Source organism: Dama dama, chromosome 7, assembly GCF_033118175.1.
Source record: "Dama dama isolate Ldn47 chromosome 7, ASM3311817v1, whole genome shotgun sequence".
NCBI lineage: Eukaryota > Metazoa > Chordata > Mammalia > Artiodactyla > Cervidae > Dama > Dama dama.
In genome coordinates, this window is record NC_083687.1 from 19,316,073 (window position 1) to 19,550,538 (window position 234,466).

The following is a 234,466-nucleotide window of genomic DNA, read 5'->3' on the forward strand; positions in this document are numbered from 1 at the left end:
GCCCGTCTAGCTTCACATGGCTGGAAGCTTTCAGAATTACTGTGAAACGCATGTGCCTGCTAGTAAACAGTAAACAGATGGGAGCGTGTACTCCAAGTGAGAGAGTATGACTGAAGCTTCACTACAGCTGAGATCAGTCTATTTGCAAGTGAGGCAGCAGAAGCGCACGTAACCAGCAGTGTAACCGTGAGATCCGCATCAGTGCACCTCGTTACGGAGAACCACCCCCCCACCACCACCACCCCGCCGCCCCGAGAGCGGAGCGCACGCGCACAGAAGCCCCGAGACGAGGGCCGGTGCGCACCTGGGAGGTCATCCCACCTCTAGGGGGTGCCAAGCGAGCCTGGCCAGGGTCCCACGTCGGCCGCAGACTCTTTCGCTTCCACCAGTGTTCGGGATTTCAGGATCCGGTGAAAAACAGCTTTTTCAAGTTAAACGTTCCGGATCTCTGGGGACGGGGACACAAGGAGTGGGGAAAAGCGGAACCCGGCTAGGGGACCAGTACAGAAAGCCGCCAGCTTCTGGGAGCCAAAGCAATTCGCTTTCTACCGCTGAGGTAACGCAAGAACTGGCGGCGTCCAGATTCCGGGCTGAAGCGAGGGAAGGTCCCGCGGGTTCGTGGGCAGGGTTGGAGGAGGCGAGGGTCGTCAGGGGACGCCCTGTCACTCTGGCTCCACCCCGCTTCCTGGTCGGCGTCCCGCCCCCTCGGGTGCAGGTTTCCCAGCCTGAGCCGGGTCCTTGGGAACGCGGATTTCCCTCCTGGAAGGGACCTTGCCTTCCTCCACCCTCGGCTGTCCCCGCAGGTGAGGCCTCGATGGAGAGGTTCCTGGCCAGGTTGTGCGGCACCAGCGCGTTGCAGCCGCTCCCGGTGTGGGAGGGGGACACCACCGGCCACTGCTTCACCCAGCTGGCGCTCAGCGCCCTGCCCCACGCGTTCCTGGCCGTGCTCAGTGCTTGCCACTGGGGCCACCCGAGGTGAGTAGAGACAGGTGCAGACATCTGTCCGTGTGTGCCTGCAGACTTCACTCGAAAACCACGTCTCCGCGGAAGTGTAACCGAAATAATGAGGTCTCTAGGGAAAAAGGAGAATAAAATGTGGGCATTACCACTTTGCAGCCTTGTGTCTGTTTGAGGGCAAGTTAACCTGTTTTCCCTGCGCCTCATAGCACTGTTGAGAGACTTCAATTAGATAATGCATTTAAGCATATAGTGCAGAGTCTGGCACATTTTTTTTAAGGCCTGATGCATGGTAGCAATCATCACTTTTGTAGATTGTCAGATGCCCAACCATAGTTGTCATGAACTGGAGACGAAAGTGGGTGAACAGTGTTTTTAAGCCAAAAAGGTTGATGTGTGCTGAAGTTGTTGGACCAGTTTCTCACCCCTGCCATCTAGGAAACTTAAGTGTTTCTAGGCCAAGAGAAGCATAGGTACTCATCTGGAGAGGAAGTGGTAGGTAAAAGAGAAGAGCAAAATTAGAACTTTAATCCTTCCTCCATTTGGGGCTGTAAGATGCAGGTGCTGAACTCACCTTGATTTTGTGCGTAGTTCCTGTATAGCTGGATGTGGTAAAGTTAATCTCACTCTTGCTATTGATAAGGCAGGAGAGAGGTCTAACCTGTCTAGTCTAACAGACAAATGCGTCCTTACCTAAGATGAGTTACAGGGATGGCGAATCCCTTTCTTGGGTAGGAGAAGCTTCAGATCTGCTTGGTCTTGGAGGAATCCTGATTTGTCCTTTATGAAGAGAAAAAAGTCTGGAGATGGCAAGGGGGAGACCGACCATGCTGAGACAAGTATCTTTTTAAAATGGGCATAGTCCTTTCAGAACTCATGGTGTAAGGAAAAGGCAAGAAAGACCAATATATAATCCATAGAAATTATGTTTATCTCACTTCACTTAACAGACTCTTGTAAGTTGCTCAAACAAGTAAGAGAGATCCAGAATCTCAGACAGGAAAGGATTTCAGAGGGCTTTGGGTCCAGACTCCTTACTGCTCACTGTGCTGATGAGAAAAACGAAATGCAGTGAAGAAGAGGCTTGCCCATGTTCATAAGCCTGGTTAATGACCAACTTGGAGCCAGTTGTTTCTTCTTCTGTCCCCACATCTTAAGAAATAGAATTATTAAAGGTTGACTTTTACTCAAATATAAACCCCTTTGTGTAACTGTGATCACTGAACTTTTTAAAGGAAACTCCAAACATTTCACTATACAATTAAAAATTTAAGTAACCCAACAACAAAGGGAGTGTTTTTTAATGCAGATAGTTCACCCTTCTGTTTATTAAAAACATTTTTTACAAGCCAAGAAGTTACAGACAAAACTCAAAAGACATTTTTCTTCAGCTAATGGAGCTGCAAAAATGATACACACCATCTTCTACAACCATTAGAGAGACAGAGTGGAATATCCTGAGGCTTCAGCAAGTTTAAGCTGTACTAATAGAGTACAGAAGCTGTGTGTAAGTCAAATTTTTATTCATCTAATAGTGCTTCAGGTGAATTTAAGGGCTCTTTTCAGTTAAGTTCAGTCGCTCAGTCATGTATGACTCTTTGCAATCCCATGGACTGCAGCATGCCAGGCTTCCCATCCATCACCAACTCCTGAAGTTTGCTCAAACTCATGTCCATCAAGTCAGTGATGCCATCCAACCATCTCATCCTCTGTTGTCCCCTTCTCCTCCTGCCTTCAGTCTTTCCCAGCATCGGGGACATCAGTGAGTCAGTTCTTCGCATCAGGTGGCCAAAGTATTGGAGCTTCAGCTTCAGCATCAGTCCTTCCAATGAATATTCAGGACTGATTTCCTTTAGGATGGACTAGGTTGATCTCCTTGCTGTCCAAGGGACTCTCAAGAGTCTTCCAACACAGTTCAAAAGCATCAATTCTTCAGCACTTAGCTTTCTTTATGGCCCAACTGTCACATCCATACATGACTACTGGAAAAATTATAGCTTTGACAAGACGGACCTTTGTCGGCAAAGTGATGTCTCTGCTTTTTTATATGCTGTCTAGGTTTGTCATAGTTTTTCTTCCAAGGAGCAAGAGTCTTTTAACTTCATGGCTGCAGAAGGGCTCTTTTAAGTAGATACTTTTGTAAAAGTGAAAACTCACCCCGTAGAGGTTATCTGTAAGAAATTTAGGTTGAGATGAGGTGTGTGTGTGTTTTATTTGTTTGTTTTGTAATTAGAATCTTCATGTTCAGTACAACCTTAACTCAGAATTGTTTTTATTTCTGTGGTGAAAGAATGATCAGAAATGGTGTATAAATGAGAAAATGGATTAGTTTAATCCAGGAAGATTTCCTGGGAGAAAAGACCATGAATTCCAGGGTAAAATGGGATGAAAATAACGTATACAAGGCAGGAAAGGGAATTGATTCCCTCCCAGTGAGTGAGTTGCTGGAGGTCTGTCTGGACCCTGAGTCAGCTGTGATGTGCCTTCTTTTCTCTTTCCCCCCGTTGTCCCCAGGAATCCAGATTACACCCCACACTGCAGTCCCGGCTGGCGCCTCCGACTCGCAGCCTCCATCCTGCTCTCCGTCTTTCCACTGCTCGACCTGCTTCCAGTCATTTTGCCACCAGGGGCAGGCCCAGGGCCCAGAGGGCTCGAGGTGCTGGCAGGGGGCGTGGCGGCCGTGGCCTGGATCAGCCACAGCCTGGCCCTGTGGGTGTTGGCTCATGCCCTGCATGGCCGCTCCCGGGGGCCCCTGGCCTTGGCTCTGGCTGCCTTCCTGCCAGCCCCAGCCCTGGTGCTGACCCTGCTGTGGCACTGCCAGCGAGGCACACTCCTGCCACCGCTTCTCGCAGGGCCCCTCTCCCGCCTGTGTCTCCTCATCCTGCAGCTGGCTGCTCTATTGGCCTATGGACTGGGCTGGGCAGTCCCCGGGCAGTCACAGGAACCCTGGGCCCAGGAGCCCCTCCTCTCTGAGGGCCAGGAGCCCGAGGTAGCTGAAGATGGAGAGAGCTGGCTGTCCCGCTTTTCCTACGCCTGGCTGGCACCGTTGCTGGCCCGCGGGGCCCGGGGGGAGCTCCGGCAGCCCCAGGACACTTGCCGCCTCCCCCGCAGGCTGCACCCAACCTACCTAGCCCGTGTCTTCCAGGCGCACTGGCAGGAGGGGGCCCGGCTGTGGAGGACCCTGTATGGGGCCTTTGGGCGCTGCTACCTGGCTCTTGGACTGCTCAAGCTGGTGGGGGCCATGCTGGGATTCTCGGGGCCCTTGTTGCTGTCCCTCCTGGTGGGCTTCCTGGAGGAGGGGCAAGAGCCACTAAGCCACGGCCTGCTCTATGCCCTGGGGCTCACCGGTGGAGCTGTTCTGGGAGCCGTGCTGCAGAATCAGTATGGGTATGAGGTTCGGAAGGTGGCTCTTCAGGCACGGGGGGCTGTGCTGAACATCCTGTACCGAAAGGCTTTACAGCTGGGGCCCAGACGCCCTCCTGCCGGGGAGGTCCTAAACTTACTAGGCACCGACTCTGAGCGGCTGCTCAACTTTGCTGGGAGCTTTCACGAGGCCTGGGGCCTGCCCCTGCAACTGGCCATCACCCTCTATCTGCTGCACCAGCAGGTGGGCGTGGCCTTCGTGGGTGGTCTGATCCTGGCGCTGCTGCTGGTACCCGTCAACAAAGTGATTGCCACCCGCATCATGGCCAGCAACCAGGAGATGCTACAGCACAAGGACGCGCGGGTTAAGGTGAGGGGCTGCCTGGGGTCCCTCAGCCATCCAGAGACCCCACCCAGCCTTCTGGTGCCCAGGTCTCCCACGCACAGTACTCAAGAGAGTGTGTGCTCTAGAAGTTAGGAGTTCAGACTAGAGAAAGACAGACAGGGTTCACATCCCGACTCTACCACTCACTAGTTCAGTCACTTCAGACAAGTCACTTCACTTCGTTGAGACTCCCGTTTACTCATCTGTGAAATGAGGGTAATCATAGCTTGCCTCATAACACAGTTGGAAGGATCATGCGAGATGCTGCTCATCACGGTGCCAGTTGCAAAGTAAGCACTAAGTTAATGTGGCCTGTTAGTAATATTATAGTATTCTGAGAGGTGGGAATTGAGCTGTTTGGGGCCAAATGGGATTTTAGTGTTAGAGCCAGGATCCAAGTCTCCAGCCTCCTCCTCATCTCAGGCACAGAGTGCCCCATAGCCACATGTGGAGGCCTAGGAGAACCCCGGCTACCTTTTTGGGGTGGGCTGTGGGGAAAGGAGCAGGTGTCCCCCCTGCCTGGGCCAACTCTAGGTGTGAGGGTCTGGCTGAGTCAGTTCTGGAATGTACAGTGATTGTGGTACCTTTTCAGAGGGGATGGGCTTTGGGTCCATGCAGCATACTTGTCCTTCTCTCACTGGCATAGCTCCGAGTGCTAATGGCAAGGGGGTGTCCCTGAAAGCTGTTTATGGCATGGCCTTTTCCCCTACCCATTACAGCTACTGACCAGTCTCTGGGGCCTCCTGGGAAGGCTCCCAGTGCCTCCCTGGCTTGCAGGCTGGGGATGTTTGAACGTTAGGATCCAAGGAGCTTCTCTGGCCCTTGCCCATCTTTACCTGGGTCTATCAACCTGCCCAACCCTGGGCTGTGGTGTGGCCTACACCTGTGTACTCCCATAGGAATGGTTCCTGTACCACCCAAGCTGTGGGGCCAGACTGGTGACCAGCCCCTGAAGCCCACATCTTCTGGCTTTGGGAATGGTCCTTAGTCCCTCATCTAATGGAAGGAGTGCTTTTACCCCAGTGTGGTGACCTCCCCCCTCATACTTTCCACCACTTCATCTTCTAAGAAGGTGGGGGAATTCTAGCTCCAACCTGTCCCCGGCTGGGGCATAGGGGAGCTCCAAGTACTTGACATCCCATGCCAGGAGCCTGGGGGAGACTGGGCAGAGGAGAACACACGTGAGCAGTGTCTCCACTTCTCGCTGCTCTCTCGTCCCCATCCCTAGCTCGTGACAGAGCTGCTGAGTGGCATGCGTGTCATCAAGTTCTTCGGGTGGGAGCAGGCGCTGGGGGCCCGCGTAGAGGCCTGCCGAGCTCAAGAGCTGGGGCGACTCCGGGTCATCAAGTACCTGGATGCGGCCTGTGTGTACCTGTGGGCTGCCCTGCCAGTCGTCATCTCCATCGTCATCTTTATCACCTACGTCCTCATGGGGCACCAGCTCACTGCCACCAAGGTGAGGACCAGGAAGGGGGGGATGGCTGCAGGAAGATGTGAGACGGAAGCAGCAGCGCAGAGACTGCAGTGGAGTCGGGGTTGGGCGGGGGGCCTCAGTGCTGCTGGGAAGGAGGAGTGGAGGGTCCTTGTCTGCCTTCTCCTTCCCCTTCTCAGGAAGTTCTCTGAAGGGACCTTTCATCTGGGGCCTTGGATATAGGACCCTTCCCTCTGCGAAGGAATTACTTCTTTTCCCTTCGTCTTCCTCTCCAACTTCCAGTTAGGTCCCCTTAGCCTCATTCTTATGGCCCTGAGGGAAAAATTCACGATCCAGTGCAGGATGGATCCAGTGCTGGGTCTAGCCAGATGATGTTGCCCCTTAGACATTATGAGAAGGTCTCAGCGTGAGCTGGGCATGTGTGTTTATCAGGGAGTGACCTGGGTCCCTGGAGGATATCTGGGGTTTCTGATATTCTTGGAATGGCCACCTCTACCATCTCTAACCCAAATGTCACCCAGCTAAGCCCTCAGTTCTGCTGCTCCCTGTTGCCCCCTCCACAGACCTGTTTGCAGGGCCACCCATAGGCCAGGCCTTCAGATAATTCCTAAGCTTTAGGTGATACTTCAACCCCTCCCCCCACCACCTCTGACCCCACTTAGGTGTTCACCGCCCTGGCACTGGTGCGCATGCTCATTCTTCCCCTCAACAACTTCCCTTGGGTGATCAACGGCCTCCTCGAGGCCAAAGTGTCCCTGGACCGGATCCAGCGTTTCCTCGACCTTCCCAACCATGACCCCCAGGCCTACTACAGCCCAGGTAATGGGAAGCTGGTGGGCAGAATCTGGCACAGGGGAGCAGGGAACTGTAGCCCCTCGGTTGCTGTACACAGATGCTGCCAAGAGGAGCAGAGTCTAGGCGGGGCAGGTAGGTTGTGGACTAGAAGCCCAAGGTGAGTGGCTTTTTCCTTGTACAGATCCCCCGACAGAGCCATCTACAGCCCTGGAGCTACACGAAGCCTTGTTCTCTTGGGACCCAGTTGGAACCAGCCAGGAGACCTTCATCAGTCACCTCGAAGTGAAAAAGGTTCATTGGTCAAATGCCCTAGGAGAGTCTCCAGACTAATGAAAGACATGCAAGCTCAGTGACCGATAGACAAAGACAGAGCCAATCATAGCAGCTGGCCCCTGTGACTCTTACTACCAAGGGGAAGACCAGAGACGTTTTGGTGGGCAGGTTTGAATAGGAGAGGTGATGAGATTATCTCGCCTTTAGGCGATTTTTATCTCAGGATGTCATTTTTCTAACACCTAGCGGCTTTAGAGCAGTCACAGCCATCCCTGGTCACCAGACCGCTCAGACCAGTCCACCTAGTCCAGACCAGCAATTGCATTTGTCTCTCTGTGTCCCGCAGGGGCCACAGAGTTCAGAACAGACCCCATAACTTGTCCAGCATCTTCCCCACACTGGTGAGCCCCAGCAGCCCCTTCTCAGAAGGATGTTGCAAATGGTTTAGATAATCCTCTATTTAGCCTGGTGGAAAGGCATCACACTCTGTGACTCACACCGGGGCACACATCGTCAAAGGAGCACTTGTAAGAACATTCCTGGCAAGACGGCAACTCCTGTTCACCAAGTCCTAAGTTTTCACTCTCCCCTGACCCGTGTCCAACCCTTTGCCCCACAGCTCAACCCTGTGTTCTCCAGCAGTTCCTGAACCACCTTGACCACATTTGGCTCACATCTCTGGCTTGGGCTACATGTTTTGTTTTTCATCTTAGTTCAGGCAAGACAAGGCTGGAATTTTTCAGAGGAATTTTACTAATGTGTCAGTTGGGGCTTTTTTGGATTTAAGTCATAGAAACCCGCTGGAGCTAGCTTAAGCCAACAAGAATTTGTAAGAAGGATATAGAGATGAATTGCAGAATCCACAGTTAAGCACCTGGGCAGATCTCGGCAGCAGCTCTGAGCCAGGCCTCGACTTGCCGAGCTAGTCCTTCTGTTGGCTCCTAGATCTGCCTCCTTCCCTCTCTGTGGACTTGCTCTCCCTTAAACAGAAGTAGGCCTGCAGAGAGGCCTTCCACTTAGAGGCCCCGGCCAGCAGGAGGAAGGTTTCCCAGGGATGGGTCTCAGATTGGTCTGGTACCCACTCAAAGACAGGCTCACCCTGGCTGCCAGGCAGCTGCTAGGAGCCCTGCCTTTTTCTAGAGAAGAAATTGTTTTCCTTTGTGAACCCACTCCAGTATTCTTGCCTGGGAAATCCCATGGACAGAGGAGCCTGGCGGGCTACAGTCCCTGTGATCCCAAAGAGGGGGACACAACTGAACACACACACATGCCCACAGATGGCTCCATGAATGTATGTTACGGCAAGCAAGGAAGGGAGCACAGAAAATTTTAAACTGCAGATCACAGAAATGGGCATCTGTGTAAACACTGCCTTTTGCCCTGAGCTTTTAGAAGTTTGGCTGCAGGTGGACTTAGCCAGCCCACAATGCAGGCCCCAAAGTCTTCAGTCCTTCCTTCCCCTCTCCCCATCCTGAGTTGCCTGCCTCAGTGCTTTCCTGGAAAGTTCAAGGGCAGTTTTCCTCCCATCTCTCTGCCACACTGTTCCTCTCCAGAGGCTCTTCACACAGTGAAACTGATGCTTCTCTGAGCAGAGAATAAAACACCCTGCTCCCCTGGGGCCAGCATCGCATCAATCACTGAGGCACACCTCAGTCTGTGGGCTGGAGAAATCTTTCCCCTCAGGCTTAACTGGGGCCTAGAGAGAACCCTCCATGGGGTGACTGGCAGCCCAGGGCCTCTGGAGGGAGGCCTGACACTCATGCGTGTGGCTTCCTTGCAGGGAATGCTGGTGGGCATCGTGGGGAAGGTGGGCTGCGGGAAGAGCTCGCTGCTGGCTGCCATCACTGGGGAGCTGCACAGGTAAGCAACTGCTGGCACCCCCATCCTTAGTTCTGCCCTTAGCCAGCACTTCCCTGGCCCCTGGCTACGTGGTAGACACTGGTTTAGGGGCCAGAGGTGCCCAGATGAGCAAGACCTGGTCCCTTTCTTGGGAGAGTTTTCAGTCTGGAAAGGGAAAGGCAGTCAAGAAAGTGGGTTCTCATAACCATCACTGCAGAGTGTTAGAAATACTGTAACAGTGAGTGAAGAAATAAATAGAAACACCTGGCATCAGCTGCTCTCAGAGAGCGTGTAGGAAGGGATCCAGAGAGGAACAGAAGTGTGAGCGAGGGCCTGCTTATTTCACTGTGAGAGTGAATGCGTGCGGTGTGCTGGCCACACTCTCTTCTGAGCACCTCAACCTGTGACAGCTGTTTGACTGCAGTCAAAGAGCAGTTTCTCCCCTACCAGTCCACAGGGGGCCTCCAGCCTCCCTAGGACCCCTCAACCTCAGTGGCTGCCAATCCAGAGAGTCATGTGACATGAAAGGGGCCCCCGTGCAAAAGACAGCCATCAGGAGAGGCTTCTGAGAGGCAGGGGCTGGGCCAGGAGGGGACCAGCGGGGAGCCGGCCCCCCACGCTGCTGGCCTTGGTCTCTGTAGGCTCCGCGGGCAGGTGGCAGTGTGGGGGCTATCCAAAGGCTTCGGCCTGGCCACCCAGGAACCCTGGATCCAGTTTGCCACCATCCGAGACAACATTCTCTTTGGGAAGACGTTTGACGCCCGGCTGTACAAGGAAGTGCTGGAGGCCTGCGCCCTCGATGAGGACCTCAGCGTGAGTGCCTGGCCACCCGCTTCCCCATGTCCCTGACACCGCAGATCAGAGACTGACTTCTCTGGGAAGGGGTTGCTTGTACTCAGCATCATTTACCCAGGACTGGCTGTCAGGCTATGGTCCTCGCAGAGTGTCCAGCGTCTGCACAGGACCTGGCAAAGGGGCTGGTGACCAGGTGCTCCACACAGCAGCCGGGGGAACTCTGGGTCTCTGAGACTAGGGGAGGGGTTCCCATGAGGCTCAGCTCTCTGTAGGTCTGGCTAATGGTTCTGATTCAAGAGGCCTTCCCCCACCTACCCCTGGGAGAGTCAAGGTCAATCTAGAGAAGTCTGGCAAGCCACTAGATCCCCCACATCCAGAAAGCTGAGTTTAGGGGGAATGAGAGTCCAGCTTTGTCTCCTGACTTTTCCCCGGCAGGACTAAGGTCAGCACCACCCTGTCCAGGTAGATATGGAACATCCCTGGAAAGGAAGACCTTTGACTCTGACCGTGGGACATCCTCTGTCCACTTCTCATTTGCTTCTACCTTGGCGACATTTCCCGCATGTCTCCTGGGTGCAGGGAACTGCTCTGAGCACTAAGAAAAAGAGATGAATCGCAAAGCTTTTCCCTCAGGGGAGCCACCGTCTGGTGGACCACAAGTGCTGCCTCTGGCATGAGGACCCCTTAGCAAAGGAGACCACTCCCCAGGCCACAGGGAGGCGCGGGGTACCTTCCTCCTCTAAAAGCCTAGGGAAGTTCCACTTTGAATTTGTCCGTCTTCATCCTTGCCTGTGAAAAATGCAGGGTAATGAGTGCGACTACCTGTAGTCAGGGTAGTGAGTGTGGTTAAGAATGTGCATTCGTGTCCTGCCCTTTACTCGCTATGGAATGACCTTGGACAGTGTGGGTACCCTGAGCTTTGGTCTTACCTGTGAAATGAGATAGTATCAACATCATAAGGTTGCTGTGGGGTTGGGTGAAAGGATGCCTGTAAACTGCTCAGCACATAGAAGGTGTTCAACAGGGGGTTCCCTGACTGCCCAGTGTTTAAAGACTCTGTGCTTCCACTACAGGTGACAGGTTCAATCCCTGGTTGGGGAACTAAGATCTCTCATGCCACAAGGGATGGCCAAAATAGAAAAAAAGAAAGTGTCCAACAAATGCTTGTTGCTGGAGTTGTGGTTTGCCCCCTCTGGCTCCGACACCCCAAATTTAAGTTCAGTCTCCTCAAACTCCCTGGCTCTCTCACCCCTGCCATTTCTTCCCAATGGAGGGATGGGAAATGGGGCAGAAGGTACTGGGAGCTCGCTGACCAACAATGGGACGCCTGTCCTGTCAGATTCTGCCTGCTGGGGACCAGACGGAGGTGGGGGAGAAAGGCGTGACCCTCAGCGGGGGACAGCGGGCCCGGATTGCCTTGGCTCGTGCCGTCTACCAGGTTAGTTGAAGACAGATGTGTCCGGAGCCTTGGAACTCAAGCTTGGCTAGGGAGGGGGTGGTGTGGGGATATTTCCATCAGCATCCGGTTTCTTCCCTCGATCCCTCTGTGCTGCTAAGGTGTTGGTCCTTTGGCCATCCTGTCCTCCTTTTGCTGATTCAAGGCAGTATTAAAGACCCTTTGGAAAGCATTAGGTGGCCTGAGGCACTAGAACCCAGCACAGTTGAGCACTGGCCTCACTTTACTGGAGGCAAGTCCCCCCTCTGGTCTCTCTTCCTTCTTTACTGCTATAGGGGTAGCCCCCAGAGCTCCCCCTCAACCCTCCTGCCTGATGGCCTCAAGATCACGTCCTAAGAGAGGTCTGGGTTCTGGCCAGAGGACCTGGCGCCCATGGCGTCCCCACCCCCCTCCCCCCAGGAGAAGGAGCTCTATCTCCTCGACGACCCGCTGGCCGCCGTGGATGCAGACGTGGCCACCCATCTGCTGCACAGGTGCATCCTGGGAGCGCTGAGCCACACCACGCGGCTGCTCTGCACCCACCGCACCGAGTACCTGGAGCGGGCGGACGTGGTGCTGCTGCTGGAGGCCGGGCGCCTCGTCCGGGCCGGTAACGTGGGCCACCAGGACGGGCGGGAGCCGGGCAGAGTAAGGGAGCCGCCTGCCCCGGTGCGGCAGGTGGATCATCGAGGGGAGGCTCGGCCATCCACTCCGTGTGTGTGCTGGGTTCCCTCATCCTCCTCTCTGACAGGCGGCCCTCTCCTGCCATCACAGAACTGGTGTGAAGGACGGAGAGCAGGCGGGAAAGGAGCCGTGCATCTGGGACTGGGGGCTTGGGGAAACCTAGAGGCCCAGGGTCTCTGAAGGCAGTCTGATGTCCTCAGAGAAGACAGAGTCAGGGTTAGAACAGTCATTTTATTTAAAAACAGATACACAGAAACTCTGATGTATTATTATCCAGAGGGACATGACCATCTGCAGGTTCACTAGATAGAAGCAGGAGGAAATGAAGCTCCAGCAGAGTGTTAGGAGTTGCAGGAAGCATGAGGAGAACGCCCAGGGGTAGTGAGAGGACTGGGTGTTCACAGGTGGCCATAACTCTCCTCCCAGGGGTGGACCTTTTCTGGAGCTGATCAGGCTTCAGACACAGAGGGAGGGCCGAACTTGATGGTTCTGCTCAGGGTCTGCAGAGACCTGCTAGGGGAGGTCCAGGTAGGGGTTCCAAAGAGCATGGAAGGTGGACTGGCTGACATGTTCAGAAACACATAGACTGTACCCGGAAGAGCCCCCTCCTAATCTCTCCTGCTGCCTTCCAGGGCCTCCCTCTGAGATCCTGCCATTGGTACAAGCTGCCCCGAGAGCCTGGGCTGAGGATGGACAAGAGTCTGACCCAGGTACGGTCCGGGGGTGAGAGGAAAGGGCCTGCTTTTCCCCACCGTGCTTACAGAGACAGGTTTCTAGGAAGCTTGCCTGCCCCTGAAAACACTGAGGTTTTCAGCTATCATCCTACAAGCTGAATCCCCCACCCCCACCCACCCCTCACCTCTCTGATCCTTGCAGCCACAGCCCGGTCCATGGAGAACCCAACGAAGACAAAGGAGGGGCTGGAGGTGGAGGAGAGCGCGTCTGGCCGGCTGCGGCAGGAGGAAAGCAAGAAGGAGGGCGCCGTGGCCTTCCACGTGTACCGCGCCTACTGGAGGGCCGTGGGCTGGGGCATGGCTCTCGCCATCCTCTTCTCTCTGCTCCTCATGCAAGGTAGGAGCAATCTCTGCAGGCCTTCATTCCCCCACCAGCCCTGTTGCCTAGGTCCCTGTCACACCCCTCACCTTGTGCTAATCGTGACAAAGCCCAGAGACTCACCAGGCGTGGGCAGCAGCTGGGACCAGAGGCACGTCCCTAACTCTGAGAGTCCCGGTGACTGGCGAGAGGCGGGGAGGGTGGGCTCTGTAGTCATCTTCTGACCTGCCCCCAAGTCTGACTTCCCATCCTGCAGATTCAAGATCACGCTCTCCCCAGAGCTGAAGGGTGACAGGCCCAGGAAAGATGCGCGCGCTAGGAAAGACACGGGGTGGTGGCAAGGTGGGGAGGGCCAGGGGCCGAGGAGGGTGGGAACCAGAGTCAAGGGCAGAAGAGGGTGTCTGAATGGAACGAGGAAGATGAGTCTGTCTGGCAGCTTTCTCTCTGCCATCCCCCCAGCCACCAGGAACGCGGCAGACTGGTGGCTCTCCCACTGGATCTCTGAGCTGAAGGCCGCCAAGAATAGCTCCCAGGAGGCGCCGGCCCCTATCAGGCCGGGCTCGGCGGGGCCGCTGTCCGCCCAGCTGCTCCTCTTCTCCCCTGGGAGCCTCTAGTGAGTGGCGGGGCATGGGTCTGGGGCTCTCATTGGTTCCCGGGCAGGGAGTGAGCTGGGGGCTGGCCTTACAGGGCCTGTGTCTTCTGGAAGGTGGGGAGAGGTGGTGTGGGGGCGGGGAAGGGAACCCTGAGTGGCCCCACTTTTGGTTACCCACAGCCCCCTCCCCACCACCCAGCACCTCAGTGTCCCCACTGCCCAAAGCTGCCCCCAATGGCTCCTCAGACCTCCGTTTCTACCTCACCGTGTACGCGACCATCGCTGGTGTCAACTCCCTCTGCACCCTCTTCCGGGCCGTGCTCTTCGCAGCAGGCACCCTCCGAGCGGCCGCCACCCTGCATCGCCGCCTCCTGGGCCGAGTCCTCATGGTGAGGGGACGGAGGGTGGAGGTGGCCAGTACCTGGGCTTCATTGGGGGGCCTGTCCCATCCCCCGGTGCTCAGGAGAAATCAGCTCCTCTCATTTGGGTGCAGCACTTGACGTCTTGAGACCTGGAGAGACTGAGAGCAGAGTAGCTGCTGGGTTCAAACCCAGTGACTTAAGCCTATGGCTGTCTTGTCTGTAATGTGAGGAGAAGAGAATCTTCCTCAGAGTCTCTTCCAATTGGACTTCAAACTCAGAGGACTGAGTTAACCACCCCTTAGCTTGTGTGAGGTCCCTTTTGGGTTTTATTTATTGATCCATCTCTTACCTGCAAACCTTGTTTCCATTTCCCTCCTTTCCTTGATAAACAGCCTTGTGAGGTATGTTTAATATGTATCTTTTTGTTTGCCTTTTTACAAAATGGCTATATTTTGTGCCCAGGTAGTTTTATAAATGCCTGGAAAATCCCATGGACAGAGGAGCCTGGTGGGCTGCAGTCCGTGGGATCGCTAAGAGTCGGACACGACTGAGTGACTTCACTTTCACTTTTCATTTGCATGAGTTGGAGAAGGAAATGGCAACCCACTCCAGTGTCCTTGCCTGGAGAATCCCAGGGACGGGGGAGCCTGGTGGACTATCATCTGTGGGGTCGCACAGAGTCGGACACGACTGAAGCGACTTAGCAGCAGCAGCAGCAGTTTTATAAATGACATTCTTTCCTTACAGTTTTTATTTAGAGCTCATTTTAAAATCCATGCCTGTTGCTGTGTGTGTATATTGTCTGCCGCTTGCCCCCTAGTACATTATGAGGGTCCACCAGTACAGGGAAAGTACTTAGCGTAGCGCCTGGCACATACTGAGCGCTCAGTCAGCCATCATTATTAACGATGTTATTATTACAAAGCTCTTTTTTGTCTGGTTTCTTATTAGGGCCTCCTTATAACCCTGTCAAGTGAGTACTGTTATCCCCATTTTACAGATGAAGAAACAGGCTCTGAGAGTGTATGTGACCTGGGCAAGCTAGCCCTGTGGCCATGAACCCAGGACCATGTGGGTCTTTCCCTTGCCTCTCAGGGAGCACCTGCCCACTGCCTGCCCATGTCTTCAGGTTGCTGATGTTAGGGGTGACTTTCGCAATTCCCTTTGACCTAGTTCCCTGCCTTAAGATAGGACTGTTCTCCCAGTAAAGGCAGAGACTTGGGAGACAGGGAAGGCGGGGAAAGGAAAAGGATGGTCTTTGAGAGGTACCTCCCAGTAGTGAGTAGTCTAAAAAGCTCCTGAGCCCCTGCTCCATGGCAGGCAGACTCCGCTGAGCCCCTGACTGCTGTCTACACAGTCAGCCCCAATGTGTGGTTCCATTACCGTCCCCCTTTTGGAGATGAGGGATGGGGGCCTTAAGGAGAGGAAGCCCTCTTGGCTGGGGTCTCACATCTGGTAAGCAGCAGGGCTGGAATCCAAGGAGCAGTCTGACTCCAGAGCCTGCGCCCTTGACCATGAGACAGTATTGACTTGACTGCTGTCCTCACCACTCTGTCCAGCCACGGGCAGTCAGGGTGTTCCTCCTGACATCGAAATCGTACTCACGGCCTGAAGTCTCCATCTTCTGGAATGGGATTAGCTCCCTGACCTCGAAAGTAGAGTAGGCACATGTAGCACAGAGGTAGGGGGTGGCCAGCCTGCCCTCTCAGGGTCCCCACCAGCCAGAGGGACAGAGAGCCTCTATCTTGCCTACGTTGGGGTATTGTTCTAAGCTCCTCCAGCCCCTCCTCAGTGCCCTGAACTCTGGGAACACTTCACTGCTTTCCTGTTCTCTACCTTGGGCCTTTCCCCGCAGCCCACCTTCCCCGGGGGCCGCCTCCACGGCTTTTCTGCCTTATCCTGCCCTGGGCCAACCACACCTCTTCTCCCAGGCTCCCGTGACTTTCTTCGACTCCACGCCCACGGGCCGGGTCCTCAACCGCTTCTCCTCTGACGTGGCCTGTGCGGATGACAGCCTGCCCTTCATCCTCAACATCCTGCTGGCCAACGCGGCAGGCCTGCTGGGCCTCCTGGCTGTGCTGGGCTTCGGCCTGCCCTGGCTGCTGCTGCTGCTGCCACCTCTGAGCGTCATCTACTATCGCGTGCAGAGCCACTACAGGGCCTCCTCGCGGGAGCTGCGGCGCCTGGGCAGCCTCACCCTGTCTCCCCTCTACACCCACCTGGCCGACACCTTGGCTGGCCTCCCTGTGCTCCGGGCTGCCGGGGCCACCTACAGGTATGTGAGTGCCTCTTCCAACCAGAGCCACAGGCGTGAGATGCTGGGATGGAGGGGGGATGAAGGGGGCGGGGTGGGGGGGGGGGTGCTGGATCTCTAGGGGAAAGAGGAAGGAAACAGAAAAAACAGGTTAGTGAGGCCAAGAAGACCCCGCTGTGAAAGAGCTCACTGGCTCCTCTGTAGCCTTGCGGTGAGGCCCGTGGGTGTGCGGGTCAACGCCAAGGAGGGGGTGTTCTGCAGGGAGGAAGTCTGGGCGGGTCAGTGCAGCCACAGCATGGCCTCCCTCAGGTTTGAGGAGGAGAACCAGAGACTCCTGGAGCTCAACCAGAGGTGCCAGTTTGCTGCCAGTGCCACGATGCAGTGGCTGGACATCCGGCTACAGCTCATGGGGGCCGCGGTGGTCAGCGCCATCGCGGGCATCGCCCTGGTGCAGCACCAGCAGGGCCTCGCCAACCCAGGTGCCAGCCCGGGACCCTTCAGTCTCACCTCAGAAGGCTGTTATTCCTCATCCTCCCCGCCACCCACCCGCGACCTCTCCGTTCACCGCCAAGCATTTTCACCTCTTGACCAGGGTTCCCTGTGAGGATATGTTGTCATTCTCATCACCCCCATTTCAGAGTTGAGGACGCTGAGTCTTGAGGAGTCCCTCGCCAGGTGGTGGTGGATCTGGGGCTAAACAGGACTTCTCATCACCACCCCTGCCTGCTCACCCCCACCCTCAGCACCTAGTACCCCACCCCGGCCCACCTGCCTTCTACCTATCCCTCTGTGTAGCCTCTCCAGGCCCACCCATTCCCTTGCATCCATCCTTCCATGGGCCCGGCCTGGCTCCTGCATCTTCTTGCTTCAGTGCTGGCTTCCCTTAAATCCCCATGGTCCACAGCTTAGGATTCGTCCATTCTGCCCACACCCTCCCTACACGCATCCCAGTGTCCCAGCCTCTGAGCGCTCTGTCCCCTCCCCCAGGACTGGTGGGCTTGTCACTCTCCTATGCCCTGTCCCTGACGGGCCTGCTCTCAGGGCTGGTGAGCAGCTTCACACAGACAGAAGCCATGCTGGTGAGCGTCGAGCGGCTGGAAGAGTACTCCTGTGACCTGCCACAGGAGCCCCGGGGCCAGCGGCCACAGGTAGCCTGCAGCCCCAGCCCAGCCTGGGCACCGGCACCCTGAAGGACCCCCAATTCCTCTCCCTGTGCCCCTCACCAGCTTTTCTCCACTCCTGTAGCGTCCCTTGTGATCTCCCCATTCTACAGGCCTGTCCCCCGTCCCTCCTAACTCTCCCCACCTCTCCTCTCACACCACACATCCCTCCCTTCCACTCTCCAAACCATCACTCCACCCTTCCCCCCATCTCACCCGTCTCCCGCCCTCTCCCACGCACGGACCCCACCAGCTGAGCATCGGCTGGCTGAGCCAGGGGAGCGTGGAGTTCCAGGATGTGGTGCTGGTGTACCGGCCAGGGCTGCCCAACGCCCTGGATGGGGTGACCTTCCGCGTGCAGCCTGGAGAGAAGCTGGGCATCGTGGGCCGCACGGGCTCTGGCAAGTCTTCCCTGTTGTTGGTGCTCTTCCGGCTGCTGGAGCCCAGTTCCGGGCGAGTGCTGCTGGACGGCGTGGACACCAGCCAGCTGGAGCTGGCCGAGCTCAGGTGTGGGGGAGTGAGAAGAGGGGACACGGCCACTGGCAGGGAGAGGAAGGCCCAGCCAGGAAGGCTGCATATAAACACACAGCAGCCAGGGTGGATCAGGAGGTGAGACAGAGGGTTGGACAAGCAGGCTAGAATAGTGAGCTCCCTGCACTCAGGCCTGGATTCAAAGCTGCGGTCTTAAGGCTTTCACCTTCCCAGCTTCATCTTGGACTTCCCAGCATACAATGCCTTCCACTCTAGACCAGTGGTCACTCTCCTGAATCAGAGCCTCGCAGGTGCCGTGCCCTGGGGCTTGGGACAGCTGGTGACCTAGGCCAGTAGCCCCTGGCCACAAGTGGCCTCATCTGGAGCCAAACATCCCCCCAACCACGTTACTCTGTTATCATTTTCTTAGTTCCGTGACATGGGAAAAGGTAGGGGGAAGCGCTGTCCTAAAGCCATTACTGACCCCAGGCCCTGGCCCTGTCCTTCCTGCCTTCTCTTCTAACCTGTGACGGCCTCCCCTTATGGTTTGACCAGAGAGCTCCTCAGGACCCAATTTCAGGCCTGCTTCCAACCTGGAAGCGTCCCCTACCCAGACACACTCTCTGGCCGTTCCTTGCCATCCACTGCTGTCCCACGACACTGATGTCAGTGCCACACAGTTTGGCTTATGCTTATTCTATTTTTGCCCCTCAGGCCTTTGGTTTCCTTGGTGTTCCTCATAGCACCTGTCCAGTTCTAGGTTCATGGCTGACCAAGCAGGGAGCAAGATGGGAGTTGTGATTAAGTCTTATCCCACGCTCTCCTGAAGGGCTGGACCTTTGAACTGAGACCTGTGCTGGGAGCAGCAGTGGTCACATCTCCAGCCTCAACCCCTGTCCCCTCCTCACCCCCCAGATCCCAGCTGGCGATCATCCCCCAGGAGCCCTTTTTGTTTAGCGGGACCGTGCGGGAAAACCTGGACCCCCGGGGCCTATATGAGGATGGGGCCCTATGGCAGGCCCTGGAGCAGTGCCACCTGAGTGAGGTGATCGAGTCTATGGGTGAGTGTCCTGTCCTGCGTGGTGGCAGGAGGAGCGAGCAGAGAGGGGCTGGAGGAGGCTCGGAACCCCGGGGTGAAGACGCTGTGCTTCGCAGGTGGTCTGGATGGTGAGCTGGGCGAGAGGGGCCGGCACTTATCTCTGGGGCAGAGGCAGCTGCTGTGTCTGGCCAGGGCTCTCCTCACAGATGCCAAGGTAAGACAAGAGGGAGGGACATTCGAGAGGGCCAGGAAGAAGGCAGAGGACAGGTGAGGGCTGAGGAAGTAGACTGGGGAGAGGTCACAGGGGACCAAGTTCGTTTTCCTTTTAGAGCTAGAGGTGGGGAGCCGGGGGCTGGCCTGGGCCAGACCAGGAGGTGGGGGCTGGAGGCATGCGTAGCAGCCACGGCTAACCCTCTTCTCCCTCCTCCTCCCTAACCCTCCCCACATGCTCCAGATCTTGTGCATTGACGAGGCCACAGCAAGCGTGGACCAGAAGACAGACCAGCTGCTCCAGCAAACCATCAGCAAACGGTTTGCCAACAAGACAGTGCTGACCATCGCCCACAGGTGTGTAGGCATCCAGAGTGAGAATCTAAATCAGGGGTGTCATGGACCCCGAGCCTCACTTCCTTTTAGGGACCCCGGGAGTCAGGGCTCCGGAAATGCCACCCCCTGTGACTCTCAGCTCCTCATTCTCTAGGCTCCCACCAGGCCCCTTGTAGCGCACGGTCTCAGGGAACGTGCAGCCCCTCCCCTAGCACAGACCCCTGGGGCTGAAGCCTGTGGGGCAGGGGGGCGCTGTCCAGCGGGGAAGGAGGGAAAGGAGGCCAGCCTTCTCTAGGGTGCAGGCCTCCATCCCCGTGTTGACCACCCCCTCCCATGCAGGCTCAACACGATCCTGAACTCCGACCGCGTGCTGGTGATGCACGCGGGGAGGGTGGCGGAGCTGGGCTCCCCTGCCGCCCTGCGCACTCAGCCCCACTCGCTGTTCCAGCAGCTGCTGCAGAGCAGCCCGCAGGGAGCGCGCTCCTCCCCGTGAGGGCCCGGGCCCCCCCGCACTGCCGATGGTTTACACTCCTCTGTGTCTCTACCTCTCCCTCTCCTCCACAGAGGGGAAAGGGTGCCCTGGGCTCCTCTTCACAAGCCACTCTTTGTGCGGGCAGAGTCCCACGGCTTCCCCAGAGGCAGGCCTCTGCTCTGGCCCTCTGGCATCTGGGACTCCAGGCAGACCTTTTCTGGCAAAGGAGCCCACATGCACATCCATAGTTTTATTTGATAAAATTCCCATTTTTACATTCTGTGTATTAAAAAAATAATATTTGTGGCATGAGGCTGAGGTCCCTTCGTGTGTGTACCCCAGCTGGGGGGTGACGAGAAGGGGCCACTCCAGTCCAAGCGCCCTAGGAGGTGAAGGAGGGGCCCACAAAGCCCCCACCTCCATCACAGAGCGGTGGTCTTCCCAGACTCGGGGGGCAGGTCAGGCGGCAGAGGGAACCCTGCCGGCAACATGCTAACCTGACACTCCTGGTCCTGGCGCGCTGGTGCATAGTGTAGGGCAGGGTAGCAGCAGGGCCCAGGGGGGCAGAAACCCCGGCGCCAGGCCCTCAGGGTCAGCAACGCCGTGGACAGGACCAGGGCGGCGGTGACGGCCCCGAATGCCACCACAGCCACCAGGCTGGGCTCGCCCAGCCCGGCCTCTTGCCGCCGCACCACCTCCTTCACAGAGATGCGCAGCAGGCCAGCGCCCACGCTGTGAGGGATGGGCCCCGTGGCGGGTACCAGCACAGCCAAGGTGGGCCCTGGGGGGGTGTCCGCTGTGCTGGCAGGACCCAGGACGGGTAAGACTAGCTCACAAGTCTTGCCACCATAGCCGCTGGGGCAGAGACAGTCAAAGTCGTGGACCCGGTCCCGACAGCGGGCCCCTCTCTGGCAGGGGCGGCTGGCACAGTCATCCAGGTTGATGGTGCAGAAGCGCCCAGTGAAGCCCTCGGGGCAGAGGCAGGAGAAACGGTTGATGCCGTCCAGGCATGTGGCGCCGTTAGCACAAGGCCGCATCAGACAGTCATCCACGTTCACCTCGCAGCGGGCACCCACAAAGCCCGCCAGGCAGCGGCAGGTGAAGTTGAGGGCAAAGCCCTGGTCGTCCTGGCACTGCCCGCCGTTCCGGCATGGGGAGCTGGTGGGGGAGGCGGGGAGGGTGTTTTATCAACTGCCACCTGCAGGGTAGACCAAGTCGATATCCGGATCCCTGCTACCACCACCCCTCTCTAGCTCTGTCCCCTCAAGCCACTCTCGCTGAGCCTCAAATGCCTCCTTTAAAAATGGGATCAGAGCAGTACCCGGCTTCCCAGGTTGTGAGGGTTAAATGAAATGATTGAGGTCAAGCAGGTAGCAGAGGGCCTGGCCTAGAGTCAAGACCAAGGCGAGTGTACTGTTCGTGTTCTCTCAGACTCTTAGACCCAAGGCGGGAATAAAGACAAGTTCAGTCCCACAGGCTGTCTCCTCATTCACCATGAGGCCTAGGCTGCCGCACGGGACAACTTCAGGGGCTGCACACCAGCTTTCCTGGGAGGATGAGGGGGGGGTCCTAGGCCCACAGGCTCCCCAACCAGGGAAGTCACGCAGTGATGTGTTACACCTCCAGCCCCTGTCAGCTTCTGTCGTTGGAGAAATGGTTCAGATGGTGTCAAAAAAGCTGAGGAGCCCTTGGGATACTCCAGCAGACTGGGGTTTTATCCTCGAGCTTGTGGGACTTGAGACCCCCAGCCCTAACACTGCCCCGCCACCCCCCTCCACAGTCCTCTCTCCTCCGTTGTCACCAGATTCTCACCTAACCGGGGGGCCAGCACTCACCCTGCCTGCTCACAGGGTCCGGCCTTGCGCTCACAATCACGCCCGTGGAAGCCTGGTGGGCACACACAGTGGTACTCACCGCCCCCGTCATACACGCACTGGCCTCCGTTCCGGCAGGGGGACTGCGTGGTACAGATGTGTTCATCTGCAGAGGAGACCGGGAGGGCTCTGGGACAGCCCCTCACGCGTGGCACCCAGACTTGCCCAGGCCCCACCCAGAGCTCTGCGGGGGTGGCTCATACTAGTCCCAACCTGGGTGGAAAACAAGACTGAATTTGGAGTCAGGAGGTGCCTAGCCCTAGCCCTGTAAGTCTGTCTCAATGTGCCTCTGGGTAAGTTGTGTCTCATTTGTGGATCTCAGTTTCCTCATCTGCAATATGAGGACAGTTTCCCACAGGTGTCTTACCTACCACAGAGGGTTGTCTTGAGGACCAGTTCAGATAACAGACAGGTATAAAGTCTACAGCTATAAAATACTACAGGCTTCCCTGTGGCTCAGCTGGTAAAGAATCTGCCCGCATTGCGGGAGATCTGGGTTCGATTCCTGGCTTGGGAAGATCCCCTGAAGAAGGGAAAGGCTACCCACTCCAGTATTCTGGCCTGGAGAATTCCATGGACTATATATAGAAAACTACATATTTGAGGGTTTGAGCCAGACACAAGAGGCACTCAATAAATAAGGATGGATGTTTCTCCCAAGACACATGGGGCCCCCCGGTCCAACAGCCACCCTCTCTACCCCCCTACCTTTGTCACAGAACTTGCCTGCCCAGCCCGTGTGACAGATGCACTGCCAGGGCTGGTGGCAGGTACCATGCTGGCAGCCAGGCATTCTCACACAGCGCTCACAGTGCAGCCCCTCCCAGCCTGGGTCACACCTGAGGGGGGCAAGCACAGAGTCAGGGCTCTGGGTAGAAGGAGGTGAAGACAGGGAGGAGGCAAGCTCAGAGCTTCCAGGAAACAGGAAACAAACATGACAGCCCCTGAGGGGAAGCAGGCCTATCCCGGGTGGATACAGAGCTGCGCCGGGTCACCAGATACAAATATGATATCAGGCCACCAGGCACCAGCATTGGAGTTCTGGTTCTGCACTCTGTCTAACCTTTCCAAGGCTCAGTTTTCTCATCTGTAACCTGGGGCGACACCTGGCAGGGATGTGTTGAGGAAGAAATTAAGATGAGGGACTTCCCTGGTGGTCCAGTGGTGGTTAAGAATCCACCTGCTAATGAAGGGGACACAGGTTCAATCTCTGGCCCAGGAAGATCCCACATGATGAGGAGCAACTGAGCCTGTGCACCCTAGAGCCAGTGCTCCCCAGCAAGAGGAGACACCTCGATGAGAAGCCTGAGGTCTGCAATGAAGAGTACCCCCCACTTGAGGCAACTAGAGAAAGTCCATGTGCAACATGAAGACCCAGCACAGCCAACAACAACAACAAATTTTTTTAAAAGAAAAGACATTAAGATGATGCCTGTTAAGTGCCCCTAGCACCGTTTCTGGCATATCTGAGGTGCTTAGAAATATTTTCCGAAAGAAGAGTGACCTTCAAAGGTCAACGGGACTGTCTTCCCACCCTGATTCCCGGGCAAGGCCTGCTTCAGAGTCCCTAACACCTCCAGCCCCTCCAGCAGCTTGCCCTGTCAGCTCATGTTTTTACACCCAGACACCCTTCCTCCTGCTGCAGAATTTACCCAACCCCTACCCCAGTGTGTCAGTTACTTAAATTCATCAAAGAAAGACCCCCTTGAATAAGTGCATCTCCCCAGCAACCCTGACAAAGCCTTTCTTTTCCAGGCTAAACCAATTTTCCGTCTGTCTTATCTTTATCTCCTCCCCCTCGATTCATGGCTCCCACTCTCCACACTCCCTTAAGCTTCAGGTCTTTCTCCTGGCATCTTGAAGAAGAAAGAGTTCCTGGATCAGACTTGGGAGAGTCAAGTGGGGAGCCGTAGTTAGAAGAAGCAAAGGAGAGGCAAGGCAAAGGGAAATGGGGAAGGGACCAGCATGGTGCCAGGCTGCCCATCTGCCGTGTGTGCCACGGACTTGAGGCCATGGGGAGGGCCCTAGACGTTCTGGGTCAGGCCTGGGGCTTGACTCGGTTGTGAGTATGGAGGCCTGGGAAATGCGGATCAAAGGGTTTGGGAGCACCGTGCTCCACGGAGAGGTACCTGCAGGAGCCGTCAGGCGCACAGCAGCCGTGAGCCAGGTCACAGAGGGAGCTGCAGTCATCGCCTGCAAGAGATTGATGTGGGAGGGTGAGCCCGGGGGTCAGGGTTCGGCTACCTGAGATGCAAGGCCAGGGAAAGGACGCAGCGTCCCGGTAACTGGAGGGGCCCAGCGCTGGGGCAAGGCAGAACAGAGACGAGTCGCATTCTAAAGGGAAGCGCTGGGTGTCGCCAAGCCCGCGGTCGGAGCGGCTTGCAGTGCCATCTCTGGCCGGCAGAGGTCAACGTGCGAGCGAGGGACGGCCGGACCGGGCCACAGCCCCCCGGGGAGCGCTCACCTCGGGCAGGCTTTACGGGTGCCCCTAGGATGCACAACAGGCACACGAGACGTAAGCAGCGGCAGCCGCTGGGCATGGTCAGCGCCGGCCCCGGGACGGACAGACGGATGGATCGTCGGACGTGCGGACACCTGTGGGATGGCATGGGCTGAGAGGCGGCCGGTCTCGGGGATAGCGGCAAGGATTCCGGTTCGGTTCCGAGTGACAGGGGCCGAGGGGGAGAGGGGCGTCCAGATCGGGGGAGAAAAGGGAAGGTGTGGTGCAGCGGGAGGGCGGGGGCGAGGAAGGTGTGAGCAGGCGAGGGGACTGGAGACAGAAACGCGGAGCCGGCTACGTGGGAAGGAGGTGAAGGATGGACAGCGCGAGCGAGGTCAGGACGCGGGAAGGGCCGGGGCTGGGAACGCAATCGGGACGGAGGGGTACTGGGATACCGCCGAGAGGCGACACGGGGACCCGGCAGCGCGCAGTCTCTGCACCCCGCCTCTGACTCCCCACGTCCCCCCTCCTGTCTCCGCCGCGCTGGGCTCGGCCGCGGCGCGGGGCCTCGGATACCCAGCGCGCCCCCAGCCCGGCTCGTCCCTCGGTCCTCACCTCGGGCTGGGAGGCGGCGCGCCTCGGGGCGCAGAGCGAGGCGGGATCCGACGGACTCCGCCGAAGGGCCGGACCGGGGCGCGGGGCCGCCCCTAGCGAGTCGCGGGGCCGGGCGCCCAGGCGGCTGCCACGCGAGCCGAGCGCTGGGAAATCTGGGCCTCGAGGCGACCCCGAGCGGCTGCGGCGGCTCCTCGCACGCGCTCAGGCCGCCTGCCAGGGGCGGCGTGTGCCGGCGGAGCCCGCCTCCCCCCTCCGCTCCCAGGCTGCCGCCGCCGGCCCGCCCCCCACCCGCCCGCGCCCGGCGCCCCCACCCCCAGCAGTCACCCCTTCCTCCGGGCCTCGCACTCCCCTGGGCCCCCGCCCTCAGCAGTCACCCGGCCTCTCCGAACCTCGCCCTCTCGCCTGCAAGGAGGAAATTACGGGAGGCTAATTGGGAGCCGACTGTAAAGGGTCGGCCAAGTGTGCGCAGCCGTTATTCTCCATCTCGCGTCTCCGCCTTCGCGACCCGAGCAGCTCACCCCGCGCCCCACCTCTGCTCTCCCCAGTCCGCCGCCCATCACGCCTCTCAGATAAATCTCGCGCACGCTCAGGGCACACTTGACGCTCCCGGCCCTCCTCCTGTCACCAGCCCACGCCTCCTCCATTTGTAAATCCTACATCACCTGCTTAATCTGTCTGCTACTCTCCTCCTCCCCTCGTGGCCATCAACAGCCTTCCAGGGTCGATCCCTGCCTAGGTATTAGCGTGGCCCACTCACCTACCCCTCCATGCCTCCTCCCGCCAGGTCTGTCTTTCCTGTCTCTTTGCGTTCCGCTACCACTACTGGGAAGGTTCCGTGCACTGGGAACGCCCCCGACTCTGTAAATGTGCACCCCAAGTTCCCTCCTCTGTACCCCGGATCACCTCCATTCTTGACCTCAGGCTGATCGTCGACTGCCCAAACCCAGAGCTAGACTGAGTGTTTCCTAGAGGGAGTGAGGAAGCTCTGTGCCTCCAGCTTAATGGTTCAGAGACCTCTGTCCCGGGAAAGGACAGGAAACCGTTTCTTGTTTGCCCAAGGCAAGGGGGCAGAGATCAGGACCCTCTGTCCCCATCTCTAGTCCTTCAAATCAAGATTTGATTTCACCATCCTTAAATTCGTGGTAAGAAGTAGTCCCTAGCCGGTGCAGAGCAGCTTTCTACAGACAACCCCCACAGGTCGGAGCCCCTGAACTAATTTTTCTTGCATTCTTCATTGAACGTAGCCACACCCACCCCATCTGCCTAGCCATCTTCCCCGAAACTCTGATCACCTCTTTCCTCCAGAGCTTTCTAAATTTGAGTTGAACAATGCCATAGCTCTGACCATATGTTTTACTTTTTTTTTTTTTTACTGAAAAATTGCAAACAACCTATGCTGTCCAAAATGATTGTAAACAGATTATGGTACACCAACACACTATGTGACTATTGAAAGTCACCTTTGGGAAGCCTAAAGATTTTTTTAAAAGCTAAGAATAGATTAGGTGGAGGGAAAAAAGCAAGAAACAGAATATGTTTCAATGTTGGCAGTGATTTTTTTCCCCCAGGTGATGGAATTACAGGTAATTTTTTCTTACTGATGCTTTTCAACATTTCTCTTTTTCCCACAATGAGCATGTTTAACTTTTTCTTGTAGTAAAAGAAATTCAATAACTTTAAAGAACTTTTAGAATACAGTAAAAATTGGGGGACTTCCCTGGCGGTCCAGTGTTTAGGGCTTGGCACTTTCATTGTCCTGTCCCCAGTTCAATCCCTGGTTGAGGAACTGAGATCCCACAAACTTCTCTGTGTAGCCAAAAAATAAATGAATAAAATAAAAATTTAAAAATCACCCACGATCCTATTTGCTTGATAAAACCACTGTTGTTCTTTGACTCCTTTTCCTATCCAGCTGTTTTTACCCAGAACCTGTAATGTTGTATCCTGTGTTGTTTTTTTTTTTTTCACTCATCATATATTGATAGTTTTCAAAAGTGTACACTATTGCTACAATGTATAAAAATACAAGAATGAGAACCTACTTTGTAGCTCAGGTAACTCTCCTCAGTGCTCTCCGGTGACCTCAATGGAAAGGAAATCCAAAATTAAGGGGATATATGTATGTATGTATAGCTGATTCACTTTGCTGTATAGTAGAAACAAACAACATTTTAAGGCAACTATACTCCTATAAAAATTTCTTTAATAAATTAATTAAAAGCATATTTTTTATGGCTAAATGATAGCCCGTTAAATAGATACACCCTAATTTATTTAACCTGGGATTCCCAGGTGGCGCAGTGGGAAAGAATCTGCCTGCCAGTGTAAGAGACACAAGAGACACAGGTTCAATCCCTGGGTCAGGAAGATCCCCTGGAGTAGGAAATGGCAACCTGCTCCAGTATTCTTGCCTGGAAAATTCCATGGACATAGGAGGTTGGTGGGCTACAGTCCATAAGGTCGCAAAGAGTCAGACTCAACTGAGTGACTGAGCACACACCATTTATTTAACCTAGCCTTCTTTCCTAGATCCTTAGGTTGTATTTACTTTTCACCATTATAAATTCATTCAACAAATATTTACTGAGCACCTATCTGCTACCAGAGAATCCCATGGACAAGGAGCCTGGCGGGCTACAAAGAGTGTCGGCAAAGAGTCCGACACAACAGAAGTGACTTAGCACACAGCACTCATGCAGCACGTATGTGCTACTACTCCATGCCAGACATCATCCTAGACACTGAGCTACAGCTCCAGGATAAATAGTAGTGCTAAAAATTTTCATATAGTTTTTTCCATCTTTTAGATTCCTTCCTTAAGATGGAGTCTGAATTGATGAGTGACTGAGTCAAAGAATTTGTGAAAAATGAATAGTTGCTTTACATGAATGAAATTCACTGGCAATCACTGAAGAAACAATAAAGATACTTGAAGCTTTGGAAGTTGATGGCATCAGATTGTATCACTTACTACATGTTTTGAAAATTTTAGCACCTGGCATGTCACTCTCTTCACCCTTCCTTCTGCCAAATTCTTGGTGATTTTTTTAAAGACTTTTTAAAAATGTGGATCATATTTAAAGTCTTTATTGAATTTGTTACAATACTGCTTCTGTTTTATGTTTTGGTTTTTTGGCCTTGAGGCATGTGGGATCTTAGCTCCCCAACCAGGGATCGAGCCTGCACCCCCTGCACTGGAAGACGAAGTCTTAACCACTGGACCACTAGGGAAGTCCCTCTTGGTGATTCTTGATTCAGTACCACATAGACCAATTTTCCAAGAAGTGTGATAGTCTGTTTGCAAAGATGGCCACTCCACTTCCTCCTGTCCCACATGACCTTTAGCAATGATTTTGCTGCTTGTCCCAGCAAAAGGTAGAAGCCTATTTCTCAGCCTCTTGAATCTGGACTGGTCTTAGGACTTGTTTTGACTAACAGAATATGGTGGAAGTGACATTGTGTGAGTCCCCAGAGTCTGGGTCCCAAAAACCATTGCAGCATCTGTTTGCTCCCTTAGAAAACTTCCAACATCTTGTAAAGAAGTTCAGTCTGGCATGCTGGAAGACAAGAAGCCCCATGACGGAGACCTGAGATGCCCTGGTCAATATCCACAATATAGGAGGTCCTGTTAACTGCCTCAGTCAAGCTTCCAGATGATTCTAGCTCATGAATGAGCCCTGGCAAGACTAACAAGAACTGCTCAGCGGAGTCCAGCTGTATTACCAGATAAACAGTGGATGAGCAGTTAAACGGTGGGTGTTTCAAGCCATTCTGTTTTGGGATGTTGTTACTATAGCAATGCTGCCGTTCAGTCGCTCAGTCGTGTCCAGCTCTTTGTGACCCCATGGACTGCAGCACGCCAGGCTTCTCTGTCTTTCACCATTTCCCAGAGCTTGCTCAAACTCATGTCCATTGAGTCAGTGATGCCATCCAACCATCTTGTCTTCTGTTGTCCCCTTCTCCTGCCGCCTTCAATTTTTCCCAGCATCAGGATCTTTTCTAATGAGTTGACTCTTCACAACAGGTGGCCAAACTGATAAAACCAGCTTCCCCCATTTCCTTGATTTCTTCCTCTCCACCAATGAGAAGGATGTTCCCACCCAAACCTTGTTACTACCAACTGTTTCACACAGTCCATGATTTTAAGTATTACACTTTCCTACAACCAGATCCTCTCTTTTCAGCCCATAGTACCTGGACTCAAACAGGTACTTTTGATACTTAGGTTGTGTTTACTTTTTTGGCCATTATAAATGCATTCAACAGGGACTTCCCTGGTGGTCCAATGGTTAAAAATCCACCTGCCAATGCAGGGAACATGGGTTCAGTCCCTGGTCTAGGAAGATTCCACATGCCCGCAGGGGAACTAAGCCCATGTGCCACAACTACTGAAGCCTTTGTGCTCTAGAGCCTGTGCTCTGCAACAAGAGAAGCCACCGCCATGAGAAGTTCGAGCACCGCCATGAATAGTAGCCCCCACTCGCTGCAACTAGAGAAAGCCCACTCACAGCAACAAAGACCAAGTACAGCCCCAAATAAATAAACTAATATTTTAAAAACACATGCACTCAACAAATATTGAATTTGGATCTACAGGGATCACTCATAAGGGCTATATTACAACTTTAGTGGGCTCTAGACACTTCGCCTGCATGGGCCTCTTCCTCCATGAAAGAATATTAAACATTATATTTTATGATTGCCTTGGTATCAAGATAAATTTAATCCAGGCTGGATTCATTATTATTTATTCATTTTTATTATATTCACTTTTTTCTTCTGATTTTACAGAAGAAAAATTAAATTAAAATATTTTGTGGGCCCCTAAAAGTATTGTAGACCTTTGTCACTGTGCCTCCTGTGGATAAGCTGGCCCTGTCTCTCATCCATTGATCTCACCTTCTTTTCAGCAGCTCCTACCTCCATCACATCCACGCTCCCCTCCTTACCCAGCATTGATTCCATGATCTGTCATGATAATCAGCGCCTTGTATATAGCAGCTCCCTGGCCCCTCTCTCCCATCATATTCATCTGATAAAACCCCACCATGGTATGTTCTACAGCCAACACCCAAGCACCTGAATGTGGCTGGAAATAACACATATCCAGGCTGTCTGGTGTCACTTAACTTCATATCCTCAAGCACTCTGTGTTGAACACTCCTGCTTCTGCTTTTCCCCAGTGCTGGGCACTCTCAGCCTCCTCGATGGTTATTTTTACTTTCTCCTTTCTCCTCCAACTGCCAACCCCTCGGTTCCTCCTCCCCCTGATGGTGGTCTCGCTTCCAACTTCCTGAAGGAAATAGAAGCAGCCCGAAGAGAATGTCCACGTGCTTCCTCCGCCTACCTGCACCTGTTTCCATATACTTGCATCTGTTACCATTGATGCGATGCCAATTCTCTTACACAGGTGAACCCCTCCCTCCACCTTGGCACTAGTTCCCATCCCTTCTTACCTGTGTCCCTCAGGGGCCCCAGCAGTTCTCCTCATCCCCTCTGCGTCATCAGTCTGCTCTCTGTGAGATCATTTTCATCATCCTGTCTCCCATCTTAAAATAAATGTTGTTGTTCAGTGACCAAGTCGTGTCCTACTCTCTTCGACCCCATGGACTGCAGCACGCCAGGCTTCCCTGTCCCTCACCATCTCCCGGAGTTTGGCCACGTTCACGTCCATTGAATCGGTGATGCCATCCAGCCGTCTCATCCTCTGTTGCCCTCTTCTCCTTCTGTTTTCTATCTCTCCCAGCATCAGGGTCTTTTTCAAAGAGTCAGCCACCTCCCTCCATTCCATATTCTCTTCCAGCTATGTTTCTTGGCTCTTCTTTACTGAGAATTCTTCAAAAACATTTGTCTGTCAACATCTGCAGTCTTCACCTCATCTCCCCCCATTTTCTCTTGGACCCACTCTTCCCCTACCACTCCACCACAATTCCCCTTGTCAAGGTCACCGATTCGCCATTGCCAAACCTAACGGTTGCTTCTCAGTCCTCATCTCGGTGGCTCAGTGAGCTGCATTGGACATGGTGGTTCCCCAGGCCTCTAGGGTCGATCTCAGGAGCTTTTCTACCTACCGCAATGGCTGCCCCTCCTCAGTCTCCTTTGCTTCATCTTTCTAATTTCTCCCACAGCCCCAGGGCTCCATCCTCAGACATCTTCTCTTTTTCAGCTGCACCCACTCCTTTCATGATCTCATCTAGCCTAATGACTTTAAATACTAGCTGTAAGCTAATAACTCCCAAGTTTATATTTCCAACTTAAGATGTATCCTTGAAATCCAGGCTCATGTATCCAACTGTCTACTCCATCGACATCTCCAGCTGGGATTCTCCAATAGGTAACTCAGAGTTAGCATGTCCAAAGACGGAGTCCTGATTTCAGCCCCAGATGTCTTATGTCAGTCTCACCTGTATCAGTGAATGGCCAAGTGTTTTAGGCTAAAATCCTTGGCATCATACTTAACTCTCCTCTTTCTGTCACATCCCATGTCCTGCAAATCCTGTTGACTCTGCCTTCAACCGAGAATTTGTTCGCTTTCCACAATCTGACCTCTAACACTTGGGTCAAGCACCACTATTTACCGCCTGGATGACTGCAACAGTTTCCTAATGGGTCTCCTATTATTGTGTAGCAGCCAGGGTGATCCTGATAAAGTGAAAGCCGACTAAATGCCATGTGGTTTCTAAATTGAATCTTGAACTAGAAAAACAAATCATTAGTGGAAAAACTGGTGAAGTCTGGATAAAGTCTGGAGTTTAGTTTGCTCAAAGTACCAGTGCAGGGCTTCATAATTTTTAAAAAATAATTTTATTTATTTATTTTGGGCTGTCCTGGGTCTTCATTGCTGCACAGGCTTTTCTCTTGTTGCAGCCAGTCGGGGCTCTTCTGTAGCTGTGGTGAGCAGGCTTCTCATTGTTGTGGCTTCTTTTGTTTCAGAGCACAGTCTGTAGAGGTTGCAGGCTTCAGTAGCTGGGGCATGTGGGCTCAGTAGTTGTAGCTCCCAGGCCCTAGAGCATCGGCTCAATAGCTGTGGTGCATAGGCTTAGTTGCCCTGCAGCTTGCGGGATCTTCCTGGACCAGGGATCAAACCCGTGTCTCCTACACTGGCAGGGGGATTCTTTACCACTGAGCCACCGGAGAAGCCCTGACTTCATAGTTTTGACAAATGTACCACAGTAATGTATAATGTTAATACTAGGATAAACTGGGTGAATGCTATATGGGAACTCGCTTTACAATTATCCTGTAAATTGAAAATTACTCAAAATAAAAAGTTTGGGTTTTTTTGGTCATGTCCTAAAGCATGTGGGATCTTAGTTCCCCAACCAGATATTGAACCCACATCCCCTGCATTGGAAGTGTGGAGTCTTAACCACTGGACTGCCAGGGAAGTCCTTAAAAAGTTTATTTAAAAGATAGAGGTCAGATTGTCACATCTCTGCTCAAACCCTTCCAGTGGATCTCATCTAACCTTGTCCCCTACATCCCCCAACCTTGCTCTGCTCCAGCTAAATTGGCCTCTGTGTTGATCTTTGAACACATGAAGCATGTTCTCTACCTCAGGACCTTTGCACTAGCTGGTCCTTCTGCCTGGAATGCTCTTAGTCAGATATTTTCATAGTTCACTGCCTCATTTCATTCAGTCCTTTGTTCAAATTTCATTTTAGTAAAGAGGCCCTCTGCAGTTACACTACAGAATAACCCTGTTTCTACCCCAGGCATATTTCCATTCCCCTACTTTATTTTTCCCCATAATTCTTATCCCCACCTGCCCCATATGTCTATTAGCATATTTATATATTGGCTGGCTCCTTCCATTAGATTATAAATTCTGTGAAGGCAAGGACTTTGATTTTCTTTTTTCTTTTTTGGCTGCACCTTGTGACATGCGGAATCTCAGTTCGCCAACCAGGGATCGAACCTGTGCTCCCTTCAGTGGAAGCATGGAGTCCTAACCATTGGACCACCAGGGAAGTCCATCATAGTCCTGCTCTTACCCTTGTGAAAACTGACTGGTATGGGCTATGTGGTGCTAATCAACTCTTGGCTTTGATTTCTGCTTCACAATACACCTTAGTGGCTACTCTTTGGAAGACTTTGGGAATAGTTAGGCTAAAAACGTGATGACTTTGGGGTTCTCCTAAGCCTGCCTGATTAGTGAGTGGCCTATTTTAGAAGGGTTCCAGTAGACATCTGAGGTTCACTTTTGGCTTTGATCCCAGACCCTACCAGTAACTATTGCTTTAGAACACCCCAGTCTTCCAACCTTCTGGATTCCCCACTTTCCTGAGCATTTCCTTTCTGAGTACCAGCCAGTCAACCTCTCCTCCAGGGCCCCCAACCATGTGGATTCATCTTTCTTGGCCTTCCCACCTATCACTTTGGGGACAGGTCCCCAAGTCCCCTTCCTCTCTCCCTTACCTCCTTTCAAACCAAAAGTTTTGTATATTACCAACACCAAAAGAGGGTGCAGAGACAAGAGAATGGGGAACAAGAGGAGAGCCTCATTTATATGCACATTCATGGACCCACCCACAGATATTTCTCTTTCTCCCTGTCAGAGCCTAGCACGTGGTCAGGAGCTGGGAGAGGACCCTACACACTCAGTAAGCATGAGTCAAATGTGTGCATGCTGCTGCTCCTAAGTCGCTTCAGTCATGTCCGACTCTGTGCGACCCTATAGACGGCAGCCCACCAGGCTCCTCTGTCCATGGGATTCTCCAGGCAAGGATACTGGAGTGGGTTGCCATTTCCTTCTCCAATGCATGAAAGTGAAAAGTGAAAGTGAAGTCGCTCAGTCGTGTCCGACTCCTAGTGACCCCATGGACCGCAGCCTACAAGGCTCCTCCGTCCATGGGATTTTACAGGCAAGAATACTAGAGTGGGTTGCCATTGCCTTCTCCGAAATGTGTGCATGAATTAATACGAATGAAAACAGATACTGGGCCTTGACCTCAAGCAGCTGACAGTCTAGTAGGGCAGGCACACCCTCTCACCACCCACACACTCCATGTAAACAGGGGTCCAGGTGTACCTGTAGGGTTAAGACCTCATGGAGACCCAGGGGCATGCAGGCCTGACCCTTGTCCTCACGAGGTAAGGGACAATCATCTGCCTGCTTGTTCTGTCCTGCCACTGCTTCCCCAAGCCAGTTCTGGCCAGGCAACCGAGTGGGGGCTGCAGGTGGAAGCTGAGTTGCTGCAGGCAGGGAGTCAGGCGTGTTTGTGTAGTTGTGTAGTCCCACCCTTCGCTGGGGCTTTCTGCCAGCCCAGGGCCCTGCACAAATGCCCTCCCCCTCTGGTTGTTTCCTGTCCTCCACCCCTACCTCTCCCTCAGAGCAGGAGTGGAGGCAGCTGCTCAAGGCCTGAAAACTAAACCAGCTATTGTGCCCCTCCTTTTGGCTTTGTTTGGCTGTGGGGGAGGGGGAGGGGAGGGCTTATTATGTGCCTCAGGGGCTGGAGTGCCAAGACTCAGGCCCCAGATGCCATGCTTGGGGTATCTGGGATACCTGCTCAGGGAAAGGGAAGAAGCTGGACTAGGGCTGATGCTGACTGTGGGCCTCGGGGTTAGTTGAGAAGTGGCAGAGGGGGATGCTTTGCCTGCTGATGAGCTAAGTGCAGTCACACGGCTCATGTCCACATGTCAAGAGAGGGGATGCCTCCGCTTGGAGCCATAAGAAGGTGCAGTTCCTGTGCACAAGTCTGGAAGGACAAGAGGCTCACCCTCATCCAGAACTGTGAGTGTACAGCAGAGTGGTACCAAGCGTTCACACAGCACCCAGAGCCCATGAGGGGGTGGGGGGGCGATAGCCCAGGTAGGTCCTGCTCTAGCCCTGCCAGCAGCTGCTAAAGGAGCCATCCCCAGAGGTTTCCTTGAAGCCTCTGGGAACAGGGCCTCCTCTTCACATTTCATGCAGAAGCATTCCCTCGATCGCACACACGTTCGAGGCCGAGTTTCAGGTGCAGGCCTGGGATGGAGGGAAGCCCTTGTGATTTGGCAAAGAGACAGGGAGTGGCAGAACTACCCAGCTGATAACGGGTCAGAGTGAAGTATGGCCTAATTAATGGGCCCCAGTGTGGTCCAGAAAGGGAGATAAGCTGTTGCTTCTGCACCTTTTTGAGCTTCCCCAGGACTCAAAACCAAAGTCTTGATAAGGGAAGCACTTGCCCGAAGTCTGAAGGTGGGAGTCAGCCTTAGAGCTGACTGTGGTGGGACTCCACCAGAAGCCAGAACACAAAACTCAGTATCATATAAAGATGTATGGGTTGTGTATTTAAAAATAATTTTTTACTGGAAACGTTTTTATTGTGGTAAAATATATATAACATTTTCCATTTTAGCCAACTTAATTTTTTTTGTAGATTAGTGATCGATTGCTGGTAGAAGTGGGAGTGGGGGAGATGAATACACAGAGCATAGACAATTTTTATTTTTTTATTAAAATATATATATATATATATATATTTATTTGGCTGTGCCAGATCTTAGTTGCAACACACAGGACCTTTAGTCCTTTAGTTGTCTATGTGAGCTCTTAGTTATGGCATGTGGGATCTAGTTCCCTGACCAGGCATTGAACCTGGGCCCCTTGCATTGGCAGCACAGAGTCTTAGCCACTGGACCACCAGGGAAGTCCCTTTAGCTAATTTTAAGTGTACAGTTTAGTGGCATTAACACTGATTGCCAACATTCACCTTGTACAACCACCACTATCCAGCTCCAGAATTTTTCATCTTCCCAAAATGAAACTCTATACCCATTAAACACTAATTCCCCACTCCCCATTCCCCAGCACCTGGCAACCACCGTTCTATTTTCTGTCTCTAAGAACCTGAATACTCTAGGCCTCTCATATAAGTGGAATCATGGAGTATTCATCCTTTTGTGACTGGTTTATTGTACATATTGCAGTGTCTTCAAGGTGCATCCGTGTTGTAGCATGTGTCAGAATTTCCTTTTTATGGCTGAAAAATATCCCATTGTATGTATATGCCACATTTTGTTAATCCATTTGTCCTTTACAATTGGGTTGCTTCCACCTTTTGGCTGTTGTAATAATCCTGACATGCATAGCATTATTCTATATATCGGTATAGAAATATTTTTTGAGTTCCTGCCTTCATTATCTTTAACAGTTAAGAAGCTTTAAGAATATTAAAGAATGCAAGATCCTATCCAGTTTCAAGGTCTTTAAAATTACATTTCTTAGACTTACATCAAATTCAACATCCAGAGATAGGAAAAAAGACATCTAAATGTAATAAAAGCTTATCCACCAGGGTGGCAGCTGTGGTATTCTATTAATAGAAGAATTATGACATGTGTATAACTTAAATCTAAGGAAGCAGACTAAGTTATCACCTCTTGAGGTTTTGAAAGCATTGTCAGAAAAAACATGTAAATGGAGTTTAGCATGTCTAATCAGGTCACAAACAAGAAGACGGCCTCCTAAACTATTAGTAGATAAAGTCAGTTGCAACTCAAATGACTGAATATGGTTTAAGGCCCTGCAAGCTAACGTAATAGGGACTTCCCATGATGGTGGTCCAGTGGCTAAGACCCCATGCTCCCAATGCAGGGGACCTGGGTTCGAACCTTGGTCAGGGGACCAGATCCCACATGCCCCAACTAAGATTTTGCATGCCACAGCGAAGATGGAAGATCTTGCATGCCGCAACTAAGACTTGGCGCAGCCAAATAAATAAACATTTTTCAAAAAGCCACACATACTTGTACATTTGCACATCCACAAAGAGAGGAGTGATGATGTCAACCAGCTCCTTCATAGTAAAAATAACTTTATCTTGCATATGCCAAAAGTTAAAAATTCTGGAGGACTGTGACTTCCTTTCTTTTCAAAGATATGTTTATGTTTACTACCACTTTCCCTACTTACAAAATATAAACTTAAATAGTTTTTCAGATTTATTTACACTAAATTTGTTTACCTGACAGTTCATGGACTTTCCTCTCCCTGTGGATCCCAAGACAATTTCGGGGAAGGTAGAGAGACGATCTTTCTTTTCTCTTTCTTCCTTCAGGCAGATTCCGTTCAGAAAATAGTAAAAGTCATTTCAAAATAATCTGTGGTGGTCTCATATCACAACAAATGTCACATTTTGTAAGTATTATGTGGGTAATTTTAAAATTATTTTTAAAGAAATATTTATTTATTTGGCTGTTCTGGGTCTTAGTTGCAGCCTGTGGGATCTTTCATCTTTCCTGTGGCATGCAAACTCTTAGTTGTGGCATGTGGGATTTAGGTCCATGATCAGGGATCAAACCCGGGTCCCCTGCATTGGGAGCAAGGAGCCTTAGCCACTGAACCACAAGCAAGTCCCTGTATGGGCAATTTAAAGGGAAACCTGCAGAAATGTGGCTTCCCAGGTGGCTTAGTCATAAAGAATCTACCTGCAATGCAGGAGACGCAGGTTCGAACCTGGTCAGGAAGATCCCCTGGAGAAGGAAATGACAATCCACTCCAGTATTCTTGCCTGGAAAATCCCATGGACAGAGGAGCCTGGAGAGCTATGGTCCATAGGGTCTCACAGAGTCAGATACAACTGAGTGACTAAGCACAAACGTATGCAGAAATGTACAATGATGTATGGCAAGAACCACCACAATATTGTTAAGTAATTAGCCCCAATTAAAATAAATTAAAAAAAAGAAATGTACAATGATTGGGAACCCTTATTTGAAAAGCTCTGCAAGAACCAATATAATTGATTCATTTAGTATAAGTTTATTAAATTAATAACAACACAAAGTGGCATGGGGTTGAAAAACACAGACAGGATGAGAAATAAAGATGGCTGACCTCTCCTTCCAGGGGCCTGGGAATCTCTGCTGAGGTTTTATTTGTTGTGTTGTTTGAAAAGTGAGTGCTTGAGGCCAGTGCCACCAAGGGTCAAACCCGACTCCCAAGCCTTGAGCCCAGGGAAAGGGGACACCTCTCCACTCTGAAATGTTGATGAGCTGTGGAGGGGAGAAGGACAGGGGAGCAGATGGAATTCCTGGACAATTGTTCCGCTGTCACCAGAGAAGACAGGCAGGAGGCAGCATGGATAATTTACAGAGGAACAGATGCCTAGGCTCCTCTAGCACCATCTGGCCAAAAGAGGCCTGGGCTTGGGGTAGATATTATCTTTAGATCTGAGTAAACTCCTCAGCCTCTGCCCATCCTATTTCCTCGACCTAAATTGGAGCTTTCCCAGGAGAGCTCTGCTCCCTGAGGACCTTGCTCTGGAGTTCCACTTGGCTCTCATCCTGCTCCCTCCCTTCCTTCCTGAGTCTGGATTCTGTCTTCACTCCCATACCAGATGTGGCCAAGTCTGGCCTTGGGGACCTATACCTTCCATTTATGCACGTCTCTATTTTACAGTATTTTCAACCTCTTCTCCCCATCACTACATTCCAAAATCCCTCCGTCACTTCTTTCCATGCTATTTATGCATTCCACAAACATTTATTGTGAGGAGTTTCCTGCTGGTCCAGTGGTTAGGGTTCCATGGTTCCAATGTAGGGGGCACAGGTTTGATCCCTGGTCAAGGAACTAAGATTCTGCATGCCATGCAGTGCAGCCAAATAAAATAAATAAAATAGACATTTATTGAGTATCTACTATGCAAGGCATTATTTTAGATCCTGGGGATACAGTAATGAATGAGAGAAAGCCCTAGAGCTCTGGAGTTTGCAGTATAGTGGGAGATGATCAACAAACAAAGAAAAATATGTCAGATAATAGTAAGCAGGGTAAGGGAGAGTGGTTAGCAGTAGTAGTGTGGTGTGGTGTTAGTCACTCAGTTATGTCTGACCCTTTGCAACCCCATGGACTGTAGCCCGCCAGGCTCCTCTGTCCACAGGATTCTCCAGGCAAGAATACTGGAGTGGGTTGCCATGCCCTTCTCCAGGGGATCTTCTCAACCCAAGGATTGAACCCTGGTCTCTTGCATTGCAGGCAGATTCTTTACCATCTGAGCTACAGGGAAGTCCCAAGGGGAGAGTGACTGGGGATGTTGTCTTAGACAGAATGGCAAGGGAAGGCTTCTCTGAGGTGGTAACATTTGAGCAGAGACACAAACTGGTGGGACTGTCTGGACGTAGCCAATCACAGGCACAGGGAACAGTAAACCTAAAAGTCCTGAGGCAGATATAGGCTTAGCGCATGGGAAATGTTATGCGATTTATTTGTTACACATTTATTGTGAGCCACACACCCGCAAGGGTATGAAGATATAATCAGATTCAGGCTTTGCCCTGAAGGAGCAGCAAGTTTAGCAAGGGACACAAAGTGCAAATTACAGCATAGGGTAGCTACAATGGCTAAGTGGCTAGAGATAACCAGCAAAAGAGCACCAAATCCAATCTAGGAAATTGGGGAAGGCTTCCTGGAGGAGGTGATAAACTGACTTGAGGGCTGAAGGAGGAGTAGGCATTCATAATGGAAGGGGAGGAGAGGACTTGCAATGGCGAACATGAACTCCCCGGCAGAGGTGGAAGATGAGGCTGGTGAAGGGGCGAAGAAGCTAGGTCTTGCCGATTTCCACGTGACAAGCTGAGAAGCTGCCTTTTACCGTTTGAGTGATGGGGAACCATTGCTACAACTCTTACTACATTTTTGTGCTGTTTTCCTCCCATTCTTTTTTTGTTTTTCTTTCTGAATAGCAGAATCTTTCCCCACCCTTCTCGCTATCTCCCTACTCCAGACAAGACACCGCCTTCCTTCTTCTGCAGCCAGCCCACAAAATCCTGCTTTTACAAGATCCGCGGCTTTCCTCCGGGTCCCGCGCCCCAGTGCCCCAGTAGGAGGCCACACCCCCTGGCCACGCCCCCGATGACGCGCGGCGCCTGGTGCGTGGGGATTCCCGCGGCCGTGGCCACTACCCGGCCTGCCCCGCGGCAAGATGGCGGTCTGAAGGCAGTGGGCAGCGGCAGAAAGTTTGTTGTGGGATTGGATTAGTCGGGCTGGGACTCTATACTTGTAGGGGATCGTGAGGATGCCAGCGGGGAGTTGGGGCAGAGGGAGCAGCTCTGGGGTTGAGAAGAGGAAATGGAGTGGTGGAAGATTGGAGGCAGAGAAAAAAATGAGATAGGGATGGAGGGGAGGGGGCCTAGATTCCAGGCCCTTGGGGGAGGGGATGCCAGGCGGGGAGCCAGAAGTAGGTGTGCAGGGAGGGAGAAGCAGAGTCACGAATTGGAGCGGAACTTCTTAGCCAAGAGTAAAAAAGCCCGGAGCGTGGAGTGGAGGCCCTAGCGCAGGCTGGTGGGAGAGGAAAAGGGGTCTTTTCCGTGGAAGAGAATAGTAGGGAACGGAGGAAGAGAGACCTGAAGGAAAGAGGGAACTAAAGCCAAACAAATGACCCTCTTCTAGACTTAGATCAGCCTTTCCATAGTTCTTATAGCAGCATCTGCCCCAATTTCAGCTGAAGACTCAGGGGCCCCAGGGATTGGAAGAAATCACAGTGCCTGCTTGGAAAGAAGAAGAGGTAGCGACTTGCCCCAGCTCAACCCCAGAGCGGGTAAGGTGGCCTCCGTTGACAGGCTGGCATGCTCCCTGGAAGCAGGATGCATGGGCTCCGAGTGATGCTGAAAATCATTTATTCTGAGATGGGCGCTCTTTTCTAGAGGCTGCCTTTTGCCTGTGGTCCCTAAGTTAGTCTTCTGCTTAGATTTCATGCTGATTTGTTGAGAGCTGGGTGTAGTACTGTGCAGGCACAGGTGAACGTGGGCAAGAGCCTAGAGATCAGGCTGAAAATATTTTAACACAGCCCTGTCACAAGCAGTTTCCTTCAGGGTCACTGTATTTTCTTTGATCTCCCCATCACATCTTCAGTTTGGTCTCCTGCCCAAAGTGGAGATTTGTGGGTGACAGATGGTGAGCAGCCATAAGAAAACAAACTTCTGGTTGGTGTCCGTTAATCATTTAGGCACCTGCTGTCACCGGTTCCTGAATTCATTCTTGCCACATGTCTACCTCTTTTGATCTTTTCTTTTGGTAAGAAGGGCTCATTTATTTGGGCCTGTGTTATTTGGGGATGTGGATTTGGTGCCTAGGTGGGGTCAGAGGAGTGAGGCAGGCAGGTTGGGATTAGGGAGGAGAAACCTGGATCAGTTTATAGTAAGAGGTCAGGCTGACAGGTGCAAAGCTCTGCACTTGTTTTTCACATCATTCTGTTCCTGAGACCCCTGATATTTGAGAGTTGCTTTACAACTTGGAACAGTGTGATGCAAGGAAAGGCTTGTAGAACTTGCCTTTTTCTCCTCTGGTAGTTTTTTCCTCTTCCTTTATATCTTCCTATCAAACCACGTTTAAAAAAAACATTTTTTTTTTTTTTTAAGTTTTGGGGACTTCCCTGGCGATGCAGTGGTTAAGACTCCATGCTTCCAATGCAGGGGTCGTGGGTTCGATCCCTGGTCGGGGAACTTAGGTCCCACAGGCTATGTGGTGTGGCAAAAAGAAAAAAAAAAAATCAGTTTTATTAGCAAAACTAAGCATGGCTTGAGAGATAGTGGACTTGGGTTTGGAGGAAAGAGAAGCCGTTTGGAGGCACAGCGCGCAGTATGGTTCCCACTCCTTTGATGTCCTTTGGTTATGCCTAAGCCAGAATTAGAAGCATGCTTCTTACTGGAACGTGTTTCAGGGCCAGCATCTGCTCCATGGATGGATCAGCAAGTCTGATTTGATCTAGGACTGCTTACTAACCATCTTCTGCTCCCTACTCTCAACCCATCCGTGCCCCCAAAAGTCTTACTCCAGGCAGACCAGCCTAAGTCACTGTCACTAGACTAGCTTCAGTACCTTCAGGTGTCTGAAGAACTGGTGTTGTTGTTGAGCTATGACTTCATTTCTGGAAGGTTGAAAAACTTCTCTTTCTGAGAACAATTTGTGGATGCTTCTAGGAGATTGTGACCAGCAAGGACACTGTGGTGAGCCAGCATAGAGATGTAAGAGCCCTGACACTGGAGCCAGATTGCCTGTCCAGATCTAGACCTTGCCATTTGTGACTCTGTGACCTTTAAATATTGCACAGCTCTCTGCCTGTACTTTCTCATCAATCAAATGGGGATGGTTGGAGTACCTATCTCATAGAGTTGTGCGAAGGTCAAATAAATTAGTACGTTAGTGTATTTAGAACAGTGCCTGACATTCAGTATATATATTTGTTGTTATTATGCTAGTCATATCTCAGCCCTAATTTCTGCTTCATGATTGAACTTGGTGTCTCTCTGTGGCGGACCTGTACTGGTTTGAGCTGCTCTCCTGATGTGAGAAGACGATAGTATAGATTTTACATATAGTGAGAATATCCTCATTAAGCTATTTAAAGTGACATTAAAATGCCAGTGATTTCCTGTTTGAAACTGTGAGGCTGTAGAATTATCAATTTACCATCGAGTGATGAAGATAATAATAATAGTGCTTACTGAGCAGATTCTGTATGCTTGGCACTTTTGTAAGTGCCTTATGTGGATTAGTAGTTTAATACTGTTAGTATCCCCATCTTAAAGAAGAGTAAATAGAGGTGCAGCATTGTTAAGTAATTTGCTCAGTATTACCCAGATAGTAAGTGGCAGACCTGGGATTTGAAGCTAGGCAATCAGGCTTAAGCAGTTGAGCTTTTTCTTTTTTTTGCATTTGGTATGAAATTAACCTTTAAATATGCCTACTGGCAATTTGTGTCTCTTGTTTGCTTGTCATGATGGTTACATGTGAACCCATATTGTAGTAAACATTTTTTTGATTGTTTAAAAAATGTTTTAGGAGTTGAACTTTTATCTCAGCTCTCCCCTTCCTCTCAGAGTTAATAACCCGTGCAGGCACTGGTGGGACTTCCCTGGTGGCTCAGTGGTAAAGAATCTGCCTGCAACGGAAGAGACCTGGGTTTGATCCCTGGGTCGGAAAGAATCCTGGAGGAGGGCATGGCAACCCACTCCAGTATTCTTGTCTGGAGAATCCCATGGACAGAGGAGCCTGGCGGGCTACAGTCCATGGGATCGCAAAAACTCGAACACGACTCCAGTGACTTAGCACACACACAGGGGCTGGTGTGGGAGTGCCCTTTGCCATGTTCGCCACGTCTAAACTCTCTCATCTTGATTCAACTTGGTGACTGCTCTTTGGAAAACTTTGAGCTGGCTGGGGTGAGCAGACAGAATGACATTGAGATCCATTCTTAGCAGGCATTAAATGTGTCGGTGTTTATGTTAGTTCATGTAGATGTAAATATAGGCTCATTTCTGGCTATGGTTACTGACATGACTGTTGAAGGAACCATAATGTTAAACTCATAGACAGTCTACATGCAGCTTTCTTTAAAAAATAGCAAACTACGAAAGGGGAAAAACTGTGGTATTAAAGTGAGAGGAAGTTGGAAAGTAAATGTGCTTCTGCTGAAGCTTGTGTTGTAGAGGAAGGCCCTGGTGCCATGCCCAGGTCTCTTTTCCTTTAAGCCAGGCAGGAGGCAGAATATGTGTAAGGATTGACGGACGACTGGCTTTCCTTAGCCTGTGTTTAAGACTCACCCTTCCCCTCCTTCTGAGTCATGCCCTGTCTATTTAACACGCGCCCTCAGGGCCCATCTTTTTCTTTAATAAATGACTCTTCACTCTGCCATCAGGGCAGGCACACGCCTGGGCTCATGGTGTCGGGGGCTCAGGACCTAGGACTTGCCCTGTGATGAAATTTTCTGTCTGATGAAATTTTTTGTAGCATAGCACATGTGATTTTGAGAGCATCTATCAGTCTCTGCTCCCCTCCTCCATCAACGGAGGAGCCACAGGCCTCAGGATGGTGTGCTTTATCTTGACTTGTGCTGCAGTCAGCATGCTGAAACGTGTTATCTCCATAGAGTACATGTTTGTGTTTTGGTAAAAGTTCTCTGACTTCCTAGATTCAGATCACATTTTAGCAAACGATTGAACTTCAGGGTGAAGGCTGATGGATTTTGAGCCAGTTCTCCCCTGTTACCGTTCTCTTTGTTGTTGTTGTCTAAATCAGTTTGTTCTCATAACACCCTGTATTCATTTGTTATCTTTGAATCAAATTCCTTCACCTCCTTTTCGCCATCATATTTTGAGTGCCAAGTCCTATGAGTAAACTGGGCCTTCATTTCTCCAGTAGGATTCAGCCTCTTAACAGCTCTTTTTAAAAAAAAAATTATTTTAAAATGTTATTAGTTTTGGTTGCACTGGGTCTTTGGTGCTTTTCAAGGGCTTTCTCTAGTTGCGGGGAGTGAGGGCTGCTCTTTGTTTTTGTTCGTGGGCTTCTCAGTGCAGTGGCTTCTGTTGTTGTGGGACACGGGCTTAGGTGCCCTGTGGCATGTGGAATCTTCTCAGATCAGGGATTGAACCCATGTCCCCTGCATTGGCAGGCAGATTCTTATCCACTGTACCACCAGGGAAGTCCCTTAACAGCTCTTTACATTTATCTGGTTCTCTAGCTTCTGGGCCTTTGTACACGCTGGTTGTGTTGCATTCCAGGCTCCCTTTACCTTCTTTATTGCTCTTGCGGTCTCATTTTAAAAGTCACTTCCTTTGGGATCCCACTGCCCTTTACTGTCCTTCTGTGCTTACTTCTGTTTTAACACTTGGGCTATATTGTAATTGCCTGTTTATTTGTCTGACTCTCACAGACTGTAAGTGCCCTGAGAACAGACACTGTGTCTATTATACTCTAGCATTTGGGATAGTGCAGGGTGCGTAAGAGGTGTTTTATAATGCTGTGGTGCATACAGAATGAAAGAAATGTGATGGGCAGTCTCTCCCTATTCTATCTTCCATGCTGCTGTAAAAATTAACTTTCCTATGAAAAAATATTGTCTCTTCCCTTTAGGCCATGGTTTCTCTCTTGTTTGGGATAGAGTCCACAGTCTTTAGCCTGGTGTGCCAGAAGGCCCAAACTCGACTCTCTAGCCTGAGTTACTGCCCCTCTGTTTCATCTGTCCTGTGTTTCCTTGCTCCTGAGTTTCCTATTGCTCTGGAACCTTTCTGAACATTTGTTTACTTTTTTCTTCTTACTTGTGCATTTCACTCTCTGCATCATGCTCTCCTCTGTCTCTGAAACTCTGCTCACCTCCTGAGACCCAGTTTCTCTGTCACCCTAAATGAGAAGACTTCGCTGCTTCCCTTTCTTCCTCTTGGTCCCTACAGCACTTTGAACCTCTGTCCTGACACTTACCATGTTGGCTACCTGTTTACCTGTCTGTCTCTTTCACTGAGCAACAAAAAAAGGTGAGATTGGGGACCAGTGTCAGTGTGCAAAGGAAGTTTGTTGATGCTTCTTCCCATCTGTTACGGTGAAAAGACTCCTTCGCTGGATCGTGACAAGCATGTGAAATTAGCAATGACTTTGGTGGATATAGGTAGGGGTGAGTAGGTGGCAGATTTGTTATGTAGTTAAGGCCGGAGATGACTAAATGGGGTGGGTTTTTGCTGCTGTTGTTCTTTTATTAAACTTTTGTATTGGAGTATGGCCAGTTAAAATATTATGATAGTTTCATGTGGGCAGCAAAGGGACTCAGCCATACATGGGCATGTATTGGATGGGGTGTTCGAGGATCCATGTTCCATGGTGTTTGAGGATCCATGATCCATGTTTGTGGACTGAAAAATGTTGCGTGAAGCTGGTGGTCTAGGCTTTGAGAAAGCCAGACTTCATGTCCCAGTTTTTTTTTTTTGGGGGGGGTGCTTTGATGATCTTGTGTCACAGAACAGGCTTATGAACTCAGGTGCTCCCCAGAAATGGGGCGGGAGGCTGAGGGTCGCTGTCCATTCGTTGGCTTTTTGTTTTCAGTATAGCTGATGGGAATAATTCTTCAGCACCAGTTCTTAACAAGCACCAGAGAAGTTTGTTTCCAGAAGTCTAGACCTCTTAATTGTATAATGCCGGTCTGCACTCCAGTGGGAATTTGCAAGCACAGGAAGATTCGTCTGGGTTCTCGAGAGGGCAACCTTTCTGTCTGGTCTTTAACTCCCTGCCCCAGCCAGATGCCTCTGCTGTTTGCTCTTAGAGCACTCACCACACTGTGATGCAGGGGGAGCTGTTAACCTGTCTCTCCCCACCTAGGGGTCTTTCTTTGAAGCTTCTTAGGGGCAAGGTCATTTATTAAAGGCTGCGCGTTTAGTTAGCCCCTACATAGGAGGTGCTGAGCAGTCCTGTTCCCAATCTAGTCCTTTCTTGGACTAAAGCAGATAAAGCCTATCTGGTGAAACTCTTTGAACTCTCAGGAAGATCCTGCATAAACAAAAGGTGATAGTATTAACAATCGCCTTACTAATTATTTTCCAGGGTTGAGTTAATGTGGTTAAATGATCTAGGTGCTTGGCTTCCGTTGCCTCCCTCTTCAGCCTTCTATTCTAACCACACATTCCTAAGCCGGCCGGAAGGAGTTAAAAGAGGAACTGAAGTACACACAGGTGTATTTTCTTGCTTAATTAGCATCCTCTTAAAAAGGCTTTGGCTGCCGGCATCCTCTTTGTTATTCACTGAGCTCCTTTTAGTGCCTGCAGTCACCTGCTGGCTTTTCTGTGGTATCCCTGGTTCTCCCTTGGTGTGCTCCATGCTCACAGCCAAGACATCTTGGTACAGCTTTGTTCACTCCTTGTTCACGCCTAGAAGAACCACAGGGATGGAACCAGTAGTTAGAGGTGATTGAAGGAGTTTTCCCTGGGCTCTGCCCCTCATCGCTTGGTGTGGGGTGCACACTGCAATGTGGCACATCTTCACGATGGCATCTTGGCAGGAGTGATAAGCTGCATTGTACGTTAAGCAGATTTGAGAGCAGATCGGATGAGCCAGCTGGACTGGATTGTGTTGTGTGCTTTTAGGCCTCAGAGGGACTGAGCCTGGTGAGTGTCCGTGAGTAGAAGGGTGAGACTTTCTTTGTTTGGTCTATCTTATAAGTGCCAGCTGTCTGCTAGGTGACATTTGGGATCTATCAAGGACATGGCCCCCTATTTGTGAAGCACTTTTATGTTCTCATAATAAACCAGCAGAGAACTCCCTGAGGAGTGGGACTACCTTGCAGAGAGTCCGCCTAGACCTGAAAGCCCTGGGCTAACCAGCGGGATAGAACTCTGCACTTATCACCTTGGGTACTTAGCAGTGGCCTCTTTGCCCCTTTCCAGGTAAGCCAGATGGGGAATTCAGGCTCAGATGTCTTTGAGGGTCTTTACATCAGGGCAGAATTGTCATCGCTTTCCTTGGCTCCCAGGAGAAGACAGCTTTGCAGGCTTTGCATTGGAATTGGAAATGGAGGGTTCTGTCCCCTTGGGCAAGTCTCTTGTCCTCTGTGTCACTTCAGAATGGGAGAACTCCACCTGTTTCGTGGGCCTCACTAAGCTACAAGGATCAAAGGAAATACAGTTGAAGGGAAAGCACTTCTGGAAGGGTACAGCACAGTGCAGATGGAGTGATTTTGTCCATTTGTCAAGGAACAGTGCATTTTCATCATAAACATGGTGTATCACCGCATTGAAAATACCAACTGTACGGAAAAATATACAAAATTAAGAATAAAGTAAAAAGACCTTCCCTTTCTTCCCCCACTGCTCCTGTCTAAGCCCTTTTCCAAATACAGGGTATACTGTTACCCATTTATCCTGTATCCTTCTAATCATTCTAATGTATTAATACTTCCAGACATTCCCCATCATGTATTGCCTGTAAAATAAACACAACTCAATAGTAATACATATTGTTCTTCAGCTTGTTCTGCCCTCCTAACAATTAACCCTGGGTGGGGCGGGGAGGGGGGAGTTAGTCCCTGCTGGAGCCTTGGAGGAGCCCGGCTTCAGCCTCCCGTCTAGCTTGGTGTGTTCCTGGGGGGCAGGCTGGCTCCTTGGGAGGGTTGGAGCAGCTTTCCCAGAGGTTCTTGCCGCAGCAGACACCCTGCTTATCTCTGAGGATTGTCTTTTATGCTGGGATGAAATTTTCTGGTAGGAGTGCCCTGGAGTGGGAATCAGGATGGGTGCGGGCATGATGTGGGCACCAACACCCCTGGCTCACATGTGTCTCTCCCCTTCACTCTTCTTTCATCTCTGGAAAGGGAGGAGACTTACCTGATTTCTCAACCCCTGCTGTCTGAAACCTTGGATTAACCAGGTCACCTGCTGCTCCCTGTTTGAAAAACAAACCAGACCCAGCTGGTGCGTGTTTGTTTGTTTATTCGTATGTCTGTGTCGAGTATTCAGAAGGTAGTCTGCCCATTGCCACGCTTCCTTGCCAGTCCAGGGAAGAGGTCAGAGCCCACAGGAAGAGTTGGCGTCTTCTCTGCTAGATGGCTAGCTCACCCTTCCTGGTCAGGCCTTGGCCTTTTGACTGCCAGGGCTGTCAGAGCAAGGCGGGGAGCCCAGCAACGGGGCAGTTGGGAAGACTGTTGGAGGCTTCTCTTGCTTGTGTTCATCATTGGCCTGCGCTTGGGAGAAGCCAGGCCTATGTGTGGGGCCAGGGTGGTCTCTGCTTTCCCTTTCCTACCCCAAGTCATCTCATCAGACTGAACGGGGGTCATTTTCCTGCTTTTTCCCTGCCAGCCCTTCTCCATGAATCACAGGCAGTATTTGCTGATGTCTGTGCTGTAACTTTCCTGTGCTGCCTCCCCAGGGGTCGCATCTTGGCCAGGGCAGGGGGTCTCTGGGACTCCACTGCTGTGGCACATTTGCCTTGAGATCTCCAAGCCAGGGTGTATCACTTTCCCTGGCTGATTCTGGAGGCTTCAGGGCAGAGTGTTCCCTGGGCTAGCTGTGTAAGCACCGTAGACTTTCTGGGCTTTGTCACCGTGAGGGGGTGGGAGATTCCCTCTGGGTCTAGGGAGCCTGACTGGCCTAGCCCTTACCCTTGCCCCGTGGGTTCCTTTGGGGCCAGCTCCCTAGGAAACACCATCCCTTGGCCCTTTCTGAAGCTGAAAGGTGGCAGAGTGTCACCCGTTCCCTGGGCTGGCGTGGCTCTGGGCCGGGCACACACTGCCCCATTGTGCTGTGCTTTTCCATGCAGCTCTTGTTGCAGCCTCTGGTCCCTGGGCCAGTTCTCTCCCGGCGCCTTTCCTCGGAGCCCGTGGGAGGGGGTGGGGTGGACTCTGCTGGCACAGGCTTGGGCGAGGTGGCAGCTGCAGCTGTGGGTGGCTTTGTTCTTAGAAGCAGCGTTCAGGGCTGTGGTCCAGCCTGGCAGCGGTGTTCCGGAAGTAGGTGAGACAGGAGAGCTGCCCCCTTGCAGCAGTGCCCCCTCACTCTCGTTCTGTTCGCAGCGAGAGAGCCTTGCTCCCTGGGGTCACGAGCCGGGCTCACTGCTGGGCAGGGTGGGTGCTGTACTTCCCTGAGGCCTGCCTTCCAGAGGGGAGAGGCCCCGGAGGGTCTGGCGGTAAGTCCGGAGGAGCGTCCCCATCAGGAGAGGGCAATGTGTGCCCGCGGGCATCCTGCAGCCTGGCATTCCTTCTGCTCTCTCTTTGCAGCTCCGGAGTTGGGCTGCTCACAGACCAAGCTGTCTGTTTGTATGGAGTGCCTGGAGGGCGTCTGCCATGAGTCTGTTGCTAACCGTGCTAACCAGGAGAGCTGGCTGGTTGGGGAGAAGACACTAACCCTGTGAGTCTGACCCAGGCCAGCTAACCCACCTTGAAGGTGCCTGCAGCCACGCCTCCCTCCTCCCTTCCTGCCCCTGGCCTCCGCCCCTTTGCTTACACCATGCCGCCGCCTCCGCTCACTCGTCCTTGCTGCTGGGTTCCCTAGGTGGGGCTGTGCACAGGCACCTGCCCCCCTGCCAGCCGGCTGCTGGACTCTGCCCCTCTTCCTCCCCTCAGTCAGTACTGTGTCTCTCAGTTCTCCCTTAAAACAGAATAGCATGTCTCTTTAATCTGCTTTTAGCACCGTGGAGTTTGAGAACATCCTTGTTACCATGTTATTGGTTTCATGCCTCATAGAGACAGATGGAGGGAGAGCAGGAAGGGAATTTTCTGCTAGACTGGAGAGTTTCCTCCCTTTATCAAAAGGGGAAGATGATGGACAGTCCCTTGGCAGTCCAGTGGTTAGGATTCAGTGCTTTCACTGCCGAGGGCCCAGGTTCAGTCCCTGGTCAGGGAACTAAGGTCCCTCATGGGCATGGCCAGAAGAAAAAAGGAGAAGGTGATGTCCCCATTATTCTCATCCCAGGATAAGGTTTGAAACTGCAGGTTCTTCTTGGAGACCGGGAGGTTGAGGAAAACCTTGGCCTGGCTGTGAGAAATGGCCTGAGCAGAGGAGTGAAGCTATGTCTGAAAGCTGGAGCCCAGAACCAGATACCCATCTGAGATGTCACTCCCGTTGGCGACCGTTGCTCTAGGAGGTGGAGTGGGAGGAGTCAATCCCTCCACTGCCTTCCATGTCTGGAGCTTCAGGTGGACTTTAACCGAAAAGAGCTGGGAAGGGCGTTTTAGCCAGAGGGGGCAGGACCTGGCTTTGGACTCCACAGTGGGCCTGAGAGAGGCATTGGCCTCCGCTTGCCATGGAGAAGCTCCCAAGCTCCCTCCTCCCTCCAGGCTTGGAAAGGAGAAGGGGGGTCCAGAGGTTGCAGGAAGGCTGACTACGCGGGGCTCCCTGGTGGTCTGCAGAGGTAACTGTAGACAGACCCTGTCTGCCACCTCTGGGGGCAGTGCCCGGGGAGAGGGGCAGAGTGTGGTGCACTAGATAGGGGGGACATGAGACCTGGAGGCCCTCTAAGCCGCCTCTGTTTCCCTTGAGCCAGGAGGCAGAGGGCAGGAAGTGGCCTGCGCCCACGGGGTGGGAGTGTGTAAACAAGAGAGGGTGTAGGGGCTCCGCGGATGGTGTGGACCCTGGATAAGGAGTGAGCAAGCTGGAGGGAAAGGTTGAGGGCAAGAGGAGAAGGGGGCGACAGAGGATGAGATGGTTGGATGGTGTCACCAACTCAATGGCCTTGAGTTTGAGCAAACTCTGGGAGATGGTGAAGGACAGGGAAGCCTGGCGTGCTGCAGTCCACGGGGTCGCCAAGAGCTGGACACAACTGAGCAGCAGCCTCTGGAGGGGCCTGTGGCGTGGCTCCGACCAGGAGAGCAGAAGGGGTGAGGAGTGGAGGGTTGGTTCTTCCTGAGCAGAGGGCATGGGGACAAAGGTCAAGTGCTGCTTCTGATCCTGGGGACTTTTGAGCCCTCCCTTTGGGTGGGGGTTGGTTTGCTTGGATCATCATCATCAGTAGTCTTCAACCCCTTTGTTCCTGTCAAGTGTTGGCTTGAACAAGAGGCCAGGTGGATAGACTTGAGGTATTTGTTCTGGTGGGGAGCCAGGTAAGCTCTCACAGGTCACTAGCACTAGTTCTGAGACCTCAGGATGACTCTGGGGCAGAATATTCCCACCCATTCTGTTTTTTAAATACCTGTAGTCTGTTCCATTTAGAGTGGGCAGGAGGCCGGGTTAGGGCCGCAGGCAGCATGTCCCGAAAGGGTGAGGTTGTACTTTCCCAGAGAGGTGGCAGGCCTGCCTGGGGGAGGGGCAGTGGGGCCGGTCTGGGCACAGACTGGCATCTTCCAGCCTTGTCACTGGCCCAGAGGAGAGCCTGCCCGGCCCCACCCGTGTTCTGCTGGCTGCTTGCCTGCCACGCGCCCAGGATCGCTCAGGGCTTTGCTCAGGTATCTTGGGAACAGCTGCGCCGGAAACTGGGGGCCGGCGCTGGGAGGACTGAACCCGGGCTGCTTCAGTAGGCTCGGCTCTCCGTGCGGCTGTTCACTGACAGTCAAGGGGGAGAGGAGCCATCCTGATCAGGGGTGGACGTGGGAGGGGTCCTCATGGGCAGTCTCCGGACTCCCTGCTGGCTCATCTGGTTAGGGGGCTGGCCCTTGCAGGGTGGTGGTTTGTGTTTCTTGGTCCTTAGTTGGAGCCAGAACCCGGATTTCAGAGGCCTGAGAAGCAGTTGGACTTGCACTGTAGGAGTGTGTCTTGCCCCCTACCCCACCCCACTTCGTGAGGCACAGCTTTCTCCAGGCCTGCAGGGTTCAGAGACCACTTCACAGCTGAGGACCATTCCAACAGGGGAGGCGCTCGTCCCTGTGATCACACGCTCCTGTTTAGTGGTTCACCGGGGCTTTAGGAAGGGCTCATATTTGGTTTTATTATTAATTTATATCCTGCTGGGGTAAGACAGCATACAGCACAGCTGGGGTATTCTGAAAAGGGGCCAGTTTTCCTTTCATTTTAAAAGCAGCAGTGACTGCTGCCTTCCATTTGACTTCGTTTGCCTGAGTTATGAAAGAAGAGCATTAGTTAATGATTTTTGTGATGTGTGTGCCTTCCCTGACTCAGAAGATTGGGTTCATTGGCCCCTCAAGGTCCTTCACTTGCTTGGTTTCAGTGACATCTGGGGACAGAGGCAACAGTGAGTACAGAAATGCTGAGCCCAGATAAACTGCTGGGGTCATCATTTCTTAAAGAGAATGTGGGTGATGGAAGTGGCGGAGGCAGGCGGCTTCCTTGGGTAGGCAGCTGAACTGGGTAGGGGGCAGGGGTGTAGTACAGAACGTGGGGGCTAGAAGCAGACCTGGGGGGTGTGGGGGAGGGCAGAGTTTCAGCCACACCTGTTTTGGATTCATTCATCTCCCTCCGCTGGGCCAATGTCGAGGGGGTAACCTCTGAGCCCTGAGCAGAGAGAAAGCTGGATGCTGGGAGCTCCCTTCCTCTCCTGCACTTTTGATTTTGACCTGGGCCTTGGGCAGACCCACAGAAGGGATGGCAGAGGGAAGTAAGAGAGTGTCCTTAGCTCTTGGAATCGAACCTTTCACTGTTGCCTCTGTGGGTGTTTGCAGGGAGGAGGAGAAAGGATAGCATTTTGGAGAGAATCAGATTCTGAAGAGGGCTCCTCCTCATCCTGCTCTGTCTCCAGCAGCGTCAGGACTGACCTCGGTGGGGGCCCCTGGTCACATCCACACACGCTCCACGTCCACAAAGGGGAGCGAGTTGGAGAGCCATCCCCTGGTTCGAGAGAGGAGCTCGGCAGATTTTTTTGTCCTTTGACTAAAGGACACTGCTCAGCCGGCTCCTGGCATATATTGCTCCTTATATCTGTCTCTGATACACGCTCTGCTCAGCTGTTCAGTGGGTTCAGAGCACAGGTTCACTGTGCGTGCCGAGTCCCATTTCTAATGAAAGTAGACTTTGTTCTCTGGAGGCAGCTAATCGTGCCCGTGGGCTGTAATCAGGGAGAAGGTATTTAATACAGGGCAGGCGGCAACAGGGGCCTGCGCCGACTGGCAGATTGCAACATGGCAATTAAAAGGCTATCACCCCCTCCTTCTACTCCAGCAGATACCGGTTGAGTCCTCTGAACCGCTCCTGAGTAAGCGAAGAATGAATACTATGCAGGAGAGGAAGGAGGAGGCGGGGTTAGGTGGGGTGGGGGCTGTGAGGAGAGCTGCTTTGCTTTCCTTTCTCACCTCACCTCCGTGATGCGGGTGGGGTGTCTCCCTCGACAGTGCCTGCAGGTGCAGCCCCGAGAGCCCCAGACCAGGTCAGCTGGGGGGATTGAGGGGTCTCAGCCTTTCTCCCAGAAGGGCTTCCCTCATAGCTCAGTTGGTAAAGAATCTGCCTGCAATGCAGGAGACCCTGGTTTGATTCCTGGGCTGGGAAGATCCCCTGGAGAAGGGATAGGCTACCCACTCCAGTATTCTGGCCTAGAGAATGCCATGGACTGTATAGTCCATGGGGGTCGCAAAGAATCGGACATGACCAAGCGATTTTCACTTTCGCTTTTCTCCCAGAGCATGGCTGTCGTACAAACCCAGCCTGAGATGAGGTAGCCCACGTCCTGAGTCCTCTGCTTCCAGTTCCCTGAAGCTCAGGTAGTTTGTGATGAGGGGTGGGAGTGGGATTATTCCTCATCAGTTTCTAGACTTTCTAGAAGACTGTTCTCGTGGAGGTGCCCTGGAACCAGCGCAGCATCCAGAGGCTAAGAGACCTCAAGGGCTGTCTGCCCGCTCCTTGTGGCCTGTGGCCCATTTGGACTTGTCTGGCCTTCCCTGGGGGGCTCTTTTTCTTGATGTGGGATAAGGAATCGACCTTGGGTTGAAACACTCCAAAGCAGCTTGGAGATCTTTGGCTGAAGGCTGTGTGGCTGGGGAGGCGGCCTCTAGGAGCTGGGGCTCACTGGAGGGGCCGCTCTGCTGCTTTGTAACCTGCCTCTCTTCTTCTCCCAGCTGTGACCCTGCTGCCTGGCTGCCACTCCCCGTGTTCTCCAGTAGGCCTGGCATCGCGCTCACCCCTGGGGCTGACCTTCTCTGCAGTGCCAGTGGCCTGCCACGCCCATGTTTGCCTGTTCAGTGCTGGAACGGTGGTCCCCTCCAGGCTGGATCTGGAAACCGTAGCAGACCTCAGGAGCTGGAACCAGGGCCCCAACGTGCACTGGAATTTAGGGATGTGGGGCAGGGTGTGGCACAGAGTCTTCCTCCTGGACTTGTGTTGGGACCACTGCGGCTCCCTGGTGGGCTGTCCTCCCTAGCAGGGTGTGGTCTTCTGCTTCCCCAGTTGGGAGTCACATCCCTCCCTGTGACTCCGATATGTATGAAAAGAGCAGGTTCTGGCTGGGGAGAGAACCTCCCGAAACCACTGTCCTTTATCTGAGAGTGCTAGTCTACACTTTGACCCATCTCACTGCTAGCCACATCCACGCTATCTGTCTGCTCAGCAGGCCAGATTATCTGGCCGTGAAAGCCCCAGGAATATGAGCTGTGGGGCCGTGAGGTTGAGACGGGGCAGGATGAGCTCGTAGGACACCTGACAGCTCGAGCTGGGGCAGCAGGACTTGGAGTGAGGCCGCTGCGTCTCTGCACGGGAAGAATGATTAGATCCCTGGGCACGTCAGTGTCCTCTGCCCACCGCCCACACCAATGTCCCAGGGCCTGGAGGACAGTGTGGGCGCTGGCAGGAATAGGGAGGAGGGGGGAAGGCAGAGGCCGGCTCTGGACTTCATGGGCGCTCCTGGCTACCAGTATCTCTTACTCCTGCGGTCTGACTCTTCCTTTTCTGACATATACACCACCCCCCCCAACTTAGACCCCCTGAGTATCCGAACCCAGGTGCCCGGGCTGGCTTGGCACTTTCTGGGCCTGTTCCCTGGGCCAGAGGAGCGTCCACCCAGGGCCCCACTGAAGGGGTAGCCCCAGGGAACTGTGGGGGTGACGTGTTTGCTCCCCCACACCTCAGGAATGTGCTGTCCCTTCAGGCCTGCCCGGATTCCTGTGCAGGGAGTCAGCCCAACACAGCCCGCTGCGTGTGCCCTGTGGGGACACGCTCTGCCTCGCCATCAAAGGGCTGGAGGCTGGAGGCTCGTGCCTGCTGCCACACCCCAGAACCCCACACCAGAGGCCAGGCTGCCCAGACAGAGAGGGGAGGCCACTCCTCTTCCCGCCCTCCCCACCCCCTCACCGTGCCTCCCGCCTCAGGCCCTGTTGGAATGTGACAGGAGTCGTGGCCAGGGCATGTCCCGACAGCGGGAACACATGCTTTAGCCCGCAAGGCTTCCCTCAGCCCCCAGCTCTGGTTAGGTGGATGGCGGAGGCAGAACTGCTAATGCCCGGAAGGCCACCTGAGGTTGCTGCCTCCACCGGTCCCTGAGGCGGCTGCTGCCCCCGTGCTGCAGCCCAGCTCATCACAGGTGGGGGAGAGGTCGGAACCCCAAGAACTTGGAGGGGACCTCACAGGCCACTCAGTCCAGCCACCTCTCTGCAGATAGAGACAAGCTTATCCGGTGAGGCAGGGACTAGCCAGGGCCACACCGTGTGTGAGAAGCAGCCCTGAGCCCGGAAGCCAGGTGTCTCAGCTCCCCAGACTGGGGCTTCCCACACAGGCCTTCCTAGCCCAGGCGCTATCAACATTGTGTGCCAATAATTCCTTGTCGTGGGAGGCTGCCCTGTGCTTTATAGGATGTTTAGCAGCATGCCTGGCCTCTGCCCACTAGATGCCGGTACCACCCACCCCTGGTGCGACAACCAAAATGCCTTCAGATATTTGCCAGATACCAGGGGCGGGGAAAGAAGGGGGCCGGGGAAGACCAAAGTCACCCTGGTTGAGAACCGTCATTGCTCTAAAATGCTGCCTTTTCCAGTTTTCTCTCCTGGACCTACCCCTTCTCCCCGTACAGTCTGTTCACCTCTGTTGTCCATAGAACTAGTGTTTGGGCTCTTCTGGAATCATTGGTAGAAGGTTTCTCCCCACCCCAAGCATCTTTTTCTAGGCTTTTTCCTGGTGTTTTCTTCTGCAACCCATGTCCCCCAAATCTCTGAGGAGTTGTTTTTAGACTTTGAGAGGCCCTGGAGATGAACAGGACAGATACGGGGTAGGATAGGGACAAGACCAGACCAGACCTATTCTGGAATCAGGTGTGTGGTAAGCCAAGACCATGGTCACACAGACACACCTGTGTCTCCCTGGGCCTGTGACACCGTTCATGGGGAGCCCAGTGCTTCCACTCCGGTCCAGTCTCTATGGCTCTCCCGCCCAGCTCTCCTGGGGGCACTGACAGATAGGCGCTGACACCTGGTTTCTTGTTTTCTTCCCGTCTCCAGTTTCAGGAGCTGTTGGCCAGAGGAAGTGGCCGGGCCGTGGGATGCGGAGAGCCGCAGGCTGACTCCCGGACAGTGGAACAGAGAGTGCTGCCGACAGACGGACGGTATGTTCATGGTGAGGCCTGCGCCCCCATGGGGCTTCCTCCTGGGGAGGCTGGCAGGTGAGGGGGCAGCAGGTGGCCCCTCTTGGTGGGGGCTGGTGAAGAGAGTGGTGGAGGCCAGAGAGGCTTGACCTTCAGGGCCCCCAAACCTGGTGACGCCCCGCCCCACGGGGTCCAGGCTGGGCGTACATCTCAAGCCCTTACTTTCTGCTTACACTTTGCCTTAAAGCTAACATTAGTTGAGCATCTGAGTGCCAGCTTCTGTTGTTAGTGCTTTCCATAATCATTACAACAACTCTCTGAAATTGGTTGTTGAAATGAAACTCAGCCTAGTTTAGAGTTGAGGAAACTGGTGTTTGGAGAGTCGCTCTTCCCTCTGCGGCGACCCTCCTACGCCCGCAGGGGCCAGGAGTGGGGCACTCCTCCAGCCCAACCCACGCTCCCTGCGCCCAGGCCCTGGGCCCTGCCTTTCCCCTCATGTGTTACCACTGGCCCTGGACCCCTCTCCTGTTCACCATTGACCTACAGGCAGTGACACACCAGAGTTGAGCACTTCAAATAACCCTGGGAGTGGCCCAGGCCTGTCTGCCTGCCTGGTGGCTCCTACATGTCCTCTTTTTCCCTCAGTTCAGAAGCCTCTTGCCACGTCTCTGAGCCTCCTCCCTCCTTATTTCCTTCAGCAGGTTGAAGAGCTCTCGCCTGCCAGGATGACCAGTGCGGCCCCTGCTAAGAAACCCTACCGTAAGGCACCACCCGAGCATCGTGAGCTGCGGCTGGAAAGTCCTGGCTCCCGGCTCGAGCAGGAGGTCAGCAAGAGCGGTCCCCCTGCCCCAGCTGGCAGATGCAGGTCCCTGAGGTGGGGGCTGGCTGTCCTGAGGGGACGTCTGGTTCCCCCAGTTGGGGTGAGGGTGTGGTGTTGCTGGTACCCACTTGGGCTCTCAGCTGCCGCCATGCTCGTGGGGGGCCATGCACACTAATGAGGGATGGCTCTGACACGTCCACATGTCCAAGAGCCCCAGAGTCTGTAGCTCAGCCCATGTGATCTGTGCAGTGTTATTCTTGGTGTGAGAGGCCGCCCCCCAGACAGAGGTGTCTGACCTGCCCGGGGCCCGGGACTCTGGCCCCCCCCTGCTGGAGCAGAGCTGTTCAACCTGCAGCCCCTCTGGGCGCCGTTAGGAAGCTCCAGCTGCTTGCCCTCAGACTAGCTGTTCTTCACTGTCCCCGAAAGGCTGATGACCTTCGTCCAGCTTTGCTTTGTCGGGCTGACATTTATCAAATATGTGCTCCCTGCTAGAACTGCATTAGATTCTTAGGAGGCCTTCTTCAGGCACGTGCCAAACATTCTCCAGATCGGTTTTCCTCTCTCATTAAGCTCCTGCAGGAGGAGAGTTTATTCTCCTTGATACTGTGTCTCTACCCTGTTGAAGTGCATGGAGCACATTTAGAGAACTTGAGAGTTGGTCAGCATGTGCCAGGCACCCAGGGCAGAAGTGCCATCCACGACTTGCCCATTTTCAGTTCAGGAAACATTAAAAGGCCAGACACTGTGTGAGGTGCCGCCCTCTGGACACTCCCCCAGTTTTGCAGATGTGGTCTCTAGGGTTCAGCAAAATTAATGTAACCAGTCCAGGTGTTAGTGGCTCCCAGGCCCACAGTCTGGGCCACGCACCTCATTGTGCTGCCTGTGATGAGCGTCCTGAAGCTGTGAGGCCAGTCAAATGCCACTCGACATTTCCCTCCTGCCATAGCGCGGGCTGGCTCTGCATTGTGGTTGGCCGAGTTCTGGCCCTTGGGCTCGTGACCTGTGTTGGGGCTTGAGGAGGATGCTGCAGGAGGGAGAAAGCAGGATGAGACGCTTCACTCCTTTCGGTCTGGGTTACCCCAGAGGTCCTGCACTTGTGCCTCCCGAGCCTCTGTGAGGGCCCGATGCTGCCCAGGGGGTCTGGAGGGCTTCATCAGAGCTCAGGACCCTACTCCATCTTACCTGGCTTTGTCACTTCTCTAGAAAGTCTTCAGCCTTGCCTGCAGGGTCCGCTAGGAGCCCAGTGAACAGCTGAGAGGCTCTCTAGCCCAGGGAGGGATGGCATGGGTACCAGGACTCATTTGTGGTTGGCTCTAGGACTCAGAGGGGTTGGAGCTGGTGTGGGGAACGGGGAGGGTTGGAGTCTGGGTGGCATGGGCGAGAGTAGTCTTGGCTGGTCCAGAAGTTACTAGACGGCCTCCATCTCTGTGGGGCCCTGCAGCCCACTTGTGCCAGACACGTCTGCTGCAGACATGACCCTCTCTGGGGCTGTTTGGAGGAGGTGGCAGCGAGTGGGAGGCAAGTGATCCAGAGCTGAGCCTCACGCTTCTGTTCTTTTGTGCACAGGAGCCGCTTACTGACACGGAGAGGATGAAGTGAGTAGCTGCTGCCCAAGAGCCTTCCCCGCCTCAGCTCTGTCCCCTTAGCCCCAGGCTGTTGGGCTTTTCCTTGGATTAGGTAGAGGTAAAGGTTGGGGAATTTTAGAGACTCTGGAAGGCAGCTTGAAGTTTTGGATATTCCTTCTGGAAAAAGATTTGTTTCATGAGAACCTGGCATCGGGGAGGTGAATGGCTCTGAGGGGCCTGCTCTTGCCAGAGTTCTTCCCCAGCTCCCGGCCCTCCGGTGCCAGCTATCTGCTCGCAGCCCTTTCCGTCAGCTCCGTGAGGCCTCTGGAGAGCAGGGCCCTCCTGGGCTGGGTTTCCAAGAGTTGAATAATGGAGCAGCTTGACTGTGCAGTGAAGAAACTGGAGCTGGGGGCCGGCTGGCTTGGGTTGTAACCAGAGACAGATGGCAGCTGTGGCCCCTGCAATTCTGTCTTCTCCAGTGAGGGGGCCCGACTGTCCCCCTCCATCCCTTCTGCCTCCCCCACCCTTTGGCCAAGCCGTGTTTTCAGGACCAGCAGGCCTATGGGATACGCTTCCCCAGACTCAGGCTGAGTCTCAGGGAGTCCCCTGCCCGCAGCTGCCTGTCCTCCTGTCACCCCTATTTCCTTCCTGAATCCAGCCTGGGACTCCAGCGTGGCCCTTCCACCTCTGATGCCCCTCTGCCCTTGACCCCTCATCCTCCAGGCTTTTGCAGCAGGAAAATGAGGAGCTCCGACGGCGCCTGGCCTCGGCCACCAGGCGCACTGAGGCCCTGGAGCGCGAGCTGGAGATTGGGCAGGACTGCCTGGAGCTGGAGTTGGGCCAGAGCCGGGAGGAGCTGGACAAGTTTAAGGACAAGTTCCGCAGGTGTGGGACGGGGGCTGGGACCTGCATGCATGCACCTCCCCATTCACAGGGGGTTGTCAGCCAGGAGTGGCCTCCGAGGTGATCCGATTCTGATGTGAAAACTGAAGTTCTGGAACGGACACCTGCCCAAGATCCCACATCAAGAAGGGGCTGAGCAGGGTCTGAAGAATGGCATCTTGACCCGGGGGTCTGCCCTGTGTTCGCTACAGGCTGCAGAACAGCTACACGGCTTCCCAGAGGACCAACCAGGAGCTGGAGGACAAGCTGCACACGCTGGTAATCTGTCGAGGAGGGCAGCTTGGCTGGCGCTGCACTCACAGCATAGCACGGGGCTGGGGCTCGCCAGGGCCCCCCGCCCCTCCCACCATCCTGCCTTGGGCTCGGGAGGGGGTGGCTGTGGTGGGGAGGGGCCTGCCATGTGCCATGCAAGTCAGGATTGTCCTAACGCTCACACCGTTTCTCTTCTCTCGTCTTCCCCTCATGCTGCCACCGTTGCTGCTGTACTCTCCTCTCAGGCCTCTCTTAGCCACAGCTGGATTTTTGCAGTTGCGTCTGAGTTTGTGTGTTTTCTCCCTTGCCCTTGCCTCCTCCTCAGCTGACATCTGGGATGGCTGGGGCCTGGCCCTTGCCCTGTGCCCCCTCCTTTCCTCTTCCTCATGGGAGGCCTAGTCAGCAGTGAGTGCCTCACTCCTGGGGGACAGCTGGGGAGCCTGTTCTTGGCTTGGGCAGAGGTACTGATTGATGTCACCACTGAACACTCACAGCCTCTCAGCTGCAGTGGCGGCCCGCCCCAGCCGCTTGGAGGAAGGGGGCCTGTGGATCCAGTCCCTGAGCTGAAGATCAGAAGACTGCAGCTCCCTCCCTGCTCGACTAGATAATCTCACAGGCGCCCCCAGTTGCCACCCAGCCCTGCTCTGTGCCCAGCCTCCTCCCCCCACCCAATAGCCTGATCCTGGAAACAGCTACATGCAGCATAGGCCTGAGTCCCTGGGTTTGCAGTTCTTGGCCTCTCAGGGTGGAAGCTTCCTCCCCTGGTGTGTAGGCCCCCTTGAGCACCCTCCAAGGCTGGGCAGCTCTTAGACTGCTCTGCTCTGGGCCCCGGGCAGCTGTCAGTCATGCTCAGAAAGCCCCTGCCCCACAGCCCGCCTGCACTGCAGGAGAAGTGTCCGGTCTCCTTCTGTCTGTCCATCATCTGTCTACTCCATGTGCCTTGGCTGCCCCAGCACCTGTGGCTTCCTGTGTCTCTGGGCTGGGAGGAGGGGAGGAAGGACTGGCTGGGACCTGGGTTGGGTTCACTGTGAGTCTCATGCCTCAGATTAAGAAGGCTGAGATGGACAGGAAGACGCTGGACTGGGAGATTGTGGAGCTGACCAACAAGCTGCTGGATGCCAGGAACACCATCAACAAGCTGGAGGAGCTCAATGTACGGGCATCTTGGGGCCTCCCTGCCTGTGCCACTGTGTCCCCACCCTGCTCCCCAGGTGGGGCCAGGCTCTGAACTGCGTCTGTGTCTGCAGGAGCGGTACCGGCTGGACTGCAACCTGGCCGTGCAGCTGCTCAAGTGCAACAAGTCCCACTTCCGTAACCACAAGTTTGCTGATGTGAGTAGCATGCCCTCCCAGCCAGTGCCCGTCCACCCTTTCTAGGACCCCTCCAGCTCCAGTTTCTACACCTCTCTGTCCTGTCCTTGCACATCTGGCTCCCCCCCTTTCTGCTTTGCCTTCCCCTCGCCTTCCTGTTTCCCCTCAAGCCAGGCAGCTCAGCCTCTGGTTGGTGTCCTGCATGCTCTTGAGGGCCTATCACTAGGGGCAGGGTGAGACTGGCCCTATGGGTGTTTCTCTATGGGAACAGAGATGGGGAGAGGGTCTCAGTTTCCAGATCTGATGCAGGAAGGAGGGCATGCCAGAAATATGGGCCATAAGATAATTGAGAGAGCCCCTTGCTCCAAGGGGAAGCTCTAGACCCCAGAGCTCCTGCCTAGGGCTGACACGGTTGACAGAAGGGGTGGGCCTTAGCACCAGTTCTGGGGTCAGATCCTGGCTGTGTTGATCAAAAGCTTCAAGTCATTTCACTGCAAAATGAGGATATACCTCAGTGTGCTCTGAGAACAGGTGATAGCAAAGTGCCCAGCACACTGAGGAGGGAGTCTTGCACATGGCAGCCTTTATTTTTGCCCTGAAGCAAGCTGTCTTAGGCTGGGATCTTTCATGTCTCTCTTTCCTTCTCTCGTTCCTGTACCCCAGCTGCCCTATGAGCTACAGGACATGGTCCGGAAACACCTGCACAGTGGTCAGGAGGCCGCCAGCCCGGGGCCTGCCCCCGGCTTGGCCCCTGGGGCTGTGGTACCCACCTCGGTCATTGCCCGTGTGCTGGAGAAGCCAGAGTCTCTCCTGCTCAATTCGGCCCAGTCAGGCAGCACCGGGCACCCCTTGGCTGAGGATGTCTTCGTGCATGTGGATATGAGTGGGGGTGACCCGGGTGACTCAGCTATCCCCCCAGCCCCAAGCAGCCCCAGCCCCCAACCCAATGGGGAGTGCCACTCCCTGGGCACTGTGGGGGGCTCCCCGGAGGAGGAGCTGCCCCTGCCGGCTTTTGAGAAGCTGAGCCCCTACCCAGCCCCATCTCCGCCACACCCACTGTATCCTGGCCGCAGGGTGATTGAGTTCTCTGAGGATAAGGTGCGGATCCCCCGCAACAGCCCCCTGCCCAACTGCACGTATGCCACCCGCCAGGCCATCTCCTTGAGCCTGGTGGAGGAGGGCAGTGAGAGGGCCCGCCCCAGCCCGGCGCCTAGCAGCCCTGCCTCGGCCCAGGCCTCCCCCCAGCACCAGCCCCACCCCGCCCCGCCGGCGCTCAGTGCCCCGGCCAGCTCTGCCAGCTCCGAGGAGGACCTGCTGGCCAGCTGGCAGCGGGCGTTTGTGGACCGCGCTCCGCCCCCGGCCGCTGTGGCCCAGCGCACAGCCTTCGGCCGGGATGCACTCCCTGAGCTGCAGCGCCACTTCGCCCTTGGGCCCGCTGGCGGAGACGAGGAGGTGCAGGCACCGTCGTCCCCACCTGGTGAAAGTGGGCTGCTGCTGCCGCTGGAAGCTGACCCTGGCTCTCCCAGGGAGGAGGACGAGGAAGAGCTGAATCTGCCCATCAGCCCGGAGGAGGAGCGCCAGAGCCTGCTGCCCAGTGATGCTGGCACGGAGGAGGGGCCCGGCACGCCTCGCGCTGAGGGCAGGGTGTGGGCACTGCCCAGCTCCAGCCGCCCCCAGCGCAGCCCCAAGAGGATGGGGGTGCACCACCTGCACCGCAAGGACAGCCTGACGCAGGCCCAGGAGCAGGGCACCCTGCTGCACTAGGGCCCGGCTCGCCTTCCTGCCGCTGCTGCACGGGGACTGCAGGGCGCTCCTGCACTTGCAGCTCAGGGTCTCCGCCCAGCCCAGGCCCTTGACCTCTGCTCCCTGTGCGAACAGGGTCAGGCCACACCAGGCCTTTCAGCTGCATTGACTAACTGGTATCAGCTGGCCTCGTGGTTTTTCCCTCCTGGAATATTTATTCTCCAATGGTAACGTGCAGCTGGGGCTCATGACCTTTCTTCCAGTCAGCCCAAATCGGTCTGTTCTGGGGAGCTGAGGCGTTTATTACATCAGTGTTTATCCTCCTTCCTCCTTTCATAGCCACCCGTTTTTTTTTCCCCCTAGAGTGTAGGGGGTCATTGGGATTATTAACCTCTAAGTTCTAGTTTTTGACCGGCTTCCCTCTCCTTCAGTCCCCTGCACGAGCTGTTGCCTTCACGGGGTCTAGCACAGCAGGCCCTCGGGGTGCGGGAGAGGGCTGACTCAGGGCTCCTCAGCTGTTTCCTCCTCCCTCTGGGAGGGAGTAGAGGGTGGGATCCAGGGGCCTTAAACTGGGCTCTAGGTGAAGCCTGGCCCCACTCCCAACCTTGGCTCTAGACTGTTACTCCCAGCACTGGGAAATTTTCACATCGGTAACTATTTTAAAATTAAATAAAACTATTTTACTGGAATGGCTTCATTTGTATTAATGACCTTCCTTCTACCAGTCTTCTCCCCATTCTTGAGTATCCCCAGTCCTAGTCATGTCCTAGTCTTTGCTCCTGACTCTCCTTAGCTTCACTTTGCCTGGGGCTTCCTTGGGCACAGAGCATCAGGAAGTGGGAGAGAATGTCCCTCAATTAACCTTGGCAGGGCTCCTACGTCTCCTTGGGGTAGGGTCCAGCCAAGTTTTGGGGGTGCTTTGCCTCACTTATAGTCCTTGCAGGGCCTGTGAAAGGTGTCACCCCAAAAACCCAGGTCCTAGAAGTCAGAGACCTGAGCCAGACCAGTTGGAGACATTTGGGGCCAGTGGATACTGCCTGAAGCTTGGGCCATAGGGTAGCACTGCCACCTAGTGATGTCTAGAGGTATTTCCAACTCCTCCCCTACTGCCATCCCCCAGTGACCAGAGCCACACACCAGGTTATAGAGTTCATAAAATCTCTTCCGAGCCAGCGGGCTGCAGCCAGAGCTGCCAACAAGTCCAGAGGCACTGCCTTGGGTTCCAGTGCCCCCGAGGATTTTGTTGAGTCACAGCCTCCAGAGCCTCCCACCACACCGCCAGGAGCTGCCAGAGCCCCAGGCACCACCCCCTATCCACAAGCCCCAGGGTCTGACCCTGACATCTGGGGCAAAGTGCTGGAGACACAAATGTAATGATGCGCAGAAACGGAGAGTCACATCTCAGTCTCAGCCAACAGACTGTCCCCTAGTCCTGATGTCATTAGCACCATCTGAGAGCTGGGATCTGTGGAAGGGCGGAGGGGTGTTTAGACCACCATGCATCCCTCCTCTGGGGACCAGAGGCAGAATTGGCCTAAGTTTCCCATACCCCGTCTAACTGGTCTCAAGCCTCCGATCAACCCCTGGGGGCTCTTACCACTGGGGCCTGTCCAGGAGCTGCTGCCCCTCTGGTGGGCAGCAGGCTCCCGTGCTCGCTCTCGTTCCTGGGTGTCGCCAGGCCCTCCTGCCACCTCCTCCTCCTCCTCCTCTCCCTCAGAGAGGAGGTCACAGATCTGCTGCTGCAGCTCCGGGCTAATGCTGTTCTCGGCCAACACCAGACTCCGCAGAGCTGTAGGGTAATTTTCTACCATGTCCAGCAGGGTCTGTGGTGGGGAAGAATATGGAAAAGGATGAATGCCGTTAAGGTGGCTCCTCAGGCTCCAAGCTGCCACCCCTTTGGTATGTCCATAGGATGTACGTTGAGGCTAACCTCAACCCCTGGTCCATCCCCCAATGTCAAGACATCTCACCTGAGCTGACTGGTTGGTGAGCCCTGTGCCCTCCAAGTCTAGGACCTCTAAGGTGCGGCTGGAGGCCACAGCTACAGCCAGCATCCCTGCCACGTGGTCACCTGGGGAGACAGCGCACACACACACACACCCACACAGACACACACTCACCTGCAGTCATTTGCAGGCCTGCTAACTCTTCCCCACAGCCTCCCCATCACCCTAAACACCTAAGATCCCACCCCAGGCCAGGAAAGGCTGGCAACTGATAGATGGCCAGGAGGGAAGCATTGTGACTGGCCAGTGAATGGATGAAGCCAGCCAGGCCCCAGGGGCGGTGATGGATGCTCTGATCTAACTGTTGGTCAGCTGGTCCTCCACACTGGTGGCTTCTGTACTTCCACCCACAATCCTCTTTTTCCTTTCCTTCGCCAGTGTGGTGGTTACCATGGCAACTGATGATCCCAGGTTCTTGCAGGTGGGGTGAGGGGAGTGATGAGAATCAAAAGGGACTTTTATGAGTCTCACCCAAGGGATTGTAGTCCAGATTGAGCACGCGGACCTGGGAGCTGTGGGCCACGGCAATGGCAAGGCGGCTCCAGCCCTTAGGGGTGATGCCGGGGTTAGCACTCAGTGTCAGCTCCTTCAAGCCTGGGCAGCATCATAGTGAGAAGCCAGGATGGGGAAGGTCAGGCCTTTCTCCAACCCCTCCCCCACCTGGGGATCTTTGGGGTGTCCCTAGTGACTGAGAGCCATGCCAACCCCTCCACAGAGCTTCAGGGACATTAGAGCCCCATGCCCTTCCTGCCTGCTGTAGCCTGGATTCCTGTATCTTCATCCTGCTCGGCCCCAACCCTCCCTCCTTGAGAGGATCTGAAAAACATTCTCACCCACACAGTCAGAGCCCTCTTCTCTGGGCCAGGCCCCCTCCCCTCTGCACTTAGTTTTTCACTTTTCATCAAGGCCACATCAGCCCTTGCGCAGGGCCCCTCCTCACCAGACTTGGCCCCGTCAGGCGGGAGGAGGCCACAGATGAGGTTGATGGCTTCATCACCCAGCATGCAGTCCCCCAGGTCCAGTGCCACGAGGGCAGGGTGGAGGGCCAGGGCTGGATTCAACAAGGCCAGCCCCGCGTCTGTCAGAGGGCTGCCATGCAGGCTGGGGGTAAGAGCAGAGAGCAAAGGTTACTTCCATCACCAACCCTGTCTGTAAGGGGCAAGGGGCGCCATCCCTGATAGTGGGCCCTAGAGGTGAAGAGGACATGCGGTCACAGCACATGGGAGAGGCCCTGGGAAGGAAGCAAGGTCTAGATTCTGAAAGAGTGCAGTTAGCAGAGGAATGTGGCTTCTTTTCCAGGGCAGGGACTAGGCTCCAGATCAGAACACAGAGAAGGGGCGTGTGGGGGTGGTATTTTGGACAGAATGTATGGGCAGGGATCTAGCTCTCAGGGGAGGATTCCTTCTTTGGGGACAGAGCAGCTGCCCTGGAGAAGTCATTGGGGTGATCATGTTGGGAGGTACGCTGACCCTGCCAGGAAGGGGGTGGGTATCCTGGCTCACTTGGGGTGGGGCTGGCGTTCACAGTCTGGAGATGAAGCAGGAGCTTGGAGGGTGTGGTGGAGGTATGGTTAGAGAGAAGAAGTGCGTGAACAAGGGGTGAGAAGGTAGGTCAAGTGCAAAGACAGGTACAAGGAGGTGTGGGAAGGAATAGAAGGTGGCAAGAGGAGTGCGAGGAAGGGGTGTGGTGCCCAGGACCCCCTTTAGAGAGAGCACACTCACAAGAGGGACTGGATGGAGCGGTTGGTCCGCAGCGCCTCCGCCAGCTGCTTGATGCGGCTGGGGCTGGACACGACGCCCAGGTTAAGGTTGAGCTGCGCCAGGGACGTGGCCCCGGCCAGGGCCCGGCAGATTCGGCCGAAGTCGCGGTCGCAGAGACGGCAGCCGCGCAGTGAGAGCAGGCGCACGGCGTTGTCGCGCAGGCCGCGGCAGATGTCCCGCACCTCGGCTCCTGACAGCGGCTCCCCCGAAATCTGGATGGAGCTGGGCAGCATCGTACCCACGGCTGGGCCGCCGGGGCCGGGGCCCGGGCCGCGGCCGAGGTTGGCGGGGCCGCGGGCGGGGTCGGGGCTGGGGTCGGGGCCCGGGCTGGGGTCGCGGACGCAGAGGGGGTAGCGGGGGCGGCAGAGGCGCAGGAGGCGGCGGCGGCGGTGGGGGTGGCGGGGGCGGTGGCGGCGGCGGCGGCGGCGGCGGCGGAGAGGAGCGCCGGGGCCGGGGCCGGCCGGGATTGCGGAGCCGCCGAGGTCGCCGGCCCGGCTGAGACCGCGCGGCGCTGGAGCTGGGACGGACCGTGCGGTCCGTGTCTGGGCGACTGGCCGGGGGGCGCGTTCCGGGGTCGGGCGGGCGCTGCTCCCCGATGGTCCTCGTCCCTCGCGGTTGTGGCGGCGGCTCAGGGACCTCAGCTTAGGACGCGCAGGACCAGTCTCCGCTCGGAGGCCGCATCTGCTCTCTCCCTTCCTCCAGCCCCGCTCCCCCTACCGCCTCGCAGGGAGAGCCCGAGGCGGGCAGGCCGGCGGGCCGGCAGGCGGGCAGCGGGCGGCGGGCTGCAGCTCCGGCTGAAGCTGCTGAGCCGGAGCGGGCGGCGGGTTCCCATGGCAACGGCCGCGTCACCACCGCTCGCCCCGCCCCCTGCCCGGCCTAGGCCACGCGGGCCCGCGAGGTTTGCGACACCCGGCGTTCAGGTGGGGACGCCTGAACGTCTGGGTGTGGGACCAGACGACAGGTGGAGAGTAGGTAGCCGGGTGGAAGTCTGGGTCGGGCAGGGGATGGGGAGGGGTGAATAGAGGTAGGTCACGTGGAGATGGCGTTTGGGACTATTAGTGTACTGGGTCTTTTTTGCTCATTTTTCCGTTGTGCCTTTGCCCGGATCCAGGGCACGCCTTTCTCTCCGCCGCCTACCGGCTCCGCCATCCAGTTTCGAGGTCCCTCGGTTCGGTTCAGTCGCTCAGTCGTGACCGACTCTGCGACCCCATGAATCGCAGTACGGTCCCTAGGGCCCTTTAATCTGCGCCTCACCCCGCCCGCGCGACGAGAGGCGCCGCGTGCGTGGGGATTCCAGCCGCGTGCCACTTGCCATGATGGCTGCGTTGCAGCGGCGGCCCCCGGGGTCCCGTCCCAGCTGAGACGGCCTGAGTTAATAGGCCCAGTGGAACCCTCAAAGGGTCCTTGGAACAGGTGAGCCGCAGGTAGATGCAAGGTGCTGGTGCAGCTCCTTTCCAGGTGATCAGGGCGCTGCTGATGCTCTGACGTTCAGTACCCATGGAGACTGGAGTGGCCAAAATGAAAGGGGTGCCAGGATGACAGCCTGGAGTGGTTTTGCAGCCGTGGATGGTGGCTGGAGCTTTCAGTAAGGGCACACTGCTTAACACAGGCAGTGCACTTACAACTTGCTCCACTGGTAACAGTGTAGGGACCTTCCCATATGGTCATATAGTACAAACCCCAAGGATGTGTTTCTTAGTTCCCTTATTAGAAAGGAGAAATGCTGACCCAGATTTACTAGGGTAATGAATTTTTAAAAAATGCATCACACAAAGTAGTGAAGGGAGGCCAAGGATCCTGTTCCTTCCATTAACCACCCAAAGTAACTCCTTAGGTGGAACAAATTAAATGGCTAGAGGGGGTGGATCTGCTGTGCTTGGGGTGGTTATTGCTTTTAACCCTGAGAGAACTGAAGGAAGCTTTGTTGCTCTGGCCCCATATAACCAGGCCGAAGCCAACTTTGACTTCAGATGTGAGCTCCCACAGGAAGATTATCCTTACAAAATGACCCAGGTGCTGAAGGACCTTGTTATGACATGGGGTTGCATCTGGAAAGTTGTGTCCAATTGTCACTGCTCCATAGGCATCCCAAGAGTGAGAGGGAGCCCAAAGGCAAGTTGGGTGCACTGTTCCATCAGATTCATGGTTCTTGAGCTAAGGCCTCCATGATGCTGCTTGGATTCTCATTTCCTCTGCCTCGGGGACAGGCAGCCTTCAATGTAGTCAATGTAGTCTGGACTGTCCCACTTTATTATTAATATTTTTGGCCATGCCATGTGGCCTGTGGGATCTTAGTTCCCTGACCAGGGACTGAACCCATGCCCCCTGCAGTGGAAGTGCAGAGTCTTAACCACTGGTGCGCCAGGGGAAGTCTCTGGGCTGTCTGACTTTCATTCTGCTCGCACAGGGGTATACTTAAGGGAGGAACATGTGACATGACCACCACTGACAGAATAGGGAAGTGCACAAGAAGCAGGATGGCAGGGAAGACCACTGGAATGGGTAGCTGCAGTCCCAGACTTCAATCAATATTTTAATTACCAAGTCTATATTTAGCAAGACAATGTGGGAGAGAGAAAGAGGAAGGAAGGGGTAGGTGGTGAGAGGGCCTCCGAGGAGCTGACCCACTTTCTGCACTGGCTGCAGAGCCCTGCAGTCCTGGCCAGGAGTTCCTGGCCTTGTGGCCCCAGAAGCCCGACAGGCATCGAGGAGATACTTAAGTGGCTACAGCTCTGTGGCAGCTGCAGACCCCATCAAAGAAACACACATCATCAGTACTGTCCTTTAATCTTCCTCCGCTTCACTGCTGGGGGCAAGGGGCCGGCCGGGGATTTCAGGTGGGGTCAGTGTGACTGCAGGGTCACGGCGACAGCCCTGGCTGTGGCGTTGAGCACGGTGGTGGGAAGCCTGGCAGCGGGCAGTGCGGCGGGGATGTCTCTGGGGACCCTCTGTATGGGCGGGATGTTGGGGCCCTCCAGCGTGTCCAGGATCCCTGAAAGGAGGAGGATGGAAAGTGAGCGAGGGTTGGCAGGGCCCTGGCCGAGGCAGCGGTCCTTCCCCTCCCCGCAGCCAGGCCCTCCTGTCACTTACCCTCTACCACCTTGTGGTAAGCAAAATGCAGGTAGAGCAGGAAGAGCATGTGCAGGGTAGCCAGGGTGCCACAGAGGAGCAGCCGCTGTGTGGGGCCCACGGTCCGTGACACCAACACTGCCACCTTGGGCAACAGGAACAGAGCTCAGAGGCCTGCTCCAAGCGAGTGGTGTGAGGAAGCCACTCTTACCCAGAGCAGAAACTTTGAGGGATTGGACTTGAGCTTTGAGCTGTTTTCCCTACTCCCTGGTAGGGCAGCCCACCCCAAGAAACCTCCTGCCCAGCTTACCATGCGCAGGGTGGACAACCCGCCCACCAGCAGCCAGAAGAGGTAGAAGAGGGCATGCAGGTGGATGTTATAGGTGATGAACAGGACAATGCAGTGTCCGAAGAGGCCGTAGCCCTAGGAAGGAGGATGGTGGAGAGGAAAGTCGCTCAGACTGAGCTGGCCTCTTACGGACCTTGAAAAATAAATGGTCCACTGGCCAACTCACCCCATTCCAGGCCCTGGGGCCTAGGACAGGTGCAGACCAGAGCCTGGGTACTCTTTTAGATCACACTTGCCCACCACTGTGCTGGACTCCTTACCAGCAGTGCCAGCATCTGGAGCATGGTGATCTGCGCGTTGCACAGGTAGGCAAGGAAGTAAATGAAGGACGAGACACCAAGCCAGTAGCCGAAGCAGGTGCCAATGGCTGTGCCCATCAGGGTGCCCTCCCGCTGTGGGGTGAAGGCTCTATTAGTCCTGTGAGGTCCCTGGTCTCAGTCTAGCCCAGGGCCTCCTCCCTCAGGGGCTGCTTCTATCCACCATGTCTCTGTGGGCAGCTTTCAACTCATTTCAGTCACTCCCCCCCAAAGTCCTCTGTTCTGCTTACGATAATGGTGTCAGATGTCTTCATCCCATGGAGGAGGATGGCCACCAGCGTGAAGACAAGCATGAGAGGTCCATAGAGCTCACCTGCGATTTTCTGTCAATATACCAACTCATTCAGGTGGGGGGTACAATGGCTCTTCTGTTGATGTCTTCCCAGACTTTGCCTGGTGGCCCTACCCTCTGCTCCAGTTCCTCCCCCGGCTCTTCCAGACATGCTACACCCCCCTACTCACCTGGGGGAAGCTGACCATCTTGATAGGGATCATGGATTCCAGGAGCCTGGGAGGGGAGAGGAGAGAGGAAAACAGATGAGAGCAGAGGAGGCACTAGGCTATGAGGTTCTGGAAAGCCTGAGTCTTACTCATCTCACTGACTGAAGAGAACATGCTGGATAGTAAGGAAAAAGAGGGTAGTAAAGACAGATGAACGAGGAAATCACTACCCTGCCCCCGAAAATGCTTCCAGGAAGAACAGCCCTGACGCTGTGCCGACTGATGCAGCAGCAACATGGAGAATCCACAGAGCCCCCTGGGCCTTTGGGAGGGCTTGGCCATTTACCTATGTGACCTGTTCCCCTTTAAAAGGGGAACCTCAGCAGAGATGTAAAGATAAACCCCTGGGCAATGTTTAGAAGGAAAGTTGTCACTTGAGAGAACCAGGGTGCCCCCTGCCTCTTCCTACTTATCATCCCTCCAGATACCACTGAGAATTTTCTTGAGAAATGTATTTGAAGTGGTATTAAAATTTCAGGCAAAGCAATCCCACTCCTGGGCATACACACCAAGGAAACCAGATCTGAAAAAGACACGTGCACCCCAATGTTCATCACAGCACTGTTTATAATAGCCAGGACATGGAAGCAACCTAGATGCCCATCAGCAGACGAATGGATAAGGAAGCTATGGTATATACACAATGGAATATTACTGAGCCATTAAAAAGAATTCACTTGAAAAAAAAAAAAAAAAGAATTCACTTGAATCAGCTCTAATGAGATGGATGAAACTGGAGCCCATTATACAGAGAGAAGTAAGCCAGGAAGATAAACACCAATACAGTATACTAATGCATATATATGGAACTTAAAAAGATGATAACGATAACCCTATATGCAAAACAGAAAAAGAGACACAGATGTACAGAACAGACTTTTGGACTCTGTGGGAGAAGGCGAGCGTGGGATGTTCTGAGAGAATAGCATTGAAACAAGTATACTATCACGGGTGAAACAGATCACCAGCCCAGGTTGGATGCATGAGACAAGTGGTCAGGGCTGGTGCACTGGGAAGACCCAGAGGGATGGGGTGGGGAGGGAGGCGGGAGAGGGGATAGGGATGGGGAACACATGTAAATCCATGGCTGATTCATGTCAATGTATGGCAAAAACTATTACAATACTGTAAAGTAATTAGCCTCCAACTAATAAAAATAAATGAAAAAATAAAAAATAGAAAAAAACAAAATAAAATTTCAGGCAAGACAAAGAGAAGTACCAAAAACTTTCCCACTTCTTGAGTGAGTAGCTCCTAATAGTACCTTAGATCTGGACTGGATTTTACTTCTCAGAAAGTTGCCCTGTCCAACCCTCCAGCCAACCCTGGGTTAGGGGTCCCTCCTGGGTGTGTCCCTTCATGGCAAATGAATGCTTGAGGGCTGCCCTTGAGGGTAAGGTGTCCCATCTTGTGTCTAAGGCTCCCAGACACAACTACTATTGTGCCTGATGCACAGTCAAAGCTTAGTAAATACTTGCTAAGTGGTAGTGGGTATTTGATAAGCACTAGTTGAATTAAAGGATGAACAAAGAACCAAGCCAAGATTAAATCCAGTTCTTGAAGTCATTCAACATCTATGTACTAATATTCAGATTCAGAGACTGTTCTGGTCCTGAGAATTAAAAAGTAAACAAAACAGAGCCTACTTCTAAGGAAGTCTTTGGAAAGAGAGACCCAGGAATAAAAAAGTACAGCACTGCTGAAGTGTTACCTGTTAGAAGTGCAGAGCCCTACTGGAGTACCAGGAAAGGACAAAGTGGGGATGGAGAGCAAAGGAAGTGACATTTGAGCCAAGCTTTGAGGGAAGACGAGTAGTTTATCAGATGGAGCAGAGGAGGAAGGCAGTGTGTTATCACCATGCTCTGCTCCATGACAAGAGGTATGGTGTGGCTGGGTCATGACGAGGGGAGTCTAAGGGTTTGACGTCCGGTTGTAGTTTGGATGAAGGACTAGGTGTTAGGGCAGTTTCTGTCAGGAGGAGGATCCTCACCTGCTTCGCACCTGGGCCGGCTCCACATCAAAGTAGGGTCTCAGGATGTCGATGTTGGCATACAAGCTGAAGGCTCTGGAGGCTTGTCTCTTCCCTGCCTGCCACATCTATAGCAAGGAAGATGGGTGAGGTGGAAGGGTACTGTCAAACTCTCGGCTCTATGCTCTGTTACTTATTTTTTATCTGATTTCAACATGGTTTGAACTGGACAACCTGGGGTGAACTTCACCAACTCCAGAACCAGAGGCCTCCTGGGTATACTTTTCCACCTGTCAAGGAGCCAATTTTGCTTACCTGATCAGCCACCTGCCGGCTCAGCTGTCCCTTAAAGCCCTTCATCCCCAGGAACTCCCCATCCTCTTCTTCAGCAGCAGCTGCATCCGCATCCACTTCCTCCTCACGCAGGCGCTGATGCAGCTCACCCATATCCTCGAAGCTGGAGCCTGAGGTATCATCCATGTTCTCCATGTCAATCACTGCTGAGCCCCCACCCTGTGAGGACAACAGATCCTAGACTGCAGGACCTTTCTGCTTCATCCAGTTGTCTTTCTCTGTTCACCACACGGTTTGGGGCTAGGGGATAGGACTTGAAATCACCACAGATCATGCCACTCTCTTCCCCTCATTTGGTCTCAGAACCCCTGCTTGTTTGGTTCTCTGTTCTAGTCTGCGGAACCTAGTCCCTATCTTCCATACACCGCTTTTTCCTACCTTCCCTACCAAGGCCCCAAAGGGCTGCAAACTGCCCATATCCTTCATCTCTCCCAACCCCAAAACAAGGCTATGCGCACAAAGTGTGGTTTTGGCTAGTGAATCCGACCCACCCTTAAGCCCACTCCCGCCTCCCGCCATGCCTGACTCCGACTGACTTTCTTTAACTTGTGGAAAGCAAGAGCAATTGGGCCCAGATACCTAAGGCCCCTGGCAGGAGCCTGGACCTTTAAGATCAGCACTAGTCCCACTGCCTTTCTTGTGCACGAAGACTCAAAGAAGGGAAAAAGTGTTGCAAATGGACCAGACTTCCAGGCTCTGAGGGAGAGTCCCCACGACACTTCAGGACTGCTGCCGGCCCTGGGGCTGCGGGCAGCCGGAGCCGTGGGGCCATTACCTGGATGTTTTCTTCGAACCCTCCCCATTCCGGGCCGGCCCCGTTTCGGGCGCCGCCAGCCGGCGCCGCCGGAGTTGCCATGTCCCTAGAGGGCTCCCGTCGCTGAAGCCCGCGCTTGTCCCGCGCGAGGAGGAGGAGTGGGAGAGACGTGGGTCTGAGAAAGGGACAGGTCTAGGGACAAGAAAGAAAGGTACGATGGGCCGGAATGCAAAAAAAGAGAAACCCGGATGTTTGGCTCAAACTGACTTCCGGTAGCTGTGGACGTGGACGGAGGCAAGGTACAGTCTCGCGATATTTAAGATTCTAGGAGGTGGGGCGTTGCTACAGAAACGGAGGCGGACGATTAGTGCGCACACATCGGTTAGGTACTCTGATTACGTGGAGGAATTGAAGATGGCGGCGGCCCATGCCGTGGAGGAAATGAGAAACCGCGTGGTTCTAGGGGAGTTCGGGGTTCGCAATGTAAGTCTTGTGGCCTTCAGCTCGGGAGCAGAGTGAATTAGAGATGAGTTGGGGTCAGAGTGGGGACGGGCTTGGCCTCGCTGCCCCTTCGCGGACATTCTCGTCTCTCTTTGCTCTAGGTTCATACCACTGACTTTCCCGGTAACTATTCCGGCTACGATGATGCCTGGGACCAGGACCGCTTTGAGAAGGTAGGTGGAGCTGGAACCGTGGAATCGGACTTTGTGATATGAGCAACCTGTACTTTAGAAGCTGTCCCTGTAATTTCTAAGGCGCAGCAGAAAAGGGCAGCTTGCAGCAAGCAGCAGAGGGCGGTAGCTGGAAAACTAAGCGGTGAGCACAGGGAAAAAAGGTCCGTTTCCCCCACCGGGAAAAAGTCAGACTTCCCCCACAGGGAGTCCTAACCACGACCACAGGAGCCAGCAGTTAGGGCTAGAGTCCCTAGTCCTTGTCTGCCTAGTCAAGACAGGCGAGGAGGCAGAAGGTAACAGCGTAAAGTACGAAGTTTATTGAAAAGAAAAGTACATGTAGAAAGGCACACGGGCAGGACCCTCCCATGGGGTGCACACTCACCCCTTAGCCGAGATGAATCTGGAAGTGAAGGCTTCTGGGAAGAGCAAGACTCAATATGGCCTGGAATTATCCTCTGACTTTTGACCCCAAGTAGCCTTTCTGCACTTGTGATGTATCTTTCTTATCCCAAAAAGGGGGAAGCGCAGGTCCCTTAATCCTTACGCAGAGTAGGGGTTTTGCCTTGTTTTGTCCTTGCTATAATTATTTCTTCAAGATGTTTACAAGAGACAAAGACTGTTTAGTCTGTTGCTGTGGTTTCTTCCGTTTTCGGAGGGCAAACAGGAGATTGATAGTAAATTCCTTAACTGGAGCCCGTCTATCTCCTACCACACTTGTGATGCGGGACAGGCTAAATTAAAGGTCCAGGTTCTTATTTTACCTGTAATTTGGACAGGGAGTGCAAAAAGTCACCACAGAAACTGAGGTGTAGAGAGAACAAAGAAGCAATTTATTAAGGAGAAGGGAAAGTAGGCACTCACAGAAGAATGCAGGTGTCCACACGAGTGAGGAGCCCACCTGAGGGTCTTTCTAGCCCCCTCCTTTATTTTAATTCCTTGAATGGGTGCAGGTTTCTTTGTTGTTGTTCAGTTGCTCAGTTGTGTCTGATTGTTTGTGACCCCAGGGACTGCAGCACGCCAAGCTTCCCTGTCCTTCAGTATCTCCCAGAGTTTGCTCAAACTCATGTCCATTGAGTCAGTGATACCATCCAACCATCTCATCCTCTGTCATCCCCTTCTCCTCTTGCCCTCAATCTTTCCCAGCATCACTTGTTTGTAGTGAGTCAGCTCTTGGCATTACGTGGCCAAAGTATTGGAGCTTCAGCTTCAGCCTCAGTCCTTCAATGAATATTCAGGGTTGATTTCTTTTAGGATTGACTGGTTTGATCGTTTGATCTCCTTGTTGTCTAAGGGACTCTCAAGAGTCTTCTCCAGCACCACAATTTGAAGGCATCAATTCTTTGGCACTCAACCTTCTCTCACATCCATGCATGACTACTGGAAAAACCAAAGCTGTGACTTTATGGACCTTTGTCAGCAAAGTGATGTCTTTGCTTTTTAATATGCTGTCTAGCTTTGTCATAGCTGTTCTTCCAAGGAACAAGTGTCTTTCAGGGTTGCAGTCAGTCACTGTCCGAAGTGACTTTGGAGCCCAAGAAAATGAAGTCTGTCATTGTTGACATTTTTTCCCCATTTGTTTGTTATGAAATGATGGGATCAGATGCCATGATCTTAGTTTTTTGATGCTGAGTTTTAAGCCAGCTTTTTCACTCTCCTCTTTTACCTTCATCAAGAAGCTCTTTAGTTCCTCTTCTGTTTCTGCCATTAGGATGGTGTCACCTACATATCTGAGGTTATTGATTTTTCTCCTGGCAGTCTTGACTGCAGCTTGTGCTTCATCCAGTACTCTGCATATAAGTTACATAAGCAGGGTGACAATACACAGCCTTGATGTACTCCTTCCCCAATTTTGAACCAGTCCGTTGTTCCATCTCCAGTTCTAACTGTTGCTTCTTGATCTGCATACAGGTTTTTTAGGAGACAGGTAATGTGGTCTGGTATTGTCATCTCTTTAATTTTCCACAGTTGTGATTCATTGAAGCAGAAGTAAATGTTTTTCTGGACTTCTCTTGCTTTTTCTATGATCCAGAGGATGTTGGCAATTTGATCTCTGGTTCCTCTGCATTTTCTAAATCCAGCTTGAACATCTGGAAGTTCTCGGTTCACATACTGTTGAAGCCTAGCTTGGGGAATTTTGAGCATAATCTTGTTAGCATGTGAAACGAGTGCATTTGTGTGGTAGTTTCAACATTCTTTGGCATTGCTCTTCTCTGGGATTGGAATGAAAACTGACCTTTTCCAGTCCTGTGGCCACTGCTGAGTTTTCCAAAGTTGCTGGCATATTGAGTGCAGCACTTTAACAGCATCATCTTTCAGAATTTTAAATAGCTCAACTGGAATTCCATCACCTCCACTAGGTTTGTTCATAGTAATGCTTCCTAAGGCCCACTTGACTTCTTTGATTAGGGATGGTCTATTTATTTTTGGGAGGATGGGTGGGATCTTGATCGCACTTGGTTATAACAGCTTCTCTTGTGCATCTTTTTCCTAAAGCCACCACACTAAGGGCCTTTTTCCTCTTAATTGTCCCTTAGAGTGGAGCACCAGGTGTGGAAGGTTGTATAGAAGCCTGTGCCTCCGTATTGCGCGTGCTCGGCCCAGCTCGGTTAGGTTTCTAGTCAGGGTTTCCTGTCCAGCTGTCACAAAGTGTAGTCAAGGTTTAATTTCTGTTCCTGCTGTCATTCCTCATGCTGCGTTATCTGATTCAGTGCAGAGCAAGGAGAGGTGGCTTTGCCTTTTGCCTGATGTCTGAGTATGATGAGGCCAGCATAAACAAGTGACTCCAGTGTAATGTGCTAAAGGCAGCTGAAAGCAGAAAAGGATGATGGGGGTGGGGTGGAGGTCGGGATTTTGGGGGCGGGGTATCCCACACAGACACTTAATCCAGAATGGGAATGGAGAGCAGAGGTATGGAAGATTTCCTGAAGGAAATGACATCTAAGTTCAGCCTTGAACAAGGAGCAGAGGCTGAGGAGTGTCCAAGCAGTTCAGTGGTAGGCAAGATTGAAGTGCATTTTAGGCACCAGAGGTGATAGGGAGCTCTGGAAGAGTCCTTAAGCAAGTATGATCATATCTGCAGGCTTAGAGGTAGAGAGAGGATTGGAGGCTTGTCCTATGGGGTGTACAGTTTGTGACAGTTGCATAGGGCAGTGAGGCTGAAGGCAGAAACGAAGATTGTGATGATGAAAATAGAGCACAGGGGAGATGAAAGGTAAATTTGGTGGTTGCTTGGATGTGGGCTGTTAGGGGGGAGTGTAAAATTACTGCTCTGATGGGTGGTGGTCATTTAGTGATGAGAAATCACACTAGGGAAGGGGAATGTTGAGGCATTCAGTTTCCTGTGAGTGAAGTCCAGCAAACTGATTGTATATATATAAATATATATATGTAAGAGTTGTTCATACAGATAATTGCTGAAACCATGAGCAGGGTTGAGGTCACCCTGGAGAGACAAAAACTTGGGAAACAGTAATATTTATATAGTAGGTAGAAGACTGTGAATTTAGAAGGATTGATCAGATGAGGAGAAGACTGGCGCTCTGAAATCAAGGCAGCTGAGTTTGGAAACAGGCTTCTCTCAACAATGCCAGGTGTAATAGAGGTGTATAGTAAGATAAAAGTTGAGTAGTGTCAACTGGGTGAGCAGTATGTGAGCCTGTTCTTAGTAACATAGCCTCTGTGAATGTGGCTGGAAGCCATATTGCAGAGGGTTTTATTTTTTTTTACTTTTTAAGGAATTTGTAAGAAAATTTTATTTCTGGTTGTGCTTGGTCTTTGATTGATGTGCTTGGGCTTTCTCTAGTTGTTGTGAGCAGGGACAGCTCTCTAGCTGCAGTGGGAGGGCTTCTTATTGCAGGGGCTTCTCTTGCTGTGGAGCATGGGCTCTAGAGTGCTGGCTCAGTACTTGTGGTTCATGGGCTTAGTTGCTCCATGGTGTGTGGGATCTTCCTGGACCAGGGATCGAACCCGTGTCCCCCCTGCATTAACCACTAGACCACCAGGGAAGTCCCTGCAGAGGGTTTTAAATGAATGGAAGATAAAAATGAAGGGTTGGGAGAGAAAGTAAGGTCTAATGAGGGACATCTGGGCAAAGGGAGGTTTTTCAGGGGAGTATCAGGTGGGGGGAGGTATTGCGTGTACAGACCAGGCTTCATTTAGTGTTTCTCCTGTCCCTTTAGAATTTCCGCGTGGATGTGGTACACATGGATGAAAACTCATTGGAGTTTGACATGGTGGGAATCGACGCAGCCATTGCCAATGCGTTTCGGCGCATTCTGTTAGCTGAGGTATTGGGCATGGTGGCAAAGGTTGGGCTGTGGGGAGGACCTCACTTGGAGAATTGTCTCAAGTCGTGTTCTTGCAGTGTTGCTGAGCATTCCTCCTGCCCATTCTTTGTAAACTTTTCATCAAGTGTTCTAGGATGAGGTCTGTCTCCCTGTCTCCAGAGACGGGGGAGTTGATGGGGGGACTGCAGGGTCTGTCTCCTTGGGCAGGTGCCGACCATGGCTGTGGAGAAGGTCCTGGTGTACAACAACACGTCCATCGTCCAGGATGAGATCCTTGCCCACCGCCTGGGTCTCATCCCCATTCATGCCGACCCCCGTCTTTTTGAATATCGGAACCAAGGTGAGGGTTTGAGAAAATGAAATTTGGGGAAAGGGGGGCCATGCTCCTCTGAAAGGGATTCTGGAATCAGACTGCCTGTGTTCGAATCCTCTATTATCTACCTTGGGACCCTGGGCCCATTACCAATCTTGGGGTGCGTCCGTGCTCTTCTCTGTGAGAACACTTGCCCTCGTCCTTCCTGTTGGCCAAGAGAATGACAGAAATGTATGTCAGGCAGTTGGCGTAGTGCCGGCTGATGCCATTAGCTCTGTGAGAGCCCCCACCTTCTCCCTCTGCAGGAGACGAAGAAGGCACAGAGATAGATACCCTGCAGTTTCGGCTGCAGGTCAGGTGCACTCGGAACCCCCACGCTGCTAAAGACTCCTCTGACCCCAATGAGCTCTATGTCAACCACAAAGGTGAGCACCGGGGGCTGCGGCGGGGAGGAAGAGGGCTGGTGGGCGCTAGTTTTAGGGACTCGGGTGTGATGTGCTTCCTCACACAGTGTACTCCAGGCACATGACTTGGGTGCCCCTGGGCAACCAGGCTGACCTCTTCCCGGAGGGCACCATCCGCCCGGTACACGACGACATCCTCATTGCTCAGCTGCGGCCTGGCCAGGAGATTGACCTGCTCATGCACTGTGTCAAGGGCATTGGTGAGACCTTTTGATTACACTGTTGGTGAGATGACTATAGAGATGTTCCCAACAGGCAGAAAGCTGATGGACCTTTACTCAGTAGCTTAGGGAATGTGAAGGGTCTCCTTCCAGGCTCTGAGTGCCCTCTTTCCTCCAGGCAAAGATCATGCCAAGTTTTCACCTGTGGCAACAGCCAGTTACAGGCTCCTGCCAGACATCACCCTGCTGGAGCCCGTGGAAGGGGAGGCAGCAGTAGAGCTGAGCCGCTGCTTCTCACCTGGTGTTATTGAGGTGCAGGAAATCCAAGGTATGGGATTTGGGATGCTGTGTAAGTCCGGCCCTAAAGTGTATTTCCTTTGAAGGTAGCAGAGAGAAATTCAAGCTGTGGGCTCATGCATTTGTAATATGGTTTGTTTTCATTAGGTAAAAAGGTGGCCAGAGTTGCCAATCCCCGGCTAGATACCTTCAGCAGGGAAGTCTTCCGGAATGAGAAGCTAAAGAAGGTTGTACGGCTCGCGCGTGTTCGAGACCATTATATCTGTGAGTTTCAAGTTGAGGGTGGGGCGGCGGTGGTTCTTTGAGGGTGCCACAGCTTTCTGGAGGTCAGATGTGGAATCTAGCAGTATGTGTGAGGCGCGTTTCTCTCCGGTCCCCAGTTTCTGTTGAGTCCACAGGGGTGTTGCCACCAGACGTGCTGGTGAGTGAAGCCATCAAGGTGCTGATGGGGAAGTGCCGGCGGTTCCTGGACGAGCTGGACGCGGTTCAGATGGACTGAGGCTGCGCTGGGGACTTCCGGTTCTGCCCTGCCCCCAACAGGACTGCTACAGAGAGCCCAGAGAGACTAGGGGGCCTGGGCTTTCTGGGGACAATTCCAGCTTTATTTTTAGTCAATACATTTTGTTAAATGTGCCACAAAATGACTTTTATGCCTTTGTAAGGCCTTGGTGTAAATAAACTCACATCCAGAGAAAAATCCTTTTCTTGGAGACCTTTTCTTCAGTTTCCATCCAGAAACATGGGGCCCCACCTCAGAAGAGATTGGCATTATTTAGCAGTTATGAATTTTGGGCTCAGACGTGACTGCAGGTCAGGGTCAAGTACCTCTGAAGCCCCACGAGAATGCCAGATGGGGGCACAACCAGACTGCAGAAAAGTACTATGTGGTGCACACCTATTTCCTGTATACGGGGACGTTCCTGAGAGAAAAGAGGGTGTTCCATGGCAGTCGTCACAGTGCTGTCAAGACAGAGGCAGGAAGAACAGCAGTTCTCTTTGGACAGCCCCTCTGGATTAGGTCCAGCGGCCACCAGTGACGACACTTGAGAGGTTGCGAGGACTACCTGGTCTACATGTCATGGAGAGAAATCCTCTGGCTGGCATGCTATTCCTAGTTCAGAGGGCCTGATGGAGCAGGTCTACTAGTCAGTTTCTCCTGTCCAGCCCCCTTGGCAAGATGCTTGTGAGTAACAGCAACCCTGGAGTGTGTCACTGGTTTGAAAAAGGCAGATAGGGCCCTTTCTGTATGAAACAGATTTTTACTGACATGCAGATGTGCTTCAGTTAAATGTTTCTACAAAAAGGTTATATAAACAATAGAAAACTTCTAGCATGAAGTCACTGGATGTTAAAAATATTACAACACAATAAATACAACTATACCCTCCACAGCCCCACCACAAAGAAGAGTAGGCAGCTGATAAATCTGGAGGGCAACATGCGGAGATGGCCTTCACAGTGGACAGGAAGCCCAAAGCACCACCCAGGAAGAGGGGACGGACCTAGCCTGTGCCACAGAGGGTGCTACACGGACTCCAAGTCTTTTCTAGCTTCACCTCTTCCTGCCCCCTGACCTGGGGCCACACCAGCTAAGAGCTGCAGCTTCAGTCCATGCTGTCTCACTTGCTCTCATTGAAAAGCCTGGTCAGTGGACTGGATTTGATGCCAGGCCTCTGTAGGGAGCATGTGAACACTGTGTAGATTAACTTGATTCCCACAGCCATGTCCCCTCTGCTTATAGGGCCATCCAGTGATGTCTAGAACAGACTGGAGACTCACAATATAGGCTCTGATGGGAAGGCATGTTTTTTTTCTTCTGGAAATGGCCCATGAGGGAAATGACCAGGACCCGAAAGACCATGAGATTTTTGAAGGCACCTGGACTCAGCTAGTCCTAGGAGAGGAGACCAGTGGCTTAGCCAGCTGTTTGTCACAGATATAGCCTGGTTGGTCTGGATTTATCCTTAAATGCCAGTGACATCAGATGACACTAGATAGGGTACTGTGGCTCTTGTGTCTGAGTGGACCCTGGGGGCTGGGGAAACAACACTGAGTTCATGGCAGGATAAAATGTGTGAGTGCTGAGGGATGTTAGAGAGCACTACAGACCCCGGCCCAGCCCTGGTCCCTGAAGGTACTGTTTGATACTGTACCCAGAGCTTAGCAGTGGCTTATACCATGGATCCCCTCAGGTGACCAGATTCTTGCTCAAAACAAAGTGGGAACTGGCCAAATTCAGTTCAGCACCTGACCCAGATATGCCCCTGGAAAATGGGGAAGGTTGTCAGCCCAGCAGCAAGGGGGCTCAGTGGAACTTGCGACGACCCAGGAGAAACTCTGGCACAAGTAGTTCAGGGCTGAGCCCTCGCCGCAAGCCTGGCTGGTCGCAGCACTGGGTGTGGCGCCCTTGGTTACCACTCTGCACGGGTGTATGGCTGCCTGGGCACAGGAGGGCTCGGGGAGAAGGGCCGCTCTGCTCTAGCTTTTCTCTCTGGGAAAAGGCAAAACTCCAAAGAGGATGGGAGATACCTGGGAAATCTAGACAGAATGGCGTAAGCCCTGACTCCCTCTCTCTTGATACTTGAGCACAATGACTTCCGGCCCTCAACAGGGCCCGCTCTCTCCAGCTCCAGCCCTGGATCTCTCTCTAGGCTGACGACGGTGGGAAGTGAGGTGGCGGTGGAGAGGGGCCTAGAGATCAGCTACACAGGGGAAGAAGAGATGACAATAAAGGTCGAGGGAGGATGCGCAACAGCTTGATTTAGGGTTCAAAGATGGTGGCCAGGCCGCCCTCCTCATCCAGCGCATCTGTCTCTGGCATTGGCTTTGGTTTTTTGAAAAGTGAGGGAAGATTCTTAATGTGAACTTCTTTCCGGAATTGCTCGCCCAGAGGTTTCTGTGAAAGACAAAAGAGAACTAATGCTGGGGCCCGAGTAGTAGGTTATTTTAAGGATTATCTCACCATAATGGGCGTGACCACAGGTTTCTGAGGAGACTGCAAAGGTGGTTAGGAGCACTAAGGAAAATGTGAGACCTACCCCAATGCACCCAGCAATGAGGCGCTTGAATTGGTCCTTCCGGCGCTTGTCAGCCACTTTCTGCAGAGAGGGGTTCAACAGCTTGCAGTCAAACTGGTCCAGACAGTCCTTCTGAATTTCTGGAATCTGCTCCATCACAGCTCTTATCTCCAGGTACCTGGGCCGCTGAGAAGTAGGGATAAACCCACTCAATGGCATGGGTCTGGGCCCTGCCAGACCCATGTTTCAGGGGTAGCACCAGCAACTTGGCAACTGCCTGTGTTGAGTTTATTAAGGCCCAAGTGACTGAAGCGGCCTGTGAGGGATCAAGCTGCAGCCATCCTGCCCACAGGCTTTCCCCACTCACCAGTGCCTCATATATCTGGAAGGCCAGGTGGACCAGGGAAGCCATGCAGCCGTCGTGCTGCCCATGTGTCTGTAAGCCCTTCAGCACGCTGGTGAACAGCCATGTAACAGCATCTGCGAGCAGTGTCCCTGACAGCACCTGGGGAGACAGCTGTGCTCAGGGCCGAAGGGGGGCTCTCTGAAGGCCCCAGCACCCCGGTTCGTCCAACTGATTCAATCCCTCTGACCCCAACGTTTCATAAGGGGTGAGAAGGAGGGATGAGGAACCATACTTGTTTGAGGAGAGGCCAGCAGAGCTGTGTGGTCGTCCTCTGGCAGGACAGAGTGTCCTTCCAGGCCAGGGAGTTGAAGGCCGTAATTAACAGCGCTGTACAAACATCCTAAGAGACAAGGATGAAGGAACACAATGAGGACTCAAGCAGTGTTCTCTATTATGCATCAGGAGCCAGCGTTTCAATAGGTAAGCAGGAAAATGATAGAAGCAGCTACTGAAGAGATGTGAGTTTATTTCTGCTGTCTATCAGGCCATCAAAAACAGGAACCAACCAGTATAGAAAAGAAAACCTGTGCAGGAAGGAGACAGAACCTAGGCTTGGGGAGGCTGAGCACCAGGGCCTGGTGGCAATGTGCCTGGGTGTTCATCTGAGCCTTGACCCATGCCAGCATGGGAATACCGGGGCCTTGTGCCTTTCCCATATGAAGAAATATTACCAAAATACCCTCCTGGTGGTATCACAAAGTGAATAAAGTGGATGCGGGCTCCCCAGCAGGGAAAGGAGAGAACCTCACCTGCCCCTTCACCCACCTCATGCTTCATCAGGCATTTCCCCAGGTCTGTAAGCTCCGCCATGGCTGAGGGGGCTACCTCCGTGGCCATCATCTCTTCATCTGTAAGCAGAGAGCAGAATGTTAAGGTTCATCCTTTCAGAACAGAGGGTGTCCTTTCTGACAGAAGCCTGGAGTAAAGCGGAGTAAGGATCCTGGGCTGACTGGTGGTTCTAGGTACTGGGACAGCCCGTTACGCTCATGAGAGGGTGTAGAAGCCCTGGCCCATGGCAAATCTAGGACACCTAACTGTACACTTGCAAAACAATTTTTTCTGGACAGTTACTTAAAAAGCCACAAAAGCGAGGCTCTTTTATCATTGAACCAATATTTGAGCACCCACTGTAGCAGACACTGATTTACTTACTGGGGATATAATAGGAATAGGACAAAATCCCTTCCTTGTTGAGAGTTAAGTTGTAGTGAGGGAGAGAAGTCACTGATAAAATAAGTAAAACATGATGTCAGGCAGTGATCTAAGACAGCAGAGGAGGAGACCAGAGGCTGGCGCTGCTGTTTGTGATAAGATAGTCATAAAAGACACCCCTCAGAGGTGACACCTGAGCAGAGACCTGAATACAAACAACAATATACTGGGCTGGTCCAGCACATAGCTGGGAGAACAATCATTCTGGATAGATTGATCCAGAATCTGGATAGAGGGATCACCAAGTGCAGAGGCTCTGTTGGGGGATGGTGCTGGGAGAACACAGCAAGGTGGCCAGTACAGGGGAAAGCTACATGTACCTGTACAAAGTCTCCTCCCCACTAGCCTGCTAGGGACATGGTTTCTATGGGAACTGACCTGGTTACAGAAATAATGATATTTAGGAGTAGGCGCTTAACGGCTGACCTCCAAGGGCTGCAACAGCCTCACTTACCATCTCCATCTGCAGGGGGAGCAGCAGTATGGTCAGCACCTTTCTTTGAAACACAGCACACGGCTAAAGCAAGAAAGCAGGGTTACTGGGCTGATTATCACGAGACAACAGCCATCTCAGGCCAGTGGATCCCAAACTGTCTCTGGGCAGGCGAGGATGGGGGAAGGTAGAGGACCGTCCAGGCAAAAAGTTGGCTTCACCAATAGAAACCGAAGCATTTGACCAGACCGTGTTCTGGTCCCTCTTCAAGTTCAATCAACTGGACGGAAATTACAGAATGACCTAAGAGTAACTGACTCGGAGTGGAGGTCTCATAGGTATAACTGGTCTACTTTGGATGTCAAACAAATGAACTAACCAAAAAATAAAACAGAAATATAACCACCTGCATGTCCAAGAATTAAAAGTTTCCCCGTTCGACAAAGCTAGGAAGTTACTCCTACCATTAATCCAAACTCCTCCTACTATGTGAACCATTTCTTCATGTACTGGCTTTAGTATGAACAACTACAATTCAGTTCACAATTCATAACGTGTCTTTAAGTTGACTCAAGGGTTACCTAGTTTCTATTTAGTTCATTATTTCTTATCAGTCTGTCAGTGTTGCTGCAAACATGTTAGGTGAGTGACCAGCTGTTTTTCCAGAAAAAGGCTTGTCTTCTACCCCTGGTTCCCATGCCACTTACTGATCAAGTCCATGACTTCTCGGGTTAACATCCTCACCAGTTGTTCCTCCAGCATCTCTTGAGACTCTGGGTTTTCATCTGTTGTCTCATCTTCTCCACTGCAGAAAACCAGGGACCAAGTCTCATGGGAATGCAAAAGAGGCAGTGACCCTAGCCAGGCCCTCTGTGCCCACTTCCTTCTCCTGACTTCCCTGGTCTACAATCCACTCGGATATTAGGAATGGGCAGCAGTGGACTCACCTGGTGGTCCAATGGTTAAGAATCCACCTGCCAACCCAGGGGACACAGGTTCGCTCCCTGGTCCGGGAAGATCCCACATGCCACAGGGCAGCTAAGCCCATGTGTCACAACTACTGAGCCTACACACCCTAGAGCCCATGCTCCACAAGAGAAGCCACAGCAATGAGAAGCCCAGGCACCGTAACAAAGGGTGACCCCTGCTCTCCACAACTGCAGAAAGCCTCTATGCAGCAGCAGTGATCACCGAGGGGCATTGTTATAATACTTGTGACTATCTAGTTGGCTCGACGGGACTAGATCAAAATCCTAAGTGGTAAGGATGTCTCAGCATTCACCTAAGGCAGCTGAAGGTACCCCCAATGAAAGCTTGAGCCGAGTTTGCCTGTCATGGAAAGGCCATCTACCATTTCGGCTGAGAATGACTAAAACCCACCACTCTTCTAGCCCTGGGATAGTAGAATCCTTTCTTCTACCATTTAGGCTGAACATGACTATAACCCACTACTCTTCTAGATCTGGGATGGTAGAATCCTTCCTATCCTATGGCTGCCTTCTCTCATCCCAAACCTGGCTGCAAGCTCATCTATTAAGGAGAAGAGACACTCCCTTACCAAAGCAGGCTCCTCTGGTTGATGACTTGCCATTTTTGGGAAAGCCTCTGGGAAAACAAAACAGAAATAAGCGCTACACTGGGGGGAAGGCTGGAAAAAATAATATCTAAGGGCCACTTTGTGGTTAGAATTAGCTGAGGATGAGTCCAGGTAACAATTGAAGAGCCTTAAGAAATCCCACAAGGTTAAAAAACCAGATATGGTTTCTGTAAACTCTCCCACGGTGGCTCAGTGGTAAATAATCCACCTGACAATGCAGGAAACATGGATTTGATCCCTGGTCTGGGAAGATCCCCTGGAGAAGGAAATGGCAGCCCACTCCAGTATTCTTGCCTGGAAAATCCCATGGACAGAGGAGCCTGGCGGGCTACAGTCCATGGGGTTGAAGAGTGTTAGACATGACTCAGCAACAGAACAACATCCTCTCCCAAACCCGAGTCAAGGGCAGCATATCAAACATTTCTTTGCTTGGCAAGGATCAAGAGCATTTTAGAATTCCTGAGTCTCTTCTGGACACACCGTATTCTCTGCCCAGCTGGTCTCCCTGCTTAATTCCAGAGCTGGGGAAACAGAACCCCGGAGGAGCACTCCGCTGACCACCTCTCCTCAGTTAACAGGACAGGAGCAGAACCTGAGACTGCATGTGTTTGGTGGGCAATGGAACCAGTTTAGTTCTTGGGTGAGCTGCTCTATCCAGGGCAGGGTCGGGGTGGGGAGTAGGGTGGGGCAGATGTGCAGCTGTCCTGGCAGGGCAAGTAGACAACACTTCTGGGAGCTCTTAGCTTGTGAGACTCACAAGAGACCACCAGCTCTAAGGTCTCTGTGCTACCCTTTCGTGACTGATCTCTTACCACGTGGAGGTAGGTGAAAAGAGGTCCAAGGATGGGAGACACCAGGGCTTCATAGTGCTCCGGGGGACAGAAGAGCACCAGAGGCTTCACAAAGACCCATGCCGCGGCAGGTTAAGGAGCCTTAGCATACGAGCGACACCCTGTTGCTCTAAGCACCTCTCCCCTGTGAGGCTGGAACTACAATAAGCTCTCCTTCACCACTCTCCTTGTATTGTAACTTCAGGGAAGAAGGACACTCCCCAAAACAGACAAATGAAAACAAAGAATCCGAGTGAGAATGCAGTATGAGTGTGTCTTCAAAGAGAGGCACCTGACTCAGTACAGAAAAGGGATAAAAGCCTCATCTCCCATCTCTCCAAGCAATGGGAGGGTAAAGATATCTATCCCTAAGGAGAAAGAGCTTTCAGGACCCCCTGAACTGCTTTCAGGTTCTCCCTGCTATTTACTTCAATCTTCTTGTCTTTTTAATGTGGTTACTGTATACTGAATAGAAATGACTCCATCTGTTTCATGCAGCTCAGCTCTGCCTCCTCTAATGCCTGTGAACTGTTCCTGTCTTAACCTTCTGGCCCTTTGGGGGTTTTCCAGGGAGTTTCGAAAGGATATGAAGCATGGGTCTGAGTCGGTAGTCAGGAATATTGTTCAAGTTGACGAAGGCAGAGCTGAGGAGCTGGGTGGCCAGGTGCTCCACAGTGTAGAAGTCCTGCTGCATGGAAGGGCCTGCCTTCCCGAGGATATGGAAACTGCAAGCGAAAATCATGGACAACGTCAAATCCATGATCTGTCACCACTATCCCTGACTCCCCTGGGAATCTCTTGTCTACGAGAAGACTTCTCAGCTAGAAAAGCAATTCACTGTATTTCCTTAGGAGAACTTCAGTTTAATCAGCATCCTTTGAAGATGTGGACTTAAATCTTCTATCAGAAGTGAAAATACTAGCCCCCACCACTTTTAAGGAAACTTGTTGACAGCAGAGTCAGTTACCCCTGCCCTTGATGCCACAACCAGGACCCCAGGCCACCAAACATGGCCGCCACCTTCTAGTGTCGCACGCAAAGTGGGCTATGAGTAGTGAGGGGTCTGAGAACATGCATCCCCATCACTGTATCTTCTACTCTGATCTCATCATTATAGGCACTGGAAATAGACAAGGTGGGCATTAAAATATCAAGTCATGGCTAGGATTAAAGGCACATGTGACAATTAAAAAAAAAAGAAAAAGGAGAAAATCAGCCTTTTCATTTTGATTTGACACTAGAATCATCAAATTCTGTCCTCATATTACCTGTACACTAGAATGCTGGATCAGATGTAAACCCCAAGGCCATTCCTATACAGTGCATGTCTAGGAGAAGAACATGCAAAGGCAGCACTGGCTCCTTACCAGTTTTCATAGAGGGTGCAGAAGAAACGCTGCATTCTTTCCAAGACCGTTTTGTAGACAGGAGAGTCATTCAGTTCCAGGAGAGGCTGAGGTAATCCTACAGACAAAGATGGGTCAGGAACCTGCTGTTCCACTGCTGAGGGCTCTCAACCTACCAGCACCCTCCCGCAGGCAGAGGTGGTTTGGGGAGTAGGGGGTGGGGTGGGGTGCGATAAATGCAAGCAGCTAACCAAGTCTTCTACCAGCGGGAGACGCTAATAGCTTCCCTGAAGGGACTGCTACACTGCCTGTGCAGGAAAAGGTGAAAGCCATTTAAGTGTCCAGGTCTGAGGACTCCAACTTTCGCCTGGGTTTCTCCAGATGGAACTTGTACCGAAGCACACAATGACAGCCCCAAATGCTCTCTCCATAAAGCACTGGGAATGTACCCCTTCCCTTTTAAGTCATAGAATCTCTTCTTCAAGCAAAATTTTATGCAAATGGCCGAGATGTATAGCAGTTCAAAATGAAGCCCCTTTATTTCAGTATAACAGCTGCCATTGAAGATCTGTACTTCTAATCAAAGGCAATTTTGTTTCCGGCCTTGCTTCTGGTTGGCAGCTGCCAGAGGAACTGCTTACCCATTCTACTATATTTTGGTTGGTCATACATAAGTTCCTGGCTTAATTTGCATAACTGAAGGGGGATGGAAGAGGAATAGGTGGTGAAGAAAAACCTACTTTTTATACTAATAGTAAGACATTTCTTGGATGTTCTATCTTTACTGGTGTCTGAAACAGGGAGCTTAAGTAGTGGTGCCAAAGGAAATGGCCCAGGATCATTTAGGTCAAGACAGATGGGCCCTGGAAAGGGACATCGACAGTCTTCTTGTCATTAAGTCATAGCTGAGGCATGCTCATTGGACTGCTTAATCATGGCCAGGCCCAGGCAGGGGTGATAGCCAGGGCAAGAAACACTGTGGGGGCTGTGATGGAGTGCCAGCCTGAACTTTCAGAGATCAGCACACAGTTTAGACAACTCTGTTGTCTCCAGTTCCAACTTCTAACCGACCATCCCGCTCTCCGTGCTCCAGCCACACTGAGTCGCCTCCTCTTCCCTGGATATATTGAGCTCTCTGCCTCATGCCTGGGGACCTGGCATCTGCCACACTTGTCTGCTTAGAATGCTCAGCATCTCCTTTTGCCCCCTAGTCTGTTTGGTTCCTGTGCATCCTAAGTCTCCACTCAGAGGCAATCTTGTGACTCCTCTCCACGACTGGGTTGGGTCTTCCAATAAACCCTTTCTCCCAGTCACTTTCCTACACAGCACGTATCACGATTATGATTGTAAAGTTATTTGCTAATGGGAAATACGAGTTAAAGCAATGTTTTGGTAAAGGCAAAACTTGAGAAAATTGACTTAGAAAGTATTCCTTTAAAAATTTAATAATAAATATAATATTTTACTGATTAAAGCTAAGCTTAATTGTTTGATTACTTTCCCCCTTCCCCCTGCCACTCATACAAAAGACAGGTAAGTAGGCTAATATCCTTCAAGTCAAAAAACCATGGTTTATTTACAATCTAAACGCTCTAACATGTACCACCAGCTGGTAGGTAAAGCGGAGGAGGGATTAATGTGGGGTGTGTATGCTTCTGGAGACCTTCTCTGCATGTTAAGATAATGAAGTGAATGTATTTGTTTCCAGAAAGCCTGCAGGAATTCCATATGTGCATTTCTGAACAAACTAGTGGTCAAGGTACTGCCAGGTGAGGAGAAAGGGATACAAGGCACAATGAAGCTGCATTAGGGATAAGGTGAACCTCAAGAAAAAAAAAAGGTTAGATTCCTTACCTAAAATAGCAGATTTTTCCACTTCAAGCATATCCAGAGCCCTTGTGAAAGGTTCTGCCATTTTGGCTAGCATTTCTGGTGCATATAATGTATTGTGAGTTCTGAAAAAAAATAAGAATGCTGTGTGAACTTTCTTAGCCTGCTGCAGAAGGAAAGAGTGGATTTCACCTTGTAATTCAATGATATTGCATTTCCACACAGACATCTTCCTGTCAGCACTATTCTTGGCAGGAGAATTTAAATGTTTCCCTGGAGAAGGGGTTAGACTTGAAGCTATTAAGTTTATTTGTATGGTATACAACACCTAACAGCAATCAACAACAAGAACCGAATTCTGAGAGAGCTGGACAACATCTCAGTCTAAAGCTGGAAAGCAAAATTCTTTCAAATATGAGACAGTGCCTGGGCACTCTGTTTTCTGACTGCCAGTGACTAAGGATGAAATGTCAGAGGCACTATGATGCAGGAAGACATGCAGGAACACAGGCAGGGACAGACAGCAGGTGGTGATATACCCCCCTTTTCAGGATATTTTGTCTCTGATCCAGCAGGGTGGACCCAACAATGTCTGACAGCTGTTTAGCCTCCTAGGGGCACATCTACAATTCCTAACGTGAGCATTTCTTCCTCACCAAAAATGACTCACCTGAATACTTATCAGCTTTGTTAAGAGTATGGACCTGATCTGTCTGTCTTCCACAGCAATGGCACCTCTGACACGACAGCCAGAGAGCATAGCTACCTATTTTTCTTTTAAAGGTTAATTATAAAAAATCAAATGTACAGAAAATTCTAGAATATAAAATGGACCAGGCAGATTAAATATTTAAGATGAACACTGAAGGACTTCCCTGGTGGTCCAGTGATTAGGAATCTGTTGTGCATTGCAGGGGACTCGGGTTTGATCCCTGGTTGGGGAACTAATCCTGTATGTGATGGAGCAACTAAGTCTGAGCATAACTAGAGTCTGTGCACCGCAACCGAGATTCTACATGCTGCGACTAGGACCTGACACAGCCAAATAGATAAATAAATAGATAACTTTCAAAAAGATGGATACGATTATTTTAGACCACGCTTATTTTTTGAAAACCTGCAATAATTTTTAAAACAACCTAACCATGTGCATTCATCACTACACTCCTTTAAACTGTGTTTTTGTGACTGGCTTATTCCACTTAGCATAAAGTCAAGGTTTACCCATATTGTAGCATGTTGCAAAAACTCCCTCCTTCTTAAGGCTGAATGATATTCTGTTGTATAGATCACATTTTGCTTATCTACTCACCCAATGATGAACACTCTGGTTGCTTTCACGTTTTACATAGCTATTGCGAGTGATGCTGCTATGAACATGGTTGTATAAATAGTTCTTTAAGACCCAATTTTAATTCTTTTGAGTATATACCTTGAGCTGGAATTGCTGCTTAATATGGTAATTCTGTTTTCAATTTTTAATTGTTGAATTAAATTTTTTTTTTTTCAGGGGGGGTGCTGCACTGCAGGGTCTTAGTTCTCTGATCAGGGATTGAAACTGGGCCCCCTGCAGTGGAAGCAGAGAGTCCTAACCAGCAGACCACCAGGGATTCCCACTATTTTTAATTTCTGAGGAACTGCCAAGCTGTTTTCCACAGCAGCTGTACTATTTTACATTCCTACCAACAGTGTATAAGGGTCCCAATTTCTCCACATCCTTCCTAACACTTATTTTCTGATTTTTGGATAGCTGCCATCCTAATGGGTGTAAGGTTTCTCTATTTTAGTTTTGATTTACATTTCCTTAATGACTAAAGACGTTCAGCATTTTTTCATGGCTATATTGGCCATTTGTATATTTTCTTTAGAGACATGTCTATTCAAGCCTTTTGTGCATTTTGATGAGATTATCTGTTTCTATATGTCTACCCTTCTCAGTGGGCTTCTTAGGTGGCTCAATGGTAAAGAACAGGCCTGCCAAGCAGGAGATACGGGTTAAAGCTCTGTGTTGGGAAGATCCCCTGGAGGAGGAAATGGCAACCCACTCCAGTATTCTTGCCCGGAAAATCCCATGGACAGGGGAGCCTGACGGGCTACAGTCCATAGCACTGCAAAGAGTCAGTTGGACACAACTCAGTGACTAAAGCACCATCACTATCCTTCTCAGTTACAAACTATCTTGACTTCTCTAGCTCTGCAATAAGTTTTGAAATTAAGACGTCTGAGTCTCCCAATTTGGTGCTGCTTTTTCAAAACTGTTTTGGCTTTTGGGGGCTCCTTGCAATTCCATATGAATCTGAGGATCAGCTTCTGTAAAACAAAACAAAGTGTTGGAAATTTGTTTGCCACTCAGCCTGGGGGACCTTATTTCCCTGACCAGAGATCAAACCTGTGCCCCCTGCAGTAGAAGGGGTGTACTCCTGACCACTGGATTGCCAGGGAATTCCCACTGTTGGAATTTCAATAGGGATTGCATTCAACATTCAGATTGCTTTGGGTAATATTCCATCTTAATGAACTTGAGTCTTTCAATTCATGAATACAGGATGCCTTTCCCTTTAGGTCATCTTTAATTCCAGGAATGGCTTTTAGTTTTCAGAATACGTCTTTCATATCCCTTGGTTAAATTGATTCCTAGATACTTTATTCTTCTGAATGCTATTAACAAATGTAATTACGTTCTCAATTTCCTCTGGGGATCATTCATTGCTGGTGTATAAAAACACAACTGATTTTTGTATGTTGATCTTGTATTCTATAATTTTGCTGAATTTATTTATTAGCAGTAGTAGTTTTTGTTTTGTTTTTTTTTTTTTTGGTGTTTTTTTGGGGGGATCTTCCATGAAATGGGAGGATCATCATTTGTGCAGATAGTTTTGCTTCTTTTCTAATTTGGACACCTTTATTTCTATTTCTTATCTAATTGCTGTGTATGGGACTTCTAGTACACAATGTTGAACAACAGTGGTGAAAGTGGACATCTTTCTCATGTTCCTGATGACAGAGGAAAAGCTTTATATCTTTTACCAGAGTATTAATGTAAGCTATGGATTTTCGTAAAAATCATTTTCGTGAAACAGATCACCAGTCCAGGTTGGATGCGTGAGACAAGTGCTCGGGGCTGGTGCACTGGGATGACCCAGAGGGATGGGGAGGGAGGTGGGAGGGGGGTTCAGGATGGGGAACACATGTAAATCCATGGCTGATTCATGTCAATGTATGGCAAAAACCACTACAATACTGTAAAGTAAACAGCCTCCAACTAATAAAAATAATTGGGGAAAAAAAAATCATTTTCATGTTGAAAAAGTTTCCTTCTAGTCCTAGTTTGCTGTTGCAAAACAACACTGTTGAGAGGGTGTTGGATTTATCATGAGAGGGTGTGGATTTTGTCAAATGCCTTTTCTGTGTCAATTAAGATGATCAACTGGGTCGCCCCCTTTTTCTATTAATATGGTATTCTATTAATATGGTATTTTTTTAAGTTGAACGACTTCTCACTAAGGAGGTGGCAACATGGTGACTGCACTTCTAACTCAAATGCAGTGGAAGAAGGACTCAGTACATATTGCTCTGGTATCTCTGACTCCAGATCAAGGAGTCATAAGCAGGGCATCCGACAAGCCCTAGTAATATTCAGATTTCTAAAATATCGCCTTTCCTGATACATCTGGCAAGTTAGAGCACTATGCTTTCACTATTAAGAGGAACTAGTTATTGCTTGGCAAACAAAAAGACAAGCAAGTGATAAAAGTTCTAAGTTGTGCATGATCTGTACTTATTGAAATATTCTTATTATCATCAGCTAAGAAATGTAACCATCATACACAGAGGTATATATTATTCAGCCACAATAGAGGAGAAAATCATGCTCTCTGTAACATGATGGACCTTGAAGGCATTATGTACATGAAATACATCAGACACTGAAAGACAAATACAGTATGATCTTACATATGGAATAAAAAAAATCCAAACTCATAGAAACAGAACCAGTTTGATGGCTGCCAGATGAAGGAGATGGGGGTGGGGAAAATGGGTGAAGGTGGTCAGAGGTACAAACTTCCATTAAAAAGATATGTTCTGGAGAGGTAATATATACAACAAAGTGACTACAGTTAACAATCCTGTATTATGTGTTTGAAAGAGAGATCTTAAAAAAAGAGATCATAGAGGGAAAAAAAATGTGTAACAACGAGAGGTGATGATGGTAACTAAATCTACTGTGGTAACATTTCAAAATATATACATATATCAAACAAACAAAAAAGTATAATTACTAGGCTAACCAAGGTTTCCCACATACAAAGATTACAATAAAACATCACAGATATATGGAAACAACGTAAAAAACTTCAAGTTTATCAGAAAAGTTGTTATTCTAATAGATAGCGAATGATAATGAACCTTTTGAGAACCAGAGAATTCTATCCCCTACATCTATCTTCCATCCAACCCACTAAGAACACCGTCTGGTGGAAATAAAATGTAAGCCACGTAAGCCATTTAAAATTTTCTAGCCAGTCAAACTTGAAAAGTGAAAATAGGTTAAATTAATTAAATTGTTATCTAACCTGAGACATAAAAAGATCAATATTTCAGTGTTAGCAATATAAAAATTAATGAGGTATTTTAAATTCTTTTTGTACTAAACTTTTGAAATGTGGTGTGTATTTCACACCTACAGTTTATCTCAATTCAGACAGGCCATATTTTAAGTGCTCAGTTGCCAGCTATGTGGCTAATGGCTACCACACTAGACAGTGCAGCTCTACTCTGCACAATCAACCTTTGATTATCAGTTGATGAGGAATTAAAGCAGGAATTTTATAACAAGGAGTTAACACATAAACTGGCAGAAATATAAATTAGTACAACTTTTGAAAACTATTTTATTCACTCTATGAAAGCTAAAAATACACACACCTTATAAACCAGGAACTCCATTCCTATATGTAGGATTCTATTCCTACCCAAAACAAAAAGACATTTTTAAGAAGAACATTAATAGTAGCACTCTTTGTAATATAACAAAAAATGCTGGAAACTGCCAAAAAGTCCATCAACACTAAGTGGATAAATGAGTTAGAGCATACTCACACAATGGAATACCATACCAGCCACGAAATCGAACAAGCCACAACTACATGCAGTGACACAGATGCCCCCACAAACATTAATACTGAGCAAGAGAAGCCAAGACACAGAAGACTGCATGCTTCCGACTCCATTTATTAAAGCTCCCAAAACCAGATAAAGTGTTAGAAGTCGGATCAGTGGTCACCCTTGAGGGGCAGCTAAGGGCGGAGAGGCATTGGGGAAGGTTGTTCAGTGATGCAGGTGCCGACTACACAGAGGTGTCCACTTTGTCAAAATCCATCTGCCTGCACTCACAAGTCGTGTCCTTTTCTTATGTGTATCTGTACCCTTAACATTATACTTCAAGGTAAAATTTATCACAAAAGTAAGGCAAAACTTTTAACAGCTCCAGCTGCACACTTCTCAAGGAATCTAACTACTTCGTAACTACACTCAACATTTTTCAAAATACCTTTTGACTGACTTCGGGATTTTCCAAAAGCACTGAACTCTCTGACAACTGTCTTGTCTCCCTGCCTGACCAGTGGTGCACCCTGTTTTCAGGTCTAGGTTCCTACCACAGGGACTCTGGCCACAGGCCTAAAAAGTCAGTGAGTCTCTTGCCGCCTGACTTCATCACTTTCCTATTTCTCTAAGCTACAGAAGATCCTTCTGGTCTTAGAAACATACACATGCTAACAAACCTTTCCTTGACTAAATATTCTACTACCCTCTCAACATGCAAGCCATACTTCAAAATATCATCTATTTCCATAGACATGTCCACAATGACAACTTGTTCAGACACTCCAGCCCTCCAATGTGGTCAACATTAACTTAAAACCTTGGATTCTGTTGCCAGCAGAGCATCCCTGAGACATGAATAATTTGTCTGCCCAGCTGCGACTGTGGTCTTACACCACAGGGTAAGAGGCCAAAATGCAGTGGAATAGAGCTCTCACCTGAACTCAGAAACACTGTAAGATGTAAAAAAGCAATCAAATTTTGCTTTGGTCAGTAAGAAGTGCTGCTCTCCAGAAGCTCTCTTGCACTGCAGAGATTATCTATTCCTGGATCATCAAACATATATTGAGTAATCAATAAGTCTAGATTTAGTGTGTCTGGAGTGAAGCCTTAATTCTACATTTTAACCAAGCTCTCAGGTGACTGCTGATGCTGCTGGTCTGAGGACTCAGCTTTGAGAAATAGAAACCTAGGACCCTGCCGTGGAAGAGGTGCCATGGCTTCCTTTGCTGTGTTTGATCCATTTGAGAGCACAGTCACTACTAGTAAATCCAGATGAGCTCATTTGAACATCTAACCCAGAAAAGCACCACCACAGAAAGAAACTGCCCTGCTCCCAATGAACAATTCCCTTAATGGCAACATTTTAGACTAAAGAAAACTTAGTAGGGAATGAAGTTTTAAGAAGTAAAAGAACTCAGGGGGTGCTCAAAATGAGAAAAGCCATTTTGAGATTAGCACCCACGGATGTGTTCACTTGGAATGCAGGATTTAGACAAGGGAGAGCCCTTCTAGAATGAATCAAGACCTAATCTCTCATTTACCACCAAATGGTCTGAAGAAATATAAACAAATTAAGCTTTGGAGATTTGTCAGGTAAAAAGTCTTAAATACAACAGAGAAAAACCCTCAGTCTGACTCACCTTATAAGGGCAAGCAAATTGTCAAGAAGTTTCAGGATCTGCTCTGTGCAGGGGTTACGGAATACTGGGTTCCCAGTGGGCGTATAAGCCACCACAAATCCCCCAGCTTTGGCCTCTTCTAGGTCAGTGGGCCAGCAAGTTCGTTTCATAACACCCAGGATGCTATAAACACAAAAGCTCATCTATAGAAAAACAGAACACGAGAAGTAAACATAAAACGGGAAGAAAAGACCACAGTGCTGTTAGATCTTTGCAAGATTATGGTGAAAGTGATACAAAAGTTGGAGAGAAGGAAAAGACGCTCCCCACCCCCCAACCCCCTGGCATTCTTGTTTCTTTCTTTAAGGTCAAGTACAAATGGGACCTATTCAATGCCATCTTCAAGACCAGTGGTAGGTTCCAGAAGCGTCCCTTTCATGAGGACGTCCTAGAGGCTGTGGTGACCCTCCTGCAGGACCTAATCAAAGGTGGCTTGGACATGCTTCAGATGAGACTGGGCACATTCAGGGTGGAATGGTAGTAGACTGTGGACATGCTTCAAAACTGTGTTTACCCTAACAACATTTCATATTGGTTTTGAGTTGGTCTTGCATCCTCCAGATTAGGCCTTCATAGGTTTGCCTTAATCCTCACTCAGTACTTTCTACCAACTGACAACTTGCCAGGTTAACTAATAAGACTTTTTGCCATAATGGAGCCAGGAACAATGCTCATTTGAATAGCAAAGAACTGGAAAATCTCACATTTGCCAAGTCAGGCCACCATTTAGGACTTTAGGCTGTGTTGTGCTTTTGTGCTCAGTCATGTCCAATTCTTTGCAGCCCCATGGACTACAGCCTGCGAGGCTTCTCTGTCCACAAAACTTTTCAGGAAACAATACTGGAATGGGTTTCCATTTCCTTCTCCAAGAGATCTTCCCGACCCAAGGACCGAACTTGTGTCTCCTGCATTGGCAGGTGGATTCTGTACCACTGTACCACCTGGGAAACCCAGGACTTCACATGCCAGAGAGCAAAGGCAGGGAGAACCCACCCTCTGACCCAGTTCTGACCTGCTTCCTCATTACACCTTTAGTCCTCTGAGCTACTTAAGATATCCTTAAAATCAAAATAACAGCTTCATAAAAAGACTGCCAGCTCTGCTGTGAGAACTAACTCAAGAATTCAAGACCAAAGAAAAGAAAGGAGACGCTCAGGGAAGTGGAGGCTCCCAGATTTTTCATTCGTATACAAAAAAACCTCCACAAACCTGGATGAGAGACAATACCCTACTTCTATCCAAGGCCAACACACCTTCCCATTCCCAGGAGAGGCTTACTTACTCGTGCTCGGTTTAAGCCACAGGGATCCTCCAGGCCCGGGTCACAGTTTTTCCGATCAGCACCCACATAGGCAATAAAAGCATCAACATCTGAGAGCACTCTGCGGTTGGCAGGGGAAAGACAAGTTACACCACGATTTTAACCAAGGACAGTTACTTCCTCAAGAGATAATAAGCTGTATTACTTGAACCCCAAAGAGCAGTTGTTACAGTGAGAGGAGTCTAATCATATTCATTGTCAGCTGTCATACGAGGATTTATTAAACTTCTCTTCCCCCTTCTAAATGTTACTGGTGACACTTTAAGAAGCAAAGAGGACGCAAACTTGAAAATGCCATGTGGACGCAGAGGCGTATCTGTGCAGCTCCTACTTGCATGGCCCCCACCAGCTGTTCCCACTTCTTTACAGGTGCTGGGGCTGAAGCCTGACGCCACAGCAGACCTCACTCTGTGGCCTCCTGCCCTACCCTATCCATCTTTATTCATTTCTTCTCTGTTCCTCTGCCTCTGCAGAGCAAGGTGGTATTTTCAGCACTTCACTCCAAGAATGCCTTTAGACACCTTCAGGCATCACTGAGAGCAATGAGAATAAACAAACCACTGACACACTGAAGCGTACTGCTGCCATGACACCTCCATAGCCTTATGCCCCAACCCCAGGCACAGCTCTTGGAAGAGCTTGGGTGCTCAAAATGCAGTGAAGGTCAAGAGCAAAGGCTCTCCTCTACCTGTGCATGTTTTCAGAAAGCCAGATGCTGGCTACGGGGGCCATCAGCTCCTCAAGGAACACCTTCTGACGCTCGTAGTTCTTGAACTGGTTGCTGATGAGAACCAGGGCTTCCATGAGGGCACACTTCTCCATCTGCGTCAGGAGTAGCTCGTTGGAGAGCAGCTGCTTCACGTGGTTGTATAGCATGTCAAAGCTGGGCTGTATATCAGAGAGAAAAACCCAGAGGTGGTGAAGGTCTGGTTTTCAGGGAGCGTGGGTCACTCAAAGAAGGTAAAATGAGGACGAAGACATTCCCAGCATAGTCAGGCCAATAAGACTGTCACTTGATAACTTAATTACAACACTCTTTTGCCTGAACAGGCAAGGCAATTTAGGCTTGAGTATTTGGGAAACTGTGCTGTCCTCGTCTGTAACTATGAAAACCATCTGTTTTTTAATTTTTTCCATATTAACTTTTAAAGTATCTTTATGGACAAAGAAAAGGAAAAATATACCCATTTGAACGCAGAGTTCCAAAGAATAGCAAGGAGAGATAAGAAAGCCTTCCTCAGTGATCAATGCAAAGAAATAGAGTAAAACAATAGAATGGGAAAGACTAGAGATCTCAAGAAAATTACAGATACCAAGGGAACATTCCACGCAAAAATGGGCTCAATAAAGGACAGAATGGTATGGACCTAACAGAAGCAGAAGATATTAAGAAGAGGTGGAAAGAATACACAGAAGAACTATACAAAAAAGATCTTCACGACCCAGATAATCAAGATGGTGTGATCACTCACCTATAGCCAGACATCCTGGAATGTGAAGGCAAGTGGGCCTTAGAAAGCATCACTATGAACAAAGCTAGTAGATGTGATGGAATTCCAGTTAAGCTATTTCAAATCCTAAAAGATGATGCTGTGCAAGTGCTACACTCAATATGTCAGCAAATTTGGAAAACTCAGCAGTGGCCACAGGACTGGAAAAGGTCAGTGTTCATTCCAATCCCAAAGAAAGGCAATGCCAAAGAATGTTCAAACTACCGCACAACTGCACTCATCTCACACGCTAGTAAAAGTAATGCTCAAAATTCTCCAAGCCAGGCTTCAGCAATACGTGAACTGTGAACTTTCAGATGTTCAAGCTGGTTTTAGAAAAGGCAGAGGAAACAGAGATCAAATTGCCAACATCCGCTGGATCATCGAAAAAGCAAGAGAGTTCCAGAAAAACATCTATTTCTGCTTTATTGACTATGTCAAAGCCTTTAACTGTGTGGATCACAATAAACTGTGGAAAGTTCTGAAAAAGATGGGAATACCAAACCACCTGACCTGCCTCTTGAGAAACCTGTATATAGGTCAGAAAGCAAGTTAGAACTGGACATGGAACAACAGACTGGTTCCAAATAGGAAAAGGAGTACGTCAAGGCTGTATATTGTCACCCTGCTTATTTAACTTATATGCAGAGTACATCATGAGAAATGCTGGGCTGGATGAAGCACAAGCTGGAATCAAGATTGCTGGGAGAAATAGCAATAACCTCAGATATGCAGATGACACCATCCTTATGGCAGAAAGTGAAGAACTAAAGAGCCTCTTGATGAAAGTGAAATAGGAGAGTGAAAAAGTTGGCTTAAAGCTCAACATTCAGAAAACTAAGATCATAGCATCCGAACTAATGCCATGGCATTCCCCATCACTTCATGGCAAATGGATAGGGAAACAGTGAGACACTTTATTTTTTTGGGCTCCAAAATCACTGCAAATGGTGAATGCAACCATGAAATTAAAAGACACTTACTCTTTGGAAGGAAAGTTATGACCAACCTAAAGAGCATATTAAAAAGCAGAGACATTACTTTGCCAACAAAGGTCCATCTAGTCAAGGCAATGGTTTTTCCAGTAGTTATGTATGGATGTGAGAGTTGGACTATAAAGAAAGCTGAATGCTGAAGAATTGATGCTTTTGAACTGTTGTGTTGGATTCTTGAGAGTCCCTTGCACTGCAAGGAGATCCAACCAGTCCAGCCTAGAGGAAATCAGTACTGGGTGTTCATTGGAAGGACTGATGTTGAAGCTGAAACTCCAATACTTTGGCCACCCGATGCGAAGAGCTGACTCATCTGAAAAGACCCTGGTACTGGGAAAGATTGAGGGCAGGAGGAGAAGGGGATGACAAAGGATGAGATGGTTGGATAGCATCACCGACTCAATGGACATGAGTTTGAGCAAGCTCCGGGAGTTGGTGATGGACAGGGAGGCCTAGCTGCGGTTCATGGGGTCGTAAGGAGTCGGACACAACTGAGCGACTGAACTATGGATGAAGATCAGTTTGTTTTATATATATATATATACATATTAATATGCTTTATAAGTACATAGAGCAAATAAAGTCGGGGGAGAGGGAAAGAAAGAGACAGACAGACATAACTACTGTGTATTCAGAGAAGAAATTTTTGGATAATTGTTATCTGAAGTAGTGCTAAACATCTCAGAGAAACCCTCCAAAAAAGGTTAGGGTTTGTACCTGGCTTCTCTCAAGACTTGCATATTACTTAGCAGTGGTGGTTAAGAAAAGAGGTACAGTAAAAGAGTACAGTAAAGAGGTGTACCAACAGGGACACCCCCATATGGAAGAGAACTATTCATTTTGAGATAACATGTTTGCATATTTAACTCCACTAAGGAGGAGAGGGGGCCTCCTAGGTGGTGCAGTGGTAAAGAATCTGTCTGCCATGCAGTAGATGCGGGTTCAATCCCCGGGTCGGGAAGATGCCCTGGAGAAGGAAATGGCAACCCACTCCAGTATTCTTGCCTGGGAAATCCAACGGATAGAGGAGCCTGGCGGGCTATAGTCCACATGGTCGCAAAGCAATGGATACAACTCAGTGACTAAACATCACTACCACCACGAGCATGAGGAAGAAGACACCAACTCCAGAACACGTATACTAATACTTTTTTTTAGCAAAGCTAAAGTTCCTAGTTTTCCTCTTATGTGAGGTATAATTAGGGTTGGATTTACAGGGAAATATACGCAAACTGGGCATGTCTCAGTGGCTCCTTGACCAGAGTCAGGGCTTACTTACCAGCACGAGCTGGGGGTAGTCACGACACATCTTAATGATGGAGGAACATGCGTGTCTCCTCACATTCCTCACCGCCCGGGTCCTGGGAGCCTGGGAAGAGATATTCAATCAACTTAGAGCCACTCTGAATATAATTTACAGATGCTGCAGAGAATCATGTAAGTATCTTCTTCAGAGGCAAACACAACTTTCATAGCTACAGGAGCATAATGAAATGACATTTATACTTACCATGAATGAACCCACACGTTTACTGCCTGCCCTAGAGTGTCTTTAGTGCCCAACACCACATTATATGACTATCTGTCTTCTGCCTTTATTAACCCTTTTTGTTTATAGAAAAAAGCTAGACTAAGTGTTGGGTATTTACATTTTTGTTCTTAAGAAGTTATAATTTGAGGGTTGAATGAATGGTCTTACCTTACTTTCTTCAACAATTTCAAAAGTGACAGATGAAAACAGCTAAGGGAAAGAAAAAAGGTCATTCATCAGTACCAAATGCATAAAGTATTTTAAAATAATAGTTGTAAAATTTTCAACAAAATCCCCAAAGTGCGAGTAATAAGGTAGCAAATGGGTTTTCAACTGGCTTTACAAAGTTTCAGGTGTTCCCTTCCTCAGATAACTGGAAGAGGCTCGATAGCCGTAATTTTACCATCAAACATTTTACAAATAAAAAGTTCACAGAACCCATGAACAATCTATGCCATCACCCAAACACTCAGCCAGGGTAACATCGCTGCACTTTTTATTAAAAGTTGAATGGTCTACTCTCCCTGATTCCATTTCACAACTTCCCACTTAATCCAGTGTGGTGGAACTACTGCCCTAGTCACTGTAATGGAGTAATATGCTAACAAAGGTCTGATCGAGGAACTCAATGGACATTTTCCAATTCTTAGACAATTTCCATAGCAACAAATGAGTCTGTTTTGAAGTCTAAAGTTCTCCTGGACTTGGTAACACATTTTCTCTCTGGTCATCCCTTTCTTCTTCTTTGAGGGCTTCTCCCTCAATGATGGTGATCACCAGGATTCTCTGCTTAAGCCCATGTCCAACTCCACATACATCTTCGTTAAGGCCTTCATCTCCGCTGTGGAGGAGGGCACGGCAACTCACTCCAACATTCTTGCCTGGAGAATCCCCATGGACAGGGGAGCCTGGTGGGCTGCAGTCCATGGGGTCGCAAAGAGTCAGACACAACTGAGTGACTAAGCACACACACACTGTCTATACTGTTGGCATTTCTATCGGCTACGCCTTAATTTAATCTCATCAATTTTCTGAGTCTAGACTTAATCTCAAATAGCCGATTCAGTGTGACACATCTCCACCTAGAAACTGTATGTATACTTCAAACCTAGTCCTTCAAAACAGAGCTCATCCCTTCTTTTCCTAACTCCTACCTTCCTCCTGGTCCAGTACTCTCACTCAGGTGGGACTTCAACTCTCACTAATCACCTAACTGGACCCTGGAAACTTTCCTCTTACAAATCTCCTCCCAACCTGCCAGCACACGCTGACACCTCCTCCTTCAGGTACTCTTTTCCATTCCTCAGTGTATACGTCTACTAACTGCGATGCCACCGAGGTACGACCCCTGTCTATGTGCGTTTTCTCTCCAAACAGAGAGGTGCTTATGGACAAGGCTTTCCTCCTAGCATGGTTCCTGCTCCACCGTAAGTACAGGGTAAACATTTGATAATTGAATAAACAACTGTTTATTAGCTTATCTCATATATTTATACAAACAGTTACAAAAAATAATTAGCTTAGAAATGCCAAAATAAAGTTTACAAAGGAGGGGGAGTTTACCTTAGAGAAGACCTGGGGCAGGAATTCTGGTCTGTAGGTGACAAATGGAAACAGTGCTGAGACGTTAGTGAGGACACAGGACAGGATGAGGGGGTCCTTGGTGTCAAAGTTCAGAACCATTTGCAATAGCTCTACTCCATCATTAACAGGGATTTCCTGTGATGCAGACATTAAAAGGAGGTTGCAAGAACTGAAACTGCTTCTGTTAAATTTCCTTCACACTATAATTATGGCCACCAAATATGGTTTTTATATACTGCTTCTTAACCCTTAAAACAATCTAAGCATTACACCATGTTATTAAAATTTTCATAAATGATGCCGCCATTATTAAGGCTGCAGCATCACCTACTACTGGAAACTGAACAAACTCAGAATGCCATCATTTCTAACTGAAGTGATGTAAAAGCAGATGAAGTCAACATTCCTAACATCTAGTTTGTTAATATGCCATTTATGTGAAAAAGCAATAAATCTCACTTATCGTCAAGGGACTCAGATTCTTTAGACAACTAACCTAGAATGCACTAAGATGATTACCCCTCAAACAACTGATCCAATTATTTTAATCTAATTAACATAGTTAATACAGTATATGTTGTTATCCAGATAATTACATAATTACCTTTAACATTATAAGAGATGGGTGATAGGTGACATGAAGTATAGAAAAGCAAGATCTACTTAATCAGATTACTTAGCAGAGAGGGACGCAGATCAGCCATCATGAATGTTCTGGCCGATCTTCCATAAACTGAAATGGTAATTACCATAAATCCTAATGGTAATTACCTCTCCAGATTTTCCGATTCAAGGTTTCTATCACTGTCCTCCCTGTAATTGTTATCCTGTTGGTGGTTCCCTGTACTATCAGGCTCATCTTATTACGTAAAAACAAATACTAAACCCTGCAGGGCTTAAGAGTCAGAGAAACTTACCTGGGTTCCAACTCTGCTGTTTTTAAACTATTTGACCTTGAATATGTTATACACCTTCTCTGAATCTCAGTTTCCTCTTCTGTGAGATGTACATTCACATATTTTCCTATCTCCCTACCAACTTTAAAAAGATCAAAACTATTATGCGACCAGCTTGGGAAACAAGCACTTACTTCTTTGTCCAGCGTTCGAAACATCTGGTTGATCACACTTTCCAAAAAAAAGGTCATGGCTTCCCACTGCACAAATGATGGTGAGAATATGGAGCAGAGGCTGCTTTCTCCAGGTCCAGCTGTGGGAGAACAGGATTGTAAGTAAACACAGAAGACACCAGGCCAGGGGGGCCTCAGAAACCACTAGGTCACGTCACAGTTGAAGGAACAGGATAGTCTAACCCTGCTCAGCCAGGGAAGAGAAAACGATAAGAAGCACAAAGGGGTCCTTATCCTGCCTCCACCTCTAAAAATGAGCTATCTGGATTTACCTCTCTGAGCCTTGTCTACAAAACCAGTTGGACTATTGAATGAGAATACACACATAATCATCAAAACCAGTGCCTGGCCAATTAGACAATTGAGAAATATTAATTTCCCCTTCCTTCCCCTTTATAATCTGTCCATGGGAATCTAAATAAAGATATCTAAGACCATAAAGCATCCCTCCAACAAGGAATTGATATAAAGATACAAAATCTGCTTCACATCCAGCAGTCTCCAAGGACAACTCCAAGGGCTGTGTGCAGATAATGGTGCCACCCTCCAAATTCACAAGTATCATCGAAGCACATCACTCCAACAGCAAGGCACAGGCCAAAGGAATGAAAGTACTTTTCTTGCTACTGTATAGTGCTCACATTTACTAGCTTCATCTTGGTACACAACCTATTCGGGCCTCCATGAATATTCAAGCTACTAACAGATACCAGGGACCTTCAGAATAAACTGTGAATACACAAAACTGAACGTCCCATGAATGTCAAGTAACTAGTGTACTTGCTAACTGATCATAGTGTGGAGCTTTCCCAAAGCAGTGACTTAAACCCTTCCCTTAAAATCCTCTCACCCGCCGCATGCATTCATAAGATGACAGACAGAAGATACAGAGAATTTACCTGGCCTATGCTTTTGGGTAGAGGGGGCTTATTTTGATTTTACATAAAGTGACGTTTCCCAAAGACTTGGAGGGGAGCTGAGCAATATGGGAAACCCCTGCACTGCTCCTGCTGAATATAACAAGCCATTCTCTTCCAGTTTAAGAGAAATGCTATGCAAGAACTTGGCTGAAAAGCTTTACAAAGTTAGGTTGAGACATGTAATTTGTTAAGATGGTGTCTGAGGTGAAACAGTAAAATAATCAAGAAACAACTGGTTGACTCTGTTAGAAAAGAAAAATGAAGGCAAAACTGATAGGGTCATGGTTTGACCCTAATTAAAACAGAATTAAAATCTGGCATTGCATCCGTCTTCTCTGCCTGTTTTTTCAATGAAAAGGCTCATTCTCTAGGATGGAAGTGGGCAGTGAGCAAAGCTATTTCTGAACACTACTATCATAATGTATTGATACGGGGCTCAGAGGTTTATTTCTATGCACAGTTTTGATAAAATACTTCACTATTGTTCAGGGGGGAAAAAACAAAAAAAAGTCTTACAGTTCATGGAGCCAGGGTCAATAGAAGTTGAGAGCTGATACTTTAGCCACTCCCCAGCCATCTGAAAGCTAGTCTTGGGATCCAAACGACATGCTAACCTTATTACCTCTCCTTGTTGGGCCCGAGAGGCTGCCAAGAGAAAGACATGAATCAAGGATCAGCGTAACGTAGATACTTAGGCAATATTTATTCATTTATCCACCCCAAGAGAAAAATATTCAAAAAGATTTTGTTTTGAAGAAAGAATCTAACAAATGTTCACTAAAGCTTTGTTAACAAATCTAGAAATTTTCCAAAACAAATTCTAAGCTGTCACACCAGCTAAACCCTCTAAGTAGCAAACCAAACAGAAACTCCCCTTTCTGTTGGAATTAAAAGATCAAGTTGGTACAGATGTAAAATGGTATGGCTGCTGAAGAAAATGGTCTGGCAATTCCTCAAAACATTAAACATGGAATTACCATATGATCTAGTAATTCCCTTCCTAGGCATATACCCTAGAAAAGTAAAAGTATACATTAATTTAAAAACTTGTACACAAATGTTACAACATGATTCTTAAAGCCAAGAAGTGAAAACAACTCAAGTATCTATCAACCTATCAATGGATGAATAAAATGTGGTATATTCATACAATGAAATATTATTGGCAATAAAAGAAATGATAAATATTACATGATAAAAGTTTGTCATTACATGATAAACATTAAATGATAAAAGTACTGATAAACATTACAACATAGATTAATTGTTAAAATATTACACTAAGAGAAAGACAGCAGTTATCAAGACAATACACTGTTTGATTCCATTTATATCAGATATTCAGAATAGGTTAAATAAAGAAAAGTAAATGAGTGTTTTTCCAGAGGGATAAGAGGGTTGGGAGATGACTGCTAATGGTTACAGGGTTTCGTGAGATCAAAAAATGTCTTAACATGGACTGTGATTGTAAAACTCTGAAAATACACCAAAAAATCTCCACTGCATTGTATACTATAAACAAGTGAACTGTATGATAAATGAATTATCTCAGAAAAGTTGTTATTGAAAAAAGGTGGGGGGAGGGGGTGTGGAACCCAGCTATAGAAAACCTAGAAGAGAATTAGGAATCGTGAGCTTTTCTTCTCTTTTTCAGAAAAAAAGACCTACAAAGTAACATGGTATTTAATTCTAATATATTTAAAAAATAAAAGTGCTTTACATATGGTTACCATCTCTCAACATCAATGTCCAAAGGCAGTGTGCATGTGCGTGTTTTAAGAGAGAATATCAAGCTTGGAATGAGTGCAATCCCAGCGCCCTCTGCAATGTGCAAGTGGAGATTAAACAGACTGCTGTCCACACTTGGGGAGGGGGGACTTCCCAGGTGGCGAAGCGCTAAAGAATCCACCTGCCAAGCAGGAGACGTGGGTTCGATCCCTGGGTCGGGAAGATCCCCTGGAGAAGGAAATGGCAACCCACTCCAGTATTCTTGCCTGGGAAATCCCATGGACAGAGAAGCCAGGCAGGCTACAGTCCACGTGGTCGCCAAAGAGTCAGACACACGACCTGGTGACTAGACAACAATGACAACATCCAGGCTTGGGGCTCTAAAATACAGAACCCCAGCTCATGCACCATGACTCAGCGCTAGGTGCCACGCCGAGACTGCTGGGAGAAATTTCAGGCCAGTTCACTCACAGTTGAAGAAAGCATTGAAGTCCTCATCGCTATCAAAATCAAATCGAGAGTATTCACAGCTAGGGCTGTCAGTTTTAGAAGGAAAGCCCATCTGGAAAGAGAAAGGTAATTGGGGGACGGAATGAAAATGGACCCACCGAAAGAGTCTTCAATTTCAGGAGCTCAGAGACCTTTCATTTAAGAAGAGCTAAGGGTTTACATGAGGTAAGGGTTTTATGATAAATAACTGCTTCTGGTCTACACTAAGTCCACAATTTCCTCCCAGTTGGAACAGTCCTGGGAGTTACAGAAAGAGAACATTTTTCTTTGATACTGTCTTCCAAGGTCCTCATGAAAAATTAAATTCTGAAATCACGTTTAAGGTCTTTGAGTATAAAGATGTCTCGAAATAAAGTGCTAATACAGCAAACAATAAGTAGAATTGAGTCTATTTGTCTTTTTAAATGTTAAACCCTGGGAATAAGCATGGGACTTTGTATGTTTCATTCAAAAAGTACCAAAAACCATGACGGCAGAGATCTAGAAAACAGTGTGCTACCTGAATCCCCCGAGGAAATAAGAGAATCCTTGAATGGGTCCCATTCTCTGATTTTATAAATCAAGAATAAGTATTTGTCAGTTGCCAAGAGCCTTGAGGAGACCTCCGAGTGTTCATAAGCAACTCTCGACTGAGGTAGTGAGCAACCTGCTTTCACTCTCCCTTTCTTCTCATTCACTTTCCTCACTCTCATTTGACCTCCAGAAAGTCAGATATTAACTTCGTTTTGGCATCCCCCTGACTCCACCCTCCATTCTGCTTTTTTAGCTTCTGAAAAGCAATGATCACATTTTATGGTCAGAGTCACTACTCTCATTCTATCACTTTTTCCTAGCACCTGGCTCAACACTTGGCACATAAGTTCTCGCAAATATGAAAGAGTAGACATAGTAATGAGTAGACATAGTAACGAGTTCTTTCTTTTTAAGGAATAAAAGCCTAATACACCTAAGGAAAGGATCTCAGTGACCAACACAGGGCTGTCAACGGAGTCACCTAAGTCTTAAGATGTGTATTCACCAACATTCCACTTTAGGGTCCCACTGCATACCTTGACCAAGTTAGTCATAGAAGCACGCAGATATTTTGGTATTATTGCTAATAGTAAAGGGTCTCGGGAGAGGATCTCATGTCGAAAGAGGGCTCCCCAAGTCATCTGAGTTGAAGAGCGCAAAAACTAAAGGAAAAAAAGAAAAACACTTGGTTTAAGGGTTTAAGTTTTATATAACCGAGACTATTACTTAGCTCAGCAATTATCCACTATATTTTTCCATGGAAATAAAGCTCTGTAATACTTTGACTATATCTGCCCACACTGGAGTACATCAGCAATGACTGGTCACTACGGACCATACAGTACAGACAGACAGACTGTGGGTCACGTGCAATACCCAGAGAATGAGCTGAACTCTACCACTTTCTCTTTTATGCAAGAAAGCATACAGACAACTCAGGATGATACCACAAGGAAAATCTTGGATTGGATGAAATTAATTTTATAATAACATAATTAATTAGACTTTTTAATTGAAAGTATGTTTAGTAGCAAATAACCTGAGAAACACCTCACATCTGATTGAGCATTATCAGAATGATATTACCTGAGGAGGTAATTGCTGATCTAGACTGCAAAAGCTAATTTGGGAAGAAGATGCGGCAATTCTCTTAATGAAATCCCACTAGAGTAATTCTCCAGGATCTTAAGAGTCACATTTTATATGACACATTTTATATATCAGGTCATAGCACTTGATTTTAATTTACTAACTAAAATTTTGATTAGTTATCGCCATAAAGTTTACCTGACTTGGATGAGTTGTGAAAGCAAGAAAAGATTCCAGGTATTTTCCAAAGTTTGCTGGTATTTCTACATCAGAATCCACACCCTGTAGGACAAAAAGGTCGCTATATTAATAATGCTGATGAGGAGGTCAGGGTGGAGAGTGGAGTAAGACAACTTATATCCTCAAAACTTTCAGTTTTGAAAGGACTTTATTAAACTTCCTTGTGGCCTAAGGAAGACATCATTTCAAGGGCAAAAACCCAGAAAAGCTGCTTTACCTCAATCATCATTAAAATCTATTCTGTGATCAAACAGTAAAACAAAAGAGCATTCATGGACTTCCTGGTGGTTCAGTGGCTAAGAATCCACCCGCCAGTGCAGGGGACACAGGTTCGATCCCTGGTCCAGGAAGACTCTACAGGCCTCAGGGCAACTCAACCTGTGCACCACAACTACGGAGCCCACTCGCCTAGAGCCTGTGCTCTGCCAACGAGAAACCACCGCAATCAAGAGCAGCCCTGCGCACCACAACCAGAGAACACCGTTGCACAGCAATGAAGACCCAGCACAGCCACAAGTAAACGAATAAAATTTTTTTTTAAAAAAAGAATATTCATTTCAGAAATCACCTATTTCTTCAGACCTGGTCTAGTCACATTTCTGTGACTCAACCTATTAAATAATCCCTTGATAGTACACATCTTATGCTTCAAGTTCTATCCCCTCAAGCCATTCAAGCCACCAAAAAAAGGCACTGACATCAAGTACAAAAGTCTGTACCAACATTCGATCTTTTAACGTACAAGAGAGTTATTTTCAGGTCAATCAGACTAAAGATTTTTTAAAAAAATAATTCAGTAATATATCCTTTAATTTGGGAAAAGCATTCTTTATTTGAATTCATGTTTCATGACCTAATAGGACTTTAAAGGGTAAGGCACCAGGCAGACCGAAGTTTTACAAGTACCAAAATGAAGAGAAGCAACACTGATTTTATGGAATAACAGGTGTGAACATTTACTATAGATATTAATAACTGACATTAAATAAATCTATATCATTCAAATTCAATTAAGATAATTTAATCTACAGAATTATAAGAAATAATCTGTAGGACAACGTTCCCTCAGGCTAAAGTCAAGGGCATGTGTTACCCCTTACACAAACACCACTTGCTAAATCCTCTCCTCAGATGGCCCTGAAACCCTCCAGAAAGTGCTCACCAACAATGCACACAGCTGGTTGCCCAGAGCACGTAACACCTGACACAGTCTCTTCAGGAAGACGTAGTGTTTCTCGACTAAGCCTCCTCCGTCAGCGGTCCTGTGAGATGAGAAAACAGCGCCATTAGCAGCACATCAGGAACACCAAAGAGAGTCCCCTGGAATGGACTGTATGTGGTCTGTGCTCCAATATTCAAATTTCAGGTGACTGTTACTGTTGAAAAGAAAAAAAAAAAATCAACCCCCAAACCGCCACCCAAACACTGAAAGACTGATGAGGAACAGGGTTCCATGCAATCTCATCCTTTAAAAGGCACCCTAATTTGGGGTATTATATGGTACTGGGGTATTTTGGAATAGTAATGTTAACTCTAGGCATGACTCCACAAAACAATGCATATATGTATAAGAAACTGCATGAAAAGACAGTATACCTAGGAAAGACTTGGATTCCTAGGGAAGAATGTAGTAATTCCTTAAACCACTGACAAAATCAAAAGGACTATAATCAAGAGAATGAGGGACTTCCCTGGTGCTACAGTAGACGGGAATCCACCTGCCAATGCGGGGGATAAAGGTTCAGTCCCTGGTCTGGGAAGATTCCACACGCTACAAAGCAACAAGAGAAACCACTGCAATGAGAAGCCTGTGCATTGCAACGAAGAGTAGCCCCTGCTTGTCACAGCTAGAGAAAGCCCACACACAGCAATGAAGGTCCAAGTACAGCCAAGAATAAATAAATAATAAATAATTATTAAAGAGAATGAAAAAATAAGTGATAGACTGGGAGCAAATATTTACAAAAGACACATTTGATAAATACTATTATACAATATAATAAAGAACTCTTAAAACCCAATAAGAAAAAAAATCTGATTTAAAAAATGAGTCAACAGACACCTTATAAAATAAGATACTCAGATGGGAAATAAACATATGAAAAGAAGCTCCCTATCAAATTGCTATCAGGGAATTGCAAAATACAAAAACGAGATAGCACCATACACCTATCAGAATGGCCAAAATTTGTAACTCTGAGAACACCAAATGCTGGGGAGGATAAAGAGCAGCAGGAACTCTCATTCATTGCTGGTGGGAATGCAAAATAGTTCAGCCACTTTAGAAGACAGTTTGACAGTTTCTTATAAAACTAAACATACTCTTACTATATGATTCAGTAATCACACTCCTTGGTAACTATCCAAAGGAGCTGAAAACATCTCTATACAAAAATCTACATACAGATATTCACAGAAGCCTTATTCATAATTGCAAAAACTTGGAAGCAACCAAGATGCTCTTTAGTAGGAGAATGGATAAACTTTGGTACATCCACACAATAGAATATTATTCAGTGGTAAAAAGGAATGAGCTGACAAGTCATCAAAGACATGGAGGAACTCTAAATACATAATCCCGAGTGAAAAAAACAACTTGCAAAAGAAAAAAACCACTTGCAAAGGCAACACACAAGACTTTTGACAGTCCCTTGGACTGCAAGGAGATTAAATCAGTCAATCCTAAAGGAAATCAACCCCAAATAATCATTGGACGGCCTCATGCTGAAGCTGAAACTCCAATACTTTGGCCATCTGATGCAAAAAGTCGACTCATTAGAAAAGACCCTGATGCTGGGAAAGACTGAAGGCAGGAGAAAAAGCGGACAACAGAGGATGAGACGGTAGGATGGCATCACCAACTCGATGGATATGAGTTTGAGCAAGATCTGGAAGTTGGTGAAGGACAGGGAAGCCTGGTGTGCTGCAGCCCATGGGGTCGCAAAGAGTCGGACACGACTCAGAGACTGAACAACACAACATCCTAGAAAAGACAAAATTATGGAGAAAGTAAAAAGATCAGTGGTTGCCAGGGATTTGGGTGGGAGAGGAAAGAACACGGAGAGCACAGAAGATTTTAAGGGCAGTGAAGAAACTCTGTAGGTTACTATAATGATAACGATGAAACCCAAAGCCTGTACCCATAAAAGGTAAAACGTAATATGTATAACATAATGTATAACACACTGTGTGTCATTGTAAGTTCCTCATCCATTGTAACATCTGTCATATCATAGAAAAAATAAGAGAGTTCCAGAAAAACATCTACTCCTGCTTTATTGACTACGCCAGAGCCTTTGACTCTGTGGATCACAACAAACTGTGGAAAATTCTTCAAGAGATGGGAATACCAGACCACCTTACCTGCCTCCTGAGAAACCTGTATGTAGGTCAAGAAGCAACAGTTAGAACCAGACATGGAACAGACTGGTTCCAAATTGGGAAAGGAGTACGTCAAGGCTGTATACTGTCACCCTGATTATTTAACTTATATGCAGAGTACACCAAGTGAAATGTTGGGCTGGATGAAGTACAAGTTGGAGTCAAGACTGGGAAAAATATCAATAACCTCAGAAATGCAGATGATACTACCCTTCTGGCAGAAAGCAAAGAGGAACTAAAGAGCCTCTTGATGAAGGTAAAAGAGGAGAGTGAAAAAGCTGGCTTAAAACTCAACATTCAAAAAACAAAGATCATGGCATCCGGTCCCATCACTTCATGGTAAATAGATGGGGAAACAATGGAAACAGTGACAGACTATTTTCGTGGGCTCCAAAATCACTGCAGATGGTGACTGCAGCCATGAAACTAAAAGATGCTTGCTCCTCGGAAGAAAAGCTTTGACAAACCTAGACAGCATATTAAAAAGCAGGACATTACTTTACCGACAAAGGTCCATCTAGACCAAGCTATGGTTTTTCTGCTAGTCACATATAAGCTGAGCACTGAAGAATTGATGCTTTTGAATTGTGGTGTTGGAGACTCTTGAGAGTACCTTGGACTGCAAGGAGATCCAACCAGTCAATCCTAAAGGAAATCAGTCCTGAATATTCATTACAAGGACTGATGCTGAAGCTGAAACTCCAATACTCTGGGCACCTGATGTGAAGAAATGACTCATATGAAAAGACCCTGATGCTAGGAAAGATTGAGGGCAGGAGGAGAAAGGGAAGACAGAAGATGAGATAGTTGGATGGCATCACTGACTCAATGCACATGAGTCTGAGCAAGCTCCAGGAGTTGGTGATGGACAGGGAAGCCTGGTGTGCTGCAGTCCATGGGGTTGCAAAGAGTTGGCCACGACTGAAAGACTGAACTGAACTGAAGTTCATCAACTCTAACAAATGTATCACTGCTGTGGGGGGAGGTCTATAACGGAGAGGCTGTGCATGTGCGGGGGCAGGGAGTACATGGGAAATCTCTGTACCTTCCCCTGAATTTTTCTGTGAACCTTAAACTGCTCAAAAAACATAAAATCCTTTTTTAAAAGACTATATTAAAAACATTAACCTGGTGTCACATTTCTCCAAGTCATTTAGTTCAGATGAATAAGCACTTAGGTGCTATTTTAGAGTACAAATAATATCTTTTTAAATTAAAAAGACAATTTTTATTTAGTAGCAAAACCTGACCTAAAATGATGTAGTACAATTCACACTAACAAGAATTAATCAGAAGAAAAAGAAAAAAAAAAATTAAAAAAAGAATCAATCAGGACTGGTGTGGACAGCAGCCACGGAGGCAGTACACTGTAACGCAAAAAGCATGGGCCTCGGGGTAAGTAAGACCTAGGAGCTACTGGTGCTGAAAGGCAGTGTGGCACCATGGTTTCTGGTGCTGGCTCTGAAGTCTGACCACCTAGTCTGAGTTACAGCTTTACTAACCAGTACCAGTGGCACTAACGGAGATGGAATACTTCAGTGGGAATGTCATAATCTTTAGGGAAGTAAGAAATGGGACTTGGAAACAGTAACTAAAGTGGCCACCCAAAAGACACATTATTCATTTAATTAACAAGCCTCCTTAAAAACAGAGCTGTAGTATCCATAGGAATGAAAGCCATCATAAAATCTGTGTTAGAACGGACAGTGAGAGAGTTCAAGTAGTATGTATGTGTTTCACATCTTTTCATTTGTCCTTGGCACCAAAAATGAAGAGTATGGAAGAAAAGTGGGTGTTGTGACAGTTTCAATTACTTATAACACACAGTTTTATCTGACTCCTGGGTAAGAGACACATATCAGGAAATGCTTTAATATTTTCCAGAGCAATTAGAAGAAAATAAGCACAAGCCACTATTTCAGGACCTAGAATGTGTTTACAGGTTGGAGGAATGTGAGTGGGTGCTAAATCAACAGCCACAACTTATTTCCAGCAGAAGGTCTTCAAAAGGTGAAACAGTCCCTTTAAGAGTGTCTGATTTTTCTTCTAAAAACACAGGGAATTCCTGGTGTTCCTGTGATTAAGAATCTGCCTTCCAACGCAGGGGACACGGGTTCCATTCCTGGTTGGGGAACTAAGATCTCACATGCAACTAAGCCTGTGTACCTCGACTAGAGAGCCCACATACATTGCAGCCAGAGAAGCCTATACGCTGCAATGAAGACCAGCATAGCCAACACACACACATACAGACACAGACTCACACCCACAGCAAAATAAACCATAAGAACTTCACACTGTCCTTAGAATAAAGCTCAAACTTAAAACAAAAACAAAAAAAAAAACCAGTTGACTGACTGCCAACAGTCAGATAGGAACTTTAGATATATCCAAGTAAGATACAAAAATGACAAAGAAATTAGAAATCACATAGAAAAGTAGACACTCACTGTGCAGCGGAGAGTATATAATGCATGGCAACATCTCCAAATAAGACCATCAAGGGCTTCCGGTCTTCCAACTTGCCCTAGACCCAATTTTAGGGAAACACAGGTAATACAAACTATGTTACTAAAGAATTCTAATTACTAACAACTTCTACGCCTATATAATCAAATATATTGACTTCCTAATTTTCACATAGCCCTGGGGCTAACTGAACGCTGGAAAGAGGTCAACTCTTTAAATTGAAATCTGGATAAGACATATTTTAAAATGTGTTGGTACTCAATTAAATAAATGAATAAAAATTAAATATGCTGGGTAATAATGATGATATGAAAGCAAATTACATCTAACATTCTTCATGGAGAAAAGTCATGATCTTATTTGTTAGCCAAATCAGCTATAAAGTCAGTTCAGTCACCTTCTATGATTCTTTGACATAATACTATGAGTTTTAACATGACACTTATATAGTTTTTTAAATGTGAAGCACCAAAACCCACAAATGTTTCAAGACCCACGTAGCCCTACACATCTCTGTATATCCTGCCAGTGGATTCCTAGCATACCGGCAAACTGTTGTCCAAAAGGTTGGAGATAGGTAGGTTGGTGTCAAGTAAAACAAACAAAACAAAACACCCAAACCCTTAAATGTCGTTCACCACAATGTGGAATGGAACACACATATGCATCCCTCAGAGGATGAGGATCAAAGTCAGCCTGAAGTGGTAACTTACTTTCCTGCTGACAGCGATGAGAAGACACTCAGCTGCTCCCAGCTGAAGTTCCTGTTCGTTCAGGAGCAGGCACAGCACCTCCAGGAGTTTGCAGTTCTCAGCAGTAATGTGACTCATGGGCACCCAGTCAATGTAGCCTGCCAGAGTGTTCAGTGCCGCGACCCCTACTCGACAGTTCGCTTGGGCCTGCATGAAAAGAAGTAACTTTTAACCGCTAAGTCCTCACTAACAGGTAAGGCTGTGGTTATACCCGACCTCCTCCTGTTTTCTAATTTTAAAAAGAAAACAATGGAAAGAAAAGTGCTCATGCAACAGTTATTGATCAGCAACTCAAAGGTTTTTTCTGATACACAATCATGCCCTTCCAAGAAATCTCAGATAATATAATTTTAACTCCCTTTCACCATAGCTCAGTGATCAAATAAACCAAGGCTGAGGGAATTCTCTGGCGGTCCAGTGGTTAAGACTCTGTGGGTTCAATGCTGAGGGTGTGGGCTTGCTCCCTGGTAGGGGAACTGAAGCTCCCACAGCTCCACAGCATGGCCAAAAACAGAACAAAACAAAACAAAGCTGAGGTCACCCTCCACCAGGTGTATGTATCCCCGTACCCAAAAGTCTCAAAAAAAAGCCCCCTTCCAGCTCCGCAGAGAGCTCTTACCTTTGACTCCTGAGAATTATCTGTCTTCTGAAAGAAAAGAAGTATAAGGATCTAATGTTTTTAATGAACAAAAGGCTGTGTAATAACTTTCCACCCCCATAATCTAGGCCCTCAAACAATGATTTTCAAATAGACTCAACTTTTAATTTTGGAACAGAAAGACAACTTTACTAAGAACACATAACTGATATTCTCGAGAGGAGGACAGGTTGTTTTAGTTTTAGTAATATGACAGAAGGTTAATATTTAAAGAGCTTACATAAATTTATTAGAACATTAAAATCCAAAAAGACAGTTTCAAAGTGCAGTTTACAAAGAAATACAACTAACAAATGAACAATGGAAGCAGGCTCAGCACTGCTATTGATGAAAAGAAACAGTTAAAAATTTAAGTATTAGCAATTTTTCCATATTAAAATAGAGACAAATTATAACTGGCAAAGGTATACTGAAGTGATGTAATGTTAGTGGAAAAAAGCAAGAGGCAAAATTAAAATGAGTACAATTTATGACCATGTATATATGGACATAACTGTAGGAAAACCACATACACAAGGAATATTAAATGCTAAATAGACCAAAATAATGTCTGTTCAGTAAATTAAACAATTTATAATTTTTTAAGCAGGAGTAGCAACTCCTGAAGTACTTGAAAACTTACCACCATTAGCATCATAGAAGATTTGTTTTATAATTCTTTTTTTCAACTTTCAAAAGGTATTTTTTCTAACAAAAAACAAGTATTAAGCCTTCACCAGTGGTGATCAAGGAGGGGTGTTAATGGGACAGAGATGAGTAGAACCCTTTCACAGGTATCTACTGATGCTGCCCGAGAAGGAAAAGGGATCCAGGCAACAACAGCCCAGTCCAGCCTTGACCCTCTACTCCAACAAACCTGCATTACCATTCGGATCCTATTCTTCTGCCCCTAGGACCAGTGCAGGAGCCAGGGGATAGACAGAGAGAGTAAGCCTACACATCCCATCCTCGTTTACCATTCAGTCTACTGCCCAGGGAAGGGGAAAGGATGGAAGCGGAGAAGGAACTATGAGCAAACTAAAAAGTTGCAGATACAAGAAATGTCCCTTGGTATGCCCTGGTCCTGGGAGCCTGGTTTAACAGATGGAGAAAACAGAAACTGAGGCTAAAGAAAAACACCAGTGGATGTTTTTCTAACTTGTGTCACCCTGCTCTAGCATATTGGCTAGATGTCTAGGGCATCGAAGCATTCATAATTTGTTCATTTCTCTTAGGGATTAAATCTCCTAGAGGAAAATAAAAAGAATACCTCTTTCATTCTCAATACACACAGGTTTTTTCAATTAAAATACTTTGATATTTTCTTTTGAAAAATCCTGGGGAGGTATTTTGGGGGAAAGAGTCCATTCTAGTAAAAAGGATGGGGCTTGAATTCCCCACAATCATTAATCAGGGGATCTCCAGTAATTACTCTCTGAAACTTGGTTTCTTCATCCATAATATGGAAACAATAGTTTTTGACTCAGGGTTAAGGATTAAATAACGTGTAAAGCAAGAAGAAGTATATAGCATAATATTAGGTACTCATTGTGTCTCCCTACCCTGACAGCTAACAATACCTTGTCTTATCATTTGTGTCAGTATTCTAGAGCTCTCAAAATAAACTCAAGGAAGCTGCTAAGGGCAGAAAAAATAATGAATCTTAATGAACACTATTTGTGTGAAATAAACATGTATGAGGATTCTATGTTACGGTTCTGAAACCTCATTCCTATTGACATTTTGGGTCAGATAATTCTTTATTGTGGAAAACAGTTCTGGGCACTACAGGATTCAGCAGCATGCCTGGCCTCTATCCACTAGATGTCAGGAGCAACCCCTAGGTGTGACAACCTGGATGGCAAAACTGCCCTCCCCCTGAAAACCACTGTACTAAATTTTAAAAAATTCAGCTTCATTTTTACACTATCTCAGGAATTTTCTTACTAAAAAGGGAATTATTTTTTCTAGTATGTTCGGAACTCATTGAATTGAACCTCCTAGAAACTTAATTCCAGTTTTTCCTGTCATCTTTCTGTTTTGCTTATAAAATAGCCTTTTCTTTTACTGACCTGAACACCCTAGTTCCTTGCTGCAGGATTAACTTCAAAACACATACAAACCCACTCATATCAGAAAACAGAACTTGACAAAAGGTGGGGGGGTTATAATCGGTATCCCTTACCACTTGCTGGTACTTGTTTACATTTTCTTGAAGTGTGTTAAGGAGAAAACTGAAGATTCTTTCCATGTTCTGGGTTAACGTTTGTTGGATATCCCTTCGTCTTTGAGGGGGTAGTGTCTGAAAGGTCACTACATCCTCTGCCAGCCGCAAAAGAATGAACATCACTAATTCAGTCTGTGTTTCCTATACCAATAGAAAGAAGGTAGTTAAATACATTTTTTTTTTTTTAAATTGGGCTATGAATAGCTAATTTACGTGAAAACATGTTTTGCATTATAAATATGACCAAAGGCTCTTTTCTGCTGACAGGGCAGACAAACAAACCAGAAAAACTTGGAAGAGCAAACAAAAACAAAACCCTGAATTGATACAGCCGTACTGCATACCCCTTGTTTGGAAAGAGTGTCCAATTCTACTAGCATGTCAGGCCAGTGCTGTGGCCACTCCCGCTTGATCATTTCTACTACAATTCGAGACAGAACATCTTTAATATGGTTCTCCTCTTCCAAAATGTTCAGTGTTCCCTGCAAAAGAATAAGTGACATCAAGAGGTTTGCAAGACTGAATTCAAGGGAACAAACTGGGCTGTAAGAGTGTAGAAAACTTAGGAGCAGGCCTACTTTCAAACTAAACAAACAAACCTGTTCTCCATGTCTGAGTCACCTGTCCTGCATTCTCACTAATCATTCTTCCCTCTTAAAGCTTAACAGAGGGTTGCATCAGCTAATAAAATGGCTTTCACACAGAGCAAGGAAGACATCACTGTTCTTCTTTACAAACTGAAGAGACTTTCATATGATTGTTTCATTTTGTATGAGGGCCAGAGTAGAAGAGTATGGAAATAAGGAATACACTGAAAGGCTGACAAAGTGAGAGATTCAGGAGCAACTGAATATTTTCCTAATTGTTCTAGCTTTAGAAGACACAGGAAGACCATTATTGGGACTCTCTTCTCAAGTCTGGTATCAAGTGTAATGGATTAAGATTTCTATCACATCTCCCCAGAACTAATAAAATATAACTCCTAGCTAGCTAAGTTAATAATTTTGAAGGGAATTTTTATTTCTATCAAAGACATTAGACTTTGGGGATGAAAGGGGGCATGAATTCCCCTTTTCATGTCCTTTGTAAAAAAGAACATAAAGGCTGTGGATTCTAAATGTGTTTATAAAGCTATAGTCTAACTCCGAAAACAAACTCATTTAGCCTATTTTTTTTATTGCTAGTAACATAAAATAATTCAGTTTAAAATAAAAGGAAACAAACAGCAAAGTGTAATCTAATTTAGAACTGATTAATCTAAGACTCTTATTCATCTGTTAAAAATGTTTACTATCTCTACCCTGTCTTCATAATTTTAAAAGTAGAAATCAACACATACGGGATTAATTAACCCAAGTAAATGGGATGAACTGTGATTTCTAGTGATGGTGGTTCTTTTTAACTTGAAGGTAACATTTAATATTATATAAAGTTGTTTGACCTATGTAGAACCTGTGAATTTTTACACAAATGCTACATTGGAAAAGTCACACTTTGTCTAAACTACCTCGTAAACGCAAGTCTTCCAATCAACCATTCCTTACATTTGCGATCAGCTCCATGACACTGTTCTTCAGATAGACCTTCTCCAATCGAGACATGTTGTTCCAACGAAACCTGGCCACCAAAATGCATAAAGTCAACAGAACGACATTATAAGCCTTCTCTTCAGAAGAGATTAAGCTTTGATTCCTATGTTAAAATTATGCTGGTGATTTTATTCAGAAATTATACTCTCGACTTTGTATCCTTCAAAAAACGGACAGAAACAGTCCACATTTAATTAAAATGCTAAAAGCAAATAAAGAGTTTAATATAGACAGAGACCCGTTAATTAGAATCCAGATAGGATTTGTGCACAGATGAGCTTTCCCCCTTGATTTTACTGACAGACCATAAGCAAATACATAGCCAGGACAACCACAGCAACGTAGCTGGTTTTCAGAAACTAGAACCTGACAATACTAACTCCCCTTCTATACTTGCTTTGTTTAGTCACTAAGTTGTGTCCGACTCTTTGCAACTCCATGGACTGCAACACACCAGGTTTCCCTGTCCTTCATCCCCCAGAGTTTGCTCAAATTCATGTCCATTGTGTCAGTGATGCTATCTAACCATCTTAGGCTTAGAAAGTAATAACAGCACAATTCCAGAAAAACTGTGATTAAATCTTAAAAGCTGGTGGATTCTTCAGATAAGCAATAGGAGACTCAAGTTAGAATGGGTTTTTAGTTATTCTAGTATAATCCTGCTTAGAATCCTGCCATGCACACTCAAAACTTAAGGAAAAAGAAAAGAAATTAAAGGCAGTGTCTTTCTAGTGTCTAATCAGATATTTATTGACCTGTACACTGCATTATTCTAAAAAAAGACTGAGGTCGGTGGGCATATATTAGGAGCTCAATAAATACTAGCTACGTGACTGTGAGCTAATATTTGCAGAGTGCTTATTAGTATGTACCACGTACTTTACACAGATGAAGAAACTAGGGAAAGGTTAAGTTCTGAATGAGAGCTCCCATGAGGCTGTGATGACCTCTAGGAAGCATTCCTTTCTCCCTGGGGATTGCTCTTTTCTACTCACCTGAAGACTATCTCTAAGAGTTATACAAGAAATAAAGATTTGCTCTCTCACATACTTGACAACGTGTTCCAGGATCTGAAGGCCAAAATGTCTGACGATGGCAATTTGTGTTTTCTCAGCCAACCGCAAACCACAAGGGACACAGACAGGGCACTTTTCTTTAAACTCCTCACAAAACTGAAAAAAACAAAAGTTAGTGTTTCCCTTAGGAGCCAAGAGAAAGTGGGACTAGGGAAAAAAAAAAAACACTCCAACCTGAGCTACTAAGTGGCAAAACTTAGATAAATATTATATAAAGGATTATTTTCACTTTGATAGTTCCAGATTTCCCAGGCAATGGCCAATTAGTGTTGGAAAAAATAATGTGACCTAAATGAGTAAAACACTGTTGAGAGATAAACCGCTGAAGCACATAGGGGTGAAATGACAATTACTAGGATTAAAAACCTTTGGTTGGGGGAGGAATAAAGCAAATGTGGAAAAGTCTTTACAACTGCTGAGTTTAGGTGATAGGTATACACAAGATCATTACAGTATTCTGCTTATGCTATTCCATGGTAAAACAACAGACAGAACCCAAATATTTCTGATTCCAAATTCTATGGCATACATGTATACATTGTAAAACTTCCTCCAAGTGATGCTCGCTCTACTTCATGAAGCTACATCTCTTAAAACACACACAGTACTGTTCCAGTGGTCATTTCTCATTGCCCACGTACATTGTTTGATGGGGGAATAAACTCAAATCGTATTAGCATCCCCATTTGTTTTGTATTCAGTTCAGTTCAGTTGCTCAGTCCTGTCTGACTCTTTGTGACCCCATGAACCACAGCACGCCAGGCCTCCCTGTCCATCACCAACTCCCGGAGTCCTCCCAAACCTATGTCCATTGAGTCGGTGATGCCATCCAACCATTTTTTCCTCTGTCGTCCCCTTCTCCTCCTGCCCTCAATCCTTCCCAGCATCAGGGTCTTTTCCAATGAGTCAGCTCTTCTCACCAGGTGGCCAAAGTACTGGAGTTTCAGCTTCGACATCAGTCCTACCAATGTTTTGTATTAGCTTTCCCAAAATACACAAGAATCAGTCTCAGTAGTAGAGAAACTGGCAGTCAAGAAAACTACTTTCAGGAAACCAAAAAGCCCTTGTTAAAATGCAAAATAAGTGGTAGAAGTTCAACTTTGCGCAAAATAGTCTAAGAATATCACACAGGAAAAAACATGGGGGTGGGGGGGATGAGAATTAAGCCAGAAATATCCCAGACACAGAAGTGGGTTAGGGAGAAGTGTAGGGATATAAGTAAAAGGGCACTAGAGAGGCTGGAGCTCGGTTAGGGCGAGTCAGGAGTGTGTGCCAGCAGGGAAACGTTTAGTGTAGGGAGACTATAAAGAATGTGGCCGATGTTGGGGACGGGTTGGACACGTGCTCCACGGGAAGGAGATGGGAGGCAGGAATGTGGGGGTTAGGAGAATAAAGTGGGTTCAGCCAGCTGTGGAGGGGATCCTGGTGCGGAGAAGAGTAAACAGAAGCGGGGAGGGGGGAGGAGAGGGCAGTGGGGAGTGTCGGTCAGAAGAGACGGCCACAGTGAGGTAGGGACCGGAGCGTCCCGGGAAAACGGCACGCGCGGCGAGCAAAGAAGGCGGGGAGTGGGAAGAGGCGCGGAGAGCTGCAAGGGGGAGGGCCCCCCGGGGTTGGGACCGAGGTCCAGGGGCCGCGTGGGCGGGAGACGGCCAGCGTCGTGGGCTGCGCCGGAACGGCTGAGGCTGGGGGAGGGTCTCGGGGCAGGCCCGGGTCGCCAGAACTCAGATACCTTGAGGGCTTCTAGCCGGTAACGCTGGGTGGAGCTGGGGTCCATCATGATCGTCACCGCTTTCACCAGCTGCTCGCACAGCGCGTTCACTCGATCCATCGCCATGAGTAAGTGCCACGCACCACGAGCGCGCAGCACCGCAGTCCTGGGAGCACGAGGCACGGACGGCTCCGTTGGCGGGACCACACGCTGGTACCGGGCCGCGGCGGGCCGAGGCGGGGCGGTGAGGAGCAGGAGGAGGAGCGTGAGCCGCCGAGGATCCAGCCGGGAAAGAGCCGGCGCTGCGCACGCGCCCGACGCACCAGTGCGCATGCGCCCGCGGAAGTGGCGGCTCCCCTCTGACGGTTGCTCCTTGGTGGGCGGAGCGAGAGACTTTGGGGCCGCGGTACGCAGGCGCGTCAACGGTCCCCGGAGGCGCGCGCGCTGTGTAATTGTCAGGAAGGCGGTGTGCCGGTCGCGCTGGCCTAGGCTGGACCCGCCCGACTGTGCTGGCCGCTGCCTAGGCGAGAGCCGTCTGCGACCCTCGGTTCTTTTCTCCGTCGTTCCGGGGAACAAATCTGTCTCGAAACCGACTGATCCGTTCCCAGAAAGGGGACAAATATTCAAGACCGCTTTAACGTCCTTCCAGTGGACATCTAGCCCAGTCTCGGCGGCGTCCGCGGGTGGCGATTTTGCCAAGTGTCGTCACATTGGTAAGAGAATTTAGAACCGTTGGGTATCTCTGTTTTTAGACTTTTCATGTTGCCTTGGTTATTGGTTGTATAATATAGCAGTGATTGAGGACAACATTGGACCGAAATTACAGTGAAGTAGAAAGCACTGCTTACAGAAAAGGCCCTCCTATTGCCTTTTAAGAGAATTTTTCTTGTGGGGAAAAATGGTAGCTCTTAAACTTCCCTCTTGTACCTGTTTTCCTTGGCTGTGTCATCAGCTGATAGGCACTAAAATGTATTTTGTACAGATCTTGATAAATCGAGATCGTTAAAGATGAGGAATTGGAAATACCGAAGGTTTGTACAGTTTTGGTCGTTTGAGGTGTAGCCTAATCCTTATTCCCAAAGGAGAGTTTTAATAACATAGAGCATATTTCACTTTTTATCTTTAAAAAGCTGTGCTTTCTCCAGCAAAATACGTAAACTGAAAACTAAAACAGTTAAAATCTAAATATCAACGTTTTTTGGTGTTTGAATATTTAGGAAATGTTTGCTGTACTTAAATCACTGCTCCCTGTTCCTACTCCACTTTTAGTATTTGTATCTAATATGGTACTTAGGGGTGTGTGTGTGACAATGCATTTACTATTTTTAATCCGATGTAAATCTGTATGTGTATGAGACAATGCATTTACTATTTTTTAATCCAGTATTAATCTGTTCGAAGACTACACAAAAGTCACTTCAGGGTAAAGTGATTTCTCGTATGTTATGGTTTAAAGTATTACATTCTGCCTGTTTTTGGTGAGTGGAATTTGTAAGGAATTAATGCCTTGACTACTATGATTTTTTGAAGTCATCATTTTTCCTCCCTAATCTTCCAGCTTTGTAGTAGCATGACACTTTTTTCAAGGTGAATGTTAATTTTTGACACTTAAAAAAAATAGTTGAGTGCTTACTCAAGTGTAAAACCTGTGTTCTCTCGTATTTAAATCATAAATTACTGGTATCTCCACAAATATCTTGTTTACGTTAGGTCAGTGGTTTCCAATCTCTGCTGCGCATTAGAGAGGACTTTTAAAAAATTGCAATGCCCAGGCCACACCCATACTGATTAAGTTAGATGTCTGGTAGTAGAAGCCAGAAATCAATAGTGTTTAAAGGTTCCTAGGTTATTCCAATCTGCAGCAAAGTTTGGGAGCCACTGCTTTTGTTTACTAAAGCCTTCTTTCAGATTTCTAACAATGTTAAATGAAAAAATTAGCCTCTATGAACTTTATACGGTTTGTTCTTTCAATCTAGCATCCATACCTTTACGTGTGTCTGTCTACAAATAGTGTGTAGTATTTTCTTTTTTTTGTTTGCTTTTGTCTTCAAAAGTTGAACATGAATAGATAGAAAATCAGCATTAGAACACTACAAACTAGTTGTTACAGGCCAGATCCACTGATGGGTGCTCAGAAGTTCAAAATTTGAAGAGAAATGGGATATTTGCATAGTCTCAAAGTATGTCTTCTAAGAAAGGAAAAAATAGTAACTTTACAGTGAGAAACCTAGCAAACACTGTCACTATTCAATGATATGTTTACCATCACTAGTATTAAGACATAGTGACATCATGTACCTCCAAACATGATACATGACTCGAGAAAAGCAGAACATTTCCACAGTGTTCTTGCCTGGAATGCATAACCTCAGTCTTATCAAGAGAAAACATCAGGGCTTCCCTAATGGCTCAGTTGTAAGGAAGCTACCTGCCAATGCAGGAGACACGCATTTGATCCCTGACCCAGGAAGATCCCACATGCCTCAGAGCAATTAGGCTGGTGCTCTAGAGCCCGGGAGTCGCAGCTTCTAAAGTCCATGTACCTAGGGGCTGTTCTCCGCAGCAAGAGAAGCCACTGCAGTGCAAAGTGCGCGTTGTGACTAGACAGTAGCCCCCACTCACAACTAGAGAAAAGCACAAGCAACAATGAAGACCAAACACAGCCAGAAATAAATAAAATTAATTTTTTAAAAGAATTTATTAAAAAAAAAAGAAGGGAAAACAACAGACAAACCTAAATCGAGAGATGTTTTCAAAGCAACTGAGTAGTTCCCTTTGAAAGTGTCCAGGTCATGAGAAACATGAAGTTGCACTGATTGGAGAAGACTAAGGAGATGTGATGACTAAGACTGGATCTTAAGCTGGATTCTGGAACCAAAAATGGACATTAATGGGTGTAACTGGTAAAATTCAAGTTAAGTTTGTAGTGTGAATATTATACTAATGTTCATTTTTTAGTTTTGGTAGTTGTGCTGTGTAAAATGTAGCATTAGGGGAAACTTGGTATGGGAGAACCCTACTATATTTGCAACTTTTCCCTAAGTCTAAAAGTTTTTCAAAATAAAAAGTTTTAAAGTTCACATGAATGCTTTGATATTATATATTATTTTGTACTTCTCTTTACCCTGAATTTATATTTGAAATTTGTCTGTCCATTAGATTAACTGTTGGTTTTATCCCACCATTGATGTACATTGTAATTTGCATTTGTACATGCAATTTGCATTGATGTACATGTAATTTGCATTTCTCTATGCCTAATGACATTGAGCTCATTTTCATGTGCCTGTTGACAATCTGAGTATCTTTTGTAAAGTGTTCAGTTCTTTGGGAGGAAATGGATATTTTTTAAAGCTTTTAATATTATTATCCCTCTAAAGTTGTTGTATCAATTTGTTATTCTCCTGCCAGCAGTATATGAAAATGCCTGTTTCATTCTTGTTAGTTTCCATGCTCCCATGCTTATGGTAATTTGACAGTGAAAGAATGGAAATAGAGTTTTCTTTGGTGATTTAGATTCAATATCCTTTCTAACTGTTCATAATATACTGTCTTACAGAAAAATGACTGATGGAAGAGACCGGGTAGTTGCTCTAGTGGACATGGACTGTTTTTTCGTTCAAGTGGAACAGCGGCAAAATCCTCATTTGAGGAATAAACCTTGTGCAGTTGTACAGTACACAGCATGGAAGGGTGGTGGGTATGTATCATAGTTATTCTTATAACTCTAAACTACTGTTTTAATCTCTGAGAATACATGGCACTATGCTAGGTCCTATTTTTGAGAGTTCTGAACTGCTGTGTTTGAGAATGAATAGTAGTATCAGTGGGACTTTCATGGCAGTCCAGAGGTTAAGACTTCACTCCAGTGGGTATGGATTTGATCCTTGGTCTGGGAATTAAGATCCCATATGCTGTGGTGTGGCCAAAAAGTATTTAAAAAAAATAGTAGAAGCATCAGTGGCCAAAAAGTTTCTACTATTATGTTTATAACCTAGTTGTCATGTGAAATTTTATGATCATGTGAAATTTTTATGATCATGTAATATTTTTGCTCCATGGCCAGAAAATTAAGAAAAAAAACCAGTAGCATCTGTGAGCAAAAAGTTTCTATTATGTTTATAACCTATTCATCATGCTAAATTTTAATTACTTTTGCTTATGATCATGTAATGTTTTTGCTCCCCTTTTTTTCCTAACCTTAGAATAGTTGCAGTAAGTTATGAAGCTCGTGCATTTGGGGTCACTAGAAACATGTGGGCAGATGATGCTAAGAAGTTATGTCCAGATCTTCTACTGGTACAAGTTCGTGAGCTCCATGGAAAAGCTAACCTTGCCAAGTAAGAAGAGAAGATGGTTTAAGGGGAGTGGAGGAGTTGGAAGCATTTCATGAGGGCTAGGAGCTGATGTTTTCTAATTTGTTTTGTGTAAATGACATCTGAAAAGGTTCCCTTCAGTCAGCCAACTTTTTAGTGTGACATGAAAACAGACTTTAATATTGTGTTTTAGGAACAGTTGAGAATCATTATTATCTATAATAATATCTACTCTTAATACCTTTTCAGTTCCTTAAATGTTTAAAAATTGGTTATTGTAATTAAAACTTAACACCAGTTCCAATGTTCTCAGGTCAAAAGTCTGACGTGTTTGAAGTTATTAAATTGATTGTGAAACTTAAAAGAGTTTTCCCAGAGAAAGTTGAGTCAGATTCACATTCTAGTGTAATATCTAGAATTATTTGCCAGAATTGAACAGATTCAAAGGTGCTGACCTTCTCTGTTTTGAACTGAGCTCTCTCCCCCAAGATTTTAGAAAGTTGGCCTCAGAATAGACATTAGTATAGGCATAGCCAAGTTAGAGGTAGATACAAGCCCCCACCATTATAATAGCTAGTATATATTGAATCCTAGTAGAGATGTTGAGAGATGTTTTCAAAGCAACTGAGTAGTTCCCTTTGAAAGTGTCAAGGTCCTGAGAAACATGAAGTTTCTTCCTAGTATATATTGAATCCTAATAGCTAGTATAGGTTGAACATATGTCATATGCCAGGCACCGTGTGACATTTTTCATTGGCAGTGTCTCTTAAATCTCACATCGTTATAAGGTAAGTTCTAGTATTATCCACCCCACCCCTTCCCCACTCATTCCTACACACACACACACACACACACACACACACACACACACACGAGGGGCAGGTTTAGAGAGGTTAAATAATTTAAGTTCATATAGCTAAGAAGTAGAAGACTGAGGATTCAACTTTTTTTCATATCTCTACATTCTCACAGTACACTATACTGTGTGTGGTGGTGTGTGTAGGGATCATGCTTTGACTTGGGACTTGAGATATTCCTGATTTCACCTTTCAGAAGTCTAAAAGTAGAGTGTCATAGCCAACCTCACATTGGAATTATTGCCAGAAAAGGAGACAGATTTAACTGAAGATTAATACTGTTACTCTAAAGTAGAATTAATTTAGCTAATGGATATATGTTACATTGCATTGAATAGAATTTTATGCTGGCTGGGAAAGACAGTGTTATGTCCCAGAAATATGGTTGACTTCAGAGTGTGATTTTAAAAAGCCATATGCCGCCGACTTTATACTGGATCATTTATTTTACCCTTAAAATCTTCATCAAGTAATGAACAAAGGCAGTTTTAAAAAATTTAGGCATATGTTTATAGACCAGAAAATGATTAAGACCTGGATAATTTAAAATTATTTTAATAGTTAACTTGAGATGCCACATTATAAAAATAAAAATATGATTTGCAGAAACATATATGTATGTATATATATATATATACACACTAAGTTTTTCAAGTATTTGTAAAAATATCTTGGAGTAATTTACTCAAGTCTATGAAGGAACCCCAACTACTGCATAAGAGCATCCTTTCCTTGGTCTGTATGTGAGTATATTATGCTATCTTGCTGTTAGGTACCGGGAAGCCAGTATGGAAGTGATGGAGGTAATGTCTCGTTTTGCTGTAATGGAACGTGGCAGCATTGATGAGGCTTATCTAGACCTGACCAGTGCTGTGCAAGAGAGACTACAAAAGCTCCAAAATCAGCCTATCTCAGCAGACTTGTTGCCAACCACCTGCATTGAAGGGTTTCCCCAGGGGCCTACACCAGCAGAAGGGACTGTTGAGAAAGGTACTTCCATAGCATCAGTATCGCTCTGCTTCCTGCCTCTGGAGCCTGCTTTGCTTGGCCACACTGCTCCTTCTTGGATTCAGTGAAAGGAAACTTAACCTGCAACGTGAATGAATCTCAAGGACTCACATGGAAGGATAGACAAATTCTCTTTATCTTTCCAGGTATATGGATATTGAGAAGCTGTGAAATCTGTAAAATCAAGTTTCTCCTTAAGCATAACTAGGGCAGGTTAAAGTTATCAGTAGAAGGCTGACTGAGCACTTCCATTGTTTGTAGGTTAATTTATATTATTATAACGTGGTTCATAAGAAGGGTGAGCTTTATTAAGGGGACCTCAAAAACAGGGAGTTGAGTTACTCACAGGATGATGTCATCAGTGAGCTGCTCAAGGCCTCTCATTTTATTTGACTTAATTTTATTCCTTTTCCTCTTCATAGTGATTCCCTTCACTCCCTTCCTACCCCACAAACCCTCTGGCACTCACTGACAGATCGTCTTAAATATGTATGTGTCTGTACAAATTGTACAGTGTTGCTTTGTACATGTGCTTTTAATTATTTTTGTTTAGTTAGTTTGATAATTTGTTATCATTTTTCAAAGTATAGTCAATTTACTATTATATTAATTTCAGATGTACAACATAGTGATTCAATATTTTTATAGATTATATTCTATTTAAAGTTATTATAAAATAATGACTCTGTTTCCCTGTTCTGTATCATTTATTTTATACACAATAGTTTGTAACTCTGAAATCCATACCCCTAATTTGCCCCTTCCCCTTCCCTTTCCTCACAGTAACCACTGGTTTGTTCTCTATATGTGAGTCTGTTTCAGTTTTGTTGTATTCATTTGTTTATATTTTAGATTCCACATAAAAGTGATAACATACAGTATTTGTCTTTCTCTGACTTAATGTGTGCTTTTAAAACTTGGGCTTTTTATATAATGTGTCCTTTTAAAACTTGTGTTAAAGTTTTAAAAGCATACATATAAGTGAAAAGATGTTCAGCATCAATAATTAGTAGAGAAATGCAAATCAGAAATACAATGAGGTATCACCTCACACCGGTCAGAAGCACCATCATCCAAAAAATCTCCAAATAAAAATGCTGGAGAGGATATGGAGAAAAGGGAACCCTTGTATACTGTTGGTGGGAATGTAAATTGGTACAGCCACTATGGAAAACAGTATGGAGGTTCCTTGAAAGACTAAAAACAGAACTACCATATAACCCATCAATCCTACTTCTGGGGTATATAGCCAGAGAAACCGTAATTCAAAAAGATACATGCACCCCAGTGTTCATTGCAGCACTATTTACAATAGCCAGGACATGGAAGCAACTTGAATGCCCATCAATAAAGGAATGAATAAAGAAGATGTGGTACATAGATACAAAGGAGTATTATTCAGCCATAAAAAAGAACAAAATCATGCCATTTGTAGCAACATGGATGGACCTAGAGATTGTCATACTGAGTGAAGGAAGTCAGACAGACAAATACATGATATGTGAAATTTTTAAAAAATTGATTTTTTATGTGTGTGTGGAATTAAAAAAAAAAAAAGGTACAAATGAACTTATCTACAAAACAGAAGTAGAGTCACAGATGTAGAAAACAAACGTGGTTAGCAGGGGATAAGGAAGGGAGGAATAAATTGGGAGATTGTAACTGACATGTATATACACTACTATATATAAAATAGATGACAGGAACGTGCTGTGTAGCACCAGGAACTCTACTTAGTACTCTGTTAGGGCCCATATGGAAAAAAAATATAAAAAGAGAGTGGATATAGGTATTGAGACATGTATAACTGATTCACTTTGCTGTATACCTGAAAGTAATACAACTTTGTAAATCACCTATACTTTTAAAAGTTTTTAAAAAAGATGCACTTGAGTATAAACTGCATTAATTTGCTGTCAAACAATGTTAAAAAAAAACTTGTGCTTCTTAATTACAAGATAGTGTTATGGTATTATAGATCTCATTCTTTTTAATTTTCTTTCATTGGTGGTTTTATAGATCTACCCATGTAGCTGTATTTATGTGTAATTGATTTTTAGAAAATTATTAGAAAATTATTTAGAAAAATTTATTATTAGATAAAATTATTAGAAAAAATTATTAGAAAAATTTTTAGAAAATTATTTTTGGGGGGGGGGCGCTGGGTCTTCATTGCTGCGTGGGCTTTTCTCTAGTTGCAACGAGCGGGGGCTGCTCTTTAGTTGTGGTTCACGAGCTTCTCAGTGAAGAGGCTTCTCCTGTTGTGGAGAATAGGCTTTAGGGTGCACAGGCCTCAGTAGTTGGGGCTTCCTGGCTCTAGAGCACAGGCTCAGTAGTTGTGGCGCATGGGCTTAGTTGCTCTGCAGCATGTGGGATCTTCCTGGACCAGGGATCAAACCTGTGTCCCCTGCATTGGCAGGCAGATTCTTTACCGCTGAGCCACCAGGGAAGCCCAACTGATTGCTTTTAATTGCAGCATAATCTATGGTATGGGTCTACTATGTTTACAGACCCTTCTGTTTATATGATGAATGTCCTTATTAATCCTCTTTTGGACCTATGCAAGGGTTTCTCTGAGTATTTTCAGGTGCGATTGCTAGATCATAGGGTATACACATAGTTTCACTAAATATTGTCAAATTGCTTTCCAGAATTGCTGTAACAATTTGCCTGACCCCTTACAGTACGCGAGAGTTCCCATTTCCTCCCTGTCCTCACCAGCAATTGGTATTATTTAATATTTTAAAATGTAACAGCTATAAAGGTGTACGTTATATTTTGGGGCTTGAATTAACTTATATTTCTCTACTAATTGAAGTTGAGCTTTTTTTCATATACTTGTTAGCCAGTTGAGTTTCTACTTTTATGAGTTTGTTTATTTATAATCGCCCAATTTTCCATTGGCTTTCCTGCCCTTTTTTGTCGGGGGAGAAGTCTCCTGTATTCTAATGGTTGGTTCCTTGTCTGTTTTTGACACTTCAGACATCTTTTCTGAGGTCTGTCATCCATTAACTTAATTTATACTGTACTTTGTTGAATGAATTCTTTTAGTCCTTCCATTTTTCACCTTATGGTTTGTGCATTTTAAATTTCATTTTAGACATCCATTTCTACCAGATGTTCCTAAAGACATTTTTCTATGTTTTCTTCAATTTGCCTTATAGCTTATTTTTAGGTATTTCAACTACATGGAGTTTACCGTTTTATTTGATTTAAAGTAGGGAGCCACCTTAATTATTCTTAGAGTAAGTCAGTTTTCCCAATAGTTATTTATTAATAATCCATTTTTCTCAACTTCTCATATATGTGAGTCTGTTTCTATAATAGCCCATTAGTGTCTCCTTTTGCTTCAGAAACACATTGTTTTTATTAGTTTGTGGTATGTTATAATATTTGATAAGGACTTCCCTCTACTTTTGTTTTTCAAAATTGCTTGGCTATGTATGGGCCTTTATTGTTTGATATATGTTTTAGAATACATTAGTTGAATTCCTCAAGAAATTCTGGAAGTTACATTGAATTCACATTTTTATTTATTTATTTATTTTTTAATATTTATTTATTTAGCTGCACTGGGTCTTAGGTGCGACATGTGGGATCTAGTTCCCTGACCAGGGATCAAACCTGGGTCCCCTGCATTGGGAGCTCAGAGTCTTAGCCACTGGACCACCTGCGAAGCCTCTCAATTCACATTTTTAGAAAGGATAGTATCTTAGTGGTAAATTATCGCATCTATAAACATTTCACCAGCTTTTTAAGGTCTTCATTTATATACCTTTTAGTGATTTTTATTTTTTAAAATGCGTTTTGTTGAAATGTAGTTTTTTTTTAATTTTGGCCCTGCTGGGTCTTCATTACCATGTGGGGTTTCTTTAGTTTCGGCCAGTGGGGGCTACTCTACAGTTGCAGTGTACAGACTTCTTATTGTGGTGGCTTCTCTTGTTACAGAGCACGGGATCTAAGGCACAGGGGCTTCAGTAGTTGTGGCTCCTAGACTCTAGAGCACAGGCTCAGTAGTTGTGGCACATGGGCCTTGCTGCTTCTGACCAACCAGGGATTGAACCTGTGTCTCCCACATTGGCAGGGGGATTCTTCACCACTGAGCTACCAGGGAAGCCCTGTTTAAGTATAGTTTATTTACAATGTGTTATTTTCTACCATACAGCAAAGTGATTCTTTAAGACATATATATTTCTTTTTCATATTTTTTCCATCATAGTTTATCACAGGATGTTGGTATAGTTCTCTGTGCTATACAGAAGGACCGTGTTGTTTATCCATTCTCTGTATTGTAATAGTTTGTATCTGCTAATTGCAAACTCCCAATCCATCCCTGCCTCCTGCCCTTGGCAACCACAGGTCTGTTCTCTCTGTTTTCTAAGTCTGTTTCTGTTCTATAGATAGTTCATTTGTGTCCTACTTTATACTCCACATACCTTTTAGTAACTTTTAAATTATAATTTCTATGATACGATTATTTCTGCTGCTTCTGAAATCTGGAATCCAGTAGGTTTCCCTTTTTCTTTCTCATCTAAACTTTGATATAATACACATAAGGTGTGTAAATGTAAGTGTACTTGAATGATTTTCCAAAGTAAATCCACTTGTATAAATAGAACCCAGATCAAAAAACATCAGAACTCTAGAAGCCACATTTGCTTGCCCTCCCAGTTATTCTCTGTCCTCTTCCCTCCCTCCTATATAACAACTGTCCTGATTTCTATTTAACTTATTTTTGAAGTTTATAAAATTGAAATTATGCAGTATATACTTGAGTCTGGCTTCATTCACTCAACATTGTGAGGTTCATCCATTCTGTTGTATATAGTTGGGTTTGTGTAGTATTACATTGTATGTATATACCACAATTTACCCGTGGATATTTTGTGGGTTTTTTTTTTTTCCAGTTTTGGACCACTAATAACAAGAGTTGCTATGAACATTTTTGTGAATATCTTTTGGTGAACAATGTATGCATTCTGTTGAGCATGTGACTGACGTGCTCAGTTGTGGGGTTTGCCTGTATTCAGCTTTAGTTTGTGTGTACTCAGTGTTAGTAGATACACCCAAAAGTTTTCCAGAATGGTTGTACTGATTTATAATTCCACTAGCAGTATATGAGAGTTCTAGTTGTGCCACATCTTTGTCAACCCTTGCTTTTTCCTCTTTTGTGTTTTAACCATTTTGATGATTGTGATATCATATATGGTGTTACCATGTTATGGCTTTAGTTTGCATGTTCCTGGTGTTACTGAAATTGAGCATCTTTTTGTAAGTGATGACCATTCTTTCATGAAGTGTCAGTTTAAGCACTTGCCCATTTTTCTTGGTTGTCTTATCTCATTCATCTATAGGACTTCTTTATGTATTCTGGATATGAATCATTATCAAATATATATATTGCAACATCTTATTGTTTGTGGTTTTCTCTTTTTAAAAATTTTTTCGCCATGCCATGTGATATACAGGATCTTAGTACCCTGCCCAGGAATTGAATCTGTGCCCCCTGTAGTGAAAGCCCAGAATCTTAACCACTGGGCTGCCAGGGAAGTCTTGAGACTTTTCTTCTCTTTTTGAGGAAGGCCTGTATTGCTATGAACTTCCTTCTTGGGACTCCTTTTGCTGTATCTCAGATTTTGTATGGTTGTGTTTTGCTTTTATAATATTTAAAATAATTTGTTGTTTAAGGGTTTTTTTTTTATTTTGAAGACTGTATGCCCTTTTGAAAACCTGTTGAAAGCTATGGACCCTTGCTTGTCTCAGAAAAATGGGATACCTACATATAAGACAATTTTGCATGCAGTTTTCAGGAGATTTGCAGACCCTCTCAAAACCTACATAGTTCAGAATAAGAACTGTTTATTATACATTACATTGGTTCTGTGGGGGGCAACTAATTGTTGAAGAGCTCTCTGGTGAAGATGATGGTGCATACCTTTGTTGGTGGTCAAATGTTACTTCAACTCAAATGGTTGTTCTATACCTATCTTTATTAACGTTTTTCTATGAAATGCCAGTGTCTTAAAGAAGTCTTATTTCTGTATGAGGAAAAAGGTATTTGTATATGAAGAAACAAGTTGCTTTATTGTGTCCAGTTTAAATATTAAGCTTCCAGATGCAGTGATAACATCTTATTATTTAGAGTGTTCAGAATAATAATACAATGTCTAGGAAATGATTTATGGTGATATTTCATCTCATACTCCTGAGTCTTCATATGATGTGTGCAGCCAGAAAAAATCTGATAACAGAAATTAGCTGATCTAAGTGTATATATTCTCCCAGAAATTATTTTTCATGAATGTGACATATTTCAAAGCTAGGAAAACAATCCAGGTATCTGTGATGTTTTGATACTAAAGTTCCCATTCAACTTTACCATCCTGTCTCTTAATGGGTCCTACTCACCCATTTGCAACTTTGGGTTTTCTGTTTCTGAAATAGTTGTGTGTGTGTGTGAAGTTTAAGCAGTATGATTACTTAAAAATAATACTCAGAACTTGCCAGAGTGAAAACTTTCCCTTTGGGACTTCTTTGTAACTGGTTTGTGTTAGCTAAAGAACTCCTTTGTTTTCTCCTTTGCTTCCTCTTAATTCATTTCTTTCTAAGCAAATACTGAACACGTGAATGTATATAACAAGAAACAGTTGTGTAGTTGTATTTATATAAAAAAATTATAAATCAACTGTCAGGGACTTCCCTGGTAGTCCAGTGGTTAAGACTCCACGCTTACACTGCAGGAGCCATGGGTTCTATCCCCTGGCCCACATGCTGCCCAGCTCAGCCAAAAAGAAACAAAAAGAAGATAAAAATAAATTAATATTTAAAAACTTTTAAAATATCAGCTGCCAAAGTTGAGAGCTGTAGGAGTTGGGATAGACTCCTTGCAGGCTTTGAAGAAGGAAGCTGCCATATTGCAAGAGGGCCTTTGGAGAAACCCCCATGTCTATTCTCTGAGAGCTGCTCTCTGCTGACAGCCAGCAAGAAAGAAGGACCTCAGTCCTACAGCCACAAGATGATAAATTCTGCGAACAGCCAGAGGGAGCTTGAAAGTGAAAGTGCTAGTTGCTCAGCAGCATCCAACTCTTGGTGACTCCATGAACTGTAGCCCTTTATCTCCTCTGTCCACGGAATTCTCCAGGCCAGAATACTGGAGTGGGTAGCCATTCCCTTCTCCAGGAAATCTTCCTGACCCAGGGATTGAACGGGTCTCCTGCATTGTAGGCAGATTGTTTACCATCTGAGCCACCAGAGCTTGGAAGGCACTAATCAGCTCATGGCACAGAAGAAGGTACACCAGTTATCGGTATAGGGACTTCTCTTTTGTATTAATAGTTATGGATCCTAGCGTTGTGGACCATAGCTAGAGTTTATCAGTTTAATCCTGAAGTTTTGGCACAAATGACCAGTGCTCATTCTTACGACAGTTCTAGTCAACATTGTACTAGAGGTTCAAGATGATGCAGTCAGTACAGGAGAAGAAATAAAAGATGTGAAGGAAGAAGGATATAGGAGACATGGCCATGTTTATAGAAAATCCTAAGGAATCTACCTGCCCCCCACCCCCACTAAAAGAACCTAGAATAACTGAGATTAGCAGGGTTGCAGGGGACAAAGTCAATGTGCAAAAATTTATAATATTTCTATATATTAAAATCTAAAATGGTAAGTTGAAATTTAAAAAGCAATGGCATTTGCAATAGCATTAAAACCATGAAATTATTAGAAATACATCTAACAATATATGTGGAAAAAAACAGTTCAGCATATATGCAGGTCAAGCCCTAAGCTGGCCTGCAGATTTGTTGCATTTTCACCAAAATCCCAGCAGGATTTTATAGAGATTGACAAATTGATTCTAAAATTTATATGGAAATGCAAAGGATGTGGAATAGTCAAACAATTTTAGAAAAAACTAATTTGTAAAACTTAACACTACCTGATTTTAAGAGCTAACTATAAATTTATGGGTACTTCCTAATGATCTAGTGGTTAAGACTTTGTTTCCACAGCAGGGGGTACAGGTTTGATCCCTGGTGTGGCCAAAAACAAAGCAAAAGTTAAGGTGGCACAGGCAAGAATGGAAGAAATATGAATAAAATAGGGTGAGTTGCAATGGATATGTGGAATATGCTGAAGTGGCCTTGGTAACTAGGTAACTGCAGTTGTGTTAGTCGCTCAGTTGTGTCCAACTGCAACCCCATGGACTGCAGTCCACCAGGCTCCTCTGTCCATGGGATTCTCCAGGCAAGAACACTGGAGTGGGTTGCCATTTCCTTCTCCATAGATAACTACAATGAAGGGGAGTAAAAGAAAAGAAGTCAATATTAGATTTTAAACCTTTAAGAGAAACAGGAAGTTGTTTGGGAAAGAGAACCTTTGGGGAGGAAGATACAAAGATTGACTTTAGTAACATTTTGTTTGATACTTTAGTGAAAAATTCAAGAGGACTTTTTCTGTAGGGAGGTAGAAATAAGGGATCAAAGTTTTAAGAATTTGGGGAAGGAGCTTAAGATTTGCATGTACTCAGCATAAGCAAATTGAAATGTAAGCCAGTACCAGTTCACTGAGAGAAAAGGTATCTATACAGAGAAGAATGTTGCTCAGTATCCACAGGGCATTAGAGGAGGAAGACAGGTTAGCAAAGGAGAGAAACAGCAGCTGGAAAATAGTTGAAAAATACGTCCTTCTATGTGGTCATCTTCCTCGTAGTCTCATATATATGAACCTTCACTCTACCTCTTCAAGATACTCTGTATCTTCTTGCCTTGTTCATAGTTCATTTGTGTGTGTGTGTGTGTGTGCTCAGTCATGTCCGACTCTTTGCAACCCTTTGGATTGCAGCCTGCCAGGCTCCTCTGTCCATGGGGTTTTTCAGGCAAGAATACTGGAGTGAGTTGCCATTTTCTCCTCCAGAGGATCTTTCGACTCTGGGACTAAACCCACATTTCCCACATCTCCTGCGTCTCCTGCATTGCAGGCAGATTCTTTAACACTGAGCCATCAGGGAAGCCCTCACTTCAGCCTCTTTAAACCAGCATGTGTATATTTCTTAACTTTCTTGTTAAATAATGCTTTTAAAATGTTTTTCCAAAACTCACTAGTCCTAAATTGGATAATAAGATATTTTCAAGGCTCTAAGTACAAAGCTACATGTAACTTAAATACTTTTGTCAAGAGAATAAATCTAGCGGCTCTGATTAGATTTAAGCTATTCAACTGGAACCAGCCTGTAAAATACAGATGTGCTAACTTAAGTTTATACTGAAGTGTGAGCTAATTCTGAATAATTTCTAATTGAGTAACTTAATACAATTCTTGGTGGCATGCAAGGGAAGTTGGAGGAAGAAAGTTCAAAACTGGAGAGAGAAAACAGAAGTACTTTTAAATCATTGCTCATAAAAGACAATACAAAATTATTTGTTGGTTATTGGAGCTTACAAGGTTCAGCCTAGGCTGGAAATTAAGGCTGCTGGACTTGGTACGAGAAATTTATCTCTGTTGTGATACTGAGTAGTCTTCTAAACACATATCTAAAGTACCTGAAATCTAAGCATTTCTGCATTAGATTACACAATTAAATAAAACCCTGATTTTAAAAAAAAGTCTACCTGTGACCTCTCGACTTTTTCAGAGGAAAGGCGAAAACAAGGCTTATTGCAGTGGCTTGATTCTCTTCAGACTGAAAGCACCAGCTCCCCAGACCTACAGCTCACTATGGGAGCGGTGATTGTGGAAGAAATGCGAGCAGCCATCGAGAGGCAGACCAGTTTTCAGTGTTCTGCTGGGATTTCACACAATAAGGTGAAGGCTAATAGTAGATTTCAAAGAGAGATATATCTATAGTTAAACACAGGGATAGAAACAAACACAAACTTAAAACAACAACAACAATAAAACAGCCGGGATAGACAGGAGTGGGGCATTTTTTTTAAGATTTTTTTTTTTATGGTGGACTATTTAATAGTCTTTATTGAATTTCTTATAATATTATTTCTGTTTTATGTTTTTCTTTTTTTTATTTTGAGGCATGTAGGATCTTAGCTCCCTGACCAGGGATCAAACCCACATCCCCTATGTTGGAAGGAGAAGTCTTAACCGCTGGACCTCCAGCGGAAGTCCCTGAGTGGGGCATTTAAACCATTACACATCTTTGAAATGGGTTCCTCTTTAAACTTCACATTGAAGACAAAAACCTAAGTAATTCTTCAACGTGAGAATTGACGTTGCACATGTACTTTCCTAAGAAACAGGCTGGAAATTTTGCTGGAAATGGTTATTTATATAGTTGTAGCCACAATATTTCCTTAATGATTGAACTATCCAAAGAAAGGAGGAGGTGGGAATTCCTTGGTGATCCAGTGGTTAGACCTTGGCACTTTCACTGCCCAGGGCCTGGGTTCAATCCTTGGTTGGGGGAACTAAGATCCTACAAGCCTGGAAGTGTGGCCAAAAAAAAAAAAAAAAGGCTAGTCTTTTTATTTTATATATGAAGCTATTCCTTTTCTTTTTATTTGCTGAATATTCTAGTATTATCTCACTTCTTCTGTGGTGTTACCTAGGTATTCTCTGCTTTTTTCTATTCTTTCTAATTAAAGTACAATTTGGCCCTGGGATCTTCATCCCCTTTGGTCTAGGCTTAGTCATTGGGGTGGCTGATTTTCCCTGGTTACTACCTTCTCTCCCTCAAGAGGAGGAAAGTTCGGCACTGTGCAGCTTGTGGGATCTTAGTTCCCTGACCAGGAATTGAACCCAGGCCCTCAGCAGTGAAAGCACTGAGTCTTAACCACTGGACCACCAGGGAATTCTCAAGAAGAGGAAAGTTGCCAAATTACCTAGTAGAGTTTTGGGAGGTTTTTTCCTGGATAGGTGGAGGGAGAGGAAACAAAAATCTCAGTGTAGTAATTTAAACTAAATATGACCTAGTAGAAGTTTTAGAGAATCTCTCCCATGAATGCGAGGTAATTTTATATTTTTTCCTACCAATTATAATTTGTGAAATGATACCACTGAAGTACCTTATTCTTTGAAAAGACTTCTCATGGGTGTTTTTCATTTTGAAGTCTTATTTAGTATAAGATGTTTGCTATTGGATGATGATTTTGAGCCCAGTCTTTCTCACAGATACTAAATGATGGTAACCTGTATTAAACTGGGACTTAAAATGTACTGACCATTAATCAATAAATGTCTTTAAGTGGGGTAGAGCAAAATGAGTTTGTTTTAGCATTTTCATATGAACACACTAAGAAATGCCTCTTAAGTCTCTTCTGTAGCTTCTTTGTTCTTTACCCTCTTGAAGTAGGAGAACCTTAAGGAACAGATGAGGGTGGAAAAAACTGCTAAAGGAAAACTGAGAATGGAAGATGTGGGAAGAACAATGAGGATAATGATAGTGGGTCATGATTTCCACTGTGGTGGTTGTTGGACACCCAGGTTTGGAGATGTCTTGAGTTTCTGGTTCTGTTTTTGTTTTTAATGTGGAAACCACCAGTTACAGCCCTTAAGCTGTGCCTTGTGTGTGAATGTGGGTATGTGTGTATATTAATATTCACCGTGTGTAGGTGTTGACAGTAATGAGATTTTTTACGCTTTCCGTGCTCCAGGTTCTGGCAAAACTGGCCTGTGGATTAAACAAGCCCAACCGGCAGACCCTGATCTCACATGGGTCAGTCCCACAACTCTTCAACCAAATGCCTATTGGCAAAATGTAAGTATTCAGGGAGCACCTCAGATTTCACTCCTCTATCTATGTGAAGGCCCTCTCTGGTTGTAGTTTCTTCTGTTCCTGAAGAATTGGAGCCAAGGAAAACAGGTACCATGGAGACAGGAGGGAGATGACCCAAAATTTTGCAAACACACTGAGATTTCTTAATGAACCTTCAACTCCAGATTATCTGTGGAAGATACTTAATCCTGAATTTTAAAAAAAGAACTGATTTTTAGCCATATGTTTAACTTCCTTCTAGGTTTTTTATTAAAACCTATTACTAAATAACAAATAGGAATTTTAATTCTTTCCTTTTTTCTAATATCATAGCAAGCCATTCAGGGCTACTGAATTGTTCCCAAATAAAATTAATAACTAGGCTGTGCATACCAATTGTGTGTCCTTGACAAGGGCTTATAATATTGTTGAAGGGACAAAATATAACTGTTCAAAGCAGTAGTGAAAGTTCTGTAATCAAGACTGTATGGAACTGCTAAATGATTGTACAGGGAGTCACCAAAGTTCATAAAAGTCATCTGAGAAGGACATAAAAAGGGCATGGGATTTTGTTTTCAGATTTGGCACAATTTGGAGTCAAATGAGAATATAAGAGAAAAACCAATTTGGAGAATGTTTTGAACACAAAAGGGGAAAGTATTAGGTATTTTCAGTGAACAGGACATGACCTAGGACCATATTGAGGAAAATAAGTAATGGAAAAAGGACTGAACAGATAGGTTAAGGACAGATTATTAGACATCTCAAAGGCTAGGCTGAAAAATTACTATATTTTTAAATACAAGAGGTTTTAGCTATTGAAAGGATTTGTTTTGGGAGGTGGAATTTGAATCCATAAATGGGACAGTAGATCCTATACAATTGAAAATTTTATATAGTTGATTTGATAACCACTTAATGACTTTACCCTTGTGTTTATGCTATGGTTACTCTTCTTCCTAGGCCCTAACTCCCAGAGTATTGAATTTCCCAGTCATCTAGTCTTATTCTAGAAAATCAGTAATTTATAGGACCAGTATGTGTTGTCATTTTCCCTGAATCTTCTGGAGAGCTGCTTACAGAAAAAATGTTTTGTATCTACTGCTTACTAGATATTGATGATGTTAGTTACAAATGTATTGTCTTTTGTTGTTTTTGTTAGCCGTAAGCTTGGAGGAAAACTAGGGGCCTCTGTCATTGAAATCCTGGGGATAGAATACATGGGAGAGCTGACCCAGTTCTCTGAATCCCAGCTCCAGAGTCATTTTGGGGAGAGGAATGGGTAAGTGATTCCTGAAACTGTTCAGTCGTAACTTTTATGGATACGCTAAATTCAAATGTAGACAAGAGCATCAGGTAAAATCTAGACCTATTAGGTTAACATTCACTCCTTGAGGTAACTGCGTTGATCCTGTTGCTTTAAAATATTAGATCATTATAGGCTATCAGTCTACTGTTTTTTTTTTTTTTTTTCCCTTCATGTACCTAACTAACTAGGTTGGTAGAAAGGAACTCTTGCTTTGAAGCTTAAGTTATAAACATATATGTGTGCTAAGATGCTGTTATTCCTTTAAGATCCTTGTATTTAGGCTTAATAAGTACCAAAAAAGCTTGGGGATGTGAAATCCTGTAATTTGGTTGGTACTTTTCCAAAAATAGAAATGATGACTTGACCTTAGAAAGCATAATCAGAATTCTTCTCCTGAGCCAGTTTATCATACTGGAATTCATGGGGAAGGGCAAGATTCTGTGATGTACTTAATTTTGAATAGATTTTTCTTTTTTCATGAAAGGGATAAAAGGTTTAGTATAATATAGGTATTTTAACAAGAATAGTCATTTGCCTTCACTTTAAAGTTTTGTGTTGGTTTTATTAGATCTTGGCTATATGCCATGTGCCGGGGGATTGAACATGATCCAGTTAAACCCAGGCCAATAACCAAAACCATTGGCTGCGGCAAGAACTTCCCAGGAAAAACAGCTCTGTCTACTCGGGATCAGGTGGGCAGACATTCCTGACAGAACATTGTCTCTTTTAAGGGAACTGGTGGGTAGGTTTTGGTAGCTGTGCAAACTTAGGCGGAACCTTTAGGTTGTAAAATATGTAGGAAACAGAAGGGGTTTTGTGTTGAAAATTGATGAGTTTCACTTGGGATTTTTATTATTTTTTTTCCTTTCTTCATCTAAAAAGAAATAGAATGGAACTGACTGAAGTTTGAAATGGAATTACTCCATTGGATAAAATTACTCCAATGGATGAAAACTTAGGAAGCCAGGATATTGTGCCTCAAGTTTGTGTCTTTTTTCTCAGAGCTGGAACATGCCTGAAGTTCACCTAATAGCATGCCAGCAAGAAAAGAAAATAAAAACTCCTAGATTAGGGCAGGTCAGAGTTCTGAAGATTTCTATCATCTGGTGATCCTTATGAGGGAGACTTTGTTGCACACTTCCATTTTGGGGAGAACTGAACAAAATGATCATTTGTGTGTGCTAAGTCGCTTCAGTCATGTCTGACTCTTTGTGACCCTATGGACTGTGGCTGGCCAAGCTCCTCTGTCCAAGAGATTCTCAAGGCAATAATACTGGAGAGGGTTGCCATGCCTCCAGTATCTTCCCAACCCAGGGATCAAACCCATGTCTCTTATGTCTCCTGCACTGGCAGGCAGGTTCTTTACCACTAGCGCCATCTGAGAGTTGTGTAATAAACCTAGTCTTTAAATGAAAGATTAAAATCTCAATACTTTTTTTTTAGGTACAATGGTGGCTTTTGCAATTAGCCCAGGAACTAGAGGAGAGACTAACCAAGGACCGAAATGCTGTAAGATTTTCTTTATTGCTTGGGTGAGCTTTGGGATATAAATATCAGTATGGAGTAGAAAGAAGATAACAAAAAGATATCAGCTAGAAAACGTTAAGATATCTTTTATCTTTTCCCATAAAACTGCCGTAAAACTCAATATGATTTTCAAAAACCTATATCTGTGAACTACTGACTACTCCTGTCTCCTTCATTACCATTTGCTTTTACATTTTTGTATATTATCTAAATCCTACTCCAACTATGAATATACAATAGATCTTCATTAGAGTACAGAACTGTTAAGCAGGACATTTAGGGATTGGACTGTAAATTATTGTTTTAACACAGTCCATGTGACGAAGTATTCAGTTTTAGAGACAGTCTTAAAGCAAAGATTAAACATATGATTAGTTTATCTTCTCTCTTTAAAAAAAACCTATTGAGATATATATATACACACACATATACACACCATCAAATTCACCCATTTACAGTATAAAGTTCAGTAATTTTTGTATATTTCAGAGTTCAACTATTCTATAATCAATTTAAGGACATTTCCATAACCCAGAAAGAAATCCTGTACCCACTAATAGTTATTCTGCCAGCCCTAGGCAATTCTAGTCTGCTTTCTGTCTGTATAGATTTAGTATTCTGGAAATTTCATATCTGTGCAGTAATCTTATATGTGGCCTTTTGTGACTGACTTGAAATCTTTAACATGTTTTCAAGGTTTACGCATATTGTAGCATCTATCAGTCCTTTATTCCTTTTATGACAATATTCTACTGAATGGATATATCACATTTTATCAGTTCATCAGTAAATGGATATTTGAGTTGTTTCCACTTTTTGGCTATTTTAAGTAATGTTGCTGTGAACATTCATGTACAGATTTCTATGTAGACATGTTTTCACTTCCCTTGTATATATACCTAGGAGTAGAATACTGAGTCACATGGTAACTGTTTGTTAGCACATCAGGCTGTCGTTGCACTGTTTTATACTCCCAGCAATGTAACAGGCTTCTAATTTCTCTATATCTTTGTTGTTTAGTTGCTAGGTATAAAATGGTTTTCAGGTGCGTATTGACTGTTTTCTGATTTTATTTGGAGAAATACCTGTTGAGATCCTTTGCCCATTTTTGAAATGAGTTCTCTCTTTATATTGAGTTTTAAAACTTCTTTATATGTTCTGGATACAAATCCCTTGTCAAATATATAATGTACAAATATTTTCTCCCATTCTGTGGATTTTCTTTTCATTTTCCTGATGGTATTGCTTGATGTGTCCTCTTCTGTTGAAACATCAACTAACTATATACTATCAGGAATCATCTGTAATTAACTGTCTGTCCCCCTTTAGCGGAAGTGGTGGTAAATGTTTGTTTTTTGGTTGTTTTTGTTTAGTCACTAAGTCGTGTCCAACTTTGCAACACATGGACTGTAGCATGTTAGACTCTTCTGTCCTCCACTACCTCCCAGAGTTAGCATCACTGACTCAATGGAGATGAATCTAACCATCTCATCCTCTGCCACCCTCCTCTCCTTTTGCCTTCAAGCTTTCCCAGCATCAGGGTCTTTTCCAGTGAGTCAGCTCTTTGTGTCAGGTGGCCGAAGTATTGGAGCTTCAGCTTTAGCATCAGTATTTCCAATGAATGTTCGGGATTGATTTCCTTTAGGATTGACTGGTTTGATCTCCTGCTGTCCAAGGGACTCTCAAGAGTCTTCTCCAGCACCACAATTCAAAAGTATCAATTCTTCAGTGCTTCGCCTTCTTTATGATCCAACTCTTACATCCCTACATGACTACTGGAAAAACCATAGCCTTGACTATACACATCTTTGTTGGCAAAGTCATGTCTCTGCTTTTTAATATGCTATTTAGGTTTGTCATAGCTTTCCTTCCAAGAAGCAAGCATCTTTGAATTTCATGGCAGCAGTCACCATCTGCAGTGATTTTGGAGCCCAAGAAAATAAAATCTATCACTGCTTCCACTTTTTCCCCATCTATTTGCCATGAAGTGATGGGACCGGATGCCATGATTTTAGTTTTTTGAATGTTGAGTTTTTTTTTTTTTGAATGTTGAGTTTTAAAGCCAGCTTTTTCACTCTCCTCTTTCACCCCCATCAAGAGGCTCTTTAGTGCCTATTCACTTTCTGCCATTAGAGTGGTATCATCTGCATATGTTGTTGATATTTCTCCCGGCAATCTTGATTCCAGCTTGTGCTTCATCCAGCCTGGCATTTCGCATGATGTACTTTGCATAGAAGTTAAATAAGCAGGGTGACAATATACAGCCTTGATATACTCCTTTCCCAATTTTGAACCAGTCTGTTGTTCCATGTCTTGTTCTAATTGTTGCTTCTTGACCTGCATACAGATTTCACAGGAGGCAGGTAAGGTGGTCTGGTATTCCCATCTCTGGAAGAATTTTCCACAGTTTGTTGTGATCTACACAGTCTAAGCTTTAGCGTAGTCAGTGAAGCAGATGTTTTTTCTGGAATTCCTTTCTCTGTGATCTAACAAAGGTTGGCAATTTGGTCTCTGTTCTTCGGTAGATAACATTGTGCTATGGGCTTATTTGATGTTGCCCACTAGGTGTCGCTCCGTTTTCATCTCTTTATCCTCTGATAGTCTGACCTCATGTCCTGTCATCTCCCCCTCACTTACTCCACTAACAGCCTCCACTCTGCTGGCCTCTTCCCCGTTTATTTAACACACCAAGTAAATTTCACCTTCACTTCCTCACCAGTTCCTCTATCATATCCAGCAGCCTCTGTCACTCTCTGCTTTACTCTGCTTTTTTCCATTGCACTTTGTAGTCATTTCTATTACAAGCCTACTTGTTTATTCTATGTAGCTCCTACTACAAGATAAGATCCTCCAGGGCCTGGACTTTATTTTGTTCTCTCCTTTATCTCTAGATAGTGCCTGATACAGTTATAGTTAACTGGTTTTAGTCAACAAGGTCTTCTTTGTAGTTGTGATTTGTATTCTCTTGAGATATATACAAACCTGAATAAGCTGTATTTACAAAATCCACAAAAATACAAAATGTATTTTTACCTAAAACTTAGTTGCTACTCTTGGTTTATTTGTCTTAAGTATATTTCTTCTCACTCGAATCTTTTGATTTTGAGGAGTCCCTGTGTATACTTGTCACCTTATTGCCTCTTGGCCTTACTTTCTTAGTTTGCTTTGCATCAACAGAATTCATATACTTATATTTCACTGAAAAGTGAGTCAGTGATCTTGCTTTCTAGAGGCAAGCTCACTACCTGTGTATCTTCTATAGATGGGCTGTAAGGAGGGGCTAGTAGAAACTTCTCTTCTTGAGTATGAGAGCATCAGAGAGGTTAAAGAAGAGATCCACTACTCAATCCTGACCCCCTTTCAATGACTTACGTGAACTCTTCCTTCAGTCACAGAATATAGTACTATAGACCTTTGTATAATCTTCCTGCATGGATACCACAAAAGAACAGTTAGGAGAAACCATTTTCATTTATTCTGTCAAAATATCCTAGATATTCTAATACTCCATCACCCAAATTATGTCTTCTCCAGTTACTTAGAAACAGCACAAATATTTTAAAAATTAAACCCTATTTCCAAACCATTCTGCCACCCTGATTCTTTTCTCTCACACGGTTCAGTATTAGAATCCAGCTGCTCAAGGTAACTTTAGTTCTGTCTCAATCCTCTTACACCCACAGAACTACAGGGTGGCCACTCAGCTGGTCGTGAGCATGCGCATACAAGGAGACAGGCGTCTCAGCAGCTTGCGACGCTGCTGTGCCCTCACCCACTACAATGCTCACAAGATGAGCCATGATGCATTTGCTGCCATCAGGAACTGTAACACTTCAGGAACCCAGACTGAATGGTGAGTTTCCTTCTAGCTCATCTTCGTTTGAGACTCATACCCTGTCTTTATTTAAAATTAGTGAGTATATAAGCTTTCCAGTTGGGGTAGGTTCTTTGTAGCAGGACCTGTTACAGAGAGGGGTGGTCATGCGTTAAGGGAGAGAACACAGTAGAAATACCAGAAACATGGTGCAGCCTCTTTGTCTACATTTGGTGCCTTCCAGTGCCCAGGGGTGAGAGGCAGACTGAACCAATACTACCCTTTCTGATACTAAAATTATGTTATAGTCAGGGGAACAACCAGTTGTACCTGGGAGTGCAGAACTCCAAGTTTTAGAGAACTTCTCTCTCAACTGTCTGATTGTTGTCTTTTAAAATCATTCTCCTTAAAAAAAAAAAAAAAAATCATTCTCCTTGATAATGAAAATGACCTGTATTCACCAGTAATCTCTATCTCACATCCCAACTCAGTTACAAGCTCCACTGGTGTAATACCAAATGTCATAATAATAAATTTCACTTCTGCTGGCCATTAAAAATAATCAGCTTTGTATGAGAGTGTGTTCATTTACTGTTCAGATAGCAATGATTTTCAGTATTGGAATCCTATCATTATTTAACATAGCCTCTTAAATTGTAAAAGTATTCCAAATTCACAAGGTAAATATATTAATAATATGTGAGAAAGATAAACTGGTTGTTTATTATAGATCTACATTCGAGATTATAAAAAGAAAGTTTAGTTAGCCATCTTAAGTTATTGCTTATCTGAATATATTACTCCCTAAAGTTAGAGTCTTCGTAATACTTAGAAGACTTACTTACTTGAATACTTACTTCTTGGTATACTTGTTATTTACAAAGACTCTAATGAGAAGTAAATTATTCTAAGTAAAGAATGAAGACTATTTATTTTCAAATATTGAGTGCTTTTACTGAACCAAATGATAATTGTGATACTATGTTCACATTAAACCTTATAAACTGACAGATTATAATAAATTTCACCAACAGTATAAAATATATTGGCAGGGAAGCATAACAGTATCTGATTATAAGACTCTCCCAAAGCATGAAAGAGAATAGTGAGATACTGTCATAATAATCTTAAAATAGCATTGACCCTTTACCTCATTGAGGGACTAAACCTGTATATAAAAGCACATTTTCATCTTCTGAAATTCAACTTCTGTGAAAATTTATTTGGGTAATGAGATATAATGAGGAACTTTATGACAGAAATTTCTTGCAGTATTTCTGAGACTAGGCGAGGTAATCAAAAGCAGTTGTGAAATTTCATCCTCTAGATAAATTCCAGAGTTGAAAATCTATCAGAGTTCAGGTTCTGTTTAAAAACAGAAGACTGTATAGAGCATTTTTCTTGAAGTCTTTCCAGTCTGAATATTTTAAAACTTTTTGGTAGCTCTAGATAGTGTCTTGCCTCAACCCTGAATTTCAGCAGCTGTGAAGCAGTATCATGAAAACAGTAAACCCACTTGTCAGGGGAGCCAACTTACACATCCTACTTGCTGGGTGTTCATCAAAGCCAGTGGTTCTCAGGGTGTGGTCCTAGACCGCAGCATCAGCATCACCTGAGAACTTGTTAGAATGGCAGATTCTCCACCCATTCCAGGTCCGCTGAACCCAGTATACCCCCTTTTGTGGCAGAACCAGGGTCCCAGTCATTTAGAAACTTACTGTGACCTGCTGCTAATCTATTCTTTCACTTTCTATACAGGTCCCCTCCCCTTATAATGCTTTTCCTCTGTGCTGCCAAATTCTGTTCCTCTACCCCTTCACCTGGTCCAGACATCACCATCTTCTTGAGCAGTGACCCAAGTTCTCTGCCAAAAGTGCCAATCACCAGTTCAGAAGCCAAGACCCAGGGAAGTGGCCCAGCAGTGACAACCCCTAAGAAAGCAACCACTTCTCTGGAATCATTCTTCCAGAAAGCCGCAGAAAAGCAGAAAGTCAAAGAAGCTTCACTTTCTTCTCCTACTGCCACTATACAGGCCCCCATGAGCAATTCACCATCCAAGCCCTCATTACCTTTTCAAAGCGGTCATACTACAGGAACCGAGCTCTTTAACCAGAAAAGTCTGCTTCTAAAGCAGAAGCAACTCACTAATCCTTCAGTTTTCTTCCCTCCACAGAAGCCACAGTCTAGTCCTAAAGAGTTACCAAACTATTTTCCAACAGAGAATCCAGATTGTGCCCCTAACTGTGAAAAGATGTTGAAGCTAGGATCCCCCAAGACAACTCCCACAGAGATGGATTTGGCCCAGAACAGCCTCAGTAGCCACACTTCTTTAACTTCCACATGTGCTCTGGAGGTGGCTCAGAAGGCAACTATGACCTCCAGTCTTCTGGCTGCTGAGGACCAAGTGCCCTGCGAGAAGTGTGGTTCTCTGGTACCTGTGTGGGACATGCCAGAACACTCGGACTATCACTTTGCATTGGAGTTACAGAACTCCTTTTCGCAGCCCCACTCCTCAAACCCGCAGGTTGTTCCTGCCAGTTCTCCTCAAAGCAAAAGAAATCCCAAAAGCCCTCTGGCCTCCAATAATAAACGGTCCAGGCCTGAGGGCATGCAGACCCTGGAATCATTTTTTAAGCCATTAACACACTAGTGCTGCCCTCAGGCTTGCTGCAGGGTGTTAATATTTTATCTGTAACCTGGGAGGTGGGAGTATGTTCACTTCTCAAGGAGACTTATAACTTCATGAAATTTTTAATAAGAAAAATAATCCAGATCTTGAGTTAAGGCTCCCATCTCTTTACAGGCATGGATTCAAATCCTATTGCTGATAAGGATGTAAAAACTCATCTTTCAGATCATAACTGTTTTGAGTTTTTAATTGTTAGTCTTTAGGGAAGCAGTGTCAGTTTAGAATGCCTGAGCCTCTGAGCCTAAGAGATCTGGTTCCAAACCTGGCTTTGCCTCTTGGAATATGTCCTCAAGACCTTGTCCAGGACCTTGTTACTCCCAGTGTGACTTTGAGGAGCAGCAGCAGCAGCACAAGGGAACCTGTTAAACATAATCTCAGCCTTATCCCCACCCCTGCTGAATCTGTGTATTAATGAACTTGAGAAATGAATTTGATCTAGAAGATAATAACTATCCTCTGGGCAATGTCATTTCCTTAGACCCTAAGTACACATTTAAGAGGGAAGTGCTTGGGCCTTCAGGGTCACCGCCCTGTTCAGCTCTTTCCTATTCAAGTGTGATTAGCTTAGGATTTTAAATGAATTATTGTAGCTTTTTGCACTTGTCTGTTTATATTACTGTATACTTACTCTGCCTATGTATAGAAAGTCAGCTGTGGCTTTTCTGATGTGAGACATGTTGATTACACAGAGAAGCCAGCTGAAGGTGAACTGAGTGATGGGGGCTAAGGTACATGTACTCAAACCAGTACTTCTGGGCTTATTTTAGCTTATTTATAAATTGGTACCTATAGTTTGAAGGGGGAACATTTGAAAACCACTGTGTCTAGCAAATTAGTTCTTCCTCCAAAAATCCTTTCCACTTTTGTGGCAGTTAAATATCTAATAAAAGACAGTACTTACCGTGTCCACGGCTCTTCCTTACTAGATCTGTAGATTTCTTAAAGGCAAGACTTCTTCACAGAGACTTCCCTGGTGGTCCAGTGGCTAAGACTCCCGTGCTCCCAGTGCAGGGGGCCCCCAGGGTTCAGTCCCTGGTCAGGCAACTAGATCCCACATGCTGCAACTAAAGATCCCACATGCTGCAATGAAGACCCAGTGCAACCAAATAAATATTTAAAATGGAAAAAAAAAAAAATTCTTCACAGTGCTTTGCACACAACAGGTGCTTAATATTCATTGGATGGATATACAGAATGAAAATTTTAGGGTTAGGGGAACTAACACAAAATGTACAGACTACTTATACACTTTTTCATCCTTCTCAGCGCTGTATCAATGCAGAGTGCCTCACTAGTTTGTGGAGATGTCTCAGTATCATTTTCTAAAACTTCCTTTCTTAATCTAGGGAGAAATTTGAAAAGAAATTTCCTTTGGGTGCTGTACAGATCAAGTTGAACAAATTGTTAACACTTCAGTAGACAGGAAGAAGTCATACAGAAAAGCACTGTGGTAGAAACTTTGGTTCCAATGGCCTTCTAGAGGTCAGGAGCGGTCCTGGGGGGAGGGGAGAGGGAGCACTAGCAAAGAACCAACAAGGCCACACCGGAAGCACACCTTGGTTTCTTGGGGATGCCAGCCCTGGCCATGCATACTGGTGAGGAGCCCATGGAGGGGACAGCAGACAGATGTGCAAAGGCCAGTGTTGGGGAAGAGCTGTAGAACCTTCACGCTGACTGCAGCCTTCCCTCATAGCGGCTTATGAGCAGCCGTACAGAAGGAAGTAAAGGGTTCTTAATTCCCAACACCAGTAGGAAGTTCTTCAACCACAGGCTTCTTAGTAGCCAGTTAAACCAGCAATATTTAAAAAGCAGCCAAGGGCCTGTGCTTACCCTGCAGGGGGTGCAGATTTGATCCCTGGTGTCAGGGAACAGATGCTTCACGCTGTGTGGTGTGGCCAAAAAGGGCAGCTAAGCCTGAATGATAGGGAGGCTCACTTTAATGCTCTGAAGGCAGAATACCCCTGGGAGCATAGGCCACATTTATTATTAAATTTCTTTTGCAAGGATCAGTACTGCAAATGTAGTCCCTGTTTTTTGCATTGGACTTTAACCTTGAGCCGTATTTCTCCACACATAGAATGTGGTAGTCAGGTACTCTGAACACAAACAGGAAGAAGACAGGTTTCAGTGGGTAGCCTTCAGCTCCAAAAAGTCAGTTTAGACTGTATTACGAACCTCACTTCACTTTGCATTGCTAGGAAAAGAGTGAGGATCAGACTGCCATGTCTCTTAAGTTCTACCCATCACTACATAGCTGGCACGCTTATCTCCAAATCTCTGACAGGGCAGTCATCAGCCTCCTTAGGGAGCCTCCTTAGGTAACCCTGTGACCAACTCAAGTACAGGGTGGGTACCTGTCTTAGCTGGAAAGGTGACAGTTTCACTTTCTATTCTGCTCAAAGAACTATGCAAACCAAGCCAGAATACGCGACTCACAGCACTGGAACACTGACCCCAAGTGGGGGAGAGGAGAGGACGCAGGGTGAACGGGGGGTCAGATGGGTTCTGTCCCCCCATCAGGGCTTAGCAGCGTAAGGGTTTCGCTTTTCTCTGATCCTCGAGAGGAATTCAGCTCTGGAAGATGACCCTGGGGCTTAAACATATGCACGGTGTGTTCAATAAAACATTTTTATTCTGTACAATATATATATGTGTATTTAAATATATATGTGTGTATATATATATGCAGAGAAACCTCAACCAAATCCCTGAGTCCATGGGAACCCAGGACACTAACAAAGGGAAAAGAGGGAATCCATGCCCTGAAGAGTAGGAAATATGGCAACATCTTTCCCTTTCCTCCAGGTTCCCTGCAACAGAGGGAAAGGGATGCTCACTGCAAACTACTAAAACAAGAGAGGACTTACACGGGGCCAGAGGGGAGGTGAGGGTGTGGAACGGGGAGCTGTGATTGGGGAAAGTAAAACATCTTGGCTGATGCAGCGTTAAAATCAACAGATCACTGCGGAGGTGGGGACAAGACTTATTGACATGCAGCTGACCTTCGGTTGGCCAAGTCTTAGCTTGGCGGCCCCACACCTGGGCCAGCACAACAAATAGCACCTGTGGGGCCTCTGAGAGGATAAACCGGGGACGTGGCCCTTGAGTGAAGAAGGGAAGGGGGAGAAAGCTAAGGAGCTGACTTGTGTCTCGGCACAGGGAGGGAGCTCGACCTTCACTGTCCCTGTGCCTTTTCTTCAGACCCTGGGCCACCGGATGGCCCGGCGCAGAGGTCTTTTGTCCAGTCAAGTAGAGGTGGGCAACTCACATGGCCTTGAGAAGAGGTATAGAAAAAGGAGAGCTTTCGAGGACCACCCCCCCGCAGTTGCGACAATTCCTGACATGCAGGGACCACACCGGTGGATCATGCCCAGTCCTGACAGTGGGGCCGGTGTGGTGGTGGTCAGCTCCCTCTGGTGACAGGCCGCAGGGGTGCCAGGCTTGATGAGCCAACCAGGTGAACACTAGGCTGCTGAGCACTGCCCTGAATTCTCCTGTCTTCTCCCTCACGACTGACTGCCCCTCCCTGGTGATACCTAGATTGGCATGTCTCCAGAAAAGTGGCAGGGAGCAGGCAGTGGAGAGCGCCCCCTCTCTCTAGCCTACTAACACACACAGCCGCCAACGTGGGGGCAGCATGGCCGGAAGTCACCTTTTGTATTGTAGGGACAGCAGAAGAGCTGTGCCCGCTTGGAGTTCAGAAGCCCATGTTGGCCTGGGCCTCTCCTGCTGCAATGGCTTGCACATCGGTGACATGGCCGATGCCTTTGGTGACACCCTCCCGGAACAGCAGCTTGGCGCCCACCTTCAGGTACTCTGGGTGTTTCAGGAAGCGGAAACGTACCACTGCCTTCTCCCCTGTCCGCAGCTTGTCCTGCAGCAGATACACGGTCACTGGCCCTCCACCATGCCTCTCGTCTCTACTAGCCTTGGCCCTCCACCCTCGAGGGTTGAGCAGGCATCTACCCAACCCGAGTGGGGCTTTGTGCTCTTTGAGGGATAAGGGAGGTGTCTGATTCTGGGGACAGGGTTCCCTCCTTTCTGGACACAAGAGAATTCTGACTGTTCCCTGGGAAAACGGGGGCATGGCTGGGTCCCCTCACCTTGGCATGGATCTTCTCCACCACTGCTGTCTGGCGTACGTTGCCCACATGTACTGTCACCTGGAAGCCTCGCCTGAAGGTGGTGGCATGGAAGAGCAGGACTATCTCTGCCTCGAACACTGAGCAGATGGTGGGGTTCATCTCTGGGCTCACCATCACCATGCCCTGGGGAGGCAGAGCCCTCGGACTCAGGAAGGGCAGACCTCACATTAGTCTCTCCTCCCAGGCTGCCCTCACCACCCTTTACAGCTTCCTCTTCCTCTAGGACTTCAACCACAAAGCTCCCAGAAGACTGAAAACCCTTCTCTCTAAGGAGCCCTCCCTTAGCCACCTCTGTGTCCTCTAACCCTTCTAATGCTTGGTATTTTCAGAGTCCTGGACACTAGGGTTGTGACACAATGATTCACATTTAGTGATCTATGCTTTGTGAGTCCCCTAAGCCTTCTCCATGCCCAGACAGTGTACGTCCACACCCAGACAGCTTCTTGGGTTAGAGACCACGTTCCCTCTAAGTTCCCCTGAAGCACCTTTGGTGCTTCTCCTTCAAGTAGCCAGCCTCCCAGGCACTTCTCTTTGTGTTTTCTCTCCAACCCACCCTTCCATCTCACCTTGCGAAGGAGAGCTCTGTCAAAGTCCCCGAGGGCCAGTGTAGCAGCCTGACCAGCTCTCAGCACACGACAGGCAGAGCGGTTGCGTTGGATGCTGCAAACTCTGAGCTCCAGGAAGCAGCCGTCGTCCGTGGGGCCCACCACCAGCTGGTCCCCCTCACGGCAAATCCCACTGCAGTCCAGAGGGCAGGAGGCACAGCGTCAGTCTAAGCCCCCCACCTACTTCTCTACTAGGTCATTCCCTTCTGAGTTCCTCGGGTTAGGGGGAGAGACCCCAAATTGTGACTCGAAGCTAGGGGAGATGACTGTCTTGCCCCAGTCCAGACTGAAGGCTCACACCAGCAGAGCCTGGCAGACAGGGACCTGCTGGCTTAATACTGAACACCTGATTCCTGAAAGGGCAATCATGCCCTTGGGCAGAGTCTCAGGGGACCTCATTTCCCTGGTGGCAACGAAGTCAGCTGAATGCACTCTAGGTGTCTTTGTGGGGTCAAGACCCACACTTCCCCCTACAGGGGCTAAAAGGTCCTAAGAAGCGGCAAGTTTCTTCCCTTATAAGCCAATTTATGAGCTTTCTCCAGCTCCTCTGATGGCAAAAGCCTCATCTACAAACAAGCACATCTGTTCACCACCAGGGCTGCCTGTGAGCTATGATGTTTTCAGGTCCTTGGGTGTGTGAGGGCTGAGTGGGGTAGATAACAAGCAAGAAAGGCAATTCACCTGGAAAGCGTCCCTCCAACAACTGTGCCCACCTCTGGTACTGTGTAGATTTCATCCACCTGAAGCCAAAGAAGATTCTATCAAGGGCTGGCAGCTCCAAAACCTCAAAACAGACTCCGGGCTCAGGATTAGTCCCTCCTAGTTCCCTGGCTGACCGCCTGTCCAGATGGCCAATTACCTGGAACTCTGTCAGCTGCTGCATGAGCTCCTCCTGCTCTTTGCTATTGGTGAGTGGCGGCAAAATATTCAGAAAGACTTTGAGCAGGTCCAGGCTCTCTCCAGACACGCTGGACAGTGTGAAGATAGGGGTGATGCTGTAGAGGCAGGCAGGGAATGGGCAGATGAGCAAAGTTCCAATAGGAGGCAGAGGCTGGAGCCCCTACATGAAAGGCAAGCCTCTCGGGGTGGACAGGGGCTCCCCTCTCCTATTTGCTAATCAGCTCAGGAGCTTGGGGCCTCTCTCTATGAGCCTGGCATTTGAGACCCATCTCAGAGCCCAGAGAGATGGCAAACGCCTGGCACAGCACTTTGCCTCCAGGTTCCCAGGGGTCAGCAAAGCTGACTGGGGGAAGGGTCAAGCCTTTAACAAAGACTCCCTCCCACAATCCCAACCTGAAAAACCACAGAACTGAGCCAAACTGGTCTGGTCTGTTGGGAAGGGGGTGGGTACCCCATGCTCCGGGGCCCTGTGGCAGCCTTCCCTGAGGATGCTGGAGTGAGAAAGCCTTACTTGGGGGACTGGGCAAACTGCTGCGCGGCAGTGACGGCATCATCCTCGGAGGTGACCAGCATGGGAACCTTGTGGCAGCCAGGCTGCTTGAGGACCCGCTCTAGCTGGCGTACTGTCCTCTCCACGGTGGTCTTGGCACACAGGTCCACCTTGCTGACCACGATGAAGAAGGGCACTTTCAGGGCCAGTGCCAGCCCCAGATGTTCCCGTGTGGTGCCAGCTGCTCAGAGAAGGTGGGCGGGAGTCAGGATGCGGGATGGGGGGTGAGAGCACAAGAGGAGAGGTGGTTTGGCTCCCAGATGTGTGGGGGCCCGGGGGAGGAGAGTGAGCGCTGCCCCTGCGCCGACGCCTCTTACCGATCCCGGTGTTTGCGCTGACGAGGAGCAGGGCGCAGTCGGGGCAGTAGGAGGTGAGGCCAAAGATGGTGGTGTGCAGGTACTTGTGGTGGCCTGCCAGGTCGATGAAGGTGATCATCTTGGAGCTGCTCTCACAGATCTCTTCTGCCGTCCGTGAGTCACTGTAATTCACCACCTGGCCCAGGGCCCCCGGCTCTCAGTGCCCCCGGCCAGCCTCCCCAACCCTTCATGAGTTGCCAGGACCTAAACCAGTCCCTGGGTAGCCCTGCCTCTTAACCCTGAGCCCCACTGAGGGTTTAGTTCAGTTGATTCCCTGTTTGTTTTCTAAGGGGGTCACAGCAGGTTCAGTGCCCAGGGGCCTTCATCTACACTACTCCACAAAGTCTCCACACTCTGCCCTCACACTGTCCTTCACCGCTACCATCCCATCCTCAGAGTCTGGTCCCACTGGGTCCCGTTGATTGCATGCACCTCTCCCTTGCTGTTAAAGCCCAGGATCTCGAAGCTGATGCTGGAGGTTCGGCCAGACTGAATCTCATGCAGGTGGCGGAAAAGGTTGAGCCGAGCCCGGCCCCGCCCATTGTCCAGCTCTCCCTGGGTCAGGACTCCCAGCAGAGTTGACTTTCCTGAGTCCACATTCCCCAGGACGGCCACACGGAGGTCCAGGAACTGTGGATGAATTGTCAGAGGTCAGGTTCCAACCCCTCAACTCTGTCCACTGAAAGGTCAAAAGCAGTGGCAGGGGCTTCCTTGGCAGTGCGGTGGATAAGAAGCTGCCTGCCAATGCAGGCGACATGGGTTTGATCCCAGGTTCAGAAAAGACTGCACATGCGGCGGAGCAACCAAGTCCAGGAGCCACAAGTACTGCAGCCTGTGCCCCTGGAGCTGGTGCTCCGTAACAAGAGAAGCCACCAGAATGAGAAGCCCATGCGCCACAATGAAGAGCGGCCCTCGCTCACCCACTAGAGAAAGCCGGGACACACCACCAAGGACCCAGTCCAACCAAAGAAAACAAACAAAAAAGGCATAAGCAGTCTCTGGGGACCAAATCTCAGAGTCCCGGGCCAGGGAAGAGTCTGCCACCAGAGGACCTTCCCAGGGAGCAGGGGTGTGAGAAACAGGGAGGGGTGGGGACCCACCTGCTGGTTGTCAGGAACCTTTCGTACGAGCACCTCGGTGATCTTCCGGGGTGTGTCGCTATCATAGTCCACTTCTCGCTCCCGGAGAACAGTGATGTCTGCCCCGACTCTGTCACAGCAAGGCCACAGCTGCCACATCTCACCCGTACTCCCCATCCCCCTGGACCAATGGCCTTCTCATACCTCCCCAGAGTTCCGAACACCTTACTCCACTTCCTACCTGCCTCCAATCTATCCTGCATCCACAGCTCCCTTGACACAAATGAACCTTAAGTCAAGGGGCAAAAAAGCCTGGATCCAGGGCAGAGGATGCCAGAAAACTAACTCTCCCCACTTCAGCCCTTTGTCCAGAGAAGGCGGGTCCTGGGGATTTAGGGAAAGGAGGACCAAAGGGAAGCATACTTCTCTGCCATCCGGTGCAGGGTCTTGAGGGAAGCCCGCATCTCCTCCTCAGCCAGCCCCACCAGCAGCCCATTGTCCTCTACCCCAATCTGGTAGACGGCCTCACCACGGCCCTCCTGGAGCCGCCACTTCATCTGTGTCACCAGGTGCTCAAAACGATACTGGGATGGATTCACCAGCTTCAGCTTAGGGCAGGTGAAGTACCATGAGAAGGAAAAGTCAGAGATGCTCCTGCTGAACCCACAGGTTCCCCATCTGTCCTGCTGCAAGGACCAGGGCCTTCCCTTTCCTCTTAACCACCCTCATCCCTGACCTCCTCGGACAGCGAGTCCTCTTTCAAAAGAATAAGGTACAGAGCCCTTACTCTGAACCACATCTTTAAATGACTATAGGGCATAAAGTTAGAGATCATAAAGAAATCATCCCACACCAAGGACAACCTGTCCCTCCCCAGCCTAAGACTCACTTTATATTCGATGTTTCCATCTTCAGCCTGAAAAGAAACAGGGAGCTGTTACTACACACTGTCCAGACCTAACCTTTACTTCCCCGATTCCCACTGGGGTTCAGGCAGCTAACTTAAGAGAGCAGGAAGCTTGAGCTGCACTTGTTTAGGCAGGTGTCTGTCAAAGGTCATGGCAGACCAGCCCTGTACTCAGTTCCAGGGTGACCTCTCTGAAGGAAAGGCCTCCAAGAACACAGTCAGTCATCTATCTACACCAGGAACGGAACCCTGAGTCCCTCTTTTTTGGATCACTGGCAGCATGCTCATCTTAGATGCAAGATCACCGTCTTTCCTTCCTCCTAGGGCCTCAAATTGCTGTCCCCACGTCTGTGTCTTCTCCATGTCCAAGCTGCGGAGGCCGTTCTTTGCCACTGGTCTGAGAGACACCACTTCCTTCCTGCCCACCCCTCTCAGCTGATGACACCAAGAGTAAGAGGTTGCAAGAGGTTTTGGAGCAGTGCCAGAGGGTGAGCTCAGCACTGGTCACTACAAACCCAACGAGAGAGGAGCCAGGACAAGGAGAGACAAGTCTCCAAAGTTGGGGTTGAGATGAAGAAACTCAGAAAAGATAATGAAGGAGACAGACACCACAAACCAGACCACTGTGGCTTTTCCCCTTCTGTCCCCTAACCCTCACGCCCCAGCTGAGGTGAACTCTTGAATCCATCACACCACCTCCTCCACTTCCCTGTATCAGGTGACCCAACACAGAAGTATCCCATTGCCCGAGCCTTCCCCTCTCAGGTGCAAAAGTATATGAGATTTGCCTGTTCTGCCAGCCCTGTATTTCTGCACTCCTCCTCCGTGGCTATTTAATTTTTCTTCTCCCCTTCCTGTCATCATTCCATCCCTTCAAGGCTCTTTGACTCTCAGGCTCTTACAGGTCTTCACCCATAATTGCATGGGAGTATAAAGGAGATCTTTCCCCATCAACAGAGACCTTCCTTTTTATCATTTTGCTGGAGATGAAAAATTAGAATGGGTGGCTTCAGAATACTGATACAAGGATGATGGTCTAGGCTAAAGTTTCTCAAAGTGTGGTCCCAGGACCAGGAGCAGTCGCATCACCTGGGAACTTGTGAGAAATGCAGATTATCAGGGATACCCTTTGAGCTACTGAATCAGAAATTCTAGGGGTGGAGCAGCAATCCAGGTGATTCTCTAAGGTGCTCAAGTTTGACAACCACTGGATGAGGCTCTCCCGCTGTGTCCTCCTTTTCTACAGAGGGACAAAGCAGCAACTATTGTCTGCCTTAGGGAACAGCTGGAGCAGGAAGGTGGAGGCTGTCCACACTTCCTCGTAGGACAGGCAAAGGGCGGGAGGACTTAGCCAGTGTTCTCCGCTTGTGTTTGTGTGTAGAGGGAGGGAACATATTGCTCTTTTCCCGGTACTCCTCTCCTCCCTGGAACAAGTTTAGAAAACTCTCAACTCCTCATATCCCGGGATGCAGTCCGCCTTCCTTCAGTTGCACAGGAAAAGGGCTGGGGCATTCTACTCTGCTCTTCCCAAGGGATGCGGGTGGGACCGCCTTTCCCCACTTCACCTGGAGTTACTTAGATCAGAGTGGGTAGATTCCCGCCCCCGTCCCAACTCTTCCTCCCCAGGGTCCTGACACAGGAAAGGAGGCCCAGTCTTTCTGTCCCTCCTCCCTGGGGTCCTTGGACCAGAAAAAACTGTTCTCCTCTTCTCGGGGGTCTATGACACCGGAAGGGGGTACTGCTCTCTGTCCCGCCTTCCTGGAGTCCCGGGACCGGAAGGAGTGGTTACCTCTGGCCCCGCCACTTCTCAGGTGCTCACCTCGGGGGGCAGGTACGGGGGGTTGTTGGCTTTGCTCCCTCTGTTCCTTCCGTTCTTTTTCTTCCCCTTCGGGCCACCGCAGCTGCTGCTGCCGCCGGCGCCCCTAGCCTTGAGGGTTCCGCCCACGGCCGGGCCCCCTCCGGGCCGGCAGCAGCCGCCGAACAGCTCCGATACCCGCGAGTCCATCCGCCGCTGCCGCCAGCCCCCCGCCCGGCCCCTCCCCCCCGCCACCGCCACCGCGGACGCCGCCGCTGCCCCCGCGCCTACTGCCACGGCCGAGTCGGGCCAGCCAGAGGAGAGCGGGGTGGGGCCCTGCGCAGGCCACGCCCCCGCATCCCCTGGCCTTCGGGTCGCGTCAGAAACAGCCGCGGAGCACCATGGGATATAGAGTCCTCAAGCCTAGGAGCTCCCCGGAAAGAGCTCGCCGCAGCCCTACAGCTCCCAGGAGGCATCGCGGCGCAAGGGGCGGAGGGCCGCTTCGGGGCGTAGACAAGGAGCGCGGCTTTGCGCGCAAAGGCCTAAGGGAGCTGTAGTCTGGTTCCAGTCTCCGAGAGCTGAGCGGGTCTTCCCCAGGGGCCTGGAGGTGGGGCAGTCACTGGAGTCGGGGGAGCTTACATAGAATCTAGCCTTGTAGGCGCTTCTGGATTTGGCCCCTTAACGCGATCCCAGACAAGATGTTTTGGACCTGGAGAGCTGAAGAATTCAGGGCGACTTGTCCCTCTAGCCTACTGGCTCCGCCCATGCCTCAGTTTCTCCCTCGACGGCATGCGTGCCTTCTAGGTGAGTCAGGACCAATGCCAGGGCGGAGGCGGATGGTGGTTAGCCTAATTATGGCTTTTATTGTTACGATGATTATGCCACCTTTACACAGTAGTCACTGCTTTATTACCGGGCTGGCACCCTCCGGGGGCTGGTTTTAGCAGCCCGAGACACGGCGGTGGCCCCGACACGAGGCTGGAATCCATAAAGCAGCCCTGCCCTGCAGCGAGTGCCCGCAGCGAGTATTACCCCTCCCTTTGTTTTGAAGTAGAACCAATCCGGGAGAACCGAGTTTGGTTTTAAAACAGCCAGGGGTGTAGGAAGAGCCTGGCCCCTACTTGGGCGGGGCCGGGGCTCGGGTTACGTCAACCGCTGCGAGGGCGGGGGAAGTTGCCTGGAATAGAAACTTGGCCAAGGGCCCAGGGGATTGCTGACTTTTGACTTTCTTGCCAAGCTGTCATCTCTCTTGCTCTTTAGGGCTCTTGCAGTCAGCAAGGAGTAAACACATTCAGTGACATAAACCAGTGTACAACACACTAGAAAGGCAGAGTGGAGAAGCAGTTGGTGTTGCTGAGCTGCGAGTCAGGACGCCAGAGTTCAGTTCCCAGCCCCGTGGCTGTCTCGTGACTCACCACTCACCCATTGTACCGTCCACTTCCCCTCTCTTCACAAACAGCGAGATCCTCAAACGCAGCCCAGAAATAAAACAACCCTTCCCTGCAAACCTCAGTTTTCCTTGGAAAACTAGCACCAGTGGCTTACCTCTGGTGATCCTTGCAGAGGTTCAGACCTGCTGGAGTCCATGGCTTCCCCCCCAGGACCACAAGGAGGAAGGCAGGTCACTGATCAGGTAGATGCTGTCCACATGGCATAACTCCCCGAACCGGTGAAAGCAGAAGGACCAAAATCTGCAAAAGGGCTTAGCAGACCCAACCAATTATGGGGACTTCACTGGTTGAAAGCACCTGTGACTTCTGTATCCTGTTCAGCTAAAGGAAGGTTATGTTGCAGACAGCCAGGGACAACCCCACCAGGAAAACTGCTACTTAGGGGCTGAGTGAGACAGCTGAAAAAGATGAGGATTGGAAGCCAGAGCTAAGAATATTCCTCCAACCTTATCACCATCGGCACCACCACCACTGGGCTCTCTTGATAACCAAGGTCTGCTGCAGTCACCTGATAACACTTGTGCTCTCATCATCACAGATCTTTCAGCTGTCCCACACACAGTTTTGCTTCATTCTTTCCAGTTCCCTTCTTTTAAGAGTTGGGGTGGGATAGCCCATTCTGATATCCATTCTTATACAATCTGGCTTACCGCAGACAGGAGTGAAGGCTGGCAGAGGAGTAGGAGGAGCAGGGATATCTGCCCAGAAGGAGATCAGGGTCCTGGGAGATGGAAGGTGACATGTGTGTTTAGTTTCCTGGAGGGGTTGCTTATGAGGTGCTTATGAGGTGGTTGCCTGTGGGGTAAATAATGGATGTACACACGCAGACTTTTTTCCTGGTACATAATTAGTCATTCATTCTTTATGTATAGTACCTTTACATTTATTTTAAAGTCAGATTTAGCAGTATTTTTCTTTATATTTTCTTCGTTTTTGTGTCATGTCTAGGCCAACCCCACTCCTAAATTATGAATTATTCTCCAGTATTTTCTTCTAGGAGTTTTGAGGTTTATTTCTATGTTTATATGTTTAATTGATTTGGAGTGTATCTTTATGTAGACTGTGTAATGGGAACTAATCTTTTTTCCCCTCCTAAATGGATGGGGAGCTGTTTCAAATTATTTGCTTTTAAGAATCAGCCTCATCATTGCTAAGACCTATGTATATATTGATACATTAATCTGTTTCTTGACTCTCTTCCGTTTTGTTTATTCCTAAGCCAATACCACACTATTTTAATCATTATGCTTTTTATGGAGTGTTTTGATTGCTGGTCCCTGTTTGCTGAAACACACTTGTTCTCTTGGTCTCTATCACCTAACACTTGGCTATTTTTATTACTACTTCCCTGGCTACTCCTCAGTCTCCTCCATAGACTTTTTCTTTCTGCTCATCCCCAAACATTAGTGTCTTCAGGATCCTTGCTCATTTTCATTGTATACAACCTCCCTGGGTGATTATCCACTCCCATGCTGATGACTTTCAAATACATATTTCTGCTTCTCATGGTGTTCCTAAATTATCTCTTCACTGTCCAATGGAACAGCAAATTCAACCTATCAAAAATAACTCATCTTTTCTCCTTACTCATACCCAATAAAACTGGCCTTCCTCTGGTGTTCCCTCCTTCATTGAATGGCACAACTGGCCATAGAGTTGCTGAAGTAAAACGTCTGCTTATCTTTTTTTTTTTTTGCTTATCTTCTGGACAGTCTCTCACTTTCCCTCCTCTTCCTGGGATCAACCACCTTACTCATTGGACCTCCCAAATATCTATAGGGTTCACCCAGTTCTCTCCACCCCACTGTGACTACCCTAGTTCAGGCCTCTCTCACCATGTACTTGGGTAATTCCAATTGCTAGCTCTGACTGCTATCTGTGCCTCCTCCTTTATCCTCTCTGTAATCTAATCTCCACACTGCAGCCAGTGTAGAGGTTAAATTTTTCAGTATAAAATGTAAATATAACCATGTCACTCTCCTACTTACTTAAACCTTTCAAACGTTCCTCCATCCCCTTACAGGAACAAGTTCAAATTCTTTAATATGGCTCAGAATGCCTTCCTTACTATGATCTGGTTCCTGTTTGTCTACCACAGCCTTAATACTTCATAAGCCGAACTCTTTTTATTTCTTAAATTGAGAATGCTCTTGTATCTCAAGGTCTTGTTAAAAAACAAAATTCAACTGAAGATCTAATTGGCTTTATTTAACAATTCATGAATCAGGAAGTATCTCATCGAGTAAATACAAAGGCACTCTGAGGGGCTGTACAAAATGCAAGACTTTTAAAGAAATAGAGGCAGGATAATGAGGTTATTAGCAAAAGAAAGGGGAATTCCATTTAGGGTGAGTGCTGGGGGATTTATCTTGCAGATTACCTCACTAGCACTGAAATGTCAGAGTGGTTAGTTTATAATTCCACTCCAGGAGAAGCTGAAACTCCTACTAGAGTTAGGAAATGAGTCTTGGTGAGATTTAGCAGAAGTGAATCCATTTGGGGCTTGTTTGTTTTTAACAGTCTCCAGGACCACCACACCCTCCTCTTTACCTTTACTCATCTTAAAGATCAATTTCCTCTTGGACCACCCCTCACTCCCACCTCCTCTAGGTTAGGCGCTCCTGTTCTCCGCGTCCACTGCCCTTGTACACCTTTTTGTATAATTCATCACACTGCATTGAATCTATAGGCACTGAACCCCTTGAGGACCCCTCCAGTCGCTGGCTTCTTCGCGCAGAGACTCCAGCACCTAGGACAGGGCCTGACACGAAGTAGGTGCGTAGCGAATAGAGGAGGCAGGAAAGAATGGATGCGGGCGAGCGGGTGTCCTCGGAAGGCAGCGCCAAGTAGTTGAGAACCCGCGTTTTCTCTGTGGGAGGAGGGCTCGACGGACTCGCCGAAGGGTGTTAAGGAGGTCTCGTCTCCGCTCCTTGACAGGGCTCAATTCCCTACCCAGCACAGCCTCTGCCACACAGACGCGGCACCCCTTCCACTTCCGGGCCAGCAGAACAGGAAGTGGAGGCGCGGGCTTCCCATGAAGCATCGCGGGGCGCCTAGTCAAACCGAACGGAGAACTGGGAGGAGGTCGTGATGGCGGCCCCGGAGCCGGAAGTGCAGTCCCCGGCTGCAGTCCCTGGTAAGGTATGGAGTCCGGAGCTCGAGGAGTTTGTTTCCTCCCTGCCACGGCTCCCTCCAGTCATTTAGCCCGTAGTCGTTTCACTAATCCGTGTTCCTTGTCCCCATTTCCCGTCGTCCCTCGCAGCTCTGACTCGGCCCCTTTGACTCCATCGCCTCCGCGGCCCTGGATTCCATTGGTTCACCCTCCTCTTTCTTCGCGACGTGTTCTGTGCCCTGCTTGACACCGCTTTCTCTCAACTCATTTCCCCATATCAGGGCCTCTAATTTCTGAGCAGATCCAGTCGCTGTCTCCGAAATTCCCGCCACCCAGTCCCCCCAAATCCTGCAGTCTCTTTCTTAGGCAACTGGAATCTGGAACCTGCGGGCGGCCGCCTAGAGGGGAGTTTGCGGAGGGAATCCGCCTGTGTAGGCGTGTGGCCTCAGCTGTGGTGGCTGATGTCGCCCCAAGGGATGGGAAGACTGACTTTGGCCTCTTAACTTTTTCTCATCCAAGTTCTAATCAGGCCGGACCCTGCTTAGCTTTGGAGAACAGAGGAGATCGGGCTTCAGGGTGTTTCGTCCATAGACCTTTTAAGTTTTTCGTTTTTCTCTCTTGTCCCTCTGTGCACCTACTAGATTTGGAGTGGTGTGAGAAGTCGGAGGAAACCCAGGACCCCCAGATAGAACTGCTTGAGACCACCTCCACCCAGGAACCTCCCAACCCTTTGGAGCCCTTTCGTCCCAGGGACTGCATGGTGCCAGTGGTGTTTCCTGGGCCTGTGAGCCAGGAAGGCTGCTGTCGCTTTACTTGTGAGCTCCTGAAACATATCATGTACCAACGCCAGCAACTACCTCTGCCCTACGAACAACTTAAGCACTTCTACCGAAAACCTTTTCCCCAGGTAGGCACGAGCTTTGGGAGAAAATTGGTGAGTGAGCTTTGTGGCTGTTAGATGGTGGCAGGTAAAAAGGGTGGTCAAAGGAACCTTCACGCCTGTCAGCATAAGAAGCTGTGAAGGATGTTTCAGCCCTATGGCTTCAGTCCTTTCCCACTCTAGTCTGGGTAGTCAAAGCCTTCCCGCCTTTTCTCTTGTTTTCTTTTTCTGAAACTTCTATTGTGTGTTACATTTGGACTTCATGAACTGATCCTCTGACTTGAGTGTATTTTCTCTCCAAATCCTCATTTCTTTGTTTCTGTTATACTTTTCTTCCTTGAGTTTATATTCTTACACTTAAAGTAATTTTTTGGCAGTCACAGTCTTAAGAACTTTTTTCTTAAAATTTTTATATTTTAAATTTGTTTTGACTGTGCTGGGTCTTAGTTGCAACCTGCAAGCAAGATCTAGTTCGATCTCTGCATTGGGAGCTCACAGTCTTGCCCACTGGACCAGCAGGGAAGTCCCACATGTTCCTTTTTAGTTATATCCTGTTGTTTCCTGTCTGTATGAACTTCTCTTACTTGTGGGTATTAATTACTGTGTTTTTGTAGTTTTCCTCTGTCCCTTGCACTGTCTCTGTTTCTTCCAGATTCCTTTCCTATTTATTTGTTTTGGTCTCTTTCACAGTTGAGGCTTTTATTGGTGTCTGAATATTTAAGAAAAAGTCATTGAAAGTTCTGTGTGCATGGCTGGCCCTGTGAGCTAGCTGATAGACTTAAAGGACATGGGTGGGAATGATAACGGGAAAGAGGATTATTTGCTATAATAATGGTGATTTTGGAGTTATCTTTCAGTTAAACATGGTAAACTGAACACATTTATTTGTGCTCCCATCTGATACACTACTCAATGAAAGAAAAAGGAAGGAAGGAAAGAGAGAAAGAACACTTCCAAAACTGTGTTTGGGTGGGGGAAACTGGCAGGCCATCTAAGGGTCCTGGGCTTCCCAGGTGGCACTAGTGGTAAAGAATCTGCCTGCCAGTGCAGGAGACATAAGAGTTGCAGGTTTGATCCCTGAATTGAGAAGATCCCCTGGAGTGGAATGGCTCCCCACTCTAGTATTCTTGCTTGGAGCATCCCATGGACAGAGGAGCCTGGCAGGTCACAGTCCATAGGGTCACAAAGAGTCAGACATGACTGAAGTGACTTAGCACGCACGCACGCTGAGGGTCCTTGCACAGATGTTCACTCAGTCCCCATGTGTTCACTTTTGTGTTTTGTGGTGCTTGAGTGAACAACTCCTGTGCCTTTTATGGGCTTCTTCAGTGTGGTTTTGCTTCTCAGGGGAGTCCCCTCTGACAGCACTTGGTATTCAGCTCTCTTGAGTGCTTCCTACTTTCTCTCTTCCAAAAACTTGTTGTTGTCTGTAGCCACTGTCATCTATTTTTTAGTTATTTTTGCCACTGGGAGTCCTCTTTGTCTCCCCTCCCTTCCTGCTTCCCTCCCCTCTTTTCTTCTTCCCTCCCACCCACTCTTTTATTTCCTTCCTCCCTTCCTTCCATCATTTGCCACATTTTTTTAAAATTTATTTTTTATTGAAGGATAATTGTTTTACAGAATTTTGCTGTTTTCTGTCAAACCTCAACATGAATGCCATGTTTAACTGGAGGATGAACTTCAGAATTTATTAGACCAAATAATCCTTGGTGGTTTCTTTTTTTTTTTTGGCTGAATAGTTGCCAAGCACAGGCTCTCTAGTTGCCCTGTGGCATATGGGAATCTTAGTTTCCTAAGCAGGAATCAAGCTCTCGTCCTGTGCCTTGGAATGTGGATTCTTAACCACTGGACCGCCAGGGAAGTCCCCAGTCCTCAGTCTTGTTATGAGTATTTCAGTATTTTAGTTGCTAATTTCTGGATGCCCTCCTGCTTCAGTACACTATCTTTGCTATTCTGAGTGCAGAAGAATTAAGATTTTGTACAAAGAATCTATTTTCCTTTTTGATACATTTCCCTGTGATAAAACCCAGGGTCTTGAGTGTGGCGGTTCACTGATCTGGAGCTCCAGTCCTATAAGTCTGCTCTGTCCCAGCAGGGTTCTTCAAAGCGCATTAGCTTTCGTCTACCTTGCAGACCTTCTCTGTCACCATTCTTTGTCCTCACAGGCAGAGGACGCAGTGAAGAAGAAACCTCGGGCCACTGCTGAGGTGAGCAGCAGGAAATGCCAGCAAACCCTGGCAGAACTGGAGAGTGTCCTCAGCCACCTGGAGGGACTCTTTGCCCGGACACTAGTCCCTCGAGTTCTGATCCTCCTTGGGGGCAACGCCCTCAGCCCCAAGGAGTTCTACGAGCTTGACCTGTCCCGATTAGCCCCCAACAGCATGGATCCGAGCCTGAGCACGGCAGCTTGTTTGCGCCGCCTCTTCCGAGCCATTTTCCTGGCTGATGCCTTCAGTGAGCTGCAGGTCCCTCCACTCATGGGCACCGTTGTCATGGTGCAGGGTCACCGCGACTGTGGAGAGGATTGGTTTCGACCCAAGCTCAACTACAGAGTGCCCAGCCGGGGCCACAAGCTGACTGTGACCTTGTCCTGTGGCCGACCCGCCATCCCAGCTACAACCTGGGAGGATTACATTTGGTTCCAGGCACCAGTGACACTGAAAGGCTTCCATGAATGAATGGGAATGCTCATCGTGAACACAGTGGCTAAATTATCTTTCCCCTGGTAGCACCACGTCACCCATCTCCTGCTTGGAGCTAGTTAATTCCTGGTGAGAGGAAGGTTCTGTCCTTCTGGCTGCCTGCCCCCCTTAGACTTTCTGGTGGACGGATGGTATGACTGGGGTTGTAATAATCATCATTGAACAAGCATCTCTTTGAATCACAGGTTGATTTTCCCAGAAGGTGCTGGATCAGGTGTTTCTTTTGGGGGCTGGAAAGCAAACATGGGCCCACAGACAGGCTCCCTCCCCTCCCCACCCACCCCCAGGGCTGAGGGGAGGTGACCCTTTTTAGCTTTTTGCTGTGGCTTTTCGGAATTTTTAACAGGGACATAATGTGGGTGTGATTCGTGGACTTAAATATATTATAAAATGAATGGATTCATATTAAATTTTCCTGAAACATTTTTGGCTTAAAGGGACTTAAAGAGGCTTAAGGCTAAAGTAATCTTCTCCCTTGGTCTCTTAGGCTTCAGCCTTCCATGATTTCTTTTTTTTTTCTAATAGTTCTTTCTCTTCATTATTCCTGGACCAATATGGGAAGTTAAATGACTTGGCCAAGGTTCTTTAACAGTTTGATAGCAGAGTTGGGACTAAGAATCCTCATCAGCTAACTCCTAGCCTGATGTTCTTTGCTAGCCACATGTTGGTTTCTGTGACCCTTAGAGTATGTGTACCCAAAGCAGAGGTCACACAGCGGGAGGGACCTGAGAAAAGAAAACCAAGAGAGTCTTTCCAAAGCCTGATTGAACTATAGGCTAAGACAACGGGTCTGCCCAGTAGAGTCACTTCCGTGAGGCTACATGTCCCTTCTGGAATTCGCCCTGTGTCTCCATCGCAGTTGCGTGGTGGCTGCTGGCAGTTACTCTTGGCAGTACTGTCCTCATGCCATCCCTGCCCTCCTGCCAGTGGCCATTCCTCAGCGCCATCTGTGGCTTGGCCATACTGATCCTTAGTGTTATCCTTGCCAGCTTGGTGCTGTCCTGACCACTGAGCACTAACGCTCTTTGTTCCTGAGAACATCTGCTTATTTCTTGGAAGCAAGTTGAAGGCAGAATCCTCACCCTGCTGGTGTTGGAGATAGGTGTGTGGCGTGTGTGTGTGTGAACAATATATACTATTTTTTATACTTTAAGAAGACATGAAAAATAGTTTATGTTTTATAGTAGGTTTTAAGCACTTTACATATTATTATCTAATCTAATAACCTTATAGATTTTATATTATTGTCTCTCTTATAGATGAGGCTTGGGGAGACTGAATAACTTGCCTAAGTGTTGAAACCTGGATCCAGATCTAGTCCAGCTGACTCCAGAGGCTGAGTGCTTTACACTGTACTGTACATTCTGTGTGATTTTACTCTGAGATGATTAAACAGGGTTGCCTTGCTGAATTTGGTAGCATTGGAAAGCTGTGGGACTTCATCTCTGGCTTCAGATTGTGTTTCCTGATGTGGACCTGCCACTTACTGGTGCTAAGTAAATATAGAATCAATGCAAACAAAAGGTTTGAGTTCTTTTCTGTGCTGTGTCCACTTGAAGCATACTCCGCCAGCTGGACTCTCCACTGTTTTTGTCTGATAGTACCTTACAGAAGAGGAACAGGGCCATATCTCCCACTCGGAAATGGACAGGCTGATGGGTCGGCTTAAAGGGAGGGAGAATTTTGAACAAGGGAGTTACAAACTTTTGAGATGGAAGACATTAAGGCAAGTCTGATCTCTCAAGCCCTACTTTAAAAAACCTTCACAAACAATGTCTAGACAATCAAAACTAAGTTAATTATCCAGGTAATTTAGACACTTCTCAGCTTGGCATTGGGGCCCAGGTCATTCTGATTTCATGAATCTTCTCCAAAGGAATCCAGAAATTAATCAGTTAATAATTTTATCAACAAATATCTCCTTCCCTGACAACAAGCCTGCTGAGGCATCTGTTTATCTCTTTTAACCTTGGCTGGGCACTCCAGAGATGCAGGTGAAGAAATCGTATCTAGCCCAGGGAGTGAAGATCCCCAACTTCAGTGGTTCTGGCCTTTCATCTGTTGCTACCATTTGAACCTAAAAGCAGTAGGTGTGGGACCTGAGGTAGGTAAATGTAGGTGGTAGGAAACATGTAGCTGTTGATGGGGAAAATGTTGATGGGGAAGTGTAGTCCATAAACACACGTAACTCTCTGCACCCTCCTTTCCCAGGGTGTGGCCCTATATGGTGCCCCATTGCCCAGCCAGCCCCTCCCTATCCCCACACACTGGAGTCCTAACCATTGGACCTCTGGGGAATCCCCACTCCCCGCTTCTAGGTCTTTGTCTGCCACTTAGCTGAAACAATCCTATGAAAGGGAAAAAGAGCCATCTGTGAAGACTGAGGACAGTGGAATAGATGGACCCCACTCTGTATGACCTGGTTCTGGGGGAGGGGGGGGATTGATTGTCTTGGGAATCTTGGAGCCAGGAGGATCTTAAATTCTTTTCTGAGGAAATTCTGAGGCCAAGAAAGGACACGACTGGAGTGAAATAATATAGCTAGTCCTACTGTTGTTTTTCTTCCCAAGCCCCCATTGCGTATGCTATGCAATGAGGACTCAATAAATGCCGACTGTGTGGAGGGGCTTTAGAGGAAGCAAAATAGCCCTGGAATTGGGCTAAGTTGGGACCTCCAACCTACCACTGTATCCTGCTTATTCTGGGGCAAAAACCATGCCGTTGCCGTGACAACTGAACACCTCCCATCACCCAGTGGGGAAAGGAAGCAGAAGGGAGCGAGTGTATGCCCAGACTTTTCCGAAGCGTTCCGTGGCAAGAAGGGCTGGCTGGCGGGCGGCCCCTGAAGGCTAGCCTGCAGAAGGTCAGGTGGGTGAAATCCTGCTTCCGGTAGGATGGAGGGGCGGAGCTTTGGGTCTCCATGGACACGGCTTCTCCTAGCAACCTGGCGGGCGTTGAGCAGAGCCGCCTGCGCGATGGACGCGGAAAGCCTCCTGCTGTCACTGGAGTTGGCGTCTGGCAGTGGGCAGGGCCTTAGCCCAGACCGTCGGGCCTCGCTGCTCACTTCTCTTATGCTGGTTAAACGCGACTACCGCTTCGATCGGGTCCTCTTCTGGGGCCGCATCCTCGGCCTGGTCGCCGATTACTACATCGCTCAGGGCGTGAGCGAGGACCAGCTCGCACCGCGCAAGACCCTGTACAGGTGGAGACGGCGCCCGGCTGGCTAAGGCCGCAGCGGGATACTGAGGGGAGGGCTGCCGGCCGGGAAGGGGCGAGTGGGAGGTAGGACCTAAAGGGACGGGTTCCAGAAAGAGAGGGGATGAGATCTGAGAGAGCAGCCCCGGGAGGACACCTGGGGAGGGGCGCCAGAGAAACTTAGAGGCTGATGGTTTAATAATGGAAGCGGGGCAAGAACGGAGGCGGGGCAAGATGAAAGCTTCCGGAGAATGAAAACCCGGAATAGAAGTCCTGTGGTGGGCCTGGCTTTCCAAAGAGAAACGTTTGGAGAGGGGTCCAAACTAAAGTTTGGCTTTAGTTTGGAGAAGCCTTGAGGGGTAGCGGGGAGCTGTTTGGAAATGGGTCCTGAAGCATTTGGGGTGGAGGTGTTGGCTCATAGGAGGCACTCCAGGAAGTAGTGAATGAATGTGGAATGGAAGAGAAGGGATTTAGAACTGAGAAAATTTTCCTGGACACTGCCATTTAGGACCATCCAACCTCTTTTTTACTACCCCGTTGATGGGGAACTCCCCATCTTACAAGCGTTCTGTTCAGGGCGAAGAAAGTTGGAGACTTCATTTATCTATCCATGCAGCAATCCAACATTGATTGAATGTTTTCCAGGCTAGACCTGGGGTTAAAAAGATGGCTAAGACTCTCCCCTATCTCCAAGTTATTCACACCCAGCAATTACAGCAAAGCAGAGGTGTACACGAAGGGGAGGCAGGGTGGGACATTCTCCTGGAGAGCTTTTTTTTGTTTTTTTTTAACCTTCAAAATCTCAGCTTTAAGATCTTATTTGTTTCATTTGCATTTTTTGGTAAATTAATATTTAATTGGAGGCTAATTACTTTACAATATTGTAGTGGTTTTTGCCATACATTCACATGAATCAGCCATGGGTGTACATGTGTCCCCCTTCCTGAACCCCCCTCCCACCTCCCTCCCCATCCCATCCCTCCGGGTTGTCCCAGTGCCCCGGCCCTGAGTGACCTGTCTCGGGCATCGAACCTGGACTGCTGATCTATTTTGCATATGGTAGTATACATGTTTCAATGCTATTCAGAGAGCAGTTTTTAATAGATTACTGATATCTGAGAGATTACCTGGAGTTCTCCAGGAAGGATTAGGGGAAAGGCATGCCAGTCAGAGGGAACAACTGCAGACTTGCTGGCTGGAGCTGGCTTGGGAGGACAGAGGGTAGGCAACCATGACAGTGGCAGCCTAGGGTGTTAATGCTGAACTTGATGGAGAGGCCAGGAGATTTGAACTTTGTCCATAGGCTATGAAGAGCCACTGAGGACCTTCAATCAAGAAGAGCCTGCTCAGAACTGAGTGGGCAGAAGGGTCTCAAAGTGGGCAAGTGTTTGGATGTCTGTTGCAGACTGAAAGGAGGAAGGAATGGAGGGGCGGGGTTGGAAAGATTTAAGTGGTAGAAGTGGTAGGACTTGTGACTAAATGGGGAAAGGTGAAGAGGAGGTCAAGGTTGACCCTTCCTTCTAGCTTAGGCAGCTGGGTAAGGGCTGGTGCCATGCACTGGGAAAGAATTCAGGAGGTACTAGGGAAGGCCTAGTGAATTTGGTGTCAGGTACCCATGGGGCAGGGTGGTAAGGAAGCATATTAAAGTACAGATTTGGAGTCCAAAAGAAAAATTTGGACTGAAGATAGAGATTTGAACCTCACTGTATTCAAGTAAGTTTTTATTTCTCCAGCACATAGTATGTGCCAGGCATTTATCTAGACATGGGGAATTCAGTGCTAAAGTCCTTGTCTTCATGGAGTTTACATTTTAGTGTGTGTGTAGCAGGGGAGGGAAGACAGACAAACACACACACATATACTGCATACGCTTAGCATTGGTGCTAAGTGCTAAGGGAGACATGGAATACAGGATGGGGTACTATTATAAATAGGGTGGTCCGGGATGGCCTCTCTCAGGAGGTAACATTTGAGAAGACACCTGAGGCAACGGGGTGAGTTATGTGTTTATCTGAGGGAAAAGCATTCCAGGCAAGTGCAAAGGTCCTGAGGCAGGCACGTGCTTAGTGTACTTGTGGGATCCTGTAGAGGCTAGTGTGGCTAGAGAGGAGTGAGTGAGGGGGACCACTCACAACATGAGGTCAGAGAGGCCAAGACAATCGTGCAGGGCCCTGTGAGTACTTGGCTCAATGGGAAGTCACTTGGAGAGTCTGCACAGAGTCACGGTCTGGCTTAGGTTTTCCCAGTTGGGTAGGGACCAGACTGAAGCAGGAGCCAGTATGGACATGGGGAGATCAGTTAGGAAGCTGCTGCGATATTGGGTGAGAGAAGGTGGTGGCTTGGATGAGGGTGGAAGCAGTGGAGGTGGTGAGAGGTGACTGGATTCTGGGTATCCACTAGGGAGTAACTGGGGTTCTGGGAGTCAAGTAGGTGAGACTGTGGAGACAAAAGAGGGGTGAGAATAGATCCTTGGAAACACTTAAGGCGCTGGGGAAGGGGAAGGGGAGGTGTCACAGGAAGCAAATGTGGAGATGCACTTGTTGGCTTGTAGGCCCCATGGATTGCCTTCTTCAGGGCAGTTTCTTGGGTGCCAGGGGTGGAATCCTGGTGCAGTGGTCAGAGTGAAAGCGGGGTTGGGAGGAAGGGATCTGGCAAGGCAAAGTGTTCTTGATTGCAGTCCAGAGCTGGGGAAGAGGAGGGAGGGGCAGGAAAGGGGCATTTCCCAGAGGGGCATGGATTTGAGGACTGTTAGTTTTATAAGGCTGGGGCATCTTCATGTAGTGAAGGAGCCAGTGGAGAGTGAAGGGGGGAAGAAGCAGACTGGAGATGTAGGCGCTGGGTGGATGAGGGAGGAGTGGGTGGACACCCTTCCTGGCAGGATGTGAGAAAAGTGACTGGGCTGGTGATGCCCCTGAAGCTCTCAGAGGAGGAGAGCTCCCAGAGCCTGGGCTGGGAAAAGAAGTGTGGGGGAGATGGCTGTGTGTCAGCTCAGCAGGCAGGCTGAGCATGAATGTGGGGTCCTCTGGAGCATAGGGATCTGAAATTACGGCAAGTTCAGCTTGCAGAAACTCATCTGCAGCCTCACAATCCAGCTATGTAGGAAGACGCTCTTGGAATCTTCGCAGACTGAAGCTTTTAAGAAATTAAGTTGTATGTCATCACATATAGGGTGGGGCACACCACAGGCTCTTGCGGCTTCTAAGGGGGAAAGGTGTGACTCCCAACAGCCTTTCTTGGGCCTCAGGCCCTCGGGAGAAGGGGCAGGGGCAGGAAGCTGGAATGAGAGGGGAGTTAGAATTGGGGTCATGTGGATGTTGTTGGCAGCCTGAACTGCATGGAGTGGAGCCTCCTGCCCCCCGCCACAGAGGAGATGGAGACACAGATGTCTGTGGTGAAGGGCCGCTTCATGGGAGACCCCTCCCATGAGTACGAACACACGGAGCTGCAGAAAGTGAACGAGGGTGAGAAGGTCTTTGAAGAAGAAGTAGTGGTGAGTGAAGACGAGGAGGGCCTGAACACAAGGGGCTGGGCCGGTGGGCACTGTGATGGCGGCAAGCATGGCCATCATCACAGCCACTGGGCCCCGGGGCCTAGAGCGCTGGGTGTGCTCGGCCCTGGGCCTCCGTGCCGGCCCCCTCACTCCATCCTCGGGGCCCTGGGAAGCTGGTGCATTGCCTCCAGGGGGTGGAGCGGAGGAAACCTCTGTTAAGTCACCTGCCTGGGGTCACATCATCCTGAGTGATGACAGGGTGGCAAGGGGATGGGCAGCTGTCGGGAGAGCTGGGTTATGGGTCCAGGTCTGGGAAGAAGTGGTCTGTGCATTGCTCTGGGGTCAGGGGATGTGCACAGGTGCTTATATTTTTGTATAGATTTGTATTTTACTAGATAACACATTTGGGCTTCCCAGGTGGCACTAGTGGTGAAGAACACGCCTGCCAATGCAGGGGACATAAGAGACGTGGGTTCGATCCTGGGAAGATCCTCTGGAGAAGGGCATGGTAACCCACTCCCATATTCTTGCCTAGAGAATCTCATAGACAGAGGAGCCTGGCGGGCTACAGTCCATGTGGTTACAGGGCTACAGTCCATGTGGTTACAAAGAGTCAACAGGACTGAAGAGACTTAGCACACACACATGCAGATGATACATTCACTTGAAACTGTTAGCAGTGATTACTTTTAGGAGGTGGGATTATGAGTGATTTTAATTTTCTTAGGTATATTATAAAATATCTCCATATTACCCAGATATTCTACAGTAAGCATGACAACTTTTATGTATTTAAAACAGCAAAATAAGCAACATTAAAATATGGGACTGCATGGTTGGAAAATAACCCAATTTCTGAAACTAGACAAACCTGTGATTCAAAATCCAACCTTTGCACTTGAACCTGGGTGAGGCCAAATGTCTAGGTCTAGGTGGGTGATGCTTCAGCTGCAACCCCTGCCTGCCGGACAAACTCAACATACTCTCAGTTTTCTCTTCGGTAGAATTGAGACTTGTGCAGGTTAAATGAGGTGCCCTTTTTTTTTTTTTTTTTTGGCCTCGCCACAAGGGTTGTGGGATCTTAGTTCCCTAACCAGGGATTGAACCCACATCCCCTGCATCGGGAGTGCAGAATCTTAACCACTAGATGCCAGGGAATTCCCAAGGTGATGTACTTAAAGCACCCAGCCTAGACACTTACTAGTTTCCATCTCCTTCCTTGTAAACAATTCCAATCAGCAGCCCACGGGAAATACGTGGCTGAGTGGCTCTGGGGTCTCCCAGTGACCTTTTCCCCGTCAAGTGCTGTTTTCTCCCAAACATCTCTATGAAGTCCTTTTGTTTGGGTTGGGGTTGATTCTAACCAAATTTCATCTGTGTAAACATGTTAAAGTATGGGGTGATACTTGAGAAATGATGTTAAGTCAAAGAGCAGGACAAGAAACTATATAAACTGTAACTCTAATTTTCCTTTGAATATAGCATAGAAAAAAAATAGAAGGGATTATACCAATATGTTATTGGCGATTACCTTCAGGAGGTGGGATTATGAATGGCTTTAATTTTCTTAGGTATATTATAAAATACTTCTATATCACCCAGATATTCTACAGTCAGCATGATAGCTTTTATATTTTAAAAAGGCAAAATAAGCAACATTAAAATATGATGACAGAATGGTTTGTTTCTGGACTGGTATATTAAACACTGTTAATGGTGTCTGCTCCCAGTGAGGGCAACTGAGGGACCAGGAATGAGGTGAGACATTGCTTTTTATGATTTTTTTTTTAAGTTTTAAATACTGTACTCACCACCAGTATGTATTACCAATTTAAGAAAGGACAGAAGGGAGGGGAGGCAGGGAAAGGCTTCACTCATGGTGAATTTCCATGCATCTGGCATCTCTGCCTGATGACCCAGGTCAGATGGACATGCAGAGGGTCCTTGCACCAGGCGTGACTGACTGGGCACAGCACCCCAGCAGGATAACTTGTCTCCTGTCTCCTTAGGTCCAGATCAAGGAAGAGAAGCGCTTGGTGTCTGTTATTGACCAGATCGACAAGGCTGTGGCTGTCATTCCCCGAGGCGCCCTCTTTAAGACCCCTTTTGGACCTATCAATGTCAATCGGACCTTTGAAGGTAAGTTCTCTTCCTGAGCACAGTCAGACACATGTCTGGGAGTCCAGGGGAACCTACTTGTTTCCTCAGAGAAGGAATAACTGTGGCCACATCACTTGGGAGGACCTGCCAAATGGCCAGTTACTGGACCCTGACTCTTCTATGCCTGAGGCTGAGAGCGCACCTGGCCACCTGGGTTCGGGGCTGTGTGTGGGGCTGGGCCCCCCACCTTTTCCCATGCTCCTCCTCTGTAGTCTGCTGCAGGGTCCAGGCCGAGTTCTGGCTGAGAGAACTCTGGTCCCTGTTTGCCCTTCAGTTCCCCATCAGTAGCTGACTGAATCCTCTGCAAGCCCCTCCATGTGGTCTCCAATCAGAGACAAAGGGGCTGTGGGGCTTGGGGATGACCATCCCTTCCTACCTGCTGCCCCTTTGTAGGACTGTCCTTGTCCGAAGCCAAGAAGCTGAGTTCTTACTTCCACTTCAGGGAGCCTGTTGAGCTGAAGAACAAGACATTGCTGGAGAAGGCTGAGCTTGATCCGTCCCTAGACTTCATGGACTCCTTGGAGCACGACATCCCCAAAGGTAACAGCCTGTTACTTGGAGGACATTGGATACACCCCCAGGTCAGAACAGTGGGCCATGCCACTTGCCATTCCCTCTTAAGAGTGGGACCCACAGCCTGGGTGGGAACTGGGAGTTCAATATGGGGCCTTGAGTAGGGGGCTCCTCCAGGGCCCAATACAGGGCTCAGCTCCTAGTAGAGAGTTGGTAAATGTTTGCAGACCAAAGGATTGTCTTCCAGGTGCTTCCACAGACAGACGTCTCTCTTGATTTTCATATCAATCTTGAATGAAGGCAAGTTGGGAACTTCCCCCCACCAAAACATCCCTGAAAATACTAGCCATATATATACATCTTCAGGGTTGGTTTTGGGGTTAGATCCAGTGCTTGGCATACAGCTGGTGCTCAGGGAGTAGATGCCGACTGACCTGAAGAGGACCACCTGCTAAGGAAATGAATTCTGTACGTCTGTCTCCTGCTGAATGTGCTTTTAAATCCTAAAACATACAACTTCAGAGGCCTTCTTGTGCTTCAGGGCCCACCTGGCTTAGGCACACAGCTGGCAGTTGGTGGGGGTCAGAGACCCCTGGGCAGTTTCCTCCCTGGGCTCCACCAGTAGAGAAGAGCATGTCCTCGGAAGATGCTCTTGCTGGGCTCTGCATCCCAGGACAGGTGCCAGGCTCTGGGCATTCAGGGGCCACACCCAAGGCCCTGCATCAGCACCCCTGCTTTTTTCCTCCCCATGCTTGGTGTTCTGAGAGCTGGGGGGATCTGTTGTTGATGACGGCAAAGTCAACGATACTAGGAACTACTTAAAAAGGCAACGACACTGCTTATTGTGTGCCAGCCACTGTACCCACTCTTTCCCGTGCCTCATTTTTTTTCTTAATTCATTTTAATCTTTACTGCTGATCTGTGAGTTAGGTACTATTATATCATTATCCCCATTTTACAGATGAAACAATAGAGGCTCAGAGAGTTAAATCCAAGGACACAATATGTGTTAAAGCATTAGACTCCAAGGGTCTCGCCTTAACCGTGGTATCAAGTAGATGGTGTTTTCAGTGGACAGTAGGAATTGCAGGACAGTAGTCACCCTCATCACCAGGGGGAAACATTTCTGAGGAGCCATGAGCAACCCAACTGGGCTGGAACTTAGGGTAGGGGTGGGACGGCAGTGGTGGTTAAACACAAGGGCTCTGGAACCAGAAAGCCTGTGTTGGAATCCTGAATCTGCTGTGTAATACCTGGTCACCTCAGACAAGTCCCTCAATTTCCTTGTGCCTCAGTTTTTAAAAGGGGAAAATTGATATTTTCTACCTCATTGGGTTGTTATGAAAATTAAATAATAACACATATACAAAACATTTATGATAGTGTTTAAGACATTCAGGTCTTAAGTAAAAATCAGTAAGTATTACTGATACTGTTTTCAGTAGCAAAAAGGCCTTAGAGGGGGGTTGTGCAGGCTAGGGAGGGCCTAGAGGGCCTAGAGGGCCAAAGGGTAGGAGGGTTTAGTTGCTCAGCTGTGTCTGACTCTTTGTGACCCTATAGACTGTGGCCTGCCAGGCTCCTCTGTCCGTGGGATTTCCCAGGCAAGGATACTGGAGTGGGTTGCCATTTCCTTCTCCAGGGTATCTTCCTGACCCAGGGATTGAATTCACATCTCCTGCATTGCAGGGAGATTCTTTACCACTGAGCCACCTGGGAAGCCCTAGGAGTAGGCCAAGGTAGTAGGAGCTGCTGGTGGCTTGTAGGCAGGTCTGTAATAACAAGGCAGTGGTGCATGAATGGATGCAGCAGGGCAAGCCAGGGCTCTGGAGGCCGTTTTGGGGCTACTTCAGTGCCCCAGGGGCTGGGCCATAGGTCACAGGTGGCTAAGGGCTGCCAGCAAAGAGTGGCTATGCTGGCCTCCACCACACGGGGGCACCAGAGTCAAGCCTCCCTGAGAACAGACTGGGGGTCCCGGACCTGGCAGGGAGATGGTTATGGAGGGTGAGAATTTCTTAACCATCAGACACACTTTCCAGATTTCCATTACCTCCTCCAACTCTGTGCTCCCCACCTGACTAGGGGCTGGAGGGGACTGCACATCCCTGGTTGGTAAAAGGAGTTAGGAACACTGTGGTGGTGGGACCCAGTGCCAGGGCCCGCGTGGCCGACTGAGAAAAGTCCTCTTGGCGCCCCTAATCTGGGGGCAGTAGCCCCTCCCTGATTCAGAGTGTGGCTGGAAAGCTCTGCCCAGTGCGGACTTCTCAGCCGTGGCAGCAGGGAGCCCAGGGCCAGCAGATGAGGCTCTCCCTTCAGAGCGCTAGGTGACTGGGGAGGGCGGGGGGTGACCCAAGAAGGCCTCCCCCCCAGCCCCGGAGCCTAGACTTCTTGCACTAACAGTGGGCCTCAGGGCTGAGAGGTCAACCGATGATTCGACACCCCCGTCCCTCCCAGAACGCTGCCTTGTCCTTAGTGCTGGAGCCTTAGGAGTGAAGGGCTCCTGGTGTCTCCTGCGCGGGCGGGGGGGGGGGGGGGGGGGGGTGGAGGGGAGAGATTCTCCTGGCCTGACTTTGGGAAACTTCACAGTTCTGGGCCTCCAGCTCCCCTCCTCCCAGAGCCACCACTAGAAAGCCTGCGGGAAGTCTGGCCGGGTTTTACTCAGGATGGTTTGGTGGGGCCTGCAGTGTGGCGGTGAAAGTGTGGCTGGCGGGGGGGAGAGCAGACACTCTGACCCTGCTCCCAGACTCCCTGCCAGATCTGCCCCTGAAAGAGCAGGAGCTGCTGGGAGGCTGCCCCACCAGGCAGACAGCAGCTGGAATGGCCAGGCCGCTAAGTGAAGCAAAGTCCCAACAGAGTTCCCTGGGGCACCAGCACTGGCGGGAAGGATGGGATCCAGGAGCTGTTTCCTGCCCAGGTAGGATCAGCTTCCTTTCTGGGTCTGAGGCAACTGTTGAGGGGAACCCTGTGTTACCTGTGAGCAGGAATGGGTCAGGCAGTCCCTGGGACTCCTGCTCTCTGTGGCCACGTGGGTTGGCCAGGCGTTCAGCAGCTGGTCCCTGGATCACCCTCGGCTGGAGAGAGGATGGAGGGATGTTGCCTGGAGCCACTTGTGACCTCCCAAGACGTCCCAGTGTGCCGTGAGGTCTGTGGAGTTCTGTGGGAGTAGGGCTTTGGTGGCAGAAGCATCCTTCAGGCAGACACAGGGCAACAGCCAAGAGTTCACTGAGCTTGGGCTGTTGCTAGGTGAGACTCGGAGAACTAAGTCAGGATGCCAGAATTCTGGGCAGTACTCTGCTGTTCAATGCTCCTTAACCTTCTATGCTGTCAGCAAACAGTCACTGAGCAGCTAGTATGTCCCAGGGACTGGAGATGCTGCTGAGAACAAGGCACCATCCGTGCCTCACAGGCGTTTGGGAAGATCAAACAAAACAGAGGATGGGAAGTGGCAATATAAAACAGCAAGTGCTGCACAGGTGTCCTGGGAAGCAGAGCACACGGGTGGAGGGCAGAGTGACTCTGCTCAGGGACTGCCCAATACAAAGCAGTGAGGGCTCCAGCACAATGCCCAGAGTAGGCAGCAGAGGGCAGCAAGGGGCCTGCCTGCCTGGAAAGCAGCCTGATGGCTGGGCAGAGGTGAGGGACAGGCGAGACAGCACTGGGGAGGGTGGGCAATGCGGGGTCTGGGATCAGCCCTCTCTCGGTGGGGTGTGCAGGTGGCGCCTCCCTTCCAGTCCAGTGGAGGCTCAGGTGACAGGTGCTTGCCTTCTGCACCAAGGGGCTTGGCCTTGCCCATCAGTAAGACTGGGCACTCTTCCGCCTGTCCCCGCCCCCACCCCTCCCATGTGCCGTGGCCCTGGTGTGGGGGAGTGGTTGCTCTGAGAAGGGGCCTGTGGCCATTTTTGTGTGTGTGAGACAAGTTGTGTGGTGCTGGTCTGAGTGGATTTAAGCCATCTGCCGCCCTTGGACAGCCCTGAACTCCAGCCTGGTCCACTCTCCTTCTCCAACTTAATATCAGAACTTGGCTGCCTTTCTTCTTGGAGGGCAGGGGAATGTAACTATGATGAGCATCTCCCAGCCTAAGCTTCCCACACTGGCAAGGTGGGTGAGACCCCCAAGGCCCAGGAAACCCAGGACTTCCTGCTCATGCAGGAGGCCCCATTCCTGGTTAACCAGCTTGTATCCCACCACATCCTCAGAAGAGAGAGCTTGTGGAGAAGAGTGGCTGCCAGGGGGCTGGAGGGGGAGGTCTGGGGAGACTTGGGAGACAGCATGGGCTGCGAACACCAGGGCTGCAGGAGGCTGCTTCCCTCAGAGTCCCAGTGGAGGCGGCTGGCTGGGCCCAGCCTTGCCAGCAGCTGCAGTAATAAAAGTGGGTGAAGGTGAAAGCAAGAGCCTGGCTTCCCAGGTAGATGCTACGTGACTCCTGGCACGTTGAGTATGTGTTTCCTGGGCGACAAGCTGAGCCAGAGACAAGGAAAGGACAGAAGTGTGACAGGAATGCAAGGGAGGGAGGAAGAGTGTCATTGGCTGGCCAGCCCCTCACATAGCACTTCTGTACTCTGCCAGCACCCTGGGCCTGCATGGCGCAGATCCCCAACCCTGGTGGGGGAACCCTGTTTCTCCTTGCTCTTGCTTGGCCAGTGTAGGGGGAGCCCCTGAGGAGCCTGGGCCCTCCCCCACCCACTAGAAGCAAGAGGTGGCCAAGTCCCACGTGGGCAGGCTGGTACTGGGGAAGCCAGGACCCAGTCCTTGCCCAGGGTGTGCCAAAGCACTGGTGACAGGGAACTGCTGAGTGTGTCTGGTTGGGGGCCTCCAGTTCTTTCTCCAGGGCAGCATTTGGCCCAGGGTGGGGCTGTAAGCTGCCTTCTCTGGGTGGTCAGGGCCTGACTTTTTTCAGTTCCATGCTGCTGCAGGGACTGGCACGGGGAGCTGACAGGGGTTACCTTCCGGGGGTCTGTGTTCTGACCAGAAGCTGCATACGGTGTACTGGGAACACTTTGTTCTGTCACACCCCCTCTCCTGTTACCCCTGGGCCATCTGTTTTCTGGAATGAATGACTAGAAGAGCAACAGGCTAAGTCTCCAGAACCTGCAGGCAGGTTTATGAGGTGGAAGATCTCAGGGATCCAGAGAGGCAAGCTGCAGGAGCTGGGGGAGATACTCCCCACTTCTCTGACCACCCCCACCCTGCCGGGAAGTGCCCCAACCAGAGCTCTGGGAATCCAGGGACACTCTTCTTTCTCGACGCTATCTGGCTGGCACTGAGGGGCTGGGGGTCAGGCCGACACTGTGGCTTCTGCCTCATCACCTCACTCTTGGCTGGCGGTACTTGGTGTAGGCCCCTGCACAGTGCTGAGGTGGCCCCTACGTGGGCACCCCTCAAGCAGGTCAGGGCCAGCAGACTACATACACCCCGAAAGCTCTAGCTGTGACCTGGGCAGGTGCTGGAGCCCTGAGATGGGCTGAACTGCCATCAGGGCTAAGGGTGCCTGATGGTCAGGTCTCCTGGATTCAGGGTGGCCTCTGGTGGGTGGGGCCTGAGCTCCAAGGCTGCTGGGTGTGGAGTGATCGGGGTGGGCCATGGTTGGAGGCAGCCTGGGGGCAGCGGCGCAGCGGGAGCCAGGCAGCCGGGCTGGGCTGGCAGCTGATGAAGGCCTCGGCGCAGTTCTCAGTGCATCACTGGCTGGTCCAACACCAAAACCTTCAAAGCATTTGCCTTTCTGGCAGGGGCTGGGGCAGAGCTGCGGCTGGGCTGGGAGAGGCCTCGGCGCAGGGGAATAGAAGCTCCAGATCTGCATCCAGGGGCGATTTTCCCAGGCTCCTTCCTCCCACACAGCGGCTCCCTCCCTTGGTTCTGGAGCTGGATTGGGCCCTTCCCGCCAAGTCTTCGTGGCTGTACAACTCAGCCCCAGGCTGGGCTGCTCCCGTCTAGGGAGCAAAAACCAGGGCAGAACCCAGGACAAAGGCTCATTAGCTGCAGCCCAAGTCCCCTCCCACCAAGGACGGCTCTCAGTCTACCGGCTGCCAGAAAAGGGCTATTGAGCTGGAGGCCTGAAAAGGCCACACTTTTATGTGAGCCTGGGCAGGTCTCATCCATCTCAGAGTGAAGCTGCTGGGCCTGGAGCAAAATTTTGCAAGAGAGGTGAAGCGCAAGAGGACGGCAGGCCACCAGCGAGCCCGAGTGCAGGGAGACAGGGGCCTGGCGTCTCCCCGGCCGAGCCCCAGCTCTGCTCCGCCTGTGCATGGGGACCCAGCTTCCTCCCCCATGCAACCTGTCACTGGACTTGCTGACAGGAATAAAACGGACTGCTTTGAGTTCCACCTCTTTTCATTTCCTTCACCCTTCCTCTGGAAGTGGCTTTAATGAGCAGTGAAATGGCTCAAAGGCAATCAGGAGGAGTAAAGGGCCGGGATAATTAAATTGTCTTCCTCTTTCCCAGTGGAACCTTAATGCTCAGGCCTGGCTGCCTGGAACTGGGGTTTCTGCACCCCGGGCTGGGCTCTGCCTCCACGATGCCCAGGCCTTGCCCTCTGCTGCCTCTTCCCCAACCCCCAGGGTCCTGGAGTGTCCAGATGGAGAGGGGCAATGCCCTGGTGGTGCTGCGCAGCCTGCTCTGGCCCGGCCTCACCTTCTACCATGCTCCTCGCACCAAGAACTATGGCTACATCTACGTGGGCACCGGCGAGAAGAACCTAGACCTGCCCTTCATGCTGTAGGCGGGCCGCCCGGAGGGTGTGCAGAGCCTGAATAGTATTTTCATAAAGGCGGTGAATCTGGTCGGTCTGTTCTGTGCTGCTTCCCCCACCTCCACCTCCATCTGGCGTCCAGGCTGAGGAGAGGCCCAGCTCTAAATAGAGCAAGTGGCAGAGGGCTGGAATGTGCTAACGAGAGAGGACGGTGGGAGGAGACGGCACGGGGGAGAAGGTGACGGCCAGGCCTCTGAGGAGGGCAGCTTCCTGGACTTGGAAGCGCTGCACGCAGGCCGGGCAGCGGAACAAAGAGCCAGCGGCTGTCAACAGAAAGGAAGGGAGCCTGTGCGGCCGTGAGCTCCGCGCAGTGCCCCACGTGGCCCACCACCCCAGACCAGCAACTCAATGCGCAGTGACTGGCCGGAAACAGGCTGAGCCCCCCGCACTTCCCCAGCAGTGAGCACACACCCAGCGGGTGAGCACAAGCCTGGTTTATAATAGTCCTTGGGATAGACGGCCGGTGCCCCAGCCCTGAGCCCCGGCCAGTCGTGAGACCACCGCAGCTGCACAGGGTCAGATACCACAGCTGTCCGCCCCCAGCTGCCAGCACCACGGTGGTGCGGGTCCCAGGCACTGCAGAGGCCCTGCCGCGCCCCGTGCCGTCTGCCCGGGAGGAGCCGGGCTGCCCTGGTGGGATGGGGCGGGAGTGCAGGATGAGCCCAGGTCTCAGGAGGCCTTGCGCTCCGTCAGTGATACAGCACCAGAGGACTGCCCGTGTAGGAGACGTTGTCCTTCAGGAGGGGGGACCCCACGGCCATGCGCACCTTGTTCCAGCGGTGGCCCTTGTTGTAGATGGGCTTGACAGAGCGGGGAGACCAGCGGGTCAGGTACCTGTGGAGGGAGAGTGGGAGGCGGCCATGAGGGCTGGCAGCCCAGGGTGCGGCAGAGACCACGGGCGTGGGCCTCTCGGGCCGAAGCTGCACTTGGTCAGCCAAACACTTTCACCAGTTTTCCTTTCTTGAGAAGGGGCTTTTCCTGGGAGCAACTGCCCAGCGTGCTGTAAACAGATGGGCTGGGCTCTGGCAGCCGCAGGCGTGTGTGGCCACGTGCTCCCTTGTCTTTATGAGTTGCCAGTGTGTGTGCGTGTGTATCTGCTGGGGGAGGAGGCAGAGGAAGAGGCTACTCAGAGAGCAGATCAGCCCTCTCTGGCCCAGTTGTGGGGAGAGGAGAGGCTGATGTAAGGGCCTGGAGGAATCCCTCCCTCTTCCCCACTTGGCTCACTCCGCTACCCGAGCCCTCAGGGGACAAGCCTGGGCAGCCATAACTGGCGGAGGACCCCTGACCCCTGATCCTCAAGCAGGCCATGACTGGAGCCCAGGGTGAGGGCCCATGGGTGCAGACGTAGCCCAGGAAGGTTCGTGTAATACGAGCGGGGATGGGGAAAGATGGCTGCCGCCCATAGTCCTTTGGCCTCCTTTGGGGACAGCAGGGCCCTGACAGTTCCGAGAAGAGTGGCTCATGCCGGCTAGGACTGGGGTTTACTCTGTTCAGAACGAAATTTGGATCCTATCCAGAGGCCCACCCTTCGTCCTGAAAGCTCAGCCTCGGCAAAGGCCAGGATCCTCCCCTGCTTCCACACTAAGTTAGGGCTCAACCCAGTGCCTCTAGAGACCCTCCCATGAGAAGTTTTAATTTAAAAAAATGAATAACCATGCTGAGAATTTTTAGAGAACAGTGAAAAAGTGACTGCTAATGTATACATTTCAACTGAGCCCCCCTGGACCTCTATCTTCTGAGTTCTGAGAGGAAGTAAAAGCTGTAGGACTACACGCCACGTGCGAGCTGGGCAGGCAAAAGGGCTTCCGACGACCACTGGGTGGCTGTCAGCCCCCCAGCAGGGAGGTCTCTGTGCAGTGAGCTGGCCCCAGAGCCGCCTTTGCTGTGGCTGGTGGTGCTGCGACCTGGCAGGGCCCTGTGCTGGTGTCTCCCTGGCTTCAGAGGGGGTGGATGAAGAGGTGGGATGTGGAAGCAGGCTGCTTGGGATTGAAGATCCCAAGGCGCACCAGGCTCTCCAGAGTTGCTGCCTTATTGCACCCCTCCGCCCACCCTTGTCCCTCCCACCCTGGAGAGGCCCTGGGAAGTTGGGCTTTGGCTGGCCCTGGGCATGATGCCTGTGCCACAAGGAGCAGGTAGCTGCCGTGGAGGGGCTGGGGCCTCCGGCCAGCTCTCTGGGGCCACTCCAGCTCTAAGAACCAAAGCTCCCTGCTAATCGAGCTCCTTCCCCTACCTCTCTGGAAGGGGCGTTGAAGGAGATGGCACGGCTCCTCAAGGCCCAGCAGAGCCAGGGCCAGTGCACGGGCCTGGGCAGCTCAAGGGCCGCTGGATGAGACTGTCAAGTCCCTAGTTGTAGACAGGACTCCCTCTCTTCCCCAAGAGGGCCTTTTGCAACCCCACGAGCCCCCACCTGCCATCAGTCCTGCGTCACGTTAATGGACACTGGATATATGGGAGGGAGCCTGTCTTTGCTTCAGAGGGCTGAGGGCAGGATGGATTGTGTCCTCAGGCCTGCTGCTGTCTCTTTTAACAAGTTGGAGTGGGGGTGGGCTCAACTCCCAAATGGTCTGCAGCAAATTTGGGAAAGACAAGAGGAGGTTAATATGTCCTGTTCCCCCAGGGCTGCTGGCAGATGGCCCAGCTGGCAGCGTGGGAGGTGCAGGTGGGAGATGGGCAAGGGGCCAGGGTGGTGGCAAGAGAGTCAGTGAAGACCCAGCTCTGGCCCTGCACCCCCAGCCCAGCAATCTAGAGCTGGTATCTACCTGGCCTTCCATCCTCCATTCCTGGGTTCTATTAGGGATCAGCCTAGGAGGTTTGCTGGGGGTGGGGGATCTTGCTTTGCTCTACCCAAAGAGCGCAGTTCTAGTGGCATTAGGACAGGCTGAAGGAGGAAGGGGCATTGATAGAAGAACAAGAAACACCAACATCTTTTACAGACCTGGATCTACACTCAATTAGAGAGTACTGTAGTTCTAGGAGTATATAGTGTGGTAATGTCAGAGACAGCTGTTTGAGTGTTAGACAGGAACCTGTTCCTACACCAGGGGGGGGCCACCTTGCTCAGGCTGAAAGGCAGATTGATTGATTCTAGGATCTAAAGGCCTTTCTCTCCTCTTCCATAAAACCTCAGGATCTCATGGGATGCCATACGCAACTGAGCAGGTTGTTAACTGCACAACTCTAGGGAGAACGTTCACAATCTAGTCTACATGGATGCTGCCTTCAAGTTTTGTAGTATATGATCTGACAGCTCTATACGGTGGCCCTACCCTGGACAGCCCTCCCATTTCTATTTCTAAAGTCTCATTTTGCCCTTTAATAACCCCAGTGCTATTACTGAAAGTTTGTAGAACTGCTCTGACATTCCCATAGCAACCCAGTATGATGTCATAAACAGAGGATTAGCACATTCTAATGCCCAACCAGCAGATCTTCTTACCCTTGTTACCCCTGGGCTAAGTGCCCTGCTGGGGAGGGACAAGGAAAGAAGCTGAGGCTGGCAGAGGGATAGTAACAGAGACGTGCACAGTGGTGGGACTGATGGGGTGGTGGGGTGGCAGGGTGGCGTTCAGGCTGGAAGGGACGGAGCGCTCCAGCTTTCCTGAGCTGCATGATGAGCTCCAGGAGCTGGTCTCCCCAGCCCAGGTCTGTGTACCTGTTGAGTCGTGGTCTGGTCTTTGGAACAAATCCTTCAGGAAGCTTGGGCCTGTGATTTGGGAGCAGACCTGAATGGAAGGAAAAGCATTTAAGAGGATGGTCTCTGCACTCCCTCTGCAGCTCTGGGGGACTGAACAGAAAGCCCAAGGGGGAGGGAGGCTGGCACCAGGGGGGGAGGGGGGGGCGAGTATAATGAAGTCTCTGGACACACACTGCTCTCTCAGGAGGGGCTAGAAGATATGGAAGGTGTAATGGTGCCCACAGCCCCCAGCCCCCTCGGCCCGAGGCCCTTTACCTGCTCGGTGGGCCATCTTCACACACTCCTCAATCCTGCGGTGCTCTTCCTGGCACAGCCCGGTGATCCTCCGGGGCAGCATGCCCCCATGTGGCCGGATGAACTGACTGAGCAACAGAACATCCTAGTGGAAACGGAAGACGGGAGAGGAGGATCATGGGGATGGGTGCTGGCTGCCAGGGAGCCAGGGCCAAGTGGTCTGCAGGGCAGGCTGTTGTAGCTGGCACTGTAAGGGGCTGATGCCACCCCGAGAAGCGACCTGAGACCAACTCCCTCCACACACAGCTCTGCACTCAGGCCCGCTGCCTCCGCCACAACAAGTTCAATCCCAACTTAGCAAGATTTCCTGGCCCCATTACCAACCCCAAGAGTTCTCAGCTCCTCTATGAGACAGTCTTCCAACAGACTTGGTGAGAGATTGGAAACTTTTCAAGAAGGTTAACAAGCAATCATGCACCCACAGTATCTCTCCTGGTGATGAAAAGTGTGTTATCCTCTCTGGGTGACGTAGCGGGTATGTTATGTATTTACACACAAGAGGGAAGACCTGTACCATTCCCGCCCCCAAAGTCTACACACCATAGCCCAGAAGACTTGCAGAGAGCCCCTCCACCTTCTGCCATGCCCTCTGAACAAAGCGCCAGGCAGCAACAAGCTGAGGAGGATGAGGTCAAGTTGTGAAGTTAAATCCCACATCTTCTACACCCTCTGTGCCCAGATGTGAATGGATTCTTGGGCTTCCTTTGCACCATCAGACTGCTTTGGATGAGTCAAGGAAATAATGATAAACAAAGCCAGCATCCAGAGAGACCAAGTCCCCTCCCAACTCTCACAGGATGGCAGGGGTTAAAGAACAAGTCTCCCACCCCACCCCCAGGGGCCTGACATGCCTGTCTTCACAGTCCTGGTCCTCAAACAGATTCGCTGCCCTGGCAGGCGCCTCTCTGTATAACTGTAGATTTGCTTTAATCACTGGTCAGCTCCTGGGGGACCCAGGCCCCCAATTCCCACCCCTGTAATCCTCAGAATCTGATGAAAAGAACTTGGACTGGATTATCTGGGGATAATACACTGGGCTCACAGCCCCAGTGCTGCCCCCGCTGCAGGCTGCCAAGGAGGCTGACAGCTCTCTGCAGCTCAGAGTGGCACTGTCCTGAGCAGAAAGGGGTGAAAAGGAAAACAACTTCTCCAGCCTTTACCTTGGAGGGGATTGGATTTCTTCTGCTTGATAAACAGAGCCAAGTCCATTTCCTGGAAACGGCTGGTAGGAAGAGCACCCCGCAGTGGTCAGGCAGGTGTGGGTCCCCCCCCCGCCGCCCATCCACAGCTGGGATTCTAGGTATGCCCAGGACCCTGCTAACTTCCATGTCACAAGAAGCTGAGAGCACTGCCTGTGTCCTCCAAGTTCCCTGTTACTCCAAGTGGCCATCAGCAAAAGGGCGGGGATAGGGTGAAAGAATACCTCCACCCCCTACCCTGGGGTGGCATGAGGCCAAGGCTCCCAGCCCAGGAGATTAATTGGGTTGTTCTGTTCAGATCCCATGGGCATGTGGCCTTTCCTGCTCTCACCACCTGACCGGGATCTCTGCCCTTAGTCATCCCATTCCACAGAGGGGCACAGGGACAACGTGCAGGTCAAACTGGCCCAAAGCCTGAATCACCTGAAACCTAAAAATAGGGTGCTTAATGTCACCAGCAGAACTCTGAAGGACAAATATGTATTTCTCCAGGGCTGTGTCCATCCCCCACGCCTGCCCCATCTCCAGACACATGCAGAATAGCAGCTGCGACTGGCGGCTCTGCCTGGGTTTCATACCCCCGAGTGCATCCCAGCTCTGATACTTACTAAGCTGTGTGATCTGAAGCAAGTGCATTAACTTTGCCATGCCTCAAATTGCCTCATCTGTAAAACAAGGATGAAAACAGTACCTACTTCATGGGGATATTGTGAAAACAAAGTGAATTATGCCCCGCAGGTGCTTCACACACAGAGCAGCACCTACCGTTGTTTGCTCTCATCGTCTCTCCGTGAAACGACGCTCTAGAAGAGCTACAGCAAACAGGGGTCCCTGTAGCTCCAGTGTGGGAAGAGAGTGATGTGTCCTCAGATCACAGTGAGGACTCTTAAGACACGCCCTCATTACACAAGGAGGAAAACCAAACCCGGACTCTGAGTCCACCCCTCAGGAACACAGCCCTATGAGACTGGGCTCCAGGGCCCTGGTGGTCTGAGCTGCCCGCAACCAGACCAGGAACTGAGTCAGGGACTCTCCGCCCTGGTGGCACATTAGAATCACCTGGGGAGCTTTAAAAAATAATGATGAAAAAAAATTAAAAAAAAAAAAAATAATAATGATGGGCGGGCTCCATCCCAGGCCAGCGGAATCATCTAGGCGTGGGGTCTGAGCATTTTTAAAGCTCCCCTGGGACTCTCATGTACCGCTAGCGTTGAGAGCCGCTGGACACAATGTTTCTGTCTTGGTGGCTCCACAAGATGCCTGTTAAGCCCACAGGGAATGTGAGCTCTGAGATGCGCAGACTTACCTCATAGCTATACCTGTGCTTCAGGTTCCAGCGGCAGATGGGGCATTGGCCAGAGGGGTTGGGGGGATTTGGACTTTCCTTGGGAGTCCCTGTGATTCGGCCTTCAATCTAGGAGGCAGAGAAAGAGAGCTGATGAGGGGGAGAGTTGTGTGGAGACCCCGATCCTTGAGCAGCCCCCAAAAGCTGGTGAGGTTTCCTCTCTAGGGGCCTCAGGGGAGCAGCTAATGGGCCTCTCTGCCTGAACACAGCTGCTGGACGCTGGGCCTCAGGTGGCCACAGAGCTGGGTTTGGTGACCTGTGAAGGTAATAGAAACTTAATTTAATGCTGGTGGCAAGAGGAGAGGTGTGTGGTATCTGCTGAAGGCTAGCTTTCCATCCTCAAAAAGACAAAAACTCTAGAACTTTATGCTTCCCTGTCCCTGCTTTGGGAAAAAGTAATCCATGCACATGGTAAAAAGTTTCAAACTGCACAGGGATGTGGAGTCCAAAGGAAGTCTCACCCCTTATCCCGCATATCCTTCATAGCAGAAACTGCAGTTTCCAGCTCTGACAGAGCTAAGTCTAGGCCAGTGGTTCTCAACCAGGCACGATCTGGCCTCCCAGGGGACACCAGACAATGAAACATTTCTGATTGTCACCATGGGGGTGGGGTGGGATGGGGATGGGTCCCTAGCCCATAGCGGGGAAGCTGCTAATAAGCATCCTATGACAGACAGGACAGGCCCCCACAGCAGAGAACCAGCCCGTCTAAAACGCCAACAGTGCTGAACTGAGAAACCTGCTCTAGGCCTACATGAGCAGACCACTGTGTATACGCCCCTCCTCCCCTCTGCAAACACAGAGTGGGGGACACAGTCCCCTGGCTGCCTCCTCTCAGCACTCTGGATGCCACCTTTCACACCCCGCCCAGGCCACGTGTGAAGTGACCTCCGCCATGGCTGCTGTGTCCTGTGACACAGCCTTGGAGAGACTAAGCACAATGAAGCAGCGACCTGGGCGTCAGCTCCAATTGCAGGAGGGGGAGGTTAGACAACCTTGCTGATTGAGGCCACGGATTATGAGTGAGGCTGGGCCAGGTCTGAGAGGCTTTGGGGGGAAGCAACTCTCCCAGGGAAGAAGTGGAAAAAGGCAAAGGAGCTGGCTGAGTAGGCGCTGTTACTGCCTTTCTGGAGATGCCACCCCAGCAATGCCAGAAAAGGAGCCAAGCGCTCCGGAAAACGGGCAGGGGGTCAAGGTGGGCCTGGGCGGGGAGAGCGAACATTTACACACTCCCCACTACAGGCCTGGCTCTGTGCTGATAATGGTCCACATGGATCATCTCATTTAACTCCACAGCCTAGTGAGGGCAGATTCATGACCTTATTTTACTGATGAAGAAGTCAGACTCTGGACAGTGAGTAATACCGGAAGTCAGCCATGGCACTGCCTCTCGGGCATGGCCGGGCTCCCTCCCCAAGGGCTCTCATGGGACCACATGCCTCTCTGTTAGTTCCACGAATAGCAAATTCATTCCCCACAGGAAAAACACTCTGCACACACAGAAACCCGACGAGTGTCTCTCCACCAGCATGGAGTTTACAGGGTGAATGCTTGTTTCGGTTTTGGATAAGGGAACTATTCTTAAAGGGATGGGAGTCCCTAGAAAGAACTGTCTTGAGGTCTTAACCTCAAGTACAAAGGTTTAGGGGGAGCCTTCTGGGGAAGACCCCAAGAGGGAACCCTAAGGGCTTGTCCTGGGGATAAGAAGGCCTTGGGCAGGGCCATGCGTGGCTAGCTGCCAGAGGGTTAAATCCCTGGTTGACATGGAAGCCACAGAGGCTTCTGGGAACTCTGTGGAGTGGTTGAGGATTTCTTGGGAGGCACAGAAGGCCATGTGAAAACAACGTTGTCTTTTAGGGATTATAGGATAATCTAGGCCCCATGACTCCCTGAGGAAGGGAGGTGAGATGGGCCCAGTGAGGGTGGGGGGTGGGGGAGGAGTAGAGGGAGTGAAAAACCGTCTAGCTTTCTCACCAACAGATGAGCCAGGGCGCCAGCTCTGAGCCCAGGGCCCAGAAAGTGTCACCTTCTCACTGCCTCACTGAAGGAGTAGCTGAGTCATTCTAGGCAGAAAGGAAAGAGACTGAGATCCAGGCTCCTGGCCTGGGGTCAACTTACTCTCTCTAGCCTTGCCATTACCTTAGTTTCCCCTTTGGAAAACTGACTTATCGCCCGCCAAAAAACATAGCAGAAAATACTTCTGAGCCCGTGTCATACAAAAGGCCACTTTAATCAAGTAACAGATGCCTCAGTCCAGCACAGCGACTGTTCCTGATTAACCACATTCCCGCACACGGGTTGAAAATAGTAGATGCGGGATTTATGGTAATGGAGGGAGCAGATCCTGAAGCCAGTCCAGGTGGGGCTCCCACCCTCGCTCAGAGGAGCAGCCAGGCAGCTCCAAGTGGTACAGAGGTTAGAAGTGGCCAGATCGACAATACTTACTATAGTCGTCTTCCCTTCTTGGATCTCCACCACTACAGAGATAAAGGGGAAAAATTAGGTCAGCCATTTAATAAGGAACAGGGAGTTTTAAATCATAGCTCAAACCTTACACACTAAGAAAAATGAAGCGCTCTGTCTGCACTCTCCCATGGCCCCCACCTGGAAGTATACAGGGTTTACCTCCCAGTGCCCAGGCTCTGTGCCCGGCAGGCTGTGCAGAGCAGTGCTAAATAGATTCAGTTGTGTCCAACTCTTTGTAACCCCATGGGCTGTTGCCCACCAGGCTCCTCTGTCCATGGGATTCTCCAGGCGAGAATACTGGAGTGGCCTGCCATTTCTCCTTCAGGGGATCTTCCCGACGCAGGGACTGAAGCCAAGCCTCCTGTGGCTCCTACACCGCAGGCAGACTCTCTATTGCTGAGCTACTGGGGAAGCCCGTGACATGAGGGTTCGCACAAAGCAGGAGACCCCACTTTGATTCCTGGGTTGGGAAGATCTGCTGGAGAAGGGATAGGCTGCCCACTCCAGTATTCTTGGGCTTCCCTGGTGGCTCAGCTGGTAAAGGATCTGCCTGCAGTGCGGGAGACCTGGGTTTGATCCCTGGGTTGGGAATATCCCCTAGAGAAGGGAAAGGCTACCCACTCCAGTATTCTGGCCTGGAGAATTCCATGGACTCTATCGTCCACAGGGTCGCAAAGAGTCAGATACAACTGAGCGACTTGCACTTTCACTTTTCCTGCAGGCTGGGTGGGGGGCAAATCCAGATGCCCATATCATATCACCTCTCTGAGATTAGGGGTCTTCATACTGTTTCTGCCTTTCTAAGCCAAGATTTATCTTGGTCACATCCGAGGTACTTGGCAAGATCTTGCCCTACTGTGGCTAGCAATCATGGCCTAAGAGCTGAGGGGTTGGGGGTGGACAGAGACCATAAAAAGACCTTCAAAAGTACCCACTGTATGTGTTCTTTCATGAAGAGAAATCAGACAAATGTGGTTCCTGACCTTGACCAGTCTGCAATCTAAGATGCAGCACCCAGGGGCCCCACAATGGGTAATAATGAGATCAGTTTGCTCTGAGAACATCTTGAGAGCCTTGCGTTAAACCTGTAGAAAGGCAGCTATCTTTCCTCCCTGCAGGAATGCATTTTGTTATCCACATTGGAGAGGGAAGAGTGACAGGAACGAGGGGCCTGCAGGTATGGGGTTGGGGTCAGGGCACAATTTCAAAGAGAGGACTGCAGAGCTATCCGGAGAGGGACTCCCTCAGCTCTTCGCCTATTTAGGAGTGAGGCAGTCAGAAAAGAACCTGAGGGCAAAACAATTTCATTGCATGCATGTCAGGCTGTACTTATGTCCTCTTATTTAACTAGGATTCAGAAAGACCACTTCAACAATATCTTAAGGGAGAACCAAGCTCATAACCCACTTTTGGCAAATAAAATCAAACAGAAGGTTCTTAGATATTGTCCCATGGTCGCCCAGTTTCTTTAGAAAGACAGAAGCCGTGGCTTTTAGCATAGGAATTGGCACACCGCAGATGCTCCATAAACTCTAGGGAGCAAAATACTGGTCGTGATGCCCTTCTGACTGCTAATTACCATAATAGAAAATGTGAGTGCACACAGCTATAGATAGGCTGCAAATTGTCTCCCCAAATGCTAAATCTATATTTTAACAGCAGCTTGGCTACCGCAATTAGTTCTACTCAGCTCCAGTCAAGGAAAGAAGCAGTACAGATTAGAAAGAACCTAAGGTTAACTTTGTGAATCTAATGAAAGTTACGGACCTCGCCCTAGAAACACGTCCCTCGGTGTACACACAATTAGACATGCATTACAGGAAGCTCACAGACCCCTGCAGCTGTGTACCTAAATGGTAAGACTGGTTTTCCCTCAGTGGTGGCAGGAGGTGATTTTCTAAAGTTTCTAAAATAAACATGTACTGCTTTTGCAATAAAAAAATAAGCAGTAAAAACAGAGAAGCTAAGAAAAAAGAGTGAGGCAACTCGAACCCACCCGGAGGCCCCTGGCAGCATCTGTGATCACTAAGCTCTGTGACCGACACCAAACTGGGCCCAGACTGCCTGGAACTGTCCCCCCACTCGTTTTCTGGGCACGGCCATTCATAGAGACCCATTACTCCAAACAACCAACCTGAGAGCCCCTCAACTGCGACTCCACACACACAAGGGAGTGACAACTGGCCAGAAAGGCCCTGAGGCTTTCTCTAGAGAACACTATAGTTACTAATCAACTCAAAGACAAACTAAGCTTCTCTCCCTAAGAGAAAATGCGTCACCCCACGCACAGATCTACTTGTTCCCAAGAGACCAGCCTAAACGGGATGTGGGTGAGACTCAACCTGGTACTCAGCCTGGAGGCCAGCACATCTGCTGGGGGATGGTCCCTGCACTGCGTCAGCTTACAAGAGCTCTGGGGCAGGAGGGCCGAGCCCTAGCCCAGCTGGGCACCCAGGAAACTGCAAATTTGCAAAAACCAGGTTGGAAGAGGGACGGAGGGTGACCCAGTCTGAGCAACAGCAGGTGAGGGGGGCAGCACAGGTTTTTAAGAATCCCGATAGCAAACAAAAGGAGAGACCTACTCCGGAATCACTTAGGTCGGCGTGAGATCAGCGCCCTGAAGTGAAGTGGACCAACATGTGCTTCCCCTCTCCATGGAGGCACTTGGGTCCCAACCATGAGGTAAACAAGTCTAGCAAAACACACATCACTCCTGGCAAAGAACCAAACCCTGAAGTCATCCCACTGGCCCCTGGAAGAGAGATCAAAGTCTGTGGCAAGCTCCACTGTTCATAAGCTCCCCACACAGCAACTCTGAGCCAGTGAATCATCTCACTATGTTTTATCGGGTAAAACAATAGGCAGATGCTTATCTCATAGAGACGATTTGTCAAACGAGGAGGAATGACTTGAGAACACATATGGAACTGAGACTGATCAGGGCGGTATCTCAGTGCAGGGGCAGAGGGCCCACTGGAGCCTGAAGAGGCCCTAGTAGATTTCAGGCCTCTCAAAACAGAGATAGGAATCAAAATAGTATTGCTTTTCAGCATGCATACAAAAACATGTCAAAACCAAACAAAACCTGAGATCCATTTTGTCCCTGGCCTCCTCTCCATTCAAGAGAAGTGGGGGTGGTTAAGAAAAGCTGGACTAACAGGAGACCATTAGTCACTAACTGAAAACTTGTTTAGAAAAAGATGGAATTGCCCTTGTGTTCTGAGATGTGGCTGGATCAAGTAAACTAAAGAAGCAGTTTTCTAAACCAAGATTAAGGGCCAAGATCTTACACATCAAATAATCTGTGCCACAGGAGGCAAGGCATTTGCTGAGCAACCGTGGAGTGTACGACTGGGCTCCACCCACCGTGGAGAGCTCCCCTCTAAGAGGAGACACAGTCTTTGCCCTAGAGGAGAAAAGAGAACTAAATCAAGCATGGGAACTTCACTCTAATAAAGTCCATGCCTCGTAAAGAGGTCCTTTGAGTACTTCAGTAAATACTCGCCTAGGATGGAGTCCAAGATAACTGAATTGTAAGCCTAGAGCAAACAGCGTCGCGGTTAGATTGCAGTGAGGCAAAAAGGCCTCGATGGCCACACAAACAGACACAGAGAACTGTGGTGGGATAAAGGCCCAACTGTTTAGTAAAGGAGGAAGTGAGGGGAGATGAATGACAAGGGCTGGAGGGAACTGCTGCAGGAAGTGCCCAGAGGACCGATGTCCTTCTTGGAAAGGCTCCATGGAAATCAAGTCTCAAGCAGAACATGAAGGGATGGAGTAACTGAATGGCAAGGTGGCTACAGGGCAGCACCAACAATCCTACACAGCATGCTTGGCAAGTGTGGCCATTGACTACTTTTCTCAAGCTCCTTCCTCCCTCAAGCACTGTTCCCTTCTGTTCATCTTTAACTCTGTCACAAAAGTTTTCTGATTCTCTCACCACCTACCCCTTCCTTTTCCCTTGGACCTGAGGGAACTTCCCTCTGCACTATCCTTCAAACGAGGAGTCTCACTGCTACACAAAAATCTCTTTCCACTAGCAGGTTACTCTGGACCATGTCTTTTGAATTCTTTAAAGCCCCCAAGTTGCTCACTTCTGTCTCAAAGCTTTTAGTTACAGGGCTGTCCATCCTGCAAGGCATATCCTTGTCTAAAATGCTACATCCTCCAGAAAGCTCCCTTAGCTAACTGGAAAAGAAGAAAAACATTCCCTTCAGCCTTTACTTGTTTCAACACACTCTGCTCTGAGGATCTGCCAGATCATTATTGTTCATTTAGAAAGTCATATGTGTTTATTACTCTTGTTTTAAATGCTTTCCTTCACGAGGGCTCTAAGAGTGACAAGGCAGGAACAAGGTCTAATCTCTGCTAGGTCTGACGGTGTCAATCATGAAATCAACTCCAGCAAGTTAACCAACAAAAGTTTTTAGGGAGGGGAGGGAACCACGGGGAAGCCCTACCACGGAGTACCAAGGTGGTGTCACTAGTGAAGGGGGAAACTGCTGGCCTTACTTCTGACTCCAGCATTTACTAGCTGTGTGATGCTGGGCACAGCTACTGAATACCTCTGGACCAGATTTCTTCATCTGTAAAAATGCCAGTAATATCCACCTTTAAAGGTTGCTGAGAAGACTGAAAAGTGTATGTGGAAAGCCTGGCAGAGTGCTTGTAGCACTTAGTAAACCACAATTTCCTTTAAGTCTTGCTTCTTCCATAATCATCTTTTTTGGTTCTGTATGTCCCTCTGGTCAAAGATCAGACCAGGCTTTCTCAACAGCAGCAGGACTGGTATTTCAGGCCAGGTGGTTCTTTGTTGTGGGGGGCTGACCTGTGCACAGGAAGATGCTTACAGCATCCCTGGCTTCTACCACCACACACACACCAGGAGCACCAGCTGTGACGACCAAAAATGTCTCTGGATGTTGCCAAGTGTTCCTGAGAGAACAAACTGCCCTTGACTGAGAATCACTGCTTCATACAGAGAGCTTCTACAGGCAGGAGCAGTAGTGCTGAGTGCCCACGAACTCTTACTAAAATTAAACAGTACTATCGTATCAGAAAAGCAGAAATGCTTGAATGTTTTCAGCAAGATGCCAGCTCCCTCTCTGTGACTTTAAATTCTATGTATACAATATTATTCCTCAAATATACCAGCCAGGACCAGTCAAAATTAGCTGTATATGTAATTCTTTAAGCTTTACACATAATGGATAGAACATCATGAGAAAGTTGCTGGTGCTGTTTTTAATTTAAAGGCTTTGGAGATAGGTGGTTCTCAAGAAAAGTATAAGCTGATGCCTTCAAGTAAGATCACATCAATTCAATTATTTGGCTTTTAGGTCTGACAGTAACACAGAGAAGTTACCAGGTATGCATGGTGGGGAAGACTTCAAATATTCATTTCATCATACAGCCATCTCTCCAACTGAAAAATTCAAATCTCAAATATTCCTTTGTAAAAAAACAAAACTATTCCTTTTGCCTATCCTCTGGGAACATGGCAAAGAACTGTTTTCAACTTTTAATTTCATAATGGATATGTGCATTGTAGTTGTTAATGTTTGACACTTGGTAGATGCCACCAAAAATGTTACAGGTAAGGAATTCCCTGGTGGGTCAGTGTTTAGGACTGACTCTGTGCTTTCACTGCAAGGAATCCAAGTTTGATCCCTGATTGGGGAACTAAGATCCCACCAGCCAAGTGGCACGGCCAAAAAAAAAAAAAAAAGTTATGGGCATATGCCCATTTTACAGCATAGGAACACATGAAACAACTTTCCAAGTCCTTGTTACCATCAGCATGATCTCTTTGGTGTCTTTCTTTCTCAATGCATTAGTTCATCTAACGCTAAAGAGGCAGTACCTGGATTTTGTTTTTCTTTCTAGAAAATGTTCCATCTTCCCTTCATAGCTAAATTCTTCAAACACCCATTTCCATTTCTTCATTAATTATTTCTTTAATTTTCCCAAACTGGGTTCCTTATCTGCCATTCTACTGAAAACTTACAGAAGACTTTTTCTGAGACAAATCCAATGCTCCCCTTGTTAGGCTCTTATTTTTGGACTTTTATGCTTCCCCTGGCAAAACAATCACTCTTTTTCCCTGGATACATCTCAGCTTTAGTTAAAGGATATGCTACTCCAGATCTTACACACACACACACACACACACAAAACCACTTCTTTGCACATCACTTATCCTTTCCTGCTTCCAGCAGTGCACAAAGGAAGGTTATGTACTGAAAAGACCTTTTCATTTTCTGCCAGATTCCATCCTTTTATGAGCCTATTAAAGACACACTCCCTTCAGGAAAATTTCCAATTCAGTTTGCTGTTTCCAGTAACTGAATTTCTCTGAACATGTGCTTAGTCGCTAAGTCATGTCCCTCTCTTTTAAGATCCCTGGGCTGTAGCCCACCAGGCTCCTCTGTGCATAGGATTTTTCAGGCAAGAATACTGGAGCGGGTTGCCATTTCCTTCTCCAGGGAATCGTCCCAGACCCGGGGATCAAACCCGTGTCTCCTGCATTGCAAGATTCTTCACCCGCTGAGCCACTGAGAAAGCCCCAAACACCTATAACCTAAATTGTATTCACTGGAGAGTACTGCATCATCTCATTAGAACCTAACTACTCAGGAACCCCTTGACAGTTTGAAGTATAGCACTTCGCCTTCAGTAATCTCTCAGTTCAATGTCAGGCTGCCTTTCCAGACTTAATGAAAAGCAAAACCACTATCCAGGATTTGTCTGTTTCAGCTGTTCAATGGCCTTTCCACCTTACCTTCCACCTCTTAGACTAAGGGTTCGGGCAGTGAAAGCTGCCATCAGATTATACCATTTCAGATGAGAAACTGGAAAAGGAGGCCCAGGGGAGGGTATCCAGCTGACCTTCCCTGATTGCACAGTAATTTTTTAGTGAAGGAGGCGGCGGTTAGAAGAATATGGAATAGAGAATTAACATCCAGTGCCTGCGTGCGTGGGTGCTAAGTCGCTTCAGTTGTGTCCGATTCTTTGTGACCCTATGGACTGCAGCGTGCCAGGCTCCTCTGTCCAAAGTATTCTCCAGGCAAGAGTACTGGAGTGAATTGCCCTACCTTCCTCCAGGGGATCTTCCCGATCCAAGGATCGAACCCATGTCTCTTATGTCTCTTGCATTGCCAGGCTCTTAACAAAAAACTTTTCTGAACCCTAGGACAGGTTTCTATTCTGCTCCTAAATAAGCAAGCTTTCTCTCCGATCTTCATCCCCCTCGCCCCCCTCCCCGCCACCACCCATGAGGACACTCACGATGAATGAAAGATCAAGGTAATAGAATCAGGGTCTGGAAGAAAACTGCTAGCATTCCCCGAGCGCAAACATCTCCGACGTTTCAGAATCGCGAGAAGGAAAGGGAGGGAGGGGCGCACGGGGGCAGAAAGAAGCAGCCTTCGTTTCTTCTCTTCAACTCTAGGAGGTCACCAGGACCCAGCACTCACCTTCCCTAAACGCGCGGGCTGGTGGCCTAGCCCAGTTGGTCACGGTCGGGCCTGTCAGCAGCCCTCTGAGAAACCGTCCGCAGCCGGACAACAGCACATTGAAGGCCGCCATTTTGAAAACTATCGCTGACCTCTTGTGCACTTCCGCTTCCGGAACGGCGCGCGCGCGCAGCCGCAGTAGTGGGCAGGAAGAGTGCGTCTTGTGAGCGTCGAGCTCCGTTACTCTTGTCAGTTATTTCGATTTCCTCACGTCTCCAGCTCTGAGCAAAGCAGAGTTAATGTGTGAAGCCTGTGCTTCATTCTGAGAGGCTGGGGAGGTCTTTATCCCCTGTCTGCTAGTCCTCGAAGTCTCCAGGGTCGCTTTCGTTCCCTGGCGGACTAATTCAGTAAAATTACATTCACAATCCTTATTTCTTTAAAACTTTTTCTTTACAAGTGAGATGTGGATTTTCAGCTTCTTGAGGCTGCGGCTAAGTCTGTACCAGAGAAGTTGAAATGGTTAGGACAATGATTCTGGAAGATCAGGTATCTCACAGATCTGGGATGGAATTAATACTCGTGTGCCAACTCCACCCCACCGCCGCCCGCACAGTCCCCAAGCTGCGCTGCCCTCACCAAGGGGTCTTTCATTCTGGTAACCAGACGCTGACCTTTTGCTCCAAATCTTGAAAGATGATGCTGTGAAAGTGCTGCACTCAATATGTCAGCAAATTTGGAAAACTCAGCAGTGGCCACAGGACTGGAAAAGGTCAGTTTTCATTCCAATCCCAAAGAAAAGCAGTGCCAAAGAATGCTCAAACTACCGCACAATTGCACTCATCTCACACACTAGTAAAGTAATCCTTAAAATTTTCCAAGCCAGGCTTCAGCAATATATGAACGGTGAACTTCCAGATGTTCAAGCTGGTTTTAGAAAAGGCAGAGGAACCAGAGATCAGATTGCCAATATCCGCTGGATCATCGAAAAAGCAAGAGAGTTCCAGAAAAACACATCTATTTCTGCTTTATTGACTATGCCATAGCCTTTGGCTGTGTGGGTCACAATAAACTGTGGAAAATTCTGAAGGAGATGGGCATACCAGACCACCTGACCTGCTTCTTGAGAAACCTGTACACAGGTCAGGAAGCAACAGTTAGAACTGGACATGGAACAACAGACTGGTTCCAAATAGGAAAAGGTGTACATCAAGGCTGTATATTGTCACCCTGCTTATTTAACTTCTATGCAGAGTACATCATGAGAAACGCTGGGCTGGAGGAAGCACAAGCTGGAATCAAGATTGTCGGGAGAAATATCAATAACCTCACATATGCAGATGACACCACCCTTATGGCAGAAAGTGAAGAAGAACTAAAGAGCCTCTTGATGAAAGTGAAAGAGGAGAGTGAAAAAGTTGGCTTAAAGCTCAACATTCAGAAAACTAATATCATGGCATCCGGTCCCATCACTTCATGGCAAATAGATGGGGAAACAGTGGCTGACTTTATTTTTCTGGGCTCCAAAATCACTGCAGATGGAGACTGCAGCCATGAAATTAAAAGACACTTACTCCTTGGAAGGAAAGTTATGACCAACCTAGGTAGCATATTAAAAAGCAGGGACATTACTTTGTCAACAAAGGTCCATCTAATCAAGGCTATGATTTTTCCAGTGGTCATGTATGGATGTGAGAGTTGGACTATAAAGAAAGCTGAGCACTGAAGAATTGATGCTTTTGAACTGTGGTGTTGGAGAAGACTCTTGAGAGTCCCTTGGACTGCAAGGAGATCCAACCAGTCCATCCTAAAGGAGATCAGTCTTGGGTGTTCATTGGAAGGACTTATGTTGAAGCTGAAACTCCAATACTTTGGCCACCTGATGAGAAGAGCTGACTCATTTGAAAAGACCCTGATGCTGGGAAAGATTGAGGGCAGGAGGAGAAGGGGGCAACAGAGGATGAGATGGTTAGATGGCATCACTGACTCAATGGACATGGGTTTGGGTGGACTCCGGGAGTTGGTGATGGACAGGGAGGCCTGGCGTGCTGTGGTTCATGGGGTCGCAAAGAGTTGGACATGACAGAGCGACTGAACTGACCCGAACTAAAACTTATTCTCAGGGCTCAGCTCAAACTTCACTTCCACATTAGTCTTCCTTAACCTCCCTGTTACTAGTTCTCAGCACCAGATATCTCTCCATCTTAGTTGTTGTTTTCTTAGTTAAGTCATGTCCGACTATTTTGACAATGTGGACTGTAGTCTGCCAGGTTACTCTGTCCATGGGATCACCCAGGCAAGAATACTGGAATGGGTTGCTGTTTCCTTCTCCAGGGGACCTTCCCAGACTGGGGATTAACAGGTGGATTCTTTACCACCGAGCCACCAGGAAATCCCCTCCATCTTAGTACCCTGTTCAATTACAGTTTTGTATCAGTTTGTGTAACATGTGTCTCCCCACCAAACTGTAAGCTCCATGAAGCCAAGGACATTGGTTTTGTTGTTGACTCTCATGTCTCCAGCATTTAGTACAGTGCTTGACACATAATGAGTGCAATATATATTTGTTGAGTGAGTAAGTAGGACCTATTTTCTATGGCTTTTGTGAAGATTAGATGAGATAAAACATAAGTGCTCAATAACCATAATTTATTAATAAGGCAGTTACTGATATGCCTGTGTGCTAGGTACTTTTCACAACTTTGACGTACTTGTCTAATAACGAAACTTATAGTACCAAAAAGAAAGCTCAGTTTTATATCTTTTGGATTTGTAGGATGAACAGAATATTCCTCTAGAGCTATATAAGAAAGGAAAGTCATTCACACCTCAGTTCTTCCACATGGTGGTTAGGATAATATTTTCCACACTTGAAGGGGGAATTTCTAGTTATCCTAGTCTGATTCATACATGGGGAAATAAGGCTTATTAAAAGGCAGAGCACGCTGTCTGATGAGGGGAGGGAAGGAGTCAATCTTCCAGTTGGGACTGTCACATTGGTGGACTAAGACGATGCAGAGCAGCTGCTGTATGGTGTACTTGAGTGGTATCAACTAAGAGGAAAGAAGGAAATATGTGGCACTGGGTTTCCTTAAAACGTCACATTCAGCAAAGACAGGTCCCAGGAAGGGGGAACTTGAGAGAATGGTCAATCTAGAAGGTGAGACACATGGATTAGGAGTGGAGCAGAGAGTTGGTGGTGTGTATGTCTAGGTGTTCTAGTCAGGGCAGAAAGTCCTCAGCTGTCCTGGTAGCTTTTCCTTTCCTTCTGTACAGATGACCTTGAACCCTTCCTGCTTGTACCACACCCCATGTTTCTTTACGAGTCCCCAGCTTCTGGAGATCAACTGGGACCAAGGCAGTAACAGAGCCCCATCCAGGGTTTGTTTTGGACACAGTGATTCAAAAGATTTGAATGTTAACCCTCTCTTTGTTATCATATCCTAATTTAATCAAAATTTATTAAAAAAACTTGTATTTTCTACAATAAGTAACGTGATCATTGTAAAAAAAAAAAAAAGAAACAATGAATAGAAAATAAATAGCCATAATCCAGACATAAGCATTATTTGCATTCAGCAAAATGAAATAATACTGTGTGTTTTATTTGTCTTGTCTTCCTTTTTTGATTAATCTTTGGCTGCACTGGATCTGTGTTTCTTGTTGAGTGGGCTATTCTTTAGTTTCAGTGAATGGGGTCTAATCTTTATTGTAGTATGAGGGCTTTTCATTGTGGTGGCTTCTCTTGTGAAGCACAGGCTCTAAGCATACAGGCTCAGCAGTTTTGGCACATGGGCTTAGTTGCTCCTTGGCATGTGGAATCTTCCCAGAGTAGAAATCAAACCTGTGTCCCCTACATTGGCAGGCAGATTGTTATCCACTGCACCACCATGGAAGTCCATGTTTATTTATTTCACTGTGCTGGGTCTTAGTTGCAGCATATGGAATCTAGTTCTCTGACCAGGGATTGAACCTGGGCTTCCTGCATTGGGAGCACAAAGTCTTAACTACTGGACCACCAGGGAAGTCCCTTATTTTTTGTGAATCCATTTGTAATTAGTCTCTATGTGAAAAAAGAATTTTGTGAGACCAGATTTTGCTAAGAGACTAGACTTTACCTAAAAGAAGTTGTTATTGAAGAAAGTATACAAGTTATCAGTGTACAACTGATGAATTTCCACAAAGGGAACACATTACCCACACCAACAAGTAGAACATTACTAGCACTCCCCTAGTGTCCCCTTCCAGATACTACCCCCTACCCCCCACCAAGGTAATCATTATCCTGACTTTTAACACCATAAATTTTTTCCCCTGCATTTGAACTTTATAGAAATTGAATCTCATGTAGCATGTACTCTTTTCCATCTACTTTCATCTGCTCACCAATGTCAGGTTTGTGAGATTCACCCACATTTTTATTATACATTGGTGTCATCATTCATTCTCATTTCATATAATGTTCCATTGTGATTATAATATAATTTACTTATCCTTTCTTTTGTTGATAGAATTTAGATAATTTCCAGTTGGGACTGTTACAAATAGTGCTGTGATACACATTCTTCTATATGATTTTTGGTGAATACAAGAGCAAACATCTCTTCAGGATATATCTAGGAGTGGAACTGTTGGCTTATAGGGCATGCGTATACTCATCTTGAGTAGATTCTGTCAAGCAGTTTTTTTAATTAATTTTAAAAATTTTTGGCTGTGCTGGCTCTTTGTTGCTTTGCAAGGGGTTTCTCTAGTTGGTGGCGAGCAGGGGGACTCTTCGTTGGGGTGCTCAGGCTTCTCATTGGGGTGGCTCCCCTTGTTGCAGAGCACAGGCTCTAGGCACATGGATTTCAGTAGTTGTGGCACATAGACTCAGTAGCTGAGGCTCAAGGGCTCAGTTTTTCTTTGGCATGTGGAATCTTCCCTGAACAGGGATTAAACCCATGTCTCCTGCACTGACAGGCGGATTCTTATGCACTGCGTCAGTAGGGAAGTCCAAACAGTTTTCCATAGTAGTTTTACTGATTATGGTTGTTCCACATCCTTATCAATATTTGACTTTTTTTGTATTTTTCATCTTGGCCATTCTTGTGAGCACAGAGTAGGTTCTCATTGTGTATTTAATTTACATTTCTCTGATGCCTAAATGAGGATGAGTCACTTTTCATATATTTACAAGCCATCTGGATATCCTGTTTTGTAAAGGGTCTGTTCAAGTCTTTGGCCCATTTTATGTTGGGTTGTCTTTCTTATTGATTTGCAGAAGTTCTTTATGTAGTCTGGATACTTGTCCTTTGTTGGATGTATGTATAGCAAATGTCATCTCCCTCTCTGTGGGTTGCCTTTTCATTCTTTTACACTGCAGTTGACCCTTGAACAATGTAGGGGTTAGGTACCAATCTCCATGCAGTTTAAAATCTGAGTATAATTTGTAGTTGGACCTCTGTATACAGGCTTCCTCCTATATGAGGTTCGTTCATAATCACTGCTCCATATCCATGGGACCAACCAACCAAGGATTGAGTGGTACTATATTATTTACTGTTGAAAAAAATCTGCATGTGAATGGACCTATGCAATTCAAACCCATGTTGTTAAGGGTCAACTGTATTTAAGAAACAATAATTTGGGGAACACATGTACACCCATGGCGGATTCAAGTCAATGTATGGCAAAACCAATACAATGTTGTAAAGTAAAATTAATTAATTAATTAATTTAAAAATAACAATAATTTTATTTTTTATGGCTGTGCTGGGTTTTTGATGTTCTGTGTTGACTCTCTAGTTGTGGCCAGTGGGGGCTACTCTCTAATTGCAGGCAGATTCTTTGCCAGCTGAGCCACAAGGGAAGCCCAAGAATACTGGAGTGGGTAGCCTATCCCTTCTCCAGGGAATCTTCCTGACCCAGGAATCAAACTGGGGTCTCCTGCATTGCAGGCAGATTCTTTACCAACTGAGCTATCAGAAAAGCCCAGTTGCAGTGCTCAGGCTTCTCATTCTGATGGCTTTTCTTGTTGTGGAGTATGACCTCAAGGGCATGCAGGCTTCAGTATCTGTGGCACATGGGCTCAATAGTTGTGGCTCCCAGGCTCTAGAACACAGGCTTAATAGTTGTGGTGCATGGGCTTAGTTGCTCTGCATATGGGGTCTTCCTGGACCAGGGATTGAACCTGTGTCTCCTGCATTGGCAGGTGGATTCTTTACCACTGAACCACCAGAGAAGCCCCAACTGTGTGTGTGTGTGTGTGTGTGTGTGTGTGTGTGTACACCAACTGTATATTTTTATCACAACTGATATACAGTGTTTTTAATTTTAACATCATATAATTTATAAGGTTTCTTTCCTTTGTTGTTGGCTTGTTTGGTTTTTATTTAAATTTTTTTCCTCATCAAGGTCATGAAGATGTTCTCCTATGTTATCTTCCGCGTTCACATTGGGTCTTAAACTCATCTTGAATTCTTTTATTATGTGGTCTGAGATTGGGATTAAGATTCGTTTTTTCCCCTATGGTGATATTTAACTGACCCAGCATCATTTATTTAAAATATTATAATTTCCCCCACTGCATTTTATATGATATAGACCTATTTCTGGAATCTCTGTTTGGTCTCTTTTTCTGTTTTTCATTGTCTGGAAGTGCCATTACTTACTTAATCAATCCCCAATTACTAGGCATTTAGGTTGCTTTTTTTTTTCTGCCTGGTGCTGGGTCTTAGTTGTGGCACATAGGATTTTGTTTCTGCATGCTGGCTCTCAGTTGCAACATACAGGATCTAGTTCCCTGACCAGAGATGGAACCCAGGTCCCCTGCATTGGGAGCCAGGAGTCTTAACCATTGAACCACTAGGTTGCATTTAATTCAAACATATTTTTGAAGACCTATCTCCCTACTCCAAAAATAGCATCTTCTTTTTCATTAGTGAATCTTACATACCTTGTTCCCAGCTGAGTAGGTTGTGGCTTATGTCACTATTGTTTTTTCAAGTACAACTGTGCTGTGGGATATAATGGAGTGAGGGCCCTTCTCTGGGGGGCTGCAAAATCGTAGCTGCTGCCCAATGGGAAGGTCCTTTCAAGAGTCAGAGGGCTGTTGGCAGATTCACTCTCAGGCACGGGAAGGAACTATTTCCAGCTGCAATGGCAATCCTGGAACAGGCCGCCAAGATGCTACACTCTGTGCGCATGTGTGAGAGAAAGGAGGCCGATGAACAACTCCTTATCCTGACACAATCTTCTGTCCATCTCCTCTTCCCAGGAACCCATCCCCCTTGCTTTCACCCCATTTTCCAAGGAAATCCTCCTTCTTTCCTCTGGGGTCCTTGTTGGACCCTAGATCTTAAACCTGGAGAGAACTCAAGTCCCAAGTAAACTATCCTAATGAAGACGTTCAGGGAAACATTCATAACAGAGGAACTCAGGAAAATGTTCATTTTGCCAAGAAAAACTTGCAGCAAAGATGATCTGTTTGGTCTCAGTGACTTGCTGCTGGCCAACGGGACAGCCAGCTCAGGTCAGAGCAAAAGCAAGCGTTAGGAAGCCCTGGGTGGGTCAGCCTGTCTGTGGCTTTGGGGCTGAGGAGGTCCTGGTCCCAGCTGTGGATGAGTGTGCTTGCTCTTTCAGCCTTCCTCCCACCTCGCCCAGGAAGAGGGGGTCAGAGCCAAGAGCCACACAGATGTTCGCTGTGAAGCAGCAGCAGCTGCAAAAAGGCTCAGGAAAGTGGAGAGAGCTGATAGGGTAGAGACCACGGTGGGAGGGGGCCGTGAGAGCAACTGGGAGAATAGGGCTGGCAGAGCGAGGGACAAGGGATGGTCCTGTTTGCTTTTTCCTAATTAATGTGGTTTCCTTACAAATCCCCCCGCTGATTCCAGCTGGTCAACTCAAACCATAACAACACGTGGCCTGCCCGGGCCAGGAGCTGGGGCTGCTGGCCTCCCCACAAGGTTCTGGTTTCCGCTGTGGCTGCTACCCACCCTCCCCAACTGGCTTTGTGCAGATGAGGGAAGGGACAGCACCCTAGTCGGGGCTGGGGGTGACAGCCAGGGACTGCTGGCTTTCAGCTTGCCTGGCTGCTCATCTCAGTTTCCTATGACCTTTAAAAAAGGGCACTTCTCTGCTTGTTTGGGCTGCTGCTTCCAAACAGGTATGGGTGGGGGTGGATGGGGAGACCTTGGACAAAGAACTTCTTGCTCACTGATGGCTTCTCTACCTACAGGTGTGCCCTGATTGACGCAATGGCCCTGGGAACCATCGGGGTGTGTCCTCGTTCATTCATTTTCCAGCGTTGTTTCATTTCCTCATTGGGACTTTACTGTGTCCAAGTTATTCATCTTATCCCCTTATTCCTTCTGGGATTCGTTTTGCCAGCAAGTCTCAGCTGAGCAGCTACTATGTACCTTTTGTGAACAAATAATTACATGCCTCAGGGGAACACTTTCCAAGGATAAAAGTTCTTTTCTGACAAATATGTTGTAATAAGCTGGATGACTGACCTGGGCTTATTTGCTTTCTCTTCCTTCCCCCATCTTCCCTGCAAAAATTCTTAAAAAAAAAAAAAAAAAAGAATAAAACACACATTCAGGAAATGTACATAAAACTTGACTGTGCTGTATCATCAGTTCAGTTCAGTCACTCAGTCGTGTCTGACTCTTTGCGACCCCATGAACCGCAGCACACCAGGCCTCCCTGTCCATCACTAACTCCCGGAGTCCACCCAAACCCATGTCCATCAAGTCGGGGATGCCATCCAACCATCTCATCCTCTGTCATCCCCTTCTCCTCCTGCCCTCAATCTTTCCCAGCATCAGGGTCTTTTCAAATGAGTCAGCTCTTCTCATCAGGTGGCCAAAGTGTTGGAGTTTCAGCTTCAACATCAGTCCTTCCAATGAACACCCAGGACTGATCTCCTCTAGGATGGACTGGTTGGATCTCCTTGCAGTCCAAGGGACTCTCAAGAGTCTTCTCTAATACCACAGGTCAAAAGCATCAATTCTTCAGTGCTCAGCTTTCTTTATAGTCCAACTCTCACATCCATACATGACCACTGGAAAAACCATAGCCTTGACTGGATGGACCTTTGTTGGCAAAGTAACGTCTCTGCTGTGTAGACACAAAGTAATGTCTGTGCCATATGATAGATTAACTGTAAAGCAAAACAGATTTATTTCTATGCTAGATCACTTGGGCATGCTGCTACCCTGATATGGATAGGGGGAGAAATCCAAGAGAAGTGGGATTGGTGGGAAGCAGCTGTAAGGGACTTCAGCACCCTAGAACCTTTCTGGAAAGTGAGACCAGAGGAAGGCAACCCCAAAATAGAACTGCCAGAGGAGGAGGAGCAGGCCTGCAGTGCCCTTTGTGTCCACTCTCCAGGCCGAGACCAGGAGACATGCCAAGCAAGTGTATCCTAGTCTGGACCCCCAGTGCTTGGCTGGCATTCACCTCACTCCATCTTCAGCCAGTGGTGGGGGCCAGTGAGACCTGTTCCACTCAGTTGCCACCCAAACCAAGCAAGCCCTGGTTGTGAATGGGCATTTCTTTTATTTTTTATTTTTTAATTTTTATTTTTTTTTAATTTTTTTGTGAATGGGCATTTCTGCAGTGGGCTGGATGCTCTATCAGAAAAGGACTTCATGTCCCTGTCCAGCTGAGAAACTCATCAAATTTCTTTCTTCCGGTGCTTCAATTCAGTTCTTGTATAAGGGGAAGGCTTTTAACCATTTAGAACACTTTGGAATTATCAGCACATTCTTGCTGATGGGTCTAAAATGACACCTAAGGAGATGCTGTCCCCTGTATGCACTGGGAACAGCTACAGAAGCAAAAGGAAGGAGCTTCAGGCTGAAAACCAGGCTCTCCTTTAACCAACGGGCAACCTGAAGTTGACACTCATGCTCTCTGGACCTCAGTTTCTCCGTCTGTGAGGAGTCTTATCCAGTTATAGGATTCTGGTTCTGTGAACACTTCTGTCTTTGTAACCCAGAGTGGCAGAGTTCAGTCTTCAGTCCCCACTGCTCTCTCTGCTCTCTTAGAGTCTCAGCCATTTTCACCCTCAGCTTTCACCTTGAGGCTGATAAGTCCAAAATCTACAGCAATGCTTTTTTTAAAAATCTTTTGGGCCATGTCAGGGATCGAACCATCATCCTCTGCATTAGAAGGGAGGAATCTTAACCACAGCAACCCACCTTTGAGCTCCAACCTCTGTCTCCAACTGCCTACAGAAATTTCTATTTGGTTCTTCTGAAGGAGCTTAAATATACACCCTCTCTAAGCAAGGCCACTTCATGCTCAGTCGCTAAGTCATGTCTGACTGTTTGTGACCCTGTGGACAGTAGCCCCCAGGCTCCTCTGTCTATGGGATTTTCCAGGCAAGAATACTGGAGGGGGTTGCCATTTCCTTTTCCAGGGATTCTTCTTGACTCAGGGGTTGAGCCTGAGTCTCCTGCATCTCCTGCATTGGTAGGCAGATTCTTCACCACTGAGCCACCTGGGAAGCCCAAGGCCACCACAGCCTTTCTCATAAATGCCATCAGGGCTGTTGGTCTCCCTGTGGCACAGATAGTCAACATTGACTGCCTCCATCCAATTTCCAAAGTTTTCATAATTTTCATGAATTTCAAAATTGTCTCATGATTTCCTCCTCTTCCTTATCATTTAAATTTCTACCGTCTTCTAATACCTCAATTTGCCCACCCATTTCCCCATCTCCAGTCTACTCTGCTGTCTCTGTCTGATTTTCCTAAACACCCCAATCAGTTTCCTACTCAATGGTATCTCATCGCCCACAGCTGCTGCCTGAATTTGCATTTTTAAGGAACTCCTGGAAGATGAAAGTCTGAAAACTGCTGACTAAGGGGAATAGAATTCCAGCTCTGAGGCTTGACATGAGGGGCCTTCTGTGATATGCCTCCCTTCCCCTCCCCACTCTTCCTCCCTCTCCTCCTGCACAGACTCTCAAAACCTACCTCTGCTCAGGACTTCCCTGGTGGTCCAGTGGCTTAGATTCCTTGTGTCCACTGCAGGGGGCACAGGGTTTGATCCCTGGTTGGGGAATTAGATCCCACATGCTGAAACTAAGGAAGAGATCCTGGGGCTTCCCTGGTCCCATGTGGAAATCTGTCTTCCAATGCAGGGGACTCAGGTTCCATCTTTGGTTGGGGAGCTAGGATCCCACTTGCTGTAGGGCAACTGAACCCCAGGCCACAATCAGACAGAAGCCAGCCAAAGATCCCTCATGTCACAACTAAGATCCAGTGCAGCCAAATAAATAATAAATATTTCTTAAAAAACCCACCCCTGCTCATTTTCCTTCTCTTGTCTACGCCATCATGCTCCTCTTTGAGGCTACCTTCCCTCATCTTCTAGTCAGAATCCCCACCTCTTTCAAAGCCTGGCCCACCCCTCACCCTCCTTGTCAGGACTTCCTCCATCTGAACTTGCTGCATTCTCTCTCACCCTTTCCTTCCTGCCGCTTCAGTATTCATCTGACTTCTACCTCTGACTCCTTAGGTACATGCTATTCCACATTAGACAGGAGTCTCTGAATTGTAAGTACCCCTCACCCTCCTTGTCAGGACTTCCTCCATCTGAACTTGCTGCATTCTCTCTCACCCTTTCCTTCCTGCCGCTTCAGTATTCATCTGACTTCTACCTCTGACTCCTTAGGTACATGCTATTCCACATTAGACAGGAGTCTCTGAATTGTAAGTGACAGTCATCCAGTTTGAAGAAGGACATTTCCTACCTTTTATCTGTATCTTGTTAGATCTTTTTTTTTTTGGCTGCACAGCTTGTGGGCTTTTCCTCCCCGACCAGGGATGGAGGTCCTCGGCAGTGGGAGCCTGGAGTCCTAACCATTGGACCACTAGGGAATTACCCATTTGCTACCTATTAGAACCAACCCTGGGTGGAGAGGGGACAGTGGGGCCTCGGGACACCTGGAGCCAGAGACTCAGCCACCACCAGGCTCTTCTCCTCCTGCCCTTGTCTCTGTTTCTCTCTGCACTTTGCGTTAATTCTCTCGTCATTCTCTCTTTGAGAGGCTGCCAGTGGTTCTCAGCCTTGAGGCAGGGATTGAGTCACTAAGATTGGCAGGCCCCAGTGGAACTGTATGGAGAAACTGCAGGAGAGGCAAAAAGGAGTTTCCCCAAAGAAGGGAAAGAGAAAGGGAAAGTACTAGACAGAAAGACCAACACATGGTCACCATTGTGTTAGTTAGAAGTTAGGTCAGCTACACACGGCAGAAAATCCCAAGCAGCAGTGACTATTAGATGATAAGATGGCCAAGGACTCTGAAACCAAGCTCCTTCTAGCTGATTGCTCTGCCACCTCTTAGTCCTGGATGATGGCTTGAGCTTCAGCCTTTCTGCCTGTATGATCTAGGGGACAGAAAGGAGAAAGAAACAAAGAATGATTTGGGAATTCCTTGATGGCCCAGTGGTGAAGACTCCAAACCCTCACTGCTGAGAGCCTAGGTTCGATCTCTGGTTAGGGGTCTAAGATCCCATGAGCTGTGAAGTATGGCCAAAAATAAATAAACATTTTTTTAAAAAAAGGATAGTCCAACTTCCTGCCATCCTTGAAAGTCGTCTTCTGGAAGTTGTACATGCTTTAGGTTACATCCCTTATATTGCCAGAAATAAGTTCTATGGCTATAGCTGAATGGGCTTCCAGGAAATATCCTAATTCTGAGCAGCCACGTGCACAACTAAGAGTCAGGAGTGCTGTTAAACACAAGGGAAGGAGAGAATGGATGTCAGAGGACAGAGGATGTGCCATGACCCTAATCCACCAGGGGCTTTGAGGGGGGCATTTCCTGCTAATGGGGTGTCCTTTTCTACACTATGACGTTTAAATGGTTGAAAGACAATCCTGGCACCCAAGTCTGTTTGGTCTGATCATCCTTAAGTTCCATTTTTATCTCTGAAGTTCCAGACCTCAGCGTTCTGGTGTGCAGCTGGGGCTGGTCAGTATCCTCCTTAAAATGAGATGCTCTAGGATGGCATCGCCGACTCGATGGACATGAGTTTGAGTTAACTCCGGGAGTCGGTGATGGACAGGGAGGCCATGCTGCGTGCTGCGATTCATGGGGTCGCAAAGAGTCAGACATGACTGAGCAACTGAACTGAACTGAACTGAAGCTGGAGCCAGTGTCCCAGATGTGTGAGACCAGTACAAGATATAACCGAGCTCTTGGTGCCCCCATTTCAACACCCTACATCTGTTAAGGTCCCCAGATTGAGACAGAATGTGCCTGGCCTGAGGGGCTTGTTGTCCTCTAACCTCACGCTCATCCTGGTGTGACACCTCACTCCATAATCTGCTCCTCCGCAGACTGACCCCAAAGCAGGAGGGGCTTCCCAAGCATCTATGCCAATGCCATCGTGCTCTTGTGAAGCCTTCATGTAACATCTTAACTGTCAGTTGGTGGATCCCACTTCTTCCAGGGTCAGAAGCCGTGCCCTCTCCACCCTCCATGTGCCCCATGGAGCAGTCTGTTTTTTCGTCTTTCCTTCGGGTAAGTGTATTTTCTTAAATAAAATGCAAGATCTCGCAGAGCAATGGAAACCCACAGCCTGCATTCAGAGTATGTCACAGATTGGGTTGCTGAGCAGTTGACTCGGAGGCAGAGGTTAGTATGCGGTGGGTGTTCTAAGAGTACTTGGTTGTTCTGCTAAAGGGAAGGAAGGGAGGTCGGACAGAGAGAGGGGTTGGGCTGCAGTGGGGCTCAGTGAGCTGCCCCTGCCTCTCACAAGGAGTTCCAGTGCTGGGGTGATCCTTCAGGGTGACTCCAGCTGGGACAGGAGGGCCGGATATTTATATCCTCATGACAATTAGCCATCAGAGGTGGGTAGTCTCCACAGAGGTTGGCAGCTCAGGTCTTTCTGCCTGTAGCACTTTCAGCAGCTGGAAAAATCTACCCTTTATTCCTGAAGTGGGGTCTGGACAATGCCTCATGGAGTCTGTCGCTGAGTGGAAGACCTACGGGCTTAGAGTTGCCACTGATCAGGTGGGTCACTTGGGGCCAGTCCATTTATCTCTCTGAGCCTCAGTTTCTCCTCTTGTAAAAACTGATGCCTGGGGAATCACCAGGTGCGATGGGTGGAGAGTGATCGGATACTGGAGTAGCTTTATTCAAAGGCTTGATTTGAATCCAGAGGCCATCCCCAGGTCCTCCCATAAACCCCCAATCTTATCTTTGTTGCTGTGGACATTATCAGAGGGCATGATCACTTGGGTCCTAGGCTGGGGATGTGTATCTAGGTCAAAAGGGGGCAAATTTAGGGACCAGCTGGCAGGAGCCCCTGGGGAGCTCTACTCTTTGGAGTGGTCTGATGAGAGGTAGGCAAAAGCCACAAAGTGGTTGTCAGAGACTGAACCTTTGCGTGTCCCTCCCACCCCAAATTTATAGGTTGGAACCTTAACCCCCAATGTGACTGTATGAGAAGGGAAAGTCTTCAGGAGTTGATTAGACTTAGATGAGTCCTGAGGGTGAATCCCCAGTGATGGGGTTAGCGGCCTCATAAGAAGAGGAGGACACATCAGATCTTTCTCTCTGCCTTGTGGGGCTACTGTGAGAATGGGGCTGTCTGCACACCAGGAAATGGACCCTCACCAAGAATCGTATCTGTTGGTTGACACCTGGATCTTGGTCTGCCCAGCCTTCAGAACCATGAGAATGAAATGTCTGGTTTTTAAGCCGTTCAGTCTGTGGTAGTTTGTTACAGCAGCCCATGCTGAGTAGGATAGTGGGAGTGGGAGGTGGGGAGGGAGACACCTGAGAAATCTGGGGGTTCATGGCTTATAGGCAAGTCACCTGGCTCTCAGGACTGGGTCCACCACTGGCCATGGCACCTGGGGCATGTCCCTGGGCTGCTCTGGACTCCAGTGACCTCGTGTGTGTGTGTTCAGTCCTACAGTCCTGTCCGACTTTTTGTGACCCCGTGGACTGTAGCCCACCAGGCTCCTCTGTCCACAGAGTTCTCCAGGCAAGAATACTGGAGTGAATTGCCATGCCTTCCTCCAGGGGATCTTCCCAACCCAAGGATTGAACTTGTGTCTCTGTGTCTCCTGCATTGCAGGTGGATTCTTTATCACTCAATCACCAGAGAAGCCCCCAGTGACCTCACTGGAAACAGAGTGGTGGGGTGTGAGTCTCTGAGGTCATCTCTGAGTTGATGAGCTGAAGTCCATCCTTTGCACCTCTGTCCTGGGGCTATGATGGGTAGGGGAGAGGCTGGGAGCCAGAGAGCTAAGCTTTCTCCTCTTTTCCTTTACGCTGGCCCTGCTGTCCCTACAGAAGCCACTGCTGGCCCCTCAGGAAGTCTGCCCTTGTGTAGAAGGGGGCAGGGTGGTGGTTGGAAGGTGCTGTGGGCAGTGAGAAAACTGCAGGGCCAGGAATGGACAGTCACAACCATCCCTCCACACTGTCCTTCCTGGCTGCTGGCAGCCTCCGGATGAACTTTGGGTCTGACAGTTTCTGGGTGAATTGATTAAAGTCAAGGGTATTAATAATAAAAGAATGTAAACTAGATATTATCAGTGACACAGATCTCGTGACCACGTGGTATGTGCTCTTGTGTATGTGCGTGCTGGGAGGGAGGAGATGTCTGTCAAGTTTGGAAAAATGCCACCTTTTCCTCTGGCTCCGTTTCCTTTTGACCCCTGCGAAGATTTTCAGTTGTATTTATCACCACAAGCTACCAGGCCTTGGAATGTGAGAATGCAGGGGAGGCAGCCTCTCTGCTCAGTCCTGGGGGTGTTGGAAGGCACCCCGGGCACAGAGTGAGGGCGGATGTCTTCTCTGCTTTCTCCTTTCTAGCCTGTCTGACCTTTCACAGGGATCTATGTCCCCGCGACCTTCCTCTCTGAGAAGCTGCACGTGGGCTTGAGTGGAGACCGGGGGACAGATGAAATGCTCTTAGAGGGGCCCTTCCAGGCCAGGTTGGTCCTGGGATCTCCATGGAGACCAGACCACAAGCCCTTGCCCCTGAAGACCTGTGCATGCCACCTGCCTCAGGCCTGCAGGCTCCCAGAGCCAAGGGTCTCTGACTGGTGGCAGCAGTCCTGGGAGGCAGGAAAGGGCAAGCGGAGGGAGTTCCTCTTTCTGGAAGGACCTCCCAGTTCCAGAGCGGTCTAGTGACTTGCCCAAAGTGACACAGAAAGTTAGAGACAAAGTCCGAGTCAATCAAGTGACCTGACATCTAGAAAAAGAGGCATTGTATTTGCTCTTTCTCGCTGGGAGGTGGGAGGGGCTGGAAAAAAAATCTTTTTGGCTAGTCAGGTAGTCCTGGGTGGTAGCATATTCCTTGTGGTCCTCCGCATGGTGCCTACTGCTAAGAAGTATCTACTTTGCACCCTACCCCCTCCAATCTGCCCAAGGAGCTGGTAAGGGGGAGAGAGCAGAAACCAGGAACGAAGGAGGGAGAGGCCAGAAGGGGGAGGCAGAAAGGGAGGAAAGGGCTTGGGGACAGAGGGAGCTGGAGGATGAGCAAACAAACAGTGTCCTGGAAAACAACTTGTTTCCCCTTTCCAGGCTCCCTGCCTGCCCCACTGGAGGAGGTGATTTAGAATAACGAGCCATAATTTGATTACATTCTCATCTAGCCTCTCAGGGTAAACAAGGATCTCCCGTGGAAGGAAGGGACACGCTGCCCAGGCTCTGGCACACTCCCCAGGGCCTGAAGAGGGGTTCCCCCTCCTCCTGGGTGCGCCTGAAACATGTAGTTGAGCGGCTTCACCACCCCCCACTCCATTTTCTACCAGGGTTTACATTCTCCGTGTGTCTCCTGCCCCTCCTCCCCTTCTTCCTCTTGGCCTGCCCCAGTAAGGTCCTCACCCTGAAGCCTGCATACCGTGTAAATATTTAAACCCATCTATTATTTCCTGTTTATTAGCAGTGTAAATCCTGAGTTCATTCATTGTGCATCTGTCTCCCGGTACTGTCTCAGAAGAAAAGACCCGAAGGCAGGGCCGTGTGTCCACCCTTCCCTGGGAACAGCCTTGCTCAGGCCTGTGGTCAGTCATATCACTGATTCTTTAAAAATGTGCTTTTACTTTTTCCACATTTAAAAACTGTGGTCAAGTATGCATAATATAAAATTTATCATCCTGTTTTTTTAAGTGTGTGCAGTACATTTGTAATTTACTACTGTCACCATGTCCCTCTCCAGAATTCTCTTCTGTGGATGAAATTCTTGATCTGTGGATGAAATTCTGTGCCTGTGAAGCACTAATTGCCCATTCCTCTCTCTCCCCAGCCCCTGGCAACCATCATTCTGTTGGGTTGGCCAAAAATCTCATTCAACTTCAAGTACAAATAAAAGACACCTTTTTCATTTTCACTTAGAACTGTATTGAACAATGTATTCATTAACTTGAACCAACTTTTTGGCCAAGCCAATACTTTCTGTCTCTCTGAATTTGACTATTCCGAGTGTCTCATATAAGTAGAATCATACATCATTTGTCTTTTTGTGACTGGCTTATTTCACTTAGCGTAGCATCCTCAAGGTGTGTCCATATTGTAGCATATTGCAGAATTTTCTTCCTTGTTAAGGCTGAGTGATATTCTTTTGTGTGTATACACTGCATTTTGCTTAGCCATTCTTCTCTCGACAGACACTTGGGTTGCTTTCATGTTTGAGCTGTTGTGAATAAGACTGCTTTGAACATGGGTGTACAAATGAGCTTTTTAAAAAAATAACAAAAGGCTACCTGTTATTGATTGCTTACTGTGTGCTTGGGGCCGCATAGACATAATGACTTAATTGTCACACGTACCCCCCAGGTGACAACAATTCTCTCCATGAGGCTCTGGAAAGCCAAGTGATTTTACCCAAGGCGAGGAAAGGGCAGAGTGAGGACCATCATCTGTGTGTGCTCCAGCCATGACCCTTCACTACACTGTGTTGATGATGGACTTGAAGAAGGAGGTCCAGGGTATATTACCCATCCTGCACCCCCAGAAAGGACTGACACTTTCCCTGAGTCTCTGCCCAGTTTGAGAACCCATCCTCCAGTTCACAGGATTCAGTCAGGCCACTTTCTCCCTCTGAGCATCCACTGTGGGGATTTAAAGCAGATGGCCCCTGGGCATCAGTCTTTTTTTTCTTTTTTTTCTGGCCATGCTGCAGTGTCTTAGCAGGATTTTAGTGCCCTGACCAGGGATTGAACCGGGGTCTGTGGCAGTGTAAGCGCCAAGTCCCACCCACCTGATGGCCAGGGAAGTCCCCAGGCATCAGTCCTCTTTTTTAAATTTTTAATATTTTTTGAGGTATAATTGACATGTAACACTATATTAGTTTCGAGTGTACAACATGATGATTTGATATTTGTATATATTGCAAAATGATAGCCATAATATGTCTAGTTAACATCCATCTCCACAGAAAGTGACAAATAAATTTTTTCCTCTAATGAAAACTTTTAAGATCTGCTGTCTTAGCAACTTTCAAATACCCAGGCATCAGTCTTTGAAATATCCTCCCCAAGTGCTTCTCAGGGCCCCCAGGGTTGAGAAGCACTGGGTTAGGAGAGAGGAAGAAGGATAGACACTCCCACCCACTTCAGCCCCTCGATCTTCCCCTGTGTCCCCATCCCCTGGCAAGGGCCATGAATGCCTCAAGTCCAGTGGCTCAGAACCCCGGGCTGCCTCCTCCCCTGCTTCTAGAAGTTCTGTGTAGCGAGTGTGGCTCCCGCACAGGATGGCCTGGATACAGGGCCCTGCAGGGGCCTGGGATGGACCCATCAAGCCCAGCCAGACTCCAGAATAAAAACAGCTGCTGACAGTCCACAGGCTGCTAGCATTTTTGTCACCTCCCTGGGGGTGAAGATGGTGAAGTGGAAGGCAGGGGTCAGTTCGTCATTAGCAGGGTGGGGAATGGAGGGAATGGGGTGTACTGGGGCCCCATAGGGCGGGTCTGGGAACATCATCTTCTCTACCCCCAGGCTGTAGCACATCTCCCTTTGGTGTCCCTGATGCAAGCTCCCCCCCCCCCCCCCCCCCCTTCTCCCTGAGCTCCCGTTAAATCCAGGGTGGTGTCTGGCCCAAAGAATTTCTGGGTGGGGCTCTGCCCTAAGGTGTCCAGCCTCAGGGGCTGCTTGGTGGGGGCACACTGGGGTGAGCAGAGTCTTTCAGCCTGTCCTGGATCTCTTCTTCTGAGCCAGCCTGGAGCCAAGAACTCCAAGGTCCCTCTGGGAGTAGCAATTGGCCGGCTTGGTTCCCATGGCAACGTGGAAGATGGGGGCAGGGGCACAGCAGAAGGAGAACTGCCTTGGGCACTGAAAGACTTGGGTCTGGCCACTACTGAGCTTCATAACCTTGGGCGGTCACATCTCAGCATCTCTATTTGCATTATAAAGGGGCTGGCCCAGATCCCTGCTTCTCAAACACACTGCATGGTGGAATCCTTTGGGAGAGCCTTAAAAACTACCCTTAACTGGATTTCATCTTCAGAGATGCTGCTGATCTAATTGGCATGGGCTGTGGCCTGAGCACTGGGACTTTTACAAGGTCCTTAGTGTTAGTCGCTCAGTTGTATCTGACTCTTTGCGACCCCGTGGACTGTAGCCCACAAGGCTCCTTTTACAAGCTCCTTGGAAGATTCTAATTTACACTCAAGTTTGAGAACCACTGTTCTAGATAACTTCTTCCGGACCATAGTCCTATCATGATATCCATAGAGTAAAGTGAAGTATTAATCATTCAGTCGTGTTTCTGACTCTTTGTGACCTCTTGGACTATAGCCTGCCAGGCTCCTCTGTCTGTGAGATTCTCCAGGCAAGAATACTGGAGTGGGATACTTCTCCAGGGGAGAATACTTCTCCAGGGGATCTTCCTGACCCAGGGATTGAACCTGGATTGTTCTATGTCACCAGAGGTGACCACAGAGGAGACTCCAGCTGCCCACCTGTCTGGCTGTCCCTAAGGACTTCGTGACTCCATACCTCTGTGTCAGCAAGAAGTGCATGTGTCTTTCCAGCTGAAATTTATTGCCTCATCAGTCCTGCAATGGAGGAAATTCATGTTTTTGTGCTGAAGTCCCAGGCAGTTTACAAAGTTACAGGTTACACACGGGGTATCTTCTTGGTGCATCAATTTCCTAGAAGATATTAGGAAAAAAATTATGATTCACCTTGTAAGTAGCTTAAGACATTTAAAAATATATACTAACAGATATGTATGGCTGTATCCTGGAGTAGAATGCAAAGCTCACATATGTTTGAAGCTAAAAGATCAGATGTCAAAGAAATTTGACTATTGTGTCAGGAGGCATGGGCCTGCCACACTTCCTGACTTGGATGACAGTTGGAGAAAAACTTTGGAGAAACCTTGAGTCAATCTATGCAGGCAAGGAGAAGCATTAACTTTTGACAGTTCAGGAAGGCTACCTGGAGGAGGCAGCATTTCAGGGAGCTTCTTGGAGAGAGGGGAGGAAGAAAGGAACAGGTTGGAAGAAGGGCATGGCTGGGACTCTGTAGCACCTGCAGCAGGAATATAAGCTCAGACAATGTCTTTCTTGCCCTTGGCTTATAAGTTTGAGAAAGTCCCTAAAGATCCCTCCAATACACACCACTACCCTAGTCCACACCCTTGAGGCCAGATCACTGGCCCTTAGCCCGCCTGCCTGGAGCAGCTGGTGCAAGATTGCAACACCAAAGCCCTTGTCCTGGCTTTAGAGGCTGCTGCTGAGTCACTATCGCAGAGATAGCCGCTGACCACCCAGGCAGGAGAGCAGCCCAGTTGCCCCAGTGCTCTGCCATTTCCTCCAGCCTATCGGCTCTGGTCTTCCAGCCTTAGGGGCTTCCCTGGTGGCTCAGATGGTAAAGCATCTTCCTGCAATTCGGGAGACCCAGGTTAGATCCCTGGGTTGGGAAGATTCTCTGGAGAAGGAAATGGCAACCCACTCCAGTACTCTTGGCTGGAAAATACCATGGATGGAGGAGCCTGGTAGGCTACAGTCCATGGGGTCTCAAAGAGTCAGACATGACTGAGTGACTCCACTTCACTTGCAGCCTTAGAGAGACCCTTGGCACTGTAAGGTCAGGAACAGGCTTGGGGAAGGAGAAATTCTCTCTCTGTTTCTCCTGTAAAGTCTGTCTGGCAGACTGCCCTTCACCCTTCTCACCCCCTCCCCCTCCCCAGTGACTGCCAAGAGATTGGGTACAGAGCAGAGAGTCCATGGGAGGGGCACTCTGCCCAGTGGTGAGGGTGCTTCGGGGCCTGAGCCCTGGGTCCTCTGTTCTGTAGCCTGGCTATCAGAGAGGGGATCATGAGCCTCAGATGCCACCGGCTTCTTGGCAAAGGGGCTGCTCTTTCTCCTTGGCAACTGGGCCAGTGATGCCCTGGGGGCACTGAGCATCCTCTCCGGGTAGGAAGACTGACCTTTGCTTCTGTTCATCCCACCCCAGGGAGGTAGCATGGAGTACTTCTTGACTACATGGACTATTTGTAAATTTGTTATTTATCTGCCTTTGCATATTAAGTGTTCAGACAGTGCCTGGCACATAGTAGGTGCTCAGTAAATATTTATAGTATAAATAAAAAGAGCCTGACTCTGGATTTGAATGCCCTTGGTAGAAACTGTGGGACTTGCTTCATTCTGTAAAATGATGACAGTCATAGAACCTACTTCCTAGGACTGACATATATAAAACCTTGAGACAGTCCCCAGTATATGCTAAGCACTCAATAAGTGTTTGCTGTCGTCTTAAATCTCTCACCTTATTTTCCAGTCTCTCCTGCCCCATGAAAGGCTCTCTTTGTTCTCCTCTGAGCCGCTCCTGGAGATATGGTCGATAGCAATGGGGACCAGCTGGGCCTGGCATTTGCCACCTTTGGGGCCTAGGACAGCATCCAGACCAGCCATATGTAGGGCTCTTTTTCTTTCTCTGCCCTACACATGCCTGTGAAATGTGGTCCGAACACATGTTGACAGAGTCTTGCTTGGTGTGAAGGGCAGGAGGGGCCCACACACCATGAGGTTGACAGTCCCCCTTCGGATCACTTTTTTTTCCCTGACAGAATGATCTTTCTAAGCCAGAAAGAAGACCCTGTCACGCCCTTGCTTGTGGCCCCTCCACGGTTCTCTGTCTCCGGCATAAGCATAAGCCCAGGACACTGCAGGGGCCCGAGCAGCTCCCAGCCCTCTGCTCCCCCCACCTCTCCATCTTGTCTCTAGCTGCTAGTCTTGTGCTCCACAAGCCGGTCACCCCAGACGACCTACCCTCCCCAGCTGGCCCGCAGGCTCCCACAATATAAAGCATATGCTCTCCAGAGAGAGTCTGGCCTGGCCGCCACACAAATGAGATGGCCTCAGCGCTGCCTGGAAAGCCCATCCCCTCCCCTGCTCCCCCGACCTCATTTATTATTTTCTTTCAAGGTTCAGTTCAAACATTAACTCCGTTAAGTAGCCTTGACTGACTCCTGCATCCATCACATATTTCCTTCTCAGTGTCTGATAAGGGTGTGTGCTTCCTTTGAACAAGGCACCTAAACACCACAGGTTTCCCCCACTGGATGGTTAACTTCTTCATTTTTTTTTTTTTTTTTTGGAAGAAGTTCTTTATTTTATTTTATTTTGGCCACGCAGCATGTGGGATCTTAGTTCCCTGACCAGGGCTGGAACCCACACCCCCTGCAGTGGAAGGGTGGAGTCTTAACCACTTGCCTGCCCAGGAAGCCCCTGGATGGGCAACTTCTTTGTGGGCCAGCATCCTTGGTGCCTAACTTGGGAGTTTCAGTGTGGCGAGCCCAGGGAAAACTTGTGGGAGGAGAATGAACGGATTTCTTGGGGTGTGTAATTACTGGTACACATCAAAGCTGAGAGTGACTGTACCACGGGAGGGTGTGGGGTCCTGCTGATGGGCTGGGACTCATTTGGGAGCACGGGTAGTTGGTGGGAAGGATCAGACCACTCTGGGCTGGGGTTGGCAGTCTGGGAGCTGGAAGACCCAGGCTTCTTGTCTCCTGCCTGCTTCCTGGAAGCCTTGTCAGGGCCTCTGTCTGCCAGGCAGGGATTTGGAGTCGGATGGATATTTGCCTCTCTCCTTGTATGAAGGAGCTGTGATGCTCTCACTTTTAACCTCTGGCATGGGTGGCTGCTCCAAGCAGTAGCCACTGAGTGACCTCCAGACACAGACTTCTGCCCTTATGGCTCTCAGTGCAGGTGTGGATCAGAAGAGGGTGAACGCCTTGGAAAGTGATATCATCCAGCCCCTGGCCTCCATGCAGGCCTAGACTGAGAGCGGTCCTCCCTCCACTGGAAAAACTTCTGCAGAGGGAGATTCTATAAGGCCTTTTCTCCACCTCTCAACCCCACGCTCTTGCTGGGCTGAGCCATTCCATCTCATTTTTGTAGTGGCCAGGCCAGCCTCTCTCTGGAGAGCATAAAAATTGTGGTTATTTATTTATCCTGATGATTTTTAAAATTGTATTCATTAATAGCCATTTATCATGTCTCTGGGGACGTGCTCAGTTGCTTCTGTCATGTCTAACTCTTTTGCAACCCCATGGACTGCAGCCCACCAGGCTCCTCTGTCCATGGGGTTTCCCAGACAAGAATACCAGAGTGGGTTGCCATGCTCTCCTTCAGGGGATCTTCTTGACCCAGGGATCGAACCCATGTCTCCTGCATTGCAGGCGGGTTCTTTACCACTGAGCCACCTGGAAAGCCCTTATCATGTTTCTACTATAGCTAATTTTTATTGAATATTTATAAGGTGCTGTATACATGGATTTTCTGGCTTTTGTTGTTGTTTATCTTTTGGCTGCATGGTGAGGCATTTGGGATCTTTGTTCCTTGACCAGAGATTGAATCCATGTCTCCTGTAGTGGAAGCGTGGAGGTGTAACCACTGGACCACCAGGGAAGCCTCGAGACAATTTAAATAGTTGGGGACATATGCTCTGGGTTCAGATGGTGGTCAAATCCCAGCTGTGCCACTTGTTAGCTGTGATGTTGGCTTCACGTTCCTTCACGGCTCTGTGCCTGTTTCCTTATCTGTACAATGGGGATAATATAGGGTTGTTGGTAGTTGGGAAGGTTGCGGTGGAGATTAAGTGAGTTAATGCATGAAAAGCTTTTAGAGGAGCACCTGGTGTGTAGTAAAATTCACATGAGCTGTGCCTATCACACAGCCGCTGCCTTCCTGTTCCAGATCTGGCCCGTATTGCATCCTCCCTGTTTGTCGTTCACGTCCACACACTTACCTCACCAGACCAATTCAGTCCGACAGACATTTCCTTGCTATGCTGTCTGTGTGAGGTCTGAGCCGTCCTGTGCCAGGCATTGACGGAGGAACAGATGTGTTAAGTTGGATTTCCTGCCCTTAGGATGCTGTGAATCCCCTGGACACATGAGGTTGGAGACAGAGGATGAATAAGACAGGTTTCTGCCCCCAAGAAACTCACAGTCCAGATGGGAGGCTGGTGTGGAAACAGACCTGGCAGAAAAATGAAAGGGCCATTGAATATAGAAGCTAGAGCCACTTTTTCTGCTTTCTAGGAATGTACTATGTTTCATCTTGAGGAAGTGGTTCTTTTGTGGGGAAAATACAGCAATGGGACCTTTGGGTGAGACAGGCCTGGCTTTGAATAGCTGAAGATGAGGTCAAGAGGGAAAGTTTTGCATGTTATCAGATGTTGAGGAAAGTGGCTTCACAGAGACAACTCGGCAGAAGTTCAATGGGTGAGGACCAGCAAAGACATCTCTAGGCAGAATGAAATATCATATTTTTTATTTTATTTTTAAAATTTTGGCCGTGGCATGCAGCTTGCAGGATCTCAGTTCCCCGACCAGGGGATTAAATCTGGGCCATAGCAGTGAAAGTACAGAATCCTAACCGCCAGGCCTCAAGGGAACTTCCAATGAAGTTCCAGGCATCCGGATTTAAAAAATTTATTTTTCCTTGGTAGGTAATATATTTGCATATTTCAAAATCTTAAGTGTATAAAGGTGTAAATTATGAAGAGTGTGCCTTTGCCCCTGCCCTCTGTCACTAAGCTTACCACCAGGTTCACGTAACTGCCGGGGGACAAGCTGGGAATCAAAACCTAGGAGTCTGGAGCTTCCGGTCTGGAGTCTATGCTTTGAACCTCCCCGTGTTCCTTGGCTTCACAAGTGAGGGGGCAGAGCCCAGAGAGGCAGTCACACCACAGGTTGATGGCAGAACCTAGGCGGCTAGAAGCCAGGACCACACTGAGGACCCTTCCGCTGGCACATTGCCTCAGTTTGCCTGATGAGCTCAAAGTGAGGTGGGGCGGTATGGGGGAAAGGTCAGCAGGCATGTGGTTCTGAGATGGCAGTTTGTTCTGGGTAGTGGTGGTGGGGAAAGCCTGGTGCGTGGAGACGTGCTAAACACCTGCCAATACAGGTTGACCTGGGCTGTGCCCCAAAGACCCCTGCTGTGGACTTAAGAGACAAATCTGACTCTTTCTGCTCTTTCAACTGTGGTTTGTCCACTTGGTGGCTTTTCTGTGACCCAGACTAAAACCTTGCCCTGTCCTCAGGCCCACCAGGTAACTCTCTCCCCAGGGGTCATCCTGGGGTAGCATCCTTTTACCACATAAGCAGGATTCATCATGTTTTGGGGGGTGGGGGGCATTTAAAAAATTTTATTTTGACATGGACACACTAATTTATTTATTTTTTATTTCTTTTCAGCTGTGCTGAGTCTTCATTGCTGCACACGGGCTTTCTCTGCTTGTGGAGAGTTAGGGCTTCTCTCTAGTTGCAGTGCTGGGAAAGATCGAGGGCAGGAGGAGAAGGGGACGACAGAGGATCAGATGGTTGGACGGCATCATCAACTCGATGGACATGGGTTTGGGTGGACTCTGGGAGGTGTGATGGACAGGGAGGCCTGGCGTGCTGCGGTTCATGGGGTCGCAAAGAGTCGGACGCGGCTGAGCGACGGAACTGACTGACTGACTTGTTGCAGCGCACAGGCCTCTCACTGTGGTGGCCTCTCTTGTTGTGGAGCACAGGATCTAGGTGCGAGAGCTTTCAGCAGTTGCAGTACAGGGGTGCGTTAGTTGTGGCACGCAGGCTTAGTTGCTCCGCAGCATGTGAAATCCTCCCGGACCAGGGATCGAACCCTTGTCCCTTGCATCGGCAGGCAGATTTTTACCCTCTGCGCCACCAGGGAAGTCCGGTCGGGGGCAGCTACTCAAGGAAACAAAGAAACCACATGCAGGCGAGAACTGTATATGGTGAGGACTCCATAAATGCTCTTGGTGATTCCCTGCCCAGGTCTGATGAAAGCGATTTGGGGATCAAGGGTGATGGCATCGAGACTCTCTGACCTCTTCCAGGATGGGGCACTTTCAACAGCTGTCCCAGTTAGGCTAGGGAGCACCCCACCTTGCTGCTCCTCGCACCCCCTCCCCCCTCCCTCAGTCACAGCCCCGGCATCTGTCTGCTGCAGCGTTGAGCCCACTGGTGAGTCTGTTTCAGAGAGAGAGATCAACTCTCCTCCAGCTGAAGACAGAGGGCAGGGCAGTGTCCTCCCTGCCCCCACCACGCCCAGCCATGGCTCCGCTCCTGTTGGCCTCTACCAGGCACCGTGAGCACCTTGAGAGCATCTCAGCCTCCCAGCCTCTGACACAGTGCCTGGCCCTAGGTGCGTGCTACGTGAGTGCTAAATCGCTTCAGTCTTGTCCGACTCTTTGTGACCCCATGGACTGTAGCCCACCAGGTTCCCCTGTCCATGGAATTTTCCAGGCAAGAATACTGGAGAGGGTTGCCATGCCCTCCTCCAGGGGAATCTTCTCAACCCCAGGGATTGAACCCATGTCTCCTGGGAAGATGGTTCCCAGGAGACAGGTAGGTTCTGTCTACCTACTGGCAGGCGGGCTCTTTACCCATCGAGCCACCTGGGAAGCCACTCATTAAAGCCCATGGCACCAAGAAGTGAGCCCACCAGCCTGCCAGTCTGTCTTTAGGAACTCGTATTGCCTAGCTTCTCTAAGTCTGGCCCTAGCAGAGTATCCCCTTCCTTCTATCCAGCCTGCTTTTTTTTTTTTTTTTTTAGAGCAGCTTTCTTGAGGTGTAATTCACATACCACACAATTCACCCACTTAAAGTGAGAATTTGATGGTTTAGTCTAGTCGTAGAGTTGTGTAACCATCCCCACAAGCAGTTTTAGAACATTTCCATCACTAGCCCACCCATCTTTTGGCTGCACCCATCTTCCTTAGCTTTCAAACACCCACAGTTTTCCTCAACTTAAAAGAAAAAAAGCCTCCCTTGACCCTGCTCTGCACTCTCTGGCCATTGTGCAATATGTTTCCCTCTTTCCGTGACTAAGCTGCTTGAATGAGCGGTTCACACCCACTGCCTTCATTTTCTCAGATTCAATAAACATTTTTAAAAAAGCATCTATGAGGTACTATGCCAGAAGTTTTCATATACATCATCTCATTTAATCCTCATAAACATTTTGTGAGTTGGGAATTATTATATTTATTTTAGATGTGAGAAATACAAGAAAGTGACTTGCCCCAGGGGTTTGGCCAGGATCTGGTTCCAGCTTCGTGTGAATCCAGAGTGGGTGCTCTGCTCTCCTGCCTGCCATCAAGGCAGCAGCACAGCCCAACTGCTGACCTTCTTACTCATCACGTGGTCTGGGTGTCTGTAACCTCCCAGCACCCCTCTGATGACCTTGCTGCGCCAATCAGATTGACGACCAGTACTGCCTCTTCTTCCAGCCTTGGTTCAAGCTCTTCCTTCCACCTGGCATCCTTTTCCTTCTTCTTTTCTATCTTGGAAAATCTGATAATCCTTTTTAAATTTTTTTTTCTCTTCTTAGATCTGGCTCAGCTCTACTTTCTCCTGGGGAAAGCCCTATATTTTTGGTTGAGCCTCAAAGAAGGGGTTGACAGAGGATGAGTTGGTTGAATGGCATCACCAGCTCAATGGACATGAGTTTGAGCAAACTCCAGAAGATAGTGAAGGACAGGGAAACCTGGCATGCTGCGGTCCATGGGGTCACAGAGTCGGACAGGACTGAGCAACTGAACAACAAAAACCTGCTTTTGAGGGCTATGATGTGCTTTGTTCGTTATCTAACAGCTTGGTGTTCTTATTGAACTGGTTGTGAGTGTAGTTTTAAATTTCCTGGGACTCTGAACCACATTGGTATACTGCAACCCACACTTTGCTCTATTATTATTATTATCATTTTAAAGTACCTCATCAGGTATAAGATCAGCTGGCACTTTAAAAAAGTAATTTTTATTATTATTATTTTTTTTTACCATACCACATTCACGTACTGCATGGCATGAGGGAGTTTCCTTCCCCAGCCAGGGATTGAACCCACACCTCCTGCAGTGGAAGTGTGGAGTCTTAACCACTGGACCACCAGGGAAGTCCCACCTTGCTGTATTATGATGGAACAGGTGCTCAGTAAGTGTTTTAGCAGAAAGGAAAGAAAGAGAGAATAAAGGGAGGGAGGGATAGAGAAAGGGAGGGAAGAAGGAGGCTTTGGGGGTTGATACGATGGTAGTGATAGTAGGTAACCCAGGAGATATGCATGGGAAGGTGTTTTCAATCATGAAATCTACATTAAAGGGCAAAATAAAACTTGTGTCCTAGCAAGAGTCCTCACATATGCCATGTGCTCAATGATTACTGTTTGTGTTAATCTCAGTGACCTCTGCCCTGACCCCATTCCTGGAGATGGTACTGTGCCTTCCTCTGGGTAAGGAGTCTTCCAAGCAGGGACCACATCTGTCCCTGATCACTTTCCTGGACTTAGTACAAGGTTTGACACATGGCAAACCTCCAAAAATGCTTAGCAAAAAAAGTAGAGTTACCTGTCGCTCAACTGAATCTCTCAAGATGTGTTCCATAGGTGTCTTCGGGACATGTACCAGCTCAGCCACCTCATTCAAGAAATACTAATTAAGCACCTACTGTGTGCCCAGCATAGTTCTAGGCACTTGGGATTTGACAGTGAACAAACAGATATGTTTGCCTGTCCACATGGAACTGGCACTCTAGTGGTTGAGAGAGATGACAAAGAAGAAAACACAAAAATTAGTAAATTTTAGGGTATATTAGAAACTGATAAGGACTTCGGAAATTAAGAGTTGAATAGGATAAGGGGAGAGGATTGACAGTGTTGATAGAAGAGTGGTTACAGAAGCATATTGTTGGGTGAGAGTAGGCTAAATGAGTGGTGAGATTTAGGATCAAAACCTGAAGGAGGTAAGGATATTTGGGGGCAAAGAGTTCAAGGCAAAGAAACCAGCAGAAGCGAAGGCCCTGAGGCAGGAAAGTGTTTGAGGCCAGTGAGGCAGGAGCAGAGGGAAGGGGAGGGTGATAGGAGGGGAGGGAGGGAGCAGAGTGCTGGAAGTCATTGCGAGCCCATGGCTTTTACTCCAAGTGGGAAGTAACACTGGTGTATGTTGAACAGCGGAGATGAGGTTGGCTTGAAAAGGGTCAACTCTAACTCTGGTGACTGTGTAGAGGGTAGACTGTAGGGTCCAAGAGCAGAAGGAGAAAGACCTGTGAGAGGCGTCTGAAGTAAACCAGGAGAGAGGGGAAGGCAGCTTGGTGGCTGGGCGTCATAGGGCTAGAATATATTTTGAGGGTAGAGCCAACAGGACTTCCTGATGACTGAAGGTGAGATGTAGGGAAGTGTTGATGGTGGCACTGAGCCATTCGTTGGAAGGAAGGAGTTGCTATTAGCTGTGGTGGGAAGTTGAGTGAAGTGCCTTTGGAGGGAAAGATCAGGGGTTTGGTTTGGACATGGTGAGTCTGAGCCCCTACTGGGCACCTAGGGGGCGCTGATGCATAGGCAGCTGATTACTCAGGTCTAGAATCCTGTGCTCCCCCTGAACTGGAATCTGCCGTTTACCACCTGTGCAAGGCTGCTGCCAGGTACAGAGGGTGCTGGCCCCATAGACCAGGTCTGCACTGCATGTGGGGTGGCCCTGTTTCTGAGGCTTGGTTTCCTCATTTGCGATTGATATAAATAATACACATTTGGGGGGTTGCTGTGGGAGGTCGAATGAGGTAGAAGACCTAGAGCACTTAACACAGTGCCTGGCACAAAAGAAGCACTAGAATGGTTGTGAAAAAATAACAAGGAGACAACCTGGATTGGCTCCTGTGGACAGAAAAGTGAAAGTGTCAGCTGTTCAGTCGTGTCCGAGTCTGTGTGACCCTACGGACTGTAGCCCACCAGGCTCCTCTGTCCGTGGAATTCTCTAGGCAAGAACAGTGGAGTGGGTAGCCATTCCCTTCTCCAGGAGATCTTCCCGACCCAGGGATCAAACCCTGGGTCTCCTGCATTGCAGGCAGACTGTTTACCATCTGAGCCACCAGGGAAGCCCTGGCTCCTGGGGACCAGTCTTCAAATGGGTTAAGGGGGTGTGGAATAAGGGGTGGGGAGAGGAGAGGCAAAGAATGAGGTCAGAGCCCAGGGGTGGGGGTGGGGGGATGTGATTTCATTGTTCCAGGGGGACTGGAGCTTGTCGACCAGCAGGAAAGGGTGGGTGTAGGGCCATCCAACTGCAGGTGCTCAGATCAGTTTCTTGGCTTGGGACTGAGCGGCTCTGAGTGTCCCAGCCAGGATGATGACAGGCAGGGCAAGCTGTGCGGTGGCCTGGGGACACTGCCCTTATGCAGTAGCACCCACAGGAGATATTAACCAGTCCTTGGCTTTTTCAAGCTCACATCTTCTAAGAGGAGAATCCAGGATTTCTTTGGCTTTTCTTCCAGGCACAGTACATGGCTTGGTGTGTGGCAAGGGTTTGATGAATGTCAGCATGTGTCCTTCTCTCCAAATCTATAGAGTGGTGGCGGAGAAACCATAGTTTCCAGAATTTCTGTGATGATGACATGTCGCATCTTTGCAGCAGTGGTGATATTTAACCCCCAGGATAACTGAGTCTCAGAGATGTTCAATAACCTCCACATGGTCACATTTACTATGGGATAGAGGGAGATTTGGGAGTAGTCTCCCTGGGCAGGAGGTCTTCAGCAAGTTTAGAAAGTGAGGAGGGCAGAGCTGGGCAGAGTGGAGGGAAGGCTCCATCTGGGCAGGGCATGGCTTTCAGAGTGGGTCCAGGCAAGTGGGGGAGTGGGTGAACTGGATGAAGGCACTAGTGAGTGAGACCCCAGAAAGTGGGGCAGGGTGTGGAGTGAGGGGAAGGCATCCCGGGCACTTTCCTGCAGTTCTTAGAGAGGAGGGAGGCAGTGATCTTGGATGTAAACCAAACCAGGGAACCCTCTGGCAAGGGCGGTGCCATCCTCCCATTGCACAGCTGGGGCTGCTTAGACCTGGTGAGGGTAAGGACCTTGCTCAAAAGTCACACGGACCAACAGTGATGGAGCCAGGATTGTGACCCAGCTCTGCTCAACCACAAAGGCTGCCCTCTGTCCGCTATACGATGTGGTTGCTGTCGTGACCTCCAGGCAACAGGGGGATAGACAATATCAGATGACTTTTTGCAGATTTCTTCCAGCAGAAACATTCTCTTCATCGCTGTCCCCGGTCTCCCTCCACACTCTCCCCTGCCTCCTCCCTCTCTCTTTCCTCCTCATT

At 48.4% G+C, this 234,466-nt stretch overlaps 12 protein-coding genes and 1 non-coding gene across 40 annotated transcripts; 6 read left to right on the forward strand and 7 right to left on the reverse strand.

Moving 5' to 3' along the window:
* Positions 1–321: 321 nt before the first annotated feature.
* ABCC10 (ATP binding cassette subfamily C member 10) lies at positions 322–20,214 on the forward strand. Its single transcript, XM_061146781.1, has 22 exons — positions 322–556; positions 804–975; positions 3,472–4,690; positions 5,934–6,161; positions 6,800–6,956; positions 7,114–7,223; positions 8,986–9,065; positions 9,686–9,857; positions 11,179–11,277; positions 11,695–11,884; positions 12,591–12,668; positions 12,835–13,029; positions 13,471–13,624; positions 13,803–13,992; positions 15,897–16,240; positions 16,529–16,698; positions 17,207–17,367; positions 17,633–17,886; positions 18,766–18,911; positions 19,006–19,103; positions 19,344–19,456; positions 19,775–20,214. The coding sequence occupies exons 2-22, from the start codon at positions 815–817 to the stop codon at positions 19,926–19,928; spliced, it is 4,473 nt and encodes a 1,490-aa protein (XP_061002764.1). The 5' UTR covers positions 322–556; positions 804–814; the 3' UTR covers positions 19,929–20,214.
* On the reverse strand, positions 20,143–25,055 carry DLK2 (delta like non-canonical Notch ligand 2). 2 transcript variants are annotated; one of them, XM_061146783.1, is made up of 6 exons: positions 24,837–25,055; positions 24,246–24,376; positions 23,911–23,974; positions 22,490–22,620; positions 21,743–21,794; positions 20,143–21,065 (listed from the first exon to the last, which is right to left on the reverse strand). In XM_061146783.1, exons 2-6 carry the CDS (start codon positions 24,319–24,321, stop codon positions 20,330–20,332), a joined length of 1,059 nt encoding a protein of 352 aa, XP_061002766.1. In that variant the 5' UTR covers positions 24,322–24,376; positions 24,837–25,055; the 3' UTR covers positions 20,143–20,329. The 2 variants fall into 2 exon arrangements, with proteins under 2 accessions (XP_061002766.1, XP_061002765.1); XM_061146782.1 differs by having other exon boundaries at positions 21,743–21,887.
* A 14,664-nt stretch (positions 25,056–39,719) lies between these two features.
* On the forward strand, positions 39,720–63,734 carry TJAP1 (tight junction associated protein 1). Of its 19 annotated transcripts, XM_061146788.1 has the most exons (12): positions 39,720–39,773; positions 40,259–40,354; positions 49,280–49,409; positions 53,564–53,644; positions 53,999–56,480; positions 57,147–57,272; positions 58,835–58,863; positions 59,557–59,718; positions 59,928–59,994; positions 61,034–61,141; positions 61,236–61,319; positions 61,962–63,734. In XM_061146788.1, the coding sequence occupies exons 5-12, from the start codon at positions 56,472–56,474 to the stop codon at positions 63,060–63,062; spliced, it is 1,686 nt and encodes a 561-aa protein (XP_061002771.1). In that variant the 5' UTR covers positions 39,720–39,773; positions 40,259–40,354; positions 49,280–49,409; positions 53,564–53,644; positions 53,999–56,471; the 3' UTR covers positions 63,063–63,734. The 19 variants fall into 19 exon arrangements, with proteins under 19 accessions (XP_061002771.1, XP_061002767.1, XP_061002768.1 ...); XM_061146784.1 differs by lacking the exon at positions 53,564–53,644 and having other exon boundaries at positions 56,366–56,480; XM_061146785.1 differs by lacking the exon at positions 53,564–53,644 and having other exon boundaries at positions 56,366–56,480; positions 57,150–57,272.
* A 486-nt stretch (positions 63,735–64,220) lies between these two features.
* Positions 64,221–67,040, reverse strand: LRRC73 (leucine rich repeat containing 73). Its single transcript, XM_061146089.1, has 6 exons — positions 66,769–67,040; positions 65,988–66,148; positions 65,519–65,641; positions 65,012–65,112; positions 64,639–64,864; positions 64,221–64,506 (listed from the first exon to the last, which is right to left on the reverse strand). The coding sequence occupies exons 1-6, from the start codon at positions 67,038–67,040 to the stop codon at positions 64,436–64,438; spliced, it is 954 nt and encodes a 317-aa protein (XP_061002072.1). The 3' UTR covers positions 64,221–64,435.
* Positions 67,041–69,314: 2,274 nt separating this feature from the next.
* Positions 69,315–74,391, reverse strand: YIPF3 (Yip1 domain family member 3). Of its 2 annotated transcripts, XM_061146810.1 has the most exons (9): positions 74,142–74,390; positions 73,328–73,525; positions 73,034–73,140; positions 71,005–71,050; positions 70,773–70,865; positions 70,486–70,617; positions 70,187–70,300; positions 69,898–70,021; positions 69,315–69,799 (listed from the first exon to the last, which is right to left on the reverse strand). In XM_061146810.1, the coding sequence occupies exons 1-9, from the start codon at positions 74,220–74,222 to the stop codon at positions 69,651–69,653; spliced, it is 1,044 nt and encodes a 347-aa protein (XP_061002793.1). In that variant the 5' UTR covers positions 74,223–74,390; the 3' UTR covers positions 69,315–69,650. The 2 variants fall into 2 exon arrangements, with proteins under 2 accessions (XP_061002793.1, XP_061002794.1); XM_061146811.1 differs by lacking the exon at positions 70,486–70,617 and having other exon boundaries at positions 74,142–74,391.
* A 58-nt stretch (positions 74,392–74,449) lies between these two features.
* POLR1C (RNA polymerase I and III subunit C) lies at positions 74,450–81,014 on the forward strand. Its single transcript, XM_061146812.1, has 9 exons — positions 74,450–74,603; positions 74,723–74,794; positions 78,973–79,080; positions 79,288–79,420; positions 79,699–79,818; positions 79,905–80,057; positions 80,197–80,346; positions 80,463–80,579; positions 80,696–81,014. Exons 1-9 carry the CDS (start codon positions 74,535–74,537, stop codon positions 80,812–80,814), a joined length of 1,041 nt encoding a protein of 346 aa, XP_061002795.1. The 5' UTR covers positions 74,450–74,534; the 3' UTR covers positions 80,815–81,014.
* Positions 80,901–124,981, reverse strand: XPO5 (exportin 5). Its single transcript, XM_061146803.1, has 32 exons — positions 124,679–124,981; positions 122,924–123,045; positions 121,829–121,901; positions 120,629–120,766; positions 120,243–120,425; positions 118,040–118,066; positions 117,382–117,567; positions 116,650–116,726; positions 111,981–112,080; positions 110,777–110,860; positions 110,026–110,151; positions 108,938–109,028; positions 107,255–107,383; positions 105,780–105,898; positions 104,669–104,824; positions 103,274–103,315; positions 102,854–102,943; positions 99,781–99,980; positions 99,054–99,153; positions 97,733–97,914; positions 91,011–91,111; positions 89,178–89,274; positions 88,399–88,535; positions 87,793–87,890; positions 86,942–86,988; positions 86,091–86,188; positions 85,405–85,467; positions 84,504–84,586; positions 83,971–84,078; positions 83,700–83,837; positions 83,354–83,518; positions 80,901–83,211 (listed from the first exon to the last, which is right to left on the reverse strand). The coding sequence occupies exons 1-32, from the start codon at positions 124,781–124,783 to the stop codon at positions 83,077–83,079; spliced, it is 3,600 nt and encodes a 1,199-aa protein (XP_061002786.1). The 5' UTR covers positions 124,784–124,981; the 3' UTR covers positions 80,901–83,076.
* Positions 124,982–125,064: 83 nt separating this feature from the next.
* POLH (DNA polymerase eta) lies at positions 125,065–152,789 on the forward strand. Of its 2 annotated transcripts, XM_061146804.1 has the most exons (11): positions 125,065–125,370; positions 128,217–128,357; positions 128,863–128,997; positions 130,603–130,820; positions 140,473–140,642; positions 142,445–142,548; positions 143,708–143,827; positions 144,423–144,546; positions 145,298–145,363; positions 149,065–149,234; positions 150,954–152,789. In XM_061146804.1, the coding sequence occupies exons 2-11, from the start codon at positions 128,221–128,223 to the stop codon at positions 151,843–151,845; spliced, it is 2,136 nt and encodes a 711-aa protein (XP_061002787.1). In that variant the 5' UTR covers positions 125,065–125,370; positions 128,217–128,220; the 3' UTR covers positions 151,846–152,789. The 2 variants fall into 2 exon arrangements, with proteins under 2 accessions (XP_061002787.1, XP_061002788.1); XM_061146805.1 differs by lacking the exons at positions 125,065–125,370; positions 130,603–130,820 and having other exon boundaries at positions 128,218–128,357.
* Positions 141,570–141,642, reverse strand: TRNAE-UUC (transfer RNA glutamic acid (anticodon UUC)). Its single transcript has one exon. It is a non-coding gene; the product is annotated as a tRNA-Glu (tRNA).
* A 1,709-nt stretch (positions 152,790–154,498) lies between the features above and the next one.
* GTPBP2 (GTP binding protein 2) lies at positions 154,499–162,476 on the reverse strand. 3 transcript variants are annotated; one of them, XM_061146806.1, is made up of 12 exons: positions 162,246–162,476; positions 160,409–160,435; positions 159,943–160,127; positions 159,541–159,649; positions 158,873–159,070; positions 158,402–158,576; positions 158,046–158,265; positions 157,494–157,629; positions 157,316–157,374; positions 156,596–156,767; positions 155,988–156,174; positions 154,499–155,758 (listed from the first exon to the last, which is right to left on the reverse strand). In XM_061146806.1, exons 1-12 carry the CDS (start codon positions 162,429–162,431, stop codon positions 155,490–155,492), a joined length of 1,923 nt encoding a protein of 640 aa, XP_061002789.1. In that variant the 5' UTR covers positions 162,432–162,476; the 3' UTR covers positions 154,499–155,489. The 3 variants fall into 3 exon arrangements, with proteins under 3 accessions (XP_061002789.1, XP_061002791.1, XP_061002792.1); XM_061146808.1 differs by having other exon boundaries at positions 155,988–156,152; positions 162,246–162,475; XM_061146809.1 differs by lacking the exon at positions 162,246–162,476 and adding an exon at positions 160,732–160,802.
* Positions 162,477–166,673: 4,197 nt separating this feature from the next.
* On the forward strand, positions 166,674–171,906 carry MAD2L1BP (MAD2L1 binding protein). Of its 3 annotated transcripts, XR_009693578.1 has the most exons (4): positions 166,674–166,808; positions 167,426–167,691; positions 169,830–170,435; positions 171,626–171,906. XR_009693578.1 is itself a non-coding variant. In XM_061146813.1 (3 exons), the coding sequence occupies exons 1-3, from the start codon at positions 166,763–166,765 to the stop codon at positions 170,340–170,342; spliced, it is 825 nt and encodes a 274-aa protein (XP_061002796.1). In that variant the 5' UTR covers positions 166,674–166,762; the 3' UTR covers positions 170,343–170,763. The 3 variants fall into 3 exon arrangements, 2 of the variants coding, with proteins under 2 accessions (XP_061002796.1, XP_061002797.1); XM_061146813.1 differs by lacking the exon at positions 171,626–171,906 and having other exon boundaries at positions 169,830–170,763; XM_061146814.1 differs by lacking the exon at positions 171,626–171,906 and having other exon boundaries at positions 166,719–166,813; positions 169,830–170,763.
* A 1,392-nt stretch (positions 171,907–173,298) lies between these two features.
* RSPH9 (radial spoke head component 9) lies at positions 173,299–211,158 on the forward strand. 3 transcript variants are annotated; one of them, XM_061146817.1, is made up of 5 exons: positions 173,299–173,568; positions 176,886–177,051; positions 179,061–179,190; positions 179,605–179,792; positions 211,129–211,158. In XM_061146817.1, exons 1-5 carry the CDS (start codon positions 173,342–173,344, stop codon positions 211,141–211,143), a joined length of 726 nt encoding a protein of 241 aa, XP_061002800.1. In that variant the 5' UTR covers positions 173,299–173,341; the 3' UTR covers positions 211,144–211,158. The 3 variants fall into 3 exon arrangements, with proteins under 3 accessions (XP_061002800.1, XP_061002799.1, XP_061002801.1); XM_061146816.1 differs by lacking the exon at positions 211,129–211,158 and adding an exon at positions 186,277–186,498 and having other exon boundaries at positions 179,605–179,751; XM_061146818.1 differs by lacking the exon at positions 211,129–211,158 and adding an exon at positions 179,972–180,362 and having other exon boundaries at positions 179,605–179,751.
* MRPS18A (mitochondrial ribosomal protein S18A) lies at positions 186,031–203,081 on the reverse strand. Its single transcript, XM_061146819.1, has 6 exons — positions 202,941–203,081; positions 195,445–195,476; positions 192,961–193,068; positions 190,417–190,540; positions 190,120–190,189; positions 186,031–187,301 (listed from the first exon to the last, which is right to left on the reverse strand). Exons 1-6 carry the CDS (start codon positions 203,050–203,052, stop codon positions 187,157–187,159), a joined length of 591 nt encoding a protein of 196 aa, XP_061002802.1. The 5' UTR covers positions 203,053–203,081; the 3' UTR covers positions 186,031–187,156.
* Positions 211,159–234,466: the final 23,308 nt, after the last annotated feature.

Coding starts and splice junctions, on each gene's coding strand:
- GTPBP2 (XM_061146806.1), bottom strand. CDS start 162,431: ATGGACTCGCGGGTATCGGAGCTGTTCGGCGGCTGCTGCCGGCCCGGA. Junction 158,266..158,401: donor CAGCGCAAACACCGGGATCG/GTAAGAGGCGTC, acceptor TTCTCTGAGCAG/CTGGCACCACACGGGAACAT. Junction 157,375..157,493: donor AGCAGCTGACAGAGTTCCAG/GTAATTGGCCAT, acceptor CTTTGGCTTCAG/GTGGATGAAATCTACACAGT.
- YIPF3 (XM_061146810.1), bottom strand. CDS start 74,222: ATGGCAACTCCGGCGGCGCCGGCTGGCGGCGCCCGAAACGGGGCCGGC. Junction 70,866..71,004: donor AGATGGTCAGCTTCCCCCAG/GTGAGTAGGGGG, acceptor GTATATTGACAG/AAAATCGCAGGTGAGCTCTA. Junction 70,301..70,485: donor TCCAGATGCTGGCACTGCTG/GTAAGGAGTCCA, acceptor CCTCCTTCCTAG/GGCTACGGCCTCTTCGGACA.
- MAD2L1BP (XM_061146813.1), top strand. CDS start 166,763: ATGGCGGCCCCGGAGCCGGAAGTGCAGTCCCCGGCTGCAGTCCCTG. Junction 166,809..167,425: donor GTCCCCGGCTGCAGTCCCTG/GTAAGGTATGGA, acceptor TGCACCTACTAG/ATTTGGAGTGGTGTGAGAAG. Junction 167,692..169,829: donor ACCGAAAACCTTTTCCCCAG/GTAGGCACGAGC, acceptor TTGTCCTCACAG/GCAGAGGACGCAGTGAAGAA.
- POLR1C (XM_061146812.1), top strand. CDS start 74,535: ATGGCGGCGGCCCATGCCGTGGAGGAAATGAGAAACCGCGTGGTTCTA. Junction 80,058..80,196: donor GCACTGTGTCAAGGGCATTG/GTGAGACCTTTT, acceptor TCTTTCCTCCAG/GCAAAGATCATGCCAAGTTT. Junction 80,347..80,462: donor TGAGGTGCAGGAAATCCAAG/GTATGGGATTTG, acceptor TGTTTTCATTAG/GTAAAAAGGTGGCCAGAGTT.
- TJAP1 (XM_061146784.1), top strand. CDS start 49,321: ATGGAGTGCCTGGAGGGCGTCTGCCATGAGTCTGTTGCTAACCGTGCT. Junction 49,410..56,365: donor GGGGAGAAGACACTAACCCT/GTGAGTCTGACC, acceptor TCCCGTCTCCAG/TTTCAGGAGCTGTTGGCCAG. Junction 56,481..57,146: donor AGACGGACGGTATGTTCATG/GTGAGGCCTGCG, acceptor TATTTCCTTCAG/CAGGTTGAAGAGCTCTCGCC.
- XPO5 (XM_061146803.1), bottom strand. CDS start 124,783: ATGGCGATGGATCGAGTGAACGCGCTGTGCGAGCAGCTGGTGAAAGCG. Junction 88,536..89,177: donor TGCACCCTCTATGAAAACTG/GTAAGGAGCCAG, acceptor TTTCGCTTGCAG/TTTCCATATCCTCGGGAAGG. Junction 84,079..84,503: donor AATGCCTGATGAAGCATGAG/GTGGGTGAAGGG, acceptor CTTGTCTCTTAG/GATGTTTGTACAGCGCTGTT.
- RSPH9 (XM_061146816.1), top strand. CDS start 173,342: ATGGACGCGGAAAGCCTCCTGCTGTCACTGGAGTTGGCGTCTGGCAGT. Junction 173,569..176,885: donor CCGCGCAAGACCCTGTACAG/GTGGAGACGGCG, acceptor TGTTGTTGGCAG/CCTGAACTGCATGGAGTGGA. Junction 177,052..179,060: donor TCTTTGAAGAAGAAGTAGTG/GTGAGTGAAGAC, acceptor CTGTCTCCTTAG/GTCCAGATCAAGGAAGAGAA.
- LRRC73 (XM_061146089.1), bottom strand. CDS start 67,040: ATGCTGCCCAGCTCCATCCAGATTTCGGGGGAGCCGCTGTCAGGAGCC. Junction 65,113..65,518: donor TCTGGACTACAATCCCTTGG/GTGAGACTCATA, acceptor CTGTCTCCCCAG/GTGACCACGTGGCAGGGATG. Junction 64,507..64,638: donor CTCCTGGACAGGCCCCAGTG/GTAAGAGCCCCC, acceptor GCCCTTCCACAG/ATCCCAGCTCTCAGATGGTG.
- DLK2 (XM_061146782.1), bottom strand. CDS start 24,321: ATGCCCAGCGGCTGCCGCTGCTTACGTCTCGTGTGCCTGTTGTGCATC. Junction 23,975..24,245: donor ACCCGTAAAGCCTGCCCGAG/GTGAGCGCTCCC, acceptor AATCTCTTGCAG/GCGATGACTGCAGCTCCCTC. Junction 21,888..22,489: donor AGGCAAGTTCTGTGACAAAG/GTAGGGGGGTAG, acceptor TCTCCTCTGCAG/ATGAACACATCTGTACCACG.
- MRPS18A (XM_061146819.1), bottom strand. CDS start 203,052: ATGGCGGCCTTCAATGTGCTGTTGTCCGGCTGCGGACGGTTTCTCAGA. Junction 193,069..195,444: donor AAGAAGGGAAGACGACTATA/GTAAGTATTGTC, acceptor TCTGCCTCCTAG/ATTGAAGGCCGAATCACAGG. Junction 190,190..190,416: donor GAAGATGGCCCACCGAGCAG/GTAAAGGGCCTC, acceptor CCTTCCATTCAG/GTCTGCTCCCAAATCACAGG.
- ABCC10 (XM_061146781.1), top strand. CDS start 815: ATGGAGAGGTTCCTGGCCAGGTTGTGCGGCACCAGCGCGTTGCAGCCG. Junction 9,066..9,685: donor ATCACTGGGGAGCTGCACAG/GTAAGCAACTGC, acceptor TGGTCTCTGTAG/GCTCCGCGGGCAGGTGGCAG. Junction 13,030..13,470: donor CTCTCTGCTCCTCATGCAAG/GTAGGAGCAATC, acceptor CCATCCCCCCAG/CCACCAGGAACGCGGCAGAC.
- POLH (XM_061146804.1), top strand. CDS start 128,221: ATGACTGATGGAAGAGACCGGGTAGTTGCTCTAGTGGACATGGACTGT. Junction 128,998..130,602: donor GGAAAAGCTAACCTTGCCAA/GTAAGAAGAGAA, acceptor TCTTGCTGTTAG/GTACCGGGAAGCCAGTATGG. Junction 142,549..143,707: donor CAAATGCCTATTGGCAAAAT/GTAAGTATTCAG, acceptor TGTTTTTGTTAG/CCGTAAGCTTGGAGGAAAAC.